The sequence below is a fragment of the Plectropomus leopardus genome, chromosome 17 (assembly GCF_026936395.1).
Source record: "Plectropomus leopardus strain MGB_pleo_1.0 chromosome 17, ASM2693639v1, whole genome shotgun sequence".
Lineage (NCBI taxonomy): Eukaryota > Metazoa > Chordata > Actinopteri > Perciformes > Serranidae > Plectropomus > Plectropomus leopardus.
The window spans coordinates 10627611-10868044 of NC_142192.1; the positions used below are offsets into that span (position 1 = coordinate 10627611).

The 240434-nt window shown below is 39.9% G+C and overlaps 4 protein-coding genes and 1 long non-coding RNA gene across 8 annotated transcripts; 2 read left to right on the forward strand and 3 right to left on the reverse strand.

Moving 5' to 3' along the window:
• Positions 1–4623: 4623 nt before the first annotated feature.
• On the reverse strand, positions 4624–35200 carry LOC148186608 (uncharacterized). Its single transcript, XR_015779464.1, has 3 exons — positions 35016–35200; positions 16772–16903; positions 4624–4749 (listed from the first exon to the last, which is right to left on the reverse strand). It is a non-coding gene; the product is annotated as an uncharacterized LOC148186608 (long non-coding RNA).
• Positions 35201–35290: 90 nt separating this feature from the next.
• On the forward strand, positions 35291–57119 carry mylipa (myosin regulatory light chain interacting protein a). Its single transcript, XM_042506869.2, has 7 exons — positions 35291–35507; positions 37252–37442; positions 49094–49279; positions 51466–51663; positions 51802–51966; positions 53001–53418; positions 55389–57119. Exons 1-7 carry the CDS (start codon positions 35421–35423, stop codon positions 55581–55583), a joined length of 1440 nt encoding a protein of 479 aa, XP_042362803.1. The 5' UTR covers positions 35291–35420; the 3' UTR covers positions 55584–57119.
• A 9650-nt stretch (positions 57120–66769) lies between these two features.
• On the forward strand, positions 66770–77136 carry gmpr (guanosine monophosphate reductase). Of its 3 annotated transcripts, none has more exons than XM_042505955.2 (10): positions 66770–67174; positions 68710–68891; positions 70729–70848; positions 71293–71376; positions 72262–72435; positions 72530–72611; positions 73324–73430; positions 74549–74591; positions 74682–74841; positions 76408–77136. In XM_042505955.2, exons 3-10 carry the CDS (start codon positions 70804–70806, stop codon positions 76589–76591), a joined length of 879 nt encoding a protein of 292 aa, XP_042361889.1. In that variant the 5' UTR covers positions 66770–67174; positions 68710–68891; positions 70729–70803; the 3' UTR covers positions 76592–77136. The 3 variants fall into 3 exon arrangements, with proteins under 3 accessions (XP_042361889.1, XP_042361888.1, XP_042361887.1); XM_042505954.2 differs by having other exon boundaries at positions 68713–68891; XM_042505953.2 differs by lacking the exon at positions 68710–68891 and having other exon boundaries at positions 66774–67174.
• Positions 77137–79957: 2821 nt separating this feature from the next.
• On the reverse strand, positions 79958–215921 carry atxn1a (ataxin 1a). Of its 2 annotated transcripts, XM_042505915.2 has the most exons (6): positions 215805–215921; positions 199821–199959; positions 164895–165082; positions 118130–118245; positions 92804–95177; positions 79958–88659 (listed from the first exon to the last, which is right to left on the reverse strand). In XM_042505915.2, the coding sequence occupies exons 5-6, from the start codon at positions 94652–94654 to the stop codon at positions 88057–88059; spliced, it is 2454 nt and encodes an 817-aa protein (XP_042361849.2). In that variant the 5' UTR covers positions 94655–95177; positions 118130–118245; positions 164895–165082; positions 199821–199959; positions 215805–215921; the 3' UTR covers positions 79958–88056. The 2 variants fall into 2 exon arrangements, with proteins under 2 accessions (XP_042361849.2, XP_042361850.2); XM_042505916.2 differs by lacking the exons at positions 118130–118245; positions 164895–165082; positions 199821–199959; positions 215805–215921 and adding an exon at positions 103600–103922.
• Positions 215922–223702: 7781 nt separating this feature from the next.
• Positions 223703–230085, reverse strand: fam8a1a (family with sequence similarity 8 member A1a). The gene is made up of 5 exons (XM_042506775.2): positions 229413–230085; positions 228511–228631; positions 227597–227720; positions 225618–225757; positions 223703–225465 (listed from the first exon to the last, which is right to left on the reverse strand). Exons 1-5 carry the CDS (start codon positions 229813–229815, stop codon positions 225321–225323), a joined length of 933 nt encoding a protein of 310 aa, XP_042362709.1. The 5' UTR covers positions 229816–230085; the 3' UTR covers positions 223703–225320.
• Positions 230086–240434: the final 10349 nt, after the last annotated feature.

Sequence of the window (240434 nt, forward strand, 5' to 3'; positions counted from 1 at the left end):
TTCTGAAATGATGTAAATGTAATATGAAAACTTAACAGAATCTCATGTCACACGTATGACATTGTTTATGTACGTGACATGTGATGGTCCACTCAGTAAAGCATCAGATCTGGTGTCAATCACATGATGCTGTGTATACGCATTGCTTCCATCAAGAAGCTGCATACCTGCACCACACATTACAATTATACATCATTTCAGCTTTGTTAGACAATCCAGTTTGTGTTCTCATAAAATATAATGAGAGTCAATTTCTTTCTTTCCTGACATATCTGTGATATATCACATATCTTTAGACAGAACAATTGTTAAATCACTTGTTAAATGTAAGAAGCACTGGGGGAAACTCAAAGACTGACAGGCTAAATTCATAGTACAGAGTTTAGCATTTTGGCTGTCGCAATCTTGGTTTTCTGGGGCCAAAAATGACCGCATTTGGACAAGAGGGTGGATCTGGGGGCACCCTGTGGCTCAGTTGGTAGAGCGGGTGCCCATGAACAGAGGCTATGTCCTGGCTGCAGAAGCTGTGAGTTTAAGTCCGGCCTCGGCCCTTTGCTGCATGTCATCCCCTCTCTCTCCCCCTAAAAATAATCTACGTAATCTAAGAATTCTGGCTCAGAATCTGAGAGGACAGGGCCGTGGTAGTGACCTGTCAATCACAAGGTAGCCATACCGTAAAGCATACCCTGCTTCATAGTCTATTTTATGTTAAATAGCACCATAATGTACAAAAAAAAACCCCATTATGCTGTTCTGAAAAAGACTTGACACTAGAGTTTGAATCCATAAACTCATCTTTACTATGCTAAAAAATCAAGTCAAAAGTTGGGCCTTTCTATTTGCTGCATCTTAGTAGTAGTAGTTTCAGTTCTCTTCACTCACTTAACCATCAACCCTTGGTGTAACGCAACAGCTTACGTCTCACAGAGGCCACTTGGAGAGCAGAGGGATGAAAATTAAACACACCCGCCCTTGTTCACTTTCAGCCCTACTATCACTGATTGACCACCAGTTGTGGGATACTGCTATACTGCAAATCATAAGAAAGACCTGCAGAGTCCGTGGTGTGAGATGAAGGTGTCTCCTGCAGATAATTGCAATACACCGGCAGGCACTTCAGTAATTAGCTGCATCCATTTCTAATTTAGAAATTTCGGTTTGAGATCTGTATCGTGATAACTGTTATTTTTACGAGTTTTTGATATCTTGCAAAACAGCAACTTTTTCCCATGCATTTACAGACAATGTTGGGAATATAGAAATCAAACAACCTGAGCAGTACAATAGTATACATAAATATTGATTGCAATTAGTAATAAGACAGTATTCAATAAAATACCAGTGCCATCAATGAGAATTTCTTGACAAACTATCTGCTAAAAGACAAGTGTATTCATGCACAGCCTACATATACCAACCTATAAGGTATAGAAGAAAGAGTGAAACTAAAAGGGATGTCAGAGAGTGAATGCATTTCATTTCATTTTCATTTATGTATTAATTAAAATTGCATACATTACTTCCACATAAACATAGATTTATAATCTTGCATCAAATGCATGCCTGCAATGTACTGTGGGTGATATACACCTCTGGAGTGACCATTGTTGCTTACTTGCTCCCTCAGCTCTCCAAGGTTTGATCTCACCAAGTTCATTCCAGCTTTTCAGACAATTGAAACGGCACTCATGGGGGCAGTGGAGATTCCCCCAAGGGCAAGCACAGAGAGAAAGTCAGCGAGGGCATGTGGAACGACTACTGAAACGCAGCGACAGTCTTATACAACTGGATTTCTTTTTGCAACCAATGGAGTCGCCCCCCACTGGCCATTCAGAAGAATGCAGGTTTAATGCACTTGCACACTGGCTTCACACCTTGGTTAAATCTCACAATATTAAGTTAGTAAAATATCATATTTCATGGTTTATCTAACATGAACTAGAAATATTTCATTTTGATGGTGCTCTTAAGCAAGATACTTAACCTTTTAACTCCCTTCACAGCCAACTGGAGAAAACTTCCCTGCTCCCAATTTACAATTTGTCCAACTGTCTGAGTGTGAACAATATTGGCGAAGAACAAATGATTAAACCATGAAAAAAAGGTAATTTCCCGATCCATTTCATGAGAATAATGGATGAACAGAGATGACAAAGTCAAAATACAAGCATGCAAAGGAAACTAAGAAATGGAGAAAAAAGCAGGATGTTGGAGGAATAGAATCAGATCCACATAAATCGTGTCTTTGGCTTATTGAAGCATTATACCCAGAGGCAGCATATTCCCCAATCACTCCTCCTCCTGCTGTAGAAAGCTCATAGGAAAGTCAACTCTTCCCTATTACCATCTCCACAGACTGTATGAAGAGAGGTTGTATAAAGATCTACTCAGTCAGATGGGATAAAGTCAGTGTTCAAAGCAGGAGAGATTAGGATGAGTGTGTGTGGGTCTGTGTGTGCGTGTGCGTGCCTCTTTATCTGTGCACATGCGTGTCTGTGTATGCGCTCTCATTAGGAGAGGAGAAAATGTTGTTATTCAACAGACTCCAGCTGAGTGTGTGAGCAGTATGACGAGGCAAAAAAAGGAAAAGAAAAGTGGAGTGATTAGGAAAAATTGTCCCTCAGGCTCTCTGTGCGAGCAGACTCCATCTTTTCCTCAGCCAGAGAGGGTGTGTCACAGTGCAGTCCACTGAGACTGCCCTGCCATAGTCGGAATCAAAACTCCTGCACGTCCATTCTACCAGCGCATGCACGCACCACACACAAAAAAAAGAAGGGGGGGGGGGGTATATAAACACTTGCAGCATGATTGTTTATCTATACTGTGGTTTAAAGGTCAGGAAGAGTGAAAAAACAAGGTCACAGTGACACTTCTGGGTGTGTACAAATGTTTCTTTCATCTAATCCTGTTTGAATCTTTACATTGACCTTTTTTGCATTAGGTATACTCCCTCTGATTATTGCAAGTGGGATTTTGACACACACAATTTAAGCAGAGGAAGAGAATTTATTTAATCCACATTTGCCCTTTGCCCTTGACAGATATATTCTTTAATCTCTATAAACAGTAGTCTGCCACGGTCGTCAATGGGAGAAGATTTTGATGTCAAAAGTGTTCCGGTTTTCATTTGTAATCTGAGCAGTATTGATCATTCACGTTTGAACGACAGGTTAACAGTCCAAAGAGGAAGTCTTGGCACAGATATCCACTGGCTACAGCAGATCAGCCTGACATTTATTGTCATCAGACCAGTATTCTCATATTCTAATTTGTCTAATCATTTTGTGTCAAGCTAGATTCATGTCATCACTCACTGAAGGTCTAGTGTGTAAGATTTAGTCGCATCCGGTGGTGAATTTGCAAATTGCAACCATCTGAAACTTCTCCTGGATGCCAAGCAAGTTGGAGAACTATGGTGGCCAATGGCCAGTGTTTGTTTTTGTCCATTCAGCGTGGCAGACTACAAGAAAGATGACCAGTTCCCTATATAAACAGCTCATTCTAAGGTAACAAAAACAAAACAATTCTTATTTTCAGGTGAATATACACCAAAGAAAACATAGTATAATAACATAATGAATATTACATATAATTTCTGCCAATAGATGCCCCTAACTCCTACACACTGGACCTTTAAGATACCAGATTCCCAATCTTTCTTAAACCATGAGTAAATAATATTTAGACTGGGCTTCGTCACAGCTCTGAGGTGAAAGCTCAACTCTATGAAAGTGGAACAAATAGGTGGTACTGAGAAAGCGGATGATGTTGGATCACAGGATTTAAATAGATCAATGTCTCCATCTAGTGGTTTGATGTTGTAGTAGGAGAGAGTTTTATCAGCCTAAGGTTTCAGCAGCAAAGGTGTCACAAAATCATTGAAAACTGGATAATTATTTGTGAATGGGCTGACAGGTTATCTTGCCTACTATGAAATACTTTATGTCGTTATATAAATCTTGTCTACACTCATAGAAGTGGTGGCACTGAAACAAACAGATAAAAAGCTGTGTGTTTTTGTGTAAGTCTAATGTATTTAGCAACAGCTTGAAAACAAATAGAAAAGTTTATTTTAAGGGCTCTATCTAAATCTAAAGATGCCACAAATATCTGATCTATATTGAGCTTTAAATAAACAACATCAAGTAACTAAATTTAAAAAGAGGAAAGTGCAGAAAATGTACAGGAGACAGCAGATCCATCTACTGTAATGTATTGTATTGCCCTTTTCCCTGCAATGACTTGTTAGCGACTAGACAGAAGTCTTTATATCTAGTGGCGAATTTGGAGAAAAATCTTACCACAACTTAATTACAGGCTCATAGGATTTAGATGGATAGAAATTAACTACAAACTACAAAAAAAATTAAATACCAAGTTTATGTTTCATCCGTAAGCACAGACCAGCAGTGATGCTATGTTTTTATGAGTGCCTGTCCATTTAGTTTTGCTGCACAAGCAGACAAGGGTGACGCAATACACTGTATAGCCAATGGTTTCACACTCTTACTTCTGTGGTGGTAAAGCACAGAGGAAAGCAGCAAAGCTCCAGCAAAGACGGCTAACAAGTAAACATGAATGTAGACAATGTAAATATCAGTGAAGCCCAGTAGCTCACCTGGTAAAGCGGGTGCCCCATGTCCAGAGGCTGTGTCCTCGTCGCAGCGACTGCAGGTCTGACTCCAACTTACTGCCCTTTGCTGCATGTCATCCCTCCTCTCTCCCCCTTTTACGCTTTAGCTGTCCTGACTATGCATAATAAAGGCAAAAAGAAAAAAAACAAAAAACAATTTCAGTATCAAAGTTTTCACAAGGCAAAAAAAATCATCCCTGCAATTGTTTAATGAGGAGGGAAAAATTTATTCAACATGTTTGTTAGGCCTCATTTCTCTTTGAGGTATGAAGTGTACCAGCAGAGGGTGACTCTTTCCCTCATTTTCAAGCACATCAAGCTCAGTATCAAGCAACATGCCCACTTCATGCCACTCCCCCTAAGAAAATGCAAAGCTTCAGAGATGTTGTTGCCCTTGAACCAAGCGTTTCATACAACAGTTTGGCTGCCCAACAAGCTCTACCAATCAAACACTTTGATTATGCTCACAGTCTGTGTGATCTGCAGGCTGAAGAGCCACCTCCAAATCTGACAGAATCAGGTCTTTGCTCTGAATACCTGATGAGGGCAGTATGGCTTACTAAAAATCAGCTCAGCTCCTCTCACTTGATTCAATTCATAAAACAAGTCAAAATAATTCTGCTCCTGCCTGCATCAATTCTGACTAGTTGTCAGCTGACAGAAGTCACCGATGATAGGCTGATGGGTGCAGTGATTGGTCCTAGAAAACAAAAACAAATAATCTACATGCTTCAGATTTCTGAAATCAGTTTCTGTGTGAGCACTGCTCTGATACACGTTTACTATTTGTACAAAATGCATTTCTAAGGGTTTTTATGTGTCTTGTGTCTTAAATGCAGCATAAAAAAGCAACCTGAATCCTGAAATGTTTAAAAAGAAAATGTTAAAACGTTATAAGTGTAAAATGAAATGAAATTAACAGCTGTTTGAAGGTTAGTGACGTCTTTTATCTACAGACATACTCCTTTCTCCACAGGGAATTCACACATATGTATGTATGTACTGTATGCATGAGCTGATTCTGAATAACAGTGTTTGCTCTGTTTAACTATTTAATTCTGGCCAAAAATAGCACACATTCTTAATTCCTCATTTGTAGAATTAAACATTTACTACTGACATGTTGATTTAGTCATGAATAAGCCATGAAACAAGGACAAGCTTGGTCCAATGAGCCAACAGATAATGCAGCTGAATAAAGCATGACCCACTCTCTCTGTCTTTGAGAGATGGGTGAAATCTACAGTACATCTGAAATGTATACCACTACTACTACGACTTGTCTGTTTCACTGACCTAGAAATATCCTCCTGACTCAGTGAGCTCAGATCCAAAGTGAAGCGTACGCTACATCTGTCGGAAAGGACTCATAGTTTGTTGTTCATTCTGGGGAATGTGGGGCAGGTGGACTGACTCAAGTGCTATTACTACCATTTTAAAAAGAAAAGTTCTCCATATTCATAGTGAGGTTATCGTGGAGAAGCCCAGTGGATGTGACAGTTTTACTCTTTGGCCCACATGTGACTTCATGATGACATCAGAGCTGCTGCTGTCAGACCTCCCTACTCTGTACAAAGTGTGATGGTGAGGCCGAGGCTTTTTCCACCTTTGATCCTAATACATTCAAAAACAAACATTTATCAGATTGAAATATTCATCATGAGAATGAGTGACCCAAATTCCAGTTGTGCCTACAAATTCAGTGATGCGTTAATATTAGAAATTGCCTCGTAATGGATTTTTGGAACACTTGCTTCACCAAGTGGAATTTTAATTAACTTTTCTAGTTATACGTCACATACATGAATAAAATATCATGACTCTACAAGTCAGCCATGATAATTTCCCATGGCAGCACTGCTTTGTAAACACTTGACTCACAGCAAGAAGGACTGAGGTTTGATAGTGTTTCCGGAGATTCTAAATAATATTTCATGTAAATTTGAGGAACACCATTGTTAAATTGCCAATTTATATATACTCGTATGTAAAAGATGAGATAAGACTAGGAAGTTTCGCAAATTTGATGATTATAAAACAAGATTTTCCCCTGCCAGCTTGGCACGTTTATGATCAAATGCACACTAATATTCCACTGTAGTTTTGAATATATCAATGTTCAGAATTTAATATCGGTCATGTACAAAGCATTTACTGTTTGGATATTCCACATTAGGCCTCTTTCTGATTGTAGCATTTTCAGATTAAGACATGTGGGTTAGAAAAGAATGCCAAAAAGAAGATTCCACATTTCTAGTCAGAGGTTAAATCACATCTACTTTCAGACATTATGAGAGACTTGGATATCAACAGGTTGATTCAAAGTAGCAAAATGGCACAAGCGGCTCCAGCTGTTCCACTTTTCCATATTTTGACTTGATAAAATGTTAGGGGCCATTAACTGGAATATGCACCACTGCATGTAAACTGAAATATTAGTGTAACAATCATTTTTATGACCTTTTTTTTTTTGGAAGATCTCAGAAATCTCATCAAACAAATTAAGTTGGCAAGTGACAACTAATGGTTCTATCACAACTTTTTTTCCATCATTACCCTGCTCTATATTGTGTACAAATGTCAAACTAGGAAAACATGGACTCCTGGATACTTAGTTATTTATAGCATGAATATACAATGAGTTGTGTTTCTGTGTTAGTGCTGTGATGAACTGACCTATCAAAAGTGCTTCCTGCCTTTGTGCCCAGTGCATTTAAGGATAGACTAGAGGCTCCAGTGACTGAGATGGATTACAGGCATGCTTTCCCTGCTTTTCCATCTTATTACAGAATGTAATGAAACATTAGATGGATGCACAAACAGTTCATTATCTTAAAGACAGTGCTCAGATCATCATCTTAGCAGATTGATACAAGAAATTGCAATTTTATACTGTAGCTTTAAATCTCTTGCTGCTTAATCCACCAGTGTCTCTGTCACACAATCTTGAACTTAACTTTAATATTCCGAGGTCGATTCATCCATCAGTTTTCTATACCTGATCAGGATCATGGGGCCTATCCCAGCATACACTGGGAAATTGCAAGTACATAAGTTCAGGACACTAGTTTATTGCAGGTCATGTAAGTCAGGGTAAACATCTTCAGTTACGAAACTTTAGCAGTCTTCACTACCCATTACATTATCTTCATGTCATTCATTCTTTGTCAGTGAATTAGCAAAGCCTTTCCAATGTAATTTGTGGCTGTGATATAGCAAACAATCTTGGACCGAAGGGATGATGTACCATGGGACTTCAGCACAATGTGAAAAGACTGATATGTGGCCTTGTGCTTTGTAAACGCACATATCACATTGCCCCACGGGCAGCAGTGCTGGCAGCTGTCACAGTCACCAGAAGGTGTGCCAATTTGGACCTGAGCCACCACAACACATCAGACAGGAACAGTTTCTGTCCCTCCATCATCGCAGAAGGTGACCAAGTCATTGTGTATGTACATTTGCAATTCACCTGGTGGTTCACATAATCGTGCATTCCCATACTACTGTTCTATTTAGTATGCTCAAAAAAATATTTAGCGTGTCACAATACATATGTCAAATGCAGTATGCCAGAAATAGAAGGATGTCCCACTGCATCTGGCCACATGTTGCAGTATGCAAGCTAGCATGCTTTTCTAGCAATTCAGACCCACAATTGTCCGGCAGCGGAGGGGACATCACATTGAATGAGCCATAAGCAGAGGACAGCTCACTGACAGCTGACAGAAGCAGCAATGACTATTAGCCCTGACACACCAAGCAGACAGTCTGTCATTGTTCAATGTTGGGCCATTGGTCAGTTAGTTTTTGCAGTCTGTCCCACACCGTTGGCGCTAGACAGCCCCTGCCGGCTTGTTTTTGGCAAATTCAGGTTGCTGAATCCGCTACAGTGACAGCAGAGCCCATCAGTGAATTAAAACACTCAGACAAGCAGTTCAGCACATGAGTAGAGAAACGAAAGTGAGGAAAGCAAACAATGCGTGACCTAAAACAAACTTGTTATATAAGGTATGATTTTGTTTTTAACCATGGAAATCTTTAGCTAAAGAGGTTTGTAATGGTTTGTGTCATTGTTTCCTAGCGCACAGGAAATCTCATTTGTTCTTTCAACATCGGGCTGTGTTGTTAATGTGCTAACTGGCTAACTAGTGTCTTGATTTTATCCTGTCAGTCTTCCCCTTTCCCTTTTGTGAATGATGAATTTAAACCACCACTGTCTGCAGATATGGAAAGTTATTTCCTCTCACGCAGCCAGGGAAAGTTGATGCTAGTTTGACGCTGGCTGTGGTCTTTGCAGTGTTTTCAGGTGCAACCTTCTGACTGTGACAGAGGCAACATGAGGTGAAGCAACAGTCAGCATTCATTGCTACTGGCCCTTTCATGATGGCTTGGTGTGTCTGGGCCTTAAAACCAACAATCAAATATACTATGTATGCAGTTTTAACTTTAAATGCAACAGTCTTATCACTGGCCTTTCAAAACAAGCTGTTCCGCAACTTCAGCTTATTTAGAATGCTGCTGTTAGGGTCCTGACAAAAACTAGGAAACATGGCCACATTATTCCAGATCTCAAATCCTCACACTGACTAGTTGTCACTCAGAGCACTGATTTCAAAATCTTGCTGCTTGTCTATAATTCACTCTGTGGCTCAGCACCCAAATATATCTGACAAGGTTGTGGCATATGAAACTTCTAGAATCCTAAGAACATCAGGGGCTGGCCTACCAACCGTCCACAGAGTTAAAAAAATCATGGGGAAGCAGTGTTTTAACATTATCATGCAGAACAAACCTGGAAACAACCTCCCACATGATGTTAGGTAAACCCCCGACTGACCACTGTTAAATCAAAGCTAAAAATGTTTCTTTTTTACACTGCCTACTCCACCTGGTTATGAATACAAATTTATTCTTAAACTTGATGTTAGAGCAAGTTAAATAATCTCTGCACCTCTTGTCTGCACTTTTGCTATTTTTTAATGAAATTCTAAATCTCTTAGTTAGAATTTTACCTTTAATATCTTATCTCTTTACTCTTTTATTTTAAACCTTTATCCTGTATTATGTTTCATATTTTACTGCTCTGTAAAGCACTTTCAATTGCCCTGCTGTATGAAATGTGCTATACAAATACAGCTGCCTTACCTTTAATTACATACACTGTAAAGCTGAGCTCTCCAGGTTGACCTCCGTCTCTGGCAACTCAGCGAGTGCCGTTTTGTTGTATCTCCAAGGTAATGCTAAGTAATAATGTTAAGATCTGCTGCACTCCAAATCATAAACTTTTTCTTTGTACTTTAAATTTCACATTACAGGCTGCAAAGGGCATATGAGCAAAAGGATCAAAGTTCAAGGCGCAACAGTCATGCAACAGTCTTTGAAAGGGAAGCTGCAGTACACACTGAAAGTAAAAAAGAAGAAGTGTATGAATCTGGATGCATGGACTAACTCACCAAGCATTTGATAGTTGCTGTTTCCTGGGTAAATTATTTCTGTTTTGAGTAGTATACTGCATTTCCTTTAAGGGTAAAATCAGGATTATCAAGGTTTTTCCCTCCTTTTAGGGAGCCAGTAATACTGCAAATGACCTGGACTTTACGAGTCTTAATTGTTCAAATCACTCTCCAGGAGGAAGCAAGAGACAGTGGAGCTAATTCTTTGGGCACACGTTGTATTAATTAGAACTGCTGTCAACTTGTGCTTCATGAAGACTGGCAGCAGTGAATAAAAGTAAACTTTGAGTGCCTATGCTGTATTATTAGTTAATTATTCTAAATGTAAACACTTCAACATACAACATAGTGTTAGGTTTAACAAATGTAACACTGTGAAGCCATCATGTTTCTTAACCATTTTCATTTACATTCTAAAAACAACCTGAAACACACTGCTTAAGATGCAGAGTGAATCCTGTTTCCTGTCAGTTTTAATGTATTGTATTACAACAGTGCTCTCACTGCTAATTTATTAAATAAAACCTTGTGTGTACCTGCTCTATGCACTTTATTCTTACAGATTCCTCAGGAAACAAAGACAGAGACAAAACTGGGAACAAGCAGAGCCTTAGTGTTTCTGTGCACCATTAATGCCAAAGACGACAAGAACGTTGTAACAAAATATAAGGTTAAAGGTTGCTGAAGCAAAACTGCATATTTACAGTGAAAGCCAGAGACAATACCCTATTATTATAAGAAATTACCATTAAGAGCTTGAGTCATATTAGAGTTTATAACAGTCAGATTTGGAAAAGGATGAATTAATGTCAATGGATTTGCTTTCTGAGCCAGGTAAATTTTCATAAAGATTTGCATAGTTAAACTTTTGTGACTTTTGACACACAAATTTGCATCATTGACCAATATGACCCAATTTTGACAGTGCTGACCTTTACGACAGGGGAAAAAATAGGGTCCAAATGAAGGAAGCAATGGTTTTAAAGGGATACTTTGCAAATTTTCAACCAGATTTGTTTTAAAATAATGTGGGTAGTATGTGTGGTACACTTCCCTTCATCTAACCAGTGCCTTGAGGTAACAGTAATAGTCCTGTAAAAGTCTCTGGACTGTTGCTTGAACTACAGGCTGTAGGCTGTTATGCATTTTCGTACTTTCCACCAACCAATGCTGCCGCCACCACAGACTCAAAACAGTATGCAGCTGAAGAGACACCCCTGCCACTCTCTCTGTCTCTCAAACTCAGACTGAAATCCTATCAAACGGTAAAAATAGGCACTGCTGATTGAATACAAATGAAGATTATGTTACTGTGCTGCCTATTTTGTGCCTAAAATGTTTTCAGAGGTGTATTTTATTGCCTCATTTTCCTGTAATGACGAGAGTTTATGAACAGCAAGTGGGTGCCATACTGCTTTGAGCACAGTGAAAATGTAGGTCGAAAAAAACGGAATTAAAAACAGCAAAAGTAAGCAGCGCTGACTCTATGAAAACCAATACTGTGTTACTGCACTTCATATTTCTTGCCTCAGTTTTCGCTGTAACACGAGATCCAAAGGGACTAATTCGCCTTACTTCGTCCATTCAATGCATTTTGGTAGTTGTAGGTTTTCTACTTTTTGAGCAAAAGACAATGCCACAGTTTTTTCTCTGTTTTCTCTGGTCACGTAGCACCAGTTTTAAAAGTATTTGCATCTTTTTGCTGCATAGACGGCCTAGTTTCATATTGGGACTCTTTTCATATCCTTGAAATCATTTTAAGCTGTGTTGTACAGTCCAATTTCAGTCAGTAAAAGGAGTGTGGATACAGTATGTTCCCTTGAATTAATTTTGTTTAGCAGTTGACTGGGAAGCAATCAAGAACACAAGTACTGCGACACAAAGCTCCCTGCACCAAACACGTAAATAAATTTTGCTGTGCCACATTTTAGTGTTGCAATGACAATATAACAACTTCATCGAGTGCTTTCAAGCAAAATATTATGATTGCCAACAGCAAAGGTATGATAAGAACTGATATGGTTTCCTGGTTTCAAATCATTAAAATCAATGTATATAAGGGTAACAAAATTACATTAATGCTTATTTGTCATATATAAAAACACACTCACATGAGTGTGGAGGCATGTATACTGCCTCTATCATCCATTTCTAATTTTTGCTCCATTTCTCCCTGATGCTTATCCAGTCATGAATATTTCCCCCTCACTCTCTGTGTGTGTCCTGAGGTGAAATGACGTAGAAAGCACTGAATACACTTAAAAATGTATCCAGACGCAGCTTTTAAGCTCTGAACTATACATCTCTGACCATCTTTTCGATGCCCATCAGCCACCGTTACAGAACTCTTATCCTAAATTGATTCTGCACACCAAAGATCTTCGAGGAAGGGTGTAGGCAACAAAGCAAGGTCTGACAGCGGAGTTGAGAAGCACTTAGGCTGTGTGAAAAGAGGCAGGAGAGGGGTGATAGATAAAATGGGTGAGATATGACAGTGATGTCTTGTTTAGCTGCAGGGCAGAGATTTTCCCATGTGTCTTTGCCCAGTGTCGAGGCAGCGCTCATGCAGATGTGTGCCCGTCTCCTGATCCCGCTGCTGGAAGAGCAAGTGACGCTTCTGCTTTGCTTTAAGAGCTGTGACTCAAAGGACTCAGACTAAATCCTGACATCAGCTAATGTGATATGACAGGGTCCTTGGGCAATACACTGACCTGTTACCTGCTCACACCCCGAACTAACGGTGTCAGCTAAATCACTAAAACATAAATGTGAAATTTCAACGTGTCCTGACTAAAAAAAAAAAAACGAGAGTACTTTTAGCAGCAGATTCACATCACGTTTAGGAACAAACACTTTTGATTTTTACTCTTACATGGAAGAATTTCTGAACTGTCAAGGCCCATGTTCATCTTATTTTATAGTCCCAGTATTTGTCTGCATAGAGACACATATGCTGTCTGTCTTTCAAATACTAGTGTTGAAGGGATCGTCTAAAACAGACACAAAGCAGAAAATTTGGCCTCTTCAAAACTGCTGTCCTTAGATTTTAGAGATGAGCTATTTTGGCAGTGTTAAGTTAGTTCCGCAATTCAAACTCTCATAATAATCTACACCATATTTTTTAATGCTATCCCAGCTTTAGCTAATGTGCTTCTATGGATTTCTGTTTATCAATAAACCTCTTTTGAAAATCTGTTTAAAAGGGATTTCTGTCTGGAGATGGATGGAGATAATTCTGGTGCAAAACACCCACCAACACAGAACGACACATCATCTAAACTATCTTAAGGAAATTATGTTTCACTTCCAAAAATGATATACTGTTAGCTGGTTAGTCACGTGCATTATAGGCAGGCATTAGAAAACATCATTATTATTTATTGTCTGCAAGATAAAGGATGCTCTATTGCTTAAGCGATGTGTTTAGGTATATAGGTCACATGCATAATCAGGATATAGACAAGCGTATGAATGTCATTAACATACTCTGTTTAGCTGGATTTAACAAACATCAGAGACTACGGCTGGATCCCAGATTCTGTTACATAATACAGTTACGACATGCAGGTCAATGTGTCACTGATTACCACTTTATCTATCCAGGGTAACTGCACGTGGCCTATACACACTTGAGAGTGAGTGACATAACAGATCGATTACTCTGCTGGTGACCAAAATTTTTTTTCTAAGTGCCTTGTTAAAAACTTTAAACATTTTTTTCATGCCAAGGATCCTGCCAAAATATGAGCCAGTGTTCTAGATCAGTTACTCTTAAGAGACCAGTGTGTAGGATTTTGTGGTGTCTAGCAGTGGGGATTGCAATCAGCTAGAACTTCTCCCATGTGCCAAGCATCAACCTCGGTTAGGATTCCCTCAGTTAAGGAGGTTTTAACAGGAGCCAAATTATCCACAGAGGTCTCTTCCTCTCCAAAACAAACGGAGCAGATGTTGGTAAAAGCGCTGAATGAAACTGTTTAACATGACAAATCAGTGTTATGCTATTTGGCTTATTGCAGTCGGGCCTCTACCCCCACACTTGCGAATGTGTCCTCACCTTTTTTCTCTGATAACTTAAGACCCAGACGTTCGGGTGGTTTTCAAAACGAGCCAAATTATCCCCAGATGTATCCTCTTCTCTTAAACCAAATGACCCTGTGATTTAAACTGCTAAAAAAAAACCAAGTAAAGCAGCATTTAAAATCTGAGATTTTTTTATGATTTTTGGCTCGTTGCGGAGGGGCTGCTAACTACAGTGGCCAACACAGAAACATACATGACCCTATCTACAGCCTGTTTTTGGTCTGTTCAGTCTGGGCTACTGTAGAAAAACGCAGACCCCATGGACTAGGACCCGCTCCCTATAAACAGTTCATGAAGGTAACAAAAAAAACAATTCTTATTTTCAGGTGACTATACACTCAAGAAAACATGCTTATAACATCATATTACATTTCTGACAATATATCCCTCTCAATCCTACACACTGGACCTTTAAATGTAAACAACACATCAGGATACACAGTGGTATATTGGAGCAGGTGTAGCAGAGACACAGATCTTAAAACTCACTATTCTCCTCACAGCGTCTGAGACATGACAGCTCTGCTGGGTAAAGAGGCAATTAACAAGGAAAATGATTAGTCTGATTGAAGCAAGAGAGAGGCTGAGAGGAAGAGCACGTCAGAGTGTGAGAGATAGTGCAAGAAAAACTTCTGACAATGACTTAGTGACACAGTCTTGCACACACACGCGCATGCACACGCAAACGCACGCAAACACACACACACACACACACACACACACACACACACACACACACACACACACACACACACACAAATTACTGATTTCCCCCAGAGCCTCTGGGCCTGGACCATGGCTGCCTTTAGAGATAAAACGGCCTGCTATCTCTTGGAGATTTCACTTTCTTATAAGTTCCATGAAAGCTGTCACACCCGTTTTTTGAAGTCAGCATAAAGTGTGCCTTACTTTTGCTTGGATGTTTAAATCTATCTTTGTAGCTCACAGAGTTCATTTTTACCTTCCCTAACAACCACACTGCTGCTTTTCTAAAAGTTTTATCAAAGCTTTCCAATTACCGTACGTGTGTAGGTTTTAAATGTGTTGCATGTGGACAAAAATACAAAGGGAATAACACAAAATAGGGATTGATTTGCCCACCTCCTGCATTTCTCAGCCTTGCACATAATGCTGCTAAGCTGACAGTATCCAGCCTGGTGTGGTGACAGCCCATTTATTCTGATGGCACACAGGTATTTTTCAGATAGTGAACGTATACTACACATTTTCAGCTGCACACCTGGGTGAGGGAACACATCTCCTAACAGACTGCATCAGCAAGAAAGTGTTTGTGCTGATTGTGTAATTGTGTGTGTAGTTGTGGCTGGAATATCATTTGCACACACATTTATCACTCACACACACTGATACTGCTAAGCCATATGCTGAAACTGCTGATACCAAAAATTTAAGGGGTAAAACTTAATTAGTGTGCCTTCATAGATGACATGTGGCAACAGCGCTGAGCTAAACAAAATTATGAAATATGACATCTTTAGTATTTGTCAAAGGTTCTGTATACAATATTCAGTGCATTAATATAGCAGCAAGCAACTATTTGCCATGTAAAGATATAGTTAAGTTATGGCCTCCTGAGCAGAGAATGCAGTCACGCTTCCCCTGTGTGTGTTGTAATCCCAGCTTCTCTGTTTTTTGTTGTGGTAGACAGTCCAGCGGTGCATGCATGTAAGTGCATGTGAGTCTCTTGTGCATGCATTCCATTAGTGCTGCTCTGCACTGCGTTCAAACTGCAGTTGCTACGGTTAGTAGCACCATCCTGACCCACGGTGTCATCGAGAAGTTTAACGACTACCCTGTGGTCCCCCCCGCTGGCTCAGCCACCTCCATGTTGAGAATTGTGTGCAGACAACCTGAATCACACTCTTAGATGTACTCTTAATGTTGAATAGAGCTTCCTTTAGTTTTATGTCTCATAAAGTAATTATATTTTGGGCAAAATTCTCTGTATCAAACCAAGTTCATGCGTGTAAGTGTTGTAATCATATCGTATACTTTTTGTCGCCTTGTCAATCACAGCAAGCAGTTAACAAAGCAATCATGTTGTCCATGAATAAATATTTTCATTAATTATAACAGGTCTCGCTGCTAAAAGCTGACCAAAAAATGCAACATACGCATAATAAAACACAATCACTCTCACAAAAAAAAACACAAAAAAAAAAACAAGACGCACTGGATCTCCCTGCTTTCCTGACACTTACAGGAAAATTTCAGGATACACAGCATGTAGCTGTGACATTCATTGCAGGGTGACTTTGCAAAGAACAGATAGGGAATATCTGAATATAAGAAATGAAATAAAAAGAGCTAGCAAATGAATGTTGCAAAGTGAAATAAAAGTCCAATGAAATAAATAAAGTAGTCTTAAAATATTTGAAATAAAAAAACTATTTATGTATTTATATTCACATTTATTGATATTTTTATCACATCATGTATTTCAGGGTTTGTTTCCAAGGCATCTTTATTCAAGTTTTTATTTCATAGGCGTGCTTTATTTATGTGCATATTTATTTACTTTATACTAATATGGTTGCCACAAAACCACTTGTCTAGTTATGACTGGATGTCTGAAACTTACCCCTCTGTTGACCATGTCCTGATTGTGTCTGCCAGGCCATTTGGCCCCATCTGGTCTTTCTCCTCTCTTCACTTGAGGACATCCACATGTTTCATCAGTCCAGCCCTCCTCTGCCACTTGATCCTTGGTGTCCTAATGACAAAGACAAGGCATTACACAACCCTGCCTAAAAATAATATCCACCCCCTCAGTCATGTTTCTCCTTAATCAGACGAAACTTATGTTTAAAATGTTTGTCAACAGTATGATTATTATTACATTAAGATGGATTGTGTGAACTGGCACATAACATTATTTCATGAGTCTCACTGCTCACTGAAAGAATGCATCTCATTGTTTGTTGTATTTATGGCTGCTATTGAGAGCATTCAGCTTGGATGTCAGAATCTCCCTAGGGCAGTGCATGTAACATACTTTGAACTATGCACTGTTCACTGAGGCGTACGGTACAGTGGGGCAGATGTGAATGTGTTTAAACAAGCCCCAGATGAATTCAATAGGGATGGAGATGCACGGGCGCGAGCATTAGCACGAGGAGCCAAGTAAAAGCATAGGCACGCAAATGTGATGGGATTGCTCGAGACCCTTCAGACTTATAAGAGCATCTTGTTGGGAACAGGCAGGGTTAAACTGAACTATGTCTGCAGCTCAGAATTATATTGACCCTGTGATTCTCTTACACATAAAGTACTCAAGCCTCCTGTATGACCAGTTAGCCCTGAAGCAGTAAAAGCATCATGAGAACTCTTAAAACTCAATACAATCAGACAATCAGACTCTTCACAGGCATTTCATAAGATACATTGTGCCCCATTTTTCATATCTGTCATGGCTGCATTCTGTACTGCTACGACGCATTCATTAGAGTGAGCCTGTCTAATTTTGATTTAAGAAACAACATTAGCACTGTTTCTCATACTAATGAGGAGTTGAACTGAGGATGGGGACATTTACTGCTTATATGTTCAACACACTCGGGTGTTTTGCTGCTGTAGTCTCTCATTGTTAAGTTCTGTATGTCCAGTGGCTAATGTAGGCTAATGGAAATTTTGATATATTCAATGTGCTGTTATCCTACACCACTGGCTGCCACACTGGTACATAGTTGCGCTTTAGAGCATAGACACTTGAACACACTTGAAACAAAGAATAAATAATTGAATATCCTAAGGGCTGTAGAGGTTTATAAACAAATATTTGCTTTCTGTTAATCAGCTTTCTTTTCTCTGCCTTCGCAGGACAGCTTTCTAATTGTGCACTATAAAGCCTTTCTACATATTGCATGTTTAATATAGACAGTGCCTTGTAGGTGACATCATCTTAGTTATTTATTGTGTCATATAGTCAGTCAGTCAGTTAGTCAGTTAGTTAGTCAGTTAGTTGGTTAAGTTAAAGTTTAGTTTAGTTCATAGGCTTAGGCGGTATCTATTTTTTATACCTTCCTGACATTTTAGAGTATACAGTATATGATGGTATTTGCAGAATTTAACAAAAAATTAAAAACAATGTAAAAGTGCTGAGTTGAAATATTAATGTCCAATAGAATAATAAATAGAGAGGAGAAAAACAGCCCTTCATTCATAGATTCTTTCTTCAGGACCCAATAAGACTTGCTGAGTTGGATACTGACATGAGTGGGCTGAGCGGATGATATGCGGGTGGTGGCGACAGAGTGAATAGAGGTTTAAAGTGTTACTCTCTTTAGCTACAACTTTCTTGAGGTAAGTAGTGCACATAGCTTTGTCATTGTTTCCTTTATTTATTTACTTATTTACTTTTTTAAAATTTTATTTAAAAGGAACCATGTACAGTTCAAAACATAAATGTTAACATTTGCACTGTACAAGATTATAGCTCAGGGCTAATTCATATCTACAGTCCCTTGGCAGGTCAGCAAATACACAAGACAACATCAACAAATACACAGCACAATGACATGACAATACAAAGTTGTACAAGAAGAAGAGAAAAAAAGACCCACACAAGACAAATAACACACACAATAGCACAGCACATCAGGGCTAAACACAAAATACTCCTAAATGGGGGATGTTGCCATCTTACTCAGCTCAGCTGTCTGTTCCACCAGTAAGACTGACCTCTGGTGGTGCATGCTGTGCACTACCACAGATTGCTTAATACAGCTTCTCTGTGTCAGTTTAATAAAAAGAGCAGGGGGGTATTTTTGATGGTATTAAAAATCAAACCTTTGGGATTTCTTATAACCCTTGTTTACCGTAATACCATGATACCACCAAAGCCTATTAGTTGTTTAGATATTTATAGTATACTGTATAGTCATAATGTCTAGTCTTGTATTTGGTGAATGTCTTGTGTCAAACATTTTACATTCCATAGCATTCATGCTTTTGCTACTTTATAATTATTGCTACAGCTACTTATACGGCTGTAGCATGCAAATGTTCAAATGTTTGTTTTTTTTTTACGGGAGTAAATGTTTATTAGTGAAATGATGACTGCTGCAGTACTAATAATAAATGTTTGAAATGATGCATGCTGCGACACTAAATAGCCTAAATAGTCTCTCCTTGGGAGTTCAAAATGATCCACTGGCCTACAAAAAGCTTTCTAGATTCTATAATATACATTTAGCCCAGAACACTGATCATGGAGCAAACTGATATTCTCAAAACTTTCGATGAACATCAACAAAAAGTACACAACACTGACTCAAGATCGAATAATAAAAAATAAATAATACATTTTAAAAGGTAATTTTTTTAAAAAAAGGTATTATTGAGTGTGATTTATGTGAGGAAAACGGAGAGAAACATTTAGACACATGCTAAAGGAGAGCCTGTCACATTTTCCCAAAGGCTAAGTAATGTCTAGCAATGCATTTCCCTTCCTGTAACATGTCTGACATCACAGTGTAACACGACAGATTTTTCACGCGCACTACTTGTGAAACTAGAAGCCCCCGTGAGGCATTTCTAAGAAAAATGAGGCTACTCCTTGATATCAGCCTCTGTAAATGATCACCCAAGCATATCAATGTATATGGTACTCAGTGTCTTGCAAAAAGGCTTTCTTTGAGCAACTGACCAGAATCGATTGTCTTGGCTTGACTCATGTCACACTGAACCATAAAATAAGATTTCTGCAGGGACTTTTTGGATCCTTAAATTATGAGTAACTGTGTTGACTGTTTCCAAGGTACCAGTTTTTTTCTCTTAGAAGAGTGCAGATAACTATTTCTCATCTTCTTGGAATTCTGAATGTAGAACATCATGAAAAGCCATACTGTAAATTAAAAGTGTGCATGATCTCTTCAAAATCAATTAAAAAACAAAACCATATCCATGCTGCTCAGCCACATGGTACCAATTCAATCAAGGTGGTGTTTTATGCACTCAAAAGTTTCCCTCTTACAATCTGCGGGACCTATAGTCTACTTACTGTTATGACACACTCAGAACAATAAGCTGGTATATAAATCTGACATCAAAACAGCCGCAGCTTCCAGCCATTTATGGAAATATTATGAATTGAACATTACTAAAATTACTGAGGTATGAATTTCAATGAGATTTCACACCACTGAACTGGGGACAATCACCTACAGGAGTTTCACAGCTTTAGTTTATGCAGTGAATACTGGAGACTATGAGACGTGGAATCAGAAAGATGGATTAGACACACAGTTCACGTACTGTAGTTCCAAGAAACATCATGGACCAATTCCATACTAATTGCAATAATATAGTGTTCCCATGCGCTCATGTGTTAAGTGGAGTATAAAAGTGGACTATTTCTCTGCTATTAAGAAATATTGAGCAGGTTGTTAGGTTACTCGTGTTCTGCCTAAAAAAGCCAATTGTTTTTTTGCCATTTAGGGGTTGCAGAAACAAGCTGTAAACAAGATTGTCAGATTACCCCATTTTAAGGTGAAATAACAAACTTATTAGGAGTCCTGTTTCCTGACAAATGCAAGTCCAATATTCAATCTCCTTTATGTTCTGTTTTGGTCTCAAACATCACCAGAGGGGTCAATATCACGCGGTGCTAAATGCTTCACTATGTTCGCCAGCTAGTTGCTGGCTTTGTCTGTCTGTTTTTGGTGCTGAGCATGTAGTATACAGTGAGTTTCTCTCCTGAACCAGCTGACTGTTTCACTCTGCTAGATACAGGAACTGAATACCTTATCAAGGAATCATGACCCAGTCACTCAAGATAATCCATAGACCTTATCTATAGCAGTTTCATTTAAGAACTATTTTCTCTCTACTGCAGTACACACGCCTGCCAAATCACTTTGCAGAAGGAAGTGTGCATCTACTGCTAGCTCACCTCGCACCACTGAGCTAGCTAACGTTACAGCTCAGCTTAGGAGGACACTAGCAGTGTTTACATCTCGTGTGGTAACAAGCTTCTCGTCCATGAGTAGATGCACGCTTCTGTCTATGTGGTGTTAGAGCTGGTGGATGTAGCTCAGTAGAAAGAAAATAGTCCCAACATGAAACTGCAAATAACAAGGTCTATGGATTATCTTGATCTTATCTTAGCGTCATGATTCCTGTAGAGAGACATTGCTGGTAACGTTCTCTAATTCATTTTTTAGCACTTTTATCACCTCAAGCCGAGTTCCATTAAGTTCCATTATATTTGACAGAAGGCAGACATTCCTACAGCTGAAATTTTAAAACACTCAACAACTCACACTAAATAACTGATAAACAGCACTAGAGGTAAGAGATAAAAATATGTAGCTTTAATTTGGGGGTGAACTGTCCCTAAGCAAGTTTCATTCAACCCTAATGAAAATTAAGAGGGTCTTTGTCATCTAGGTCATGGGAGATATCACCACTCACTCATCTTAAAAGGCTGCATGAGGGAAAATAATATGATTAAGCTTCACAGTTGAGGAGAAATTACATTTGTTACTACACAGCAAATCCAGTTGCTTCAGGCTTACTGGATTTCACGGGAAAGGATGAAGGAATGGCATTATTAATGAGAATTATTAGAGAAAATCGGCCATGCCCATCCCTCTCTGCAGCACTGTCCAGTGTGGCTTTGAGGCACAAAATCGCTATCTGAAGCTTTCTCAGACAAAGTTCAGGTGATTACTGCAGCTCCATAATAATAACCAACCAATACTAAATCCTCCAAGTAGGGGGAGAAAAAATGCCCACTACACCACTGTGTGCTGTCTACACTGCTAACATAGTGTTGCAGGAAAGTTTATGTGTGTGCGTGCAGGTGGCACCGAGCAGGAACACTGAGGAGTCTCATGATGGTAATCTATCATTCAGTCAACAAGCAGAATGCTGTAAGCATAACTCCAGTCCACCTTGGTATGCCATGCACATGGTTGCAGCACACTATGAACCAACAAGGACGAACACATTTCATAAGAATCCCACACAGCCAGTGATGTCAGTAGAGTACTTTTAGCCCTCTGTAAAGCTTGCTGATGAGTGTGCATGTGTGTGTCCAAGGCTGACTAATCTTGGCCATCATCACAAATGCCCTGCTGGAATCATCAATCACATTGTCCTTTGTCCTCCACAGCACACACGTGAACACACACACGCACGCACGCACGCACCCACACGCGCGCGCACACACACACACACACACACACACACACACACACACACACACACACACACACACACACACACACACACACACACACACACACACACACACACACACAATTGACTCCCAACTCCAATTTATCATCCTGAGTCAAGTGTTCAACTTGCAAAGTGTCCCCTTTGCCCTCTTGTGCCACCGTTGCTATTATTTTACTTCAGCAAGCTCACACCTGAGGTTGAGTCTCATCTGCATGCCATGTGCCACACACATACAAATGATAAAATGCTCCTTTAATACACAAGGGAAGCAAAGCAAGCTGGAATGAAGAGGTTAATCTCCCCTTACTGACACAAATGAAACACTTTTACTTGGTTACAAATGTTTACACAGCTACAGATAGGGAATTATGTAGCTAGCTAAATCTATACAAATAGATTTGCAGAATACACACATGCATGGGATACCTGGGCTTAAACAACAGCAGGTGCACAAAAAGCTATATGTTTATACATGTGAGTGTGTGTTTATCTAAAAAGAAATGTTCAAGTATTTTGTGTACACATTCTCTCATTATGCACTAAGTTATTTTTTTTTATCTTATACCTTCCTCCTTGTATGCTGTAAACATTATACTAAAATGCAGTAATTGTGTAAATGAGCCTAATAGGGGCACTACAGATTAAATATTTTTAATGAATTACTTTTGACAGGAGTGTGCCTATGATTGGAATTATATGTACTTTTTAACTACAAGTATTAATCTTATTCTTGTCTGTGTCAAACCTCAGACAAGACAACAATAAGCCTCTGGGGAAAATAGAGAATATTTTGGGTCTTCCAGTGTAGCCAGCTGATAATCCACCCAAGGAAATAAAAAGCTAAATCATCAACAGACAATAGCCGATGGTTTTGAGATATCATTCTGGCCAACGCGATCCACCTCTTTTGCTCTCCACACCCATTGTTTACCTGATTATTTTCTCTATTAGGCAATTCGCTGTTTGGTCCATTAAATAATCAGAAATATCAATCAAGGTTTCCCAAAGCCCAAGATAATGTCCTTCAGGGTCTTGTTTTTTCCACAACCCAAAGATATTCAGTTTACTATCATAGAGGAGTAAAAATAAAGAATTAAAAAATGGTTCTAGTTGTGGTAGTAGTAATAGTTGGTTCTACCTGCTGCTCAAATGTGATTGGTCAATACTACTGATGAAAAATGAACACCAGAAAGTATTCAGTAGCAAATTCTTGTGCCATTGCCTGCAGATTCTGTATACATATTCAGATATCTGTTTGAAAAGGTGACCTTGTTTACACTGAATGGTAAAAGGGAAAACATCTCAGTGATAAATCATCCTCACAGGCCTTACACAAACAGTGACACTATGTGCTACATATTAGAGTCTCAAGTGCATCTAACTTGCACATCTGGGCAGAAACCACAGGAGACCATATGAAGACAAACTTCATGAAAAAAAGACTGTGGTTGAAAACTGAATTTAGGAGCTATTTGCTGTGGGCAAAGAATTACCTCCTTAATAATCTGTAGTCTTAATTTATTTGAAGCCTTTCATGAGGGACAGAGATCCTCAGTTGTCACTGTACATTCCTAAAGAAGTTATGCACTGCAGCAGAGGCCAAGACAAACATTTACATTATGTAAGTGTGTAAGAACGCTTGTCCTGTATAAGACTTTGGTCATTAGATAATCTAAGTGAGGATATGAAGTGTGTCTAATGCATTTGTAAAGCAGTAGTGTGCTTACATTTGGAAGTAATGCCACACAGCTTTTCTAAAAAGCTTAAAATCTAATAGAAAATAACCAAAAGGCCAAGGAGCTAAAGCAATTACTGTCGGACGAGCCTCCTAAAACCTCAAAATTCCATGAAGTCACATTTGTCCTTTGGCGACTGGAACGTGTGTCCTCTGCTGGGATTTGCGGTCCATCACCACGTTATGTAACTATCTTTGGGGACGGTTCCTTCCAGCACAGTTTACAAATGCACTTGTATGACTGAGAGGATGAACCGGGAAAAGAGGGACATGCCGTTCTATGCTTTCTCTCTCCTCTGAAGACGGATGAGGAACACTTCTCTCTTTCAATCTTACAGTCTTGACGATTGCCAGGGTATGATGGTGTCATTACCATCTCGAGTGCTTCCTGTCAAAGGAGGTCAGGCTGTTGATCGTGTCTGGAGTAGCCAGACAGAGAGTTATGAGATATTTAATGTGCAGAAGTAAGACTGTTAACCTAACTGATATCATTCATTACTTATAACATATGTACTTGACTTTTACAGCCCTGCCAAAAAGGAATAAAAAAAATAAATAAAACATGGAATCTAATTTCATTAACTTTTTATTTTATCTAGGGTGCTGTCCAACACAATTTCCTACACTAAGATGATTCAATTATTTTAAGTTGTTAAATGTTTAGGAGCTTGGACTGCTTGTTGCTGTTTCATAACTAGGCTCAAAGCCAAGAGTTTCTTCCTACATTTTTGGAGTGGCTCAAAGGCAGATGGATTTCTCCACAGGGCTATATAAAGTATCACTTAAAATGCATCATTTTAAGGGTAAAGTTCTGATGATTATGTCTCAAATTAATGGAGGGAATTTCTTTAATTGGTCCAGTATTGAGAGAGAGGACAGGAGCTGGCAGCAGCGACATCCCAGAAGCTGCTTTTACCACAACTACCAAACTCCATATGAATAGACAGTCATTTCATCATCACAAAAAACACATTATTTAAAGTCGAGAGAAATAAAATAAAACTCACAAAACCAACCCAACTAACCCTAACCCCGAGCCCCTAGTCCTAACAATGACTAACTCTGGGTTGTTTGCTATAAACCCTGAATTCACTTAGTTAGATGTGAAAATATGCTGACTCTATACACACTAAAGTTATTGTTCATTTACATGGAGCCTGGTGCACTTGGTGAGGGTGATTTCTGGGCTGTTTCTGGTTAAACAAAAAGGTCCATCTCTGTAGGGATCCTTTCCATAATGTTGTGAGACACTTGGGACAATAATCTGAGCAAGTCAGTGGCAAAAACAAATACTTTCAGTGGGTGTAAATTGCCGGTGCTAACATGCCCCAAGTGGTTACACTGCAGCCTGTTCCGTGGCAGCAGCGTTCTGGCTCAATACCGGACCAAGATCAAAACTTGTTCTTCCCATGAATCACTTAGACACGAAAAATATGGAAAAATATGTTTCAGATCAAAAATATCAGTCAATTAAAGTTAATTACCTCGTAATGACTGATCTGAAAAAGTAATTGTCTGAATGAATTCACATATTTTAAATGCATAAACCACTTAAAGTTGTTAACTAATCTTAAGAAGTCATACTTACTGTATCCTTTCATTCAGTATTTAATCAAGAAGAATCAAGTTATCATTAAATACTCGCAGTAAGACTGTCTTCATCTGTGATACATGTATCATTCGGCTAATGAGGCAGTCATTAGTGATGATGGGTTGCCAGTTTTGTGGCTTTAGGGATGAAAGTCCTGGCTCACAACAGATGACACTAATTTCTTTCCTTATCTTGATCCTGTTCAAATATGCAAACATTGCCTTACGGACACTTCTTCATTATCACCTCCTGTTTTTTATCATACACATGTCGCTCTGGGCCAACCAATTCACACAAAAAGAATGCATACAACATGCTGGACATTTCTAAAAACCAAAAAAAGAAATCTAACCAATATTGTTAGCACCCATCTTCCTTATTTTTTGCACTCCTGTTCCCCAGCACTCCTCATTACAGTGATGATGGTAACCAGCAGTGGCAGCCGAGCCAAACAACTATGTGCCTCCACACACCATGCTAGCTCTTCAATGCAAATATGCTCCACTTTCCTATGGTTACAACAATCAGTCACAAGGCTGAGAAAACTGAAAAAAAAAGAAATGTCTCAATGATAGAACAATTTGCTGCATTGTTTTGTTACAAGATATTATTTGCATGATGTACTGCCAGCTATGAATGTTTATACAGAAACAGGAGGCAAGTGAAATAGAAATGAAAACTTGACAAGTGAATTGAATGATGGTGAATCTGTTAACTGTGTATGAATGCAGAGGTGCCAGAAACTGCAGTTCCTCAAATGGCCACTTGAGGCTGGCTCCAAGAGTAAATCAGTCCTCATGGACACTCGTGTTAAAATATCCAACTTTCCAGCAGAAATAAACATATTTACACCTTGGTACAAAAAATGGGTTTTGGTATCTATAGCTTAATGTACAGGGGGTGACTTTTTTCTAACTCAACCGTATACAGTAGATGTCATTAAGGCTATTATACATAATTAAGGCATGGCCGCTTTAAGTAGCAGGTGGGTACCATACATTGACAAGTTACTACTACGGAGCCAACGTTGGTTAAGTAGCGTAACCATGGCATATCCCCAGAATCACAGAGTGTAGGTGTAGTTAAACTGATGATATTTCAGTCTGTTTTCAGTTCATGAAATTTAAACTAAAAGACAATAATATACAATACATTTAATACATTTGTTTTTTAACCAAGAAATTAGCATTAGTATTTTAAAAATATCTGTAAACTATAATAAACCGTGCTGGACAAGCTAGCATCCGGCATTAGAAATATCCATTTATGGCTCCAAAAATCCGAGATGGTGATGGCCACAATGCCAAACTCAAGGATTCAAAACAGAGTCCACAAACCAATGGGTGCTGTCAGAGTCACTACATTATTCTAAACATTCTATTTGTACTTCAAAAGTGGCAGAGCTGGACGTAATACTACTGCTTTTTTTTTTTTTTTTCTAGACTGTGTGCATACTCTGCATACCCCAGTTCATAACACTGGCCATAGCATAGCTCTGTTATGTAAAGAGCGGTTAAGCGTGTGCATGCATGTTGAAAATAGGTTACAGCTATGCATAGAAACTGTGAGGGGTGCTCCTGTTTGAAAAAGCAGCAGTTATAATAGCACTCATAGTGTAAAATCATAATTATGCAGCCACACATTGTCACATTGTATGTCATGGCTTCAAAGGGTGCCTAACTGCTTGACTGTCAGAGTTTGAGGAAATTACATTACTTTCATTTCTTTTGTCTCATAATGTTGTAATGAAAGGCTTTTAGATTTGAGCTTTGATAAAAAGCCTACTCATAATTCTTCTCAGCTGAGATACTGTTAAAGCACTTTGGAAATGTAGTTACTCTGACAGACATGAACTACATTTAAATAATTCCCATCATGCTCATACTCACAAAACCCCCAAGACATTAAACATGCCCTCTGAGACTTTTAAAACACAACTCATTGAATGAATAAAAAGTGGGATTTACTATAGACTGCCAGCACACACTGACCATGAAATTCAAATTTTGGCATGGACTGTAATCTGTGTTTTTTCTTTGCTATCTGTATAGAAACACATTGCTTTTCTGTTATTGTTTCAATGCACAATCAGTACCCTAATCCTATTTTGCTGTAAAATTCCAGCACACTTAAAATTGTTCTGCAGACAAATCATGAGAAACCAAATCAATCCAAATTATCCTCATATTGATTTTTTTTTCTGGGAAAATTGAGCCTCATCTGGCAACACAGGTTGCTCTCTCCAACACTGACATTTCACCAATACAGTATAGATTCTTATCAATAAATAAAACCAGTATCACAAAAAGGCTTTTATTAATAAATACATGACATATTCTATTAGATCTCCTTTGCCTCCCACACGTGGAACCAGCCATGTATAAAATGTTCTCCGAGAGACTCAGAAAGGCAGAAAAATAAACGTTAACACCAAGTGAGCTGTGCTGCATTTCTGAAAATAGCATTTCTAATTAGTTAGCTCCCGTCACGGCACTGTATCAGCACAGTTTGTATCAGCACACAGCGGTTTACACAGCCATCATGCAAAACCAACCTGACTGATTATTCATCGAAATCTAGGCCACTTCTAATCAGCAGTCACACAAACTAAGATTAGATGATTATAATAATCAGTTTACTGATGGTCGCAATAACCAATCTTACTTGATGGGGGAATAATAGGAGACTACCCCCATTAAAGGCAGCCAGACCTCTAACTTAATAGGTCAATCCATCAATTCTTTGGCTTCGAGAGAGCCAGACTCCCTCTGCCAGTTCCTTAGTTCTTTCTGACAGCTTCCACTCGGCCCGGTAGCGTAAATCATCCCTCTCAGCGCCCGAATCTACCAGCTCAATCCTCAGGAACATTTCTTTCTCCAAGATCAATGAAGCTAACACAGAGTCTGTAGCTTGTCTGGCTCTTGGCAGCCTCGGGGAGGAACGAGAAACCCCGCGACAAGTGGGTGGACCACTTTTAACCCCTCTAATTCGGACTTCCTCTTCCTCGTGTTTCACCAGTGTCACTTCTCTATCATCGCCGGTGGATGTACTTGAAGAGCTCTCATTGGTTGACTCGGAGCTGACAGACGACTGAGTGTCCTCTGATTGGTCCAGGTCCACTTGGTAGGCTAATTTTCTGCTACTTTGTCTGTTAATGGACAGACAGGGAGGCCATCGGAGGGTGAGACATCTTGTCATTGCCAGCCATAATTGCTGAGGCCTGAACAAACCTGACCTTGGAGGTTGATGTGTGTCGCAAAAAGCGTCCCGGTTCTCCAATTGCTTGCATTCTGCTGCTAATTCTGCCTCCACCAGCTCTGTTACTCCATTAGAGTTCTTTGGCGATGGTTCTTCTTCTCTGTCCTTGTTTTTTGATTGTAGCTGGTCATCTTCTCCAAAGCTGAAAGAGCTGCTGAACCTCTGGCTCCTCTTCATTGCACTTTCTGCCTCCACATCTGAATCGGACGATGAATTTTCATCTGATGAGCATCCACGTGGTGACGACTGCTCTTTATAATCCGTTGACCGCTGATTCTCTTCGGACTCAGAGGAGCTGCTCGCCCTCTGGCCTTTCCTCATATTGGGGAAAACAAGTCCCTCCTTTTGCCTAATGTCAGCTGCCTTTTGCTACTCTTCGTTCGGCAGATAGACTCAAAAGGAGTGTAATCAAGGCGACCACAACAACAACAACCACAGCCGCAGCAGCTCTGCAAGCATGGCACTTTCTGACATAATCTCTGCTTCAAGAGGCACAGCTTTGGCTACGGAGATGGGCAGTGATGACGCTGTGATGTCATGTGCCCACACACACACACACACACACACACACACACACACACACACACACACACACACACACACACACACACACACACACACACACACACACACACACACATGCTCAGAAACCCCTGCATGGCTATGTGTTCAAGCTCTAGTCGAGTGAGCGGTGACTTGCCTCAGAGGGAAGTGATGTCACATTGCATGATGTCATACCTAGCCGTGAACCAGGAGCCTGCAAATGGTCTGTGTTTGTGTGAGAGCCCAGATGGTGAAAAAGATGCCCTACCCCCAAAATTGACCTAGATGTGCAAGAGGAGTCTTAATAGATAAATATTGCTTTTTTTGTTGTTCCCTTCATTTTGGTCGTTGTTTTTGCAGTTATAGTTGTATGGGTATAGGTGTTCAATTCCGAATAATCTTTTTAATTTTTTTAGTTATTTATTTCTATCTGAACGCTTTTAAACCTATGCAAATTGGTTTGATTTATTTCAAAAACATAGGGAGAAGATGGCATAGAGCAACTTAACTAGGCATGGCCCAAAAACTGGAAAAAAAAATGTAAAAAAAACCAAAAAAAAAACCAACTTAGCTGAAAATGTTTTACAAATACGAAAAAAATCACCAAGAAAAAGTGCTGAAAATTTTTTAAAATTTATTTTAATGTGTTTTATTACATTTTTTTCCTGTAAAATAATTCTAAATATAAAATTATCATAATTATAAATATAGTTTTCTGGACATGTTTTCCTATTTTGGTGATAAATTTCTCTCCTCCCCATATTTTTTAAATCCCCCTTTATTAATTTCTTGCAATTTATGGTCTTTTACTTGCCATGGTCATTGCTAAGAAGAATGCGCAGGAATCAAAACATGAATCAAACCAATTTGCTCAGGTTTCAAAGGATCAAAAACTTTTGAAAGGAGTCTTAACACAGCACAAGAAAGCTGATGTCGATCCAGGTTTAACAGGTGCAGCAAGGCTTATGTACAAGTTTCTAAATTTGTACTATCCATGTGTGAGTTTCTAGAAACAGCTGTGTTTCTATAATGTTTTAAGTGTACACAAATGAAATCCAGGTGTCATGGGGAAGCTAAATTTGAAAATTTTCAAGACTATTTTAACGCCACTTGAAATTGAAGGCCAATTTTACAATACCAAAATTCAAGAAAAAAGCAAGCATGAAGGGGCATCAGTTACTTAGGATTAGGTAGAATCGTGCCAAAATGTTTATTGTAACATAAAACATTACTTTTTTGGTCTGTTAGGAAAACAGATGTGATCTTGAGAAAAGAAAGTCTAGAGTGGAACACAGAAAACAATGAACATGCAGTACAATATTATCACATATATTTGGTTTTCCATGAAAAACATATATTCTCATTTTAGTGGATGTCGTAAATGTACTAGTGTTGTTGGCTCTGCCATGCTGATCTGCGTCACATTAATGTGAGAGAACTTCAGTAAATTATATAAAACAAAAATAGATGTTAATGATTATTTTACGATTTTACAATGCAACGTCAGAAAAAAAAGCATAATACCTTGCTTCCAATATCATTTTTAAGACTTCTTGAAGATTTAAAAAATGTGAATACCAAGTAGGCCACATTTTTAAATTAATTAATTCAACGCCTTTTAAAACTTAGGATACACAGGAACCCTGGACATATACTAAATAATAACCACTAACAGTGTTATCCACAACAGAGGTTTTTCATTAAAAAAAAACAGTTTTGATGAAGTAATTTCTTTGGACTAGAGGTTTTCCATGAGTGCTGATACAGTGTATAACAGCACTGGGACTTTCAACTATGTATCTTTCACTCCTCTTTACAGTTGTTCTACACTGTTCATTACATTAGCCATTAATTAATCTACGTTAACAGTTATCATAAAAAACTCTGAACAATTTTGAACATTTTTCTGCAAATAATACAAGTTAAATTATGAGTGGTTGTCAGAAAAGGACAAAGGGCAGGAAGAAGCCTAGGTGCTTCACTGCAAACCTCCAGGTGTGCTCATATGACATGAGCCGATGTCGCAACACGCTGTCTGTTCAAACTCTTAACTCACCAGAATCAAGCAAACCACCGACGCAACTGTCGGACTCTTATGTCACTGCTTGCACAATAACTGGAAACATACAGATCAATGCAAATGATACAAAGTAGCTGGCCGCCTGATACAGAAGGTAGCAGGCTAGCATGCAGGAATGTTTGTGTGTTGCTTAGCAACAGTCCAGTCCAGCAGGAGAACTGTTTATGTTGGCAGAGCCAAAAAAAGACTAAATAAATAAAGACATAATAATCTGTTGTCGCCAATGTCACCGTTGAGGTTGTGCTGAGTTGGTAGTGAGTACAATAGCACTCCTTCTTGTGTGACGGCGCTTAATCGCATCACAGATAATAATTCATTTATGTATGTATTTATTTATCTGTTAACATTTGCATGCATGTCCGTTGTTATGTTTTGGAAAGCTGTGGGATGAGAGAGGTAAAGTGAGTCAGTCACCAGCAGGTACACCAGCTGTGCATACCTGCTGGTGCTCTATGTGTAGTACATAAGTGAACGTCTGCGTGTGTGTCTGTTGCCTGCTCACTAAGTTCCTCCTGTCCCACGTCGACAGTGGATGTTAGGTCACTCGCTATCTTCCTTGCTTTTCCATTTATGGTTATGACGGCTGCACAGACTGTACGTCTCTTTGTTCGTCCATGGTACACATTCTTACATCACCTCAGGGCAGAGTGACACCAGCCACTGCAGACTCCGACCTGCTGACCTTATCGCTCAGAAAGACACGCGTGTCAAAGCTGATAAAATCTCAAGAGTCAGTTTGGTGTGCAGGGGGCTGCATATCTCTGAAACGAAGAGCGATATATATAAGATATGAGGACACCATTCTAAATAGTTTTATTTCAGACTCAGACCATTATTACATGATGACTCTATAAGCCTTATACCATGGACCGTTATGGTAGGGATTGTATGTCCTTAAATCTTGACAAAAACATCTGCCATGGAATTCCTTTTAATCTTTTTTTAAAATCTATTTTTAAAGATTATTTTTTGAGCTTTTTGCCCCTGAAAGGACAGAATATAAGAATGAAAAGGGGGAGAGAGAGGGGATGACATGGAGCAAAGGCCCACAAGCTGGAAGCTAAACACTCACACAGGTAGTATATAAGAAGAATATAGGAAATCTGAATAAAGACCAGCCTATTACAGACAAAAACAGGCTGCCTGTAAATGACAAAAACAAACAGAAAACCGGCACTCAGACAAATTTACTCAAACAGCAACAAACATGTTTCAGCTACAAAGCCATCATCAGCGTCAACACTGTTTGTATTGGATCCTTTCCACAACAGTGCACTTAATACATTGTTAAAGATTTTGGAGATGTGGGCGTTGCTATTTTTCACCATATGCCTGTAAATAACTTCATTTGAATAAAAAGGTGTCAGTCACTTTTTATCAGCACATTTTTTTCACTTGACAAATTTAAAAAAAAGCATCCAGATAAAGAAACACAGATGCACACAGAATGCATCTTCAAAACATGTAAATTTTAATCTAATCTCACACTCGCTGTATGTAAATACTTCATTACTGTAACTTAACAATGGAGTGATTGTGTTTAGGAGATCCTTGTGGGACCTGCTCTATCTGAGTTACTAATACTTCATCAGAAATGCAGTGGTGGTAGAGCACAAAAATATGGAGAGGCACGCTGCCTCTACCCTAAAATGTCCCCTGGCAGACAAACACGGGGCTTGGCTGAACACCATGCCTCCCTAGTGTAAGCATGAGTGTGTGGCTGCAGTTTTCTGCAGTGTCTTCAGGCCTTGGCAGTCTCCGACTGTGAAAATTACAACACTTTGTTGATGAATAATATATCATAAAGGAGTTACTATTGTGGGAGAGATGAGGCTGAATAAACATTTAATTATTAAATGGCTCTCTAAGTCAGTGAGGTGGTCACCAATGCACTCAATCACATCTTCTGCACCATTATCTCTCTACATTGCCCATATTTTCTATACTGTGAACTTTTGCACATCCACTGCAAGTTCCTCTAATTTCGAATCAGATATATTGCACATTATTTTATAGGAGTTTTTTCATATTTTATTGTAATTTTTATATTCTATATTTAAGGTTTTCTTGTTTGTCTGTTTTGTTTTTCTTTTTACTTTTGCCGCGCTTGCTTTTGTGTGAAGGATTTAGGTGGATATATTGACAGAAATTCAATATTATATAGCAAGTATGTTTTCTTTAGTGTATAATCCCCTGAAAATAAGATTTTTTTGTGTTTTCGTTACCTTAGAATGAGCCATTTATATCTACATAGAGAACGGGTCCTCGTGCACGTAGTCTACCGCCATAATTCTACAGTAGTCCAGAATGGACAAACTAAACACTGGCTAGATAGGGCAACTCATGTTTTTGCATTAGCCACTGTAGCAGCCCCTCTGACATGAACAGCGTGGAAAAACAGTGATTTTTAAACGTGAAACTCTTTTTTCAGTCTTTTTACCAATTTAAATCACCATGTCTGTCTATTTTGGAGAGAAAGAGACATTTCAGCTTGCAGTAAAAACCTCCTGTACTTCAGGATCTTAAGTTAACAGAGTAAAAAGGTGAGCACACACTGGCAGGTGTTCGGCTAGCAGTCAGTCTGATGTGCCAAAAATCATATGAGAAACACTCATTTGTAAAGTGAAACTGCAATGTTTCGTGTTTTGACCAGTTTAAATCACTGTTTGGGAGGAAAAAAAGCCCTCTGTGGATCATTCGGCTACTAGTAAAAACCTCCTGAGACATGAACACCGAAATGGGAGAAGATTTTTTAGCTGGTTGCAATCTGCAGTTCTCACCTCCTGATACCACTAAATAATCCCCTTAAATCTTACACACTGGACATTTTGATGTATGTTCCAAACACCAATGCCAATCGTTTGTGAACAAATAAATAAATAAATGAATAAAATAAAATAAGAAATAAAGAAAGAAAGAAACGTTAAAAAGAAAAAAGACTACCTGGTATTCAACAGTCTGATTCTGGGGGCAGGGGCAAAGCAGTATTTCAGCAGTATGGGTAAAAAAAAAAGAAAGTAAAATAAGGTCAGAGGTTCAACAAATGTAAAGATGCCAAACAGCTTTCATCACAGTCTCATTATGATTTGATTATGCTTCCTATCAGCGCTGAAGAACGTTAAGTCCATTTTATCTTAGTTCATTGCCTTGATAAAGTATCATTTTAATTAAAACATGTACACTATCATTTCATCAAACGTGTCTTCGGTTCAAGGTCAAAAAGTGATGTTAGATAAGCAGGAATATTATGGGAAAAGGTGGAGTTGGAAACACAACACAGAAGCCATCATAAAAACTCAAAAAAGCTTTGGGCAGCAGCTGCATACCAGCAAGTGGGGATATTTTCCCCTTATCGCAGCTATTTCCGGACTGCATTCCCATACATTATTCACACACACCGAGGAGGGAACCCGTATACAAGCCATTAAACTCACCCCAAGGTCTGCTGAAGTTCACTGAAATGTCCAATTCATTAGGAGCAGGTGAGTTGAAAGCCACTTTAGCTTCCTGCAACAGGCGAGCCAGATGAGGGCGCAGTGCACTCCTCACACTTCCAGGCACGGGAGGTGAGCTCGAGCCAGAGCAGCGTGCGGATGTAACGCGACTTCCGATTGGTTCAAGTTTTGCAGCGGTTGTGCCAAACTGAACCTCATTGGACGGCTGTAAGTAGGCGGATTTCATTGATATAGCCTACAACTGGTGGCTACAGATTCGCCACACAGAGTGGAAGGGCTGTGAAAGTGACGAAGGCTTGATGTAGGGGGATTTAAAGAAGGCTCGAGAAGTGTTTTATTATTTTAAAGTGTGGCACACCAAAGATTTACAGATACACAGCCAAAATGCTCTGCCACGTTACTCGTCCGGACTCCGTTATAATGGAAGTGGAAGTTGATGCGAAGGCGAACGGTGAGGACTGTCTGAATAAGGTATGTGGAATACACATCAGGTTGTTTTTTTGTTTTTTTTATTGTGAAACAAGGGTCATGGGCAGACAGGGTAGCATTACTCTGGTTGTCCTGCGAAACTTAGGATTTTCTATTATCCCAAACTTCAGCTCGGTCGCTTTTTTAGCCTGTCTTCAATATTCCGGTAAATGAGAGAAATTGGACACAGTTTCTTATACAAAAGATGTTTTCGCTGGTTAACTGTGCACAAAATTCACAGCCAAGTTAATCAGTAAACAAAATCATCGATACATGTATTACGGTGTTGTACATACGGCGGAAACAAAATGTTCTGCTGCGCGCGTGCAGGAAAAAGAAAACATCCGTTTGAAGCAATGATGTCTTAAAAATGTTGACTCTGATCTGTCTGACTATGACTTGGCTTCATGTAGGAAAGTTTTGCTACAATGGGGTTAAACTACCGGCAATCGCCTCTACCTGCACGGCTTAGTCAGAGGCAGATGGCTTTGTCGAGGTTACTTGAGTTCATTCTTGTGTGGTTGCAAGCAGCACTCAGCCTCCACGCTCCATTCAAACCGAAACTTCAGTCTCAGCTTATTTGCTAACATATTCACATATTTCCCTCCAAAGTGGACACGGAAGGAAACTTTTGCATGCTACCCTTTCATCAGTAGCCTCTTGTTGTTTTCTCTCCGCTAATAAAACTACTTCAAATGCACGCCATATCCCCAACTTGCCATGAGTATGAATGAGTTTTATCTCAGCCTCCGGGCTCCCTGCAGACGATCACCAGCAGTTATGTAATAACCCCATGGCCGCCGCCGCTGAGGGGGCGTGGGATTGTGGGTTTGATGAGCCCCTTTACCCCGGGAGAGCCTCCAAGTTTACTTCCACCCAATCCTGAGCTGTAGAATATTGATTGGGTTTTATCTGCAGCACTGGGACAGCTGACAAAACTAATGCACAATGTGATAGACGCTGTATTATTTCCTTAGCTTCCTGCAAATCTTGCAAAAATGTATCGATTCCTGTTGGGTGATTCTGTTGATTCTTGCCACCCTTTGCAGGGAGGTCAAAGCAATGGACAGTCTTGTTCGAGGACATTTTAGTCTGCTGTCACAATCCAAAATTTAAGATGTATGTAGACCTCTCTACTATCATGCTGCAAAGAGATAAACTTTTAGAAGCTGTAAAACTTCCCCTGTCTAAAGTAGTGAACTATCGTTGTCACCATATTAGACTATGACTGTTTTTGACATACTATACCATATTTTTTGTTGTTGTTGTTTTTTTTCAATTTTTACAACATGCTGTGCTTTGTTTTTTTTTCGACATAGTAAACTGTTTTTTTTACATACTACACCATGACCTCTTTTTCCACATACTATGCTATGACTTCTTTCCAACATGCTATACTATTAATGTTAATACTTTTTTTTTTACAAACATTAACACAACATTTAAGGGTTAAAATTAATTATTTTTATTTTTAAAAAAAAGTAAAACAAGGCTGCGACATACAAAGAAATACTATAATAGATAATAAGATAATTAATAATAAGAGAGCAAGAAAGTTCCGCTTTTACTCCTATGGAAGAACGACTTGAAAATGTTTTAAATATTCAGAATCAATATGCATCGATAAAGTGACAACAGTAGCCTAAATGATCTCCCATAATAGGCTCTTTCCAACACAGTTGCTTTTAGGATCCTTTTTAAATTTCTTTTCTCAAAATCAATTTTTGTGACTTTCATCTCTTTCCAGGTTTGCAGAAAGTTGGGCATAATTGAGGTAGACTACTTTGGGCTGCAGTTCACAGGCAGCAAAGGAGAGAACCTGTGGCTGAATCTGAGGAACCGCATCTGCCAGCAAATGGATAATGTGACGCCGTGTCGACTGAGGCTGCGGGTCAAGTTTTTTGTGGAGCCCCATCTCATTCTGCAGGAACAGACGAGGTATGTTTACCAACTGCTGGCATCGACGTGCAAATCTGCCAAACGAAACTCATCACATTTGTTTATGGGCGTAGGAACGCTTCTTTTATTACGCGTTTTCTGCCAAGTAACCGCATATAAGCTCATCGACTCTGAAAAAGGTCCGTGAAAATGAAATCTGGTTTTGGTTTTCATTACTTAATGTCTGCAGGTAACATATAATTTGAATGTGTTAAAAAAAAAGGAAAAGAAGAAGTCATCTTGAGTAAGTTCCTGGAGCATTATCTGATCACATACAGTAGAATGAACTGTAGTAACCTCTTCCCTGAGCCTTTCCGGGGTTACTAAAGGTCGTTTTGTTGGAGCTCCAGGCAGGAAATGTGATCCAGCAGCTCTGGGGGTATGTGTCGCTCAGCTCCTGCCCCCAGGGACCCTCTGTGCGACAGCCAGGACCTCTGTCACTGCCCCCATTCAACTTAAAATTACTTTTGTTGTGCTTTTTTTGTTTCAATTGTTTGTGGCCATTTTTGTGTGAACAAAAGCTTGCTCCTCCATTTGGGGTTTTTGCAGATGCTGTTTGGAAACTGTGCGACGGGCCTGGTGTCGGGTGTTTTCCTCCATAGGTTTTGTTTTCACGGGAATATGTCGTCATGAGTCACCGGTGCAGCTGATTTTCATAGTGATGCGTTTGTTTGTTTTTTAAAGCAGCATACATTTTGTGTGCACATTTTTTAATCTCATGTAACTGAAATGCTAATAATATTTTTTTTAGAAACACAATGACCAGCAAAACAAACTGACTACCACAGCTAAAAAATTGGAGTCAAATCTCCCCCTACTATCTCTTCTCTCTGCCAAATTAGTTTAAAGAAAAAAACTCTTCAGAACAAAGTAACAAGCCCCGACAAGTCTAGATCCTGACTCAGTATTCCCCAGCTCCAGTTTCATCAGTTATAAATAGCATTCAAAGCCCTCGGAACCTGTCCAAAAACTTGTTTTACGGACAGTGTCTGGTGTGATTATGTGAATGTTATATTCACCCCAGGCAGTGCCACGAGTGTTTGATACCTCAGGTTTGGAACCGTGGATGTGGACAGAGGGCTCACTTCAGGGGAAATTTGTTTGGTGTCTTTTTAAGCTCTGCCACGCTGCTCTCACCCTCTCGCTCGCAAACACACACAGCACGCCACTAGAACTGTTCATTAAACCGACATGTATCTGCCTTGGCCAGGATTTGACCGGCATTCCAGTAAGCTCTCAGTCGCTCCCCAGTTCACCCACTGCTCCACCTTCAGCTGTTTCTCACTTCTGTCCTGTCTTTACCGCGCTCTATCAGATATGAAGATACCAACTTTGTTCTGTTGCCATATTTTTTATCGCTGAAACCGTCCCCACTGCTCACACGTCCACCTCCACCCCCCATCCCCCTTGACACTCTGGCCCATATTTGGCAACCTTTTGAAGAAAAAAAAAAGTAAAAGGCAGTGGGGGCAAAGAGTGTGTGAGCATGGGAGACACTTGGCTGCCTGCGCCCTGACCTCAACCAGATTAGCGGGGGTTATCAACAGATGGCTGGCGTCAGGTGGGGGTCACAGGGTTGTTAAAAAAGGTGAGATAAAGATGTGAGATGGCAGTCAAGGGTATGAGGAGTTGCCACTGATAAAAACTCACACACAGCAGCATGCTGTCAAGTTATGTGTTTAATTTTGGCGCAGCCTTTCGTGCCATCCATCTGCTCAAATGTGATAATATAAGTGGTGGGGGAGCAAAGAGTGGCGTCAGTTTTAGAGATGAGGGGAAGATGTTGACAGTGCACAGCGGTGGCATTTTAAGGACTAACTCGGCTCTGGGAAACTGCTATACTTCGTTTAAAAGGGTCATGAAATTATACATGGCATTTATGTGAAGTTGCGTTAAAAATTTCTAACTTGACTTTTCGGGTTCGTAATTGGAATAAAATAGCACTTTGAGGATCAAATAATGTCCAATTCACTCATTATTGTGCTTTCACCTTTGACCTACATTAGGCTACTGCAGTCACACAACTTGTTCTGACGGCAGGCACGCCTCATCATGGCAAACACATTGCACATTTTTTGGGCCTCACATGACTAGAACCGTGTCCAATTCTTGCCTACGGAAATATCAGTGTACACACAGCATGTTTTCTGTTTTTACTGTTAAAAACAAAGATGATGTCAGTCTGTAAACAAGTTTCAGAAGTTGAAATCCAACATGAGCCTCTCAACACATTCTCACTCTATAGTCACAAGGAATTGCACACATGTATGTGAGCTGGAGTCAATGTTCTCAGAAGCGTATGGACAAAGCGAAAAGGGACTCTATGGGACCAGTGCTCTATTGAGCGGAGGGGTGGGCCTCTTTTTCTACGCCCTTCTTATAGGCCTTATTACATAACCTACACTGGACTGAACACGCACAGAGCTGCTTATATAAGCCGCTGTGTACTCTGCTGCCACGTAAAGCCTCACAGGTCATTTGTGTGTTCTTGCTCACATGCAGCTGAATATTTGGGCCTAATTGTGCTGCTATCCAGCATGGACCCACATTCAGATCCTTTACCTTCTTTGATTAACTACAAGTACTAATACCACATTGTGAAAATACTCTTACAAGTAAAAGTTCTCCATTGAAAATAAATCTACTTAGTTTCATTCCACCACTGAGTATACCCATATAAACATTCAGTATATATACACATATATATATATATATATATTTTTTTTTTTCGATTGCACAAAACCAAAATGCAGGACTTTTATATATTTGAGTTGCAAAGATTCTGCAGCAGCCGTATCCCCTGCTTTAAAACTCTTTTTTTCTTTAATCTCATTGCTTTGAGACTCTCCACTAACCCATCTCTCCCAAGCTTGTTTTATAAATCTAGTATTTCCGCATAAAAATTGTCTTTTAGTGTGGCATCCTCATCTCCCAGTTTCTATTTTGGGCAGCTGAAGGGGCCACATTGAACAAAGCACAGCCATGCAAACCTTCAAGTGGCTTGAAATGGAGTTGCGCTGCAAGATGCCTCCAACATTTCCTTGGCTCAGTTTTTCACGCCAGTGGAAAACAAAAAAAAACAGTTCTCTAAACTATAGTGGCTTAAAAACATCTGATTTGCGTTCATCTGTATTTCCATGACGCTTAAACTGAAGGAAATAACACTTTCCATTGGTTAAGGGATTCTGACCCAAGGGCCTCAACAACAGCCTGTGTTATCTGCATCATTAAACAGCACTTGCTGGGGGGTGTTTTTTCCCTTCATTAGTACTCGTATTTAACATTCTGATCAGGCAAACATTGGATATCCTGAAAGGGCACAGCTGTTAGTGCGGGCTTTATCAGAGGTCCTCATTGTTAAACTGTTTACCTCCTGAGGTGTTGAGCTTATCTTCAACTTAAATCCAAACTAAAAGCCCAAAGAGTTTTAACCAAGGAGAAATCAGTCTAATCATTGTCTTTTTAGTAATTACATCTCAATCTATTTGCATACAAGTTTACTTGTTTCTTCCCCATTTGCATCTCAAATTACTGCTGTAGTTGGTAACTTCTATAAAAGTAACTTCTAAAAATGTCACTATATCCTGACAGCAGTACATGAGGCAGATAATCTGTGAAAAATAATGTTTCTCTGCTTCTAATGGCATTATCACACGTGAACGAAAACCAATCACAGCCGATGAGTCTCTAACAGCTGTCAATCGCTGCTCATGAACTACAGTCAAACTGTAAAAGTGTTGATCAGATATAATTCAAGATTCTGCTGTGAAATTGCATGTTTCTTGCCTTAAATGTTTTCAGAAATGTATTCGAGTGTACTGTTTAGCTGTAAAATGAGAAAGTTTGCACTAACCTATGGTTGGTAGTCTGTTTTGGCTCAATTGCTTTTACAAACTTTCTCATGTTACAGCTGAACAGTATACTAAAATATGTTTCTAAAAATATTTAGGCCAAGAAATAGTAACAATGCAGTAACAGAATCTTGTTTTTTATGTGATCAGCGCTACCTAGTTGAACAGTCTGACTGCAGTTCATGAGTAGTGATTGATATGATTGACAGCTGAATTCGAGACTCCTGGGCTGTGATTGGTTGTTTTCCAACAGCTGCGGTAGAAGATAGCAAATGCTATTAGAAGTACTTTGAGGAGAAAGAATTTTCAAAGACCATCTGTCTCTTGTTATAGAGTGTGGATATAGTGACAGTTTTAGCAAATGTAACAGTCATTTTCATAAAATTTTCCAACTGCAGCTTTAAAAGATGAGACAGATGGGTCTGAGTCATCAAACAAGTCTTTCTCAAAGTCAAACATGTCACATTTATACAAAACAGTCTGTTCTGTGATGTAGCACAGTACTGGAAATAATTCCAGATTATATCCATATTTAAATCCAACTTGAAGAACTTGTCTCTATCGATGTCACTGCATTTAAGGACAGTGTTCCTTCTTCCTTTCGTAATGTTAGATAGTTCAATGACATGTTGGTCAGGGGTCACAGGAGACTCGATCTTTTGAGGTAAGTGCGTGTGTTAACCTTCCGATAGAATATCGATCTGTTCAGGGTGTTTCCTCGCCTTTCCCCCAGTGTATGGTCGGAAAGGTTCCAATCCTATGTTTGCAGAATGGATCAGCTGACAATTTACAATAGAAGGCTTGACTTTGCACGGATTCACTAACATTTAATCACTGTGAAATCAAAGTTGTGCCACATTTCTGTCTAATTCCACCACACTTTTTATCCTCCATGATTCAGCTTTGTTTATACAACATTAAAATGCAGTTTTATCATGCATTAATTCACCCATGAGACAAGAGCATTATCTCTCTGCCTCTTCATCTGAATGCTCTGCAAAAACAAGTTTGAGGTAATTTATTCGAGTCACACACAAGTTAGAAAGTTTCGCTCACTGTGGTGCGCTACAGAGACGATCAAACCAAAGATCACAGAAGATGCCTGTGGGTCTGAAGTGTTCAAAAACACCACCCAAGGTTTTTATCAGCCTGCTCCATCATCAGTTATTAGCTTTTACCAGCCCTGTGAGCTCCTTTCCTCCGTCATATGTTGTGCACTCGAGTAACCTAGCCCTGATCTGTCTTGCTTCAAGTCATAACATTTGCTCTTGCCCAAGAACGGCAGAATTGTTTTATTTGTTTGGCGCCTGAACTTTGGATTGATGCTGAGCTTTAATCACTGTTTCACCATCCAGTACAGAGCACCAGCCTGCAACCAGATGTATTTAGCATACAAACGGCTTCTTTGTTTTATTGCTGTATAGCTTTCAGTTCAGCTCGGCACAGAGTTGCAAGTTGTGCTTGGAATGATTGTTTAGCAACTCTGATAAATTAAACGATTAAAACTTTGATAAGCGCTTTAGTCTGACTTTCCGTTCAGCCCTCACCTTGGGAGAAGATGGCTCAGCAGGGTTTACTATAGTTCAATGACTGCTAGTAACCTCACAGCACACAGCTTCTGGCGGTGTGTCATTTGACTAGCTTACAAACCACATTGTTGAGAGCCCAACCGATGAGGTCTGAAAGTCTACTGGTGATTGGCTGGAGGTGCAGTCTCTAGGCAGAGGTGTTAGGTTTCAGTTTGTGGGGACGTTTTGTTCTTCTGTGAAGTGAAGCGGCTGACATTCTGCCTACTGGGAGAATAGACACTGGGTCGGGGCAGAAAACATTAAAATGAGACAATGGTTTTATAGACGGGTGGAACAGACTGGAGTGGGTTTAGCTGACTTGGTAATGAGTGTCCGTCTGCTTGAAAAATTGCGCCTGTTTTTCTTTTTTTCTGTGGCACCAAAGTACATATGATAACTTGTTAAGAGTGCTTAAATCCTAGTTGGACATGAATTTGCTTCAAAAAGCACCACGGTTGCAGGGATATACCCGTTAAAAAGTATACCGTGATATGAAAGTTGACAGTTATCATACCGTGTACCTTTTTCCTTTCTCTATAATATTAGACAAATTGCAACTGGATGGAGAATCTCAGCTTGCTCTCTACTGTTGACCCTCTACCCTCTGATTTTTATTTTAGGTTTTAGTGTTAACTGTTTTTCTAGGCTGTTTTTTTTTTATGTTTTGTTTTTATTGTGTTTATGTGTTATTCGTTTTACTGTGAGCTGCTTGGCCGATCAGTTTCCTTCAGGATTAATAAAGTTAATCTAATCAAAACTTTATTTTAGTTCTATTCAAAAGGGAGAGTTTTTACACGTATCCATAAAAAATCTTTTAATTGTAGTAATAAAATGTTTATTCAACCAAAACTAACCCTTCTGTTGTCGTTCACTTAAGGGTCATAATAATAATAATTCTGTGATACCATGATACCCTGATTTTTTTCTCATATCGTTGCAACCCTGAAATGTACAAACACAGTATTTTGGGATGCTTTGATGTTGTAAATATGAATGGTTCAAATACTGGGCAAAAGAAATCAGCCAAAAAAGTTGAATTATCTCATCCCCATCCCCTAAGCTCAGCTCTGTAGCCAGTGACCTATTTTCAAATATTCTGTCTCAGGGTTCAGGCCCGCTTTAATTGAATTATTCCAGCCAGGCAATCAAGTGTTCAAACATTCCTGCAGCACCCAACATGACCTCTCCCTCCCCCACAACAACCACTGGTTTGAATAATTTCTGCTATGCTGTTAGCATACAGGGATATTATGACTGTATATAAGTAAGCCTCTTAAGACTTTGATTATGCGTTGTCTCTTGAGAAGGACAAAGCAATGATGAGATGCACACAGAGTAGGCCAGGAGACTTTCGTCCCAGCTCAGACTTCCTGGCAATCAGTCTGTGTGATGGGCTGGTGAGAGACAGTCCAAAAAAGGACACAATGTTGTGATGATGACTACAGTGTTCCCGGATGACCCTGTTGTGATGCATGTGCAAATGTGTGTTAGTCATTGACATGGTGAATGAAACAGGCTGAAGCACACACAAGAAGAGAGGGTCTAGCCTCAGACAAGCAGCTCCTCAAGCACGATTCAGCTTGGCGTCCTCACGTTCCAACAACAGACAGATCTGAAGTCCCGTGATTCTGTTTGGCTGAGTCACTCTCATGAGAGTCACAGCCCGTTTAGTTGAGCATGGGGGTCCTCTATTCATTCTGTTGTCTCTTGTCTTGTCACCTTGGTTACGGGCCTGTGTAAAGGTGATGGGTTTGTACAGGAATAACCTCTCTCTCTCTTTCTCTCTCTGTCTGTGTGCGTGTGTCTGGACAAATGCAGTCACGTCACATTGCTAGGTCTCAAATGCGTCCACTCAGGAGAGTCAAAGGAGGTAAATTCTTTTCTAGTCTGTCTCAACCAATCGGCCTCAAACATCACGTTGAAAGACGATGGATTTATAGACTGTTGTCTCGGCCGTGCCCTGAATTCAGAGTTCTTTATACACAAAGATTGTACCATAGGGCCGCTACGAAGTCCCTTCATCACACAGCCTTTACATTTTTACAAAGACAGCATTGCACAATCAAGAGGTGTGACAGGTGTGACACGTGTGACAGGTGTGACATGTCAAAAAACAGCATCTGCCTCTAGTGTGACATAGACATATAGCTGTGCCTGTGTCATAATGTCCACCATAATACCACAATCATTTTTTAATACGATGCGCAAAATTCATAATGTGATAATGGCAATAATTCGACTTGTCAGTTGACTCAATGACTCGGCACCATACCATTATGCACATTAACCACAGTATAGATATGAATGTGCGATAGTCATCCTAACAAAACAGCCTGTCAAAATAAATGCAGGTTCGTGATTGTGCAGGGAGGCCGGATTCTCAGTGCTGAGTGACACACTACAGCAGAAGAGTACAGGAGAGATAGCAGTGCGTACAAGTGAAGAAAACATCTAAGTCATTTTTATATATATGTACTATGGACTATTAATAAATTCAAGATGAGATTTTTTTTTGTATTTTTCAACTTTTAAGATGTGTGGCTGTCCTTTTTATACAGACACCTTTTCGGCACTGTTACTACCTCCCATGGCAGCTTTAAGGCAACTCTGCGCAACAGCGCAATATTCCCGCCTTGAACAGGCAGTGTAAAAGGGGCTATAGACTGTTGTCTCTCCCACACTCTGAGTTTAGGATGGACCTTGACAGGTGCTGAGGCAGCAGTACACCACCTGAGCAGAATGATCCTGAGAAAGCTGTCTGAGACGCTATCTACTTAACACAGAGGCCAAGGAAGATAGTAGGGTAATCTGTACAAAACGTTTGCCCTTGTTGTCCAAACAAGAATAATGTAGCTGGATGTCATAACTGCACAAAGCTGGTGTTTAGAGCAAATACAGAAGCAGTCTCCTTTCCCAGGGAGCCTCAGTGGGAGAAATTGTTACCTACTGCATGCAAAACAGCTGAATGTTTTGGATTTTTAGTCATGTTTTTGTGGTGTTTGGCAGGCTGCATATCTGATGGCTCTCATTCAGCCTCGGGGAGCTATCGTTGAACTGAAGTTACCTCTGTGTTGCCAGGCCTGTTAACCTGCACTACTGCATGGCTTATACAAGGGGTTTTCTTCCAAATGATAATTGGAATTTTGGCTAGTGCTCAGCAAAGCACGCATACCTGTTTACACATGTGGTAACAGCACAACACGGGGAATGCAGGAGTCAGATGTGTCGCTCAGCAGACCGGTGATCAAACAGTCGACACAGTCACACATGGTTGGTTAAGTGAAATAACGCTGAGGTTAAAACTCACCTTGGCGGTGTCACAAAACCAAACTAACAGCAGGCTGGGACTTGTGTTAAAGGCATCTTTTTAGGATATTAAATGCCTTGCCCAGCGGCACAGTGACCGATATTAACCTTTGCAAATCCCCGCATGAACTTTAGTAACCTCCGCAGCTTGCCCTATAATAACCCTTTGTCGGCACCCTGTAGTAAACTCCAGTCAGCTCTATTGTTTGCATCAGGCAGGTAGCTAACAAGCAGCGCTCCATCACATGACGCCTGCTGGGCCTGACACAATAGAGAGCAGTGTTTGTGTGTGTGTGTGTGCGTTGGAGGGAATGGGATGTTTAACACCATATCAAAGCGATGTTTGTTATGCCTGAGGCTAGTCTGCTGTGGGGCTTCGTTGTTATGGTCTGGCTTTATCAGGGGCAGTGGAGACCGACTTTGTTTGCGTGCCTCACAGCTGCTTTCGCCGCTGTTGTTACTCCTCGGAAGCACAGTTGTGTGTTGGACGAGGTGCGCCTTCTGTTACACTGAGGCAATACACAAGTGCGTATTCTGCCGCTAGACGTGTGCTGCTCCCTCAAGAGTCTGGTTTTTAGTCCCAGAAGATGACAGAGGAAACGTCACCTCCAGCTGGTCCCCTGCAGTTCCCAAAAGGCATCATGGCACATGAGCTTTCTACATAAACAAAACACAATGGGGTCTTTTTGTTGTTGTTTTTTTTATACCTAATAAAAGGGGTGAATAAAAAGAGTGCCACCTCCCCCCCCTTTCCTCTCAGTGTCCCTCTAAACCTTCTAAAATACCCCCAAGTCACGGTATGACCTGATTTTCAGTTTGCACAAATAAAAAACGTCTCTCTTTGCATCATGCTTCAAAGAGAATTGTAGCCAAAGGGTGATTTTTTTTTTCCTTTTGCGGAAATAGCAAGAAGTTTCTGGCGCAGTCTGCTTTTAGTCTATCACATCAGGATGCGGTTGTTCACATTCAGACATTTAACCGTTCCAATGTCATACTTTCATTTCTGACATCATCGAATGAGGTCTAAAGCCTGTATAGAGATCAGGAGGGCTACGGTGGGTCACTGCATGCATGGTCGCTGTTGCATGAAAGAAGACAAATGGCAAAGTCAAGATGTTAAACTTAAAGAATTGAAGTCACCAGCAGATCCCGACAAGTAAACAACATTTGTCTGTGGAAAGCTGTCCAGCAGGTTCGTTGTCACACAAGCAGGTGACTGTAAGCAGACATTTCGCCTGTACAATCTTCTTAAGGTTACCATGTCAAAGGTAATCTCTAGAAAGGATCAGCTGAGGTTACTCTAGTTCAGCGCTCTTCATGATGTAAAGATTGACTCAGTTAGGGTGTTTCTCCTTTTCACGTCTTGTCTCCTGCTGCTAGAAGAAAAGAATTCCTCACATCTTCTGGTCAAAACAATGGAAAGGACCTGCCACAGCTTATTTTTTGTCTTGAGAATTTAGCTGTTTTTCGTGGCCACACCAGAACTTTGTGTTCTCAGCCCAAACAATAACAATTGTTGTTTTTGACCACCATTTCATCTTGGAGCTATTTTCCCGAATGTCACTCCATAAGACTACCTCATTTCCAATAAGAATTATGTGTCAGACTAAACAAGGGGAGGCATATTGCTTTTGAGGTTGCTTAACCACATTTTGGACAATGGGCAACAGTGCAAAAGACACACACACAGGATGCCGGCCATTGTGATTTCATTTTAAGTCTTGATTTAACATTCAACACTCTTATCGCTTAACAACACACAGTTGTGGTCAGGCTTTAGCTGAGCAGATACAGTTTAAAGGGATAGTTCAGATTTTTGGAACTGTGGTTGTATGAGGTACTAATCAATAGTCCATGTATAAAATACAGGAGGTGTCAGCTGGCACTCCCTCAGTTTGGAAAAGCAGGCTGTAGTAAGATGTGGAAGCCAAGCAATCTACTGCTGTGGATGGGGGCCAACAACAAAACATATTACATATACATATAACAAATGAAAAAAATCAACATCAGTTTAAGTGTACATTATATTAAAAAAAATTTCACTGCTTTACCTTATTGTCAGACAGTGTTTCCATTAGAAAAAGTGAAGCTGTTAGCACTCTCTTCAAAGCCAGACTCCATTGAGAAAACAATTTTTTTCAGTAGGTTTACATGATGTTAGAAAAAGTTGAATTATTGTGTTAATCCAACTAAAACTAGAAATTTACATGTAAACATGTAACTACCACTAAAATTGGACTAAATTGAATTTCTCAAAATCAGACTAACACACAGATAATGCAATCGGAAGTTGAGCTATTGCATGTCATCAAAACTGACTGAAGGAAAGGTAAATCAATACAGCATACACCCAAACTGATATTGATTGTTTTTAGGTGGCTAAAATACATTTTGTTGTTGACCCCCATCCACAGCAAATGATAGCAGTAAGATGCATAGCTTTCCATTGGGACTCCAGTCTGCCTCTACAAACTAGAGGTTTGCGGCCTGACATCTACTGTATGTATTTAACTAACTATGGACAAAGTACCACCAAACAACAGTACTCAAAAAAACCCTAACTATCCCTTTAAGCACAGTTACCCACTGAGTCACTAAGTTAAACGTCCGTGTACTGCCTCTACTGAGGCAAACCACTCGATCTTGTCACTTCTCACCCTCTTTCAACTTCCACTATTCGAGCCTCCAGTGAATATACACTTAAAGGAAGTTCTAATAGTTCATTTTGAGGAAGTAAAAGAGAAAGTGAGTCACTGTTACTATTGAACAAACGTCACAGTTGCTTTTCCTTCTGTGGAACACACACAAAAACATCTACTGCCAAGCCCAGTAATGACCACCTGTTTGTTTTCTTGTTCAGATAAATGTAACGATTCTGTCATGGATTAAAACATTTCCCCTGTTCTGTTTTCTTCTGCTCCAACAGACACGTATTCTTCATGCATGTGAAGGAAGACCTCCACAACGGGCACCTACGTATGGGCTCCGAACAAGCGGAGGAGCTGAGCGCACTCCTGGCACAGGCCGAGTTTGGCGACTACAACCAAAACACAGCCAAGTACTGGTACTCAGAGCTGTGCGGAGAGGAGCCCAGCACTACCACTATCAACAGGTACGACCCTTTTTAAGCAAACAAACATGGCCCTCAAAAGAAGCAGTAAATTGAAATGATTGTAAATACATAGCACGCACAAAAAAGGTACTGTTTTGCTGGCCTAGAATCTTTTTTGTTTCCTCCACATCTGACTGTAATAAAAACCCTACCCTGACCTAATGATGTCTGTGTTTTGGGCTAGTTTACTCAAGATAACTGGAATTTGGACGTAATCTGAATAGCCCTATAAATTAACACACTCTGGCTAAACACTGAAACCTGTTTTCAGTGTCAGTTTTCCCAAATCTCTGCCCCAGCACTGTCTCTGAAGGAGATGGTATCACCCATAAAGAAAAGTAAATAAAATGTGTCAAGGCAATGAGGCATGGATAGTATAATGTGGCAGCTGGTGTTCAAGGAAATGAAAAGAAATCAAAATGCCATCTTAAGCAAAAAATACCAAAAATGCTACACTGAGTTGAACATAAATTGCAACGTCTTTCTCTATTTATCTGAGGTGAAAGACTTAAGATAAGAATACGTCACACGTAGCCAGTGTGTGACAGTGCGCACGCACACGCACACACACACACACACACACTAATCAGCCAAACAGCAGCTGACAGGAAATCAGATAGCATGTGTTTGCAGAGTTGCTCTGACAGAACCTCCCACTGTACATCTTGAATGTTTTCTCTGTAAACAAGAGGAGGGTGACACAGTTTCACTACTGCAAAGAGTCTGTGAAAGTGGATCCCGTTGCATGATGCAAACTCCACACCGCACTTTCCACAGCAATGCCTGTCCCACCTACAAATGTTGGGAGTGTATCCAAGAATTACTTGGTCTCCATTTTGGAGTTGCAGGCTTTGGAGAGCCTACTGGAACCATTTTGCTGAGCAAATGAAACTCTTCGTCATATGCAGTGTGGTCACTTAAACATTAGCAGGCCCAATTTCCCAACATTAATCTCTTTATCCATGTGATTTATAGAGCCAGTAGATACTGTTGCTCACTGCTACACCTACACTCACCTCCAGCCTGTTGTGTGTGCAGGTGCATGCATTTCTCTGCAATTATCTTCTATACATCTCATAGAATGATCTCCCTACTGTCAAACTGTATGGTATACATAAGCAATTAGCAGGGACGAAAAAAATACTAGAATATTGTACTAAAAATAAAAGTACTCTTACCTAAAGAAATTTCACATTGAGACATGTTAAGTACAAGTAATATTACTGATTTTCTTTCAATACTCAAAGTACAAGTAGCCTACACACAAAAATAAAGACTCTCCACACAATTTATTTGTGGCAGTAAGGCAGGATTAAAATATCTGCCGCCATATCTTCATTTTATGTTTTTGGAGCTGGACATTTATTAGGAGGGCTATTGGAATATATATAATGTAGGCACACAGAGTGTACTCTGGGCACACACTGAGCAGCAGAACACCAGGCACAGTGCAAGTGAAACTTAACCGCTCATTTCACTGGGTGTAAAAGTTTGCTTTTACTTGCCTTTCTCATCCATCAATCTGATCAGCTCTGATCGGATCAACAGATTAATTATCCCTGCGACTCAAACTCTACAAACTGCTGCTGAAGAAAAATCTCATGACTTATGACAAGTATTGCCCAGACCCATAAAAACATCCAAATTTAGAGAGGGGACATAATGATTCAAAAAAAAATCTGAATTTTCAGAGGGGACACACAGTGATTTGAAAAAGAAAAAATCAGAATTTAAGAGGGGGGACACAATGGTTAAAAAAATTAAAGGGACACTTGCACACACAAGAAACACTGGACTTTGTCACAGTAACAATAGTAAAGGTAACTTGTTATTTCCAGCCCTGGCCAATCAGGCATTTTCTACCAGTCAGTAGAAACCTGCAGGCTTCACTGGCTAAAATAAGCATTCAGCTGTGCTGCCCAGGCATTGATCTCATAAGTATAGTTGTCAGAAGAGCACCAGTTCAGCATCAGAGCTTTGTGCCTGCGGGTGTGTTCAACTTTGACAGCTAAAACACACTCCATCGTTGCATGTATCCTGCCTGTATAATACACCTGGCTGTCGCAGTGGGCGTTCTTTGATTATCTGTGTGATAAAGCTTGTGTCAGATAATGTCATTTCCAGCTTAAGAGCTAAATAAACTGAAATGGTTGTCTTTTCCTTTCCTTCTCTCTCCCTTGTTGCAGCATCATATCTAGACACAAAGCTCTGGAAGGTTTGAGCCAGGGCTCGGTGGAGTATCAGGCCCTGCAGCTGGTCTCGTCTTTGGAGCATTACGGCGTGGAGTGGCACTGGGCTCGCGACGCAAACGGGCAACGGCTGGCTATAGGAGTCGGCCCTGAGGGGATCGCCATTTGCAAGGAGGATTTCAGCTTAGTCAACAGGTATGCTTCACTTAGACATCAGCAAAAAACTGCGTGTTCTTACAGTGGTGGTACTTTCCATGTTGTACTCAAAAGCTACATGTCAGATATAAGAATATTCAGTATTTAGCTGTTAATTATCTCTTTGCCTCTTCTTAGAATCAGCTATCCAATCATTCAGATCGCCACCCAGTCGGGGAAGAGTGTGTACTTGACGGTTACCAAGGACACAAGTGACAGCGTGGTGCTTTTGTTCAAGCTCATCAGTAATCGGGCTGCCAGTGGTCTGTACCGGGCCATCACAGAGACCCACGCCTTCTACAGGTGAATCTTTAAGCCTTGATCTATGAATCACACATAAACTGAAGCCATATATAGCTGTGTAGTTGGATTTTATGAGATTTGGACATTTTTAATAACTTTGCACTGTTAAACAAAGTCAATACTGCCCTTAACTATTAGTCAAGCTAGAGCAGGGGACTAAAGACATGTATAGATTAAAATTTTAAGCTCTGCTGCTAGGTTCAGTTCTGCGTTACTGCACGAATGCTGTTAGTCATTCACAAATCTGACCTGCTTTTGAACAATCTTGTCCGTCACTGTAGCACATTTTACTCATATAAAGCCGTTAATTGTTCACCATCCTTCAATAAAAGCAGGATAAATTATATATTAAAAAAGTGGGGAGAAGCGTGACCTAAATTTTGTTGTGTAAACAACTGTTCTGCTCCACTTGGCATGTAGTCATTCCTGAGTTTATTCTCACACATTTTTACACATTGACTAAGTGAGCTCTTGTTCCCTTGTAAACTTTTAATGGTATATATACATGCAAAGTGGGACACACGGGCACATAAATGAGTAAAATGAGTTTGTATGGGAATATAGATTGTGCAGGACAATCTTCAGTGGGTAGAGGTGGCGTTTTTTTCCTTTGCATAGACTGTGTGTGTCTAAAATTGGCAGCGAGCAGGGACAATTCAAATGGCTGAGCTATGAAATTGTTGTCAGTCAGTCACAATAGTACAAAGGTACAAAAGACAGCCTTGTCCCTTTGTTTCAGGGATGAGTTTTAGCTCGGAGTCTGCAGATTTTTTTTTGCAGGCATGTCTTCGTCCTGCTTGTTCAGAAACAAGTGCACAGTGTTTATCTCACAGTGGTGAATGAGGAATCAGAACAGGATGAACATTAACTGTTACCTAAATAAACAGTGCAGGGGGGATATTGCACAAACAGACATGGCTTTCACAACAGGCAGATGTGTCTTACTGCAGATAATGTGAGTTTTTTTTTAGTTTGTTGGGTCAAATGCTCTGATTTTTCTGACGGTAGTAATCACATCTTATTTTCATTTCTAGGTGTGACACAGTCACTAATGCCGTCATGATGCAGTACAGCAGAGACTTCAAGGGCCACCTAGCTTCACTCTTCCTCAATGAAAACATCAACCTGGGCAAGAAGTACGTCTTCGACATCCGACGCACCTCAAAGGAAGTGTACGACCACGCCCGCCGCGCCCTCTACAACTCCGGCGTGGTGGACCTGGTGCCTGGCAGTGGCGAGCGCTCCTCTCCTTCACGCTCCCCGAGCCGAGACGACCAGCAGGATGAGGGGCTGGACTGCGGCAGCTGCCAGCAGAGCCGAGCCTTGCAGGAGCGGCTTCAGAAGCTCAGAGAGGCTCTGCTGTGCATGCTCTGCTGCGAGGAGGAGATAGATGCTGCATTCTGCCCCTGCGGCCATATGGTGTGCTGCCAGACCTGCGCAAATCAGCTGCAGGTGAGACTCTTAACCGCTCACTGTAGACTTTTCTATGAAAGACTTTTATCAGCCACATCGCAGGGGTCTTAATTAGCGTGGTTAGCATTTTCTTGTGTCACATGCACTTTGAAATGACAGAACTGCTGGCATTTGCTTCACGGCAAAAGCTGACGTCAACAATACCTTAGAAGCAGTGTGTTCAAAAAAGCCAAGGCAAGAGCTTGTGCTTTGCTTGACTCAGGGCACCTCAGCCTACTTTAAGTTTCTAGCTATACGGAAAGCTCTTTAATTATACTCAAGTTTTAACTTCTTATCCTTTTTATGGTCCTTTAAACAACATCCAAAGCTTCACTTGCACTCTGCTGACCTGATTGTCCCCCCCAGCTTAATCAGCTAAATGTTGCCCATCTTTGCGGAAGCAGATGGTGTGTGTGTGTGAGTGTGTGTGTGTGAGTTTGTCTTATGAAGGGATTATAGCAGCCAGGCAAATCTTACTTCCATTAACTCAACTAAGAAACGTGACCCAGCTAATGGACTTGAGAATGAGTCAGGAGAAACTTGAGACGAGAGGAGAGAAGGAAAGTTCAACTGCTTTCAGCATGATTGTGGAAACATTTTCTCATCATTAAGCTTGTCTTGCCTGTTTCTGTTAAATATTTTGCCAGTGTCCCTAAGTCTTAACATAAAGATTGTTCAGATGACCTGAGTGTTGACTAATGAGTCATGTTAATGGCAGTGCTGTCCCAGGCTCATCTGATGAGACAGCAGGTTACCGTGACTCTCTGCACTTTGTGATTGTGGTTAGATATTCTGATAACTTGCAATTTTCTTTCGCTGGCTTCCTGCTTTATGTCATGTCTGCTAGCAACGTGTGTGTTTTCAATTTTTCATGCTTTACAAAACTGTTTTACAAAACTGTTTTTGACTAATTCTCACTCCAAATTTATCTTGTTTGCTCACAATAAGTTCTGGGTGGAAAACCTGTTTGTCACGTACATAAAATAAAACAGCACTGAGCAAACACTGCTTCAGTTTGAGCTTTTAGCCACTCAAAAAAGGCCAACTTAAAAAATAATGAACAAGATTTTTACCACTTAACCTTGCCATCAGACAGCAATTCCCCACAAGGAACTGAAGCTGTTATCTCAAAGCCACCAGACCCTGCTGAAACAGTAATTTTATAACACCGGAGTTACTGGTTTACCGCTCTCTCTGTCAGTTAGTGTGAACTGTAAATTGGTGAAAATATTCAAAATATAGCATGGATTTTAACTGTTAATATTACACTCACCCTTTTTAGGTGGGTTTTTATAGGTGGATAAAATACATTTTGCTGCAACCCCCATCCACAGCAGTACATTGCTCAGCCTAAGTGCCAGTAGATTTTGTTCATCAAAGGCAAAGCAACACATTATATAACATAAGCATAGCTGAAATATCAGGTCAGTGTTACAGTTACAGCTGAAAATGAAAACAGAGGTAAACAAGTTTGCCAATTTCACAAATCTCCACAATTCAAAACAATCGCCGGTTGTCTAATGGGAAGTATTAGCACAACATCATGGTGATAGATGACACTGAGAGCACCTAGGGGACAGTTCTGCGATGCTGACACATTTTCAGTTTCAGAACCGATAAAGCTACATAATAAGAATAAAGCTCATTTGGGTATTCAAAAAAAGAAGAAAAAACCTAAAAGAAACAATCCACAATGGGTCCAAAAATCAAGCTCCCATTCATTGTCCGCGAAGCAGCTCCAGACTTTATATTTATTTTATACAATTATGAACTAAACTTTTCTAGTCCATGGAAATAACTTGTTGAAATTCATAATTTAGTTGTTTTTCCCCTGTAATGCAATAGTTGACCCACTTCAGAGTTCACTCAAGGTACAGGTTACTGCTGCTGGCATTGTATCACTTTGACCTTTGTAAGTTTTAGTTAAAAAATAAACTCCTTGCTTAATTATTTTCTTTCCTTTCCCTCAGTTGTGTCCTGTGTGTCGGTCAGACGTGGAGCACGTGCAGCACATCTACCTGCCCACCTGCACCAGCCTGCTGAACCTGACACTGACCGACAACCACCAACACCGCAGCAGCATCCCCGCACCCATCCACAGAGAAATGGCTTCTCCTCACAGCTGCTCTGCCACAGAGTATGAGCACAAGCTCTACCACACATAAAGACGACTCCACCAAACTCCGTAATGAACACTTTGACATGTAAAACCAGCCAGATCAAGGTTTCATAAAGAAGGAACATTTCTGGGCTGTCTGTGTTTCCTGCCTGGACTTAATGAACTACCAAACTCCTGAATCAAAGATCGACACACTCGAACCACTCCCTCAACTAGTGTTTGTGTGTTATATTGTTATTCACTTTTCGTCCCTTTGGACTGCCAGTTTGTCTGGTTGGTTCTCAGTATTGTTGCTATTGGTTTGAGTGTCATTCTGTCCAAATCGTGTTTGTTTTAAACGTCCCCTGCCACAAGATTATTTTAGATTAGGCTCTTAAATTATTGCATCAGTTGACCTGATACAGAGTAGAAACATTATGTTTTTGAATTTGTGTGTCAAATATTTTTCCTTGCTCCATATCAGTCTCCTAGCCCCAGAACCATATGATGAGCGTTTGTGTTTTAGAATAGCTAAACACTGTACATAATGGTTGAGTCTTTTTTTTTTTTCATTTTTAATGCTTCTTGACATTTTAAATCTTATCTGTTTTTTTGATTTGACAGCTGAATTTTACAGTGTAAGAGAGTGAGATGCATTTTTTTATATTTTATTTCTTGTTTTTCATGTTCCATGTTTTCCATGCCAATTAGGGGGGTATTTAGAGGCTAAGCAGCACTGCTCTGGACCAAGCATTGCATACTAATGAGACACACCAGGTGCTAAGGCCACACATTTTGCTCTTCTGATCTCTGGGTTAAATGGGTTCCTGAAGGTTCCCACCAGAACTATGACCTTGGATGTGAAATGCAGTATCTTGTTGACACTCCTGCAACCTCCTTCACCTTGAAACGGGTTTTGTTGATTAACTGCCACTTGTCCAAAACAACAAGCCCGCTTTCATAGACTGATGCACCTTTTACATTTTTATCTCCATGCCAACAGAGAGTTGGGAATTAGGAGCACAAAATGCTCTTCTGCTAAACACAGAACCACAAGGCTATAGACAAAGAAAAATAGGAATTTGTCCAGCAGCAGCTGCTTCCTCTGAAAACCTCAGCTATAAATTTCCGGGGTGTACTAGTGAGTTCCTTTTGATATTCTTAAAGGGTACTAGGAGATCTGTCCGTGCAATACTTGCTTGCTTTTTGAAAAAAAGCTTTTTCATTTTCAAGTTTTATTTAATTTCAAAGACTATATTTAAGAAAAGAACAACATTGTCACTTTACCAAGGAAGTTTTTCACACGTCTGTAGGGGGTTTGGCCTTAATGTAGCAGCAACACCATGTTTATTATAAACTTTCCACAGACGCTTTTTCTGGTAAGAAAAGGAAAACTTTGATTTCTTTAACGCTGACTCGATTAAGCTCAGTCGCTGCAGGGGAAGGACTTTTATTTTTCACATTGTACAAGTAGCGATTTGTTTCTGTTTTATGAAGCAAAAGCCACTACGCTCTGTAAAATAACTCTGAATTAAATCCTTTTTTATATATTCTGTTTTTAACAAAAGAGAAAGTATTAATAAAGTTGTTTTTTAAAAACATACTTTGGATTAGTTGGACATTTTTTAAAAGTTTGTGTGTTGTTTTGCTGTTTTTGGAACTGCTCAAAAATGATTTCTGCCAAGCCAATGACCTTTGACGATGGCTTTAAGGGGATAACCAGGCAAAACATGTTAGGATCTTCAGCACTTGCCTGACTTGTCATTCATCATGACACTTCCACATTAACATCATGCCTCTGTTCTAAAAAACAGATTTAGAAACTGATCTGAAAATCTGGAAATCCCTTAAATTGAATCGTTGTTGACCTCATTCACGAGTTGTTTTTGGTTTTACTCAACAAAGTTATCAAGGTAAATCGATAAACCTGCTGACTTTAAACAATCAGCCCTCAGCGGTTTCAGACGACACGTGGTGACAGAAAGGGCAAAATGTGTTTTCTTATGACCTGTCAGGCTGCTGTGACTCCAGTCGTCACTTCTCCAGCACCCCAGGTGAATCGTCCTCTAAAAGGTCAATGCATCATGTGTCACTGTCAGACCGGAAAAGGTAGCTTAGAGCTGCACAGTCTGAGATAAAAACTCTGTACGTTGATGGGAAATGACAAGCTCCACTAGACTGTGATTTTGAGGTCCGCAAATTCGAGTTTAACACAGCAGTTATTGATTAGTCAGACTTCACTCTTTCTGTCTGAACCTATCTGTCCTTCGGTGACCCTCTGGATGCTTCTCTCTTTCTCCCCTTTTCTCCTCTTATCTCTCTTTCTTCTATTTGCTCTCATGCATCACTGCCATTAAACACACTCCAAGGACACTGATGACAACAGGGAGAGAGACGCACGAGGAAGAGTGCTGTGATTTCTCTTAGTCAGCCAAGCAGAACTCCTGTGTCATTGCAGGCTGGAAAACAACAACACATTATGAAGCATCATAAAAAATCTTACCCTGGTTATTAAGTTAAACTTTAACCTTAAGATACAAGAAAACATAATGAAAAACATCTGTAAATGGGACAAGCTGCGGCCTGAGAACAGTGACACGTGTTCGTCTGTTGTGATCAATCAACTGTTTTCTTGTCTGCATGCACATGTAGCCACAACAGGCCCAGGCGGGTCATATTATGGCCTCTGCACTGATCCTTTGCCCTGACCCAATGACATGTAGTAAAAAGCACAAACAGGAAAATTATTAGTCGTGTCAGGAAAAAGGTAGGTAGATAAGCTTATGGTGTTATGACGTATTTCTAAAGCACGCAGAGGGAAAAACATGGAAACACCGCAGAGACGTTAAGCTCTTGGAAAACCTGAGAACATTTCCTGTTGTGTCACACTAATCCGAAATATATCTATAATACTGCACACAACTGCATTAATCTCTTGTTGAGAAATTGCCAACGAAATATGGATTTTGCAGTGGGAGGTGACGTGAGAGCTAATGTCAGAGAAAAATAGAAAAAGGGAAAAAAGGGTTTAGTGGTTTCATTGAAGTGTGAACTGTGGATTTTGGATTAGTCTGTAACATATTTATCTTTTACTGGAATTGTGTTTCAATAAAATATCCCTGGTATGTGGGACATTTACAGTCCTTTAAATGATTTTAAACAATTAAAGGATCAATTCACTGTCAAAAAAAAAACATTTGCTTATCTCAGACTTTTCTTTAAATGTTCTACTGAAAACATTTTCACAAACAATGCATTCCACTGTATCAGGTTGTATTGGCTTTAGTTTGCAAATGTCCCTTTTGTTGTGTGGTTGTAGCCCAGAGTCATAGTCAATAAAACCTGATACAGGCGTGGTTGTTGACCCACTTTTATGCACTATAGTATACTGTGAGCCACAGTACATTTTGTCCTCTGGATGAAAAGCTGCAGCAGGATTCACATCTAGAAGTAATGTTTTTGTTATGTGTGTATATAAAAGACAGGAAGGAGTTTCAGCTGGGATATGCATTGTGGAATGTAAACAATGCAGCAACTATCAGCCATTTCCTTCATTTTTTCATTTATGAAATCCCAACAGCGTTAAAAACACATCTATATCATATCTAACAGTTGCACTGTTTTCCTGTGTGTTTATTGGCTCGAACAGAGTGCTTCCTCTGCGTCCACTGTCAAACCCAGGCAGAGATGTTTTGCACTGGTCTGCACTGCTGCCGTCAGTGTTGAGTTACTTCACAGGCGCATGCTGAGAGCGAATATCACTGTCTGTTTACCTCTGACGGAAAAATCGGACAAATCTATGACTAACCTGGCTATTTGTCCAGTGTTGACTCCACATTGCCACCACACCATGACAGAGAATAAAAGGTCAGTCTGGAACAAAACGCCACTTTCATTTCAACCGATTCAGACAAAACTCACTGGTGTTACAGTATGTGGTGACTACAGGGCTGACACAGATGCTTTCAAGCTCTGATTGTTGCCATGGTAATCACTGTCAAAATCATTATTTGAATGCTCTGCTTATATATAGGCCTATATTATTTTTAGTGATTCTCAGACAAAGTCATTTAAACTTGTGATTATTTTGCGACTCTGACTCGCTCACATCTAATGTCAGTCATCATTAGTGCAGCACTAATAAAACTGGGACAGTTTGACCACATGACAGGCTTCCAGACACACACAACCACACCAAAAAACACCCAAAATACCAAAGTACACTGCTATAGCACAAATCTACAATGCACTTGGTAAAAAACCTGAAAATTGTGAGTAACAGCTTAGCCATCGGGCAAGGTGTTCTTTTTTCCTAACTAGAATGGGTAATGATTCTCTGACCGACTTGCTAACAAGGTGGCTGGTTGTAACATTAAGTGCAAACTAGAATTACCAAATATCTCCCTAAGTGTTCCTGAGTAGTGGCCAGAAAAGGTTATTTGCAGAACATTATGACGTCACAGTCTCAATGAATGCATTTGCAAAACCGCTGGTGGTGACAGACCATCTCAGGCTTGTGCGTTAACCAGCACTGACTGCATAGTAGTCAGTGAATCTGGAGAAAGATGGTTGATATTTGAACTCCACACCCAACAAATAACCTCCCTGTCATGTGCCAGATTTACTGTCCCTCTCATTTCGATTGCCTGTCTCTTTTTACTTTCCTGGCCTTTCCCCTGACCTGTGCAGAAATAGTTTTGTGTTGCTTAGTCTGAGCCATTTTGTTTATTTTCCATTTACAGAGTCAGGGCTATGTCTAAACACTGGATTTTTTTTCAGTCAAAACAAAGAACAGAAAAACATGAATTGCAGTAGAATGACTGCACCTTTAAGAAACATACTTCAGATTCAGGTTAAGCATGTAAATCCACTTATATAACAAGATAATGTTATACTTATGAGGCACAAAGGAAAGGAGAGTGTGTAATCAAAGTAGAAAGTAATCAAGACTGCCCCATTCCTCCTCTTGTCAATCTGTGTCTCTGGAGACCTGCCATTTTCTCTTGCTAACCATTAATGTCATTTGACCTACTTCTCTGTAGTTGGAGCTTGTTGTCATTATTTTTACATGGCTTAAATGTAGTCCACGCAGAAGCCTACTGAGGGACAGGAAGTGCTACACATTCAGCCTGATGTCGTGTCCTGCGTTCAAATTCTAGTTCATCGCTTAAAACCTCGCAACACGAAGCACCGCATATTCCCCAATGGAGGAGGCTCTTCTTCAACCTCGTTACCTGAGCCACTCAGCTAGAAAACAAATAGAATTTTTAAGTTCTCATCACTTTAACTCGTGCCAGGAAACGAACATCAAAGATTCTCTACAACTTCACCCACCCACTGCCGTGTGGTTTTCACATCTGCTCGGCCCAGTGACACACTGCCGAGGGAAACGCAGCCCCACCGAATGTGCTTGAGATAAGTTTCCTCCAGGCAAACAGCTCTTGATGGCATCATCAGCTAGTAACTGATATACAGGCTCTATGTGTGTGCGCGTGTGTGTGTGTGTGCATGCCTCTCGGAGGTTTCAGATGGGTGTAAACAGCCTGCAAGTGCCAGGCAGCTACACAATGTTCTCCATGCAGAGAATTTATGTGTTGTCATTAGCACGTCCACTTTACCGTGTCAGTGAAGGCTGGTGCTATTATAGACTGGGAGGGCCTTACATTGTCTGTGTAAACTCGACAAATGTGAACAGTTTAAATGTAAAATTAGCAGAAAATGTTGTTTTAATGATTTATTTCAAAATGATGACAACTTGTTTCCTTATCAAAGTCTTAAATCTACAGAAAACAAGTACAGCTTTTGAATTTTTAATGTCACTCTGAATTGGGCCAATTTTCCAAAACCAAAAAAGGGGGATAATTTCATTTTGCCCGAATTATTGTAATATAAAAAATGGCTTTTGAAAGAAAAGTTAGATTAGCTTTGTCAAATGTTTAAAAAAAAAAAACACCTCTTTTTGGAGAACACTTGGAAGACAATAAACACACTATATTATCATAAAAGTATCTATGTAGTTTACCAACAGAAGTGGTTTCTATCTGACATGTCTGGGCAGTTTTATGGGTTATATTGTGCCTCTCAGTCTGCACGTGAGATTCCACTATTTGGATTCCCATCACAACGAGTGTAGGAAAAGAAATTCATTCAATTACTTAACAAAAAAATATGTTACCAATTATTTTGAGACTTTACAATGCAATATCAGAAAAAAATAAATCATAAAATCCTACTTTCCATGCCTGAGTAAGACTTTTAAAAGATTGATTTAGGTCAGTTTAATACCATTGAAGGCCTTATTTTTGATTAATGAATTCAATGCCTTTTAAGACTTTTTAAGGATCCACAGGGACCCTGAAGGTTAAAGGACTTCTTCACCCAAAATTGATTTTTTGTATTTCAGTTACCCAGCCTATGTTATGTTAAATTTGTGATAAAAACTGTTTTGCTTACATATATCTAAGGTAAAGAAGAATTCAAAAACTAGGAAAATCTTTGAAGAATTGGAGTAAAAGGGCTCTGCATTTAACAACAGCGAAACTACATCAAAACATTGGTTTAAAAACTTTCACACAACTCATGCACGATAATCCAAGACAAATTTATCCAGTCATATGGTCAGTACTTCCCAAACATATGCATTTTTGCTCAAACGTAATATTTAAAACACCGCTGCATAAACAGTCCCATGCACAGATGAGTCGTGCACCTGGGCAAGCATGTGCATCTGAACTTTGCTCAATGGAAAACGTAAGCAGAGTTCAAACATACGCGCGGACCCTGGTGCGCTACTTGTATGTGTTATGCGTTACATGTATATACCGTTGACTCCAATTCATCAAAAAAATAAAGTCTCTATTTTTGGATCCTTTCATCATAAAACAAACTTTTCTTCACAAAATCAACACAACACAGGGTGAGTAATTGATAAAAAAAAAAGTGATCATTTTTAGGGGTGAAGTATTCTTTTAAGGTATTGGCAAACAAAAGCCAGCAAAAAGAATAACTGCAATCTCAGTGCTTATAGACCTGCATAAGCATACAACAACAACCACGCCTGTCATAGTGTTATTGTTAGTGTGCAAGCATGCTGCAAATTCACTAAACACAAAGAGACACAGATGGGAATATCATTAGTTTTGCAGATATTAAGTCATAAACCACAGTACTGGACAAAGAGAATTTTGACCCAATGATGAAAAAAAAAGTTATGGATCAACAAAGTTACAACAATTTTCAGAGGGAGACAGAAAAAGTTAGGGGCTAATCAAAGTCACTAGGATCCATCATCTGTTCAAAATGTCAGTACAATCCATCCAATAGTTGTTAAGATATTTCAATCTAAACAATTGGAGCAACTGACCAAATTGCCAACCAAAAATCACTCTATAGTAAGTGTCATGTGACCACAAAAGTAACAAAAGGTTGTGTGAACCAGACTTTTATATGGGGCGGTTTGTACACATGAAGTTAAAGATTACATGTATTGTTTATTTGTTGGAACAGAAAGAGTGACCCATATCACAGAGGCAGTAAAGCTTGCATGCACCAACAGAGATAGCTACTTGCTGAACTTTCACCTACTTCCTACCTCGGCCTGCAACTTAAACAAACGCCTAAGACTCCTCAGCTGACTCAAGATACATTAAGTACACAGAAATGAGTCCAAAATGTTCTTTTTTTTAATCAATGTTACTGCCTTAAAGGCTTTTAAGGGCCGACCTTATTCAGCACCTTCTTATCAATACAGTTCAGTGTGACATGCACACCAGGTTAAAGAGCACTGGGTTTATAGCAGCTGAGTAACCTCATAGTTGTGGATTATTCAGATCTCGTCTATTATGTATTGATCCTTTAAAACCTGGATTGAAATCAGTTTTCTCGTGTTGCTTTTGGATGCCTTTCACAAGCTTTTAAACCTCTGAAACTCGAGCAGATCGTTTTTCTTTATTTTGAAACATGGAAAAAAAAGGCAATGAGCAACTTGGCAAGAAATGTCCTGCAAGTTGCAAGAAGTTAGTAAAAGGTGACGAGACAAGAAAAATGACCTGAAAAACAGAAGAGAGAGGAAATTATTAGAAAAATTACAAAAAAAACTAGGAAAAATAATTAAGTTATTAAATGTATTAATTCAATAATTTTGTAGGGAAAACAATAAATTTTTGTTGCAAATTTTCAGGTATTTTTCTTGTAATTTTTACTTGTTACTTGTGATAATATTTTGTTTTTCTTGTAAAGTTACTCATTGCCCTCTGATTATGTTCTTGAGAGGAATAAAGACAATTTGCTCAGGTTTTTAGGGGTTAATGAGGCATGAGCTTGGACATCTGAAGACCCAATACCAATCATGATTACAGTATTGCTTCAACAATATATATATTTTTTAACAGAGCACTTTAACTTTTGTGTACAACAGGTCTCTGTTAAAAAAAAACTTATTATAATTAGATTGCACTTTTAAAGCAGTCAGTTTACTTCCACCAAGGACATTGTTTCAGTTCAGTCAATTTGTTACCAATTCAATAAAATCAAATTACGTTTACTTGACTTGATTCCTTTATTCACATGGAAATGCAGACTTTACACTGAGATGCCCTGATGAATAAACCCCATTCACATTGAGTCTTTGTTGCAGGCTTGCAGCGCAGGAAATGAGAGCATGTTTGTGGAAAAAGTTCATTTTCACAATTTTCATGCTTTCGGGAGAAACTGCTTCCTGCCTAGAGCGTACACAAAGACACCCTAGTTGGAGACGGTATAACAGTGCAGTAAAGGCAGTGACAAAGAGACGCATGCATATCACAAAGGCAGAGCTTGTTGCCAGGACACACTTTAACAAGAGTTCTGACCCTGGCACTCACTCTGCTCTTTGTTAAGCAGCTGCTTTCTTCAGCTGTGCTGACATCTACTGGTCTGACTTTGTACTAACAGATAACCTGCTAGTACTGTACACTGATGAACATCTCCAGTACTATGGGGGATTTTCTTTAATCTGCTGCCATGAAAAAGATAACACATAATGCCAAATGGACATACTTATCTTGGAATTCATTTAAATAAAAATAATGACTAAATTATTTCAAAATGCTGACTTAAACTTGCAGATAACCTCAGCATTGATTAGTTGATTCTTTTGGGATATGATCACAGCAATTGTCCTCCTGCTTAAGTACAGCTGTGCCTTTATAATGGCTTTTCAGGCCTACATTTGATTTGTAATCCTCATTAATATAGAGAGGACCGTATTTAAGTAATTTTTGAGTTTTGCATTTGCTTTCAGGCCCCTTTAGAAGGTACTACAACAAAAATTAAGTCAGTGGTCTTGAATGTTTTCTTTTTTAAACCAAGGACCTATTTGTTTAATGAGAGACAGAGCAGACACCCCCTACTACATAATACTGTATAAATGCATATTAAAATAAGTGGATGGAAGTTGTCAGGTTGGAGTCTTTACCTGTATTTGCTTCATAAGTAGATAAGCTGTTGCAAAAGGCAAAGAAAAGATTTAAGGGTAGGTAGGTAAATGTCTATTTTCAGACATATTCAAATTTTGGGGAAAAAAAGTTCTCACTTATCAGAATTGTCAAAAATTATCAAACAATAATTTGGTAGCCCTGCTTAAGTAAGTCTAAGGATCTAAGGGTTTCTGACCGCCTGTTAAAGACCCACAAAGTGAAAACTTGAGTAACGCTTAAGAGTATAGCCTGCAACATAAAGCATAATTACTCCACGTTGTAATCTCTTGTACTAATGGTGGAGCAGTGCAGGATGTACCAGTACATGTAGGTACTGGGAAACATCATGTGGAGTTCTGAATTAAGGAGGTAATACATTTGGATCTTACAAAGAACATACACTGTAGGTTTAACTACTGTGTACCTATTCTATTATTACGGGTATGTATGACGTACTGAGCAATAATGTGGACGTTAGGAGAGAGAATTTATACTTTATCGATTAACAATAAAGCTGAGCAAAAATCTTTATTTCAAAATTACCCTAAGACCAACTAACAGGCAAACTTGAGTTTCTTCATAATTTGGGGGTACTTAAGAAAACTACTTTCTATTAAATTTGTGCTTTTACTTAAGGACAAATGTCCACGGACTCACCAAAACATCTGAGTGACAATTGCAAAAGTGTGGTCCCTTTGGTTTTAAGACTTACTTTTAGGACAGTTAGAGGGCTTAGGTCAGAATACATCAGTGAGCTCACTGTGACCAGAGAATACAATAATTCAGAAATATAGAGCTGAGCCAGTCTGTGTCGTGCTTTATGGCTTATTAAAAGAATTTTAGAATCAATTCAGCACAAAAAGATAAAAGTAACCCCACAATCGATAAAAAGAATGTCACTACAGTCGGCTTGCACCTGACAGTAGCAAGAGGGGGATTAGACGTGTGTTCTCACTCTTCCAAGAACTTAAAATCCACGTCACATAGAAACCAATCCAGTTAAAAGACATGGTCAATACCAAATTTAAAGTTTTTCAAGTTTAAAACTGGATAAAACGTCAAAGATTCATCAAAGACATCAAATTTAAATAGCAACATGATAAAAACACATTTTTGAGTTGTAGAGTAGAGTTGTGGATAATATAATACTTTTGTAACACAATTTTGAATATATATTATTATATTATATATTAGTATTATATATATTATTACTATTATAAATATGTTTTCCCTAGCTTTTTTTCTTCCCAAGCTTTTATAAAAATAAAATAATTGTCTAAATCTACTAATTTCTTGCACTTTTTGAAATATTCATAACAAAGTTGGCCATTGCCTTTTTCCTATGTTTTAGAAAGAAATCGTAGCTATTTGCTCAGGATTCAGAGGTTTTAATACTTGTGAAAGGCATCTGAATGTAGCGCAGTAAAAGTGATGTCACTCCAGGTTTCAAAGGGTTAGAAGAGGTTACTTGATCAAGGAATGATGAATGCAAAAACATACGTATAAAGAAACAGCAAAGCTTTATGTCCCATATTGCACACTTTCCACCATGACTAATAAATGACTTTGATTGTTCTTCCTCTGTGTCTCCACGTTTCCCTCATTTCTCTGCTGTCATCCTCCCTCCGTCTAGCCCCCTCCCTCCCTCTGTGCTGTCTGCCACGAGCTCAGGGAGCAATGCTACAACTGGACAGCAGGTGTGCTCTTAAGCACTGCAGCACACAACCCACTGCAGTGCTGCCATGGCTGTGTGTGTAAGAGTGTGTGTGTGTGTATGCGTCAGGCGTGCCTGCCAGCTCGGCCACTGCTGCTCCTGCCACTCTGCTGAAGGAGCGGGGGGAGAGAAAGGACGCTGGAGGAGTGGAGGGATAAAGAGAGACAGAGAGAGGAAGAGGGTGAGAGAGAGTCCAGGCCCAAATAAAGCCATGGGGGCCGGGGCTGGGATGGGCCCCCCTTTGCTATAAATACGCTGGCCGCCTGGAGGTTCGGGTTTGGTGGTTGGGGCTTGGGACCAGCGACCACCACTGCTGCTGCAGCCTTCCTCAAGAGAGTCTCCTCCGTTTACTCATCATCCTCTTCAACCTCATCCTGGTCATCAGTGTTTCGGGCAGACAAGATGCCTCGCGTGGACTCAGACCTCAAGCTGGACTTTAAGGATGTCCTCTTCAGACCCAAGAGGAGCAGCCTGAAGAGCCGCTCAGAGGTGGGTGCTGTTAATTAGTTGTACTCTGTAATCCAAATATTACAGCTACAGTTCAACCACCAGAGCGGGTTACTTCTCAGGGGGAGTGTAATCTGTTTATTGCTGCATTCAGGAAGTGCACTCACGCTTACGCCTCTATGGCGGGTGACGCAATAGGGTTAGTTAACTATTTATACATGGGGACGGATCGTTGGGGGGGGGGGTGTTTTGGGGCCACTTATCCATGATTGCTAGGTAAGAATGTCTCACTAAAACTGAAAAATGCACAGTCACTGTAATTCTATATGAGTGCCTCTCCTTGGCGTCTTGCTTTGTGCGAGGTGTACACTGCCTCCGTACTTTGGTGAGCAATAAGGCCACCCTGAATGAGCACGTAACAGCTGAGTGACCTTCTTAAAGGTGACAGAAAACAAGGTTAGCCTGCGCCAGGCTACAAACAATAACTGTCAGCAAGCAGACAAAACAACAACAGCAAAAGATAGAGTTAGAGATAAAAAAAGAAGATCAGAATGGATTTGATTTTGTCATTTTACGCTGGTATAACTGGCTGCAGTGTATCTAGCAACCACTGATTTGTCTCTCTTGGACAACACAACCCTCTCTTTGTTTTTTATCGTTGCAACTTCCTCAATTTAGTTATTTGTCATTAGACCAGGGACTGGTGCTGATCCAAGATCACGATACTGGTGTGGTGGCACTGCATCAGGGTTGGAAGGTGGAAGTGGGTGGGAGTTGGTGACCAAGGGGGGCCAAGCAATATGAGACACTGAAGAGTTCTCAGAAAACTTGTTTAAAAATAGTCCTGTGTGTTAGAGGCAACCAGAGCACATTCCATATAACACAGAGGTAACAGGATAACTCATGATACAGTAATGTAGATAACAGTATGATGCATACTTACTGTGTGAAGTAAATGTCAGTTCTGTATATTATAACTGCATTCTTTACATTCTATATAATCCTACCGGTCACTTGTAAATAATAAAGAGAGCACCTCAAACAAGTGATATGCATGGACAGATTAAAAAATGGCCTACCAGGCACAGGCCCAGGGGCCCAAAGTTTCCAGGCACCTCTGGCCTTCATCTGCAAAATGTCATAAAAATGAACATGTATCAACCTCGCAGAGACTCAAAATGACCACAAAGAGATGTCACGGAACTGCAAAGACACATAAAAAAAACCCAGAAAGGCACAAGTTTACCTCAAAAATGCACAACACAAACCACAAGGAGACACAAAATTACCACAGAAAGAGACACAAAACCACAAAAAGATAACTACAAAGAAATGCAAAATCACCACAAAATCTGTCTCTCTTGCTCCAATGTCAGAAAGGTGGTGGGGCCTTTTACACATCTGTGCCCAGGGGCCCTTTATCTTGTAATCCGCCCATGCTGATATTATGTCAGATGTCAATAGTGTACACAAGATGACTTCATTGCATCATGTCACTATACTGCAGCCAAATATGATGTCAGGCACCCTCTGAAAACATCCATCTTGCTGCTTATTTGAACTATTGTTGCATTTAGCAGGAGCAGAAATCCACCTGTCAAAGGCAAACAGACCAGACATCCACCATTGTTTAGAGGAGGGGAGGGGATGAACTCATGGAAGATAAACTGCATCAATAACAGGAGACCATTTGGGAAGATGGTCTGTAATCAACACTGATGTACCACTAAACGTGTCCCTTCAATCTGGACTTCATCAAGTTAGTTGCAGATGCTGATGCTGATTTTAACTGCACGATTGGAGCTACTAAAAAACACCTACAACACGCCAAAAAATAAAGGATGACACTATATTTTACACCCTTCAAGCTCTATGGCTGCGCATCTGCATAGGCTTAGCCAGATGTTTTGAGATTCTAACCCAAAACCCCCTCTTTTAATGCATTACACAAATGTTTAACTGTACTCACACCGATGTGGAAGGAAATTGCAACAATTTACAGATTTCGTCAACAGTAATAATCAGATGTACCCAGAGCAAACCAAAATAACATACATCCTAGGAATGCTTTATGAGGCAATTGGATCCATATGTCATTCTTTGTCATGATTTATTGGAGACCAGACTGGAAAATCCTGCTGAGTCAGTGTTCTGTATTAAAAGAAGAGGCAAGTATTGATTTGCTCCAGCAGGACAATGCATATGCACAACAGGATGCTCCTCCCTTCCCATCCATACTCCTTTCACCACTTTCCTCCCACCATCATGAGTAATAGCCTCATTTTTGCTGTGGCACTGAAAATTATTCCACCATGAAGGTTATGGCACACTTTGTGCTTTTAGCCTATTTCCACAACGGAAGTAGATTTGCATAATAAATGTCTTGGCTCTTGAGAGAAAAAGCTTGCAGCACTGCAAAACTGTTGGATTTAAAGAGACAGTTAACCTGCCTTATCAAGCTAAATTGTTTTGGTGTGAGTTTTTCAATGTTGGAGATATCACTCATGGAGATGTCTGCCCTTTCTTGAATATTTTTGATCTAGATGGCACTCTGCTTGTAGTCCTCAGAGCGCAAAACAAAAATAAATTTGAAAAATGCAACAGCAAAGTCTATATCTAGAAATCATGACCCAGTTGCTCAAGATAATTTACAGACTTTGTTGTGAGTAATTTTAAGTTGGAATTATTTTGTTTCTACCAAACTCGACCTTCTTAGCCATCGTATCACCGGGCAGAAGGACAGGTGCATCTACTCATGGACGAGAGGCTCATGCTTGTGGCAGCACAAAATGTAAACATTAATGGCGTCTTCCTAAGCTGAGCTGTAACCTTAGCTAACTCAGTGGTGCTAGGTGAGCTAGCATTAGATCCTCGCTTCCTTCTGTGCACTGATTTGGTTGGCAGAGGAAGCTCGGTAAAAAGAAAATAGTTCCCGCATGAAACTGCTCACAAGGTCTATGGATTATCAGGAGTAACCGGGTCATGATTTGGAGACGTTGCTGTTGACTTTTTCAAATGTAGGACTATTTTTTGGGCGCTTTGAGCACGACAAGTCCCATTTAGACACCTTATATTCAAGAGAAGGCAGACATCTCAACATCCGATATCTCCAACACTCTGCAACTCACACCAAAACAATTTAGATTCATTTGTTATTATTAATTTGCTTATGCTTCAAAGTGTTAAAAGGGAAATATGTGGCTAAACTCCACTGATACTGAGCAGCTAACAGTTCAGTTGCGAATAACAACATTTATGGAATAAGATTTATTTATAGCAGATTTGTTTGAATGGAATTATAGCTATGACTTGCATCATCGGCACAGATACGTTCCTGTAAAGGGAGCAGCTAGTATGTCACAATGGGCCCTGCTTGTTTCATGTAGCTTATCACATTACAGCGGCACCGGCTGAGCTAACCCCTGGATCTAAATGATTCAGTGCATCCCCATAAAGACTCTGAACATGAGCCACATGAGTCCCTCATTCAGCTTTAGAGAGAAAAAATAAGTCATCCGTCCCATAAAACACTTTCCCAGCAGGCTATAATTAATGTTGACGAAAGAAGTGTCCAGAATTACTCGTGTCCCCCCCAGGTGGACCTTCAGAGGACCTTCACATTCCGCAACTCCAAACAGACCTACACTGGCATCCCCATCATCGCTGCAAACATGGACACCACGGGGACGTTTGAGATGGCACAGGTCCTCAGCAAAGTGAGTTAACATAACTGAATAAATGAAAAATTAATCATTGCCTCTGTGTGGGCCTGCCAAGATCTCTGTGCATCCGTCCACTGAGATTTCTTTGCAAGTTTTTGACACAGAATCAGGTAACAATCAGTAGGATGCTGTGAGGAGCCATGGGAAAAAACCTGAATAGCCATTTTTTGTCCTAGAAGCAGTTAGACATCTGCTGCCTTGTGGGATGCTGCTTGTTTTCTTTTGTACCAACTAAATCTTTTTTTGAACTTTATTACTCAGCCCAACAACATATTGTTTTCTTGCATGTAAAAGGCCAGAAAAAAGCAATTTCCCGCATTTGAACCAAACCAGAAACCATTATATGACAAATAAACAGACAAAAAGTGAATGTTTATGCTTGTTAAATCATTTCTGTACTCCGTCTCTTGTTGTTTAATTTTCTTTCTATCTCTTTAGCACACTCTCTTCACAGCCATTCATAAGCACTACTCTGTAGAGGACTGGAAAAACTTTGCTGCGAATCATCCTGAATGCTTAGAGGTAATATCACCAATATTTGCCCTTTTTAAAGGAGCTGTGTTTCAAATTCACTGAGTAGATTCAGAGTCTAGGACAGAATTGTCTGCACATGGTTCTGAACATAGACACGGCTTAGCGACTAAAACCCAGTTTAGACACCAATGGCACTAAACAAGACAGCTGTCTGTCCCTCTGTTCTGATTTCCAGTTTTTCAGGCTTATTTTATAGCAGAATATAATGGGAAGCTTCCTAAAATAAGACTTGCTACAGTTGCATCTCTAGTAGGCTGGTGATGAATCAGCGAAAACCTGAACAAAAAGACCTGAGCTTTAGATGGACAATATTCATAATCAATGTGCCACACTAATCTAAAATACCAGCGCCAATTAATCAATGAGTAGGCTACATATGTGTGCGACATGAGCACAGTGGCCACCCACCTTCCTGAACCGTAACATCATGAAAATGGATACAGAGGACTTGGCGGGGACAGAGGGCTGTTAATACAGAATGCTGCAGCAATTCTTGGTTATTCTGACTTGGCCAGCCTACTGCTCTACAAGCCCACTGGCTGTACAAACATGTGACGTGCCTTATGTCTTAAAATCAGCCCCTGACGACTTTGGGACAAACATGCATGCACTGCCAGGCCGTCTACCAAAACAACAAACTAAGAGGATCAGATAACAACACAGAGAAAGTAGCATGACTTCCATTTTTGCTCAAGACACCATTACTCCACTTTATCTTCACATAGCAAATAGCTGTTTGCAGCTAAATTAATCTTCTAAATGTCGAACACACTCCTTTAAGTAGCTTGTTCCTCATTTGTAACAGGAACATAATTACGCACATTTATTCACAGGGGTCTTTTACTAAAAGGCATTTGCGGCTTTTCTCCCCAGCATGTAGCCGCCAGCTCAGGCAGCGGTGCCGCAGATCTGGAGAAGCTGTGCGCCATCTTGGAAGCCATCCCCGCCCTCAAGTATATCTGTTTGGATGTGGCCAACGGATACTCTGAGTATTTTGTGGAGTTTGTCAAGACGGTCAGAGAAAGGTTTCCCAAGCACACCATCATGGTAAGAGAGATGGTCCACCACTCTGGCTGGCAGGTGTTGTGGGACATACTGTGTAAGACTGTGTCTCAGGGGCTGACGTTGTATGCCTTTGCAGGCCGGTAACGTGGTAACAGGGGAGATGGTGGAGGAGCTCATCCTCTCCGGCGCTGACATCATCAAAGTGGGCATCGGGCCAGGTGGGTGGTTACCACTGTCTGAATGTGTCTGCAAATAGTCTGAGAAGTGTGCTTCCTTTGAATCAACACAAAATTGTCTGGGCCTCACATGCAAACACAGATAGGACTCAGACTGGAGAAATGCAGACACGCAAACTCACACAAGCCTCAAACAGCAAGGCTTCACTTGTAGTAGTTTTACTTAGGCACAATTATTAGAAAAGTATCATAAAACAATAGCAAAATGTCCAAAATATAATAATTATTCATGATGCTATATATGATGATATAATATAATATAATGATACATTATATTATATTATATTATATTATATTATATTATATTATATTATATTATATTATATTATATTATATTATATTATATTATATTAACATTTAATTTCTCAGTCCATGATGTATTTACTGAAACAGCTAAGTTCTCCTGCTCGCGGAGCCATGCAATCAGTGTGTCAGCTTTGTGCAAGCTTCTGACCATTACTTTGTTTTGGATAAAAAAAACATTGCATTCCCTTTTTATCATTTGTTCCTTGTATGGTGGGAGACATCTGGTGTTATCTGTCCCTATCTTGGAGAATAGCCACCTGTACTAACAGCACCAGATCTGAAAGACAACAGCTTCCTGTAGCTACAGCAGCAGTAATTAAACACAGACAGGGATGGTTGCATGAAGGTGGACTTCTCGAATGTGTGCACTGTGAACTGTGTGTTGCAGGGTCTGTGTGCACGACAAGAATCAAGACAGGAGTGGGCTACCCACAACTCAGTGCTGTAATAGAGTGTGCAGACTCAGCCCATGGACTCAAAGGACACATTATCTCTGTAAGTCCACATCACAGCACAGAAAAATAATAAAGTAAAGCCAAAGTTACTAATGTTAGTATTATGTATTTAGTATATATTAGGCATAGTGTACTTCTTAAAGCTATCTTCCTCTCTGTGTGGAAAGGAAATCTAAAAAAAGGTAAATGAGCAAGTTGGTAAAAGTCCATCCTTTAGAGGTCAGGGACCCGTCAAGGATGCACTGCAGCAAAAATCTGCCTCAGATAAAGAAAATGCTAAAATTAACAAGTGCAAATGTGTGATAGCCTCAACCACATACATGCATGTCTGCACATGCTCATGCATTCACACACACAACCTCACAAACACTTAGTCACCTGCTCAGTGATGCAACAACTGGTTCATGACTTATGAAAGGGTGCATGGCACCTCAACATGGAGGCTGCTCATGGCCAGTCTTTCTTAAGAAAATCTTTTTTAAGTCTGTGAATCTATTTGGAAGTCATGCACCTTTCTTTATTGGCCACTGAACGCAAACACACACCTTTACACACACACACAACTTCAATACCAAATTTCAGTTTCCCAGGGCAAAGACTAAAGGGTGGGGAACTCTTAGGAACTGAGCAACCAACCAAATGGCCCACCTATAATACTGCTGGTGACAGCTAAAGGACAAATATGAAAGTACAACAACATAGTTTGCATTTAGTGATTTGCACTGAAAAGTGAGCACTCATTTTTAATGTTAACGAAACATTATGCAACTTTTAGTTGATTTTTGAGTCTCATTCATAAGTCGTCAAATACCGGTGCATTTGTTTGATGGTCAGACCGAAGCACCAACCCAAAACTTCTGCATAATATTACTTTAAGCTACTGAGTTGTCTGCACAGGACAGGGTCCAAAAAACATCCAAGATTCCTCACCGACTCTATAATGCAAATCAACATTATAGCCTAATAATCGTGGTTAGTAAGTGTTTCAGAGAGGTTTACTTGCTAAGGCACAATGACAGAAGTGATTACATTTATTTTAACATGAGTACAGTGATAAAAGTACTGGGTTGGAGCCACAAGAGGGCATCCTCAGTCTTCAAAAACTGATGATCTGTGATTCAATGTGAGGCTATATATGTTTTTTTTTTCTCTGTTCAGGACGGTGGCTGCAGTTGCCCAGGTGATGTAGCAAAGGCCTTTGGTAAGTATTCAACCACAATACTGGGTAATATATGACTGAGCTGTAATGTCTTATAAATCCAACCACGACCTCTCTGCCTTTGTTCCCCAGGTGCAGGGGCGGACTTTGTGATGATGGGAGGAATGCTTGCAGGGCACGACCAGTGCACCGGGGAGGTCATCGAGAAGAACGGCAAGAAATACAAACTCTTCTACGGCATGAGCTCGGACACAGCCATGAAGAAATATGTGGGTGGAGTTGCTGAATACAGGTGAGCGACTAAGCAAATCAGGAGTTCATGCATTTGGTTCCATCAATTGTCCAAATCAGCACGCTTCAAAAAGGATTCCTATTCCCCTTGATAGTTTAGTTTTTGTCTATTTAATTTATCAAAAGAACAAGTGACCAAGTTACTTGTGCAAACAGTGCACACCTTGCAAAACAAAAATTGGCACGAAACACACAACAACCTCAATTTAAGTGCCCCATGCAGATTTCTTGCACTATAATAAGTAACTACAAATCACACAAAAATAAATGCAGTATGAAACACACAATAACTACATTGCAAAATTGATCAAGTTACCAGTGTGGATTCCTTACACTGTAAAAGTCTGCACATCGCACAATACAAATATGAAATATCAATAAATACATTTTAAATTGACCAATTAGAAGTGCAGATGCCTCACACAATAAAAACAAGAAGTGCACACTGCACAACACAAAGTGCAATGCAAGATACACAATTAACTACACTGTAAGGTGGCAAGGATAGCAGCACACGTACCCACAAGGATAACATTTACATTAACCTCTAACGCCTATCTCAGATTAGTGCTGACATGGCTGATCAAAATCTAGTTTTTCTTACTGGTATGAGAAGGCTGATTGGGTGAAAGCAGGTCTTTGTTTCGGAACATTGCAGTCACCCCTGGAAGCAGGCCGTAAAGTCAGATCGAGTTCCTCAATACAGGAGGGCGTATTTTATGAGCTAAACAAATGTCTGAAAATGTAATCAATCTGTGAAAGCTAAACATTTTGTATTTGGAAAGCAGATTGCAGTGGTGATGTTGTCGCGCTTTCTTATCAAGAACTTAATACTGTTTCGTTTTTCTAGCACCAACATGATGTAAAATATAGGATATAACTGTTGATTAACCCTTAGGGGCTGTTAGGGGCATTTTATGTGCTATGCACATGCATATGCATATGATGTAAGTTTTAGCATGATGGTGTATTTTTGTTTGATCTTGGAATTTGCAGTTCAGCTCCTACAGTATATCTCAAAAACACAAAATTGTTACATTTAGACTGTTAAGTGCAAAAAAATGCGCCAGTGAAACCCATTAAAACTGCAATTTTTGATCCCACAGCCATCAAAGCATAAAACATGCATTGTAATATTTCTGGGTGTCATTCCCGGCTTCTGAATTGGAGTTTGTAATTTTTACTATTTTCCACGTGATTTTTTTTTTTACCGTATCTGGCAGATGGAGAAAATACATGCCATTTATACTAGGTCATAATCAATGTTGCTGAAAATCACTGACATATCCCAAAATCTTCTATGCATGTAGCATATTGAATTAATTAATTCTTTGCAGGGTTTGGGGTTCATGATTAGGACTGATGTTGGTTAAAAAAATAACTCAATGAAAGTAAAAAAAAACAATGTATAATATTATTTAAAGCTTCCTTTTGAAAAGCACATTTTGTGCACTAAGCAATACTAGAGAGTCTAATATTAAAGCGGGCTCCAAAGGGTTAAGGACTATTACTTTTAACTGCAAACTGTCCTAATTCCTACTTTGCTCTCTCTGTGCTTTGCTCTCAGGGCGTCTGAGGGGAGGACGGTGGAGGTTCCCTATAGAGGAGATGTGGAGAACACCATCCGTGACGTGTTGGGGGGCCTGCGCTCCACCTGCACCTATGTGGGCGCCGCCAAGCTCAAAGAGCTGAGCAGGAGAACCACCTTCATTCGTGTCACACAACAGTCCAGCCAAATGTTCACTTCGTAGAGAAAAAAATGCATCCTCACACATTCACACAGACACTTCTACATGATGACCCAACCTGTTTCTCTCAGGATATGTGCTGTCAGAAATCTACAGGTTGTGATTAACAAAAATTTGACTTGAAACATTCTCCCAGAGGAATCACTCTGATCAACTTAATCCTACAGCGAGTGCGTTTACATGCTTACATACACCGTAATATTCTTTTCAAAATACCAGATTTCGGGTTTTTTTTTTTGGGAAATGGAAATGTAGAATTCTTCTCAGTTTTGGGAATAAGAAAACAAGACTACTGAGGCATGTGCACTTCAGATCTGACCTTTCAAAACACTCTTAACTTTTGTAAATGAAGTCACATCGCATGTAAACACACTCAGCAGGAGGAGGATGATACTCGTGCTGAGATCATTTTGGGAAACTATTCTGCTCGACTGTATGTTGGAATGAACGTGCAAATAAATATGCAAGATCCAGAGACACCACTCTTTAACCGTCGCTGGAGAAATCATGTCGCAATAAACTGCATGCAGAACCCTCTGCTAACTTCCTCAGTGGTGTCGATCATTCTGTGAGTCTGAATCGTGATCCTGAACTGTCATATCTGTCCTCTGTGCACATGTATTTCACATGTTTCAGGAAGACTGAGCCAGCTGAACATGATGACCTCTGTACACCAAACTATTGACATATTTGATTTATGCTGCTGTGCATGTTAAATAGTCACGTGTAGTCAATGATTCCACTGTGCCTGACATTTTAAATCAAGGGCCGTCTTGTGGCTTTTACTGCATTGCAGCCCTTGTACTTTACCAACAAACTTCAGGGAAAAATCCTGCTAATAGACAACACTATTAAACACTATTACATTAAAACTCTAATATACTGGAAAAGCAGCACTTAGACAGTCCCATTATTAGTGCAAAGAAGAGAGAGAATGGTGGAAATAAACCCAGATGCATCCTAGAGTGATCAGTGTGTGGGATTTTCTGGACACTGCATATTTGTTTGGTTTAGAGGTTCTCTATTTAGACTATTTTGGACACTGCAGGAAAGTTGCTATCTATCTAAAACATAACTTGTAGTTAGGGCCATTTTCTTCACGCGTTGTAAAGCCAGCATTGATGGCTGTCACTTCTTCTCAGTGAGAGGGGATGACATGTACTTTAAAAAGTTATTACATACATACTGACACATACGAACAACAGTATGAACACCACAGCCACAACACATCACAGCAAAGGACAGCATTTAGGCTATTATTTACTCACTGTAGCCGAGCACACACATAAAAAACGCTGCACGCTACGTTTCTAAGCAAGCAGTTGATGTTGACATTCTCTATTCAGTGTTGTTGTTGTTATTGTTGTTGTTGTTGTTGTTGTTGTACTCACCGCTCTCGCTCTATCAGTCTCGCGCGCCATGTCCTTCTCCACCTTGCGTAGGTTCAACTTCTCAGCGCAAAATACAGCCAGTCCACTCGGTCTCTCTGTCCCAGTATAACCAGTCCACTCGGTCTCTTTGTCCCAAAGTTTTGTTCTGCGCTCACAAACAGCGGAAAGTCCTCACACACCTCAGTGACGGTAAAAGTCCCTCATTGAACGCAGAAATCACGAGCACTTCAGCGTTTAGTATGTTACACTCGGCATGCACCTGGTGTGAGGGTGTGTTTAATTTGAGTCACCTAAGGTACTGGCGGGGTGGTGATTATAGGCTGTATGTACAGGTAGACGACGGGCCCTCTCTTACCCCAGCTGTGCTTAAGTGAGTCTAAAATATCCCGGATACGGCATAGGGACGCTACTAGCTAGCTGGCGACGTCAATCGGAGCCGGATTGCGCAGAATCGACATCCACGTTGGGGGAGTTCCCGTCCAAACAGCTGTCCGACCAATCGCGACTAGTCCCTTTCAATGCGAGCGCGTGGATTGGCTGTCACAGTTGTCAATCATCCCCTTTTTTTGTAGAATTGAATGACACATTAAAAAAAAGAAAATTTCATAAAACAGTCACTTGCACAAACATCAGGGTGATGAGAACTTCTTTCAGTGTCAGAAAAACATCTTTAAAAAAAAAAATCATTTTAAGTGTGTACTTTGAGCTTTTAGTAGTTTGGCATATGTCCCATTCACTAGCATGGAGGGGCGGGCGTTATGTCTGCTGTACTTATGTATACTGCAGTCAAACACCAGGGGGCGATCCGGGTTAGAATGGGCGCGCTGTCATGACGTCAACCCTTCGTTAATTGCATTGTTGCATTTTTGTACTCTAATGTTACAAGTGGGCCCCCACACAAAACGTATTTGTCACAGTAATGACACTACAAAATGGACCAAGGAAATGATAAAAGTTTCTGTTTTCGAAACTTTTATCGTTATCATTTTGTTTCGCTTTTTTTGTTTTTTGTTGTTACTCTAAAGATTATATATAAACTTTACACGTGCCATCATTCAACATATTTAGGCAATAGTTGGAAAAATAGTGAAATATATGTATTTATGACAAAAGTGATGAAATGTAAATAAGTGCACTGATTCAAGTCAAAGTATGAACAGAAAGTATGTTATTGTTAGACTCATTCTTATTTTTGAAAAAAATATATAGCTATTTCTTTTATAGATATAATGTATATGGCTATTTCTAAAACATTTGGGGCTGAAAAGCCTTGGGCTCCCAGGTCCAGCAACACCACTGAACTTAAGAGACAATTTATTGTCATCAAAAATCAATTATGTTGTGCAATTAATTCTGTAGTTTGATTTTTATTAAAATTAAAAACTAGGGGAAAATATCCAGAAAAATATATTTATAATCTTTCTATAATCATTCTAATCTTACATTTAAAATTATGATACAGGGAATAAAATACATACACATACATATATATACTTACTAGTTTCGCTTATTTTCAGGTAATTTTCTTGTAAGCTTTTTTACTATTCTCTTGCTGTTTTTGGATCATGTGTTAGGTTGCTCATTGCCTTCCCACAATTTTGAAAAATAATAAACCAATTCGTTCAGGTTTCAGGGTTCAAGTTTGTGCCACATGAATGAGTGGACAGCAGAGCAAAATCGTCAAAGACAACCATCATAAAAAATATTATCTAAAGTGCAACATAAGACATTTTTGAACTCTGTGACAAGATATTTTACAATAATTGGTGTCTTAATTGTTGTAAGTAGAGATGTCATGCAGCCTATTGTACACTAGAGGGGGCTGTTTTCTGCTCAATTTCAGAGGACAGTTATTATACACATAGCTCATGATATAAGGTTTCAGATCCAATGTTTGTGCAGTGGGTAGGTTTTTATATCACATTTGTTGTTGTATGAGGGTGTTTTATGGTGTTCAAATAAAGACACAAGTTACCCATTTATTCCAGATATGTCAAGGTTTCATTTTCTTTTTTTCAAAGAGGTGCATTTGTACAGATGTCAAATACATACACCAACAGGGTTTCTCCATTTCTATAGAGGAAAGGGGTGGTGAGACACAGGGACTTGGTGAGTACAATATAGTACAAACAAGTTGGCTGGGAACTGCTGCGGCCCCCTGCAGGCCAGACTGTCCGAGCAGGTCTGTGCTGATGTCCAGTTCTCTGCTACCGTTTCATGGGGCCAAAAAGTTTCAGTTCAGTACTTGGTGTCACAAGTTAGCAGAGAAACATCTACACAGACGAGTTGCTAGCCTCAGGGCTGAGTGTTCAGAACAGGGGGAGGAATCAACTGAGCCACAGCTGACAGATAAGCTCCGCCCCCTCCGTGGCAGTGGGCAGGGTCAGAGGTCAAGAACCATACAGCCTGTCCCCTGCTGAAGTGTTAGTTGCCTTGCACAGAGCGGCAGAACAACGACGTTCAGTACACTGAAGAGTAATCCAAGCCATCTCCAGCATAATACACATAATATCATAATAATAAATCATAGTTAATTGTCAATAATGACATTTGTTAATCATATCAAATCATATGTAATAAATTTACATATCTTATAACCCATATGAAACAGCCCACTATGTAAATTGATTGGGGTGAAACTAAACTGTTAAGTGGGCCTCTAACAAGTTTTTTTTTTTTCTTTCTGCCTGAGTTGGTTATCCAGCGCTATGGACATTGACGAGACGTCATACAAAAAAAAAAGAATGAAAGAAAAAAAAAGGAATCCTGATCGAATTCTGTTCACTTTTAAAACACAACAAAGTGCCAAAAACATCCTTTTGCAAAAATGAAAGTACATACATCAAGAAACAAAGAGCACACATGCTTTTTTTTCTGATCGAAAAGTCAAAGCTCACACACCAACATTCATTTTATTTGTAAAATTGTGCAAGAAGCCAATTTAAAAAAAAAAAAAAAAGAAAAAAAAGACGACATTAGCAGTGTTCCTCCAGTGAGGAAGCTTGTCATAAAAACAACAATGACACATTCTCTACATAGTTTTCAGTCCCCTGACATTATATTGAGTGCTACAAGGGGACCAAAAACACAGAAAAAGCTCCTGCACCAAAGATAATGCAAACAAAGCAAAAGGTTTGTACGCACCGTTTTCGCACCGCACGACCAAACCGAGCTGCGCCTCGCAAACACGTCTACCAAATTAGATCTCAAAATTTGAACTAAAGAAAACCTAATTAACGGCACAGCGTGGTTGGTGCATGGCGGAAAAGATTCCAAACAAACCCGAACACAACAAAAGAAGGGATGCATTCCATGAGAAAAGGTTTTCCTAGTAGAAAAGAACCAAGGAACCACCTAACACCTCGGCCCGTTGGACCCAAGAACGCGCCGGGCGCCAAGCGAGATGGAGCACAGACAGATAAACACAAGGTTACGGCAAGGTGATGTGCAAAAACTTAAACTGAGCCATCTCTCTTTTTCATCCTTATTCACCCCCTTTTTTCATTCTTATTCTCTCTGTCTGTTTTGAATGAATGTTGCCCCTAGGGAAGGTATCGGTCTGAGACAGAGGGGTTAGACCAAGCCCGTCCTAGGATTAGAAAGTGCTGAAACATTATCAAGTCTTTTACATCTACTTACATGTGCATCTCTGTTGGTTGGTTGTTTTTGTTTTTTTTGTCCTTTTTCTTTTTTTCCTTTTTTTTACAAAAAGTGGTCCCCACTAAAGCAATGAGGTTTCTTTTTTTTCTGTGGGTCTCACCGTGAACCGTCGAGGGTCAGGGTTTATGATCTCACAGACGATTTGAGGAGAAAACACTCCGTTACACACACACATACGCTCAAACCCTAACTCGCTCACACACGTTTGAACACCAGGTGTACATAAGCACACACACAAACGACACATGGTGCAGACACACACACACCAAAACACACACTCAAATTTAGGAAGGCCACGAGGACAAAAGGGGAAAGAGAGGTACGGACAAACTCTCCGTTGTTTCTCTTCACAAAGTCTTGTTTTACAGATGTGACACACACATCGACAGACAGTAAAATACACAACAAGGATGAGACACTGGAGTAGGACTATGCTACATACACTTGGCACAGCAAAGGGGTTGGAAACAATATTTAAGTATTGCACATTGTGGTACATTTCAAGGGGATAAAAAGGTTTGGATGATGTGAACAAAATTAAAACTACACCAAACCCTCCAAAAAATGTTGAAACCTTGCTGTGATGTGCCGTTCCCTCTCCTGCATTCAGAATGTGTCTACATTTCAGATTGCTTTGTCTCATAGACTATTACTAAGCATGCATTTCCACTCAAGTATAAACACAGTGACCTTTAGAAGCGGAAAAGGAGACCGAATATCAAAAGACGATGTTAGGAGGGGAACAGGCGGCCCAGGCCACGCTTAAAGGTAGCTAACGGTTGTTTGAGGGTTAATCGATTGCTTTGCCTCAGGAGGAGGTGCGAGGCTGGCTGGCTATGATTGGGTACCTGAAACAAAGTTAACGAGGTCACTACGGGAGTCGTGGCAACGTGGCAATACTGGGCGGAGTCAAACGTCTGCTGGTTATGTCCATAGACTGCAGAAACAAGATGGACATGACAGCTCCCCGAAAGTGAAGCCAAAACATCTTGATCGCCTCCTGGTGGCTGGCTGCAGTAAGGGTCATAAACCCCATCCCCTCCATGTTAGTGAATGGACCAAATTAAAAAATCTATGTAAGCATCAAATCTTTCCCCCAAAAATGGGCTTTGTCATTTTAGGTCATTCTTATCACCCTTATGTTTGTTCAGGTGTTTATTTTTCTAAGTTTGGCTTTAATTAGTTATTAGATGATATAAAAAGGGGACTTGACGTCATGACTGACAGCTGTGTGCCAATCAATGTTGCTCACGATCAATGTCACTGCTAGCGATTGGTCGGACGGGAACACAACCAGTGCAGACGTTGCTACTGCCCAGACTCTGGCTCCAAATGATGTCACCAGTGCAATTTGGCAGTGGCTGTATACGGGATATTTTGGCTTCATTTTTATGCAATGGGGGTAAGTGACATCATGCTCACCTGCAACAGAGTTTATGACTCTGACCAGCTGGAACAGCGGAGGTTTCGGGGGTCAGTTACTGCATATATGAGACACTTCCCTGAAAAGCTAGCAGCTACTGTTGCAACTGCAATTTTCTAAGATTTGAATTATGAGAAGGGGAATAGTGCTAACTGATTTGAGTTGTGTTCAGGTATATTAGCTTCTGGAAATGTTTCCTGTATATGGCAAGATCGTATTTTCTCTGTGGGAAGGAAGTTTTGGTTGTAATGCAAGATCATTATTGTTAAATGTTTATTGCAGAGAATTAGAGTGAATGACTGTGTGTGTGTGTGTGTGTGTGTGTGTGTGTGTGTGTGTGTGTGTGTGTGTGTGTTTTTCACTCATATGCGAGAAGAGTGCCTGAATATAGTCACATATTGCTTTCTAAAGTGACCAAAGCAACGTCAGCATCACTTGGCTTTGGCTAAAAATGTTTTGAACCTGACTGACAGTAAAAGTTTTGATGGTCTGAGGAGCAGACCAGGTTTGTTTCGATGTTGTGGTTCTGCTTTTTCATTTGTTGGGAAGGGGGTTGGACAAAAAATAAAATGGACATGTATGTACATTTACAAAACATACAGCCACACAGATTGCAAAACATGCACACATACGACTATTTTTATCAGTAATGATCGTGATGTTTCAATAGGAAAAGGAGGAAATGAAAATGTACAACTGTGGTGGTGTTGATCTGAGAAACCCTGTTTTATTATAAAAAAATAAAGCATTTTCAAATCTCATATGGGGTCTACTCATTCACTCACCATCACTATCCAACTGCCCATTTACTCAACCATCTATCCATCCATTCCTCAACCATCTGAGCACACATCTATCCTGCCATCACCCTGGTAAACTCCCACCACCTGAAACAGGGTAGCCCCACACAGCTAAATATTATCAGTGGGATGAAAATACGCCTGATCCACTTTTCAAAAACAACTCTGTTGTATAACATCATCTTAAAACAGAGTCTGAGCGGAAAGCTCAACAGATATGCCCGCAGGAAGCCTCATCTTCTCCACCTCCCTAACAACACTACTGTGCCAGTAACCTGCATGTGATCTAACTGCTGTGCATGATCACGCTGAAATGTCACATGCAGGTGGTTGAATGGCATCATATAATCCGAGCACATTGTCCACCATCACTGATTTCACCTCATTTTTTTTCTCATATACAGAACATATCATCATCAGTCTGTCTCAGTTACGCTGACATTAGAGACGGACTGGTCCAGCCACAAAGTCCAAATTTGTTCTTAGTCAAGGTCCACACAGTTAAATATATTCAGCATCATACTTGCATTTGGCCATGTCATCGAGCTAGTTTGCTGTCGCTGTAAAGTAGCTGTCAGTTATTCATTCACTCTACTGCAGAAAACAGCACTTCAAAATAAAAGCTTTGTGCTAGAAATTCACTATCCATTCAGAATGGACCTGTGACCTGTTTTTGGACTGCTACCCACCAGTTGGGAACCAATGAACTACACTTTTTTAATAAGCATTATAGGGATTGTGACTGAAACACACTAGGGCTGTTCCGAATACCAGTTTTTGGGACATTGAGGCTTAATTGAGAAAGATTTGCCACTGACTGAAGCTTTGGTGGTGGTAGTGTGTTTTTTTTTGTTGTTGTTGCTGTGATGAAAGACAAGGACATCAGTCATAATCAGTGAAAATTAGATGCTTTGTTAGCACGGATGCTGCACATCAGCCGTGGTAGCTAGAAAAAAAAGAATTCTTTGTAAGATAGCTAAGCATTTACTTACAGATTTTGACACACCAAATTTCTGCGGTGTATCTGGCACTCGAATTTGGGGGTTATCGTTGTAAATTTTTAAATCATTGCAGAAACTTTTTTGACATCTCGCTGAAGTGTTTGAAAGAATATCACATTTGATCAAACTGTGTCGTTTCAGTAGTGCTGGACTGCTAGGGAATAAAGTTAGATGACAAAAAATCAGTGTTACAAAACTATCACTTAGCTTAAATGTCCTTGTCTGACTGTAACTAAAAATAATGAATGCTGACTTAACTGAGGGGATTTTTTGCAGTAATGCACATATATTTTGATTACCATGGCAAAGAGTGAAGCTTTGAAGCATTCCCACAGGAAAATTATGGTGGAGATTACTGATCCCAAAGAGAGAACAGATAAAATACACAGAGTTGACACTTGAAAATGTGAAGGCTAATAAATAAGCCAATAAACCCTGCTTTCGGATCTTATATTTCTCTTAAGAGCTAATTGTTTCAGTCAAATAAAAACTTTTATTGTGAAGTTTCTGCTTATTCTTGCAACATGTCTTCTGTGTTTGCGTTCTATGCCAATGTGTTGTTTAGATTTCTGAATTCAAATTGAATACATGATTATTTATAACGTGTGGACCATAAATGACTACAGACAAATCTGGACACTGTGAGTGGACCAGTTGGGAAGCAATGGTCTAGGGAGACTGGACAAAAAAGAGATCTTGTTTTGAATTTTCCTTTCCACTGGTTTCAGGTCAGCCCCCCCACACTTCACACTACACATGGAACACCAAACTCAGGAAAAGAACAAAATGTGGGGTTTTATATGCCAGAGAGAGCCTGTGAGGATGTTCAACTTCTGACTCAGTCGCTTACAAAGCTCTAAATGTCGGGCCAACCAAGCAGGCATATCTGTTGAGGTAATTGCTGCATGTTAACAGAATAGGGTTTCAGCTGAAAGCACAGGCCGTGTTCAAAACATAACCCTAGTCCCTACACCCTGGTTTCAACAGCAGGAAAAGTGGATGAAAAAGTCAAAATTTTCCTTCAGATACACTACTACTTGTATATCTTCAAAGTCAGTAAATTCAGTAGGCAGGCACGTGTTAAAATTCTTGTTTACAGCTATGTTTGTAAAAATTCAAATGTAATTTGACCTTAACTGCGTTGATGTAGGAACTTTTCCCCTACAATGTGCCTGTTGAAGAACAAAAACCCTGGTCTCCTCCAGTGTGTTACGTGGTCTAGGGCTCGTTTCAGGACAGGGCAGTTGAAAATAAAAAATAAAACAAAAATCACGTCTCCACCTTTTCTCCCTCCTCCTGATGTGCAAATTGCAAGATTCTCCTAAGTACAACTCCAAGTAGAAACACTGGACATTTAGCATTTTCTATATATCGTTTAACCTTTTCCTACACACAGTATACATACACTCGCACGCAAACTCACACACGTACACAAACACACCACAGAGCACTCTCTACAACTGTACTGTTAGCAGTGTGCATCAATCCAATGTCAGTCAACTAGTGTCTTTGCAGTAGGGACAATATGCACCACAAAGCATAAATACAGTACATATTATAGGTGTTTGTGAGTAAGCATGTGTGTGTAAGCATGTGTGTACAGACAGACATGGACCAGCATCATGCACACTCTAGCACACACACACATTACAAACATATGACACCCTTCAAAATTATGTGGCGTGAGCTTCTCATCGATGCTCTCGGTCTAACGGAACATCGTTGGGATATTTCAAAAGCCTGATCCTTGTTAATCCTCATGCCAGATTCCGAACTTTCAAAACACGTTCAAATACTTTCCCCTGACGTCTGCATGGCTGGCTGTACGAGCAACATGCTGAAAACCCGTCATAATTCCTTTTGTCATCATAAATGTTTCTCAAACCATCTACTAACTGGAAATGTTCTCCAATCATCCCTTTCTTTGTGATCCCATGGCACATCCACTCCCACGTTACCAAACCACCCCTTCACTTTTCCAAAAAAAGCTTCACCTTTCCAAAGTGCTGTTGCTACTCTCTACCCTTGTCTAAATTTTTTTTAAAATATCTAAAAACATACAGTACTGCGTAAATAAAGAGACAACAAAACATTTTGTCGGCTGTATGGTGAGTGTGACAGGTGTGTTAAGTGCTTTGAAACATCCTGACCCTCTCCCGAACTGACGTGCAGATTCTCTCGGTTCCTCTCACACAGCCTCTCTCCGTAAAAAAATATATAAAGTAATTCATCAAAAAAACGATGAGGATTGTATGCAGTCTTCCTCTTGACATTTTCTCAAAGTGAAGTTCACCAACCCAGTGTGTTTGCACTTGTATGTATTAGGTTAGGGTATCTCACATTTATTGTACATTAACATTGACCCACCTAGGTTCAATCTAAAATGACCCCTGATTAAGGTTTTTGACAATCATTGAAAAAGACTATCTGGTGAGATAGAAGACGAGGGGTTTACGAAAAAAAAAAAGAAAAATGCTCAAGATGAATTGAAAACTGAACAGAGTTAAGTGTTGTTCCCTCTCTTTTGTGCGGCACACTGGCACCACTTGATGGCATCACTGGTCAGGACTGGCACACCCTGAAGACACTGTGAAAACTATATTTATACTCCAGACAAAGAATAATGCTTTTCCAACTGTGATTTAGAACATCTCTCCCACAAATCCTTCATGCCACAATGTTATCTGACTCCTGTGTAAAACCACTGGCGCAGCAAGAGGTGGTGGGAAGGCGTTTCCGTCCACACAGTCTCACTAGCAGCGCACAGGGAGTGAAAACGCTGCCAGGAGCCAAACTGTGAGTTAATTCAATTTGAAATTTACATAATGTGTAGCCAGCCAAGAAGATCCATCAAGCACTGCTCCCGTGTGCCACACAGCCACCAATAGACATTTAGCACGCCTCGCAAATCCCTCACCATAAGTCATCTCATGAAAACCACCAAAACGGCACTGATTGCTTGTGTGATATTAAATCCATCTATTAAAAAAAAAGTGTTACTAACTACACGGACTTAAGGTGATACCATGTAGGGTAAATTTACCTCTACAGTACTCAAGATAGAAAAATAAAAACGGAAAACTTTAAAACCAAGACAAATGAAACATTAATGTGGGCATTCGTGTTTTTTTGTAGAATCCTTTTATGTTGTTTTTTTTCTCCAAAATCCCAATGGTTATTGACCTGCTAGCCTTCACTTGCCAATATTTGACCTTCCCTCAATGCTTACTTTCACCTCATGAGGGATGAAAGAAGGTTTAGGCAGGGTCAAGGGCGGCTCCTCCTCTGATTTTTCTACTTTTCGACCCTCCGGCGCGGACCATCTCCGCTTCCTGCCTCCTGATGGCTTACTGGAGCCAGCTTTTGCGCTGCTGGCTACCTGACCTTTAACTGACCCTCTTTCCCCAAACATGAGATCCCCGTTTTCCACATTGGTGCTCCCTCCGCTCCCGTTCCCACTTCTGTCCCTCCCTCGCTGGCTGATTCCGTTCTCCCGCTCGCTGTGCCTGGAGCCTCCTCCACTGCAGCTCTGGGGAGCGTCTGAGACAGCTCGGGGGGGTTTGAGGTGCCCGTGGCTGGAGGCTGGGACAGACGCAGGGGTGGCCAGCTCCAGGGCCTGAGTCTTCTTCAGGGATCCGTTCCTCAGGTTCTTCAGGGTAAGTGAAATACAAACGTCGCCAACAGAGAGCTTGGTGCAAGGCAGCTCCAGAAGCTGGGTGGTCCGGTCGGGGCAGCATGAAGACCAGCCTTGGCCAAAGACGAAAAAGGGGTACTCCACCAGGACCTCCACACTCACCTGGAGGAGAGGGAGTGATGGACAGACACGTCAACACAGAGACACTTCAATACAGGACAGGGCTGCAACTAATGACTATTTTTATTATTAAACCTTAAAATCCTGGATCGACATCAGTTTTCTTGAGCTGCATTCAGACACCTCAGCTATTTAACCCTTTAAAACTAAGCAGATTAGTTTGATTTCTTAAAAAACATGGGGGGAAAGGCAATAACCACCTTGGCAAGAAATGTCCCACAAATTGCAAAATTTTAAAAAGTGAGAAGAAAATGACCTGAAAATTACTTATTTAAAATAAGTTATTAGTAACTTTTAAAAATAAGGGGAAAATGTCCAGAAAACTATATTTATAAACATTATGATCCTACCTTTAAAATTATGCTCTAAAAAATTCTACAAATATATATATTCTTTTTTATGTTCTGCACTTTTTAGGGGGTCATTTCCTTGTTTGTTTTCATTGGGTTTTTTCGTCTCTTTTTCTGCTTATTTTCTGCAATTTTCTCTTAACTTATCTTAACTTTTGACTAGCTTCTTCTAGCTTATTTTTGGGTTACATGTTGTAAAGGTGCTCATTTAATTAGCAGTATATGCTGTGTTAAAGAGAAGCAAATTGAGCTTCTATGGCTAACTATGGCTTGTAATGAGTTATTAAAGGAGGGTAATAGAATGAAGGTGTGGAGTTTTAGCATCTTTTGTAACTTATTCTAGTCACTACAAGTAATAAAAACTGGAATAACAGCCAAAAATAAATTGCAGTTATAGTTGGAATATTCAGTAGTTAGTGTAGATAAGGAAAAGTTTCGCCAATAATAGTTTAAACGATGAACTGATACCAGTGGATCTGTAGCCCAGCGTGGAGTGATGGTCAGCTGACCAGAGAAAAGAGGTTACAATGTCAGGTGTTGAAAGGGGCACCAGTGACAAAGCAAATGACAGTATGGTGGATGACGTCTTATTCATTGAGTCCTAAAGAAAGTTTCTGAGTGTTTCCTAAAGAACTGTTTGGCGATAAAATGTAAAAAAAAAATAATAATAAAATGGTAAAACCGTGTTATTTCCTAGAACCCAATGTGTCATCTTCAAATGATATGTTCAACTACATGCTTGGCACACGGGAGAAGCTTAGTTCTACAACTGCACCACTAAAACCATTAAATCCTAAACACTGAACCTTTAACGCCTCCAAAAGTTTGGTTTCAAATCCATAGAATATTCCCCAAACACTAAATAGTTCAATCTAATTTTAGGAAACACACAAAAACTTTCTGCAGGACTGTGTGGGTGTTGCTTGATCAGATTTGGTTGACAGTTGACAGTATTTTTTTTTTTACAAACAAGGACAGAGGGATGGCGGCCTGTCGAAAACTACAAGGACTTTAATTGTGTCTAAATTTGGCCGAATGAAAGAACTATTGGGACATGCTGTCCTTAAACACAGCGAGACGATTATGTAATAACTCTGATTAGTTTGTTAGAGGCACAGCTGGAGAATGTTGGCATCACAGTAGAAAATTAATACAAATAGGGAGAAATGTCTTGCCGGCTAAATGGCTAAAAACTTTCAAGAGAAAAATGACCTAAAAAATGAAGGATTGTGGTCCATTAGACAAAATCAATGAAAAGGATGGAACGTATTCATGGTTAAGAGATTGGAATTCTGCAGTGTGAACTTGTAGCACTGATTGGGGGTCTGCATTGTCATTTGTATGTACGACAGAATGAACAGATGACAGATAGAAGCAGAGGAGGCTTTGAGATGTGAGGGGCAGAGCAAGGGAGAAAATAAACCTGAGGAGAAAGAAGATGAAAAGAAGGAAGCGCTGAAATATTGCAGAGAGAACGGGAAGGTGGGAGGGGAGGAAGTTACTGGGATGGAGATGAAAAGGCGAGTTTACAGAGGGAGGGAGGGTTGAACAAGAAGAGGAGTGAGGAAGTGAGTGTGAAAGAGAACAATGTCAAGAACGATACAAGCGTAAGATGTATCAAACACCCTCTCAAAGCAAACGTCAGGCAATATTTTCCCTCCCGTATTATGTAATTTTTGACTTCTCAGAGTGAGTCCTCTGAGTGTGGACTCAAAGCTGCTACCACCTCTCAGGGAAATAAAAAAAAAAAGTACGAGGAGCCACTGATGGAGTACAAGAGAGAGAGATATAAGTCTTTGAAAGATTGTCAGCTTTTGTGGGGTACAGTATCAAAGAGCAGCCGGGGGCGGGAGAGATGGTTAGAGATGTGCTGTGTGGGTGGACGAGTCACAGCGTGGACAGATGAAATAGATTAACTGGCTTTAACGCACACCCTCAAAGACGGTGAGAAGTGTGTGTTTGTGTTTGAAGAAGTTGGGACTAACCGGAGACAGAAAATAGATAAATCGAGGCGTAGTTTTAGATGTTCAGCGATTGCTGAGAGATTGGAGTTATAAAAGAGTGAGAGCTGTTTGTGACCTATGGAACCTCTCAGAGTACTACAGCAGAGTACTACATGAAGCAGCAGAAACGTGTACGAGTGAATTAACGTTCCTGGCTTTACTGAATACTTGATGAGTAGATTCCAACACTCGACTCTTTGAACTCCTCTAAAGCTCATAATGAGAACATGTTTGGAACATGACTGTCATTCTCGTACATTGAACGTAATTGCGGAGGGAGGAGCAGAGTCCTGTGAGATTCAGCATAAGAGAATCAGTAATAAGGGTGCAGCACAACACTTGTCATTCAACATTAATAACACCAGCCTGCATTAAAGCCCTCTTAGAGATCTTGTTGAAAGTCATCATTGACACTCACAGAGGCAAACTGTGAGTTAACACATAAACATAAGCAAAGATGAAGCAGTGAAACAATTGTTCAAATGAATCCCTTTTTTGTTGTTCATCTTCACTTTTTTTCATAAACTGTTTGAAATCACAGCAAGTGCAAATATTAAAGGGACAGTTTTACTTTCTTATCGGGGGTCAGACGAGAAGATCGATACCAACCTCATGTCTTTGCATTAACAAAGGAGACAGCACTATGAAATGATTAGCTTAGTGTGGCATAAAGACTGGAAGCCAACAGAACCAGTTAGGCTCCAAAGTTATGCCATAAACTACTACTTCTAGCTACTAACACTCCTAGGTATAAGGTATACTATGCAGGGACTGCCAGTTCCTGTTTGTAAACAATATCACAAGTGAAAAGGAAGTGAAAGCCAACCTCATACTTTCATACTTTCCTGTTGGATATGTGCTGCTTGTGATCTGGCAACTGGTACTGCAACTGGAAATTATTTTCATTGTAAATTAATTTATTCTCAATTAATTTATTAGCTGTTTGGTCCATAAAATGGCAGAAAATAGTGGAAAATGTGAATCAGTGTTTACCAAAGCTCCAAAAGACATCCTCAAATGTCTTGTTTTGTCCATGACACAAAGATGTTCAGTTTATTGTAAGAGGAGGAAAGAAACCAGACAAAAATGACATTTTAGAAACTGAGATCAGAGATTTTTTTACCTGTTCTTTAAAAATTATCAAAAGTAATTATCAAATTACTTGTAAATAATTCAATAGTTGACAACTGCTTGATCAATTGGTGCAGCTCTACTGGCACCTGGTTGCTGCCTTTTTATAAAGCCTCTTGCTTACCTTTGCACTGTGCTCAGAAACATCCCGACCACGGCGAAATAAGAAGACAATGAGAAAACAGGGAGAGAAGGACCGAGTCTCTGCAGATAAATGTTCCGCCACACATTTATAATGGACCCTAAGTGATGGCTATAGGGATTACTTCTGTATGAGTCTCTATATATTGTTTTTCAGAAAAATCCAGCAGAGAATACTTTCAATATTAAACATTTTGTATCCCTCATCATCTGAACACAATGTAGCTCTTCAGAGATTCAATTTGTGTAAGCATTAAAAAAAAAACAGATTAAATGTTAATAAGTGAGCTTTAGAGGTGGGTAGCTGAGTTCCTCAACTTGTGGATAAAGCCAGACTGCTGTTTGTGCTATGTTAGACTGATATCACCCTTGTGTCTGTGCATTAACTATAGAGCTAGAACCAGAAGTCAACCTGCCTAACTCTCACGAGAGAGTGAAGGTTGCATATTTCCCACATTTTAAAACCAATCCTTTAATAAAAGTTGCTCCGCTGTCTCTCACCTGTGCACGGTGCTCACCAACGGAGAACTGAACCACAGCAAAGTTGGGTGAGGTGTGGCTCCCTTCAATGCGCTCCACCGTGGATGAGTCGATCTTCAGCTCACTGCTGATTTCTGCGCTCTGGATGAAGTCCTCCGTCTTCAGGTCCTCCACACGTTTCAGCTCCCCGTCGGCCAGCTGGATAATAGAGCCCTTGATGAAATACGGGGGAAGCGAGGGGGGCACCACCCCACTGGATGGTGGAGGAGGAGCAGAGGGAGCCACCAGCCCCGGCGGAGCGGGTACAATGGGGAGATGGAGCTGGGCTTGGACCACTGCACCTGGAGCGGCCTGATGATACGAGCCACTGGCGGATTCTAGTGTTTCTCCTTTGGGGGCAGTGGCAGCGATGTATGTGTGTGGGAGTGTGTTAGGAAACGGTGCAGCTTGTGTGGTTGATGTTACGTGGGAGGTTACAGGTTCCACCGCGGTGACTCCGCCTCCACTAACAGGGATAATGACCTGTTGGGCGCCAGGAATGAGTAAGTGTTGTTGTAGGCTGGTGTGGTAGCTGATTGGCGTATGCTGGCTCCCACTGCCCCCTGCGATGTATCCAATGATGGGTGACTGAGGGTAGATACTGGTGGAGGGGAGCCCCATGGACAGTGACTCTGTGGCGCTGTGGGTGGTGTGGATAACGGTCTGGGGTGACACGGTGCTGACAGCAGCTTTCAGGCTGTCGACACTTAATGGGGGTGGAAACGTGAAAGAGGAGGTGGTGTTGGAGGAGGAGGGTGTACGATTGACAGGCTTGCCCAGGATGATGCCACCTTTCTCCAGGTGTGCGGAGGCAGAGGTTGTCAGCTTCTCAGGGCTGGCTCTAGGAGGTACCAGCTGGTGGTCCCCATGGCTGTTGGGCATTAGCATGAGTGAGGTTCTCAGCCCTGAGGGATCGTGGGTAGAGTAGTCTGAATGCACAACCAGCTGGCGGGTCTCGTAAGATGAAGTGGCGTCCCTTGATTTGCTCACCGGCTTAGAGAGGCTGGACTCTGGGGACGCTCCAAACCGCCGCCCCCTTTCCAGCTCTCCATTGTGGAGCTCTCTGGGTCTTGCACCTTCCTCTTTCCTAGTGGGTCCGTCCGTGTACTGCACCACAAGCTGGGACATCCCATGTCCTAAAGTGTGGTGGTGATGCAGTGACTGGGGAGGAAGGTGGATGCCTGCTTGGTGATGCGGTGACGGCACAGTCCGTGGGGAAGTTGACATTAGAACGTGGTGAGGGGCAGGGTCTGTAGAAGGGGGGGGCATGGAGGTGCGCCCCGTGGATGCTCTCTGCTGGTCGTGTTTGGAAGCGTGTGAAGGAGCGGAGACCGTCTCTGTGTGTGAGTGTCTCTGTGCGGCCAGAGAGGAGGACGAGGAGGAGAGGGGGGGAGGTGGAGGAGGAGGTGGAAGTAGTTGGGGGGAGATGTAGCCTGCGTACGGGGCGGTGTAGGGTGAGGCTATAAACTGCAGGTTGGGGGGCAGTTGGGCGTAATGGACAGTTCCTCCAACTGTGGACTGTGGCAGGGAGGACGTGTACACCGTAGGAAGAGATGAGACTAGCCTCAGCGAGGAAGAGGAGGATGAGGAGTCTGATGTGGAGAAAAGGGATTTATATTGGAGGCCGTCAGACTGACTGGAGCTACGGTGTCCACCCATGCCACTCTCATTCCCACCAGCCACGCTGGCAAGCCAGGCCATGTTCTCTGTGCGCTGGCTGTCGCTGGCAGGTGGGATGGTTGGTGAGCGATTGTCAGAAGGTAATGTGCTAGAGGGGATCTCCCTCTTCTTTGGGGGCAGACATTCATTACTGCGTTCCTGGTTGGACTTCATGCTGACTCTGCCTGATGTCCCTCAGCAGTACTTGCTATATCTTTTCTTTACTTTTTGACTTCTAAAGCTTTTTGTCTTTTTTTTGTTCTCTCCCACTCTGACTTTTTACTTCACCTTCCTGTCTCTTGTTCTCACTTTTGATGTTCTTGTCCCTTGCCTCGCTTTAATTAGCTATGTATTAACTTCCCAATCTTTTCTCTCTTTCCCTCTCTATCCAGTTCACCCAAGGCCGTTGATTATCAGGTCTTGATAACAAAGAAAATCCAGGCCCTAACAAGCAAGGTGAGGAAGGATTAAAGATGGAGATGAAGATATGGAGGGGTGGTTAAAGGGGAGGGGGGGTAGGGCGGTCTGTTTGGTCCAGAGGTCTTTAGCGGCTGGAGGGTGAGCTCAGTGTTGTAGGGGAGAGAGTCACGACGTCGCACCTGCTGCTGCCGCCGAGGACGACGGGGGGCCGAGTGCGTCGCACTTCATGCGGAATCATTTCCTTGCAAAAGCAAGCCTGCACACACCCAGCACAAACCTGTGGAAGAAAAGAGGCAGACAGTTAGGAGAAGGTTTCGATCTCAAACACATGAACAGGTAAGTACATACAAATTTAAGGATACTTATAGTTTTGTATGTGTGCCATATGTTTCCACCTATACAGCAACAAAAACCCTTTTTCCACCACCTGTTCAAGGTGGGAATATTGCGCCATTTTGTTCTGTATCGCTGAATGGGAGGACAGAGTATTCTTGTCATTAAGCCGGCGACAGAGGTAATAGCAGTTCTAAATTGAAGTCTGTGTAAAAGGGACAGCGACCGGCAAGATGGGACCAAGAGTGGGACGGGTGATGTTTTGACAGCATAATGGCAAAAATAAGGGACTTCCTAGTGGCCAATAGCACAATCTCTGTGTAAAAAGGGCTACAATGACAGGCTAAGCCACCAAATTCCTACTGTCTAACACTGCACAAGCGCATCAGATAATTGTTTTTCAATAAAAATGAAATAAGCTGACACACTGAATGCAGTGCATCATACAGTAAGTATCCCTGTTTTTTTGGGGGGTGGGGTGCCACAAAGGAGCTCTGCTGACATACACTGAGCCAAAATGAAATAAATAAAATATAAGTTCATGATTGCCTTAAGTTTTCAAAGTAAACGTAAATCTAAACTTTTGACTATTTGGTAATAACCATTTATTAACATCCATATATCAACTAAAACTACACTAGAACACTTTCTGAAACTGGGTTTACGTTATATTCAAAGACTAAAGGACAAACCCATGGTTCCAGCAAAAACAGGGCATGAAAATAAGAAACAAAACATAGTGGATCCCCATGTACAAGCAAATTATGTGCTGCACCAAGAGGTTTGGGGGCACAACAAGCAGCTCCAAGAAGAGAATCTGATGAGTGGTATGTTTTCTGCAATGAAGGTCGACAAACAGGCCATGAGCCAACAAAATGACAGCCTGCATCAACAAACTGTGGAGCTCAATCAACAGCGCCAAAACACAAGTGATGCCATGGACTTGACAACAAGGACGCTCCGCAACAAGACACTCAGGGCTTTTCAAGAAAAAAAAGCGGTTCAAAGGAACAACATTTATCTGAAGGATGAAAAAGCAGGCCATGAGCTGACAAAATGATGTGCTGCAACAAGGATATCAAGAGGTCAACTAACAAAAAACAAACAATCTGAAAATGGCTACACAGAAAACATGACTTTTGACTCCAGAGTGTATTGTAAAACTAGCTATTGTATAACTAACAGGTGGCAAGTTGGTTGGTATGTGTTGCCTCAACAGTGGGTGAGCAAAATGATGGGATTTCCAGAAGCTTGCACCCCTAACAATAATAATCTAAACAATTCCAAGAAGTTTCCGGCACCTGCTGGATATCTAATAACCAGTGTGTGCTGTACTCAGTGAAGTATGTGTGAGCGTGTACCACGTGTGTGTGTGTGTGTGTGTGTGTGTGTGTGTGTGCACCATCTGTTCGCGAGGACCCGCTGCTGCAAAAGATGGAAAGCTTGGTGTGAATCTCATAAATAATGTAGAAGCATTTCAAGCACATGCACCAACCCACACCCACACACATACTCTCAGCGACACACCACCTGACACCTGGGCGTATTCAATTATGCTGACACATGTTCTTTTCCTGACACACAGCTCAAGTTCACACACAAACACACACTCTCTCTTTCGGTGGAGCACAAAAGCACACATCCACCGCACTACTTAGAGACTCGTCACATTTGCACACTTGACAGAGGTGACCGAGTACTGGTTGACAAACACACGACAGACTTGCACTAAAAAATGCACAGCTGGCATAACTGTTGTTACAGCAACAACATGCTGACTGTAATACAAGGTTTGTCTCAGTTAAAAGTTTGCAAAGTCAGCAAGTTTACATTATCCTGTGCATTTCATGCAACTCTGAAATAAACAGAAATACTTGAGCATTACAGCAAAAAATAAAATGATTGTCTGAACCAAAAAGGAAGGAGTCATTATCTTACATCTAGTACTGTAAATGAATACATGTATAAACTAATAAATATTTGTTCGGTAAAATAAAGTCAAAAATGCATTTTCACTCTAAAATAAGTAATCATATAAAAAAAAATAAACACGTGAATTCCAGTCAAAGCTCTGTTTACACTTGTACAAGAGTTTTGGGTGATCAGTTAAGAAGCTCTAAGTACACGTATGAATGCACCCAATGAATCCTCAATGTGTCTTAAGATCCGAGGGCTAAGACCACATTTAGGGGTGGTCTGGGCCACATGAGGCCACATTCTTTTAGTAGTGTGTATGATCATGGGTCCTGGGCCACATTGAAAGAATGCCTACCTAATAAATCATTTATTTGTCACATGGAGTTATACAACATGCAACTCCAGTGAAATTGGAAATTTGTGCACTGTAATTTGGTCCTTTTATATTGGCAAAATGGATTCTCCAGGACTAAGTGAACATAAAACACACTGTCTGATTCCCATATAGGCCAAAAAGTCAGTACAACAGAAACTGGACGATTCTTACTGAAACCCAGGGCAACAGCAGTGACGGTGACAGAGTGTTACATGTTTATTTGCATACAGATCGGGAAAGGGATCACAAGTTGTCACATGAGACGCATGTGGAGACACATTCTAATGCCAGCTGTGAACAGACAGACATGGAGCTGTCCACTTGTGATCACCCAAGACAATATTAATAGAAAGTATAAACAGGATTATAGATTCTGTCTGTTGTGAACAACCCATAGAAGGCCTTTCTACACATCATCCAAATTCAGTGATCTAAGAAAACAATGAGGCTGAAAAATACGGAAAATCTACCAAAGTTGACGTAAAGATACTTTATGTTATTTGGTTAAAAAAGGCGGTAATATACATTTTCTAATAAAATTTGTTTATTAGTTTGCCCTCCACCGTTGCTCTACCAAGCAGTCGTGTGAGACGTATCTTCATACTGTTGAAGTATCTTGACGTAAAAATGGAAGCCTCTTGCGTGATATAATGCCCACAAAGCATTTTATTATTGTGCATTCAGAAACCCAGTAATTTATGCTGCTGGGTTAGAGACAAGAATATAAGACTTTGGTCGTTGCCAACGGTCCTCCTGTTGGTCCCCATAATGCCGCCTCTTTTATTGGTGATGACTCTGATTATCTGATCTCTGAGCTGCCAAGCCACAAAAGATTTCATCTTTCAACCAGAATGAATGGGTCAACACCTCCGAGACTTCCTGGGGCTTATTTGCTAATTCCTGCAGAGGGATACCAATTGCAGTTGTGTGTGTGTGTGTGTGTGTGTGTGTGTGTGTGTGTGTGTGTGTGTGTGTGCGTGTGTGTGCTCTATAGGACGAGGGACATCCTGCATCTCAAGCAGATTTCTGTGATTTAAGAAGTGTCGCATTGCTACTACAACACAACTGCAGAGACAGGCGTAGGAGTAAACACACACACATGCAAATTCACATATAGCACAAGAACACTAGCGTACACACATACAGGCTTTGTTTTATTGTAGTGAGCACACACATTTTCTCAAGCACGCACCATCTGTTCAATCAAGCAGGCATGACTCAGAGGTGTGTTGATCGGTGAGCTTTTAGCACTGAGATGCACTCTTCTTTGCCTCTCCCTCCTTCACTCTACCTCCGCTCGACTCCTCTCCTGCCTCAGCCTGTCCACCTCTCCTTCCTCATAACTCCATTCTCAATTATCATTCTTCCATCTACTGGTTTTATGTCCTTAATCGTCTGTCTCTCTTTGCTTCTTCTCTCTTGGCATCCTTTCACATTAATGTCCTACTTGTCTCTCCTGTACTGCCTCTCATTCAGCGTTCTGTTACCGCCGTGTCAAAATATACAGTCAGTATAGATAGATTTAAAAGAAAATAAGCCAAACTCATATTCAACAAGCTGTTGCTCAAATTAAAACTTTGAGATAGGAGAAATATTATGTGTCTGAGAGCTCTCAGATCAGAGACATTTCATATCAGCTGTCACATCAAACACTGACAGTGTCTGTACATCAGCCGCAGATCTGTTCATGCTGCCATCTATGGTTGCTTTTATCTTCAGAGCGGGGCACAGTATTTCTGACAGTTCACTCTGGCATGTGAAAAGGGTTCCTGAGACTATCAGGAGAAATATTATAGGCATTGTGTAATGGGAAACATTGTACTGTTATTGTTACAGTGTTTGCAAAAAAGCAGAAATTGCTATTAGCAAGATTGTCTTTGCAACAGAGGAGGTGTATATGACTACACAAGTGTTTTGTCATCTTGCGAGGCTGCTGAGGTACAGTATATGATAGGAAATTTGCTCAAAGTAGGAAAATAAGAATTTAACCTGCAATAACTGACTTTTAGCCATATGGGGGCAGCAGAAACAAGCAGCAAACATAACTGATGTATTTAATGAAGTTGATATACTAAACTTAACAAATGTGAGACCAATATTCACCTTCCTTTTAAGCTCTATGTCAGTATCAACCAGCTTCTGAAAGAAATATCTGGGTCTTTAGCAGCTAAATGCTGTTATGTTCACCACTTTGTCTCTAACTCTGTTTGCTGTTTGGTGCTGTGAAGGTAGAGACATTGGGATTTAACAGGGCTGCACAATTTATTGAAATATTATCAAAATTGCACTATGGCTAAGTGCAAGATCAAAATTATAGGAGCTGCAATTATTTGGTAAAGATAAAACATGCCACAATATATCATAAATGAAAGACTGTGGTGCTACACAGATTCCTTCGCCCATAAATCATATTTCAAAAGAAAGGGAATGTGCCTGTTTTGTACAGACCCTAACGAAAATCCCATCTTTTTTTAAAATCATTTCTGGGGGGGTTAAAATTATGCAAAAAAATATCTATTTTCACTAAATTTGTGAAGAGACGGGTCACCTAGTCATTTGATTCATCGTTAATATGAAAATATTAATAAGAGCAGCTTAGTAACTAAAATACTGCAGATCAAACATACAGTACATTCAAACAAATACACATACAATAATCCTGAGGAAAATGTGAACTTTCAAACTATGGTACTCTCTTCTCTACTTTATCCTGCAGTGTTAGTGACAGAAAGAAAGAAAATAAAGAAACTGTGCTGAAAGTGAGGGAGAAGCATAGACTGTAATGGACGTAGCTACCATGGCATCACCTACTGGTTTGTGGAGTTATATTTAGAAGCCTCTAGTCTGAAATTCTGTCTGCTTTTTGGAGCTGGAAGTGACCGTGTTTGGACGAGAGGGTGGCGCTGTGGAGGAGCAAGGTGTGGATCTGACTGAGAGCCTGACGACACTATCCATTGACAACATGTCACTTAAAGCAGCCGATTTAAATTATGCATAACTTTAAGCCTTAAAAACATTTAATAGCTATATACAAATTTAACCCCTGTACTACTATCATAAATCAGCTACAAGAGCAAGCTATATAGATCAAAACAGTTTCTTGTAAGAGTTGTTTATTTCTGCTGTAAAGTTGGGCACTTTAGCATAAGCATGTATGAGGATTGACTCAAAGGTTGGCGCCTGGGGAGAGAGATGGAGTGAAAGTAGAGAACAAGACTCCATGCGGGCATTATTCCCTCTTTATTAACCCTTCGAGCACGCAGGTCAGAAAACTTTAGTATTTTGAACAAAGAAAAAAAAACAGCCCAGTTAATGAAGGAAGACTGAAGGGAATTGACAGAGGGATTCAAGGGATGGATAAAGAAAAGCAGGAATGCAAAAAAGATGGGAGAACAGGGGTAGGGAGTGAGGAAAGGCTTGGGACACATGGGAGAGAGAAAGAGAGGGGAGCTTAACTGACCTACATTGCAAAAAGAGAGAGCGTATTGCTTCACTGAAACTGACACTCAAACACACATTCACTGAAAAGCTATGCCACCTGAATCTTGCTGAGTTTGCAGCGTGTGTGTGTGTGTGTGTGTGTGTGTGTGCGTGTGTCTGCGTGTGTGTGTGAGAGAGTGAGAATGAATGAATGTGTGTGTTGATATCAGATGACCCGTAACCCAAGCCGTCTGTCCTCCATGTGCTTCAGGCTCTCTCTCTCTGTCTCTCTCACTCACACACACACACACACACACACATGCATTCACAAACACAATGATCCACCTCACCACAGTCTGTGTGAGCATGTGTGAGTCAGTAACCTGAATCGTTCACTCGTGCATTATACTATTGTCCTTCTATGGTCAAAACAGTGGAGGTGTGTATCTGTCATCCTTTCTTTCCTTCACACTCAAACACACACACACACACACACACACACACACACACACACACACACACATACATACATAGTAGCCTCTACTGGATGAATTGTGAAGTATTCATACTGTCTGATGTTTGTGATTAAAACTCCACAGGGACACAAATCAAACCAATCCTTCATGTATAAATTATGTATAAAAATGACATTTTCAAAGTTACACTTATACACATTATACTCTCTAACTGATGCATTTAACTTATATGGAAATCTATAATTTATAAATGCTTCTACTTTTTTCAAGCAGTAATGGGGTGTCCTGTGGAAATGGCGCCAGTGGTATGGCCGACAGCACTGTAACTACAGTCATTTACTACAATTATGAACTGTTTACAGCAGCAACAGACATTCAGAGACACAAACACTGGGTTTCACAGTTCTACGGGACATCTCTAAGCAACCAGTATTGAGCTTTTGTTGATGCTTTTGTTGATGCTATCAACTCTGCAGCTTTAGTTTTTAGCAAAAGCTATTGTGTAATCATATGGTGATATGTCCCGTCCCCTGACAAAATCCATGTTACTTCCCTTATAGGCTACAGTCATAAACTTCTATGAAAATACCTTTATGTCATGTTTGCTGGAACTGTCATAATATTCTAAAAAAAGTACATGAGATAGATAGTCTATGCAAAATCATGTCCAACTGCTTCTATTGGCATTCACCTAAAATCTACCACAGTGCACCAAAAAACAAAAAACAAGCAGAGGCGCTGAGTCTCTAATGTTGCTGTCAATTATGTCACTGCTTGTCAACTTTGGTCAAACTGTCAAACCAGGCAACGCTGATCAATATGAATCAAGATTCTGTTATTACATTAACTATTTCTTACTGTTCACAATTATTTAAGACAGATATTTTAATGCACTGTTTACCTGTAAAATGAGAGAGTTAGTGATTTGACAGCCATGTTGGGAACAGTTGACCAAAGTACTAAGCAACCCCCACAACGGGACCGACTTTCTCATTGTACAGCTAAACAGTACACTAAAATAAGTTTTGGAAAACATTTGAGGAGGAGAAATAGGCAAAGCAGTCACAGAATTTTTATTTAATCTTCAAACCAACCATCTTCCATCTTCAAACCAACATTTTATCTACAAAAGCCCTCTCATAAATGCTCTAATAATATCAAAACTGTTGTGAATTTGCTATGTATGTCTGTTGTATGTGTGTGTGTGTGTGTGTGTGTTTGTATGTGTGCGTGCATGATTGCCCAGTCATAATCATAATCATGATCAAAGGGATAAGTCCAACGTGATGTGTTATCTCACTGCTAAATATAGATCAACTGGAAAGTACAGTGTTGCTGCAGGCTTATACTTCTCTGTCTCTCTCTTCTTCTCTATTTCTTCTATGTCTCTCTGTAGTTTTCTTTCCTGTGGGTGTGTGTGTGCATGTGTTTGCGTCTGCATACGTGTGTGCGTGTGGCGTGCACAGTATGGGGACCCTTGCCAGACTGGGAACTCTGACAAGGCTGCCACTTTATTCCCTGTCACTCTCTGCTAGTGATTACACACAAACAACAACAAACACACACACACGGGAGTATGGTCAGATAGTGAGGGAGTAATGGAGGATCTGCCATTGACAGATGGAGATGGAGACGGAGAGTTAGAGAAGCAGGGGGAAGAGGAGAGGGAGGGGTGAAAAAGGGAAGCAAGAGCAAGTGAGAGAGAGAGAGAGAGAGAGAGTGGTTAAGAGTTACACAAACAAAGAGAGAGAGCTGGAGAGAAACAAATGACTGTGAGAAAAAGAGAGCGAGAGTCTCTTTTGGAAAACAAACACTTAGGCAACGTTGCATGACTTGCACTTTCTCACCCCTCAACAACCCTGAGGGTGGGTGGGTGGCGAAGGGGGAGACAGACAGACAGTCAGGGAGAGCCTGAGAAAGAAAAGAGCCAACAGAAAGGGAGGAATGAGAGAAATGTGAGAGCAGAAGAGAAGCAGGGAGGGGAGACACTTCAGGACGACGGGCGAATGGTAGAAACAAGCGACGACGATTGTAGGAGAAACTAGGGCAGACGCAGTACGCACTTACAAATGACATACTGTGATAGAACAAGACAAGCTCACACACACACACACTCTCTCTCGCTCCCACACACACTTCATTCAGAGCGAGCGCAAAACTGTGTGAAGTGTACTTACCATGGTAGCAGGAGTAGCCCACTCCTGCTGCATGCTCTCTCTCCCCCTCTCATTCCTCTCCTCCTTTAACTCCTCTCTTCTCCTGCTCTGCCGTGTCCCTTGTAAAGCACCCTGAGTCTCTCCCTCCGTCTCCCTCTCTCCCCCTCAAGCGGAAAATCCCGAGCTGATTCAGTGTACTTGTGCTACAAACTGCTCTCGGCCTTTCTCACCCCCCCTCCCCAAACACACACTCTCTCTCTCACACACACACACACACACACACACACACACACACACACACCTAAATCTTGACAGCGAGGCAGGAAGCTCCCTCACTACCACTAATACACAGCACTCAGGTGATCTCACACACACACACACACACACACACACACACACACATAAAATTGGTAGCACACACTTGCACACGCCCACAGGGAGGGAGTCCCGCATGCAGAGCTCCAACGTGTATTATGCAAGGGGCTGAATGTGAGCCAGAGCTCTCACACTGTCTGCCCTACACACACACACACACACACACACACACACACACACACACACACACACACACACACACATACAGAGGGCCCCTCCCACGGTTCGCTCGGCCAACTTCATCAGGTATTCATTCAAAAAACACACACACGCCAGCTGGCTGCACGCCCAGAGACCGCTTACAAGCAGCAAAAGAGAACGAGAGAGGGAGAGGGAGGGAGAGAGAGAGAGGGAGAGGGTGGGAGGTTGTTACAGTGAGAAGGGCAGAGAGGGGGAGTGTGGAACAGATAAAGAGGGAGGGAGAGAGTGAGCAGTAGAGATTATAGAGAGAGAGAGTACATGAAAGAGTGACACATGGACAACTCTTGTAGACACACAGATATGCATGTATCTATGGCTGAAACGATTATTAAACTCGTTTTTTTTATCAAATTACTGAAGAATCATGGCCCATAAAATGTCAAATAATGGTGACAAGTTTGTCACTATTCTCTAGAGTCCAGGGGGATGTTTTCAAATTGTTTCTTTTCTTGTCACATTCGAGAAGCTGGAACCAGAGACTGAATGGCACTTTTTACTATAAATGTTGACAAATTATCAATTAATATTCTGTCAGTCAACAATCAGATTAGTTGACAAATCGTTTCAGGATTAAGTGGAGCAGACAGAAAGACAACAAGATGACTAGTTGCTCTGTGTAATCGAATGTAGATCATAAAAGCGTGTCGGGTGCCCTTGGAAAAAAGACAAAAAAAATCCAGGCACTCAAAAAATATTTATTGACGTGGAAAGAAACACTAAAAAAGTTTTAATGTAGTGGCTAAATCATTGAAAGTGGCAATAATGTGCAAAAAAATGTGTGTAAAAAAGCCCCAGAAACATGCATAAGTATGACGCATTAAACGTCTAGAGATAAAAGTCAAAGAGATATCCATTATACATGCAGATAATTACACTAAATCCATCCACTCTCACATGTGCAAGCACACTCTTTTGTCATTACAGAACAAAGAGATCAGCCACTATCTATTTTCCTCTATTGCAGGCACAGTAGGTGTTATCCTCAGATTCCACGAGGCTGCACTTCCCACTTTCCACCACTAGATGTCATGACTGATTCCCTCACGGACAGCGTACAGCAGTCTATTTCCGTTAGTTAGCTGACCTAGTTAAAAGACCATTTGGAAGTAAATATAGATGAAATGTGCTCCTCAATGCTAAGAGATGAAGCACGCACAGAGAAGAAGTGAGCACTCACTCATGAGATGATAACACACACACACATAGACATGCACACACACACCAATGCAGAACTGTAATAATTCCCACTGGACCAAATGGGTCTAAACATGCACTAAAAACACATCCTGTTTGTGTTGGTTGGTCTTCCTGTCAGCTTGATATCAATCATGATGTTCAGCGTTGGATAATCATGGAGTGTTTAACTACTGCAGGGCAGGAGATATTTCAAAGTTTGCTTTTTGGTGCCCAGAACTAACTAACAAACTGTGTCCAGAAAGGGTCGGCTGGATAAGAGGATTGAAAAGTAGTAATCTGAGTGTTCTTTGTGCTCTTTTTATTTTATTTTGGGAGGCATTTTGGGTGATAAGCACTCAGAGCAATGATGTTTCACATTGTTTATTTCTCTTCTTGAAATTTGTGATGGGGAAGTTTGACTTTCTGGAGATAATGCTCAACGTTGTTAGTTGTTGTTGCTCATATTGGAGACACAGTTCCTAATTTGCTACAGCACCGTGCCAACAAATCGCAAAATTTCCTTCCTGTTTTGAAACGACACCACGCACTTGTTTAAAAACATATATTTCTATTATGAAATATAGGGCTTGCTGGTGCACTCTTGAAAGTTATAACAGTAAAAAGAAGCATATCTTTTACCAATGTGTTTCAAATACATTGCAAACAAGTTATAAAAGAGCATTGTCTAAGTTAAAGCTTACAGTAAGAGACAAGGATGCAGAGAGACAGAACAACGAGGGCAAAAGTAAAGAAAAGACACAGACAGAGATACTTTATAAACACACAAGAATGAGACACAGACAAAAAGCTAAATCAGAAGAGACTGAGAGTACACCAGACGAGACGGTGTATTTGTTTCACAGTTGTTTCCGTTGCCTTGGCAGCTAATTGGAGCCTCTCGGCATTTAATCATAATTCATTTGTGTGGGTTTGTTTACAATCTGCCGTCAAGTGAAAGCAGTGCAAGAGAGCAAGAGGGGGTGGAGAACAGGCACAAAGAGACGAGGAAAGAGAGAATCAGTTATAAGAAAACACATTTTCTTTGAATGGTGATTTTAGCCCTGTTTCAGTAATGTCTTTTTGTTCAGTTGGTCTGTCTCTACATATAAAACGATCTCAGTCCAGTCAAGGAGGCCGCACTTCAACACCCCTCCATCATTTCTGAAAACCTCCAACTCCAACCCATACTCTAGAACCACATAAATATCTAGTTTATTCACTTTTTCCCCAATGTCTGACCATTTTCACCAGGAGACCTGTTTTGGTTGGATGCAAATAACTGCAGATCATCACTAAATGTCTAGAATATCACTACTTGATCATAATTTGGTAATATCAGATGTCAACACTTCAGTGAAATCCATGTTTTATAGTCCCTGGGCTTATAAAGCTGTTACCTCCTCACAATTTACATCTCCACTTCATGACTGATAGACTTTGTGTGTATCAAATGAATTCACTAAGGCCTCTTTAATATGGTTGGGTATGAAAACATCATGGCAAACTTGATGAATGGTGACATCCCAAATTTTTCCATAAAGAGATATTGCAATTATGCAGAATCTGTAGGTGACAGGACTACATAATAACCTGTAGTACAGCCAGCCACCAGAGGTCAATCAAGATGTTTTGGCTTCACTTTTGAGAAGTCATGTCATCCATCTTTATCAGTGCTGGGAGTAACTAGTCACATAAAGTTAATTGTGATTGGTTACTGTGAACAAAGTAACTAAATTTGAGTTAGAATGAAAATGTTGGTGATTACAAAGGGGTAACACGAGAATATTCTTTTAAGTAAAAAGTTTAAATGCAGAAGACAACATTCATTCAGTTGGAACGTCTTCTTTTGTCATAGCCTATTTTCAGACATTTTTTAGCTTTATAGCCCATTGTTTGAAAAATAATTCTTTGATGAAGCAATTTAAATATTTGATTACTTATCACATTTAAACAGGGTAGCTAGTAATCTGGAACCTATTGCATTTCAAAATGAACCTTTCCAACACCAGTCTTTTTGGACACTGGGGCTGACTAAAGTGAGTTTCAATCATGATACAGGCAAAATAATTATTAACTCATGACACCAAAACTCAGTCAATAACCACCTCCCAACAGGAATTAATGTATTGTTAAGTACAGTAAAATCATCCTCAGCTCTGCTCTCTTCTTCATTTCTGTCTTTCTCCGAAAAACAGGCTCAGCCAGAGCCAGTCACTAAGGAAACTGATGAAAAGCTTCTATATATACTCACACCTATATACATATCACAGACGGCTCCCTCCCTCTCACACACACAGATACTGACTCTCCCACTCTCTCAGTCGCCCCCACAGACTTCAAATACACTGTGGTTACGACAACACAACCGCACACACACTATCCATCTATCTGTCTCTGTCGGAGAAAGTCTCAGCTCTCTTGTTTATCCATGTCTTTCCATCTGTCTGTGTGTGTGCGTGTGTGTGTGTGTGTGTGTGTGTGTGTGTGTGTGTGTGTGTGTGTGTGTGTGTGTGTGTGTGTGTGTGTGTGTGTGTGTGTGTGTGTGTGTGTGTGTGTGTGTGTGTGTGTGTGTGTGTGTGTGTGTGTGTGTGTGTGTGTGTGTGTGTGTGTGTGTGTGTGTGTGTGAGTGTGAGTGAGTGAGAGAGACAGCAGGTGCAGAGCCATCTAATGGTCACAAACACCCACAAATGAACTCTGCAAGGCTGGCTTTACAAAGTCACGCCCTTATTACAACACCTTTATCACATCATGTCCACTCTCTCCTCACAATCTATCATTCATAACCTTTTTGTAATCGTTACATAATTGTTTCAACAGTGCCCCATGCATCGTGCACACAAATATCTCTCACTTTGCGTACCCCTTCACCTCTCTGCCTCTGTCACAAACCCTCTGCCAGGCTGTGTTAACTTGCTGGCAGTGTAGTGTGCTACTTCAGCCCAAGCCACATCCCATTCACAAACCTACTAATCCACACACACTATTAGATCCCTGCTAGTCACACACACATACAAAGAAGTGTGCATGTGTGAGTGTGTATCTGTGTGTGTGCAGGATTAGGGAGGGACTGGAATGGATGGGCAAATCACTGCTAAGCTCCTCTATTGCTGTATAATCCTACTGAGTACACACGCAGACGCACAAATGCGTAAATTTGCATTCAGATGTGCACATGTGCACACACACGCGCGCGCGTGCACGCAAACATGAACTGGTGCTCTCTCTCTCACTCTTTCATTTTAACACACATACAAAGCATGCATTCGCAAACACCCACACACACAAACAATAGCAGCCATCGCAGACACTCAGACACACAAATGCGCAGGCAAAAGTCCAACACACTCATTCAAGGGCAAACGCAGACATAAACACCCAAATATTATTTCAAAAAGTGTTTATAATCCTGTTCAGAGAATGTGTGTTACTGCACAAAAGGAGTATGGGAGACTTGTAGGAGGAGAGGCAGAAGCAGGGAGAAAAAAGGGGAAAGAGAAAAGTAAAGGACAGAAAAGAAGAGCGAGAGAAAAGGGAGAGATAAATGTAATTCGAACTCCATTCATCATTACACCATCGACTCATTCACTCTACCCACACAGCTATCACCTCTTTGTCTGGTCCTTCAACATAGGAGCCTCACATGTAGGGTAGCAACTGTGTAAGATTTTCACAGCTCGGTAGCTGTCTCAGAAAATATCACAGTTTCAGTGTGTAACAATGACCCTCGAAGGAATAAAAGCAGAGGGGTTTCTTTGGTTGAAAAACACAATTCTGACAGGCAAAGAGAAAAGGAGATGCACACACACAGATTAGACTGTCATTTTGTTTTGTTTCTTAAAACCATAGACAAGCAGATTAACATAGTATGATAACTGTCAATTTTCATACCATGGCAGTTTCACAGTACACCGCTAAAGCTACAGCTACAGCTCTACTATTAAAAAATTGTAATAAGCTACAGAGAATTTACAAGTCAGATTTTTGTACATACTTTGATAGCACAGTTAGCAAATTAAGAACAATGAAATATTTCTCCAAAGGGCCAAGTTTATATTTTGTGTAAATTTTCAATTTGGATGACAAAGTTAAACATTACTTGAAATTTAAAGGAGCAGTATGTAGGATTTGGCAGCAAATTGCAACCAACTATACACCCACCTCAGTTCTGACTTTCAGGTAACTTATAAATGCAGGGGCAAAAGCCCTCTCTAGAGCATATGTTTGGTTTGTCTGTTCTAAACTACTGTACAACAACATAGAGAACTCAATAAAGGAAGACCCACTCGCAATGTAGACATGAAGGGCTCAATCTTAGGCAAAAAATAGCCTTTGTTTTAGGTGCTTATTTACCGATGAAAACATGGATTACTGAATAGGCCTACCAGGCACAGGCCCAGGTGCACCCCTGACCTTAACAATACGATACGATACAATGTACTAGCCTGCAAAGTATCATTCATATTAACACGCATCGACCAAAAAGAGACTCAAAAAGACCACAAAGTGATGAAAAGGAACTGCAGTCACATGAAGTCACATGAAACTGACTGTGTCTTGCTCCTATGAGAGTCGGTGGGGCCATTTGTATCTCTGTGCCCAGTGGCCCATTGTCTTATAATCTGCCCATGCATAGTAATAAATATTAAATTTCCTTTCTCCCAATAGATCCCCCTAAATCCTGATTGTGATAATAGCATTTTTTCTTATTATTATAATAATAGTCAGACAAACCCTGTTTCTTTTAGCTATAGGGCTGCAACTCACACTATTCATTATTGATTAATCTGATGATAAACCACTCAGTACTCACATAAAAAAAAGTCTATCTGTAAAGCTCATTTAAAGCAAATCCTCTTAAATGTTTATCACACCTCATCTTTAAACTCCTATGATGTTTTCATGTGGGTGGGACAGGGAGAGAAACACAAGCAGGAAATCAGATGACGTGAGTGTGATAATTTCTCGGCTGATGTCAGGTTGAGGACGGGCTGACAGGTGTGGGATGTGCAACTTTGAGGTGCTGCAGGGAGCACAGCGCTAAACAGAATGCCTGTGGAGACAAATGGTAATAAACACACAACTGTAGACTAATGCTGCTTTATTGGCTTGCCAGCAGCACACTCACTTTACTTTCTCTTTCATGTCAGAGAAGACTGAGAAGCAAAACCTTTTTTGTTTCCTTATGGTGCCTGCATGTGTCCACATCTAGGGCAGAGAGCCACACTGTTATGTGCGCTCAAGGTGAACTGCCCAGCTGTAATGGGCATAGGCAGGCAGACTGGCACTAATTGGCATGAATGGGCATGGCGGTGGGCATTGTGTGGATGAAGGAGAGGTGGGCGACTGCTCAGCATGCGTCCTTGTCTGGGAATAATGTGTTCCACCTTTTCAAAAGGCACAAGGACAAAAATGTCAGACAGGCAGCAGCACTAGCTGAGCACGCAGACTTGCACAAATCATCAAAGGCCTCTGCTCGACACAAACACACATCCAAAACCCCTGAGACTCAACAGGACACACATGCAGTACACACATCGGAGCCGAATCGAACTCAGCCATTATCAAGACAACAAATTCCACAGCCAGACACACACACGCACACACACACTCACACACACACACACACACACACACACACACACACATACACACGCACACACACATACACACACAAATAAACAAACAAACTCACAATCACAACACACTCCACAGGTGTCTGCATGCTGCCCAGCAGTGTGTCCAGCTCCTGGGGCCAAGAGCTGCATGATGAAAAGACTTTGAGAAAATACACAGACCCCTATAAACGTCCATTCAGTCGATACAATCAAATGTATATAATCATACTGAAAAGCCACGCTGATTTTTACAGAGTGCAGCATGTACTGTACATGCCACTAACAAAGGGATGATTTAAGTCGCGAAAATATGACGGAAAATTAAGATGTCAAATGTGACCGGTGCGAACATTAACTACTACAGAGAGAACACACTGTGTGCACTTAACAAGAGTCCCGCAGGGACAAAGAAACATAAAAAATAATATGCAATAAAGACCCCACGTAATTTCATACATTTGGGTTTGAAATGAATGCACACAGACAAACCTGTCTCGTAGAAATTATGTTTGTATGTTACAAAATTGCTTTCTTAATGACGTTGTAGCAACGAAATCACTGCCTGTATTATGTTCAAGACAACTTTTCTTTCAGGTAACAAAACAAAACATTTATCTACAGCATGAATTCGTAAGGAGGTGTTTAGGGAGAAAGTAGGGCGTACAGATTTCAGGACCTCAGCACCAGAATTTTGGGTTTGCATTCAGATTTCTTTCTCTGCTTAGGTTGAGGCAACAAAAGCACAGTGGTAGAGGTTAAGAAAAGACTGCAATATTGGTTACAGTATGAGTGATTACTGTGTTGGAGACTGGCCTATTTTGTTGAAAAACACCTTTAATACCTTTTCAGTGAACATTTTTTTGATTTATTCAGTTTTAAAATTTTTGCAACTTGCAAATAAAATGTTAAAAGTAACATTTCCTCATTATGTTAATAGAAAACGTAATTTGCTCAGCATACCCTTTTCCCAAAACTGTTTTTGCAGTTTTGAAATAGTTGTATATACAGTTAATGTCATTCCTAGGAGACAGATCTGAAACAGAGTTCATCAAAACAAACAGGAAAAAGCACTAACATCTAAACACAATAGAGTTATGTCTCTGTCTAAATCCTATTAAAGTGATATCATCTGTTTTTCAGTGATTTACTGACTATTACTGCACTTTCTTAATATTATTATAGTTAAGTATTAATTAGCAGTATAGTTGTTATAGTTATTACATTCAAACATCAGTAAAGCCCTAAATGGTATCACATTGAAAATATCAATGTGATACCACTTAGGGCTTTACTGATACTGAATTTATGAGGTTAATACTGATGTTAATATATTGGTCTATACTATGAACAAATAATGTAAACAAGTATTTTGTTTTTAAGATTACTGAGAGTAAATATATGTAATAGCTAAACAATAAACAAAATCAATTAAAGGTCCAGTGTGTAGGATTTAGTGCCATCTAGTGGTGAGGCTGCAGATCTGAAACTTCTCCCGAGTGCCAAGCGAGTAGAAGAATTTGGTGGCGGACAGTAAAATACCCTTACTGAGAGGACCCTTACTGTATGTAGATATAGGTAAAGAAAACACAACATTTTTGAGTTTCAGATGATTACACACTACCAAAAACATAGTTATGAATACTCTATTCCATTTTTGCCAATAGATGGCCCTAAATCCTACACACTGGACTTTGTACAGTTACAGTAAATATGAGAAAAAGTAAACTTTAAACAGTAAATGACTTTAAATTGTGAAATATTAAAAAAAAAATAAATAAATAACTATATAAAAACAAAGATTTACTCATCTTAAATAGGAAATAATCAATTTTCCTTAATACTTAAATAATAATATAATTTTTAATATAACTATAATTCCTCTTATTTGCATCTTGATTACAAAATTCTGTAACTAACTAGCTGAGCCATAGTTTATGTTTGTGGTTAACTATGCACCTTCCAGCGCCCCCGACTTAACAAATCATCTTGCATATGGAGACTGCTGTTAAAATATTCAAGTGTGCACTCACACTTGAGCACATTTGAGTGAGTTTGCAGCGACAGACAAGAAGAGAGCAGACAGACGGACACACTGATTGCACACACTTCACAGTGCTTTTCTCACTTTCCTCACTCATCTTTGACTTTCTTTCAACATCATTATTTTCAGCAGTTCCTATGCGCACGCACACACACACACATTGTAGACACAAACACAGATGAAAGGAAATTCCATTTTGGTGACATTCTCTGGGCGGACCTTTTCAAACTAAGGAAAGACCAGCGAGTGCTGTGTGTGTGTGTGTGTGTGTGTGTGTGTGTGTGTGTGTGTGTGTGTGTGTGTGTGTGTGTGTGTGTGTGTGTGTGTGTGTGTGTGTGTACTGACAAAAAAACATTTGTGGGCAAAAATTCTTCTGCATGCATGCAGCTGTCTCATGGATTGAAAATAACATGTTTTAGGTGCTGTGGCAGTCACACACACACACACACACACACAGTGCATAAAACCCTTTGACCCTGACTCAGTGCCAAACACAACTTTTGCCTTTAAGACCACTGACATTGTGCATGTTTGTAGTTTGAGGAAAAAAATTCATAGGAAACAAGTGAGGGACTAAGGAGGGAGGGATGGATGAATAGAGGAGAGGAGAGAAGGACAAGTGGAAGAGGAGAAAGAGAGTAGGTTAAAATAACAAGATGGAGGAGCAGAAAAAAAGATGGAGAGAGACAGTGATGTCACCTTGTAGTGGCACTGCAGTGAGAGGGACAAAGGAAGAGAGAGAGAGAGAGAAAAGAGAGAGCGAAAGGGACATCGAGAAAGAGACTTAAGAGATCTATTAGCTGATAGAAGTCATGCAGACAACCTCCCACTCCTTAGGCAATTGATTTGAGGATATTATGCGGAACGCTGTCTGTGTGTGTATGTGTGTGTGTGTGTGTGTGTGTGTGTGTGTGTGTGGGTGTGCGCGCGTGTGTGTGTGTGTGTGTGTGTGCTTCTGAGTGACAGTGAAACTCTGGCTTGGGGCCTCGGGGCATAATGTAGTACTACTAGAAATCTCTCTTTTGAGACTGCACTTACTCTCTCTCCCCTCTGTGTGCGTGCGCACGTGTGTGTGTGTGTTTGCATGTGTGTATGTGTGTGAGTAAGCATGCTTCTAAGGACAGAATGAAAAAAGAAGCAAAAACTCAACGAACTACAGGACCATGTAAATGTAGCCTTGAGTCCCTTTAGTGTGTGTGTGTGTGTGTGTGTGTGTGTAGGTGTGTGTTTGTGTGTGGGTGTGTTCTTCTATTACTCATGTTGTGGGTCGTGTCCACTCAAGGTAAACCATTAAATTTAAGGGTAAAGTCTTTGGTTTTTGGTTAATGTAAGGGTTCGGTTTAGCATGTAGCGTTTATGGTTAAGCCTTCAGAGGATAATACAAAGTCCACCTAAGTGACAAAAACAAGTTTGTGTATCTGTCTCTGTGTGTGAGTGTTTCGAGAGGACAGCATAAAGGAATGCCTCGGTTTGAGACTTGCCAAGAGCACTTTTCCCATACGCCAGGGAGCCAAGACTTCCCCAACCAGCCAAGAATAGCACCAACTCTCTTACATTCTCCCTCACCCACACACACTCAGGCACTCACACTTTTTACTCTTTGGATTCAACAAGAAAGAGTGTGATAGTGTGAAGGAGGGAAGAACAGCCTCACACACTTCAATCAGCACAGTGAAAGAAGCAAACAGAAAGAAGCACATTTTCTCAATTATCATACTTCCATTGCACACCTTGTACAACATGCTTTGGCAGTACTGTACATACACAATCACGCCAAAAAGCACATTTGAATTTCAGTTGAGAGAAAAAAAACAGAATTCTCTCTTTCTGGTCAAGTATGTCACGCTAATAAAGCTTCATTGAAATCAACTGAAATGAACCAGGTGGCAGATAGAAGGAGCAGACAAAGAAAGAAAGTGAGAAGGAAAGACAGACAGATTCCAGCAGGGAAACTGCAGCACTCTCCAAACTCTCTGCTCCTGTTGGGTGAATGAGAGTGCTCAGTCTGTGAATGTGTACATACATGAGCATGTGGCAGTTCACTCAAGTAAGTATGTCTGTTTAAGGCGAGGACCAGAGTGCACACCCACTGCGAGGCGCCCAGTGTTGAGGCAACAGAACAACAGGCAGCAGCATGGTTTCTACTCTAAAATCGTTCACAATGAGTTATCACCTAGAATGAGGCATTTAAACTTCTTTTAAAAATGGCATGTTAGGGTTGTTTGAACATGAAGTGCTTTTCTCTTTCTCAAATATCTGCATCTCAAAGAACTTTAACAAAGCATTGCACAGATCTGATTTTGACCAACTAATAATATTTGTGACTAAGCTGCCTTGAAAGAATATTTGACCACTCAAATGATCGTTTGTCTATCAATTAATCATCCTGTGACTGTTATGGACCATCTGTCTGTGAAGTACTGAGAGTACAACTGGATGAATAAGACTTAAATTATACTGCAAGAGCCATGTGAGAGTTTGTAAACAGATGTTTTTATATATTTTTTCTGTTGTTAAATGCAGACCCCTATGACTTCAATACATCAAGAATTTTCTCTGTATTTGAATTATTTGTTCACTGAAGGCATGCAAGAAAAACAATGTTTTTATTCACAAATTCCACGAAACAGGAATTGAATGTACAAATAGTCATTTAGGGGGTGAACTATTCCATCAACGAATTTGGGAGCCACTCTTCTCTTAGCCTAATTAAATTGTATCACTCATTAATGCAGAAAAAAGTTAAAAAAAAATTTTTAAAAAATTAAGTTTTAAAAAGAGAAATTAATTTAGCAGTGACTGCACTTCTAGATTTTCAGCCTTTCTCAACAGTTCAGGTCGTTGCTCAGAACATTCACCCATTAATACTTTTTAATATCTGCACTGTTGATGCCTGTGCTGTGCAATAATGAAATGTTTTTAATTAGTTTGTGATGCATTATTAGCTCATAGCTGGACAGATCAGTGCTGCCTTGAGACTTAACCTGCCAATTAGTATCCTGACACTCTAGTAAAGTCAAACATTAATCTTCCACTCTGTGTGCAGGCTCCTGGTGGAGGTTGGTTAGTGTTTGTTATTAAAGTCATCCGTGTCCAATGTTTATTGCTCACGACAGCAGTAAACAGACATGCAGAGTGTCCCTCAGGGAAGGAGGAGAGTGGAAAATAAGACTCATCTCCAAACACGCAAGGAAATCTGGGGGGAGAGAACTCGAAAAACTTTGCTTAAATGTTTGTTCATATTGATTTTCTTCAACCCGTGGGAAGAAAGCCTTATACAAAATAGAGAGACTATCCATCAACCAGAAGGCCAGAGTTCAAATCCTTGACCTCGAGCATTTGCTCTGCAGAAATGTCTGCGAGCAAGATAATCGCCAGCGGCTCTAAAGGTGCTATTCTGCAGCTGACCCTGCGATCTTACTTCCCCGTGGAAGGGGAGAAAGTGAAAAGAGAATTTCTCCTCTGGGAATAAATAATACCACAAAAAAGAGACTATTTGCGCTGCAAGTAATTCAGAGGAAACTCAAAGCGGTTGTAGCTTGTGGTTCGTTTGTAATTTAAAGAATGGCAGACATCAATGAACATGTGTAGAAATTAGATATCTAAACACACACATAAGTAATGAATAGAAACGGAGTGATAAACTACAATACATGCTCCCCTTCCTAAGGCCTCACAGAGACATTATTTATAGGGTGTTTTTCACACTCAAGCACTGCCAATAAGGCTTCCATTCTTGCAAGAAGACCCCTCACTAACTGGCTCCTGAAGGTGTTATGCATGAAAATATATTGCACACAGCTCAGAAACAGTCTAATAAACAAACACACAGTCACTAAGTAGACTAGCTTCCCCCTGTGGGCCCTGACACACCAGGCCATGGCCGGCCATTGGTCAGTGTTGGGCAGTCAGTAAGGGTCTGTTGCCCTACAGTTTTGGCGGTGTATCCCACACAATTGGCACTAGTTGGCCCTTGTCGGCCCCTTTGTTTTGGCTGGTTCAGCATGTTGAATGTGAATTAGGTTGAATGAAATCACTCTGATTGGCATTTTAGCTCTGTGCACAAGATGAGAAATGGACGTGAGTAAAGTAAACAAAATTTCACAAATTTATGAGAGTGTGAGATCAAAACAAAATCGTTTAATTAAGTAAGATCTGAGTTTTTAGCCACTGAGATATTCAGCAGAAACAGTTCTTAATTGTTTGAGATATTGTTTTGCTAAGGCATGGTAAATATCCTTTCTTTTCTCGATATCTGATCCTGTTGTTAATGTGCTGTCTAACTGTCTAACTAGCATCTTGAATCTATCCTGTCCGTTTTCTGGTTTCCCTTTTTCAGTGATGAATACAGACTACCCCCGCCTGCTGCTAAGGAGCGTTATTTCCTCTCACATTTACATGTTCTTGGCCGTTGGCTGTAGTCTTTGCGATGTGTTCAGGTGAAACTTTTTGACCGAGTCACAGGCCACATGAAGTGACACAACAGGACATTATTGATGTTGGTTTGGTGTGTCTGGGCCTTTACCCTAAAAATTGCCTTTCCTCTTATAACAACACATGCAGGAAACAAACTTAGCTTCATTTCAGTAACTGAAAGATACTTTCTTATCTTTTCTTACTGTTTTCTTTAACTTTCATACACAGGTTAGAAAGAGCCATTATATTACAAGACAGAGGATGAGGATTATGAGAGTGAGTCATTAATTTGAACCATCTCAAAGCAACGCAGAGGAAAACCTTGGTTCATTCACTCGAAGCTGTGCATGTGATTAGCTGCAGCTTCACTCACATAAAATCAAATGCACTTTACTTAACATGCATCTGGGCTGTGACCAGGGTGACAGGTTTATCAGCAAAGCAAGATTCTTGGCTATGAAGAAAACAAAGGGCTGAAAAGTCCTTGATGTCAGAACTAATAACATCAGATTAAACATGATAGTCAGACTAGCAGCTTTTAGGTTGTAATAGCAACAAGGTAGCAGTTTGTCAGTAATGATTCAGCAGTACGCAGTGAACCACTGTCCTTGAGCTTAACAACCTCAAATAAAGCTAGACTAAAAACATGATATGTCTCCATCTATTCATAAAACCAGCCTACATAGCAAAACTGGAATTATTTAAATGCAGGCAGGGACAATCTCACCTCATTCAACACAACTCCTCCAGACCCCCCTGGTTTGTCAGCAGGTGGTACAGCCCATGGAGAGGGTTCCAGACTATCCCAGAATGCAGTGTGTTGACTCAGGGACTCAGCACTCCCTGGTGGATGAAACAACAACAACAAAAGTTGACACTCAAGTAGGAAAAGGAAAGATAATAACAAGACAGGACACACTACTGTGTTGTACTTATCATTGTACATGCTTCACAAGGTTTATTTACCAAAGCCACATATGTAAGTCAGCTTTGATCTGTAAGCATAAACAACAATATGGGATTCTCACATCTTGCTTCAAACAGATTCCTGGCAACAAACAGACAACATGCAAGACATTTGTCCCTCACAACAGCCCTGTGATTTTCTTTGTCTACATATTTGTACAGCTCCCACAATAAAGAGCTATAAAAGCACAGCGGTGATGACTATTGATGGTGATAAGTTAACTAACATGACGAGAAAAAAAGAGCAGACATAACCGTATAAATGCGAGAATTACTGCCTCACGGTTGTGTGCCTCCACAAACCAGTAAAGTTACATTTACAGTTTATCTCCATGTCTGTCCAGACTCATATGGAGCCATGACAGTCATGTCATGACAGTCATGTCAATATGTTGCTTTGCTGGAACAAAGCAACATATTCTAAAACATAGATGCTTTACACACATTTTCAACCAAGCAGCACAAAAGAGCTACATAATCAGCACAGTTTCAAGGTGGATAACATTAGAGTCACCAGTTTAGTATCTGACCGAATGTCTCTGCTTCTGTTACTGAGATATGACTTTAAGTAATGGCCAGAAAAGTGTTTTTTGCAGAACATCACAGCGAAGTTGACCTTTGGCCTTTTGCATATAAAATGTCATCACTTCATCATTTTATTCTATTAGACATTTGTGTGAAATTTTGTCATAATTAGTGGAGGAATTCTTAAGTTATGGCCATAAACATGTTTTGTGAGGACAAATGACCTTTGACCACCAAATTCATTATCATTTCATTCTTGAGATATCAGGTTCAAGAGAATGGGACGGACGCAACCAGTGGTGTAGTGGAGGGTTTACTCAAGTATACAGAGTATACCCACTTCTTTTTCTGGTGGCTAACAGTATACCCACCTTCCAGCCAAAAAGCCACGAGGATATATAAGAGAGAATACCCACTTTCCTCCTCACTACTCTACCCATCTACCTAATAGTAGACCCACCTCATAAACTACCACTACACCAATGGAATGACCTTTGATCACCAAATCCTATCCAGTTCATTCTTCAGTCCAACTGAATGTCGGTGCCAAATTGGAAGAAATTTCACGAAGGCCTTTTTGAGATATCGCATTCACGAGAATGAGCAAGGTCAGTAAAACCTTGACTTTTGACCACCAAATTCTAATCAGTTCATTTTTGAGTACAAGTGAACCAAATTTGAAGAAATTTCCTGAAGCCCCTCTTGGCATATGATGTTCACAAGAATGGGAAGGACTGATGGGCAACCCGAAAACATAATGCCTTCAACCACAGCATAAAAACAGATCACTGTGCACAGAAAATCAAGTAAAACTTTTTTTTTTTATCAAAAAAGTGTCACATACCATTTATATATCTATTACTGTCATTTATGTCAAAACAAATGGGGCACAGATTAGGATATTCAGTGAAAGACCACTAAGAACGCACTGTATGTATATTCTTGACAGGCTTCTAAGCATTTTGGTTCTTCCTGTTGAATGTTTAACACTCTCTTAAGCCCTTTAAACCTTACAATTGTTTGACATTTTCACTGTGCATCTTTTCATTCTGTAGCTTTCATTTGCTGCTGTCAGCATAATGTGTTATTGTTTTTAAAAACCGCAATGCAAATACAGGTCATCATTATAAACAGGACCTGTCATATTCATGGGGAGGAAAAAAAAGAAACTCCAGTGCATCTTTAAAGACATCAAATCTGCAACAAGCTGACTTAAGCAGACACCCACACACCGGCATAAGAGACAGACCGGCTGATCGTCGACAGTGTGCACACACTCTGTGGGACTAATTAGGCAGGTTGTGGTGGAATGATGGGGATGTTACGGGGAAACGAGAGACATGTTCCCTGCTGTTAGTCAGCTGCAGTGTTTGTGAGTGTGTTTGTGAGGGTTTGTGCGTGTGTATAGAGGTGTGTGGGACGTCAAACATCCTACTGACCCACTTCTTACATGTCTGAAGACACGGAAAGAGGTGGGCAGGAGTGTGTTTGTGTGTGCGTGTTGCTGTCTAGTTGTGGGAAAGTGTTTTTTTTAGCTGCCTTAAGAAGACAGAGAAGGGAATTACAGCAGGTGGCTGGTTGTGTGTGTGTGCTACATTAGCAATGGTGAAATATATCATTCCATGCACACTTCTTATGTTATGCATGATGACTTTATTCTACAGGGGATTGAGAGCTGCGGTGGAAATGAGGTATGATAATGGGACAGAGAGGGAGATGCATAATGAGAGAAAGTCTAGTATGGCAGACATGGGAAAATCAATATGCTTCCACAGTAATATAGTATATTGTCAGGCTCAAGTTAAGAATGTAAGCACATATGCATTAAGCTGAAGGCACACAGAAAGCAGCAGGGTCTGTGTGCTCTAAAGATGTTCGTAATGTGTGTAAGGCAGTAACAGAAGAAGAAAAAATAGATGTGTACCGAGGCCACGGATTAGTAGACACCAACTGGCAAAGGAGTCTATCATATGGTGTTAAAAAGGCAACGGAGGAAGAGGGATGGAGATAAGAGATGGAGAGACAGAGAGATACGAGACAGCAACAAAGAGAGAGAAACAGCAAAAGTTGAAAGAAGAGAGAATAAGTAGGAGATCCAGAGGTGACAGGAAGGAAGACAGATGGAGAGAATAGAAAGGCCGAAGAGGTAAAGCAGACACAGAGGAAGAGAGAGGCGATGGGGAAGCAGAGAGAAAAAGAGACAGAAAGAGAGAAACAGATGGTGGAGGAGAGGAGGCAGATAGAAACTCACTGGGAGGACAACACTGGCACAGTCAGAGAGGCACAGCGGGGAGGATGGAAAGCTGAAAAATGTCAGCGGAAAAGGGAGGAGGAGGAGGAGAAGAGTGAGAGGGAGGGCAAAGCAGGACAGAGAATGAGGGTTTCATTCCAAAACTCTGCTAACTTACAGGGAAAACACGATGATACCCGAGTCTTTAATGATGTCAATTTTAAATATATCACCTGTTATGGCTCGGCTCTGAGACACATGCGAATCACTAACTAAAAGAAACGAAATGTATTTAACAGGAATTAATTTTGTTTAACAAATGTAAGAAAAACACTGATTCTAAGAAATGAGACTGTGAGAGGAAACATACTGACAGTCTGAGATAATACTAATTATAGAATAGACAGTCCTTGATTATGATTGGCTGAGCCACGTTCAAAACTGATATAAAATACTCTATAAACACACAGGATTACTGAGACAGTCATTGTCATATAAGACACAGAGTTAAAGAGCCTGAAAAGCCTAAATCATTTATTATCTGCAAAGATGAGAACGGTTAGAATTACACAATGTTATTCAATGAAAGAAAAGACCACCACACAAGAAACAAAGAAAGCATACAGGGATTTATGTTTGTGCAGCTAGGGAGCATTTGGTTGGAGAAATACTTGTTGGTGCTGCTGCCCAATCCACCAGCCCCTTATCTCCATCCAAAGCAGACAAACTATACCATCGATCTACGGTAAGTCATCAGTGAAACATTAGCTATCTTGCATATTTTTATTCAAAGCATTCTATGCTCACTTGTGTATAAATTTCGCTATGTTGTCACTTGTGGTTACAAAAGAGTTTAGTTACCCACCAAGTAAACAGGCTGCACTTATACAAATGATGAGAGTCTAATAGTTGCAGATGCTAGATACATATGTGGTTATAAAGTAACTGCAACACGATAAGAGCCACCCCCCCACCCCCCCAAATTCCTCCTAACATTAGGTATACTAAAGCCCATGGGGGTTGAACTTCTTTGGCTCAAAGTTGCCACATATTTGTAACACAGTCAGCACTTTCCACTGCGCTGTGTGTTTCTTGGCAACCATTCTACTAAATGCCACTAAAGTGCTATATTACTTGGTGGACGGATGCTGCCTTGGTGGTCTACACCCACTCGACCGAGTTTGCGTTGCCTGATTTGCCTGGCATCTCGACATGAAACAGTGGTTTCTTCGTTAAAATAAAAAATAACCAATGAGTGCCACGGGGTACTCGATTAGCCAATCAGCACCATAGGTGACTAACGCAGGTGCCAAGCTCTAATCAAGCAGTGCACCAGAGCAAATAAGGAGTAATAAAAATAATGGCGAGCACTCTATGATAAACACAGTTTTGAGACTCTAAATCATCAGGTCTGCTCAATATCGCCCAATATGTCTTTTGTTTTATTTTGCTCTGTTCCACTCTTAAAACCCCCGCAAAACAAGTATGTTGACAAAACTACAAATCGGTGTAGACTTAATATGATGTTCGATTGAGACGGATACTTGGTGTCTAGTGATTGGTCAGGGAAAATTGAAAGCCCTGCCCCACAGAATTCCGTTTGGTCACAGTGTCATACTGAAGATGGAAACTTAGTGTAACAAGCTCGCAATTCTGTTGGATATCTGGCAAAGAAGAATGATTATTTGTTGTAAATATATTACTAGGTTGTTTTTTTTTTTTTTTTGGTACTGTGTGCTTATTTCTCGAAACATTGTCAGGAATATGTAGTGACCAATTTATATATTTAATAATCCACCTAAGGCTGTGGTTTACAGTGATGTTCCACATTGTTTGCTGTTCTAAAATCTCTATAAACCACAGCCTCTAGTGGGTTAAGCTTAAATAAAATATACAGAATTAAATTAAATTATACTCAAATTAAAATCGTTGCTGGAAGTAAAAAAGGCATCTTGTCTAATGACTTTAATTTTTAGTCTAAAGTGGAGGGAGAAACATAATACATGATGTAACTAATAAAAAAATTGTCATGATGATAAAAGATAACAACTGTAAGGACAATGCAATTAAAATGTACAACCAGTCCCAGTACTTGTTTTGATGAGCAATTTGATTGTTAATGAAAAGAATGAGCAGTAAACATGACTTTAAGTGCTCAGTGCTGATATAAATGCAATAAAAATGCTTTTCAGCCTGATTAGAAGCTTCGTCTTACAACAAACACACACCACCCCTCAGTGCACACTCTCTATCACACACACACACAAAACTGAAGACACTTTGTCTCAATGCATCATGTCCAATCCAGAAATCAAGCAGGCCAAATTAGTCAGAAATGGTTCAGAGTAAACCAAATTAAGTCAGTGACTGATTGAATTGCAAAGTACAGAGGAGCAGCCAGCACCTGCAATGCTCAGTGTGTCTTTGTGGCTTTTTTATGTCAGTCATGTGTGCTTTGAGGTTGTTCTCTGTATTGTAGCTACACAACATTGCATTACATTCATTTAGCAGATACGTAATTTACTCCAAAGTAACATACAGTAAGTGCATTCAACCTCAAACAAACAGCTACAAGCAGAGTCAGTGCTACAGTAGATGTCCATAAATAACCAAAACATACCTACAGCAATAGTGCATAGTATTTCTTTGGCATCTACCTCACTTTTGAAACACCGTGGTCAAAGATGTTTTTAGGCATCTACCTGACTTTGTCATCAGGAGGAACTTTAAACGACTTAACAGGTGAGGGTTTGCCTGTACAGCTGAATGTTGGACACAGTGTTCAAAAGCCCAAATGAGTGATTTGAACACTTGAAAAGGGACAATAGTATAGTCTTTTATTTGCATGTCCTGGTGTTGTATTCTGCCACAGCAGGTGAATGGGTTCACAGCTCTAGTTCATTTTTGTGTGCATGTGTGTTCAGTTATCTGGATCAAAAGGTGATGATAATATTCAACATGTCTGACAAGTGTTCTCTGTGTGAGTGTTTCTCGGTACTTGACTACTTTCTGGCGTGGTTACACCATGAATACTTTTGTCCACTCAACTATCACTTCATCTGTTTAAGGGCTCGCATTCTTCCCATTCTCTCTTCGCCAAGTGTAGTCAAAAAAAAAAAACGTCCACCCACAATCACCATAGTTGTTGCCAGATCCTTTGCCTACTGTACAAGCTCTGCCTAACAGTGCTGGTCTTTTTTTTTAATGGCTGTAGAGTGTGGAACCACAAGTACTGGGTTCAAAGGCTAACATCAGCAAAAGATTTACCCAAAAATGTTTTTGAAGTTTACAATCCCCACAGTAGCTCAGTTACTGTGAAAAATACAGAGTTGGAGGCCAAACTCTTGCTGGATAAAAGTGAGATTAAAGGTTACAGTAGAACTGGGTGCATCTATCATTTCATCATGCAAAAATGGGCTGCCAGACGTCAATGCCTACTGCTACGAAAGCACATGGTGCGCTGCAAAATGGCAAAGCTTCAGTTCATCGATGGCTATGAACACCACCCTTGCCAAAAACACTGAGGAACTCTACCCCGTCTTGTCCCTCTCATTGAAGGCAGGACATTGGGTTTCAGTCCGCCTCTACCTTCTTTATTGTCTTCATTATGTCTTGTTTACATAGATATGCTTCCCCTGTGTTAATCTGTTTCTATTAACAGTTGCTGGCTGAATGGGAGTTTCTAAGGTTTATAAAAGTAAACCTTTGAGGTTTTCAACAAGCTCATCCATTAGAGTGTACGCAAAGTTTGCAGATGAACGATGTGCCCAGAGCTACCCGCTTAGCCACTGGTGGGAGCAGGAAGCTCTGGTGTTCGGCTTTTCCGTATTGCCGCAAGCTCCCAGAGTTTCCTTTTTATTTGCAGAGATTTCCAATGGACTTTTGCCTGCACACACTGCAATAACACAGAGTGGCTGGGCCGCCCTCTGACTACCCACCAGTAAAGCAAACTTTTGAAAAGAAGTGAACGCTGGGTACTCCTACGGGTAGCCTACCTAGCTAACAGATTTTTTTTCTTGCTAGATTAGTGAACTTTCCTGCATTGTAGTCTCCAAACTGCGGTAAGTGAGACGGTGGGAACGCAGGCTACCTCCATGGGTGCGCTCGCTAGCTGACAGCAGTCTCTTTTGATGGCACTGGCTCATAGTGGGCTGGCAGCCAATCACGAGTCTTAAAATCTGTGGAAGCACGCGTCGTTTCATCTTTAGTTTCTTTAGAAAAACAATAAACGCAAACTTGGAACAGATCACAGAAAAATGAATAATGAATGAATAAATACATTTCTGTATTGATGACTATTTTGACTTTCTCTAAATGAACCTTTTTAGAGTGAAGTGAGGGAACATCTCAACGCCTTCGGCGTTCAATTTATCTTTCTATTTGCTTAGACCAATTACATATCCTGTAGTACACATCAATCATGTCACACTCACAGGAACACACACACACACCGACAGAATACTTCGGGAGCTGACGTAGTGTCTGACAGCTGTTTGGTTGGCTGAGGCAGAAGAATGCAGTGAGTCGTTTTTGTGTGTGTAGACTGACCATCACTGTAATGTAAGGGAAATGCCTTCCTCAACCACAACCCTATTTTCCTAGACTCCAACATATCTGCCATACCACAAGTGAGGAATCAGCCCTCTGAAGGTTCAAGGTGCTCAGAGCAAGGAGGAATGTTATCTTGGGTGCACACATGTCTGGAAAGACCAGTGTCCTTTACTCACCGCCATGCTTTATCTACCATTCCACACTCTTTCTCTGAGTTACTGGAAGTGTGTACGTGGCAGCTGTGTGAGGTTCAGAGCCATAACAAAAATTCCTGTTGCTGACCTGAACTATTTTTAATATCCAATTTTATGATACACTGTTGGAAGGAAAAAAAGAAAAAAAGATCACAAGCCAGAAAGCAAATACAAATCATTTAATAAAGACAAACATAAAATAAAGGTCAACGTTTCCAGGTTTACAATTCTCTCTCTCTTCTTTCTCCCTCCACTTCCCAACTCTTTCCAATCAGGCACCATTTATAGCTATTCTCTGCTCAGTAATCCTCCCATATAAAGCTCAAGCGAGTGACAATCAGGGATATTTGCAATCACACACACTGTACTAACAAATATTTGCTGCTACAAGCTGAGAGTGATCTACAGCCCACTGGCACACTACATAAAGTTTAACTGATGGAGGTCATGCTACTCACCCACTCTCTTAAATGAGAGCTGACCTAATCCAGGATTTTTCCATAGTGGGTGTATTAAAAGTGGATTGAATCTATGGCTGCTTGGTTATGCTGAAATAAAATGACACAAGTTGGAGTACCAACACTGCAGGAACTGATGATAGCCTGAATGAACATGACAGAATGCTAACATGCAAGAGAAAAGAGGGAGAACGATGGTGGGTTACCACAAACAGGGTTTAGCCTAGCATGTTGGGGGATAAACCAATGTATTGTAATTAGAGTGCCTAAACAATGAACTAAAAGTATCACGTAAATGCTTAAAAAGTGGCTAAAAATAATAACGACATGGTTCAGTTAGTTAGCTAACAAAAATTTACTTATAAATTGCTAAAACAGATAACTAAACGGAATGACTAATGCAACTGATATAGTGAGCTTAAAGTGTAGACTGTATATAAAGTGGGATGATGCATCCCCACTAACCCTTTTATACTTAGGTGAGGCTAAAACTAAACATTGACAGTTTAACTGTACAAAAAACTGCTGTAAAACATTTTAAAATATTGTTTAAAAAAATTGCACAAAAAAGGTATTGTAATACTAATGTTTTATAATATCCTGGTTTTGAACACATGGTAGTGTTGATGAAGGGGTGAGGGTATACCTTTTAAAGCCCACATAGCAAACTGATAAAAAACTACTGGCAACGAAAGCTGACTTTGACCTTCATCACCTGTGTCTCAGCCAAAAAGTTACACTTGTACACACTGCAAAAACTACTGTACAGCCAATGAACAACTAGCACATACGTTCTGCACCTGTGTGGGAGGAAATAACTCTCATGCCAGTAGGTGGCAGCAGTCCATATTCGTCAGTCAAAAAGGGAAACCCAAAGACTGACAGGATAGATTTGAGATGCTAGATAGCCAGTAAGTAGCAAGAAAAATAACTTAAACAATTCATAACCGTTTCTGAAATTACAGATATTATTACACTTGTATGAAAAATAACACTTATCAACGTGGTTCAAAATGACAAAACAGTGTTGCTGTCCAGCAAAAAACATGCATCTCGAGACAAAATCAGCAGATGACAATGATCAATCACGTTGCGCTTTACTGTAATTTTTAGCAGAAAAGCATGTCATAATAGTGGGAAAAAGAGAAACCATGAGAGTTTTTAAAAGAAAAGTAAAGTCAATTATTTAGCTGTGGGTTGGATCAGGTTGTAGCCATGACTCTCCATCGCTCAAAAGATAATAAGAAAAAAACAACCCTGGACCCTGATGTCTGATGAGCTGACAACTCAGCTCAAGGAGGCAGCTGTTGCTTTAAGGTTTCTTTCACTTTCTGTTTTCACTTGTTCCACACATTCACAGACACACAGTCACTATGTCAACACCCAACACCTTCTCTATTCATGACAATCTCTCACATAATAAAGTAGAGTGTACTCTCTGAGCTTTATAATTTGTGAGGTTATACAACTTTACTTGTGGGTGGAGCACACACACGCACATACATAAATGCATGCTCCCACACAAAGATAGAGAAAGGACATGCATTCATTTGTCCCAAATAAAGACAATGGGGTAAGACAAATCCAAGGCTGTGTGTGTGTTAGTGTGTAAGCTTCTGCGTTAAGGGGGCATGCTGAGAGAATAGGAAGCGTGCTTTCTGTGCCAACCCTATCCTTGGCAGTCAAACAAGGACACTCACTCACACACACACACACACACACACACACACACACACACACACACACACACACACACACACACACACACACACACACACACACACACAGTGCTGAGCGTTTTTAATTGGCCACTGATTTGCCAGTTAGTGTTCTTGCCACTCTCTTCACCTCACTGTGCTGGCCCCCTGCCCTACAGCCTGGCAGAGACACAGCTGGACCCAGAGAATGTGTGCATGAGTGTGTGGTAGTGTGTGCATCATCTTGGAGCAATTAGTTTCGCAAGAGTGAGTGTGTCTGTGCATTTGCGTGTAGGTACAAGAAGGTATCATTTCAAGCAGATACACCTCACATTTGCTTGTGTGTGTGCAATTGACAAAGGCTCAGTTTCATGGCCAGTCTCCTCGCAGTTTCTATGGCTCTGTGATGTCTTGTAATTTTAAGAACCTCGTCAGGCGTTATTTTAAAAATTATTTAACACTTAAAATATTGATCTTTGATCTGTGTTAAAGAAAACCTTCAGTGTTGTGGACAGCTATTGTGTGCCTGATAGTGAGAGCACATTTCTTTTTAAATGATTTTACTGGGGATACACAATGTTGTTTTTTTTTTTTTTGTTTAGTTTTTTACAGCCAATACCAACAACCTGCTTCTCATGGCTGAAACTGATTAGATAACTGATAATTTTACATTTTTATATTTTGAACAGAAGTTTATAACCAGTAGTTTTGGCACACCTCGGGGTAAGAGAGGTTAAGATGTAGAGAGAAAATATGAATGATTTAATACTCCATGGTCCTGACCTAACCAAATCTAACTAATATCACTATTGTTAACACAACAGAAACAAACAACAGTTCTGACTCTTCAAATTTTAGTACGCCAAAAAGCTTCCCAAACACACTTTGGATATTGTAGAGCATTTTGCCTAAGAATTGAAATTAAATGCTTCGATATAATCTGGTAAAACAGACTTGTCAACAGGTTAGAGCAGGGATCAGCAACCTCGGTCACGCGCGCTACGACTGGCACACGGTAGCTTAACCATTGCCACACTAGCATTAATTATGATAATAGGTGAGAATGTTAGAGTGCATCAGACAGCTGATATGAAAGAAGCCACGGTTAGGTTATTAGCTATAATTTGATTATTGGAATAAAGCTATAATTTGATTAAATTTCCCATTATTAGCCAAAAATGTATCGGCCCAATACATATATATATATATATATATATATATATATATATATATATATATATATATATATATATATATATATATATATATATATATATATATATGTATATATATGTATATATATATATATAGACTTTATGCCAAGGCCAGATCCTTTCCTACGTCAGTCTGGGGGGGCACTTTGCATTAACAGGAAGGGGGAAATAATGCACATACAGACTTTTACTACATAATTACTACATAATCTCTGTGTTGTTCATGGAGTGCATGTGTGACAAAACATGCCCTGTTTATATCCGTTGTTTTGTGTTAAATGCCACAGTACTCTTGAGGCTCTTAAAGCTCACACATACACACCACATGCCTTTTGGCATGTATCACCAACATGTTGTGAATTTGTACAACAGATGTGCACATTACATTCTGAGGCAACTTTTGTTCATGTAAATGAGACGGTGCTCCTCGGCTTACAATGTGTGCCTGTGTGTAACCACTTGAGTGTGCTGTGGAACATTTTGATTAAAACGAAGAAATAAATAATAAAAAAATACACTCTAGACAACCTTTCAAAGAGAAATTATAGTTTAAAAACTCACTGTCTAGTCTTTGCAACAAGCTCTGTGTGCATGTGTAATGCACATGATGTGTGTGAGATTAATGTAGCCCATATCATAAGCAGATTGCATCCTCTCCTGCAATATTTTGCAAGGCAATGACAATCACCACTCTCTTACACTCTGCACACACTCAGACAAGCACACACACACACACACACACACACACACACACACACACACACACACACACACACAGCAACCCAAGGTCAAAACAAAGAGGATGAGATAAGTGTGTGGTCTGTGTGTGCATGTGCCTGTTTGTGTGTGTGTGATGACATCATTACTAGAGCAGAGCACTCTATAGCTGATTGATGGAGAGAGGGGTTGTTATGGTCGACTGCTGTGAGCTCATTGCCCAGCAACCAACAATTGGACCTTGTTGCTCTGTGTTCGTGTGTGTGTGTGTGTGTGTGTGTGTGTGTGTGTGTGTGTGTGTGTGTGTGTATGTAATGCACTAGTACATATAGATGTCTCCAGTCCATACTGTACTGCTTTACAGATAATCAAACAGAAAAGCACATTACACACACACACACACACACACACACACACACACACACACACACACACACACACACACACACACACACACACACACACACACGCACACCAGTGCCTGACCGTCTGGCTCTTATTTTGTCTACTAAGTTGTTGTGCGACTACTGCTTCTAATGCTGCAACAAAGTTAAATAGTCTTTTACAACTGACATTAGAACAGAGATTATCTAGATTGTGTTATAATCACACAAAGTGTGTGTTGTGTGCAGTAATGAATAGGAAGGATTCATTTATCATATTTCTTTAGGCAATTTTTGCAGCCAATTTCTCTGTTTTTCCACTAGATTCTGTTTCTTTCCTATTTTCTGTGATTCAAATTTGCTTAATTTGGACAGATGTTTTTTAGTCAGTTTTGTCAAATAGGTCAAATGGAAAATATCCAGAAATCCATGTCTGCATGTATGCAGAGTGTAGGAATTTACATCCAGTGCGTACTGATATACATACAATGAATGCATCCACATGCAAATACATTTTGTAATGCAAAACTCAGGATCAGATTTACAGCTGCAGCAGGTGTAAAAGCTGCTCTCTCTCTGCGCTGATGGCAGGTGAGGATGTAATCTGCAGATATCTATGTCTGTATTTCAACCAAGCAGGAATCAGACAAAAATGCTCATCATTCTCTGTTGAAACTGACTCTTTGTTCCTCTGTTGTCTGGGCAGCCATGGTTTCCTGGCAGCCAGTTATTATGGACAATTTTTCAGAAAAACATAAAACAGGTTATTACTGAAGTCCATTTCTTTGAGTTTTGGGGCTTCGGGCTGTAGAAGGGGGTTTTTCTTGTGCGCGCTGTTGGAGTGTGTTTCCAGGTTTGGTTGTTTCAGTCTGGATCACTTTGGAACAAGTTGCCCCCATAATTTCTCAGTTCTTTCTACTGCAAGTTACCTTCCTAGTTCTTGTCTGCAGCTTATCTCTGGGGCATGTCTGCAAATTCTGCTGGCGTCTTTGGTGAAATCAAGGGAAGAATAAAGTTTTCTAGTGCATCTTTTCTCAGTAGTGTAGAAACTTTGACTGACTTGAAAGAAGATAGTCTGTTCAACCTCTCACACGTGCCCTATCAGTTTACGAATCTTACACCTACACACCAAAAGGCTTCTCAGATGGCCACTCATTGAGACACAATACTCACACCACGTCACAAAAAACAATCACGGCTCAACCTGTCACCTGAGCAGCTGAGACCTATCAGGCTCTTCAGCAGACTTCAAACAGAGTGAGACGTCTGAAAGGTTTGCAGGAGCCAACAATGCCTAACAGCAATTGAAAGGGTTGAAGCCAAATATGTCAGTGAAAGTTTCCATTGTACTACAAACGTCATAATAGCAATAGTCAGGAGGAAACAAGCATTACTTTAACCACTGGAGGTTGGATTTTGAGCTCTGATATAAAGCGACCAAGAGTTAAGAGGCACTCAGCACAGCTGGAGGCCATCTCATACTGCAGCTCTATTAACAATACTGTAAACACACACTCATTTTGGTAGCTTTCCAGAGAGATTACAACAGAAATGCTGTTCACTGTCTTTCTTGTTCCTTTGAAGAACAGGAAACACGAAAAGTGCTTTGATGATTATAATACTGATTTAATAATTAGTCCTATGCAGCTGAAATATTAAGTGTTATCATGCACCACTGCTGAGAAAATGATAGATATGCGGGGTATGTATACCTAGTTCTATGCTCAATGAATGAAACATTTCACAGCCAAGGTTAGAGGTCTCATTTCCGCTGAGATCACATATTACAAAATGAAAAACCTAGTAGCTAATGATATAAAATCTCTTGCTGATTGTGGCCCATTTTGTAAATGGGGCAGCAGTGCAGCCTCACGGTTAGACTGACCATCTAATAAGGGAAGTTCACAGGTTAATGTAAGAGTCGTGTCCTCTTAAAGGTCCAGTGTGTGGGATTGAGAGGAATCTAATAACAGAAATGGTACATAATTATCACAACCATTAGTTTAGTTTCATTAGTTCGTAATGACCTGAAAATAAGAAGTGTTGTGTTTCTGGTACCCTAGAATGAGCCTTTTATATCTTGATATGTAGCGGGTCCTCTTTCACAGAGTCCGCCATGTTGTTCTACCGCAGCCCAGAGCAGACAAATCATAACTGGCTCCTGATAGGGCAATTCATGTTTTTAGGTCTGCCGCCACAGTTCTCCTTCACCAGGGGTGTCCAAACACTTTTTAAATGGGGGCTATATTAGATGATGTCAAAACACATGGGGGCCACCTGCTACTCACGTCACGGGTTATTTAAAAAAAAGGAAAAAATCACAAAAAAATGAAAAAAAATGCAACATGAGTGAAACAGTATTCAACTTTTACCACCTCTTAAAACAGCTGCCATCGCTGACGACTGTACACTTCTTTGTTGTGGCCATGTTGACTACCTAGCAGAAAATGCCTGTTGCTCGGTGGTTATTTCTCTGCTTATTTACCATCTGTTTCTAAAAACGCATCACCTTCCCCTGCATAGTTTTGTGCATACTGTATGATAGCGCTGTCATCATAAGATACAGAAAAAATGCGAAATAAATTTGCTTGATTAACCAATATGTCATGGCAGGCCACACATTGTGGACTACATTTTGAAAAACAAGCTGTTTAAAATCAGTCTTCATGCTATGATTGATCCCCCCAATTCTGCAACCTCACCACTCAATGCCAATAAATCCTACTCACTATACCTTTCAGTCTTGTTCTTTTCCTTTTACATAAGCGTGTCATCTTAAATGTAAATCCCTGTGGTTGGCTGTGGGGGGGTCACATTTTATCAATGAGTATTCAAAAGTGTGGATGGTGGCCTAACTCATTTTCTGTCTGCACAGGAAGTGAGAATATCAAAAGTAGTTAAACCCAGACTCAAACACACCGCAGCGCTGCAGAATGAACACAGAGTATCTTTGAACCCAAGATAGATTTTCAAAAAAAGAGAGAAGAGAAAAAATCGCAGTGGCAGATGAGGGTGGGGTGATAACAGAGAGAATGAATAAAAGAAAGAGGCAAAACACAAAAGAAGAAACAAAGAAACCGAGTTGAGGCTGAGTATGATAAAAGAATGAGGAACTTGTCTGAGTCTCTCTCTCTCTCTCTCTCTCTCTCTCTCTCTCTCTCTCTCTCTGTCTCTCTAACATCTTCAAAGGCTAATGCAGCACTCCTGAGACACTGCTACCAACACTGGTGGGACACACACACACACACACACACACACACACTATACACCCTGCTGGGAGACAAGCTCTGTGCTACCCTCCTCTGAACCAAAGTAATGATACACTAGAAACTCAGACAGACAGATGAAGGGAGAGAAAGAGGCTGAGGAAGAAAAAAACAGATGATAAAAAAGGAAAGAGGAAGAAATTACACAAATTGTATTAAAGACATGTTTTGGGAGAACAGCTGCAGGCCTATAGTCGGATATGTTTGCAAAACCAGTGTGCAATACGTCATGTGCATTTTACAAGAATCAAAGCGGATAAAAGCCAAAAATTTAAACTATGATGTGAATTTATGTAATTATCATATCAATAAGATGCTAAATAAAACTGCTCTGATGCTTCTCATGCCATCTTTACTCACATGTTTTAATATTCAAAATCATATCCTTTATTCTTCAATGAATTACAGAATGAAAGGCATTACTAAAAGAAACCTTCTCTCTCCAGACAGCTGACAAAGGTTGCTTTTCTCTGCACCTTTGCCCCGAGAGAAAATTCACAACCTAACATTGCCATGTTTCTTCTCGCTGCTTAAAAGATGAGTCTTCCTCGGCAGCGTGAAAATGTGAGCTGTACATGGCTTTATCACCAATCTGCACGGCTGATAAAGTCGGGCTCATTATTTGCTGTGGTTGTTACCGGGGCTGCTTGGTCTGGGGAAATAATATTCTTGCACGCCTTGTTAACTCTGTTTCTCTTCAGTAGTTTCACCCGCCCGCATTTTCTCTTTGTCTCCGTCTTTCTCTTCACAAACCGCCCAATTCTCTCACTGCCTTTTCATCACTGTTTCTCAAACTCTTGTCACTTTGTCTCTTACTGTGGCCCACCCTCCACTCCCAAGGCTTGCAGGTACTACAGTGCCGTGGCCCCTCTGAGTCCGTTTACTCATGTGTGGCCTATTGCATACTGAACACACTTGTCAAATGAGTACTCGAAGGATGTTTTACACGCAGCTCAATTCCACGCTCAATTGGTTAACTGACAGAGCGTTAGCAACTGTGCTCTGATGAGAACGTGTATGTTGATGCAGCACATCTTCTAAGTTGCTGCACACATGCAACAATATAAAGAGGCCATGATGTTTCATGTTCTGGTAGCACAGCAGTCTTTAGGTTTTTACAAGACTTCTAGAGATAATTTTATACAACCTGTTTCCTGTCTGTTAGTGCATAAAAAAGTGTGTAAAAAAAACCGGTAACAGTCTCTTAAATCAGGTAACAGGGTACTTTTTCAGTAAAATCTAGGTGATAGAGGTAAATGTCAAAACAGAAAGAATTGGATATTTGGCAAGAAAGACAGGAGGGAGGGACACATACAAGAAAAAGCCAACAAACACAAATCCACCACACATTAATGGGCGTCATATTCCTTTAAGAGTGTGGGTTCTTTTCGGCAGTCACACACTGAGCCACATCTATTTATAACCCCACTGTTTTTGAGGACTACATTTGCATGGGAACTGTGCATACACACGTACGTTGATGTCCACACATATGCATTCTCACACACACACATATACACACAATTGCATACAGCCACTTCAACTGGTTAATAGGGAGTCTGCTCTTTTTGTGTGTGTGGTTGTGCGTGTGAAAATTATGAAGTAATAGTAATGTCATTTTTTTCTCAAATATTATTAAGCCTTAAAATAATATATAATATAATGTGGTTTCTCACAATATCATAACTGATGGTACCTTAACAAGGTACTTATCTTAATGGTACCTTGTGTACAGGAATGTCAACCTGCATCTCTTAAATCTTTGTGTGAGGCTACAAAAAAAGGTCTTCTGACATGTCACAGTAAAAGCACAGTTGTAAATCACAAAATCAATGTTCACTCAATTCCATTTAGCTGCTTAAGTTTAGGGTCCTGCTGCTGTGAATGCTGGCTCGCTGTCACACTATCACATTATTAATGTTAGTAAGACTGCTACTTTTCCTACTAAAAGAAATCAAATTGTCTGCAGTAAAAGGGACATAATAAGGTGTGTATACAGTACATGCATAATTGTACGCATTATGTACATATCAGCTATTTGAACCTGTGTTCACTGTGTGCGACTTCAATTAGTAAAAAAGCCTTCAGTGAAGATGCTCTCATGATATTAATCTGCTGTTTATCAAAGGATGCTGCACGGGTGTGTTGGAGGTCTGGTGAGTGATGTGAAAGACTGAATATGTATAATGCATTGGTTTCTAAGTGTGTGTGTGTGTGTGTGTGTGTGTGGATGACATCATTACTATGACTGGGCGCTGGCTGATGGAAGGTCGTTATGGCTTGCTGCCATAAGCTCTTAGTTTGTGGGCATGTGTGAACACCACTCTGTGTGTGTGTGTGTGTGTGTGTGTGTGTGTGTGTGTGTGTGTGTGTGTGTGTGTGTGTGTGTGTGTGTGCGTGTGCGTGTGCGTGCGTGTGTTCTGTCCTCTTCATTGGGATGGTGAGGATGTTTTATTGAGTTCATAAACATAATGCACACCCACACAGTCTCTCTCTTTCTCTGCATGAAAGTCAACATGACATAACAGCCTTGTAAAATCCTGTCTTTTTATATCTCTCTTTCCATTTCCTCTCTATCATTCTCTTTCTGTTCCATCCTCTTCCACTCGCAACCTAGATGACATTCATTCCTCTCTCGATTTGTCCTCCTGTTATGCCTCATCTTCTCTCGATGTCATACTACATACTAAAAAATAAGTAACAAAGTGATATTAACCTACCTCTTTAATCTCCAAAAGCAGAAAGAGGCATGAAAAGTTTTCTCTAATCATGTAGCACCAATTTATTGTAAGTATTTGCATCATTTTACTGCATAGACATCATAGTTTTATATGAGGTAGCTCTTAATATTGCTGAAATACTTCTATAAGGTTTTATCCCCCCTCTTGGTTTGGCATGCTCTTGACATTACTTCAATTATGGGTTTGTGTTTTCATTTGGATTTTTTAATCAGTGCTTGTGTAGATGGAATTTTTGTTTTTTTTTGGGGGGGACATATCTGTCCATATCTGTGTCCGTGTGGACTTGTCCTCAATTGTCACAAATGCACATGATTCATGTCCATGTCGGATGGAGAGAGAACACAGCCATCTTCTCATCTCTTCTTTTACTCCCTCCTTTTAACCCCCCCCCACTGAGTTCTAGTCTAAATTTTCCCTGTCCTATCTCCCTCTCTGCATAAATATCTCCCTTCCTCTCCCTCCCCTCCTCTCTCTTACTCCCTTTTCATGCTGCACTCGTCCTTCTTTCCACTTTCTTCCCTCCACCCCTTCCCCCATCTGTCTCTCCCCACCCTCACTGTCCTTCACCTCCCTGTATCTGCACAGCACACCTTCCGCCCAAGCTGACTTCCTTCACTGTCCGTCATTCAGTAGGTAGGTGAGGCAATCCGGTTTATAGTTGAAAAGTCCAAACACACACACACACACACACACACACACACCCACACACACACACCGATATTCTGTTTCAGCATACAGAGTGTGATCATAAAGCTGACGCTGCTGTCATTCAGACTTACAGTGTTGTGGAGAAACACACCCACAGATAATGTAAAGGGTAAATGTTAAAGTTATTGGGGGGGGCTGAAAACTAGAGCACAGAGGGGAGCTACTAGAACAATTTATTGCAGTATACCCGATGAAGAGAAAACTCAGTGTTTGACTGGAGGGAATTTCCTATATGCTCAACTCACTCTCAGTGTGTGTGTGTGTGTGTGTGTGTGTGTGTGTGTGTGTGTGTGTGTGTGTGTGTGCGCACGCGCGCGTGCGTGTGTGTGCGCGTGCGTGTGTGTGTGTTTAGGGGATTCCGCAGTTTGCTCTGCTCACTGTCTCATTACATCATCACATGGTGCTCTGGGCTCGCTCACACACAAAGAGACACACACTGCACACCCACAGATAAATGTGTGTTAACTGGAGCTGTGTGTCTCTGTGTGCATGTGTCAGTGAGGATATACTGCAATGAAGTCATATGATTGCAGGGGCACAGTGGTTGACTCTCAAAGAGCTTTTATAATAACTTCTCAATATGACTCTTGTTAATGCTCGTAAAAAGAGAGAGAAGCCTGAAGGGAAAGAGGGAACAAGGGAGGAGAAAGAAAAAGGAAAGGTGGACAGGGAGAGAGAGAGAAAGACAGAAATTAAAAGAGGCTTGAAGAAGAGAGTGAGTGAGTAAGTGAGTGAGATAGAGGATAAAGGAGATATAATTACTATAAATCCATTGTGCCCTATCATCAGTAGAAAAACTAAAACCTATATCAGGCTTTGAGACAGTGCAGAGCCGAATCTACCACGTTCACACACACTTCTGACTAGATACAGACAGTAAAACTACTGTATATAGGTTAACCCAAAACAGTGACTAAACAATGCAGTGGCAAAGATCAGAGTATATGAATGAGAGGTGAAATAGTGCTGTATTATGGCTACAGAAAGAAAAAAGAAAGAAAGAAATGCATAGTGACTCAAAGACACAAGAGACACAGACAGACACAAAGTAAACAAAGTGAAGCTGAGATAAAACAGAGAAGCCAGTGTGCAGAGCTGAGTCAAAGGCAGACAGAAAAACAGACAAAAGTAACAGCGAGAGAGCAACGGAAACTCAGCTCAGCCCGTGTTTCTTCCAGCATTCTGTGTGCGGCTGTCAGAGGAACTGACAGAACCACATAATACTGTGTACATTTAAAGGAATACTTCACCCCCCTCCAAAAAAAAAATTGTATGTCAATTACTCACCAAATATTAAAGTCATAGTCAACTGCGTTTATATGAAAACCTTCAATTACAAACTCACTCATGCAGCATAATCCTAGTATCATTTATCTGGTCGTATACTCAGTGTTTCCTAAAAAGACAGCCCTTTCCTACAAGGAGCTGCATGGTAAGTAAACTTATTCATGCTCTCTTCAAGGCCACATTCATTGACAAAAACAGTAATTTTACCTCACTGGTCACAACAGCTGCTGGTCTACTGCTGCCTTGATCATAGTTTGTTTGTGTTATTGTTTCTCTTAAGCGAAGTGAACTAACCCTTTAAAACATAAAAAAAAAATAATTACACAAATTAATTGACTGATCGAGGCTGCGGTAGACCAGCAGCTCCTGTGTTCAGCGAAGTAAAATTACAGATTTTTTTCAATGGAGTCTGGCTTTGACTAAAGCATAGATTAAGTTTGACTTTTCGTCCAGTTTCCTGTTAAAAAGGGCTCTCTGTTTGGGAAGCACTGAGCATATGACTGATTATACTAGTTATGTGAGACATTGTGAACAAATGTTTTGATGTGATTTTGCTGTTGTTAAAGGCAGACCCCTATGACTTTAATTCATGAAGATTTTTTTCTGTTTTTGATTCTCCAGTCATCATGGAGGCATGCAAGAAAAAAGGCTTTTTTTTCTTAAGAATTCAACATAACATGGGGTGAGTAATTGATATCCAAATGCTCATTTTGGGGGTGAAGTATTCCTTTTAACAATAGGTATGCAGCTACAGTAGTATTCCTCTGCATACCTACTGTAGCTGCAATTTTATGTCTGTTTGCTGATCTGGTGCGTTACAATTTTACATTGACTATACTTATAAATTTCTTGTTTCATGCTTTAAAAATCTAAAATTTTGTGGTTTGCTGTCGATAACTGTCCAATGCTTGCTCATAAATGTCAGTAAGTAGTAGATTGTATTTGTGCTACTTAGTTAACATAAAAAGTAATTTAAATGTCTAACCTTGCAAACTAATGGTACACATAAAACTTAACAAGTGAGAGAATGTGTGTCTGACTGGCTGACTGACTGACTGCGCAGCTGTGTGAATGGCTGACGACCTGATTAAGCGAACAGCTGTCTGACTCACTGCACAGCTGTATGACTGGCAAACAGACAAATTGATTATCCATCTCACTGGCTGGCTGGCTGTTTACTGAACAGCTGTCTTGCTGTGTGACTGACAGTTTGCTGACTGAATACATGAATGACTTAACAGCAGGGGGACAAACCCACTGACTGAATACCTGGATCACTGAAGAGCCTGGTGACTAACAGGCTGGTTGGCTGGGGGCCACTACAGTGAAAACCCAAAAAACTTTCCACTATGTTTCTATCTATGTGTCTGTAAATGGAGAGTGACTGCATATATGTGTTCACTGCCTGAATGACTGGATGTGTGTGTTTGTGTGTGTTGCTTCTCTATGCACAGGGAGGGGGCCTGTTGCTCTCTGCTGTTATACAATACATATTGTATAACAACTGGCAGTGTGTGGGCGGCTCCCGCCATCTGGAGAGATGCAACCCCTGCTGTGCCTGACACTACACGCTCAATGTGTGTGTGTGTCTGTGTATCCACTTGTGTGTGTGTGTGTTTGTGTCTACCCTGCAGCTACAAATAGATACAGCGTCATCTACAGTAGTTCGGTTCCTGGGTTCATGTGCATGCCTAGTTAAAGGAAGGTAATTGAGTGCAATCCTGTATACAGCCTGTTTTTACTGTGCACATATTATTACTTGTACTATTTTGTTCTTCCTAAATGTATTATTGCAGAAATGCACGCATTGCTAATTGTATAGGGACTGTATATCGTACATATGTGGTAAGGCTCTCTGGGGGTTTGACAGCTGACAGCAGAAAGTGAAGACTTTGTTATCGGGTTTAGCAAGAGCCAAAGTTTCACTCCTAGTTCTTTGGTTTCCACAGAGATGGACTCAACCAAACAAACAACGTCTTGGAACTCTTCGTCCGCAAATAAACAAAGACACACTCAGAGGAAGACATACAGTGTGCACACACACATACACACACAGAGTAAATAAGGTGCTGAAAGAATCTACTCCATCAACTCCAAGTCAGTGCTCAACAGTGAACTGTTGCTATGGAGAGAAAAGCATGGCTTTCCAGTCTATTTTAAGGTAACCAGTGTTTTTTCGCTGCATATATCAGAGTCAAACAAACTGTGATAGCAAGCATTGCCATTACACTGTATATCAACTGTGAGATGCTTTTTAATTACCGCTCTTCATTATTTGCCCTCCCTGCTGCTACTGATCTGTAACTAATCAGTAAAAGGGAAGAAGATATTTCACTGCAAATCAAGGCTGCAAAAAGTCCAAATTAGACCAAATAATGCTTTAAATTGTTAGAACAATCATGCAAAATACCAGATGATGCATTTGTGCAGTAACACTTTCTAATCTAATACAAACCAGGAGATACCACCTGTTACTGTTTTCTTTCAAATATCAAAGCTTTTATTGCTAAGTATTAATACATCCAATATTTCCCTTTCTGCTCAACACATAGAGATCCACTCAGAGCACTACAGTGTACTATTGTTTTACTTTATGACCATCTATACTCTAACTTTATTCCCACTTTTGTTTGCACAGAACACACAGGAGGACAGTTTTGCATGTGCAAAAGTGTGTGAGCGCAAGTTGGTGTATTTTTTTGTTTCAAGGTGAATGTGTAAGAGCCACACAGTGAGTGAGGTGCTACATTGCCTCTGTTTTTAGCAGATGACTTCACACCTTAAGAGGAAGTCTCTGGAGCTCACATCCTGCCTGCTGTAATCGTGATTCCCAGCTTTTCTACTGCAGCTGTCACCTAACTCATTGCTGTTAATTATTTCCTGATTGTAAAACTTTATTTGACACTCTCAAGGCTGGGGGAGGGGGGTCCTGTGGTTTATATGTTTTCCTTTTATGTAGTGTTCACAGTTAGAAAAACTGAAATAATGACTTTTATTTGATCTTATCATTCACTTTGATATCTACAAAAATATTGAACAAGGGTTATTTTGCCAGTTTGCAAGTTTTATATCCTTTGAGATATTTGCAGCTGCTTCACAATTAAACTTTTAATGGGATTCGGTGTGGTTAAGGACCATGACACATACTGAAAAACAGTGCATTTTAATACAAGCAATTAGAGGAGGTTTTTGCTGTCTTGAAAGCTATTACAAAGATCAAAACACACACTTTGATGCATTCTCAACTCCACAGTTGAGGTGTTAGAGATGTTAAAGTTATTCTTCCTGCTTGTTAGGTTGGGGTATAATGGTACCTGAAGTCATGTTTTACTTTGTAGTGCAAGTGTCAAAAATAGTCTTGTCTAGTCTGAGGTAACATTTTGCCCACTGGCAACTCTGGTCAACTATTTTCATTAGGGCTGCATAATAATATTGGTACTTCATTGGTATTGGACGGTATTGGCTTAAAAATGAAATATCTGACACGCTGTTTCTAAGTTTGCACAATGAATGAATATTATAGACGTATTTAATCTCTCTGTCTGCTTATGGGCCATCACAATAACAGTATATTTTGCTAATTCGACTAAGACTAAGATGATCACTAAAATTAGGTGGCGAAAGAAAGTGGATATAAGTTGGTCATTGGCCAAACAAGTTTTTATATATATTACCATATCTGATATTCGCAAAAAATCCAATATCTTGCATCCCTAATTTTCATGATAAAAATGGGGAACGTTTCAAACATTTCTGTATTACACTGCACAAACACTTCCAAAGGTAACAGGTCACAACAGCCTATAAACTGAAAAGCATTTCTTATGCTACAATTAAAACATACAATAATAAACAGAGTAATAAAAAAATAAGACTTGAAGTAAGTCGAAAGTTTTTAACTTCAGTTTAAACATAAAAAACATGAAATGTATAAACTTATATAAGAATAAAATGAACTGCTTTCAGTGGAGATGTGTGGTCTAAAAAGAGGAAATCTTACAGCTCATGCCCTCACCTCTCAAAAAGTGATTTTCATGTGTTTAAACACATTCACACACACAAACATGCAAAAAGTACAGCATGTACAAAGAAAAGGCAATTCCTAAATTAGCAATAGAAATATCGTGACCAAAGCAATAGCTCCTTCGCCAAGATGAAAATGGGGAATAAAAACATGATCGTCTCCATTTAACAAAATATGCCAAACTTAACTGAACATCTGTGTTTAATGTTCTGTTAACAATTGTGACCATAAGTGGCAGCAATTGTTGATTCTCTAATCTAGACAAAATATTTCATAAAATTATAAACAACAATACACATATGATCGAGCACTTGGGAGTTTTCTACCACTGACACATTTTGTTAAGTTGTCTAAAAATGCCTTTGATAACAAGTTATACAATAGTAGTCACATGACCACTACAAATATTCATATATGAATGAAATGAAAGTAAGTGCATTAGTGACTTGATGTGGGAGCAACCTAAGACTGTATAAAAGATGTAGATGTAGCTTCTGGGTCTGAAGTGAAGCCAGTGCTGAAGTGCCTCAAACCTGCCTTCTTTCTAATGGCCAGCAGGAGGCAACTACACTCTCACCTCATGCTTAAGTACAGAGGTCTGTGCAAAAATCATTTTCCGAATGTGTTTCTGGTCTCTATCTTTAGTTTCAAATCTTCTTCAATACAGCATCAATTTATTCATTTTGTAAATTATGGCCACATTTAGAGTAACATTAACTACCCTATGAGAGATAAGTCGCTATCACAGCGTCCCGTAAGTCCACATAGAGGCATAGCTCTGTGCAACCATGGCACTGTGTATATTTAAATAGCTGTGAACTTGTTTTTCGATGTTTCCCATGTTTTTTTTAATGAGGTTACTTTTACATTTAGCTGTAATGTTTATCTTGAATCTGGAGGCTAACTTTGTTAGCAGTGACTTTACACGGCATAGCCAGGAGCCAGGTGTAGTCGGGGCAGTTTGTCTGTATGGGTGGGCAGGCATAGTGTCCCATCCTTCATCATCAACTCCATCCTCTAATCCAAAGATGTTCACCTCTGGCTCCAAAAAACAAGATGGTGACGGCCAAAATGCCAACTTGAGGCTTCAACTTGGTATTCCACAAACCATCGTGGATACCTTTACTTCTTTTAAACAGTCTATATGCACATCCAGGCCTCTCAGACTATTCATAAACGGCAAGATCATGATTCATAATTTCCGAGTGACAATCATTTTACTGGTCCCAGGATATCTGAATTCGCTGAGCTAATGGCAGCTGTACACATGGTCACTTAATGGCCATGGAAAACTAAACTCTGGGTAACACCCAGGCCCTAGTAGAGCACACAGGAAGACCACCACTGTTGTTACGTCATATTGCATCCTCATTACTTCCCCCTTCTCCCCAGCCCCAAACAGGAAATAGTTCCTACACAAGTCCCCGGGGTTTATGTAATAAGGCCTGTACTGTGCATGTGTGTGTGATTGTGCGTGTATATATATATATATATATATATATATATATATATATACACACTGTATATATAAGTGTGCGCACACAAGTGGGTGTGTCTACATGGCTTGAATACCTTTCGATCTGTCCCTTATTTAAGGCTTCTGTGCAGAAACACACACACAGGCATACACACAGAGGTCTGAAGAGGTTATGGGAAAGAGTCTTTGGCTGCAGTTCTGGGAGGGAGGGAACGAAAGCACAAGAGAAAGAAACAAGGGAAAGCAAGAAATAAAAAGCAAACAGGCTGTTTAACATCCATACGTGTACATAGGCTTTTTTTCCCTGAAAGGCACTTTCTGTTTTTGACACACAATTGAAAATCAGGCTCCTCTGGATCAGATTTGACTAGAGAAGAATTTTACTGTGGAGCCAAAGCCAATGGAAAAATACCAGGGAGGGGCCTCATAAATAACTGGACCAATGACAGCTCGTATCAATATTGGAGAGCAGAGATTAAAGAGAAAGCAATGCTCCTGCTGTTGGTCTTTGGTTTAGGGTTGGTTAAATTAAATTACATAAATCTTAACATGGCCTCAAGGGGAAATCTCTAGTGTCCTACATAACACTACTGCAGCTAAAATGTCTTTCTATTATCAGTTAAACTGCCGATTATTTTTTCGATGAATCAATCGTTTGGTCTATTAAGTTTCTTAAATATTGAAACATGGTTCTTACAACTTTCCACAGAGTGTCTAAATTTATCACACACTGAAATTTAATTATTTTTAAGACCTTTTTAAGATCATTTTTAACCAATTTTAAGACTGTTTTTTGGATGAATCATCTTTTTCTAATTCAAACATTGTGGGTAAGTATTAAGGTTTTAGTACAGAAATAGGTTATATGTTGAAATGTCAGAGCGAGTAAGGTTAATCTACATTTTGCAAACAGGTAAATGCAAGTATAGAGTTCAAAGACAGTATTTGGTTCAGTGGTAGGTTCAAAGACTTGTAACATCACAAATGTGGACTTGACTTATTTCAACAAAAAGATTTTACAAGATAGATAATGATATTAAATTAAATGTTTGTGACAATTAAAACGCCATTAAGTCAATTTAATACAATTTAATGGCCTCATATTTAAAAAAATATGTACACTGATATATTCATAAGATTTGTTTTTAAGGCATTTTAAGACTATTTAAGGGCCTGCAGTCACCCGGTTTCCAGAGCAAAAATTGATTACTCGGGAAGAAAAGCAGGAAAGTTTCATATTTAAGAGGCTGAGAAATTGTGATTCTTTTTCACTGATTGATTTTCAAAACTGCTGCTGATTAATTTTCCATTGATTGACTAATGAAATAATCACTTCACCATTTAAGCTCCACATTGCAGAATAATTTAACTTAGATATCAACCCACTGAACAGCAGATATACATAAAAGAACTAGCTTACTGAGTAATGGTAAAGCAATATTTGAATATTTTAAATATTGAATTAAATATTAAATTTAGGTTTGAGATTTGGGAAGCTGGACCATATCTGAGTCAGAGTAAAGTCAAAAATGTATTTGAAAATAAACAGAGAAAGTGAGAGAGAGAGATGAAATAAAACGGTAGACAGCAGTAGATCTGCAGTCTTATTTCCTTTACTGAGCTGTTTGTACTGGAATCTGTGGAATGTCTTATGTAAATAGGAAGAATGAAAACAACCTTCAAGAAGTCATCCATACATCATCTGAGTAAAAACCTTTCTTTGTATCAATCCTGGCTGTCATCTCCATCTTTTCCTTTCAAGTTAAAACATCAGCAAAAAGACACAATTGCTGCCGTTTGACATGCTCAACATAGCATGCATTCCCTGCAGAGTGTGCTGGTTATTAGAGCACCATTCATCAACTCCTGTCACTGAGACAAGGACAGAGACCCGTCTCACTGCCAACACTGAGCCGCAATATACATCTAACACGCTTCAAATATTCATTTGAATTGGCAGCAGCTACTAATACATGAAACTAAATCTATACAAACAAGAAGCACTGTGGCCAGCCCGCCCTGCGTTTATCTGGAGGTCTGAGTGACAGGCAGGAAGAGACAGCAGAGGGCACAGCCGCTGTCAGCGATAAGCCCCGGGTGATAGACGACGGGGGTGAGGGAAGAATATGTGTAAAAGTATTTTCCCACTTGTTCCTACATGTCTGTGACTGTTGATCAGTCATTACCAGTGGGTGGTAAACAGTGTAGTATTATGACCTCTGTTTGGGATGATGGTGGGAGGTAGACTGCATGTACAGCATGTGTGTTTTACTGTCATCATACAACGCCTCTCTGTTTCTCTCTGTCTGAACTTTGATGCAGTGTGTGTTTGAAATGAAGAGTTGATGATTTAGATCATCAAGCTTTTGGAGACAGCCTAAAATGGCAATTTGATGAGCTAAAGTTCTTGGCACTATGGCTTTATTTGGCAGCCTTTGAGGTTGCCGGTTGGCACCATTGGTCATATGTCGTTCAGTGAGTCTTCTGCAAAGGACCTATTCTGTTGTTTAGGTATGAGAATTTGTTGTTTCTTTCTTTTTTTCTATTCTTTTTTTTTTTAAATGGAAAAAACAATAAAAGAAAGAAGTTCCTTTTTGAGCAGATAATTTATCCTGCTAGGAAACAGGAAATAGAAAGTGGTCAAGAAATGATTATTTACTTGTTTTCCAGAACTATTGAAAGCATGTTTAATGCTTAAGTACAGCTGTAAAATGACAGACTTTATACTTATAAAGGTCTGGTGTATCGAAGGTGCTCTTTTCTCTTTAAATAATGGAGACAGCATAAACTATTTACACTGATGTAGTGGGCAATTTGCCAGTTTACTGTAACTAAAGATTAAAGTATTTTTTAGCCTCAGTGTGTCCTTCTGTATTTGCTTTTGCAGATCTGGGTGGAGCTTTATCAAAGAAATGCTAGTGAGGGAGTTGGGACGAAGCACAACAGTAAATAATGACTGTCTCAATGCACAGGAGATTTTAGACACAGTAATAGCAGGCTGTAATATGGGCCAAATCTTTCCCCAAGGACAACACTGGATTAACCAACATCACTCAAATCACACAAATGCACACACACACACTGTGCTTCTGGTTCACAAATCAATCTGACCGCTTATCTAATAGAGAACTATAAAGAAGGAAAAAAAGAAGGAAGCAAAGAGAGAGTGTGTGTGAGAAAGAGGAATGGAGGGAGAGAAAAATGAGATCTAAAGAGGGAGAGAAGAGAGAGAGATGGAGAGGGAGCTGAGAAAGAGGACAGGCGTTTCAATAATTCACTAACTCCTGCTTCATTTAGAATAGAATCTGTGCCCAAACTGGACCCGCGTGTCCTCCTCACACGGCACGTCATCGTGGCTCATAAACACTGTGTTTTCTCTAAGTGTGCATTTATGCAAAAGCTCACAAAAGGATGACTGTGTGTGCATGGGGGTCTCAGTGCACCTCAGACATGGATTACTATTAAAGGAGTTATGTAGATTCATTAGTATGCCTGGTGCAGTGAGAGGAGAGGGCTGAGAAACAGACTGCTTTACATCTTTATATATAATCGCTCCTTTTCTTCATTCAAGTTTACAGAGTCCAGAGTGCTCTGTACCTGAGAAAACAGACACAGCCACGACCCCACTAAAAATACCTACACAAAGCTGGCAACAGAATAACTCCTGGGTGTTTGTGTGTGTGCATGTATGTGTGCAGCAACAGAAGTCAATAGTCCTGAACACAGAAACAGACAGCTGGAACCTTGACTTACTGCTGCAACTGAGAGCCATGTCTGCAGCTTTGCTCATGCATCCTCGTGTGATGGGATGATGTGCATGCACTGCCCCATGCTGAACACTTTCCAGGAATTGTGCAGCTTCCCTCTGAAATTTGCAACGAAGACAGTAGAAGGGAAACAAACACTGTTCCCTGAAAGCAATTACTCGAAATGTCAACCAGCTGAAGATAACAAGCAGAAAAATATTACTGTTTTGTGGGTAAAAGTTTCATCATATACACTATATATGTACTGTATGTATAAATGAGCTAATCAGGCGGCAGATCAAACAGACCAGATGGAAAGACGAGAGAACACTAATAGCATACAGGAGGAGGAGTGTGTGTGTGTGTGTCTGTGTGTGTGTGTGTGTGTGTGTGTGTGTGTGTGTGTGTGTGTGTGTGTGTGTGTGTGTGTGTGTGTGTGTGTGTGTGTGTGTGTGTTAGTGAGTATGTGCAGCTATGACACGTTTGTATTCGTAATGATTTACAAGTGTGTGTGTGTCTTCTGCTGTCATTCACGGTGACCTGCAGCAGCAGGCGTTTCTGTTATGTAATCCTTGCTGTCAAACGTATTCACACACACCTCCGCACTCGCACACACACCCGTACGTACTGTATCATACACACACACACACACACACTTGCCAGCGCCTTCAAGCAGCTCAGAGGTTATTCTGGAGTCGTGGTGAGAAAACCCGGTGTGGTATCTCTGCACAATCAAGACAGGAGCGTTCCCTCCAACAGCACGTAAATAACTAACTAGTGTAATTAATGGTTCAATTATGAGGTCTGCTTTGCTCTCATATATACTAATGCTTCTTTAATTTCGGGACGACCTATTAAAAGTCTTCTATGAGGAATGTGTAAAACAGATATCATTTTCAGTTTAAAAAAAATGTTTTACTTTGCACAGTAACAGTGTTGACTCACCTCTCTATTTATGGCAGTCTATTTACACATGCATTTGATTCACTGTCCATTTTCCAGCCACAAACTCTGCTTTAACACATATTTAAGAATGTGACATGACAGCAGATCTATCCTCCCTCGCTGTGTATGTTTACGTAACCTCTCTTGCACCAGTCAACGCAGCCTGCAGTTATGTACAGTGGCAGGCTCACGGCATTGTGCTGCTCCGTGATGTGTACAGCACATTCTCTATCTGAGGCTATCACAATACTGTATGAAGTCCCACCAGAGTGTAGCACCGCAGCACTGAATTATTGCTGAGAAGGGGGCCGTGTTGTAAAATGCATTCAAGGTCCAAAGACATTTTATTTAAAGGAGAGATGGTGAAAATATGAAGAGGGCTATGAAGATTTATTTTCTTCTGTATAATTCAGCTGCCGATGCTATATGCATTTCTTCGGAGGCCAAATAATTTCTTCTACCAAGAGTTAGATACAGTGCACTTTCTTTTGGGCTAAAGATAAAAACTAGAATGTGGAGGCTTATGCAAACCCTTTATAATGTGTTGATAGATTGTTTTTAAATATATGTTATGTTATGTGTATATTGATGCAGATGTTGCCCAAAATATTCACCTTTGATGGTGGGAGGCACCTTCTGACAGGTGAAATTCCCCCTGACAGTGGGACTGACTGCAGTGACAGCTCTTGGCCTCTGATTAGCCACAAGTGAGAAGGTGTTGTCTGCATGTCTTTTGGAATATTATTTGTTCCTTCACCCTCTGATGAGGGTATAAGGACCAAAACATTGTTTATTTAAAAGAAGTTTATTGCAAGTAGTAATAGCACAATGTGATGGAACTCCTGTCTCTTATAATTGGGCTGGAGCTAAAATGAGGAAAGTTTATCAATTGATTAGTCAATCATCATCATAATAATAATAATTGCAGGGTTTCCCAAACAGTCATTTATTTGTGGCGGAACGCCCCAATTACAGTATTTGCCACCAGATATAGATTTACTATTTTTGGAGGAGCTTTACCGTTCATTAGATGCACTTCTGTTTTTTATATATATATATATATATATATATATATCTACAATTCTGAGAGTGCCACACTCACACACAGAGGAAATTGTCTGCATTCTCATGAAAACCATGCACCCCGCAGTCCAGCACTTCGTTAAAAAGTTTGCTTTAACTCCTTTTTGCAGAAGCTCCTCCTCCTATCCATCGATCTAATCTGTTCCATTCTGAATAATCCAACCACAAACTAATAGTCTATTCAATTCATCACCCTGCAACTCAAACAAAAATCATGAAGAGTTCTGCCTGGGCTGCATTCATGGAAAACCAGCAAAAAACCTCCAAAATCATGGAGGAAACATAGAATGATCAGAAAGGGACACAAACACACAAAAAGAAAGTTTGACGATACCACCACACACAGATTCTAATTATGTGGGGAACCTGGACCTGGAAACCATTTTGGGTAATTTAAGAAAAAATCCCACGTATTTGCTGGTTTCAACTTCTCAGATGTGAGGATGTACAGCTTTTATTTGTTATATATGACATTACATTTAATATTGTCATTATTTGGACTGTAAGTTGGATGAATTCAGCAATTTGATGGTGTCTTTGAGCTCTAGAAAACTGTGATCAGCATTTCTTTGGGATGGTAACAGAGCTAGAGCACCAGAAACAAATGCAGAGTGGTCATGGTTGATTCTTTTTTTGTTAGTGTGTACAAACAAATAGCTTAAGTTTGAAAATCTCTCAGGTTGAAAAATGTCTGCTGGCTATCACCCTGGATGATTCCATTAAAATCCCTCAACCGAAGCCCATCTGCCATTGTTATACCATTCAGGAAGCCACAGGGCGCCACATTAGCCCCAAGTTCACTCTGTTCCCCCAAGTGAAGGAAAACTAGTTTGGCTCAATGGGCTATTAGCCCACACCTCTCCACACATAAAAGGATTGAGTACAGCAGCATAAGTGGAGAGTATATGGGGATACTCGTAAGTGGCCATCCATCAGTTCTGCTGTACAGACTGCACTAACACTTCTGTGATGGCGGGAAGGCTTGGTATATATATATATACAGCAATATACAGGACAAGAATAATGGAGTGATATTTTGAGAGAGACAGCCAGAATCCAAAGGTAAAACCTTTTTTTATATATAAGTTCATTCATATAACACAATTAAGGTGAGACACCTCTGGTGAAATTACTTTTTTCATGCACTGGTGGGATTTTAGGATATTTTGCTTCCATATCATGTCTTCTTTCAGACCACTGGAATTAAAACTTTAAAAATACACATTAAGGTTTTATTTTAGTTCAGATTTCTGTTCTGGAAATATATGCAAAAAGCACATATTTAATTAGTTAACCTCTAAAATGTAAAATTTCAAAAGAAAACTTAAAAAATACAAAGAATAATTATGTTAATGTAGGAATCAAGTAGGGACATTTCATGGTGGTATTAAATGGTTAATTTTTTTCCCCTAGTGTCTTTTTTTTTGTTTAAAAAAACAAACATACAATACGTATCTTTAAATGCTGTTTTCTCTAAATTAGTTTTTCCTCGCAATCAGAGCAAAAAATCTCAACATTAGTGGCACTTACACACTCCAGATGTTCCAGTTTTATTCTTATCTGTATCCTAATGGTCTTTACTGAGGGTTTATTTAATACATCATTCATATTTACATTTTATTCCTAAAAAAAAAAAAGAAAAGATAACTGTGGACAGTATTTTGTGATTTATGGGGTGGTAAAAAAAAAGAGATGGACAAAATTCCCTCTATAAAAAATCTAAAAAAAAAAATAAAAAATTTTGAATTTTGAACCTGGTTTTATCAAATGCTCATATTTTTGGTTTGGAAATATATATGTTAATAAATGCATATTTAATTAGATAATGGCTCATTTGCATATTTTACAAACTATATCTATAATCTATTTCAATCTTTACCCTATTCACACCAAAAAAAATCAGTGTTGACCAAAGTGCACAAGTGCACAAGTTAAAATGAATGCTACAACAACAGCGAATAAAATCACTTAGTATAAAAAAACAAGCATAAGAAGAATAACAAAATAACTGCTAGATGTAGATCTAGATGCTAATGTAGATCTGAAAATGTCCACACAATAATATATAGTACTAACATTAGCTCACTAATAAAAAAAATACAATTGTGAGCACAACAGACATGTTTCTTATTGTGTGAGCAGAGCTGTATATATAAATAAGTTTAACTAAAAACTTAATTTCTCTCTGTGCCTCCTGTAAGTCAGCCTGATTGGTTTTCTCAAGGTAATTCTCACAGAAGGTAGGAAGGTAGGAGGCAGTGATTGGAGCTGAACTCCACTGAACTGAACTGCTAAGGACAGCAGCAGATCACGAGCTTAAACTTGCCAACCAATTTGCCAATTACAAACACCACTTAGTGTCTGCTCAGCCATGCCAACCACAGAATAAAAGGGAATTGACATTGGCTGTTAATGTCACAGTGTTGCAAGGGGGGTATAAGAAAGGGAGACGAGAGGAGAGTGTAGCAAAGTCAGTGGCAAGGAGTTAGAGAGCCATGACGATAAAAGAGAAATAGAGACGCACAGAAAGATGAAAAGGAAAGAAAAATGAAGGGAAAGTTGACTAAGAGGTGAAAAGAGAAGAAGGAAGAGAGGCAACAAGGCAGAGCGCCGGAGTAACATACAGAGAGGCAGTGAGATATGGAGAGCAAACTGTAGGTGGGAGCGAGTGGGTGGTCAGAAAGATGGCACTTTATCATATAGCCAAGTTGTAAAAGCAATAAGCTTTCTATAGGTCTCAGCATAAGGACTTCCTAGGCCCCACAAAGGCCATCCCCATTCATCTCACTAAAAGCTGAAGTTGCTGAACTGAGCTCAACTGCTCCTGGAGGGAAAGTGTTTGTCATCATGAACTCCTGACTACATCGGAACATCAAGGCATACAATGATATACTAAAACACCTGGGAACGCATGCCACTTTGCTTTTTTGCTTTTGAGTTGAGGTTTGCTTTTTTTCATGTCATCATTTTACACATGAAAATGATAGGGCTGCCCCTTGAAAGCCAGAGATTCAGATTATCAGTCAGACATTCCCTCAATCATTTTGGTCCCCAGATTTTGCTATGGAGTGAGTGCTCTTGACTTTAATGCTACCTTTTGATAAAACGTAGCAGCAGACGTGCTGACAGTGGCACAGAGGAGGAGAGAGAAAAGAACTGCTGCTTAAAGATGGTGAATTTACAGTTCACAGCAACCTAATACAATATAGTCTCGGGCTTTAGTGTGATATCTTGTCTCAGCAAAAAATGTTGTTGCACCATAAACTTATAGTTTTATAACGTATTACGGCAGAGCCCAATCAGACTTTAAAATCTGTACGGAAAACAAAACAAATAGTCACATTTTCATTGAATAGCCAAATCTGATTTGACTGGCATAATTCTGAGTTGGGTACAGCCCTAAAACTAAAGAAAAGCAAAACTTGGGTATTTTTTCTTTAGAAATGTGATGTTGTAGAACTTGTGACCTTTTCAAAGTCTACAGTAAAACAATTTTCCTGGCATTTTATGACCATTTCAGCTAATCAGTGTTCGCATCCAAATGAAGCACACGTTTTAACCAAATTTTAAGACAACTGGCAAAAGACAATGTGAATTTATGCACTTTTCCATCCACTGATGTTATGTAAAAATGGGAGTTGGTTCATCAAGATGAGCAGTAGGTGATGCTACCTCTCCAATGAGGTGCCACTGCAGAAGTGGGCGCTGTGAGATAGCGTTATGAGAAGAGCAGCAGTCAAACCTAAAATGAAGGAAAGCATTGGATTATAATAATAAAGAGCAAACTGGACAATAGAAGTGGAGAGTTTTAGAAGACTAATATTATAGTTGTTAGAGCTAGCTCTTGGAAGAGTTTTGGTAACAGCACTGTGTGCATAAGCGCGTTAAAAGCCATCCAGAGACGACTAAGAGCTTTTTAGTGGCCTATACAATGACGGTATATCATTTATTTGCTGTACCTGTTTCAATAACATAAATAAGGCTCCCACACATTGCCATGGACAAAATTTTTTAAAACCTTTCTATGACTTTTTAAGGACTCATCATAAACAAAAAATGTCTTGGCTCACTTTCCAGGCTTTTTTCAACCGTATCAGATCCAAACTCTAGTATCAGCTGAAGGGAGAGACAAAGAATGGGGATAAAATTAAGAAACGCACCTGATGGTAAAACAAAATTGACACACATCTGCATATTTTAGAGCTATGTTATGTCAGCAGCTACAGAAAATAATTTGGCATAATGTTACATTATGTAGAGGGTTATCTAACGGAGATTACTGTAACAATTTCATTACGCACAACAAAATTGCATGACTTTTCCAAAACTTTCAACAATTCTTACTAATTAAAGATTTTTTGCAATAAATGTTTTTTTTTGTTGTTTTTTTTTTTAATTTTGGCATTTCCAGTCTATAATGCACAAATTTAAAATGTGCATAAAAAGAGGTAGATGGAAATGCACCTAGTGTAAGGGTGTGTCGTGTCAGGTTTCATAGACATTCTGTGCATACCAACCATGAAAAACTATCATAATCAAATTGCTCGTAAAAGGCAACAGGAAATTAGTAGTTCCTTGATTATACAGATGACATTTGTGCCAAGAAACTATACAGGTACCTCAACTGACAGAGTAATCTGTAAATTATCTCATTTGCATGACTTGTCGGGCCTGTGTGCAGGTAATTATCGTCCTCTGATGTGATCACTCCCGCCAGTCACCACACACCCGTCCCCTTCAGATCTCCCCTATTTCCTCTTCTCCCTTGTCTCTCTCTCTCTCTCTCTCTCTGCACACTTATACTGGAGGTGTGATTGCATTAAGCCGCAGAGAGCGAGGGCATCCCCGGGGCCGCGGTAATGCACAGAACAGAATGTACAGAGTAGTGACTGTGAAGGAGAGCAAGAGAAAGGTTGGAGTGGGGGGCATCCATTACTATAATCATTTTACCTCACTTGGAAAGGTGGCTCTCAAAGCCGCTGCCATGAAAGGAAGAAGACCAAGAAGACAGAGAGAGAGATGAGTGGAGGAAAAAGCCTCTCATGGCTGTTAGTAAATCTAAAGCGCAACTTCATTTTTCAACCTTTATTGCTTTCTCTCACGAGCACCCAGAGCATCCACACAATAACCAAAGACATTTCAGTGGTATATTAGTGTCCCCGTAGCGCGTTTGTAATATCCTTTAGGTATCCTGAGACGTGCATTTTCGATGATAGCAATTAACAAGTCCAGTCAAAGCTCGACAGCAAACACAGCTTTAAACATTAGTCACTTTTCAGGTTAAAACGCACAAACCATAAATCAAAAGTGCTAATTTTCTCAACCTGCTTACAACCAACCGGTGAATTCCTACAATGAATACAATAAAACAAATGCCACACAAAAAGCAATAAGTTGCCTCCATGAAAACAATGAGGGATATCTTTCAAAGTGGGGGCGGAGGACAGGGAATACCCTGAAGGAATAACATCTAATGCAATCAGATCGCTCTGGCCAATTAGACGGCGCTAGCCCAGCCAGAGATGATGTCAGTCATCATTACTCATTGCTTAATGCCATGGAGCAAAAGGGAATCAAGAGCAAACAAAGAAAAGAGCAACAAAAGTGGGTTGGAGTTGGGAAGGACAGTGGATTAATCACGCCGAAAGCAGACTTATTTGAATAATGGCACCCACACAGAGTAGAATAACACACACACACTTCTCTTTAGTTCCTAAAACACACACTTTATCAAGCTCTTAAATACCAATTTAAGAGTAAGCGCTTGGTTACATTAAGTCACTCTAACAAAGATACAGTACACGCCACAAAAATGCAGACACAAGCATCCGCCCCCATCCCCTCACACACACACACATTTGCAGACACACAGAATGTTCCAGCACATGTATGGTTCATTAGTAACGACCTACAGCAACATGTTTTTCCATGCTGCTGGCCAAATTCCAGTCAATACCCCGCAGCTTCACATGACATTTCACAGCTCTCTTACATCTGCGTTCAGCATGTTGTGGTGCACAAACACAAACTACCTCTTACATACATACGCCCCCGCCACTGTCCAGTATACACACGCACAGATGCAGACACGTATAGATGAAGGTATATGCTGTATTAACACAACAAACATGCTGACAGGCATGCACAACTACACACTTGCAGAAAGACACACACAGTGATGTTTATCAGGGCTGTGTTATGGAACACGGAGGTTGAGCCAAGCAGACATACACACATTGATTAGCTCCTATGGGGGAAGCCACTGGCCCCCTGTATGATTATTAAACCTGACTTCAACATCCCTCTCTTGTAAACAGACGGCACCTGTATGAAACATCAGGAGCTGCTGCAGAAGTTTACTGTAAAATTGTTATTTGATTTTTATTTTGTGGTTCTCAGAACACAAAGAGCCTTTTTTTCACCCTCTGAAATACTCTTTTATGAGTCTATCAACTGTGCACAAAAAAACTGCTGTTTTTATCAATACTATGACATAACTACTTTGTCTGGCAATAGAGAAGGACAGAAGATGTATTGTGCTGCTGTGCGGCGGAGCATTGCAACCTTGCAAAAAGGTGTATAAAACAGCTTCTGGTCTGGACCACATATAAGGTTGCTTGGTATTAAAACTGGATTGTGAGTGATTTCAATGTAAATTTGTTGGAGTGACTTAATTAAAACCAACATATATAAATATAAACTTTTTTTTGCTCTTTGTAACTCTAATTACAAGTGAGGAAATAGAGTATTCACAGTGCATGTAATCTGCTTGAAATTCATATACAATTTTTTTGTGCTTGAATATCCAATCATCACTTCAGTGAATGTCATGTAAGAGAGGCAACAAAAAACAAATGGAATGGTCAGAGTTATGATATCGACATTTAAGTGTGTTGATTGATTACACTAAGTAACATGCATGAAAGTTTCCCACCTTAAAAGCTGCCGACAGTAGCCTTTGAGTGACACAGTGGATTAAATTACTTTGTCTCAGTCCATAGTTGCTAACTTTTCACTAGTAAAAAGGAAAAGCATCCTTTCATTTTACTGTTATAGTTGCCTAACGTGTGTAAACTGGCCACTGTGGGAACAGTCATTACATAACCTTAAAACTAAACATAACTTAACAGTTGCATGCGCGTTATAAATCCAGCCCTACAGCCCTGGAAACACAGGTATGCACATGGCAACCAGACCATCTAAATGCATGCATCATGTTAGTTTGTAACTAGGAATGGGACCAAATGAAAATTTCATGTCATGAAAATCTCAGCTCAAATCAGTTTGAGTAACAATATTATTGTGATTATCAACAAATGCTTAAAACTCTTTAAATAGTACTAAAACATACTGGAATCACTTTACCTTACATTTTACTGAGAAACAAATATTTGTTTTGCATCACAGATAGGACTCAAATCCTTTCCTAGAGAACATCATTTCTATTGAAAACAAACTATGTTAAGAAGCCAGGCTTTTCATCTATTTGATAGGCTTCATGTCTTTTGAAAGGAAATATGCCAATGATCTCTTGAGATCTTCTCCGTTGTAGGAGAGTGGCGCATATGCAGCCTGTTTTTGCAAAGTCTCTTTAATTGTTGGTTGCTCAGCAGTCTCTTTGGGTGCAATATTCACGATTATTCAGATAGAGAAAATTCATCACGATCGACTTATTGTGTATTGGTAAAGATTTTCAATCATCCATGTCATGGTAATTCTAGGTGCTAAATCAAAAGTAACTGCACTTGCTTTAGTTTCTTGAAGACGTTTAACCTCTCATCTAAAAAGCCTCTTTAGTTCAGATCTGATGAGGCCTCTTGGATGAAAGCGTCTTCGAGAAACTCAAGTCCAATGATTTAGCACCTATAAAAACTTATTGTGTGTTTTTTATTGTAATCTGCAATTCAACCTTTAAAAAAATGTAATGTATTTAATGTATTATCCTTTTCTTTCTTCGTGTCAGTTGCATGACGTCACACTAAAAGCTTGTTAAAGCAAGTTAGTAAGTTAAATCTGATTTATATAGCTCGTTAAAAACTTTCTAGTTCCGGTATCGTCTCTTCTGCACTGCTGACTCTTCCATCTCGAGACAGTATTTCTTATTTTCTAACATTCATACAAATCTGTGAAATATCCTAAAAAATGCCCTCTTTCCTTCTCTCTTGTTAAGAGTTGCTACACACACAATAGGCAGCCCCAGGTCCGCTCTTTTGAGAACGTCACTCTTTTCATTCTCTCCTCCACTCTGCATTTCTCTGCCTGCTCTCCTCTCTACCTCTCTCTTCTCTTAGTAATCCAGAAAAAAAAGAGCAGTCTGGATGAACTCTGCGACACTGGGCAAGGTAATTAACTAATTGCTTAGTGTGCAGAGACAGCCACAGTATGTGTGTGTCAGAGAGTGTGTTTGGGGAGAGGGGCAGCATGATAAGTAAAGACGACGAGACAAAACTGAGACTGAGTGAGACACTCGGGAGGCGGGCGGTAATAGAGGACAGACGAAACAAGGCAGTCAGAAGAAAGGAAAGGAAAAGAGAGATACAAAGAAAATAGGATGAATCAGTGTTAAAATGTGTCTTGATTTAATCATTTCTCCCTGTCTGTGGCCAGTACCACATTAGAAGTTTCATTTTAATATGCAAGTTACCACTCAATTCTTTTCCTTGTCTCTCGTCATTCTTTTACTCCCGTATTAGCCGTCCCTTCGCACGACTCCCTTGTCCTCATGTATCTTACTTTCCCCCTGCCCCTCCCTCCCTCTCTCTATCTCTCTCCCTGCTTCATTCCTGGGCAGCTGCTGTAGCAGTTGGCAGTCTCAGGTGTGTGTATATGTGTGTGTGTGTGTGTGTGTGTTTCCCCTTGCTCTCCAAACCCAATTCAATCCCACTATGAGAGCAGGGGCCCAGATCAAATAAAGCAGAGCGCAGCTATTACAAGGAAAGAGAGAAGGGGAAATCCATGCTCACACACAGAGAGACAGAAGGGACCTTTCCATTTACTCAGGTTGCTTAACCCTCTGAAGGCAGCAATTTGCACAGAATGTAACAGGTGTGTTACTACAGGAAACTTATGAGTGGAGTTTAAAGGAATTTCTTGTATTAACTAGGGGTGGGACAAAATATCGATATTGCAATATATTGTGAGACGTTAACGGTACACTGGCACCAAATATCTATATTTTCATTAAAACATACAGGCACTCTAAACTCTAAAGTGAACAGCAGAGGAAGATGGGGAAGAAGAAGAAAAAACAAACACTCACAGAGCAAAGAATTGCGGACAGCAGCGAAAAACAAATCAGTAGCTGCATCCCAAGTCTCCGCCGGGCCACACTGCCTGCATGAGCAGCATGTGTGCGTTGCAGAACTTATTTTTTATATTTTGGTGCCTGTAATAACAGATTAGAGCAGCCACACTGAGCACACTCTCTGCTACTCAACTGCTGAACATCTAGAGAAATAGACTCTCACCAATTTTTACGTAGAGACATGCACGGTTTTCTGCAAAAATGGACAGTGAACATGGAGTTTTAATGGTCATACTGACTTTATACCTCCTTTCACTACAGTTTCAATGTTTTTTTCCCATCACAGACATGAAGAAATACAAATACATCTACTTTACTCAACTTTTCCCATCTGTGTTTAAAAATAAAAGCTCTCTGACAACGTTTCTCTTTATAGAATCCCATTAGTTGTTAACAAAAGGCATTTTATTGTGAAAAATTTGCAGGGCCATGTTGTTGACAATACAATGGCTTGCAAGGCCCCATAAATGAGTGGAATATGTGCTATGTGCTATATAAATGTGGAAATACAGCAGTATCACACCAACTCCAGAACGGTTCTGCTTTTTGGCAGTTTGGCCTTTTGCATTTTTACACTGGAATGATGCCTCACGTCATGGAAAAGTCTCAGTCAGTGTGTGTAAGAGGCACTATGCTAAGATTATGCACTTTGTTGTGTGTTGTTTCATTTCAGTTGTCAAATTCCTTAATGCAGTGAATAAAACCATAAGTACTGCTTTTTGCCTTTTGAGGGGTATTTTTTCTTCTTTAGTAACAAATGTTGTGATATATCGTAGATGAATTATCTCGCAATATATTGATTATCGAAGAATCGCAATATCATGAAAGTATCGCATTATGAGTAACAATGTGATTCCCATCCCTAGTATTAACGCCAGCTTTCAGCAGGCCGCTGGATCAACATAAACTTTTCTGATGTTAGGCTGAGTTTATTTTAAAGTGAGCATTTGTTCAAGGACTGATACCCCCTGGCATTGTTGGACATCTAAAGGCTCTTGTGAAGCTTTATTATAGGGAGAGCATTGCAGGGTTAATTGGTAATTTGACATCTTTGAGATTACTGTGAGCCATTGCTGCAGGCTGCATTGAGTCTCACCAAGAGAAAGTGGGTGGGAGTAATTTCAGTTTCAAATGAAAAAAAAAAAAATCAATCTCTGAAAATTGATTGAATCCATATAAAGCTGTCAGATTTCCCCTGCAAGACATAAATAAGTTTACTCGTTCTCCCGTATCACAGCCCAGTTCTGCAATAATGAAATCAAAGCCAAGAGTATTTTGCAAACATGCCCCGGGGATTATCTGAATTTAAAGTTACAGTTGGCCAGTAATGTAAGACAGTTAATGAGCAGATCAATGTGATGCTCCCAGTCTAGAAACAGCAGACAGGGCTGATTCTGTTCCTTGTTTCTGTAAATCCTGACCATTTAGGTGACAGGACTCAATTTGGCTACAAACACAAAGTGGTAAAACAATGGTAAACTAGTAAGGTGGTGTGTGACCAGGTGTGTCTGGGGGGTTTTAGGTGGGGTACAGAAAGTGCAGGGCAGTGTGACCAGTGTGTATGCCAGTAGATAAACAAAGAGGAGTTAAATCTAACCCAATTGTTTCTTCATTGCAGATTCTGCAGTTCAATATGAGACCGAACTTTTCTATGGATGTCTGTCTTTGTGCCACGACAAAAAGGCAAAATTTGGCCTGCAGCAGAGGGGTCAGGCCTATGTTTAGCTTAGCCAGTTGCCAGAGATACCTTTTGCAATGTGATGTTGTTGATGACTAGCAGCCATTGAGAAAAGTCCTAACTTAGTTAAAAGTTAGGAGTTTGAGTCAAATGTGCACCAAAAACATTAGGCTGATAGGTTCAGTAGTTTGCAAGATCAGCTGGGGACAGACAGATGCACGTATACAGACACACACACACACACCCTTAAATTCCCTTAAAAGAAAAGCTCAATTAAACCCCACAGCCCTGTGCAATAATTACAAACTGTCTCCAGTCAATTTAACAGATGACACTGTTCTTTCCAAATATGCAAAGCCTATTACAAAGAAAAAAATAAGAATGTATGCCAAATCATTACCACTTTTTGTGTTAAATATACACAAATTTCATCATTTTTGGCAATTCTGGCTAGGCAAACCTGTTAACTTGCATAAGAATACTCCACCAACTTACAATAACTTAATGTAGGGCACCTTTAATCTCAAAACAGTGAGCATCATTTTGCTATGGTTTGCAGATTAATCAATGTTTCCTAGAAAAGGGGTGAAACGATGTGCAACAGGTTTTGAAGTATGTTTTCTCCCATTTGGTGGTGTGTCAGAGGTTTATCTAATCAGCAGCAGTGCGTATATAAACCAAATCTTGGTAAATCTTTACTTACTGTATCTAAATATTTTGTTTTTATGTGACACTTCCTTTGGCAATGAAGATACTAGTTATCCCAAAATGAAGCCTCATTTAATTAAACTGAATAAACCCTGCAGTACTAGCAGGCTGTGCACCTGCTTTACACAGAAGGATGTTTAACGCATGACCGTTTCTGTTTAAATATATCTTTTGCTACATTTTGTCAGAGCTAAACTCAGCTCTCTTTGCACATTGAACATCACAGTATATTAAAAACAGTGATTTTTTTAAAAATGCAGCTGGGAAGAACAGCTCCAGTCCAACAACGATCTGTCAATAATATAACTTGACATGGGATTTTCCAAAAGTATACAGGCACTGCGAGACAAATCATTATTAGAAGAAAATCCTCTGGTTGATCTTGTTTTTCATATTGCTCTGCCCTAAACACAAAGTCTTTATAAAAAAGATATTTTTAAAAAAAAAGATAAATTAAAAAGTAAAATAGCTCAGATGTGGCAAAAACAACAATATGTATTGTTTCTCAGAGTGGATTCAACGTAAAAATCATATTAGAGTGATCAATCGTTAGAACACACAAGCAAACCACAAGCCACATTAGCACCAGCTCAACTCCCACTCATAAAAAGTACAGTATTACTTAATAGTGTGATTATTCTGAAGTTGAACTTGCTGTAAACCTTACCAAACACATTAACACATTTGTTAAATGTTGGGCGATTGGATTCTGACTCTACATCCTCAACAGGCGGCGAGACAACAATGGATCCATCCCCTATATACAGACTGACAGACTGTATATGGTTCCCCCATTAACATCCATTTTCTGACATGTGTTGATCGCCACGACTTGCCGCCCAGCGTCATTGTTTGAGCTTCGAGACTGTCAGCCCTCCATCTGCTCATTTCGGAGGCTTTTTTTGCTAAGAGAAAGGCGACTGTCAACAGCGCATTTACAAAAGAGAGGGGGAGCAGAAAGAAGCAGGGGGTGTAAATGTGTAATTTCCATTCAACAAGACTGATGGGTGAAGAAAGGAGGAGACGGGGAGGAGAAAGGAGAGAGGGAGGGAAGGAAGGGCACAGAGAGGTTGAAACTCTGTGAGTGAGAAAACATAAAAAAATTACTTGGAAGGCTACTTTATATTCAGCATTTTTATTTAATTACCTACTTTCCTTGCATTTGTTTCATCTAAATCTTACCTTTCCTTTATACTTTCTCTCAGAAGGTCTCTTTATTTCATGCCCCCTCTTTGCTACTGCGCTCTGAATTGGTACAAAGTTAATTTAATAAACTAATTAGTCCGTACTTCAAAACATATTTGTATAGTTATGAAGATAAGTCCCTGAGCACGCTGAGGTACCTCACAGCTGAATCTAATGATGCTGTTGGTAAGTCAAGTACAACCGTACATTGCTGAAGGGTGATAAACAAAAAACTGTGGAGTCACAAGCAGGTATGCTGCAACTGGGACTCAGAGGACACTTCTCTTTGGGTTAAGGGTTCTTTTTTTAACCAATTAGTCATCTGAATATCAGCAGTTTAATCGAAAATTGGAAAAATGAAATCCAGTCTGTGCTTTGGGTGTGTTTGTGTGTATCTTTTTCTCTCATTTAATGCATCTTCCGTAAAGATAACCCCATCCGAGACATGAGGCGCAGCAGGAGGCAGAGGAGACAAGATTGGTCACAGCAGAGTTTTAGGACAGAGGAGACGAAAGGACATGAGTGGAGTAAGAGATGCGTTCAATGAGACGAAAGGCAAGGATTGGCTTCCTCACTGTTCTCAGTAAGCCCCTCTATTCATTCGACTCTCTCTCATAGGGGGCAGGAAGCTTCGACACACAGCTGGTGAGACGGAGATAAAGGACCGACGGAGGAGCTTCAATGGATACAGTGGAGGGTGAAGATACAGAGAGGAGGAGGAGAGGAGACAGCTCAGATACAGAATGGATAGAGACGAAGAGGAGGGGAGAGAGTTTGGAAGAAGAGAAAGTTGAGAGACATCAGAGGGAGGGTCAAGAAAACAATCAAAAGACAAATCAAATGAATACAAGAAGAGAGGAGGAACGGATAGGAGCTCAGACAGACCCAGAAAAGTTCATCCTCTAGACCACAGAAAAATACATAAACCAGAATACTTAAAAAAGCATATCACTTCTTCTTATATATGGTGGTGTAATATAACAAAGTAATAATGCTTTGTTACAACTGTTAAGGTTTTTCGGGGAATAAAGTATTTTACATTTCTGTCAACTTTTACTTTTACTCCACTACATTTCTTACATGAAATGTATATTTTTACTCAGCTAGCTTTCCTCTACGCATCTTGGTTGCTTACTATAAAGTAAGGAATGAGGGGAGGATGAACAGAGGAATGAAGGAATGAGAGGAGAACTGGATATTGTTTGTGAAATCCTTTAAGTTGTGAGGAGGACCTTGTTTTTATTCAAGTGTAATGTATGTTTAATTTTCAGGGTGGTGTGCATTACTTACTTTGTATTACCAGCATTCACTTATTACAAATAAGAACAAGATACATTGTTGCCTCTTAGTTCTGGTCCTTTTTGTGTTCATACTGTCTTTCGACTAATGAACCAAGAGGTGTAAGTATGATGTTACATATAGTCATATGGACAGTTAACTAATTTCTTGGACAGTTTCTATAAATGTCATTCTGCATCATCAGCATTACATGCAGTGGGATTACATGTACATGAATAATCTGCTCATGAGGCTTATCCCGGTTATGATCATATTCTGGATATGGTATTTACATGAGCACAGAGAAACTAGGTTATTCACCTTACGTGTATACATCAGAGTACTCCAGTTAGCATATTTGAGTTTTTCATTGACAGAAAATGGTGTTTACATGGTCAAAAACATAAACGCGTACTCCAAAAAATCAATGATAAATGGGTTATTCATGTCCATGTAAAAGCAATGATGGACTCATACTGAAAAATCTTCTTCTGTTGAGCAACAGTGGGTCAGGCAGCACTTTGCTACATCTCATGTATTTCTCTTTTCAGGTATCACATGAGAGATGACAGAAAAAAATTGCAACTGGAGCTAGTATGTGATGAATTAACACAAACATTTAGAAACATGCTTAAAAAGGGGGTTTGCAGAGTACTATTATGACTGAATAATGACTCTGTGGTCACTACGTTTCGCTGTCAAAATCTGCTGAAGTACAATCAATCGACAAACCACGTTTTAATTTCTTTTAACTTCCTGATTGATTGGAGAAAATCCCAGCAAATCCCATCAAATGCTTATGAATATGTGTTACCATGGTTACCAAATGATCTTGCATATATTTATGCATCTCTTATGCAGGCTTATATGATCAATGCATTACAGGTTCCCCATCAGCAGATGGATTTAACAGCAGTTTAGCTTTTGAATTCATGTTAAAGTCATATATAAATTCACAGGACTCCTTGGTTGCTCCATTTTGGTGCAGTTCGTTTGTTTGTGATGTGAAAGCTGAGTTTGATTGGCAGCTTTCACACCAGCCAAAACAAACCGCACCAAACAGGCAAATGCAACAGAGTTTGTTGGACTGAACCAAACACAGTATGGATAAGAAGCTTCGGTCCTACCTGAGCAGAGGAGGCAGAGCTACTTGGGCGGAGTAGGTGGAGCCTGCTGCTCAGTTGAGAGCTGACAACCGACTGAAGCTGCAATTCTTGGTGTGAAGTCTGGATCTCTCCACCAATGGGAGGGAAGCGTTCCGGGTGCCTGCGCCGACTGTCCACGTCTGTCTGTCTGCAGGTGCTGTTACCATTCCCTGCAGGGAAACACAGAGATGGAGATAACGTTAACACTATTCTCAAAGTGTTCCTTACTGTATTCTACTATTTCTCCTGCATGATTATTGCTTGTTCTAGCTCAATTATCACTACATAATAACCAAATCCCCTGCTATGCAATTAACCTTCAGCCAACTGTTATTTTCCACAAAATGATCTGTGTTCAGTTTTAATGACAGTTGTGCAGACTATTATGTGAGGTAGAGACACTCAGACTACTACTAATATGCTCATTTATATAAGTATTTCACTGCTGGAAAGATGGTATTTTCATAAAATTATGGCTGTCTATGCAGAAGAAAGATGCAAACACTTTTGAAATTGGTGCTACATGACCAGAAAAAACAGTGAAAAACGACTGTGGTATTCACTTTTGCTCAAGAGGTAGAAAACAACTACCATAATGCACAGCGCCGGACTGAACCAACAAACACAGGAACATAAAAAGGAACATAGATACATTGTTATATACAGTATTTTGCTACCAACACACTCCTTTTCGATGGTGATGAAAGATCCGTGTTAAATAATTCTTAAATATTCCTTGATGACACAGCTCATCCAACATTTTTGTTGTTTTATATTTTTGTCAAACTGTTTTTCTATTCAGCCAGATAAAGAATTACAGGTGTCCATCTCTGCATAAAAACATCCTATTTCATGTGCAACTGTGCATTCATTTCTTTCATTATGTACGCCTGTACACCTCTGAGTCAACTGTTTCATTGTAGCAGGTTGATCTTGCAACCCAGAAATAGTTGCCATTTATATATAATAAAGCGGATTCAAAGTAAATCAACATCTAAAGAAAAGCATATACAGTAAAGTTAAGGAGATACAAGTGGCATATGCAACGGCTGTTTATACAAACATATATGGTTACTTAAGTGACTAAATGTGTGTAAATACTGATAGATACAACTTGTTGACTTTGGATGCATGTTTTTTGTCACCACAGTCGTACTTTATACAGTGTCCCACAGAGATCAACGGAGTCTAATGCTCAAAAGTAACATCCATGCTAGTAGTCGTTGTTCAAGCCTATATGACTTGTGCATCTGTAAATGTGGCTGTGATTTCGTACAGTGGCTATCACTGGTTCCCTGTTGTGCTATTCCCTCTCTCACTCTCTCAGGAGTATTCAGAACAAACACCCATGCTATTTATACACTGACGCCCCATCGGCATGGCAACCACGCTTTGTTTACCCGCATGAGACACTGGTTAGAGGCGTGTGTCCTCCTTTTTTCAAAAACTAAAAACATAGTCATTTGGAGGCATTTAGGTCTCTTTCATGAACTTGGCTCACTGTGTGGTGAGGACAGTGTTTCACTTTGACCAAATGCCTCCAGCCAACTGAGAGCTATTATGATGAAATGGAAGCTGGTAAATAAAACTAGGATTTCTCTGGAAACAAAATTTAGTTTGTTTAGTTTGTTTTCCTGTTGTCTAGTTCATAGCCTGACAGACTTGTTGTTAAAATGTAATTACATTTTTTAGCTACAAATAGTTATTTGGGTTTTTTTTCTTTAAAGCACTGAACAGCAACAAAATTTGTCATTAAAGATACACTGATTCAACACCATTTCATAGAAACTGATATTTAAAGAGGGTTGGTGGGGGCATCTGCAGTGAGGGTTTAAGGACACAGGGATGTCATGTGTTGTAAAGACCTCTGAGGCAAATTGCAAATTGTTATTTGTGATATTAGGCTTTATAAATAGAATTTAACTGAATTGGATATTCCATTTTGGTATTGTGCTGAATTATACGATATATTATATGAAAGAGTGGAGCTATGTTGAACAAGTCAACCACAGATGGAAAACTTTTTTAAAAGTCCTGGCATAAGTGACAGCTATTTCACTTTCCCAAATTTGGTATGATAAACAATATAATAATGTATTAAGGCACAGTAATGGGAGTATGTTAACAGGAATATTAGTGGAATATTCATTCCATTAGACATATAAAAAGCTTAGTAGGAATATTATCTTTTTTGGAATAAGGGTAAAAATCAGAATATTCTTTGCATGTGTAACTAGTCAGTGTATTTAAGTCCTGTGATGTCTCTGACAATACTAACAGTATCAAACTTCTCCTTTTCTTCTCTGCAGAAACATCATTTAAGGAAACAAAAGCTATTTTAAGTCAAATAGGTCAAACACTTGCAGTTCAAGCACGGCTATAACTTCTGTTTACAACTAGCACTTAATATCAAACTACTCCAGTGACACTCGACAGTAGCCTTGAGCAGAGGACGGTTGTATCATGTATCACTAAGGTGTGAATCTAACTTTAAAACCATGTTGCGGGGTGTTCTCATACAGGCGCGAGTTAATCTTCCTTGTTTAAATAAATGTAGTAAAGTGCATGATTTGATGCACAAGCACAGAGAAAAACACTTGGTGCACCCATCCAACACAATTATCTCATTTACAGTAACCCTGGAGGCTGTTACCATAGTGACAAAGACATGTCCCAAGGTCACGGGGCGGAGCTGAGCATTAAGCTGAACCCTTAAACAAGGAATTGCCTCGGCAACACAAAATCAGGTCAGTTGATCATGTGACAACGAGGCCCAGGGGACAGACACTGATACTAAAGCACACTTTTCTTGTTTGTACTAAGTTGAGACAAACTCGGTAAACACACGGGCATGCAGGCGTGTGAAACCTGTAGAACACCCTGTATACACACGTAAATGAATACATACAGTATTAACAGTCACGCACACACACTTATGAACCCACAGCAAAGAAACGCTTGCAAAAGCAAAAACACACGATGAAAGCATTGATCATGCAGCTTTAGCACACTAATTGTCTGAAATCTTGTTATTTAAGAGTCTACATACAATATGCTGAGCCTGTGAGAGAGTGCACTGTTGTCTGTCACAGCCTAGATAATAAACACAAGATCAGCAGATCCTCAACCTCATCCTCCCTGGCTTGTGACTGTCATGCTATCTGTTTCTACGTGCATCACTTAATGTGAATCAAAATGACACTGTGAAAATGATCAACATTGTAGTTGAGTATTTCACTGCTGAAGAGATGATCTTTTCATTAAAGGCTGTCTAAAACAGTAGACTATTTGTCCAAACTTAAAACTGTAGGAACTCTCTGTACTTTTAGTGCAGACTTCATTAGCATTGTAAACATACCTGATCTCATCTAACAGCACTGTTAAACCGTTCCCAGCATGGATCATGAAAATGCAGGTTGTGAACTTTGTGTGTAAACAGAAGTGGGGAGTGAACTTATGTAACAGCATGATTCGTTCATCAGTCAGTAAAGTGGCCTGACTGACAGCTGATGTGGAGACTCAGAGCAACCACGCTGCAGAGCAATACACTAAAAGTGTAGAAAGTGTACAGAGCTAGAAGGACAATTCAGACTTTTTACAACAGAAATATTGATACAGTTACGCACAATACTGAACATGGAAATACACGTAGTGCATTATGCTTCTTGAAAAGGAGTAACTCAGAAAGTAATTCGCCTGATTTACTAAAATTGCAATCACACGTAAAATCGTTACTTCTTAAATCAAATCCTTCACATTTAATTGGACCACTAAAAACTGGGCAGGCTTAGACTTAAGCACGATACAGAGCTTCACCAGAGTCCACTGCTGAGCGGACTATTGGCTCCACACACATGCCATCGCTTTTAGATCAGGAGGAGAAATAAATTTGGGGCAGATGACACCGAGATGCAATCTTGCCATGTTCGACTACTCTAAAACAAGTCTTGGAAACGCATCTGGAAAAACAGCTGGGAGTGTCTGTGGAGCTGCGTGGAGCTGCGTGGCCAAAAGTAACACTGACAAGCGGTGCAACTCTGCACCTTGAGTGGAAAAGTTGAAAATATTTTAACTCTTATATGCATCCAAAAACTGCCAGATAAAAGAACCGCATGGCAGCAAGAGAGGAGCGCCCAACAGGTATGCTGTACCATAAGGAAACAATGGTTTTGCTGGCGACACTTTGCTGGAGACACTTTGCTGGAGACACTTTGCTGGTGATGCTTCTCAGTTTGGTCAGCCTTTAAGACCTAAGCCACATGATTTGGAAATAAAAATAACGGTTTTGCCCACTGATATCCAAAAAAAAATCTCTCTCTATATCTCTCGATATTGCTCTGTTATCTACTATGGCCCACAAATGGTGAAATATGGTTTTATATGACCGCTGTGCCTTGCTTGCCGCCCAAGTCTCTTTCTATATAATGAACTTTAGTAAACGCTCATAAGTACAGGATAAGTCATCAAGTATTTAAAACCATTTTACCTGGTTTTACAGAAAGAGAAAAACAGTAAATTGATGTAAAAAATACTTTTTTACATATGTTTGGCATGTAAGAAAAGATGAATGATCAGTTAACTCTTAAATCCTCTTAACACAGCTCCACCTATAAATTTATATCTATCTTTGGATTTCTGGGTTGAGATCAATACGGGGACAGAGCTTTCACCTGGATTCACCTTGTCTATCTGTTTCATGGAAAAGTGTGGTCCGAATGTGCACACACATACACACATCACATACAGGTTTGTAAATACACACACACACACACACACACAACTGCAAGTTTTTCCTCCTACTCAGCAACCTAGGATTCAGTTCCCTGTCTGTCGCACCACACGCTCAATAATACTGGCAGCCGTGTGTGTGTGTGTGTGTGTGTGTGTGTGTGTGTGTGTGTGTGTGTGTGTGTGTGTGTGTGTGTGTGTGTGTGTACATCTCCATGTGCACCTATGATACCGTGCCCTGCCCCTTTCAGTCTGCTTTTCTATTGGTCCCCTGTCTGTTGTCCCTCTGTTTCACACAGGGTTGGACACACATGCACACACGCACAGTACACACGCACACCCAGAGACACAGCAAGCACAGCTGTCAACAGAGCCATAGGTGGTGGTGGTCTGTGTGTGTGTGTGTGTGTGTGTGTGTGTGTGTGTGTGTGTGTGTGTTGTGTAATGGGGAGCAGAGCAGTATCTCTTGCAGGATTACACTCTGACCCAGCTTGTCTGGCTAATGCTTCTGTTACCGTCGACAACATCCACACCGCTACTAGACGGAGAGGAGCACAAGAAACTTGACTCTAGGTATTTAGAGCTTGTATATCATGTTTTTCATCACTGTCCTTCATATGAAAGGTTTACCTATACATCTCTGTCGCATTTTAGGTCTGATCAGTTTCTGTTTTCACACATTATCAGTTTTTTTGCTTCTATTTATGTGAATATTAATTAGAATCTTTCTCAGGAGGCTCAGAGGGCACTCCGTGCTCCCTTGTGGGCTTGTTTGGCTCCATAGGCATATCCTTCCTTATGCTGCCTTTGTTCTCTATTTGTATCTTTGTGTGTTGATGAAGAAAAAATAAAACGGTGGAATAAAAGGAATGGACCACATGCACCAGAAGGCAACTGTCCTCAGAAGGGAATTCTACTAGAACTGACTTTTACTTGGCTATTCTGCAAAAGATACACTGCAACAAACAAGCTGTTTTTTTTCTGGTTTAAAATGCGTCATAAGTGTTGGCTTCCAAGGACTGAGGAAAGTGCAGCGTTGCAAAGCTCTTGGATTGCACTGCCGACTCCGGGTTCACTAGCTGCACACAAAAAGACCAGCAACAAACTGGCCAACAATAGGCTGGTTAGTTGAACACAACCCTGTCTGTACCAACCTACTTCTACATCCACAAAAGTCATGCACGAGCAACTGAAGCACTTCTTTCAGATAACTAGACAGTTATCACTGATTCATGCCTGTGTAAGACTCTCCACAACGCACCATGTAGCCTCAGGAAAAATCTACACAAATGAGAGTTAGAAATGGACACATATTCCACATTTAGTGTCTATAAATGATTTCTCACAGACCAAATTTAAAGTTGTAGCTCCGCTTAATAAACTTAGAGTAACATTACAATGTATCACTGACTGTCATGGCAGAAGGCTTAGTGATTTGGCCTTTAAATAATACTGTAGTATTTTATGGCTACATTGCAATACACGATATATATCGCTATATTCTGAAATCTTGTCTACACTATGTGTACTCCAAAACACCTACTAAATAAACTACTGTTAAAATTAAGTTAAACAAAGTATTGTTACAATTAAGTTAAACAGTTAAATAAAAAACTGCTATAATTTGGTTGAGTAAAATACTGTAATAATAAAGCTAATAAAGAACTGGTATAAAATCATATATATCATATGTAAAATATTGTTATAATAAAGTAAAATGAAGGACAGTTACAATAAAGTCAAATAAAATAATGTTTTACTATAGTTAAATGAACTACTGTTACAACAGTTAAAAAAAAATATTGTTACAATAAAGTTAAATAAAAAACTATCACAATAAAGTTAAATAAAGTACCATCATGGTAAAATAACTAACTGCTGATATAATAAAGTTATAGAAAGTACTTTTTTCAATCAAGTAAAATAAAGTACTGTTTTAACAAAGTAAAATAAAGTACTGTTACAATAAAGTCAAAGTACTGTGATATTTAAATTAAATAAAATACTTATATACTAAAATTTACTTAAATAGTGTTATAATAAAGTTAAATAAAGTATTTTTATAATGCAATAAATCAAAACGGAACCACTGGTGCAGGAACTGTTGATGTTTTTGCTAAACTATATGCACTACGTGCAACTGCAGTCATTGTCAACATCTGCATATTTATTCGCCGTTTAAATGATTTCATCTGTTTTCTGTTTTGTTGCCAACACATGTTCAAACATAAACCAGGCCTCATTATTGTCTAAATTAATTACATGCAACTGCTTTGCCAATACTGTTTGTGAACTACTATGCCTGTGATGCTCAATAAATACAAATGAGAAAAGCAGTGAGACGGAGCGAGAGAAAAGAACACGTTCAATGCGACATAGAGAGAAACATGAACTAGCTCTTTGGTTATGCAACTCACTCACCAACCCTCAGCACTATCACTGCAGGTCAAAGTGCAGCTCTCTTTAAAGCTACCCAAATGCGCTTCTGTGTATCTGATGGTCATGCTTTACCCTGCTGATAAACACAGACACGTCTCCACTACCATTCACACAATATGCTTACAATGCAACAGCGTGCCTGGCAACCTAGATAGCACAGATAGTAGTGCGGCTAAAATAGACAATGACACCCTGACACACTGTACACAACTTAGATAAGGCAGACTGATGTGCAGAGATAAATGAAGACATAAAACACTCCTATTTTGTCAGCATGTACACAGTGTTGAGACATCATCATCTGGAAAAATCCTGCAGAAGTTTAGGCTGAATAAACTTGCTCACTCTTGAACTCCCCTCTATTAGGCCTCCACAGGTGGGGACTTTTATTGAGCATCTCCTGATGTCATTAGACTTGTTATGAAATAACAACAGCTGTTTAATACCATGATGGGGGTCACATTACTTCACAAACGAATTTACAAAGTCAACTTGATAACGAACTAACAAGGTATCAAGGTTGCTTGTAATTAAATCAAAATGAAAGGAGTTCTTGTCTGTCTGTCTTTGTCCTTTAATTTTCTCGATAACCGTTCATCCAACAACTTTACACTTGGCGGATTGCTAATAGGATTGGGTACCCACTGTGGTACTTTAAAGGGTACAGACCACATTATGTCAGTACTAAAAACTACGTTAAATCCATTGGTGCCAAATGTCATTACTAGAGAGCAAATCTGGGTGAAAATGCTGGGGTAAGACAAGAGGAGGCCACAGAGCTCGAGGCCAGCAACGAAGCTACACAGATTCTCCTGGTTATACTTCAGAAAGGAGGCGGAAGCACCTCTAAGCTGGGACAGGTGTATTACTCAGGACCCAAAAAAGTGCAGTGTCGAGTATGAAGTTCTTTGGATGAGCGGTTCTCAAGAAAGCTGCTGCGTACTGGAGGCTGAGCAATCAGCATGTTTTGAATGAGATCTGCAAGTTAAGTTTAGCTTTTGGATTTCAGTATTGAGGGGATGCTAATAGTAGTGCATGTCTTTTATCTGTATTTGTGTTTTTAGTTCCAAACACTTAAACCAGGGGATTTTTAATGTGGACTAACCAAGTTTAAATCAAATCCAACATCCTTCTCGTCTAATTTCTTCTCCTCCTTTGTCCTCTTTTCTCTCCTGAAGTCTCATATTCTTCTCTCCTTTCCTTATTTCTCCTCTTGTATTTGTATCTACTCTTCTCATTTCCTTTCCTCATCCCTCCACTCTAATACTAGTATTCTCCAGGGCAACACATCACAACATAACAACACTGACCATGACACGTGACAGAGATTTGAGCACAGGGGGAATAAAATACAGAGCAGAACTGAATGCTGCATAAAAGAAAAGTGTGTGAAAGAGATCAAAATCACTGGAAGAGAAAACACTGAGTTAGCAAAAAAGAGGAATTCTCCACCTTTACTTTTCTTCATGTATGTACACTATTAACCTGTGAGCACACATGTGGTATGAGGTGAACATGTGTAAGTGAGACTGACAGAGTACGCCAAACGTGGAACATCAGAGCGCAGGCTGCTACCTGAGGGAATTACTCAGCATTCCTCAGTAGAGCTGCGTTAGCGCAGAGGGCCTGAAGAAGCAGGATTCGCAGGGGGCCCAGCTTTGATCGCCCCCCTAAGATCCCAACAACAGGATAAGGAGAAATATGCTGGGAGGGGGGCCTGCGGGGACACACACACAATCGCATCTTCAAAGAGGTACACACACACGCACACAAACTGCGTTCTTTGACTAACATTTTTACAAACATTCAAAAGACATATATGCTGCCCACGCATGCATAGTAATTACTGCTTTTGATCATTTCTCAAGTCTTTTTTTTCTTCTCACACTCAAACACTGTGCATGTAGCACACACACAAACACACAATCTGGAAAACATTAATATTGAAAGCTCTCAATGTCATCTTTACACAATCATCCCTTCTTCACTTGATCACATGTACTTTCCAGCCCAAAACATCATGTGCACTTAACTTCCCTCTCAAAGTAGACACAAAATAATATGAACCATCCATCCGATTAAAAACACATTCTGAAATGTTTTAAATATGAAGGATAGTAAACAGTCCTTGTGCGACAGGCCTGCTCTCCAGCAGTAATCTGACAGCAAAGCAGACGACAGGTATAATGGCCGGATTACAGATGTTCTAACACCATATTAAAGTGAGGGGATACAAACTGCTGCTGTAGGAGCAGGTGTCATGAGACCTCATTTAGCGCCTTGACACAAACTTTTAATCTCACTCGCCCCCACAATTTTGTTCCTGTCAGAGTGCTCTGAATGACGAGTCAACCTGTACTCTTTTTCTTGTCCGTCACGCTTTTAAAGGCGGTGAGAGAGTTGTTTCTTTGTGATGGCTAGATTGCTTATATAAGTCTTAAAGTTCATTGGTTAAGGACAAACTCTGTGGTCATGGCAGCAAACTTTGATGTGGAATCTTCCATGCACATTTATTTTTGTATCAGAGAAGAAATGGGCTAATCTCAAAAATTGCCTTTACCAATTAAGCACAAAACTTTTTTTAAAAAGCATCTTTGTTTGAGGGCAAATCTAATTAATGAGACAGCACATGGTAGAGAGTAATATGTAAGATCAGATGGAGCTATTTCAGGTTCAGCAGTATACCAGACTCAAACCATGTCAAATGAACATGTCACGCACTGCAGGACACTGATGCAAAACAACCCTAAATATACTTAATTTGCATGTCAGCGTGACTGATGGTGATAGTGGGTCAAAGCTATTGGTTGGAAGACTCATTCTGAAGAGTAAAATGTATCTATTTTATATGCTGACGGAGTTTAAGTTGTTTTTGAATGGTGGAAGAATAATTCATTTTAGAGGAAATTAAATATTAGTAGTAGAACAGAAGGGAAACAAGAACTGGCTCCAAACTATCCAATCCATTGGAATCTTTTGCATACGACCTTATCAATTCCTTTAACTGATGCCCGTATTTTTTTTAATAACAACTGCACATTGCAAACTCATGCGTACAAGAAGTCATAGCGGAAAGGAAGAAACAGCCCAAAGCGTGGCTTCATTTCATTAAGTAAGATAACAACAGTGCAGCTTGTATTGTCTGTAAAATGATCATTTCAAGTAACTGAGGAAACACCAGAAATATGCTGAAACATCTTTCTGCGCAACATTGGCTTAAATTGCAACAGGAACACTCAACTTGCTTTGCCCGGGAGCCACTTTTGCAAAATGACAGGAGACCAGGGGCCAATTTCTAGGATATAAGGACATTCGAAGTTAGCACAGACCTTTGTCTGAGGGGGTCGGGGGATCCTTCGTTGGCACTTTTTTTGATAAACAAGCTCTGTTTTGATGCTTTTTGTGCACTCTGGCAACTTATTTAAATTCAAAGTACAAAAAAGAATTCCCAGTGTGAATGACTTTTTTCCAATGTGAGTTAGAAAATGATCAGAGGGCCACCTGGCACCCTACTGCAGGCCAGATTTGGCCCACAGGCCTGAAGTTCAGTATCAGTGAATTACAGGAATGCCGTGTATTTGACCATCTATGCTTAAGTTCCTCTGCTTCCTAACCAAGCAGCACGTCCGTTACAGATGGTAAATATCCTATTAGTGCAGACAGGCTGAGCTGATTTTTTTTCTTTGACTAAGAAAACCTAAAACAAATGCTGTTCAAACATTTTCTCATTTTACCTCTAACACTCAGAGATAATGAAACACTTGCATGGATGCTTAAAACTTGTGTAGGCCTACTTTTTTCCCCACACACAAAACTGATCAGGAATCAACAAGGTAGAATAGAATAAAATAGAATAGAATAGAATAGAATAGAATAGAATATTCCTTTATTGATCCCCCATTGGGGGAAATTTCAAATGTTACAGCAGCATGAAAAAAGAAAAGTGAAATGTAACAAAGAAAATAACAATAACAAATAACAATAAATAAGTAATAAAATAAGTATGTACATAGAGGAAATAAGGTATGTACACATAATAATAAGTAAGTAATAGAATAAGTATGTACACAAGGTAATTGATAAAGAATCTGAACAATAGCTTATCAATCTTATCAATCAATCTCGTCTTGTAAATTTTATCAATTCCCATATCTGGAAGTTAAAAAAAGAAAAAGAGTTATGCTGTAATTGTGCAAATGGCCCTTTGTGTCCTGCTTTTGTGCTCATAATTCAAACCTATCATATTTCTGTAATGCACCAAATACTTTAACATCCTTCTCTGGACACTGAGGTGAGTTGACTTGAAGAGGATAATAGTCATTATGGGGTTCACAGCACGACCTTAGGAAGTCACCAGCACACGTCATCAAGCACCACGGCTGTGGCAGGTTCCTGCTGGCAGCACAGGTGCTCACATGCACACACTTAACACACACTAAACACACACTCACATGGATACACAGACACTTGGCCAGAACACTGCAGGTACCCCCTCCCAGCCCCGCACACATAAAGATGCACACACAGAGACACACAAAGTGCAGGTGCTCACACTGCCCCACCAGCTGTCCCTCGAGATCCCGCTACAAGGTCTGATGACCAAGACAGAGAGGACAAAGGAACAGGGAGACTACAAGAAAGAGGACTGAGCAGACGCCAACGCTGACAGGTGTGTGTACTGTGTGCGTGTGTGTGTGTGTGTGTGTGTGTGTCAGGTCGTGGCTCACTTCCAACATGCTGCACTGCCCTTAACCCAAATAAAGTCTGCTTATCTTTGTTTAACCTTGACTGCTAGTGCTGTGTGTGTATATAGATATGTACGCATGTGTGTACGTGAGACTGTGTGTGTGTATGATGCCCTTGGTGGCCTTTGCCAAAGTATGAATGCAACAAGCTAATTTGACATTTGATGTGCAAAACCATCAAAAAACAAGCCCAGGGGAACAAAACTCAGAAATGAAAAACTCAACTCAAAGATCAATGTGGCATTTAAGGCTGGTATAGGTGGTTCTTATGACTGTATGTTGCGTCATGTCATGTCATGTCAGCTGCATGACACATCATGAAAAGCTGTTCTCTCTCACTCCTACAAAAGACTGACAATCAGTTATGTAACCAAGGTCACAGGGTCAGAGCAGCTAAACACAGCGCAGCCACACCCTGCCTGGCTGTTAGCATTCCATAGTGAGCTACACTGTCAATACTTGTCAGGCTGGAGATATACAGCACTGCTGTCCTAGCTGCAGGGGCCAGGCTCAGACACGTCTAGTGTGACCTCTTCTCTCCCTGCAGTTACACACAAAAGAGCCACGAGAAAATGCAAATATACCCCTGGCAGACTGAAGTAAAGAAGAACAAATAATACATCTACTAGTTAAATTGGGTTGTGTGTTGCTTTTCTAGTTTTTTTTTAATGTATTCCCATGTCCAGGAAGCAAATACTTGGTTTATATGTCACAGGAGAAAAGAAATAGTAAGAGCGAGATCCCCCTTAAGCCAAACCACACATCATTTTTGAGCAATTTGTAAGTGTAAATAATGCCATAACCGTATGTAAAAGTAATCCATATGAGAAAAATCCTCAGGCGTCAGGCCATTCTAAATACTCCATTTCCAACGTTTTTCCTCTTTTTTCAGGCTGATGTCAGCTTGTGATGGATTTCCTTATACGGTCATCTGCTCCAGGCACACCACTTCAAGTGTTTACATTACATACACTGCTACATGTAGCTACATGCTATTATCATGTAAACATGGAAACTTGGTTGACGATGTTGTTAATATCTCCCTTATTTCAAAACGCATTCCTGCTGAAACATGTCAGGTTGTGAGGATTTTGGTTTAGAAGCTTTTATTGGAAATTTTAAGGTAGACAGTGCTGCTATACGCTAGCCATAGTTTTTTTACCAAGTCCGCTGTGATTGGCTTGTACTTTGGTACTCTTGTAACCCGACGTGACAAGTACTCACCAATCACAGCATGCAGTGCTAACCACTCACAGCACAGTACGGTGGGACTTGGTGAAACACTCATGGGAGAAACTGGGGGAAATGCAGAGATACAGAAGACCCAGAAACAAGACAATTCAGAGCAGACTGGGTATGTTGGAGGACGGGGGTTAAAAATACAGGCGCTAAAATGGACTGTCTCAGGCATATATTGAATATAGGTGCTCCAGGACAGACAGCATGAGGAAAATTAATTGTTTTTTTAAGGGCTGCCACTTGGAAGTCAGAGACTAAAATTATTAATCAGTGACCCTCCGTTGTCTGAAATTGCTTTAAGTCAAGCAGTCGTTTTTTTTTCTGTGCAGTGTACTTCCGGGGATATTTTGGTCCCCAGATTTTGCTGCAAAGTGAGCACTCTCGACTCACACTACTCTTTGCAGCTGCGGACATGCAGGCAGCAGCACAAAGGGAGAGAAAGACTGCACCATAAGGTGAGTAAGTGATGAGCTTACAGCTCACAGCAAGTTAACAGAACACAGTCTCTGGCTTTTGTTGATATCTAGTGTCTGCAAAAAATGTTGTTGCGTATTTGCGATCTGTCATTAACTCTGTTAGCATGTTTACTCCATGACATGGATGCCACTGTCAAACTGAACATCCCATGGAGCTCCATTCAGCCTTTAAAACTTTGTATGAAAAATAAAACAAATCATCCAATATTCGTATAGAACAGCCAAATCTGATTTGACTGGCATATTTCTGAGTCCGGTATACAGCCCTCGTGTAGCAGAGAACCAAAATACAAATGTGAACCTGAAAATAAGCAATATATCTCCCCTTTTACTCCACTTTTAGTGTGTCTACTGCTCTGATGAGGGAACCCGTGGCTCAATACTTTCATCGTGTAAGAACTAAATACTGCTCCATTTTTAAAGATGATAGATACCTTAAGGTGACAATGGTGTCCACTGAGACATGGTATCATGTTTAAAGAAAAAATATCTGATTCAAAATATCATATCCACTTTTTCTGCATCTCTCTGCATATTACAAAATACAACACACTGCTTCACGCTTAGAGGGGTGGTATGCTAAAGCAGATATGTATTATGTTGTGCTCTTTTCAAGTACAATAGTGCCGTTGCTTGTGGCAGCTTGTTAAGATAGGTGTTAGTCACAGGAATGGGCACCATGGGGCTACAAACTGCTACAAGGTCATACTGATATTACATTGTTGGAGGGTCCAACTAATAAAATGTGCACTCACACAAACACACACACACACACACATACACAATGTCACACAGACTGTAGTTGCTGATGGCCACTACTAAATTTATTTGACATCTAATTAAATTTCCAACTCTAAATGACACGCAGATTGTTTGAAGTAATAATGAATGTGGAATATTAAGACCAACAATCTGAGTCTGTATTTTTGTATGAAATCATGAGATTTATTGTCTATCCTTACGGGAACAGTTCACCCCAAAAACAAAATTTCATATTATGCCTCTATAGTGGTGTTTATCAATCTAGACTGTTTTGGTGTGAGAGAAGGCAGACATCTCTACGGCTGGTATCTCTAATATGTTAAAATTACATGGTACTCGGCTTGTGGCGCTCAATGCACCAAGAAAAAAATACAACTGAAAAACTCAACAGTAATCTCTCTTTCCAGAAATAATGATAATCCACAGACCTTGATGTGAGCAGCTTCATATCGGAAATATTTTCTTTCTACCGAACTACACCTGCCAACCATATCACCATGCAGAAGGAAACGTGCACCTGCTGTTAGCTCACGTAGCACCACTGAAGTAGCTTATGTTACAGCTCAGCCGAAGAGGACGCCATTAATGTTAACGTCTTGCACTGTCACAAGCTTCTTGTCAATGAATAGATGCACACATCCATCTGTGTGGTGATAGTGTTGGTGGGTGTAAGTTGGTAGAAAAAAATAGTTCATTTATGTAATTGCCCACAAGATCTGTGGATTATCTTGAGTAACCAAGTCATACTTTCTGGAAACAGACATTGCTGTTGAGTTTTTAAAATGTATTGGGGTAGGGCTGCCTCTTGAAAGTTGGAGATTCAAACCAGCAGTCAGAGACCACTCAGTCGACTGAGATGGCTTCAAGTCCAACAGTTTTTTTTTTCTTTTTTTTTGCTAGTCAGTGTGCTGTGCTTCCAGGGGCGTTTTGGTTCCCAGATTTTTGCTGCGGAGTTAGTGCTCTACTCTTTGTTACAAGCAGTTGCAAAGTGCATGCATGATGCAGGGGCACAGAGGAGGAAAAGACTGCACCAGATGACATTATCTTCTCTCTTCTGCTTAGAAGTGATGACTTTAAAGCTCACAGCAACTTAACACGAGTAGCAAAGCCAGCCATATCTGTCATATCACGCAAAAGCAAGTCTGACTTTTGTTTGATACCTATTGTTGGCAAAAAATGTTGTTGCGCATGCCTAGTCACACTGTATGTCCCGCTGGACCTGTTCAAACTTTAAACCTTCATATGGAACAAAAACAAATTGTCCAATATTTGTATTGAACAGCAACATCTGATGCAACTGACATAATTCTGAGTCAGGTACAGCCCCTACATTGTTTTGTTTTGTTTTTTTTTATTTGTTTGCTACATTGTTTTTTTGGCCATTTGAGAACCAAAGGCTGAGTGCCATCTAGTTCCATTATATTTGAGAGAAGACAGACCTCTACAGCCAATATGTCCAACACTCTGCAGTTCAAACTGAAACGATGTAGACTGATAAATAGCACTACATGTATGAGTAAAAAATATGCCCTTTTGTGATACTGGGGTAAACTGTCCCTTTATTTAATTTACAAAATTCATACAATTAGATAGCATTTTTGCTCTTGTAGTTTCTGCAGTCTTTGCATTAAAAACTTAACTTTTAATTAATTTTGGCATAACAATCAAACAAAGTTCAACCCAAAAAATCACTGCCAACAAAATCAGTTGCGAAAGTTTAAATGAGGACAGCGATGACTGGTTCTGCCTCTCTGTGAACAAGAAAAGACATATGCATTAGGAAGAAAAACACACACACACACACACACACACACACACACACACACACACAGGGAAGTCTAGGTTCAGGGAGTTCTAAGTGCAATATACCATGACACATACTGTACCAAAACCCTCTCACACACTCATAAATTTATACGGATACAGTACACACACGTGTGCACACACACACACACACACACACACACACACACTCACGCAGTAGTGCCCCGAGTGTCTATACATGATTAAAAGACTGAAAGTGGGGCAGGCGCACAGTTCTCACTCTGTGAAATTACTGCAGTTCCTTTCAACCCACCTCGAAAACACACACACACACTCACATACAACAAGCTCTATGTCCAATAAGTGTGCATGGCTACACACACACACATTTACACATCCACAAGCCACATAGCATTCAATAATTGAGTGATTCCCCTGATGGAGCAGCAGGGGAAAGGAAAGCACAAGAGCCAACCAGTTATTGGTGCTTGCCACAAGAAATGACCAAATTTTTAAAATATCAGCCACCTCCTTTCCACTCACTGACCCGCTGAGTTAATGTTTTCCTGGTGTTTTGCACTTAACAGGATGGTGGACATTATTATTTTATAGCAGCATTCAGTAACACCCCAAAAATGAGACATTATGTTCCTCACTGTGGACTGAGTGGGGGTCCACAAACTTGCTCGAGGAAACCCTCAAGTCGGACAAAATATGTTAACAGGATCTGTGAAATCTTGCATGTGATATATCAAATTTTAATTTAAAGTGTAGCAGTGATTGGTTTCACTATGCAATACTGCATATTTTAAAAGTGAGTAATACAAAGCTTGTCAGCTGAGCACATATTAAAGTATCAATTTAAAGGATTAAAAAAACATCCCCAGGAATTGAAAGGCCTCATTAAAGTCAAATGAGTGGTCACGATGCTTGTCGTGCTGTTGATGCACAATTTCAAAATGCTGCTTACTGAGATATTATTTAGAAATATCATGGTCAGACATTATGCAGCTGTTGCATCACTCTGATATTCTGTAACACTTTTAGCTCAACCGTTGAGGGATCATCTGAACACTGAGTTTGTGATCTGTGAACCTTTCACCGCAAACATCTGCAAACTTTGTGGGCGCCAAAACTAGACCTCACAGAATTTACATAACGGTTTTTAATCGTACTCTGACCTTCAAACATATTCTGGTGAAGTAAATCAATTTTTTTTATTTAGATAACCAAAAGACATATTGCAACAGTACATGCATGATTTTGTACATGATTTTAGATTTTCTGAATTATCGAGTACAATTTCACTTTTATAGGCAGGGGTGGGTAGTAACACATGAGTTAAAAAGCAGTTTCTTTTTAATAATGAGTAATTATTATGTTTCTTTTATAGTTTTGTTACAACTAGTCTGCTCTAAATGTGAGGATTGAGTGTAGATGTAGATGACAAGTTGCCTAGAAGAAAAAAAGCACCACCCGTCTTTTGACTGCAATGCTATGATGACAAAGAAAAACCCAGAGGCAGCCTTCAGCAACAATCCCTGAGCACATGTTCCATACCAAAATCGAAACAAACAGCAACACAATTAAGTGCTTGCTGTGCCTCCCGAAATATGTTGAGATCTCTGCTTTTACAAGCTCCTTTTCTAAACTTTGCGAGCACATTGAAGTAAGCTGCACATATTTAAGGTGAAAATCTAGTCAGCTAGTCAACTTAACTATGTTAATTTTTCACATGTGATTTAATCTTTGATGCTATGATACAAAAGAGAGGGCTAGAGAGGAAGAGATTAACACAGTCGGAGATTGTTCAAATTTTAATCTTATAGATGAAAGTCATCATTATTGGTCTGATTAGCCTACCTGCTCTATCGCATTAAAATTCATTATTTTTTCACCAGAAAGTACTTTGCACTTTGAGTAATATATTAAAGTATTTTTTGCTTTTACTATAGTAGGTTTCTAAAATAGTATTTTTTTACTTATACTTGGGTCATGTTTTATGGAAGTAATTGTACTTTTACTACAGTAGAGATTTTTTTAGTACTCAACCCACAGTAGACTGGGTAAGTAGGAATTGCAGTCATATTTTGGAACAAAGTACTTGAATTAACTTCAGCATTTTTCTCTGTTCCCAAAACAAAACAAAACTTAACAACCCTCCTAAAAGATGGTCAGACATATTTTAGCCAGCTCCAACTGAGTCATACACAAATGTTAAGAATCAGGCTGGAAATCTTCCATGACTCAGAGCAGTTTGGTCTGGGAGACATGGCTGAAATTACTTCTATTATCTCCAGTTACATGGATTTGTGAGAAGAGATGCCTGAGATATACTGCACAGGACTAAAATTGGCATGTGCATGATTTTCTCAAATGCTAAAATCCATATGAACCACATCAGTATCAGTATAGTTATTTTTGAGTTTTTAGTACATGCTTTATCTCTGTCATCGAGAAAACTGGCTTATAGCTTCATCATATTTGTCAGTTCGCCAAAAAAAAAGATGTATTTTACAAAAGCTGTTCAGTTACTTTGTGGTGGAAATAAAAAAGTGACACTGTTGAAAGTTACAAATCTTTCACTGTGCGCAGCCAAAGGTAATAATCTAAGAAAACCAGACAAGCTGAGCTGAGCCACATCTGGTCGAGATCTTTTTCTTTACGTCTCGTGGGGCTTACAAACAGAAAAGCGTATAAATGAGCACAGGACACAAGCTTACTACTTTTACGAGGCATTATGAAACTGTGCCTCAGTTTTAAAAGATTATAAGTAAACAACAATATAAACCCTACAAATCTCTTCTCCAAAGCTGGACCAGAGGGGACAGAGCAGTATTACTATTGGTGGAAACTAATCATGTGTTGCTTTTGGCAAACACACTTAGGATGGAGAAAAAACCTTTGCAAAAAGTTCAAATAGAAAACCTGCAAATCCAGCAGCTTCTTAGTGGTCTTGTGCAAGGTTTCCGAGAATTAGACCATAGGGTGTTAGTGGGAGAGGGGGACTTGAGTTTCTGTGTTGTGATTTGGGGATTCAAAGAGCACTTTTGCAATGTGAATCTCTGAACTTGTGGATGTGTCCAATTTTTGATTGATCATTCAGCTGAAAATGGGTGCTTCTGTTTCAACATCACCACTGGATACTCAGAAAAACGAGGTGCAACACCACAAATGATAGCCTAAGGGTCATGTTGACAAAGCCTAGATTTGTTGCTGGTCAGCAGATAGGAAGTGAAACATACGCACACATACACACCCTGTTAGTTGTCATGTTTCTAATGCATTTAGCCCTAAGCCTGCAGTGCCCTGTAAATAGAGGAATTGACACAGAGCAGTATTTTGCAAGACTTTTTCTTAGGTATTCCTGACATCTTAAGTTCCCTAACTATTAATATATAGCCATCACCCAGGAAGCCAAATACAAACACAAGCAGTCAGCACTAACTATCAAGCTGTAAGACTATGGCTCATACTTTATAACCTAGTTGAGCAATGCCTCCTCAAAACTCAAATGTACAGCCAACCTCCAGAACAAACACCTGCCTTGTTCTTGTGCACAATGACAACATCTGCAATTAGCTGTAAGGTTTAAAAACAGTGTCTCTTGCACAATTATTTATGTAGCAACAATTCTGTCATGCCTCGCTACGTACAGCAGTGTATATTCACACTATAAAATATGTGTGATGCACACAGAGAGGAGTGAACCTATTAGGACACAATGCCTGGATCATGGGGAGGATGTGTAATCTGGCTTTAGCTCGCAAAATCATGTCCTCATTGAGTTCTTGAATATCTCATTAGAAACGGAATGATAAGCGGCGGTAAGTTCAAACCAGTTAAGCGTTAATCCACTGGGAGGGTGTTAGATCTTCGCTGATGTTCAGTGTTACAGTGAATCATTGTGGCCCTCACTGGGGTCAGGGTCAATGTAGTTCTTGAGAAAAAAAAGGTCATGGAGTTCAGGTCAGTTTGACCAAACTTCAAATTCAGCAGTGTGTTTGCTTCCATGTTGCCATAATAGTTTTTTCAGAAACCTTGCACTGTCTCATGTCCAAGAACAAAGAGGCTGACCATTTTTCTTATCATCATAACCTCCAGCAGAGAGGTCATGTGTTCAGTTTGATTTGTGCAGTTGTCTGTTTATCAGAAGAATAACAGAAATACTACTGGCCCAATTTCCGTGAAACTTGGTGGAAGGGTGAAGCAAAGGCCAAGGAGAAAGTTATTAAATTTCAAAGATCCAAATGACATTGGTGGCGGCTAGCAATGCAGTGATAACAACAGCAACAGTGATGTAAGGCTGTCTTGCAACCGTGGGTTGGGATGACGGTGCTAACAGCCTAATGCTGTGTTCACACTATGAGCAACAAAGTAACAGTGTGACAAACTACATTATCACCAAGTCACTGTTTAAGTGTTGCTCAAGTAGTTACGTCATCACAGGCTTGGGTGTCTTTTACGTGCCTCAAAGCACCTCGACTGAACTTAAGTTTTATTTGGTCAAAAAAATATATCTGTGCTTTTTTTCAATGTCTGAGCACCATTTTAACATCAGATTTTGACACCCCATTGCATCCCAGTGTGCACCGCAATATACAGAAAACTTAATATCATAACATAATATCAGCCAACTAAGTTAAATAACAGTACCACTGCTAAAAACAAATCATATGATTGGGTGATGCTTTACCACAACATTGAAGCGCTGACAAAAGTTGAAGCAAGCTCAACTTTCCTTTGTAGTGTATTGGGCGTCATGTTACCATCTTCCATTAAAAATGACTTATAGCTTGTTGCTTGTAGTGTGAACACAACATAAAAATGCTAACAACAGCAACAGTGCTAGCAGAGCTAAAAGTGTCATCATTCGATGCCGCTCACACTGAGCGCCACTCTTGTGGGCAAGCGGAGCCAAGGTGGTGCAGAGTGGCAGAGATTAGCTAGTTAATGGGGACATAAAATAGTTTGCAGCTCAGTTAATGTTCTGAAAGTCTTACATTGCATTGTCAACATCACCAGATAGAGCATTTGGCCTTGGTCGAGGTCTGTGCTCTCTGAGTGCCATCCAGTTTAACAAAAGGAACAGTCTTGTCGATCAGTTGCACATTAGGTGCCCTGTTCTCTCTATTCTTTTTAGTATGTAAGATAATGTCTCAAGTGCTGTGAGTGTTTATGCTCAAGTACTGAGAAAACCAAGCAAACAGCTGTTTCATTTACCTCACTTAGAATTTATCAAGGTGAATGAGCATTGGAGGATCTAACACAGAGCAATCTATTGAATATCATCTACTTTTTATCAACAGTGGTAGAATTGAACAATCAGCCAAGACACAAACTCAAAAGTATTTAAGTTGATAAGTTGAATTTAAATTGCTTTGCATTGCTTTGAGAGCCAAGCACATAAATTCACTTTTAGAATTTTTTTACAAAATTAGGGACTTTTGTCTGATTTTGTTTGGTTCATTTACAGTCTTTTACCTTCAAAGAGTCAGCTGATATCTAAGAGTTAAACCACTATCTCACAGTTAACTCTTAGGATTCTCAGTGCAGTGTGTGAACGTCTGCATATGAAGTAATGTGCCGAATTAGCGGTGGCAGTTTTGACAGCTGTATTTTGTTCAAGTTCGATGTCCCGAAACAACATGAATTTTGCATGCTCTTACTCATTACGTCCCCACCCTTGACCCACATACACAAATTCTCTTCCCCCTCCCTGCACACCCATCCTCTTGCTTTCAGTAAGTGTAAATGGTATCCATGGAGTGCCTCCTAAAAGGGTTACACTGCCTCTGTACTCTCTCCCCCACACACACACACACTTTCAGCAGTATTCTACAGTAGTCCGTCCTGTCAGGTTGCAAATACACTCAGCTATCCATCTCACGCAGCCACGCGAGAGGTAGTGTGGGGGCACCTCGCTAGCAGAACTAATGGCACGTTATGTAGCATCAACCAAAGCTGGGCGCTGCTCACCTCAAAAACCAAAGCACTGGTTGAAAGATGAAGGGGAAGAAAAGCATATTTTCTCTCAAAAAGATTGTCTGGTGTTGGGTTTTGAGGCTAATTGGTGGTGAGAGGTTTGATCGGAGGCGGGGAGGTTTTTTTATTTTCTTTTTAGGTTAGTGGTTACCACTACACATCTGACAGGCAGGCGTAAAAGGAGCCCATTCTGAATCTGCCTCGATCCAGGATGTTTTCAAGAGCTGTGGGAAATATTGCACTTTCAGAACACATTACAGATCAAACAATGTAGTAAATGCAGCATGGGAACTTATATTTTTTAATCTGAGTTGCACTGCTGTGACATTTATGGGGCACGCTATCAGAGAAAAACAGTAGCAAACAAGCATGTAAGAAATATCAACAACTGTCACTAAAAGTTAAGTCTAGTCAACTTATCTGTTGGGCCCTTAACCACTATTACGGTCCTCATAATACCCAAAATATTACCACAACAGATAAGACTGTCCTCCCCCAAAAATAGGACCACATAGGTAGTTTGTACAAGAACCTAATTACGACAAATATTAAACATAAATATATGTTTATTTTTAGTTGGCGACCCCTAGTGGTGGTAGTAATTATGACGAAAGTACAGGAGGACGTCAGGTGACATGGAGCTAAAAAGGGAGGTGGTTGGGCTGGATGCCACGCATGTTAGGTTAGCAACACATATAGTTATTTTAACTTATTTTAACATGATATTTTTCAAAACCTAAGCCAGTAGTTTTTGTGCAACTGCAACAGTTTCACAACATTAACTGCATGTTTAAAAATCAGACTGCAAAAATAATGGACTTAGCTACCATCATGTCACCCATTGGTTTGTGGACTGTCGTTTTGAAGCCTTGAACGTTGTTCAAGCACCCCCTGTGCTACCTGCTCCTGGAGCTCCCCTGCCTGTGCCTTGAGCAAAAATGCACAAGATTACGCAAAACACATCAATTTGCACCATCAGTGACGTGTTTTGTGTCATCTGGCGAATCTAGGCTGGTGGACAGGCAGGGAGATGTGGGAGCTAGCAGCACAAAAACACTAAACCCTGTTTATCTGCACTACACACACCACGGGGACACAGACCTGGTTGAATATCAGCAAAGTATCCCTTCACCTGTCATTTACACCTATTCTGTCGTTTAAGTATGAGCATGTGTTGATCTACTGCCATTGGTGGGGGCGGATATTAAATGCTTCTAAAAGTCTTACTGTAGGGTAGGAATGAAGCAACTTACGTGCTTATAGGGGTTGGAGGAGCCGTTGCAATGAAAACATCATCTGAAACATATGACCATCTCAACTTCAGAGCAAGTTAAAACTTGAATTAAAACATCAATATGAAGAAGAAATCTTTAGATATTTCTGATAAGATCTTACTGTTGGTTTGGAGAGTAACTGTAAATACTTAAACAACTACAAGGAGAAAAACTAACACTGAAAGTAGTCAGACCATTAAACAGACTGCACACAGTGATACATGTTTTTTACATTCAATTTATGGAAATGTCTTTTTGAAATTACTGGCCGTCACCATTTCTTTCTATATGATTTAGCAAATTAGACCTCCAGTTTGAGTTTCCAGTATGAGGTGAGATATGAGTTTAAAAGATACCTATTTGTTCTATGATGATAATGATTTGAAAACCACCTGATACTCTAACTATGGCTTATTAAGATCTGACATCTGGGAAGTTTGACAATTCCTGTAAGAGCCATTAAGCAGTTATTTTGGTCTGATGAGGATGCCTAGTAATTTCCCATTAGGTCAACTTTCTTCTTCTACCACAGGTATTTTCCCTGGGCAAGCCCCTGCAATGGGTGTGTGCACCAGCATACACACAGCTGCACCAACTCTGCGTGTTTATGTGTATGTCACACATGCAAATAGCTGCTCTGAATGTCTGTATATTATGCAAGTCCTGTGTAGGCCTGTCAATAACTGTGTCTCGTCTTGTTCTAGCATCACGAGTTTTGTGAAAATAAACGTGTACTAATGTGGCTCCTTTTGCATTACTTGAAACAATATACACATCAAGAGAAAGTATGACTGAGCAATTTTGCAGCAAAGTTAACTCCCCCACTGTGGCATTTGATAGTAGATGACAGTGTCAGAGAGACAGACCTGGCAGGGCCACAGTGAAACCTCACATTAACCTCATTTATCTGTGTCGTAGCTTATCACCTCACCCTTGTACACACTCACTCTCTGATGAACACACTCTCTGGCTAACGCACCAGCCTGAGCTGCTGAAGACACAAACACCTGCAATCACACTATAAAGTCTTACCTTATGCACACATACACACGTGCTGTCAAAAATCTCAATTTATCTGTACATATTGATTCGGAATATTTGAAGAGTTTCAATACTAATTTTTCACAGTATTGATACACCAGTGCCAGCTGTGCTTTCTCACTCACTCTTATTGATAACTGCAGTCATTCTGCTGCTCTCTGCTATTAACCCTGAAAAGAACAGTCATTGTTGTCATATTACAGGCTTTTTATCTTTTAATAAAAACAATTAATTGCATGCCCTTCTCCAAAAAATGGTATTGAGTATCAATATTCTTTAAGATATTGAATTAAAGTTTGAAATTCAAGTATCGTAACAAATAACAGCTGAAATTAGACACAACCCAGCTGGTAACGCACGTCAATATGATGTCAGAATTTGCTGAACTAACTCTGGACAGATGTTGAATTTCGGTTGGAATGAAAATTGCGTTGAGGATAATTTAAATGTCTAATGAAGTCAGAAGTCCTCGTTGTGTGGACGTTATCATTATGACATTCTGCAGACATTTGGTCTCTATACCTCATGACTTAACGTCATTATTCTAAGTCAAAATGAGATGTTTGGAAAACGCTGGGTTTCGGTTACTCTACAACACAACTTAAAAAGAACAAAATTTCAGCGTTATCTTTCGTCAGTATTCTACATCAAATTGACTCTGGTATTAGACATTCTGACCTTGGATTTTGTTCACCTGACGTCACAACCTAAATTAAACTAAATATCCACTTTTAGAGATGTTGGAGGCCAGTTGGGAAAGTAAGAGAGTGAACATGATTATAAAACATGAGAAGGACTACAGTAATATGCAGTCTCTAGCGACAGTTACCGCACATTCAGTCAATCGCTGTGAATTCTGTGCAACCCTAGAATTTTGTTCAATCAGTCTGCAATATGACTCCATATCCAATATCCATGACAGCAATATGACTTTTCTTGCAATTTTCACTTGCTCACGACATTTCTAGACAATCATTAACTGTAAACTTCGCAATATCCATTGCAATTTTGCTTAAAAATTTGCCATGAAACCAGGAATTTCAGGCAACAACACACAAACGGCACACAAAAATCCTGGAGCGACTGAATATGAGGTGCATTAATGGTGACATTTCTTAAAAATAGGCTCTGTAATTTTAAAAAACTTTTAAGAGCAAGAGCAGCAAGATATTGAATGTCCTTTATTTTATCTTTGAAGTACCATGCACAACAATAGACAGAAATGAATTCCTTTAGGTATGCCCTGCCATATTTGTTTTGCACTGTGCAAGAGTGATGCCACCATCTTAGAACATGTCTGTGTAATTTATAGCTCCAATTAAGTCGCCTCTCCTCAGCCAACAATGTATACAATCCTGTTACTTTCAAGGGGTGCTCATCGAACAGCACGTCACTGAGAAAACTTTGTCAAAGTAGAATATTATCGAAGAGTTGGATGGGGAAAGATAAATAAAGAAAAGGGCTTTCTCTGTAGAGGTCCTGATACGGTTGGCTAATTGGTGATGGACTCATGGGGCTCATGGACGGGCAGGGAACATCCTGGCTCACTAGGTCTTATCTCTGTCAGCAGTGTTTTAGCACACCTCCCTGACTGTCATAGCCAAACGTCCCTGTTCCAATGTCATGAGCTTACTACATAGCTAAAGAAAGGGCCAGAAATAATAGCCAGCGAGTCAGGCAGCCACATGTCCACCCAGATGAAGCTGATCCAGCCAACCATCCAGCCAGTAAAAAAGATGAACTGGCCAAGCCACAACCACCAGCCAGCCGGACAGACACACAGATGGACAGAGAGAGCCAGCAATCCAAACATGCATCCAGGAACTTGCTCTATTCAAACCACACCACAGCTTTGTCGGAGAGGAAATAGTTTCAGCCTTACAGACGCTGTTTTAAATATTGCCTGTGGTTCGTTGCACAGGCTCGTCTCAACCTGTCCTTCAGTGCCCACCCATGCATGCCCCTGACCATATGGTGACTCAAGTCACAAACCAGTGCATTGTCAGAAAGAGGGGGACAGTGATCACAACTGCCTGTGGACAGACTGGAACTCAGGACGTCATTGCACATGCCACATCACAAACCATCACTGAAATGTTGAGGGTGCATTGTACCGACCCTCCCCGTACTGCCATGTGCCGTGTCTGGACATCAGTATCCTAAGGAGTAAACAGTAGTAATGGAAAGCAAGCTCATGCCAAGATCAACACTGGTGAAGGGTGGGTTTTGGTATTCCAGGGATTGTTTCTATCACTGGCCATTTTCCTGTTATTGAATTCCTCTCTCTCGATGCATATCCTCCTGGCTCACACTTAAGTAATTGTTGATACCCACACACCCACCATGCAGCGGAGGGTCTGGGGGCTTCACTTCCAACAATAGAGGTAGAAGCAGCAATAAAAATAGACATAGTAGAGTCATTTATGAACTGAAAGGTACTTTCTTAAAACAGATTTAGTACAAAAGGCACATAATCTGTCCTTTTCAACCCAAATGCATATGTTTTAATCCAGCATAAAGGTTTATCATACCTTAAAGATCCAGTGTGTAAAATTTAGAGGGATTTAGCGGTGATGAGCTGAAACTGGTAGGAATTCCTTCAGTGGTCTTTGTTGTTACCAGATTCTGAATTATCCACAGAGGTCTCTTCCTCTTGGATCCAGTATTGAAACCGATAAAAACACTGAATAAAGCAGTTGTAGCAGTTCCTTTGTTGTTCGGGATGTCAGACACAGACCACTAGCACAGCACCTGCTAATGTGTGCTCACCTTTTACTCTTTTAACTTAAGATCCAGATATTCAGGAGGTTTTTACCAACAGACAAATAACCCACATGAGGTCTTGTCCTCTCCACAACAACTGGGCCCAATAATTATTAGAAATGGTAAAAACATTGAATAAAGCAGTTTCAGATTAAAAATTAGTGTTTTTTTTTAACACTGCTTGTCGCGTAGGGGCTGCTAGCTATGGTGGATAACGCGAAAACGCAAATGGTCTTATCTAGAGCCAGTGTTTGGTTTGTCCATTCTGGGCTACTGGAAAAAACATGGTGCAAAAAACATGGTGCTGCAACATGGCGATGTCCGTGGAAGAGGACCCGTTCTCTATGTAGATATAAACTGCTCATTCTAAGGTAACCAACACACAAGACTTCTTATTTTCAGATAATTATACACCAAAGAAAACATACTTATCATCATATTCCATTTCTGCCAATAGATCCCTCTGAATCTTATACAGTGGACCTTCAAATTAACTCATATTAAATTTTGAATCAGCATAAATAATTGCCATTAAACTTTTATAAAAGTCTTTGCACAGACAACACTGGTGAATGTGATGCTATTGTTCAGGTAATAGAAATCATTACATCTGTGCTCCAATATATGTACATGACCCCAATCCCTGGCATTCTTCTTTCATCTTTCATCCTCATCACTATCTATCTGGCTGTGTCCCAGGTTGTCAGCTTATCCCTGTCCCAGGCCTGGAGCTCTATGGGGAAGAGAGGAGTCTGCAGGAGCTGTCTGACTGCCAGTCAGTGTCAACTCCCCACTGTAATCCTCTACTGCCTCTGATAAGGATAAGGCAGAGAAGACTAGAAGACTAGAAGAAGAGAAGAGAAGAGAAGAGAAGAGAAGAGAAGAGAAGAGAAGAGAAGAGAAGAGAAGAGAAGAGAAGAGAAGAGAAGAGAGGAGAGGAGAAGACAGAGGAGAGGAGAAGAGAAGAGAAGAGAAGAGAAGAGAAGAGAAGAGAAGAGAAGAGAAGAGAAGAGAAGAGAAGACTGAAAGAGTATGTAAAACTGTGCAAGAATGCAGTGAGACACAGAAAACTGAAGAAACAGAGGCAAAAACATACATGAGACAACAAAACATTTCTGAAGTGGCGAGATGAGTAGACTTGGAGAATAACCATCTGAGCAACAAAACTAGATTCCAATCCCTGAAATGTAGCTTTGTCATTTAGTGCGCCACAGTTGAGAGCGCTAAGAGCCATTGCTCTTTTATGCACCATAATACCATTTAAACAGCTGTTATCAGTTAGGTTCTCCCTCATTTAGCTTGGCCCTCAAAAGGCCAATGCTTAAAACCCTTTCCTCTCAGCCGAGCTTTGCCTGGAATGTAATCAAATATGAATCAAGGCAGCGAGATCACAAGAGTAGCATACTGAATTAACTATCACATGATGACTTACATGAGGTATCACATTTGATGTATAGCTCCAGCACAGTAATGATCTTCCTAGAGACGGTTTATGAAACAGCTCTGAGGATTTTAACTGATTTAATGAGTTACTTAGATTCAATATTGATGCGGGAACCCAAATTTGTAGCATAAGAGCTTGTTATTTGCCGACAAGAGCACCCCCTCATCACTTAGACAGTATACTTCAGTCCAGTTTAGCCTTTTACAGCAGCCCTCCTGGCATATATACAACTGTATATCATGTCAGCTACACTGGCAGCCATTACAGAGCCAAAGCCAACACACGGCTGAACTAAGTCCCAAAGCCAGCTTCGCTTTTTCACATGGTTATTGAGCCATGCAGCGGCTTATCGACCCGACAATGTAACACAAGTTTGTAGGATGGCTTCAGTCCTCTGTCCCTCTGTGTGTGTGTGTGTCTCTCTCTCCCTCTCTCACTTTCTCATTCAGACACGGCGACTACCTCAGTCATTCAGAAGATTGTTATTGATTACATTACCACTACAAAATAAAGACGGCAAACATGGAAACAAGGTCACATAGACTGCAAATTCATACATTCCCTCTGATGTTCACACACACAAAGTATGAACCCACAAGCACTCTAAAGTGATAAACTGAACAAAGATCCCCTCGGAATGATATAATGAATGTTTTGATTGAATTATACTTTTAAAAAGGACTAATGGGACTTCAACAAGTGCATTAGTGAAGTTCAGTGATTCACAAGACCATAAAAATGTAGCCTCATTGACCCTCATATTACCAATGACATGTTTTCACTCCTCAAAGATTAATTGCGGATTCAAGTGCCCATCGTGGTATCTCAACTGAACTACTATTACAGTCCTGTACAAACAGCAGTCTAAGAAACATAAGACTGTGCACTAAGCGATAAAGGCATACACGATCACACATAGTGGAATGTTCTTTCACACAAAATACAAAAAACTCTCATTGATCCCCTTTAAAAGCAGCATTCTGTGTGCAAGGGTGTCCTTTCTCTTGTGTGCATGCATGTGTACTCGGAGCGCTCGTGAATAGAGGAGGATGAAAGGAAAAGCTGAAAAGGTCTGAGCGCACTGCATGGTTCAACCAGACAGCTCAATCTCTTGATCTGCCCCCATCACCACCCACCCCTCTTTACTATTTCAAAATGATTTTTCTCACACACTCTTTTTTTTGGTCCCACTTCAATCCCATGCTACCTGCGTGGCTGTTCTTCTTTTCTGTGTGGCTCATGTAGTTTCTTGTGTAAAAGGAGAAAACCAGTGATTAACTTGTAAAACAGTCTGGTGTGAATGCAGTAAAATAGGTGTTGACATTATTTCCATGATCACACAGATACGCCTTTTTTAACCAAAATTAGTGCGTGTATGCAGGTCCTGACATGTGACCTTTGACATTACGAACGGGACTGAAAAAAGGTTAGAAAAGAGTAGGAAGCAGCATGGAGGCCAGTAAAAATGCTACGGCGGATACTTCTATTATACAGGACTGTGCAAAAGTTGTGGGCACCCTAAATTTTGTGATTTAGCAAGGTTTTAATGATTATACAATTTTATTTCTCATTGCTCTCTTTACCAAAATACAATGATTATGATCTTGCTAAGCTACCACAGTTTAGAGTGTCCTAAAACTTCTGCACAGTGCTGTATATACAATATCTTAGCTATTTAGTCTCTCTCTCAAACTCAATGCATATCACTGCATCGTGCCGACAAAGGGGTTAAAAGTTGCCCGTCCTCCCAGGTCTTATTTCTATCACTGCTGATCAGAGCAACAGCTAATAAATACCTGTAACTACTGAGTCATTTGTCCCGGGAGTGCTGATTGTAACTTTTCCGATTAAATACAAAAGCCAGATGTTAGTGGGTGTTATTAGGTTTTTGCCCAGTAAAAAAAAAAAAAAAAAAAAGACTAAAGTGGTATAAAACATGAGCCAGAGATATAAAGGAAAGAGTGGAGGAAGGATACAGGGGGACAAAAATATCTAATCGATATGTGTAAAATTGTGGCTAGCTGAAGCACATTCTCTAGACCTGTAATTTGTGTGTAATTTGTTTGTGTGCATTGCTTTGTCTCCTTTCAGTGTTATTGTTGAAGATTCAGTTGCAAAAGACAAAATATTTTAATGTGTATGTTTACTTTATTACAACGAGTGTCAATGTTTGTTATGGCTCCTCATAGCACATTTGCACAATGTGCACATGACAGTTTGTAGTCAGGGCTGTATGGAGGCAATAAAAGGGTACATGAAGCAAACTTTGGCTGTACATAAGAGCTGAGAGTTTCTCATTGAAGTGATGTTGTACTCAACAGATCATTGTTTGATGTTGCATGATTTACACGCTGTTCTTTCTGGTTACTACTCCCTTATCAGTCTGCCCCGACACCACTTAAAAGCTCTTGCACACTTCAGTGCAGAGCAGGGTTTGTTTGTTTTTGCCTTTGCTTACATGAAGACACCATGATCTGGCAGAGGACAATGCAAGCCAAATGTACAAGAACAGGATGAGGATGGTTACTCACCCATGCAGACTTTAAACATCTTAGGGGATACGGGTAAAGGATGCTGTATTCAGTCTTCACAACACCTCTGCCTGCAGTGTGTAACCTGTCAAACGTATTATCTGAGCAAATGTTGAGAGTAAGTGTTGTTATTACAACTAACTTATCTACAAATATACACAGACACACACACAAACACCTGTTGCAGCCATTGGTTGATCCCTCTGCCCCGCCTCGACATCATTCACTCTGCCTGTATTTGCAGGTTGGAGCATAAAGCCATTTCTGGCACTTGTTCATTCAGCCGTGAAATCTCCACCCAATCATTACCTGGAAATCTTTCTCCATCTCTCTCAGCCACACACACATTAACACACAACTTTCTTCTTTTCCCTTACATAGGCAGTAAATTCCACAGACAAAGACAGGACTCTAGCATGATCTGGGAGATGTGTGTGTTTATGTGTGTTTGAGTACGCGTGTCTGTGTGCACATATGCCTCTGACAAATGAGCCAAGCTCAGTTAAATGGCTTGTGATTAGGACACATTGGCTTCTAATTGCCTCTCATTACCATTTGAAAGTGAGTGGCGGTTGGAATCAAAGGCTATGGTGGCAGTGGTAAAGTACACGTGTGCGTGTGTGTGCGTGTGTGTGCGTGTGTGTGCGCGTGTGTGTGTGTGCGCGCGGGTGTGTGTGTCTGTGTGTGTGTGTGGTAGGTGGGTGGAAAAGCACGCCTGATTCACAGTGGCATGACTGCACAATAGAGCACTATAGTATGGTCTGTCCCTATCACAAAGCCTCGGTGTTCAGCATCATAACTAACGCAGAAGTCCCCGCTGAAAAATACTGAACCTGCTCTTATCAACCTAATCAACACCCTTTCTCCTTCAATCTGAAAGTTCAAAAACTGGTGACCTACTACAACTGCTCCCTCTACTGTTCCCTCAATATTCAATTCATACCCTCTCTACTGGGTTAAATAATTATACATTTGATTCATAGACATGTCTGTAAGCTCAGCACCTGTTTAATCCTTTACCTTCCCACCTATATCACCACTATACCCTCTGTTTACCTACCTTGTACAATAGAAGCCTGTCTGTCTTCACACTCCACCCTTAGCATTAACATCTCTCCTCTGGTCATGTACTCACCACCCTTAATACTTCCAGACATTAGCTGTCAACCTATTCTGACAGACCTGGTGCTGAAGTTTAACTTTTGTTCCATCCCATCCTTGAAATTCTTTTCTGAAATCCTGGAATGTACTGTTTCCACTCAGCTTAGCTCACATCTGCAAGGCGATAACTGTCACAGCCCCTAAATTGCCCTGTTCAAATTCACAGCACAACAGACAACAGCTCAAACTCCGTTCCCACTCCTTTCTAAACATGGCTTTCAACATGGTTTCTCAAAAAAACTTGCTAAAACAATTATGCCTTGTTGGCATAACCTATGCTGTACAAATTTGCTTGCTCTCTCAAGCAGAACTAAAGTCTAATCTAAACCCAAGATCTCAAAGACCTCCTCGTGGTGTTCCACAGGGATTACTACTGGGTACACTTTGCTAAATCATCTACCTCCTCCCCAGTCTTTGACATCGAATTAATCCTTGTTACAGAGTTGATGCTCAACTTTATATTTCAATCTAACCACTTGGTTACTCCATCTCCTCCGTATGACCTGCTGCAACAGAGACACCATAGAGAACATGAAAAACCAAGGTTTCAAAAACAAAAAAGGTGTTTCTTACCAGAATTCTGCTAAATAAACTAATATTATTACAACGGGTTAATGAAGAAGCTGCAGGTGGATATAAATGGATCTTTTTTGAAGCAATATTCTGGCAAAATTACATGTGTTTTGGGTGCACTGTCTGTGGAAAAAATCAAATCAAATATCATAATATCTAAACCAAATATCTAAATGTTGATTGTGCAGAGATTTATTGTTGACTATGGTGCTTTCACAAAAAATTTACACAATGAGATTTTTGATAAAGAATCATTATGTTGATGTAATGACTAAGCCGGTAAAGGTGAAGAATAAAACAGTTCAAACAGTCTCGTAAATTTATAAAATTACACCACTTTACTGTACTGCAGCCTTTAAAATTATTAAGAAAAGACAACACATATGATGGAATTTAAAAATCGGAGACCATATCTAGTTTCATATCACGATGTCAACATAATTTTGATATATTGCCCAGCTTTACTGTGCATAAAAGCAGTAGCTAAGACTAACATGCTGCACAAGAAATTTAAAAAGTTTTAGAAGTATATGTATGTTTCCAGTAACCTTCTGACTCTTTTGTGCAGCAGTCTGATAAAGGGAAAGGACTTGATACAATATTGAAGAATTTTGGTCAAAATCTCCCTTTAAACTGTTCCATACTGGTTGTCTGTTGCACCAGATTATGTGTTAAAATAGTAATGTATTGGGTTTACATGCAGAATAGTTTACAATTTCCATATTCCTGGTTTTGTATGTATTACTATAATACACTGTCATATTATAAGTGTGAGTATTTCTTTTGCACAGATACTTGTACTTGTAGCACCCTAAGGTTACAAGTCCATTCATTGCTTAAGGGAAGGCAACTCAGTAGGCTACAGGGCATGCTCCAAAGATAAGAAGAGACATAATCAACTAGTAAAGTGGAGGACTTTTTTGTTCAAATACCAAATAAATACACACACACACACCCTCAGAAAGGTAAAAGTTAAAAGTCTAAATGCAGCTGGTGGGCAAGAGCTACAGCTTTTAATCTCAAGCAGTTAGCCTACATTTGTCCATCCACTTGGTCTCATTTGGATTCCATATTAAATTCATAATGTGAGTGAAAGCATAGGCTACCACTTGGGAAGCAAAGCCTACCCCGAGTGCAACTCCGAGGTGTAAACAGAGTAAAAATAGCCTGCTATCACAGGCTTCCCTACAGTCCCGTTATATAATGGTCCAAGCTAGGATGAATGACATCACGGGTAGTCCAGCAATCACAAACCCCTATGTCCTTTACAACCAGCTGGCAATGTAAGACACTGTGTAGTACCATATTATATACGCACCATTTCAAAAACGCTCCGAACATGCGAAATAGATGTAACTACGTTCTCGCAAACACTGGAACAAATCATGTGGACTGTGGTTAGTTGTTGTTCGCCTCTTTTCGTGTAGAGAAAACACTTCCGCGATGGTGAAACGTAGATAAAAATGTAATGCTTGCCTTTGACAGTCCTTGTCAGTGTGAAAAGAGTTCAAAAGAAGACACATGCGGCTTGAAGCGACATTATTTGACAGTGTATGTCAATGTTCAGCGCTTAGAAACAGTCTGCAAAGAGCAAATGTTTGAACCGAGGTCGAGTGGCGCAGTTACTGAAAGTACAGCGCCTGCCCGACTCCAGCTCGCCCGGCGGACGCGCTCCTCGCTCGGTCACAATCCGGCCAAACGTCCGCTCTCTTTCGCCCCACTTAAACACTACTTTGCATTTACGTTCCGAAATGACAAGCACACGCACACAAACCCCGCATGCTCCCGTGCTGTTTAGTCACTTAAAAATAGGTCAGAGGGCGAAGTAAACATTTTCCGAGGCTTTGAAGTAAACCAGCGCCACCCTGCCCAGTTCTTCCAGCCATTTTCTCTCCACAGCTCCAAAATGACGAAAAGTGTCACGGTGAAAGCAATGACAGGCTGGCGAAACGAGTACTGAATGAACAGTTTTGTGTGACTTACTGTTGGGTGTAACGGGCTGCTGAGTTTGTGTCTCTCCTTGTTGCCAGGGCTCCCCTGCTCTGCTCCGGCGCTGACGGTGGAAAGCGTCTCCCCTCCTAATGATGTTTGCAGCGAGCAGCTAATAGCTCTCTGCCCCCACCTTCAGAGAGAGAGGGGGGGAGGGAGGGAGAGGGGCAGAGGGAGAAAGGGAGAGAAGTTCAAAAATGGAGCAGTTTGTAAGCTACTCATGCAAAAATATGAGAGGGCTCGGAGCAGAGCAAACAGAGACTGAATTACAAGTTCACTGACAGCACTAGGGCGTGTGAATGCACAGTGCATATGCCATTTTTAGTTCAAGTGTTTGTTATATTCATAGCGCTGCAGTAATTATAATAAATTCCAGAGATGTTGGTGTGTGTGTGTGTGTGTGTGTGTGTGTGTGTGTGTGTGTGTTTGTATGATCTATTTTTTGGAATATTATTCTAAATATACAATATGATAAGGAGCTTTCTAACTTTACTAAAAAAAAAAGTCATCAGGAGTCAACCGATATTTGTTTTTCAGGGCCAATACAGATTATTAGTAGTTAATGAGACCGATAACTGATATTTGGAAGCAATATAAATTTACAATAAAAATGAAAAGTTTTATGTCAATATTTGGAATTTGGAATATTACAAACTCCAACACAAAACTTTTGTTAAAATGCCTTTAGCAAATGTTTAATAAATACTGAAATGTTAAACATCAAATGCAGCAAGTTCCCAGCATTTTTTTAATAAAGTCAAGTGAAAATTTAAAGAAAAAAATGAATAAATAAAAATTGCTTTCTGATGTTTTACAGAGTAAAGGTTCCTCCTATGCTGACACTGGCTTTGCAATTTTTAATCAATTAATTGTATCGGCAATTATTAAAATAAAACGCAGATACAGATAATCAGCAAATTGCCAAATATCGGCTCCAACAATCAGCCATGCTGATAATCTGTTAGTATAGTTAGTAAGTTAGTTTTGTAAAACTTTTATCCAGTGTCACTGAACAATTCAGCAACTGGCTGTGAACTAAAATGTGACGCATTGTTAAACATTATAGTACCCAACGGTATAGTAGAATGATAATCCAATAATGACAATAATGAAATAACATATCACACTGACTAGGGTCATTCTGCTGCACAATGAATACTCTGATAATTTCAGTACATTTTTTCTTATAATACACTTGTAGTTTTTATTGAGCCTAGGTAAGCTTTTAAAAGCAGGACTGTTACTTGTAATGCATTTTTTTATATTGTGGAATTATTACTTCTGCCTAGATTCTTGTTCTGTCATCACAGTTTTAAGACAGGATCATCCTTTTGATCCTGTGCACAAAAATTGAACTGTAGTAACAATAGTGTGTAGAATGGATAATAAACCTTAAAAGTCCAGTATGTAGGATTAATGGGCAACTTGCATTAACCACAGTAGTTCTTCTACACACTTCACCTACATGGGTAAAGTTTCAGTTCTGCAACCTCATCACTCAATGCCACTTAACCCTACACACTGTACCTTTAAAAAACATGAACACTGTTATGACCATTTATGTATACAATATCACGCATGGAACACAAAAAATAAAAGTTACTAAATAATACATACATATACAAAATTGGGACCACAAAATGTATTGAGATTCTAAAATATCAGATATATGAAGCAATTTCAAAAATTGTCGGGAAAAACAAAACTGTCTCTTTGACAAAATGAATACAGTCCACATTCAAGATATGTATTTGACATTAGAATTTTTGAAATACCGTTAATTGCAATGAGGACAGTCCTGTGTTTGATTTTGCATGCTGGGAATACCATAATGTCTTTACGTTATGTTCCTCAGCTGCTGTCAACAGGTCAGGAAGTCATGGCAGACATTTGAGGTAGAGAGCTGGAGATGTCAGAAAGAATCAGCTCATCATAGTGCATTGACTGATAGTCAGCTGACAGTGACAAGTTGTAAAATCTGAGAGGCTTACACACGCGCGCATGCACACATGCACACACACACACACACACACAACCAGAAATATATGCAGTATTAGAAAACATGCTGATGAAAGATGTTCACTCATGACATGATTCAGTTATTGCTAATTCAGCTGCTAAATTTATTTGGCTCTCTGTGGCTCACTCACTTATTTGACTATATTAAAAGACTTGGGAGGTTTAAATGTTTCCTCTACATGACGTATTAAAACTGTATAAACTCTATAAATCGTACTGTGGCTTGAGACTAACATTTCCCCTCTATCAATGTTTGGTTTTTTTTAAATCACTTTGACCTCTGTGACCTCTCCCAGATTTTCACTATGGCAACAAGCGCCTTCGCCTCTTCGTCACAGGAGAGTGCAACCTGACACTGACCATGAGCCTAGGGTGCACAAGGCTGCAGAGTGACAGACGATCTGGGATGTATCCCACTCCCTGCCAGTCACTCAATAAGTGGCCTTTTGTGCAGCGCTCTATTGTGCCCTTGTCACATGTATGCCAAACAAAGAGGGAGAGAGGTAGGCTGCCCTGTGTGCCAGGAGGCTAGCGTTACATTCATGGCCTGGATGCATAGAAATAAAGAGACACCGTCTGGCAGTGAATAGACTTCGATATTTGAATGGAGACAGGAGTGAAAAGTTTCAGTTCGCAACCATTTATAATGCAGACTGTATACATGCTGTTTGATACTCTAAGTCCCTGTAGCGCTTCCTCTAGAGTCACTTTCACATTGTATACAGTATGAGTTGCCCACGCCGTGTATGTGCAAGGTCAGCGTACAGGACAAACTGTAAGCTGACAACATGTTTCTGAATAAATCACCAAAGTCAACCTGATTTTTGATTAAAGGAAACAAGATGTAAGACTTAAAGGGATTTAGTGGCATCTGGTCATGAGGTTTGCAGATTGCAACCAGCTGAAACTTCTCCCAGTTAGAACAGCGCAAGTCTTCATTATCAATATCTTCTCATCCCAAATCATGTTGCCGCTTTGCAGTGGACTTCTGCGTCTATATATTACACTCTAGGTATCCTGTGTCTGCTATTTACGTTCCGTTTGTCCAAAATAAATGGACCCAGTCATTTAAACCAATAAAAATACTAAATAACACACATAAAAAAATATGGGTTTTTTTCTGATTCTCTTGTCATGGATGAGCTGCCAACTACAGCAGCCAAAATGCAAAAATGTGAATGGCCCTATCTAGAGATAATGATTGTTTTGTCAGTTCTGGGCTACTGCAGAAACATGGTGGACTCCATGGACGAGGACCCGCTCCCAATAAAGATATAAACAGCTAATTCAAAGGTAACAAAAACACAAAAAATCGTATTTTCAGGTGAATGTACACTTAAGAAAACATATTCATTACATTCTATTAAATTTCTGCCAATATATTCCTCTAAATCCTACACACTGGACCTTTAATAATAGCCTTGCTTAGGCTCTTGTTAGCTCACAGAAGTGCATGCATACAGTGATTTGCATACACACAAGCATGCACTCGCTCCAGTCTTTACTCTCTGTTTTGTCTCTGCATGTAGTTACACGTATACACCTACTCACTTTTACAGTGAGTTGATGAATGGCTTGATGTTTGGAAAGCTCCAGGTTAGATTCTTTCAGCAGCTGGAAAGGACCTGCAGAGTTTTGCCTGTCTGCAAAAGTCTTCATTTGAATGACTTGCACCCTTCAGAGTATAATGAGAACACATAGTTGTGTGTGTGTGTCTCGTGTAAGGCCATGGCGTGCTTGAGAAATAATAAAGAACTGCTCCCAAAGGAGGAGCAGATTCTTGGAGGGTTGGGTTACTCCCTTGAGATGTATCTGTGTGTGTAGCAAGTGTGAACAGTATACACTCAGGGACAATAAAGTGTAGCAGGTGTGGCGCGTATGGGAAGAGCCCTGAGAAATGGAGGCTGGCTGTTTGAGCCTGCATACCTGTATGGCTATTTTGTGAGATTCAGTGACTCATATTTTAAATGTCAATGCCAGTTTTTAACTCCACCTGTCAGAAAGTTTTCTTTTGGGGTCGAATAGTGCCAAACTAAATATTAAAAATGAGATTTTATAGCATCACTGTTCAACCTATTATGAAATATGTCCCTGTCAAAAGAAAAAATACAATTTTTGTGTTCATTTTTAACTTCTCCTGACCAGAAAACCAAGACAGGGGTGTATCCAGCCAAAACCATACAACTAAATAAGAGACATCCACTTAACTGACAAGTATACACAAACAAAGGATCTGACACTTCACCTGGGATATGAATAACTAACGCACCAAACATAAAACACACACTGAGTTAGATAAATAATTAACAATCACCCGCCTTTGGAAGCAGCTCTTAAGGGATTTTCAAAGATGTTAATGGTCACGGACATCTGCGCTTTATCTGACAGCAGAGTAACAACGTAGCAGAGGGACTGAAGCACATGCCACTTAACTTAGTACACTCAGCTATTGAGCAACTCAGCTCTTCAGACATTTAGACTGTATTTTCTTCATTTTTTACCATTTACCTGCTCAGCCAGTGTGAAAAAATAAGCAGGAGAAAGGGTAGGCAGTTGCATTGACGTGTCAGCTCTTCAAATTCTCTGCAAAATCCAACAAAGACTTTCTTAGTCGAAGAGGAAAGCTCATCCTGTATGCTTTGAAAGTAGCTGTCACTTCAGATTTCAAGGCTTCATTGTCTGCTGAAGTTCCCTCCGTGCACAGACATGGTGTGTTTCACAGCTGCTCACTGCACCCCCTTTTGCTCAGATGTGGAAGTGTTTACAAGTTTCAGGGCGAGATAACAGAAAGCATCTTATCAAACACCACACAAGATGAATAAATGAAGTGTTTTTCTTCATTCTTTTATTTCATGCCATGAAGTAATATCCACTTAGGAAAAATATATTAATATCCACAGCTTTACTCTTTATGACAGTGATCCTAACCTTTTTTTTTTTTTTAATCAAACATACCCATAAGAGCCCTGTCAAAGTGTTGCAAAGATTACTTTTTAAATGTTTTAGGTTACAAATTATGAGTTACCCCATCTAAAATTTAATAAGTAAAATCACTATTTTAATTATTTCATCAAAAGTATATAACTTATTGCATTTGATTACTTTTTGATTACTTTTCTAACAAATGCTTTGAACTGGGTAATAAAGCAGAAAAATGTAATGGGCTATGCAAAAAGAAGTCACTGCTGCCCGGAAAAAAACATGCAAAGCCACAGAATGAAAGTTTTAATCTACATTTTACCAAAAAGAATATATTCAATATTTGGATTAGCGACTGCAATTTCATTGAATATATTTTTCGCAGTTCCTGTAACAGATTAAAATTAGATCTATTTTGTAATTAAATTACACAGCTTCATTAAATGTCACTTGATGTTTCTCAAACAATGGGAATCCACTGCCCCTTCATGTTAGCTCTCTATTACTGCTGTTTTTCCATTACCTCAACCGGTATCTAAAAAATTTGAAACTGTTTGTCAATAAATAACAGCTGTTTTAACCTTTATCCAATACTTTTAACTGTATCAGCTGTTTATCCATTCATTTATTTGAACTATTTATCCATTATTTTATTTCAGGGCTGGGAAATATACATTAATATCATATTGATACTGTGATATGAGACTAAATATCGTCTTAGATATTAGATATCGTAGTATTGTGTTGTCTTCTCCTGGTCTTAAAGGCTGCATTACAAAAAAAACGTTCTTGCTGCTTTATTTGCCTTTAACCACTTAGTCATAATATCCGCGTTAATGATGAATATTTATCGATTTCATTGTGTAAATATTTTGTAAAAGCACCAATAGTCAACCCTACAATATCATTCTGATTTTGATATCAGTGTACTTGGTCAAAAATATTGCAATAAACTCTCAATGTGTGGTGTTTGGGGGTTAGATAATTAATTCTGCAGAAATGTTCATATTCAACTTTTTATAGAGACAGTACTCCCAAGAAACTGCCAAATCCTTTTAGATCACCTAGTTCAGAATCACTAAATTATATTTAAATATATTTGAAAAAAGTTTTGTATGCATGTGTGTGCTGTGTGATCTGGAGTCCAAAATTGCATTGGATTCTATTTTGTCTTTATTTTCATTGCATAATAAATACAACAATAAACTGAACTTTACTTTTTGCACCCAATTGCTTTCAATTTCTTTCCCCCCATTTGTTCATAGTTACTGTACACTGTGATTTATATGTGATGTCTATTGAACTCCAAACGTGAAAAAAAAAACCTCAAATCCAGCTTCTGCAGCCTTTTAATCAATCTACAATCACAAGCTCCTAACATACCACCACTTTCACACAACCTCTCTAACAACCAAATTACACAGGCTTAAAGTTGCCCTTGCAAGTGTAATCCTACAGTGAATGCCTGCTATCGGCTAACCTGTTCTCACACACCTTCCCCATTCTGCGACAGGGGAGAACGAGCGGGGAGGATTAGGATGCAAAGAGAGTTCCCTAATCTGTGTATTAACAGCAGCCAATTCAATCAGGCTGTCTTGGGCAGGCAGATTTTGGGAAGTAATCTGGAGTGTCTTAATGTGATCTGTGTAAAAAGTCCAGACCTAATTGGAGTGGAGAAACATACACTTCAAAGTGCAGTCCGACACCAGCATGCACACAGTGTTTGCTCTGTCACATGCATGCACACAGAAATATGACTGTTGCTATGAGTATTGCATGAGTATGATCACAAATGGCATCACGTTTTGCTTTTGATAAAACAAAGATGGGTGGAGTAAGAGGCATAGAGTATAGAAGAGTGTGCTGCGTATGTGTGTGTGTGTGTGTGTGTGTGTGTGTGTGTGTGTGTGTGTGTGTGTTCCTTCTGTACGAGAAAATAATTGGCTCTTAGTTCTGGACCAAGAACTTATTATTAGACTGCTGCCTTTGTAGACGAGACTGCAATTTTACAGGGACACAGAATGTTTTTCTACTTATTATAGAGACTCTTAAGTGTTGTTTTACCCCTTCCACTTCTTGTTTAAACTGCAAAATCATTTTTGGTGGAATATATTCAATTCTACTTTCACCCTGATTGTAATTCTCTCTGTAAAAGGTGTTTCTGTAAATGTGGTGTCTGTGTTCGAACTCCCCCAAAAATAAAAACACCAGCCCCTCATGTATCATAAATGAAGACGCTCCTCGGCTATCTTTTGTGAATTAATAAGGCTAGAAGAAACGTCTGTTACGCCCGCGCCACTCTCCTCCTTCTAAGCAGTCACTTTAATTATTGACCAGGCAAGGGACACACTTTTGTACACACACAAACACACTAGAGTGCACATGCACATGCATACAAACAGTGGTGAGTGATATCAGTGCAGGCCTTTACAGTACACAGCCACCAACGCGGGGGTCAGCGAGGAGTCAGCTGGATAATAGATGAGCTGGAGTGAGGAAGCCGACAAATCTGTAGCACTCGCCTTACACCCTGCCTGTCTGCCTGATTTTCCTTTTGTGTATGACAGTGTGACTGTGTTGGAGGAACAGAAAGAGAAACTGCCACTCTGAGGAGCTACTTTCTGCAACACAAGTGAGAGGGAGAATGACAGAGACAGAGGCAAAGATCCCAGACGGGAAAGTAGAGCAGAGAGCCCCTTTGATCTCCCTCATTTTACCTGAGCATGTGTTAAACTGGCTTTGTGCTGTTTGTTTCAAACTTAGTAGCCATGATCAGCAACTCAACCAGGATGTTGAAATGTGTTGATTGCAACAATTAAGACATATTTAACACCGTGAATTTTGCATAACCTTGCAGTTTGGTCCTATCATCGCAACTTTCAAGTAATTTTAACCATAATCATCATTTCCAACGAGTTTTTACCCAAAATATAGTGACTCATAACGTCACCAAACTCACTTGTTCCTGGTTGTGAAGATAGGCAGATAAATACAACACAAATGTCTCACATTTACTAACAAAAATTACTGCCAAGCACCAAGCAAGGTAATTTCTCTGTTGTTCTGCAAGCATGTAAACTGTTTTGCAATGTACGCAACACTTTGGTTGAACATAAACCACACTGATTAACAAATCATTTTCTACTGCAACACACATCCAGAGAATGACTAAAGCACATGGACAACAGACTAGACAAATCATAATGACCGAAGCTGTTACATCCAGATCTATTGCATTTGCAGACAGAATCAATGTGAGTTACATTAAATATGCATGGATAGTGGCAGGCTGTTCTCAGTATGTTTTCCTATCAAAAGCAATGCACCAAAGTTTGTACATATCCCACTTAATGATGAGCCAGAAGTCCATGCATAACCCACATACTTGGAAGACTGCAAGACCAATGTGCTGACTGTATTAAAGAAGGAAACGGTCTCAAACAGTCCACTTAGGAGGCAGTAGAAGGGTCTCAAAGCACAGGACTTTACCCCAGGACTTCACCAGAACACTGGTGATCAGAACTGCATGTGAAATTTGAGTGAACTTTGAGTCATGGTAAGGTGTGTCTTCAGCATGGTTCTTTTCCTAAACCTAAACCGCAGTAACTTGACTTGCCTAAATCTAACCTGCGTTACTTAAACAGTGCCACTTTATTATGGTTGGAACAAGTTGTCTTTGGTTTTTAATTAATTATACCCAAAGAATTGCAACAATTTTTGCCATTTTCACTTGCTCCTGAAATTTTATTGCCAAAAAAAAAAAAAAAAACACTTAAAAACATTGCAACGTGCATCCCAAGTTTTTTAGAAAAGTTGCTGTGAAATCAGGCATTTTAGGCTTCAACAATCCCTATGAAAGCCTACAAAATGTTGAAAGGACTAGTAAACTTGTCAAAAGTTTGGAAATTTTTACTTTCTTGCCAAGAGTTAGATAAAAAGATTGATACTGCTTTCACGTCTATAGGATAAATATTATGCAGATAGCCACTGATTAGCTTAGAAGAGCGTCTGCAAATATTGAAAATAGGGGGTAACAGCTAGCCTGTGCCAACCAGCACCTCTACAGCTCACAGTTCCTCATTTGTTTAATTTTTTGGTTATACAAGGGGTCAGATGCAAAACTATTGTTTGGTTGGGAGCAGTGACTTCCTGGAGATAGACAGTAATGTCAATCATCCCAACTCTGAGAATTAAAAAATAAGCAGTCTCAAAATGTCTTTTTTTTTCCATTTTAAACAACTAGAATTTGGATATTTATGGATTTTGATTTGTTGGTCTGACAAAACTCATTTGAAGATATGACCCTGTGCCCTGAGATTGTCATTTTTCATTATATTCTGACATTTCATTGGCTAAATCTAAACTAAAAACGTTTAATCAACAGATTGAGCAATAATGGTGCTGGAGCCTCATGTTGAAAATGTTGTTAGAGGACAAGTTGAGCTGGAGGACAGCAGACTGTTGCAATTGCCCCGTCTTACCATATGCATCGATCCCAATGCGTCGTGGTCACTCATCAATTCTGCTTCTGTGGCTTCACCCTGTGACCGCCATCATTAGCACCTTCCAGTGTCCCACCTCTGTGTCCACAGTGACCTCCTGCCACCCTTCTCTACTCTTCCCTGTCTCTGCCTACCTGTTTCTCACATGACTTCTGTGTACATTCATGTACTGTGTGCTGAGGCGAAGTTTGCATCTTTACACCTCTTAAGTTGGCATTCTGAGAGAGGCTTTTCATCGAGTGGTAATTAAGGCCCTCAGTGATTTTGTGAAGATCAATTTGGAGATCAAAACTTCAAGTTTAGGGTTATGAGAAGAACACACATGAATCAGAAGTTTGATGTTAAAAATGTAATAAAGTAAAAGACTTACAATATAAATACAGTGAAGATCCTTTTTTTGAGGTGTCATTATACAGAGCTATGGTGTAATAGCCATCTTAAACAAATTGGAAAATACACACGTACACACAGTAAGATAAGAGGAACAATACTAGGGGTCAACAGATATTGTTTTTTCAAAGCCAATACCCATTAGTGGTTAATGAGACCGATGACCAATATTTGGAACCTTTATGCATTTACAATAAAAATGAAAATCGTCTTGTCAGTATTAAAATTTGGAATATAACAAACTCCAACACGCAACTTTGTTTAAATGACATCACCGTAGTGGCATCCCAGGCCATCAACAGCAGATGCAGAAAGATAGTTAGAGTGTAATATGTAGACATGGCAATCTACTGCAAAGGGGCGATATGCGACAACCTGAGATGAGAACGTGTTGGCCGAACACACTTCTCTCATGTCCATTGCACCGTACACACCGTTTTGGCATGACTGCTGGTGTAAATCCATTGCAAGATCATCTCTAGTTTCTTGTTGCCAGTTGGCTTCTTTCTGCATTTTTTTCTCTAACTTTCCTAAATAATTTGTTTTTACAGTTATGTTCTCTTATTTAAATCACTGAAATGTAACTACAGTCAGAGCAAGTTTTAAAGTGCTTCTGCTCTTCCATCTTCCAGCTTTTATAAGTACATCCAGTTCAACGCATTTCAAGTGAACCTTGCAGTAGTGGTCTGTGTCAGTAATAAGACTTGACAATGCCCTTGTTATAGTGAAATGCAAATGCCTGACTGTGATGCAAACTTATCAAGAAAAAGCCACTTCTTCTTCTATATAGTCACCCTCACTCTTTCTGCCACCACAGTTATCAGACTGCTGTACTCTTCAAGTTCAATTGGACACAAACATTCACAAGGCCAGATCGTCTAGACGCTCGATTGCAAAGGCCTTTTAAAAGCTTGAATCAATAAAGTTGCTCTCTCTTCAACACACTGCTTCCCTGGATGCCGAGCCACAAGAGGCTTGATAACATTGCACTTCTACAAACTCACCATCAATTAATCTTTATCGTTGTGTCTCTCTCTCTCTGCATGTGTAGTGGTTGTCATAAGTGGAGAAAAGCTCTCTCAGTGAGGAAGAGTCCCAGCAGTTACTGAGTGTGTTTTCACTGTCTGCTCTCACTGATGACAGTGAACCTTAATGTTTGCATGTGATTATGTGTGCTTATGTGTTATCTGTGCACGGGGGAGTGTGGATTTATGTATTACAGCAAATGTGGGAAAATGTTGTCACTTACTTTTTGGTGTGGTAGTCATTTCCCAAGATTGTAAATGTACATGTTTACTGGTTAATTTTAGTGCAAAACGGTCGTCAAAAGTCATGTGACGCTCTATCCCAAAAAAACTGTCTACATTTTGTGGTATGATGATTATTTACAACATCCTTGTGTCAGGATCATCTGTAAATTGAGACCTTGTATAATAATGCACCACTGTATGGTAAAATTTGCAAAGCCACTCTAACATAACAATTATTGTAGCTCTATATGATATTCAGAGCGTATACAGCAGCAAAGAGTCATTTGCTGTGTAAAGATACAATGGAGTAACAGCGCAGTGAGCAAAGAATGAAGTCATGCTACCTCTCTGTGATCTGAATCTGAGCTTCTCTGTTCGTTGTTGTGAAAGATGGCTGTGCATGCATGTAAGTGCATGTGGGTCCCTGTGTGTGTATCCAGCTGACTAGCTAAAAACTGCTGCGCTAATATCAAGACAGCAGCATTGCAGAAGTGTAGCGCCCACCCTCAGGTTCCACACAACGTTTAAACAGTTAGCTCTGTCAGCACTGCTGCCGTCAGTGTTGCCATCTCTTTTCCAAATAAGTAGCTAGCACTAGCTCCAAAAGTTGATAGAAGTCGTCAGATGTCACCATATGCTTTTTTGCATATTGGTAATGTCAACGTGCATTCGCGGAAGCATTGGAAAGTCACCAATTTTTCATCTGTAAAATAACATTTCAATGGCATGGCATGTTTCTTTCTTCTGTCTATCTATTCAGAGAGAACGAGAGTGTAATGTAACCAAAGTAACCATAGAAAGTCACTACAATTAAACTCCCACTTTGAGCAACGTCCCCCCTCTTCCTCTCGCTGCCTCACACACCTACAGCACAAGCACAAGAGGAGAAACGGGGAGAGCTGATGGTGGATGAGCCTTTGACTGTGATTACTCGGAAATGAATTACAATATATTTCTTTCTTTTTCCATGATGCTGTGATTAAATCACCAAATCTGTCGCTAGTTGCTTTTTAGAGATATAGTTGCAAAGAGGGTCTGAAAGGGCATGATTTTTTACAAGAACATAAGAGGAAGGCAATGAGCAACTTCACAAGAAATGACCCAAAAATTTGCAAAAAAAATTACAAGAAAATTTCATGAAAATCAGCAAAAAAGGAAAGTAAAAAAGAAAAACAAAATAATCTGAAAAAAGTGCTAAGACAATATATACATATATTTTTTGTACTATAATTGGAATTTTTTTTTACATATAATTAAGATAAATATATATGACTATATAGCTCTTTTCCCTAGTTTTTTGATCATTTTCATTCTATCTCTCTCTTTCAGCTTATTTTTCTCATCACATTTTATGTAATTCTCACAATTTGTGATATTTCTTGCCAGGATGCTCGTTGCCTTTTTTGCCTCAGGTTTTCAAAAGAAATGAATCTAATTTGCTCAGGTTTCAAAGGTTTAAATGCTTGAAAAAAGGCATCTCAATGCAGCACAGGCAAAGTAATGACGATCCAGATTTCAAAGGGTTGATCAGGTGCTTATGTATACAGAGAAGCTACTTCTCAAGCAATAATGGTAACACACAACAGCAAAAGCATATCTTTACTGTGTTTACATATCATTTTTTCATAACTTGCTTGCTGGTTGATAACACGCACCAGCACCTCGTTGCTTGGATGTTCGCTCTATCACAACATCATATTCCAAGTCAGTTTTTCATTCAGATGAAATCAAGTGAGACAAGAATGTTATTCCACTCCCTCCGACTTCCTGATGTGCATCAGCTGATGGTCAAATGTTTGTTTTTACAGAGAGCATTGTGAGGATTTCTGGATGAATAGATTCATGAAATATAAATGATGTCCTCATACGAGGATACAATGTGAATTATTAGACACAGGACATTTGTGGTTGTTACACATACAGAATGAACTGTAAAATTCAAATTACTGTTAGCTATCAGGTCTTGTTTTCTGTCTGCTCTCTTCTTCTGTTCAAACAACCTTTGGTCTCTATTTATAGATCATTTCCTCTTTCATTTCTTACAGTAGTTCTCGGGATTTTCAATTATATGCAGACTCTTTATAAGTATTCTAGCTCGCCTGATCATGGATCATTAGCTTGTTTCAGCATCCGCCACAGGCTTTATTTGATATGAAGCCGAAAGAACAAAACGCAGGGCATACTTTGCCCTACAAATGCCACAGCAACCTGACACAAGCTTAAACTCATTGGCTTTTCAAATAGCATGCGTATTTGGGTCATGCATTGCAGCTTGTGTGTGTGTGTGTGTGTGTGTGCGTGTGCGTGTGTGTGTGTTTGTGTGAGTTTTTGAGTGTGCTGAGGCATGCTACATGACTCATTTACCGTGGAAAAGGAGGGGTTTTCCAAATAGGCCTGCTATAAATATCTTTGGCAGAGTACTCCAAACATGGCAGAATTATTACATGTATACATGTGGGACAACGACACATTTCATCACATGCCAATACATACTCAACATCCTCCTTATACACCAGCTAATTATGAGATGATGTACCAATTTTTACAGATTATGAAATCTGCTTTCCCTGTTGTAAAATATGTGTCCTGAAATGAACCGTGTGTGACAAGAAGCAAAGGAGAAAAAAACTCAGGTTGATGGAGGACAGGACACCGATTTTTAAGTCAAAGTGCAGGGAATAACTGTGGCCGGTAAGGACAGAGTGCTTTGCAAAAGGGAAAATAGGAAATGGCAAACTATAATGGCAATATGTAAAACATTTGCTCAGCAGTGGCAGGGAAGAAAGAGGTGGGGATGAGCTGAAAAAGAAGGTAGAGGAGCTCAAACTAGCATTGATAAAGAGCAGAGTTAATTGAGATGGAAATGTTCAGACACGCGGCCTTCTAATACTGAGACAGCTCATCCATCAGGGACAACCAAAACCCTTGAAAACCTGAGCGCATACATTTAATTTTCCATTATTACTATTCATAGCTTTATGGCTTTATTTGGCAGCTATTATACTTGATGTCACTTTGCTACTTATGACCATAAAAGACTTTACATTATATACTATAACTGTCTCTTCAGTGCATTTATATGCTGCCTTCGAATGGGGTCGCTTTTACCATGTTCACAAGAAGAAATCCTCTTTATGTGGTATTGAATCGTAAGTGGAATTTTTTTGAAAGCTGCAGGTTAATAATTGCGGTGTTTGCCAGCATTTTCAGTAATGTCGTAGGCTATGTCGTGACATGTCGTAAGCCTGAGCTCATGAGTTCCTTTTGAAGGCAGCTTATATGTTCTGTATAAAGGCCTCTATTAAAAAGAGATTTTGAGCCGAATAGTATTTAGCCAACAACTGAATCATACAAGACTTATCCCATCAGTAGAATGTTGTACCTCAATCTGAGTCCTGTGTACAACTATGCATACATGTGTTATGTCTGTGTGTGCGTATGCCTGTGTTGGTCAGTGTGCTTGTTTTCCATTCTATTAATATCAGACTTCCAGTAGCTGACCCTGCATTAACAACATGTGTCAGTCAGCAGGCCAGATTATGACCCATCAGATTGTAACTCTGCCACCCCTCTCTCTCTACACACACACACACACACACACAGTCACGAAAACACACTACACATGATTAGAGTGCATACCGTACATAACTGCTATACAGTAGAATATGTGAGGAGGGATGGAAATAGTTGAGCTATGGCAACAATCAGCTCAGTTACTCTCAAATTTCATGCTGTAACTGATGCTGACATTTAGAATGTGACTACTTGACAACAGCACAGTACAAGTCACTCCATCTAAAAGCACGTGCTGTGACTTTAAAATGTTGTTATTGTGTGTTATTGTCTGAATATTTCAACTTGTGCATCTACATTCAATGACAGAATAAAACTAGGGATGCGCGATAATATTGTTACATTGTCAGTGTCAGAAGACAAAGGCTTCACAATGAAATATTGGCATCTGCACTGAATAAACATCTCTGCGGATATGACTTGCCGTTAAGATGACACTTTTAATTATGCAACATTAATTAGTCAAAACGGGTCATTTTTAGTTTTGTTTGATGAAAATGTTACATAAAAACAAATATGGCATGTTTTACATGTCACTTGTAAGAGTTTTCTTATTTTGTCCACTTATTGTGTACATTCTGAAAAGCACTGTATTTTATATCTACATCTGCCACTGGGTCATTATCATAAGAGTAGGCATATTAATGTTAATCCCAATACAGGAGAGGCTTGATGTTCTCTGCCATGATGGAAAAAAAGTGCATGCATGGGCATCAGCTATCAGCCAAAATCAGTTGGAAAATATTAGCATCGGCAAAAATCTAATATTGTGTATCCCTAAATAAAACAGTGTGTGTATGCCACACTATGTTAAAAACTAGTTATCAACTATAGGTGCATAAAAGGCACATCTTATGATTGGCTATCTGCCTCATCAGTTTTAACTGTTTGACGAGTCAACTGAAGTTTCTCTTATAGTCTTGAGAGGCAGTGCCAGAGTATCAAAGTTTTATTTTACATTTGAGTGTTGTCACCGTGTTGTGTTGTGATTGATAGGTCTATTTATCTTAACTAATTAACTAAACTATAAACTGCAATGTAAGCGACTGCAATGTTAGGGCAGTGGAGACAAAAATGCATGTGCCCACTGCAGCAATTGTTCTTCATGTTAACCCTGCATAAGTCAATGCCCCACTTGGGCCACCCAGCAAAAAAACGTCACGACACACCACTGCCACCAAGAAAAATCAGTAAACCCAAACATGCGTAAGTGCTCTCCGTCTCCAGACATACACATCTACACATATGAACATACAGTTCGCTTGCACCAGCAGCCTGTAGAGGATTATTTTAGATCTGTGGGACTCCTTGCATACAGTACATACCTCCATGAGGGGGAACCAGGTGGTGTGTCTGCTGAGGCCCCACTGAAGAGGCACTAATCCTGGGTCACTGCTGGCTGTCAGGGCCTGGATTGTGAAACTTCTGTGTCAAGCTGCCGAGTATCAACACAGCTTCACCAAGGACACAAATGCTCTGCAGAGTCAGTCTGTTGAGGGATTAGATGCACAACTCAGTACTGTATGTTCAGTATGTTGATATTAATCACACACACGCACACACTCACACACACATGCAATCTTGTTCCCCTCACTTCAGAGGACATTACATTCATACCTGGCGAATTAACCTAACCCTAACTTTGCCCTAACCCTGACCATGCCCTAAATAGTTGGGATATTTGTTGTAATCATGAAGCTATAAACCCTTTTAAGGCTGGTGTCACGATGACGTCATAGTATTAGCTGGAGGCAAAACAAAGGGAAACTGGAGGATAGAAACATGAATCACCACCACAGAGTTGTAGGCTACGCAGGAGTCTTAAAATGTTGTTTTGTTGTGTTGTTGGGTGTCAGCACAAAAGGAGTTATTTGTTCAAAACTGAAACTTGATCACATATCAGCCGCTACTGCCCACCAACAAAAAAAAAGACAATTATGGTTAAATGTGATATAATGTAAGGACTGGATGGTGGCAATCATCAAAACCAAAGTCTGCTTGTAAAGATTTTTGTTTTAACTTCACTTTGGAGGAGCTGTCATGTCATCTACAGTATCTTTATATACAGTCTATGATAAAGAAAAACGGACAGATAAATGTAGCAATTAAAAAGTTTCCTCCATTTTGTTTTGCTAACAAAGCTAATGTTAGCTAATGCGCTAAATAATTAGCATTACAAAGATATCCAGTATTCATGCCTACAGTAAACACTACTTACCTTACCTGACAGTAAGTGTGCACAGCACTGTCTGCTCTCCTCGCCACCGGCTGGGCACGACTTCCAGCTGCACAAAACAAAACTAATTGGCTAAATAATGGTATTCCAAGTCCTGTATATGACTGCTTAAGACACTGTTAAAGCCATCTAAGGACTTGTACGCCCTCAGTTTGTCTTCAATATAACCACTTAATTTCATGTAAATGTTCATCCATTCCAACGTCAGCAATCCTGTCAAATCATCCATTCGCTGAGTGAAAATATATAGTCTGCTCCCATTGGTCAGTGTTAACTTATTCAAGTAACACTTGCGATCCAGGAGAGACAGTCACCTGACATATTCAGAAAGACTTGCATCATCTTCCCCCATTTTGAAAAACAAGCCAACAAATCTTACTAGCTAGCGCTGGCTATCATCTGTGGTAAACTGTTAAAGCCCTGCCAAACAGAAAACGTCACACTGTTTATCACAGTAAAAGGTCTATACAAAAACAGGAGTTAGTGCCCGTGCATCATAATTTTGTTTAAGGAATTAGCTTTCTCCAACCAAAATTTACCCTAAACTTAAACCAACCCTAACCCACCATAACCTTAGCCCGAGTCTTCACTGTAAACTTTAATGATTCTAGTTAAGGTGACTTGCATTTTTTTCTGCAAAAGGAAGTACACAGCCCACAATGTGACTGTGTTCACAGATTTATGTCCCCATAACATTGACACACACCATGAGATAAAGGCTTTGTGTAATTGTTCACAAGTCAGTGTGGGTACAAGTTGTGCAAGAGTGTACATGTGAGAGAAAAAAGGGTTTTGTGTGTGTGTGTGTGTGTGTGTGTGTGTGTGTGTGTGTGTGAATTCACAAGAGGGAGAGGCACTAAGGGTGGGGTGCATTTGTGGATGTTAGGCAACACAGAACAGCTGACAGTTCTGCTTTGCACACACACACACACACTCACACACACATTAACACACCACACAATAAGACTACTGCTCTGTCATCGAGTGCTTACCACTTCCTCCTCCTCTCTTACTCGTCTCCTCCCTCTATCCGCATATAGTATAGTACTACATGCTCTAGTTGACAGCTCATGCCGAGCCAGCACATTCCACATTATTACTACTTCAGATGTTTGTGGCCCAGAAGCGCGCTGATTGGCTGAGCTGCCTCAGACACCGGGCCACTGAGAGCCAATCAAGAGCCAGCTTTGGGGAGCAAAGAGACAGACAGTAAATTCAAAGGGAACTCCCTCTGCTGGGCGATACAGAGAATGTCTGGGTTTGTCTAAACACAGACACAGCTGTCTGTTAATAGGATGTAATCTAATATTCACTTCACAAGGGAGGAGTTGTTTCACAATAATTGCTAATACTGGCAACAACTCTGATTTATTTGCTCTTCTCTCTGTTACCTTCCTCAGCTCCAGCTATCTTCCTTTTCTTCTACTCTGGCATTTACTATTCCATTTTTTTGCACAGATCTTCCTCACTTACAAGGTCATAGATTTTTGTTTCAGTATTTGCATTATTTTACTGTTTTAAATAATATTTTGATATAATAAAATCTATAAAACCAGCCATTCTACTTGATGAAAACCTCAGATATGATTAAACTTTACTTACCATTGTGTAAAAATGTCCATATTCAGTTGCAGACTTGCTGTCATTTATTACATCTTGTAAACCCCTTTGAGTCTCTGCATCCACTGGGTTATAATTAGCATCTTTCCAGTTCGCTGTCATCATTAACTTGGCGAATCATAAAAGTATCCTCAATACATACCTCTAATCCTTACTGTATCTCTCTTCAGGCGTAACTCCTAACAAATCTTTCATCTTTTCAAGGTGGAAATGTATTTGCTACTTTCATGTTTTTATTGATGGGACAAATTTCTACACCTATGCTCACTTATAGTATTGGTAAATGACCTGCACTTTTAGAGTGCACTTCTCGTCTTTCAACCACTCTTAAATACTTTCACATTACTTGTCACATTCACCCATTGATACACACATTCATACCCCGGTGAGCAAGGTTACTGTACAAGGTTCCACTTGCAAAATAGTTTTAAACCTTAAAACACACCAACACACTGATACTCACTGGTTCAGTTTCTTGCCCAAGGATACTTTTAGATGTTGACTGGATGAGCCAGGGATTGAACTGCCGCTCTATCACCTGAGCCACTGCAGCCCCTTAAACCTGCCCCAGATAAATATATGCACATTTAAGTTTTTGCATCCTGTTTCCAGTATATCATTCACAGAGAAGTCTTGCAGCTCAGCCTGCTGCTGGCTTGCACTCCTATGTAAGCATACATAAGAATACCAAGCAACATATTTACACATTGGGATATCTTGCAATGGGAAAGCAGTCTTTAGCCTATTTTTAGCAGCTTTACCCATGTTTAGAAAACCTGCATGCATGTGTCAATTTGGGTGGAAAGGGGTATTATTTTAAAAACTTCAGTTACCAGTAATTTTATGAATTTAAATTATCAAAAGAAAATTGAATTAAAATGGTAAATTATAATATATCTTTATAGGTTAAGCCATCCAACGGTTTAAAAAGTAATAAAAATGAGCTCCATCTTTACTAGCGGTAAGATTAAAGGGATGATCAAATAAATGCATCAATAATTAGCCATTTTTGGACAATTTGACTGCAAAAAAGCCAGATATTTCCCTCAGGAGTGGGTGGAGACTAAAAGCAGAGTTAAAAGGAGAGCAAAAATTAGACTTGCAGAAAAGTGACTCCAAATGAATGCAAATATTTTTTTGTATCTGCTGAACGTGTAAATAAGCAATTGTTTGCCAACCAGTTTGCTGCATCAATTATATAAGGGGATAATATGTCAATATTGTGTTTGCAGCTTGTTTATGCTACCCTCCAGTGGCCAGAAAATCAGTTAAAGCAGCTTTAGTTTTCACATCAAGCCATACTCTTTACAAAAAAAAGTTGATTTTCTTTACTAAAAACTCTGTAAAATCTCTTAAAGCCTCAATACCTTCAGCACTCCAGCTTTGATGAGGTTGTCTTTGCTAAAGTTGTACATTATATGCACACTGTACTAAGTAAAGTTCAAAAGCATTGTCTGTCCTCCAGTGTCTTTTGTCTATTAGTGAAGACAACTTTGGATATGTGTGTGTGTGGATTGGCTCGTCGGCATCTGTTTGTCTTTCGCGTGCTCGTGTACTGTGTGTATGCAACAGAGAGCAAACAGAGAAAGCTGAGCTGTGCAGGGCATCTCTTGTATAATAACTGAGAGCTTTAGTGAGGCTGGATGAATTTTAATAGAGTTCTGCGGGGTATTCCATCGCCTCTGGTCCCACGGCTCAAAGATCAGAGAGAATTTTCAAGCATGGTGTCCCTCAGCCTCTCACACTCGCTCCCTCTTATTCTTTCTCTCTTCCTCCGTTTTTTTCCTCCCCACTTCTCTTCCCATTTTTGCTCTCCCTCTTTTCTCATTTTCAACTCTCTTTTCCAATCCTTTCCTTCCTCTTGGGCTTTTGTCTCTCTCTTAATCCCTCTCTGCGTCTCACACTTTATGTTGCTTTCTCTCTCTTTCTCTCTCTGTCTCTCTCTCTCTCCACTCGGTCTCCCTGTGAAATTTGTATTAGAGCCACTCGAGGCGTAATTATTGCTAAGCCTCTCTCAGTTCCCTGGCACAGAGAACAACTCATGACTCTCAGCACAAAAACTTGCTACTGAAGGACAAAATGCTGTGATGAACTTTTAAAATCATGCACAATGGCTGACAAAATGTTTGGATAGTTTTTTTCCCCTCTCCCTGCCTCAAAGCCATTTTAGGAGTTTAATACTTTTTCTACTTGAAGTTCTACAAGCTGGAAATTTATGGAAGATGTTACACATTTATAATTCAGACACTGCATTAACATATGTTCTACCACTCTTCGTTGGCACCAGACCACAGATGAGAGTGTAAGTACAAGCTCTGAGATGATCTATTCATCCCTAAAGGCCAGAGTTTGGAAGTAATTAGAAAAAAGACACCATTCAAGAGTACAGATGAAGACAGCAAGGCTACCTTGACAGCATATGGTGCACAAACAGCTCAAGAGAAATTAAGAAACCAGAGCTGCTGAGAAAAAGAAGTCTTGAATGGTGGCTGTGATTTGTGTCTTTTGTTTCATTTGTGTGCATGTTGGAGTGAGAAAGTTGGCAAGAGACTGGTGATAATTACTAATTCATAAGGATTAATGGTTGCTATTTAAAAACCTACCATTCTGTGGAGAGCAGAATGAACGTTGTGTCTGCCTACTGGGACCGTCAGATAAAATATGCCCCTGGCTAATCTTACAAGAACACGGCACATAAAAATTCAACTCCACAGCACTTTGAGATTTAAAAAAAAAGAAATAGTGAAACAGAAGTTATGCCTTGGTTCAAGTTACCTACATAAACTGTCCCGGAATGACAACTTGCTTGTCATGCGAGATAACTTAATTATCTTGTACATTTAAGGTGACAGTTCACCAAAAAATCCCAAATTCCTATTTCAACTCTCACCTGTAGTGCTGTGAATAAGTCTGGATTGTTCTGGTGTAAGTTGCCAAGTGTTGGCAGTATGATATGCACCTGGCAGCGGCACTCTCTGACACTTCAGGCAACTGCCATAGCATAAAGTGTGAGAACGTTTATATGGCGTGGTCAAACGAACTCTGGACTTTCACCTGGGAGACCGCTGTTTGTTTCCGTGTGAAACCAAAGTCAAATCAAGGTATTTTGATAACACAGTGTTAGTGTGTAAAGCATACTGTGCTGGTAACATGTCACATGATATTGCATTGCATTAGTAACAAACATACTTGTTTGAAGCCAAACCAGATTAACCTAACCACATACTTTTGTTGCCTAAATCTACAGAGGCAAAACTAAAAATAAAGTTTTTTTAACCTATGTTTTTAGTTTATTTTAAAAACACGGTATGAATACGCACATTTAATTTGAAAAGAACATACCTAACTGACACTGGGGTTACCTAGAGCGTCATAATTTGACATGTGGAGCCACTGATAAAGCGATGCCAGGTGCATCTCAAACTGATGCTAAAGGGTGCCTCGGTATATGATGCAGAGGGCCAATGACCAAAGGTCAGTATGTGACAAACTGGGATTGAGACCGGGTTGAGAAAAGAGGGTCATTCTCGTGACAGCATGAGATGTAAATATTAACGGCGTCCTCCTCAGCTGAGCTATAACGTCAGCTAGCTCAGATGTGCTAGATGAGCTAGCAGTAGACGATTTAATGAGTCATTATTTGGCCACTTTATGCACCACAAGCTGAGTGCCAGCCTCCCTTATATTTTGAGAGAAGGCAGACAACTCTACAGCTGAAAAATATTGTTGTTACTTTTATCAAACAAAAAGTTCGGTGATGTGTGAGAGGAGTCGATGGTGGCAATAGATGTAAGGTGATATTTTACCACCACCATGCTTTATCTAGAGGTGCTACATCAAGTGTAACTCCACAAATTGCATCATTCTTTCTCCAATCCAACATAATGATTTCTCATATGATATTTTTTCCTCCAGGAGTGAATCTGCAGATGTCAGCAACAAAAAGGTAGCTGGGGATGTCACATTGAAAAGCAAACGCTGTATGAGAATTAAAAGGGAAGTCTGTCAGCAATGTGTGCAGGCGATGTGTATCACATCATGAGGTGCTGCTGTAGCTGTGAAGTGACAAACAGACAGGTGGCAGGACAGAAAGGCAGGTACTGCAGAAATATGATAATGCAAGTCAGCATGTGTTATTGCCTTAAGTTCTCACAAAAGTTATGTATTTATCCATTATGAAAACACTATGCTTTTGCCTTCCATTAAGATTATGTGTAAACACATCTATTAGAATAAAACCAACATCCACTAAGTAAAGCCTATTTTCATCTACTGTGTCTGGGCCACAAAATGTATTAATCTGTGTTTTCTAATGTCGCCCCCATGTGGCAACAAGTGCTGTAGCAACTTTAGATAGCAGAAGATATTTGTAGTTAACAAGTCTACATGAAATTCTCTTTGCAACATGGAAGGAAAACACACAGATTATGAAATCAATGCAAAAAGTTAAAATAATTCCTTCTGTAGGTTTAATGATATCTTTGTAGTGCAGTTTGGTTTTGGATGACTTCTGTCATAATTGTCCATTGGAGGTTGGTGATACTTCAGTATTAAGTTGCGTTCAGGTTGAAAGTCAGACGTTGACATTAAGGTGCACACCACATGCCTGTTGTACCAGAGCGTGTAATGTCCTTTACAGGTCTTTAAGTTAAAACTAATCCCTTTAATCCTGTATTTCTATAACACGGTAGCTCTGTCGCCCACATTCTCAGGCATGAGACAAAGCAAATTGATTTCTTAATGTATTCTGAAAATCCTGTCAATTATGTTTCTGCTAAATCAGCAGTTTTTATTATGGTTTGACCTCTAAAAGTTTGTCCCAAAGGTAACAATAGGTCCTTTCTTTACACCTGCTTTTATGTTTGTAATCATGTATGTATTCAGTACTCACAAGACACAGCATTATGACAAATTCTTTACATGGCCCTCCCGAACACTCGTGCTCTTGTAGGTTCCATACTACATTTAAACAGCTCCTCTGAACATCCGAAGCCCTTAGCTTACCCTTTAATAAAGCTGCAAAGATCAAGGCTGCTAAGAAACACATTCCTCCTTCAATAATGCAGCAACACCTTCGGACAAATTAAGAGCACCAATTGAATTTTCACTTAAAGGTCCAGTGTGTAGGATTTAGAGGCATCTATTGACAGAAACAGTATATAATATTAATAATTACTTTGAAATTAGAATTGTTATGTTTCTGTTACCTTAAAGTGAGCCATAGGGCTAGTCACATTTTTGCATCAGCCACCATAGTTCTCCTACACGCACACAGAAGTTTCAGTTCTGCAATCTCTCCACTAGATGCCACTAAATTCCTCACATTTTACCTTTAAGGAAAGTGACAAAAGTTATGAAATGAGAATCTTTCAGGAGAAGCATATATGGAATCTTTTATTACATCTTATACAGCTACCTCCTCAGTGGTAATCACTTTCTTTTTGTAAATGTTAAATCAGCAGGCGGTTGTTTTATTTAGCTTTTATCAAAATGACTTGGAAATTGAGATATTATGTGCAAAACTGTAAGTTTTATAACAACAGTTTGTTTTTTTATAAAAACAGTTTGTATATTATATGAGAAGACATGTATATTTGAGTTCATAAATAAAATACAATTTCAGCTGCAACATTTTGCATAAATCCTGTACTAGTATTTTAACAAGTCCCCATACTGTGGAGTAAGTAAATTCTAAACTGAACTGCTAAGACAACACCGGAACACATAAATGAACTACATTAATCATCTTTGATACCAGAGGAGAGTTTTACATCAGTCCAGTAGCCAGAATAAATGTTGGCATTGTAAATTTCTGCAAACCATGGATGTCAGATATTTCTGTTACTTTGTAGTGGATATGCTGAAGCTTTGTTTCTTTTTGTTTCAACAACCCTGTGGTTGGAGCGTGGTTATGTTTAGGCAAAAAAAAACACTAGGTTACGATTTGGAAAGTTCATGTTTTGGCTTTAAATACCTGGTTTTGGTGCCACAAAGACGGCTGGAAATGCCACAAAAAAACCCACCCGCTATTGTTGTTTGTTGGTCTTGAACAGTGGTCTGCAGCTTGGCACTAAAGTGTCACGCCATGGTCTGGTCAGCCCATATATTAAGAACTATGTCAGTTTGGAGACATTGAGATTATATGTACGAAATGTACAAATGTAACATATCTGTGGTTTGCAGAAATGCACAATACGAACATTTCCTTCTGACGACTGGGCTGTTTTACATTGTGCATAAGCAGAAATCTGACATGAGCAGCGGCATTCAATAACGCTGTTCAGACAATCAGTGGTTCTGTCATGCAAAACAGTTGCCCTGAGTCACAACAATTACAGGTCTGAAGATAGAAAACATGAGCAGGGGCTTAACATACACGAGCATTCACTGGGGAAAAAAGTTATCATTACATTTTAAATAACAAAATAATACTCCTTCATTAAAATATCCATAGGCACAAAGAAAGGATTACAAATAAGGCTGGCATTGTTTTTCTGCAGTCTGAGTGCTTAAGAATAATCACAATGTAAACGTAAAAGTTCATTAGCAAACCAAACATCTGATTCACCGTTATTACCTTGAAGAGAAGAAAAATGCATAAAGAAAATGCTTCTCTAAGAACATAATGTTTAATCTTGCTTTAAAGCCCTTACAGTAGAGAGCACCTTTTTTTGCTGAATATACTTTGTGTTATCAAAAATCACAATACTTTAGATGGTTTCCTGACAGCTTATTTGTTGATTCAGTGAGTTTCAGAAAAGCACATTAAAAGATGTAAAGCTGGATTCTTCTGATTCCACAAAAACAGGCCTAAACCAGTATGCATCCACTTCTAAAGTGCAGTTTAAGATCTTGATTGATCCAGTGCCAAACTGGGTCGATGCCTTTCTTTTTACAATGTTAGTTCACATGTGGCTGGTTTAAATTTAAGACATTCAGCACACATGGGCCTGCAGCTCTTTGTCTGTCAGGAGGAGAGGAGAGGCTATCTGCCTCCTCTGCGCTGGACAACAATGGTCCCCGCCACAATGTCATACACAGTCCTGTTGTGCTGGAAGAAGAGCAGAGTGATGAAGACAGGAAAGAGGAAGGCGATAGAGAAGTTCTTATTAAGTGCCCGCACTGCAGAGCTGTGAAAGTTAAGACAAAAGAGACAAAAACAAGAAGTTACATTGAGAATTCCCACACAGGTGCTCTACAGGTGAAACATTAGTGTGGGATTTAGACACCACAACAGACTTCAATAAGAACAGTCAAAAGTATCAAGTATGTGGTGACTCACGCAGAGAAGGAAACATTAGATGCTGGGACTACAAGTACTCGGTTGGGTTGGACCAGAGTGGATGTGTCACACGTCACCACTCGCAGGCCGAGCAGGAACTTCCCTGGTGTGGCACCACCAGCACCCCAAATACAGATGGTCTGATTGGACAAGAGGGACAAAATTTACACAGTTTATCACTGAATGCAAATTCATTTTTCCTGATTTGGGATGGACATTGCTTAAGATATAATATGTAATTCTTAAAAGCAATGTGAAACATCAGTTACTAAAGCCCGTTTGTAACAGGTGGAAGTTGTATTAGTTAATTTGCATTGTCCTAATCAAATAAACTATATAAATATAGTTTATAAAAAATTTCCCACAGACACACTTCACTCTGCCTGCATTTTCTTATTTACATCTTATTTTCATAGCATTTGTATGTGTGTGTGAGATTAGGGCTTTAGAAAAAGGTAGCAACTGGGTGCCAGACGGCAACAGCACGCATCCAGGCCCCTTTTAAACTGAAGCCGTTGTTACAACATCATTATCCCAGTTCACCGTTCTACATATAAAGTACAATCAGGTAATGGGCGGTCAGGTTGGTCTTGCCTTTAAGCCCTCAGCAGAGTTGGTAACAGTGCCAAAATGAGGTCTGTGTAAAAGCAACAACCTGCAGGAGAGGAGTGATGTTTTGACAGCATGTGCGACCCACTGCAGGAGATTTGAGTTAGTGGCTAACTCAAAAAAGAAGAACAGCATCCATACATTGGGAAAACAGGAGCTCCTTACCCTCCGAGCCAACGACGAGATCAGCCGCCATATAACAGGGACAGTAAATGATTGTTATTGCCATGTTATGCCATTGTTATTGTTTAGAAAGTGCTGCCGATGCAAATGTGAAGTCACACCTGAGGCTGACGCTGTTTTGTTAAATGTCACACTCATCTCCCTTCTTTTGCTTCCGCAATGTCGGCATGCTGTCTAAAACCAGACACTGGAGCAGCATGATGCCTCCGCTGTTAGCTTCTGTGTAAAAATGCAAAGGCGGCATGAAGAAGGGACTTAGCGTAGTGATATCGTGATACCGTGATATCGTGATATCGTGATATCGCGATCTCTGCATCAAAAGGGCTCAGTGCTGAAAAAAACACAAATATGGCGAGGTGAAATGCTTGATGAGAGCAAATCTAAGGTTGTCTTTTACATTCACGCTGGCGAGTGTATTTACAAACAGTAACAGACAATTCTGCATAGTATACCTTTAATAACCCTGTAGGCTGACAATCATGTTCATAATATTACCTGTACAACAGTTAAGGGCAGGATGTTTTAATAATACCATGCTGTAAGAGTAAAAAGCCAAGAAACTAAATTTCACATTCATACAAACAAGGGAAAAAGCTCAGAAGGAAGGAAATATGCCAGATGGCATTAATGTGAGCAGAGGAGCCTGAATGTCCCAAGGCTGGTTCCCACCTGGGAGAGCAGCCACTGATGCAGAAGTCAAACAAGAGACGCGATACATGACTTCATCTCAGGCAACTATGAATGCAACGTTGCATCAGTGTCCTCTGTGGGAGGTACTGTTGTGCTGTACCGGACCTCTGACTGTGCCTTCTTATTACACAAGAGCAGGTGGTAATGAGGCAGTTAATACTGAATGTGAACGGACAAAATGTTATGTTATTTTAAGCATTAAAGAGTTTACTCCACTGACACCCTTTAGACTTGAATGATGTTACTAAATCTTGGAATCAGATCACTGTGAAATTATTTTATATAATTTTCTATACTACATCAGTATTCAGGTATTATTGTGTTATGCAACAATACAAAACCAAGTTTATTTTCAAGGAGCGAAAAATGGCCATGCATTCTAAAGTGATACACACAAACTATGTAGCGTGACATGAGATTTCCAACAGCCAAAACACTGCATAGTGCATCTGTATCACCTGTATTTTTCATGGCAGTGCAAGATAATTATGACTTACCTCATAGACGCACACCAGCACCCTGTAGACCAGAGCTACAGCCATCATCTTCTGCAGGTCCTCCATGGATGTGTTCTCATCAATCTCCTCCACGATGAAGTGGGTGATGAATTTAGCAATGTCCCTTTAAAGAGGAGAGACAGTGTGCTTGTGTGAGGACTGATCTGGATTATGTTAAGTGCAAATTCTATGTTTTACATAAAATGACCCACAGGCAACACCAGCGCCTGGTTAAGCCCAGTTAGGCTGTTTCTTGTTTGTTTATCATTTTAATTTGAAAGATCTGTTTCCCTTGAACAGTGTTTAACCCTTTGAAACCTGAGCACGTTGGCTTGCTTTCTTTCGAAAACATGGAAAGAAGGCAATGAGCGACTTAAGAAGAAAATATAAATATAAGATATTAAAAGATAAGATATTACAAGATATTACAAGTAGTAAAAAGTTACAAAATCAAAAAATTGAAAATTAGCACAAAAAAAGAAAAGTAAGAAAAAAAAGAAAAAAATGGGTAATGAGCTGAAAAAGTGCTAAAATAAAATAAACATAAATAATAATAATAATAATAATAAGAAGAAGAAGAAGAAGAAGAATAAATATACTTTTTTCTGTAACTTAGTTTTAATAAACTCCAATATTAAATATAAGTATAATTTACTTTACATTTTCTCCTTGTTATATGATAATGTCTAGTAATCATCTCTCTCTCTCTTTTTCTTTCTTTTTAAAGCTAATTTTCAGGTACTTTGTAAAAATCACCTTTTAATTATTTCTTGCTTTATGCAGGCTATTTTATGCCACGCTGAAATGAAATTTGCTCAGGTTTCAAAGGTTTAAATGCTTGTGAAAGGTGCATAAACACAGCACAAGAGAACTGATGTAGATCCAGCTTTCAAAAGATTCATATTTTCACTCACTTCATACCACTCAGATGCATGATCCACAGCACGATGGTGGCCTTCACACAAAACAGGATAAAGAAGTCCACTGTCTCAGCGAGGAACCTCTGGAGAGGAGAGGGGATGGTGTACTCCCGTCCTGTGTGAGGAAGATGAAAAGACAAGTATACTGAGAATCCTTTTTACCAAATGGGAGACATTTCTGCATTAGACTGTCTGATTAAAATACTTAATAACTAATAAAGTAACTAAAAAATCACCTTGATTTGATACTAGGTGTCAACAGACTATCAGCCTGGCTGGTTATCAGGCCAATACTTGGCATTTTGCCAATTATCTGTATCAATGTTTTATTTAATCACAACCAATAAAACTAATTTATGAAAAAGTGTGCTTACTACACAACTTATTACTGCAACACATGCAAAGAAAGTGTCGGCAGGGGAGGAAGTCTGTAAAACCTCAGGGAGCTATTTATATTCCTTCATTTTTTAAATTTCAATTCTCAATTGACTTTATAAAAAAGTTGCTGGGAACCTGCTGTATGTGATGTTGAAACATTTGCCAAATATCGATCTCATTAGGTACTAATAATCACTATTGGTATCAACCCTGACAAACCAATATGAATCGGCCCCTACTTTTTACCCAAAAGGAGACATTTCTGCATTCGGCTGTCCAGTTTAAATACTTAAAGAAATTACCTTTACTTGCTACTGTAGGTCTGCGTTCTTATCAGAGGTTAACCTTTATGACTCTGAGCATATAAGCTTGTTTCCACAGGGCAATTAGCTTAACCCTGCTTCCAATCAGGCACATGACCTGGCTTGTACAGAATAAAGCTCTCACATAATTGCAAGATGAACAACATTTTAGATGAGGTGGGCCTTACAGCAGCTCACTGTCAAACTGGTCCATACCTGCCTGAGGTGGATTCCCATTCTGCTGCTGGGCTGGCCGCCGGGCATCTGAGGTCTGCTCCGTGTGGGCGCCACCTGGATGAGGGTGGGATGCGGGGAAGCTGAGGGGGTATGGGTAACTGTACCAGTTTTGCGTGTCAAAAGCCTGCTGCCCACCGCCGGAGGCCGATGCGGGTGGACCCGGTGTGTGAGCGCTTGTGCCCGAGGGAGGGAAGCTGCACGGTGGAGGGAAGGGGAAGGCAGACAGAGCCAACCAGCTCTGCCAGCTGGCATACCCCCAGTAATACTGCCACATCCACTGCTGCAACTTGGCGCAGTATTCCGTTGTCGCGGTGCTCTGAGGCTGCTTTGCGTCACTGTCCGGGCCGTCACGGCTGTTGTCACTCGTCGTGGTCGCGACCATGGCTGACCCACTTCACAGTCTCTCCTAATTTGTCTGGAAAGTCTTTTCAAAGCGTCTTTACTCTGTCGTGTAATATCCCATTAGCCTCCTGGTGCTGGATGCGAGAGCAGCGCTAGCTAAGTGTGTTTGTAAATACAGGGATTTCCGGGACTGCTCAACGTTACACGTTACTTTCCAGGTTGATGTCATTGTGTAAATACTGAGTTCATTCAAATAAAACAATAACATACGATTTAGGAATATAACGTCCACCTTACCTGTGCTCCAGATATTAGTAAAATGCCATCAAGGTGTGGAAATTGCTAATAACATTCCCCCTTGTGTCACAAATGGTATGATCCATTTAAAGGAGCGTCTAACCATCACTGTAACAAATACTATGCATTGCACCATTAGTTAAAAAAAGAAAAGAAATTAAGTTAAAATATTACTTAGTTTTGTCTTTAAGCAAGCAAGCAAAAACTTAATTTGTATAGGACATTTCAACAAAGCCAGCAATCGACCATTAAAAGTGAATCAAATCCATTAAAGCTAAGAATAAAACCTCATAAAATAATAATTAAGGTGAGTCAGAATCAAATAATAATAATAATAATAATAATAATAATGATGATGATGATAATAATAATAATAATAATAACAAAAGTAGACCATTAAAATAGGATAAAACATGTGAATTAAAATAAATAAAAGAACTTAAACTAGAATAAAATAAAATAATAAAATAACATAAAAAAGATGACAACATGAGTATAACCAACAAAATAAGAGAAAATAACAGATAAACCAATAAACCACTGAAAATAAAAGTAAGACTGTATTAAAACAATTACAATAGAATTTTATTTTATTTTACTTTATTCGATTTGATTTTATTAATAAGTGAAATTAAATGTGAGCATTTAAAGGAACTTGTATTGGCCTCTGTCCAGTCAATTTAGCTTGACCAGCATGTCTCGTCAGATATAGCCCAAATAAATCCTATGTATCAACAATCACAACCAAATTTTTCTGCCGGAGAACGGTAAAGATGTGTCTTATTTTATCTTTTCTTAGTTGAGTTTATTCTGCATGTTTTAGTTATGCCAAATACAGACAGAAACGTACCGGCTGTCAGGGATTAAACAGGTTCGGCAGGTTTACATGGGAACAGTATCACCTGAAGATCTTATATTTAACTTAGATAAATAAACAAAGGTCTCCATTTTCTCAGAGCTTCACCTCTAGGAATTAAGAGTGTTGTGTTTGTTAAATAAAATTCACAAAATACTCATAAACTGAGGGAAATTCAACATGTTGTAGCTTATATGGCCAAAAACACCAACCTTACAGTGTCAATAGGAACTGAGCAACTTCCTATTTTAAGTGTTTTCTTTATGCATGACTCTGTACAGGTGTGAAAAGATAAATATACTGCAGCACAAAGATTAACATCCTTCCTCCTGGCCCAAACTCTAAGAACGCTATGTTTCAATTTCACCACAAGAGAGCAGCAAAGGCCAACTGACACAAAATCAAAAACTAAATTAGTTGCACTTCAAATACAACCATCAGAATAATCTCTTTTATTTCTATTCATTTTATATCAGTTTTATAATAGAGATTATATTATATCAAACAATGGTACAACCTCAAATGTTAAATGTTTTCTAGCTGCATTTTGCTTGTCTCTGTTACCTTTGGTCAGACATATGATGAATATATATAAATATTTAATGCACATGTAGTTTTTGATCTTTTAGATGCACATCACAGCAGTGGGGCGTGTGAGTTTTGGCCTGTAGCCACATTTAGGGATCCCAAACATCTGAGCTCAGTGACAGTAGTCTGCCACAGAGGCCATTGAGGTCAAATACTCAAAACTCAGTGAAAGCTGCTGCGGAAACGGCTTTGATTCAAAAGACCTGCTGGCCAGTCAGCTGATGAAAAGCTATGTTTGCTCTCTCTCAGTTCAATTCAATTCACTTCAATTCAATTCAGTTCAATTTAATTCAATTCAATTCAATTCAACTGTATTCTATTCTATTTTATTAATAGGCTTTATTGGCAGTACATGTTACATTGCCAAAACACAATTAAAATTCAAATATAGTGAATGAAATTAGCAACATCATATGAATAACAGTATTAGTGAAATAGCGTAATAGGTAATTAAACTAGCAAAGATAATAGAATAATATATGAGTAATGTTTATTTGAGGTAATTAAAAAAAACAGTTAACATCAGTATATCAATACAGATTCATAGAATCAAGTGTAAAAACAAACCAAAAACCCATGGAGTAGAGTAAATCGAGTAAATGAAACAAATTAAAATAAAACTGCAGTGTGAGCTGTGAGAAGATGAATTCCAGCTGTAATGTGCTGTTGTGTTGGTTGACTCTTACGTCCTGACTGACATATCTTGCTGCTTCTGTGGCGCTGGCACTATTTTCTCCAAGCAGATGTTGCTTTTTAATAGTCAGTGTTTCAAAGTCTTGGAGTTTACATGTGATTTTTGGTAAGAACTTTGTTCTAATATCTTCATATGTGTTACATTGCAGCAGGAAATGTTGCTCTATCTCCACCTCTCTCTGTGGACAGAGCTGACACAGCCTGTCTTAGGCTTTCAGGTCTGCCTCTGTCGGCTAGTTTCTATGGCTCTCTCTCTCTTACACACGTACACACAAACACACACACACAGTCACTCTCTTTTTATTTATGTCCCCAACTGCATGAACTGCTCATGTCTCCCACTCTGCTCTTACGTCTTCCTATATCTTTCTGTGTCCCCCTCCCCCTGATTACTAAAGGGGTGAGGTGATGGTGGTGGGGGGGGGGTTGTATTTTATTTGCTGACTGGGCTGGCCCGGCTCTGTGGGTTAGGTGTTAGGTCTGCCGGTTCTAAATGATTGTGCCTGGCCCAGTGAATAGAGCCAGTGAGGCGGACGCCAATCCGACCCCAATGAACGTTATCCCTGTCGACAGAGGCCATACGATGACTGTGCCCAAAAGTAATCGGGCCCAAATAAAAGCTGCGTCCGGCAAACGCTGACCCCCATAGAACCCGACAACTTGGTGGGATTACTGCTGTGGAGGTGTGTGTGTGTGTGTGTGTGTGTGTGTGTGTGTTTGTCTGTGAGAGTGAGTGTGGATGCTGGGAGAGGGGATGTCGATTGAGCTGGTTACTCATGGCGGGTGGGCAATGTATAACCCAGGAGTGGAACGAAACTGGTTACATTCACTTAGTACTGCAGAATAGTGTTTTACAGGAAGAGTCAGTATTTTTATTTTGTGAGATTCATTACTTTTGCTCTGTTACTTCACTTTATTTCCACAATAAAACAAAATAAAATGCTAGCATTTCAGGGGCTTTTATTGGTCTCTTCATGTTTGCTGAAAATGTATCAGTATTATATGAGTATGAGTATGTCCACTCATCATATCTGACGGCTGCAGGAACTTGGCAGAATACGTTTGTATGTAAACCGCATGAAGAGCTGATAAAATATGCTGCGTTTTCACAGTTCAAACATCAGTAAATGCTGAATTCAATTATTCAACCTACATCTCTGTAGTTACCCTGTAATAAAGTATGTACTCACTATTGTTACTATGTCGCACAATTCAAGTTTGCAGCAAATAAAATGAACAGTAGGAAAATATTACATGCCAAATCACCAATGAGATAAGGGTATATTTTGCAAATACTGAGCACACTGCCACATCAATGGACCTTACAGTGTGTATGTTATTGACTGAAATAACTAATCTAATCTATCTTTGCTCTTTAGAGTCAACACAGTTGAATATTACAGTAAGTGCATAGTAAGCAGCATTGCTCTGAGTGATTTCTGAAGCATGTAAAACACAGATGTGTGCCCCAAGTGCCAACATCAAATGCTGAAAAATAAAACCAAAGCAGAAGTGCCAAAAACTGCAGTTCCTCTAATGACCATTTGGGTCTGGCTTCAAAAACAGAGTCAATCTTCACAGAACCATATTAAAATGCCCAACTTAACAGCGGAAATAAACACATTTACAGCATTTGCAGTTTTGGTCTCTATAGCTAATTTCAACACCCATGCTAAATGTACATGAGGTGAATTTTTATGTAACTCACCCATTTACATTTTAATAAGGCCCAAAGTTAAAAATATTTAAGGGTGGGGCTAATTGAGTGACAGGCTGTCTGTGAGGCGTCGCTACAGTCTGTGAGTCAGATCAGAGAGCATTGGTCAGATCCACCCCTCGCTCCTCCACAACTCAAGCCTCTCGTCCAAATATGGTCACTTTTTGCTCCAAAAAAAACAAGATGGCTGAAATGCTAAACACGAGGCTTCAAAACAGCAGTTCATGAACGAATGGGTGATATCACAGTAGCTACCTCCTTTATTTATACCGTCTACGGTTTGCCATAGTAGAACACTTTTGTGCATCATTTTAACTCACACAAGAGGGGCACTTAGGATACTTAAGTACACAACCTGTTGGCACATGACACACGACAGCCGTTTTTTCATCCTCAGCAGCTTTGCAATGGGACATTTGCATATATTATGTTTTTTTTGTTTGTTTGTTTGTACTTCACCATTGCTGATTGCTTTGCTGATGCACACTAGTACATTACACATAAAGGACAGGCCACAGCATTCAATTTATTTGATCTTTGCCCTTTTACAACGTCTGTGCACACCACTGAGAGTGAGACAGACACGCTTCACACAGATCATACAGTTCTTGTGAAAAAGGTTGCTGTGTCTCTACAGGATGTGTACCACACTCGTAGACATACACTAAAGGAACAAGGTCACCAAATAATTCCTCAGAAGAGCACTTCAGGAACTACAATTTCTGTGTATTTGGTCTTTGTGTGCGTGGTTTTTTTTTTGTTTTTTTTTACCAAAGATCTAATGTTTACAGCACATTATAAAAATGACAATCCTTTATCAAATATAGGTGGGTTTATAGTAAATATTCTATTTTTTTAAGCAAATTGATGCCCTACCTGTCCTCACCCTGAGAACTTAAAAGAAAGAAACCAACACCAAAATCATTTATGGAGAGACTTTGGGAGTTTTTAAATTTTCAACTATGGCTGAAACTCTTTTAAATTGCATAATACAACTCCATAACTTAAGTGGCCCATGCCTTTCAGCAGGGTTACTATCAGTGATTGTTTACACTGGGTAAATTGTGAAATTTAGCCAATTTACATGAAGGTTTTAAAGATAACAGGATATCACATGTGTTAGTCAACAGTGATCTGGAACTCCCTACAGAAAGCAATGACTCCTAGATCTTCAAATACATCATCCAGATAAGTCTGTCAGGAGGCCCAGTGGAAAATATTCCACACTTGTTCATTTCTGCAGATTTGGCTTTATTCTGTGCTCTTGTGGTCTTCACACTGGCATGTCGCCTTGTACAACCACGCACTGGGTTAAGCTCCCAGTACAAACAAAGGTTAAAGCACACTGATTTAGCCCAGTCAGATTGAGTCTAGTGGGTCGCGGGTTAAAGAAATGAACAAAGCATTCGTCAGTCAACCACAGAGAGCGGGGAAAGGGGGTCACTCAGGACCTGTTTTCAGAGGGAACAAGGAGGGGAGCTGACATGTGATTTATGTATAAATTACTGAGACTGTTTATGTAACTATGCAAATCCATCAACAGGTTAGACACACAACTCTAGAATTTCATGTTTCAAGTAGGTCTTTACAGTCTTAAATTGGATTTATCTCTTGAATTCATTGGTTTCGTGCAGAGATCACAGAGTCTATAATGTTTACAATTTATGCAATTTATGCTTGTACTTGAAAATATGTGAGTGGACAAAGTACCAAGAGGAAAAACTATTTCATTTGCTGAGACAGCAAAGGGAAGTCCTTGCTACCTTTGGCCCAGAGAGAAGAAAAATCTTCCTGAGATTTTGTCACTTTGTCTTATATGTGAGACAGTGAGAACCAATTAAGTGAATTATGTCTGCTTCCCTGGAGCCCTGACAGGAACACCCAAGGGGAGAGTGAGAGTACAACTGCTCTCCCACCAGCTCCTTCTTCAAGCAAATTCCCCCCATTCCCCTCCTCGTCTCCTTATCCTTCACCTAATTGTCTTTACTTCCTGCTGCTTTAACGTCTCGGCACATGTTCACCTTTCCCCTGTTGGCGCACTGTGGTGAGGAGGTGAGAGGTTTGTGCATGTACAGTACAAACCTTTCTCTTCCTTAAAAACCTTGTTCCTTTCCTCTGGTGACCCACACTTACATACTTTAAAGCTGATCTAATTGACTATATATATATATATATATATATATATATATATATATATATATATATATATATATATATAGTTTATATACTGTACATATATATATAAACAATGGAAATAATGACTGTGTAATGTGAATTTGTCAAAACTGTACTATTTTGTTTCATGCTCACCTTGTTTCTAGCATCAGTAGGCTGTTGCTATTAGCAAAAAAGCTGATGGTATGCTCCCTGCCCAGCACCAAGTGGCAGACATTCAAAGTTACCACTAGCTGATGAACACAGTGGAGCATTTAACAGCCAAATAGCCAGGTATTTGCCCCAGCAGATTGTGAAGAGCAAAAACAGATCTGAAAGGATTCTGAATATTGGACCATTTAAAGGCTATTTATCAGATGGACGCAAACATGACTTCAAATTACTACTTTATAATTATCCTTAATATATATTTAAAATTATTTGACAAAATTATTATAATTTTTAAGAAAATTTGTTGTTGTTTTTTCATTGTTTATTTCTGGGAAGTTGTAGGTTTTTTGCATTAATTTTCAGGTAATTTCATGTACTTTTTTTTATTAATTTTTCCCCATTTCTAGGTCATTTCTTCTTACTCATTGCCTTTTTCCCATGTTTTTCAGAAAAATTAAGCCAGTTTGCCCGGGTTTCAAAGGGTTAATATAGTTCATGACAAATCTTTTAGTTATTATTGAATGAGAGCCTTTCAATAGGATGCTATTTATAAGACTACTATAGCTATCTAGCACATTTGAAATTATTTTTCATCATGCTTTGCTGTCCAAACAATGAGTCATTTCCAATGTCTAATATAACTGCAGTTCATCTCCACCATGACCATCTCTTATTTTTCTACACTGGTGTCAAGATCTTGACTTTTAGTTACATGCTCCACTTTCCCTTCTGCTTTTTCCCCATCAAAAGTGCCTGACAAGACAAAGAGCTTACAAAGAGTGGATCCACAGAGGGTGCTTGTTTGTTTAACGTGCAGCTGTGCATTGTGGGGAAGGCTGCTGAGTTCCTCCTCTATGAGTTTCACACGGCTGTCGACTCAAACAGCTGTAAACTCACAGACCTCAGATTTATGGTTATAAACTTAATAAAAAAAACAGTCCTGTCCCACAAATACATTAGCAAATGGCTTTGGCTCCTTCATGGCTTTTAAAGCACTGCTGTTACTGTACACTGACGAAACACAATTGTTGACAGGCACTTTGGCAATAGATGTGACACTAAAACTATAAAACGAAAACTTCATGGTGGTTAAATAAATCTCACCACAGAGGATTTGTTGTTTGGGTTTATGCTGCTAAAGGCCTATTTACAAACCACTTGGTGAAAGGTCAGCTTGTGACTAATGACTTCCGTTTTCCTCCCACCTATCAGAGGCTGTGGTTATCTCTCCAGTGCATTGTGGGGAAGTGCCTGTTGCCTAAAGCTCGTCTCAAAGTGCCCATCAGGTCAGCTTTCCCGATGGCCTATTGTCTTTTTTAAGAAAACTTTCCAAAGCCAAGTCCAACCTTTCTGCACTCAGTCGATGACAACATGCAACATTAATTACTTAGTGTACACTATAGCAGCTTTGATGTACTTACTAAACATAAGAACTCCAAACTTGATTGTAGCTTCTATTTGTACCATATATTCCTTTCAGTGGTTCCTTCACAAATGTGTCAAAGGGGTGGCCAGATGGGGCCACTGAAAATCGTGGGGTGTCACACCAAAACCAAAGGCCATAAATGAATTTCAGGAGTTGTATTTTACTGTTGTAGCTGACAAGACTTATGTGGCATGGACATTTCCAATCTTTTTTTCTGTAAGTTCTGCCAGATTTGGCCTACATTTATGCTCTCATGTCTATTTTGCAAGCATTAGTGGGGCTTTTTGTGGTTGGCATTGGACAGTGGCGATATAGCTGTGAGTCACTTATCAGGAAATCAACTCACTATTCTTTAAATTGTCCTCCTGCCAACTTCTGCTAGTGAGCAAGGTCAAGCCAAGCAAGTTTTTTAAATGTAAACATCTGGGAAAAGATGGAGCGGATTGACATCAGCATCCTGCTGGCCATTGTGCAGGCGCTGGACGATAAACTGGACAACATCCGTACCGCATCAGTTTCCAGTGGGATATACATAATTGTAATATCTTTCACCTGGCTAAATCCTGGACAGCACCATCCTACTGGAAGACTCTTTTCAGAAATGCCAATCTGACAAAGCACAGGACTGTGGTGAGAGAGGGACAGGATATCAGCAAGTGTAACAGACAAACTGACAAAAAAAAAGGGAACACACACGTATTTATACAGAGGGCACCAACAGGTCAACCCAGGGAACAGAGGGAAACACAGGGATTGGCTAACAAATGAAGGTGTAGCTGGGAACACAAGACTGGAGCAAGTGAGACTAAAACAGAACAGGTGTGCAGGGAAGACAAACCAGACTGATACAAGATACAAGATACAAGGTGAAACTAATCAGGGAAAAAGGATGTAAAACCATGACATGTGAGGATGGATACTACAAAATAAAACTGGAAACAGAACATGAAAACAAAACCCCAAAACAAAGGCCACAGTATAACCCAAAACCTATAATCATGACAGATAAAAGAATGATTGGCTGATTGACTGGCGGGTTGGTTGGTTGGTTGGTTGGTTGATTGATTGATTGATTTGATACATGAACTATGTCAATATGAGAGTTAAGAAATTGCATATAGGGGTCGGATTGTGTCAGAGTGGCCATGGCACCCCCTGGTCGTTGATTTGCAGTGCAACGGCGCTCTGGCTGAAGCAAGACATCGTATTTTGCTTTACTGAGCTTTCTAAAGAAATGCCTGACCCTTTAAACATTTTTATACGCCTCAAAAATGAACACACATAAAACCGACTATACTGAACACAAAGAGATATTTCTGAAGTATAAAGTCTGAACTTCAGTCATTTGTTTCTCAACCTCACCGTCTCTGCCTCTGTCTGCAGTTACATTACCTGATAAACCACTGAACCCAGAGCAGACAAACAGCATGGTCTGACCTTTAAAATATCAACTCCATTCAGCCATACCACCTGCAACAGAAGGTCAGTGTGTCTGTGTGGCTGTGTCTGTGTGCATACTTATGGCAAAGAAACCACAACAAAGCATTACTTTTTCATCACTTTCTACCTACTTAGAGTCCATGAAAAAAAAGTGCTATCACAGCCAGGCTGGTGTATTGTCTGGCACAAAAGGGCGAATAGTTCTTCCGGTGGGACGGTCAACATTAGCCTGTAATGTCCTCCACAGCGTGGCTCTTTAATTGGTTGTGGGACATGCTTGGTCACATATGATCAAAGTGCTGAAACATCCAAATGTGATTTCCAAGGATAAAGCTGATTTCATTTGCTTTTCATATGTTCATTTAAATGATTAGATGTACAAGTCCTAACCATTCCAAGTAATCTTACATATCATATTTCAATGCGTTAGCAAATTAGTTTTCCAACCTGCAACTTCTTCGGGGCAAAAAAAAATGCATGAATATTACAGTTGCACTGATTTGATTATGTAATAATTTAACGTTTGAAGTTCCTTTTTCCTCACAGAAGTTATGCTCTTGCTCATCATGCTGTGGCCATAAAATAAACTGCACTGCATGTTACAGAGTCACTGAGTTCTTCCTGAGGGTTGAGCGCAAATAATGCTTGATGTGAACAAACACAGACCATCTACAGTATGTTACTTCCCATCTGGATTAACACAGACACACATTTACTCAGGCAGAGACTCCCAAGAATACACACACATGCTCATTTCAAAGAACACCCCATTCCTCACACACCCCATCACTGTCACCCCCTCCAGATTACAGATCACATGTCCTATCACACAGTGGTCACAGGAGGAGGAGTGGAAAAGCTCAACACTCTGGCGACTTGTTGCAGATTCAGGGCAAAAAAACTAACACTTCCTCACTTTTTATTGCTCACCAAGGCATTTCTCCTTTTTCTAACAGATCCGCACAAGCTAATGGACAGGAAGGTAAACATGCTCGTATATATATGTAGTGCCGTTTTGGTTGCAGTGCTCTCTTGGGGAGACCATTGTGTTCACCCTGGTTTTGTAGTCTCACTTTAAAGATTTCCACCATCCTTCCTCTGAGCTACAGTATACAATCAGTCACAGAGTCTAAGCTTAGCTTTGACAGGAACTCCTGGTGGGATGACTTGAAAAACAGTGACTCTTTGTGGTGTCCTCAAAGGCAAACTTCCTCACATACAGTGGAGAGGCCATTAGAGGTTACATTTTGAGTTGGCACTACACACCACTTCAACGAAAAACTTAAGATAATTACTTTGAATGTCATTTTGTTAATG

Bases quoted from the DNA above. Each gene is read 5' to 3' on its own strand.
- atxn1a (XM_042505915.2), bottom strand. From the start codon at position 94,654: ATGAAGTCCAACCAGGAACGCAGTAATGAATGTCTGCCCCCAAAGAAG. The intron at 88,660-92,803 runs GTGAGAGACAGC...CCTCTCCTCCAG, and splicing joins TTGGTGAGCACCGTGCACAG to GTGAGTGTGGAGGTCCTGGT.
- fam8a1a (XM_042506775.2), bottom strand. From the start codon at position 229,815: ATGGTCGCGACCACGACGAGTGACAACAGCCGTGACGGCCCGGACAGT. The intron at 227,721-228,510 runs GTGAGTGAAAAT...TCCTCTTTAAAG, and splicing joins ATGCATCTGAGTGGTATGAA to GGACATTGCTAAATTCATCA. The intron at 225,758-227,596 runs GTAAGTCATAAT...TTGTCCAATCAG, and splicing joins TGCTGGTGTGCGTCTATGAG to ACCATCTGTATTTGGGGTGC.
- mylipa (XM_042506869.2), top strand. From the start codon at position 35,421: ATGCTCTGCCACGTTACTCGTCCGGACTCCGTTATAATGGAAGTGGAA. The intron at 51,664-51,801 runs GTATGCTTCACT...GCCTCTTCTTAG, and splicing joins GATTTCAGCTTAGTCAACAG to AATCAGCTATCCAATCATTC. The intron at 53,419-55,388 runs GTGAGACTCTTA...CCTTTCCCTCAG, and splicing joins CCTGCGCAAATCAGCTGCAG to TTGTGTCCTGTGTGTCGGTC.
- gmpr (XM_042505953.2), top strand. From the start codon at position 67,088: ATGCCTCGCGTGGACTCAGACCTCAAGCTGGACTTTAAGGATGTCCTC. The intron at 67,175-70,728 runs GTGGGTGCTGTT...TGTCCCCCCCAG, and splicing joins GCCTGAAGAGCCGCTCAGAG to GTGGACCTTCAGAGGACCTT. The intron at 70,849-71,292 runs GTGAGTTAACAT...CTATCTCTTTAG, and splicing joins TGGCACAGGTCCTCAGCAAA to CACACTCTCTTCACAGCCAT.